Source organism: Felis catus, chromosome X, assembly GCF_018350175.1.
Source record: "Felis catus isolate Fca126 chromosome X, F.catus_Fca126_mat1.0, whole genome shotgun sequence".
NCBI lineage: Eukaryota > Metazoa > Chordata > Mammalia > Carnivora > Felidae > Felis > Felis catus.
In genome coordinates, this window is record NC_058386.1 from 12,321,527 (window position 1) to 12,609,884 (window position 288,358).

General features: G+C 40.6%; 3 protein-coding genes, 1 long non-coding RNA gene and 3 pseudogenes across 18 annotated transcripts; 6 read left to right on the plus strand and 1 right to left on the minus strand.

Annotated features, from left to right (window-relative positions):
• The first annotated feature begins 1,569 nt into the window (after window positions 1-1,569).
• Window positions 1,570-51,777, plus strand: CA5B (carbonic anhydrase 5B). 4 transcript variants are annotated; one of them, XM_019823582.3, is made up of 9 exons: window positions 1,645-1,720; window positions 3,151-3,190; window positions 11,448-11,642; window positions 31,525-31,722; window positions 40,944-41,062; window positions 42,106-42,201; window positions 43,247-43,309; window positions 44,226-44,381; window positions 49,329-51,777. In XM_019823582.3, exons 3-9 carry the CDS (start codon window positions 11,501-11,503, stop codon window positions 49,506-49,508), a joined length of 954 nt encoding a protein of 317 aa, XP_019679141.1. In that variant the 5' UTR covers window positions 1,645-1,720; window positions 3,151-3,190; window positions 11,448-11,500; the 3' UTR covers window positions 49,509-51,777. The 4 variants fall into 4 exon arrangements, with proteins under 4 accessions (XP_006943652.1, XP_019679141.1, XP_019679140.1 ...); XM_006943590.4 differs by lacking the exon at window positions 3,151-3,190 and having other exon boundaries at window positions 1,570-1,720; XM_019823581.3 differs by lacking the exons at window positions 1,645-1,720; window positions 3,151-3,190; window positions 11,448-11,642 and adding an exon at window positions 11,696-12,133.
• On the plus strand, window positions 31,729-38,838 carry LOC111558666 (annotated as a pseudogene).
• A 4,393-nt stretch (window positions 51,778-56,170) lies between the features above and the next one.
• Window positions 56,171-84,207, plus strand: ZRSR2 (zinc finger CCCH-type, RNA binding motif and serine/arginine rich 2). Of its 3 annotated transcripts, none has more exons than XM_045051266.1 (12): window positions 56,276-56,325; window positions 56,773-56,852; window positions 57,103-57,148; window positions 60,409-60,487; window positions 65,277-65,385; window positions 65,582-65,668; window positions 68,785-68,823; window positions 69,436-69,554; window positions 74,699-74,912; window positions 79,794-79,849; window positions 80,614-80,723; window positions 83,280-84,207. In XM_045051266.1, the coding sequence occupies exons 4-12, from the start codon at window positions 60,468-60,470 to the stop codon at window positions 83,738-83,740; spliced, it is 1,215 nt and encodes a 404-aa protein (XP_044907201.1). In that variant the 5' UTR covers window positions 56,276-56,325; window positions 56,773-56,852; window positions 57,103-57,148; window positions 60,409-60,467; the 3' UTR covers window positions 83,741-84,207. The 3 variants fall into 3 exon arrangements, with proteins under 3 accessions (XP_006943653.1, XP_044907201.1, XP_044907202.1); XM_045051267.1 differs by lacking the exon at window positions 56,276-56,325 and adding an exon at window positions 56,357-56,506; XM_006943591.4 differs by lacking the exon at window positions 57,103-57,148 and having other exon boundaries at window positions 56,171-56,325.
• A 2,468-nt stretch (window positions 84,208-86,675) lies between these two features.
• On the minus strand, window positions 86,676-114,817 carry AP1S2 (adaptor related protein complex 1 subunit sigma 2). Of its 10 annotated transcripts, none has more exons than XM_023248821.2 (7): window positions 114,682-114,817; window positions 112,351-112,529; window positions 104,820-104,928; window positions 104,068-104,205; window positions 88,800-88,808; window positions 88,494-88,551; window positions 86,676-87,967 (listed from the first exon to the last, which is right to left on the minus strand). In XM_023248821.2, the coding sequence occupies exons 2-7, from the start codon at window positions 112,527-112,529 to the stop codon at window positions 87,960-87,962; spliced, it is 501 nt and encodes a 166-aa protein (XP_023104589.1). In that variant the 5' UTR covers window positions 114,682-114,817; the 3' UTR covers window positions 86,676-87,959. The 10 variants fall into 10 exon arrangements, 7 of the variants coding, with proteins under 7 accessions (XP_023104589.1, XP_023104590.1, XP_023104591.1 ...); XR_006593340.1 differs by lacking the exon at window positions 88,800-88,808 and adding an exon at window positions 99,782-99,876 and having other exon boundaries at window positions 114,682-114,816; XR_002739741.2 differs by lacking the exon at window positions 88,494-88,551 and adding an exon at window positions 99,782-99,876 and having other exon boundaries at window positions 114,682-114,816.
• A 215-nt stretch (window positions 114,818-115,032) lies between these two features.
• On the plus strand, window positions 115,033-184,940 carry LOC109496444. The gene is made up of 4 exons (XR_002739858.2): window positions 115,033-115,720; window positions 117,422-117,628; window positions 132,145-132,190; window positions 184,625-184,940. It is a non-coding gene; the product is annotated as an uncharacterized LOC109496444 (long non-coding RNA).
• On the plus strand, window positions 135,913-136,835 carry FELCATV1R-PS52 (vomeronasal 1 receptor felCatV1R-ps52 pseudogene; annotated as a pseudogene).
• Window positions 184,941-257,732: 72,792 nt separating the features above from the next.
• On the plus strand, window positions 257,733-257,913 carry LOC111558888 (annotated as a pseudogene).
• Window positions 257,914-288,358: the final 30,445 nt, after the last annotated feature.

Genomic DNA, 288,358 nt, shown 5'->3' on the forward strand with positions numbered 1-288,358 from the left:
CATGGAAGAAGGTAAGTCATTATAAAAATCAACTCAGTGATTTATACAGGCTGTATTTGGACCATATTCTGTGAGTTCATTTTCCAGGCAAAAATGACTGACAGTGGAAACATTTTATAAATGAGGCAGGGTTCTCAGGGTCAGGGTGAGCTTAATACAACTGTTCTGTTGAAACTTGTTCTTTTCTCTGTGTTCCTTGTAGCGCAACATTTTGTATAGTCCCACTATCTTCAAGCCAGAAATGATATGGAGGGTGGGAAGGAAAGAAAAACTAAATATGCTATCACAAAATTATATTGTTGGCATATGAAGAAATAAATGTAGCAAATCTTACTGCTAGGAAAGGAGGAATGTTATCTATCTACACATGTGAAAAATATAAATATTCAATGAAGATTTATTGAGAATTTATTGTGTAAAGAAGTATACTAAGGCCCATAAAAGTGGCTTCCTGTGTTTGCTACCCAAAATATCCCTACTAATCAAATCAAGAAGACTTGTGCTTACCAAATCCTTTTCCACCTATCAGCCCCTTGCCACATCTTCTCTTTCTCATCATTTCTTGTCACATTGAGTCCCAAGTTGGGACAACTTCAGACTCTAAGCTCCTTGAAGCTCATCTCCTTTGTTACGGGAGCATGTACTCAAAAAATAGGATTTGAATTAATGAATCAGATTTCTGCACAGGGGTAGAAAAGCTGGTTATAACCTTCACATTTCTCTTGTGGACCCAGAGTTTTAAGTGGAGAGAGTAAGGCTAGCACAGTGATTTCAGAGCGCACACAGGGCTGCAACCAGTTTCAGTCTCATTGTGGTCGTGTCTCTACAGGCCGTAGACAGCCGAAGCTCACTGGGTGCCTAGCCAAGGTCATCTGGAGGAGGCATCAGGAAATACAGGAATTCTGTTTGCTCCACTAGGCTGTCTAGCACTTAAGGTTGGCTGAGGGACTAGAAAAAACATTGGCCCATAGTTCTGGTTGAGAGGATGTGAAAACTGGCACAAAGGGGCAGTTTCAAATTCTAGTTCAAATGTGAAAACTGGCCTGAACAAACTCAGGTAAAGTGGACATGAAAATAGCGGGAAAGGGACACGGCTGCGTGACTCGTCCAATGCTTGCGTTTCCCTACTGAGCCACGTGCTCTCAGTACATTCAGTCTTCATGTTTGGTAATGGGAGAAACCTGAGAAAATCATTCTCTCTACACGAGGCTCGTAAGCCTGCAGTCTGATTGCACCCGACAAAATGTCGCCAGCGCTCAGTTCCCAGACCCGGGAGTGTTTCTCTAGAGACAAGGGGAGGCCGCCCACGCGATCTCAAATTCCTACGATCAAGTCCCGCCTGGTAGGAGGGAGCGCTAGGGGCTCAGGGCAAGCAGGGCAAGCGGGGCCAGAGCGGAGCGCAGGGGCGTAACCAAGGTGGAGGGCTGGGCCCAGGGGGAGCTCTGGGCGGTGGCCCGGGTGGGGAGGCGTGGCTGTGGCCGGGCGGGAGAGGCCAGGCCGCGGACTACGGAGAGCACGGTCGGGGGGCGTGGCCAGGGCAGCACGTAGGGACGTGAAGGGGCGTGGTCCTGCCCTGTGGGGAGAGGCCTAAATGAGAGGGGGCGTGGCCTAGGCTGTGGGGCGTGACGGTGGGGCGTGGCTATGATGGCCCCCCGCACTAGCGGCAGGTCCCGGGGACTAGAGCTAGCCGCCAAGGTTCGCGCTCTGGAGAAACGCTAAGGTAAGGGCCGGTGGCCGACTGGAGTGGGGGCTACAGCGGAGACACGCCGACTCGGGGAGGGCTGAGACCCTCCTCACACCCCCCGCCCCACCACGCCAGGTCTCAGACTCGGGACAGCTGTTGGTCCAGCGAGAATTGCCGGGGTCCCCGCGGGGCGTCGCTCTTTCACCCCCGCAGCCCTATTCTACCATGGGACTCATCAACTAGATGGCTGCACCTCCTTAGGGTTATTGCACTTGCGGGGAAACAGTTGTCTGAGGGAATTTGGGGGGAGGCGTGAGGGCAGTTCCCTAGGAGAGAGCGCTGCCAGGGGTGGTTGGATGTGAATTAACTCAAGTCCAACCTGCTGTGAAATAGGTGTAGACAGGGGTAAGGGCTACAAAATCTCAGATTGCAGTTCCGGAAACCAAGGCGCGACAAACTGGGACTAACTTGGGTCTGGATTGTATTCCCCCCCACCCCTGACTATACCAAGGTCTGTGGACGGAGTCCCAGCCACCCCCAAGGCAGGGACTCAGCATCACAGCTGTGTCACGTGGACGAATCTGAGCCTTCTCCATTCCGCAGTTACTTCTGGCCTTTTTGTTTTGTGCCACGCCCCAGAACTGAAGGAAAAACGCCTAAGTACATTTTTGATAGTTATGAGTCTTTGTGGCATTCACTGCTAAGCGCTGCTACCTTAAGGCTGGTGGCAACTCTTTAATATTAATGTAAGCACCCTCCCGTCCCCTGTATTTTCCCTGGAAAAATTTGAGAAATACAGAAGTTAATGTGTACACCTGAATTTGGTTCGAACTTGTTCTCTCCCAGCGTCTGAATACTACAGACTATATTGCTTTCTGCTTCTCCTTCTTAGTCCTTTACAGATAATGTGGCCACCTCCTCTCTGCTATTAAAAGCCTTGCTGGAATAAGGAAAGGAGTAGCCAGATTTTCGGGTGAGGGAAGCTCCCCAGCCCCTACCCCTTATCTGCCTGCACATCCCTCAGAATATGTTGGAATATGGAAAACCTTTCAGCTATCTAGGGCCTTTCTCAGATAATTTTTATGTCAGAACCAGGACTGAAATTCACCAGAAGGCCAAGATCATCAAGGGCAGGGTTCTCTGTGCCTGTACACACCGGCCCTGTTCTCCCTGGAGCCAGGCGAAAGGTTGTGACCACTCACAGTTGGGACTCGATAAAGAATGTGAATTGTGAGTGAATGAGAGAACTTGAATATTTTGGAAATCTGATGGGAGGAAGAAAATTCCATCTCATCGACACCACAGGGGAGCTTGGTTGTGGCACACAAAACAGTTACTGGAAATGTATTTTCAAACCTTTGGCCACCCCAGATTGGGATCACGATCTTGGGGAAGAAGTGGGTGAGAGGAAGAAGCTCCGTTTTCTCGTCAAGACGTGACAGCTTAACCTTTCATTTACATTTCAGGGCATATTGCAAAAGACTGGCTTCCTTTGGAACTCAGGAGGTGAGAAAATGGAGAGTCAGTCTAATGAAAATTAAGGAATTTTCTTCAATGTAATTGTAACCTTTAGTTAGTACTTTTTTTTTTCTGTCTGTTTTGCATACATATAAATGGCTTAATCAGGCAGAGTTCAAACTACAGCTGACCCTTGAACAGCACAGGGATTAGGGGACACCAACCCCCTGCCCAGTCGAAAATCCATCTATAACTTTTGACTCCCCCTAAAACATAACTACTGATAGCCTAGTGTTGATCAAAAACCTTACCAATAACATAGCCAATTAACATATTTTGTGTATTATATGTATTATATACTATATTACAATAAAGGAAGCTAGGGGCACCTGGGTGGCTCAGTCAGTTGAGCCTCCGATTCTTGGTTTTAGCTCAGGTCATGATCTCACGGTTCATGACTTCAAGCCCTATGTCAGGCTCTGTGCTGCCAACCCGGAGCCTGCTTGGGATCCTCTCTCTCCCTCTTTCTCTGCCCGTCCCCTGCTCGCTCTCTCTCTCAAAATAAATAAATAAACTTTAAAGTAAGCTAGAGAAAAGAATATTAAGAGAATCATAGGGAAGAGAAAATACATTTACCCTACTGTACTGTATTTGTTGAAAAGAAACCCACAGGGGCGCCTCGGTGGCTCAGTCGGTTGAGTGTCCGACTTCGGCTCAGGTCATGATCTCATGGTTCACTAGTTCGGGCCCCGCGTTGGGCTCTGTGCTGACAGCTCGGAGCCTGGAGCCTGCTTCCGATTCTGTGTCTCCCTCTCTCTCTGACCCTCCCCCCATTCATGCTCTCTCTCTGTCTCAAAAGTAAATAAACGTTAAAAAAAAATAAAAAAAAAAAAAAGAAACCCACATACAAATGGAGCTGTGTTGTTCAAGGATCAACTCTCCCTATCATTTAATAAATACATAATTTATTAATGATTCTTTAAAAGCTTTTAGAATCTTTTTTTCATACATTTCTAAGTCTGCAAAACATCAGATAAAGGACATGTTAGTAAAAGTTAAGGATGTACATAAATAATTAGTGATAGCAAAGGCATATAGTGAAAAAAATGTAGCGCTCCTGGGGCCCATTCAAGCTACTGTCCCATCTTTAAGGACAAACTTAAATAAGGATGGATTTTCTGTGAAATCTAGTAATGTATACTAGTAGTTCATTGTTATATATAATGTTTGATAAACATTATTTATGGTTTTTACAAGTTAAGGTTTTATGAGATCAACAGGTAAATTTAACTATCAATAAATCATAATTTTAATATAACAGAGGGGATTATCTTTAGGCTTTGGCATAAATAACCTCACGTATTGCTACAGGTATTGTAGCCCAGCATTAGCTAAGTTGAGTTTCTGTTTATTTGAATTTTCCTGGAACCCTCCTCACCCCTGACCTTCCATGCTCTGTTCCTTCCTTGATCGCCTTTGACTCTTCCTTCTGTCTCTTGGCTTCCTCACTGCACTTTGTCAGTCTCCCTCTATACACCTGTTACTCCTGGGGGAGGGAAGGGAATTTTCTTCTCTCTCTGACCTCAGGACGTCTCCTGAGCACCAGAGCTGCACTGACTCTCTCCTAGACTTTTCCTCCCGCTGTCCCCTTGGACCTCAACTCCGTAAGATTCACGGGAAGAGTGACCTCTTTCCCTTCCCACCTGCTCCTTGAGCCGGCTTATTTCTCTCTTCAGGAACTCATCCTCCTTCTACCGTCAGCGTCATCCCTCCATAAAATCATGGGGCCTTCTTCAACTTCTTCCCTCTTCTGTCTTCCAGTTGAGTGCCGGATCCTAGGTTTTTCTTACCCAAATGGCAGTCTCTTGCATACAGAGTACCTTGGTTCATCGCTACTGTCACTGTCCCGTCAGTGCTTCATATTCTGTCACTTGGATTCCTGGAATTTCATTTCAAACTCAAGTGCCCAAATCTGAGCTGCTCCTGTCCCACCCGAAACCTGTTCTGCACACTGTGGTGCTCATCTCGGTTCCTGGCAACTCCGTCCTTCTAGCTGATTAGGCGGAGAATCTTTCAGTCATCCTTGAGTCCTTTCTTTCACATCTTACGGGCTGTCTCTCCAGGATACAGCCAACACCCAACTGCTTCTCACCACCTCCACTACGACATCCTTCGTTCCAGCCCCTGGATTATTCTGAGTGCTCTCCCTACTTCTTTCCTGCCTCCCATCCCAGTTGATTTCCAGTAGGCACCCTGAATGATCTTTTGAAGGTACAGATCAGGTTGTGTCCTTTCTCTGCTCCCAAAACTCCATTGTGTCCCCCATTTCACTTAGAGCGGGGGTTTCCACTCAGGGGTGATTCCCCTTCTCCAACAAACATCAGCAATGTCAGGACACATTTTTGGTGGTCGTAATGGAGGGAGTGTGTCATCGGCATCTAATGGGTAGGGGCCAGGGATGCTGCTAACCATTGTACAATGTATGGGACAGCCCCAAAACAGAGTTATCTGGTCAAATGTCAACAATGTCAAGGGTGAGAAATGCTGAATTAGAGACAGAACCTTTACAGTGGCCTAGAAATCTACTTGATCTGGCATTCATGATCTCTCCACCTTGTCTCCTACTACCGTCCTGCTAGTCCACTCTGCTCCTGCCGTGTTGGGCTCCTTACTATCCCTTGTATGTGCCAGCCATGCTCCCGCCTCAGGATCTCTGCATAGGCAATTCCGTCTTCCTGGAATACCCTTCCCCCGATAGCCCCAGAACTAATTCCTTCATTTCCTTCAACTTTTTGCTCAGACGTCACCTTCTCAGTAAGGCCTCCTTCAAGCGATTTATTTCAAAAACAACACTCCTTTCCCAGTGGCACTCCAGAGTCACCTCATCCTGCTCTACTTTTCACTGAATTTATTTTAATTGTCCGTGCAACTGACTTATGTGTTACGTTGCTGTTTATTATCTGTCTCCTCGACTAGAATGTAATTTCCACCAGGATAGGGACTTTGTTTTATTTCCTCGGTGATCCGAGACCAGTGTCTGGCATTTGGTAGCTGCTTGATTGACGTCCTGATGAACGAAAGGATGAAAGAGTGATGGATTGAATGAAGGATGGTTGGAGGAATCTCCTTGTCACGGACCTTCCCGCGTCCGTTCTGCCCACTCCCATCCATCCTGCGCTGTGCGCATGGAGTCCTCAGAAACCATCCTGTATATGTGGAATAATACCTGAGGGTCTTCCAACCTCCTGGAAATTCATATTCTTCAAGTTAATCTCCAGTCCTATCCAGCTTCACCTTCAGCTGCGTCACCTGGGCATCTGCTTGGCCAGCACCTTAACAAATATTCATAACAGACTTGGGATAATGGGAAATTCAGATACACTTGGCTTTGTAACAAAACGGGATTTTTTGGTCTAAAAACACAATAAAATAATCCTCAGAGACTATGTTCACTGCAGTGAGGTCAGCAGCATTCTTAGAAGACAGAGAAATGGTTCAGGTTTCTAGACCCTGCGCACAGCCCACTACTTGGTGGGCTTTGTGAAAGAAGATGACCAAGAGCTGAGGGTACCAGCGGGCTCGCTGGAACTTTGTGTACTCCTTACCCCTAGAGAGCGAGTCCAGAAGCGGGCAGGAGATACTTCCTTTGGGCCGGGTGTCATCAGCCACCAGCCTCAGTGTCGTGCACAGACAGCATGACTACAGAAAGCAGGGCAGTCGCCCAAGGAATGAGCACAGCCCTGGCCATGCCACGGTACTTTCCTGATGGCTCTCTGTGGAGCTAGACCAAGGATCATTCACCTAGACTTCGCTGGGCACCACGCTCACATGCTTCAGATCCCCACACAGCCTCTTATGCAGGGCCAAGTGAGTACCCACTTGTCTGTACAACTCCCCTGGCAGTCAGACACGCACTTGGCTGTGTCTTATCGCAACTTTCCCTTTGAAGGACAACCAGCATGTCCCTTCTTTTGAGTATATGTTGTACTTATCATTGGGTTCCTGGTAATTACTAAGTCTCCTTTTCCATTTAGATGGTTAAGCAAGAAAGGAGTCCTTTTCGATATGTTTGCCAACCTCTCTCTGACACTGGGATTGATTATTGAATAAGCCCAAGGTTCTGCCCATTTCAACCTCAGTTGTCCTCTCCAGCCTTGACTACTAAACACTCCTGCCTCCCCAAATGTCCTCATCATCCCTGACATTACCCCTATCTCTCTAGCTTTGCCTCTCCTGTTCAAATTGTCTCTCTCCTGTGACGCATGGTCCGGATGCTGCCCCCTGCTAAAATTTAGAGCCTCTGCCCTCTGTGTTCTCATTGAATTAAGTCAGAGCTGCCATCACATCTGGCTTTGATTAGGAAGTATTCGTTTAATTATACTAAGTGAGATAAGACAGGCACAGAGGGAAAATGTTGTATGAGTCCACTTACATGAATTATCTGGAATAGGCAAATACATAGAGGCAGAAAGTAGACCAGGGGGTGCTGGCGGGGGGGGGGGCGGTGGGGAGGATTGGGGAGTTATTGTTTAACAGGGATACAGTTTATGCCGGGAATGATGAAAGCTTGGGGTATAGATACTGGTGATGGTTACACAACGTTGTGAATGTGATATTTCATGCCACTGAATTGTACACTTAAAAAAGGTTAAAATGGAAAATATTATGTACATTTTTCCATAATACAAAAAGGTAACTAAAAAAAACAGAAAAGTTACATGTTTAATAGTTTTTTATAGATTGTAAGTTTGTGGGAATGGGGAGAAAACATGACTTTTTCGTCTTCACCCAGCCCGGTGCTTTGCATGAGATAACCACTCATTATTGCTTCAAGTCAGGAACGGAAATCAATGAAAAGAAGCACAGAATTCAGGCAAGATTTCCCCATACCTCTTAGCAATTTTTAAAATTGTATTTTATTGTTGGAGTGCCTGGGTGGCTCAGTCAGGTAAGCGTCCAACTTTGGCTCAGGTCATGATCTCACGGTTCATGAGTCCATGCCCCACTTTGGGCTCTGTGCTGACAGCTCAGAGCCTGGATCCTGCTTTGGATTCTGTGTCTCCCTCTCTCTCTGTCCCTCCCCTGCTCGTTCTCTCTCCCTCTCTCCCTGTCTCTCTATATATCAAAAATAAGTAAACATTGAAGAAAAAAGAAAAAAATGTTACCGTCAAATTGATTTTATCAGAAAGAACCTTCTGTAGTTGGAATTGTTTAATGGCATTGTCTCAAAAAGAAAACAAAAAACATGAAATTAAAAATTGTCCCAAACTGCTTTCTATTTTCTTAGTGTTTGCATTTATAGCATCAGTAGCATTTTAGCAAACTCGATTTGAATAATAAGAACTTTCATTTATACAACACTTACCAGCTTTTCTGAGAGCTTTTTCAGCCCTTAGACCATTTGAAGTCACAGAAAGAGTCAACGTCATGTATAGCATTACTGAACAAATGTTTCTCCTTCTTCTCTGGTTCTAGATTCTTTCTTGCATAAGATGAAGCGTGTACATTAAGCCTTATTCTTACATATTTCAATTCATATAATCCTTTTACTCTGCTGATCTGCAATTATAAATTATACAGTTTCGTGCTGCACATAGTCTTACAAGTTACAAAAAAGCATAAAGGTCTTGATATGACTCTCATCCAAGATTAGGGTGGAGATATCAAGAGAGAGGTGAAATGTTTACATGAAGGGATAGGCAGGTACTGAGAAAATATCAGGTTACTGGGCTTTTTTGCCATGTTTTTAATTTTGGAAAATTGATTGTTTTCATATTCTGTCCATAAACAACACCAGAGGGTATTTTCTACAGATGATTTTTGTGGAGAAGAAACTATAAATTTGGAGATATTTTCCTATGGAAAACAATCATGGATAAGTTTCTAAGATGTCGACCATTTGCTTCAAAGTAATACAGAGAGGGGAAGTAGAAGGGAGGGTAGAAATAAAACATGCTTGGCCACCAGCAGATGATTGTTGGAATAAAGTATTGGGTATAGAGGTGGTTTTATTATAGTATTTCCACTGTTTGTACGAATTTGAAGTTTGCCAAAAGAAAAAATTAAGGATAAAAAAGAAATAGATTCTGAAAGGAGGTAGCCGATGGTCTATTATTTCATACACCTGATGAGTTAATTCAGTGAATGGAGGGATTTGAAAATGAGATACTTTTATTTGGCACAAGGCACTATCAAGATAATATCTTGAGAAGCAGCCTGTGTGGCTCTGTCAGTTGAGCATCCGACTCCTAATTTTGGCTCAGGTCATGATCCCAGGGTCATGGGATCAAGCCCCGTGTTGGGCTCTGTGCTGAGCACGGAACCTACTTGGGATTTTTTTTCTCTCTCTCTCTGCCCCTCCCCTGCTCGTGTGTACGTGCGCGCATGCTCTCTCTCTCTTGAATAAATAAACATTAAAAAAACCTGATAATATCTTGAAAGTTTATTACCAATCTATATTTGAAATCTGCATAGCTTAAAGAAGGTACATATTGACATATCGCCCCAAAATGTGTATGCGTATGTATACGCGCACACACACATAAAACTAAACAAAAGTGAGTTTATGTTGGTTTGAGAATTTCTGATACCTGTTGGCAATGCAAACATACTTTAGTTGTCGCTGATCTAAAGACCCCAGGTAAGGAGTTAGGCCTGCAGGCGAGGAGGCTCCATGGGATTCAGAACTTTCTACCAGTCCCCTTTAATGCAGCGACCATGTATCTTTGCTTCCTGTGTTCAGTGTGTTCACTGGCAAAGTGATGTATACAACAGGGTACATGGCACCAGGTTTCAAGGCTGGCTGCTTGCCACAGGTCACTTTACAGTACTTGGCCAGACACATGGCTCGTTGATGGTCATGAAGGGTTCTGCCTGGAGCCCTCACTGGTTCCTTTCAGGTAGTAACAGGAAGTAACTCTCCTTCCTGTTTTTACTGGACACACTTCAGGTGTGATTTTTTTTTCTCTCCTTTCCCTTAGATGTAGACCTCTCCTCTAGCTCAGATCTAGCAAGGTTAAGGGCAGCAGCACAGGGGAGAAGAGCTAGTTCACTGCCAGTTAAAACCAGTGAAGTACACGAAGAGAGGAAAGGGTGAAATGAGAACATTTGCCTCTTTGCTCAGCATTGCTAGGGATCATTATTTCTCTTTTTATGCCTTTGGGCACCTCTCCTTCCCCCACCATTGCCAGACAATTGAGAGGCCTCTAATAGGCTGAAGGCAGAATCTGAGGAGTCATGGTTTCCCTTCCCGTATGATGTGCATTTCAAGAGGCCCTGAGCAGGAGAAATTAATGGCACACCTGGAAGGTAGAGTTCGTGCCTTGTTCGGCTTTGCATCCCGGCACCCAACATGGTGCCTGGAACAAAGGAAATGACGATAAATGTTGAAATACAAACGTTTACTGGCAGAACTTCCATCCCTGTGAGACCAGCTTAGACTCATATTTAGCTATGGTCCTCCTTCAGATCGTACAGAACTTTGGGGGTCCTTCAGATCTTACAGGTAGGGATTGGGGCCCTACCCTTAAATGGCAAGCATTCCAAAGTGTTTCAGAAGTATAAATAACCCCACAAATGGGTGATGGTGGCATCTAGGAAAAGGAAAAACCCTTCATACTGTCTTAGAACATTCTGGCATCACTTCACAGTTTGTGGTTCTTGAAATTAGTTAAGATCAACATCTTCTCTATCGCCAAGGAAGTGTGCCCAGGTCACTGAGTGGCCATCAGGTGCCAGACAGTAAGAGATACAGCTACGGGAGAGACAGACATGGTCCCTACCACCATGGGGCTCGGCTGCCAGGAAGGTGGCGTCGTAAAGTACATTCCTGATCAGGTGTTCAACTGCAAGGAGCACCATGAGGGAGACGAGGGTGCTGGGCTCACCTGGTGAGTGCTGGTCAGGGGAGGCTTCTAGGAAGTGATGCTGGAGTGGAACACCTGGAGGGGGGTGGGAGGAAGAACCAGGTGGGGATGGAGGGAGAGTGGTCCAGAGAAGGAGGAGCATCTGTACAAGCCCTGAGGCCAGAGGGAGCATAGGGAGTGGGAAGAACCGGAGTCCTTGTGGCTGGTGTGCAGGCAGAAGTGGGAAGGAGACTTGACAGCAAAGGATCTTTCCTGCTGGAGTGGCAGGTAATTTTCAGGAAGAGGAGTGGATTAACTCTTGACTCATTCCCCCTCCACCCCTCCGCACCCCCGCCCCACCATGTGTGCTCAGAGTCCTAATGTTGCCCTACTCAGAGCTTCCGCTCGATGGTCACCCTCGGTTGTTTACAGCTTCGCCTTCTCTGTCCTCCTCCCTCTAGGTTATTAGGTTCCTGCACGTTATTTCGGGCCTGATCAACATTTCAAGCTAAACATGGTGGTGATGAGTATCCTCAGGGCCATTCTGCAAGCCTCTCCATGCAGGTCACCGTGGAGAAGATTCCAGATCCCCAGCTCCGTGCCGGCGAGGCCCTGCAGCCTCTACACCTGCACGTACAAAACCCGGAACCGAGCCTGTGAGTACCCCGTTGCCTTCGAGAGAGCGAAAGGCTGGTTTCGTAGCAATGACGTGTGTCCTGCTTATCCACGTGCTGTCAGTGGCATTCCAGAGTGGGATTCTGTGCCCTAAGAACCGTGAGAACAGCTACTTGTTTCTCTACTTGTCTTCTCAGATAAATGTGGAAAATTCTTTTCCCCCAGGTTCATTGAGATGTAGTTGCCACATAACATTGTGTAAGTCGAAGTTGTGCAGCGTGGTGATTTGATACACGTATATTGCAAAACCGTCATAAGGTTCAGAAAGTCCTTTCCTTGACCGATTCTAACATGTTCAAAGGATGTCGTGCCGAAATAGGACAAGGGAGATGTCCCAGTTTCCGGTACTCTGGAACCTGTTCTGTGCTGTTGTGGTTAGCAGTGGTCTTCTTACTAACGTGGATCCACAGACGGCGAATTCTCCCCGTGAATCTTAACGTTCTGCAAGTTGCGTATTCACGTTTGCCAGCAGGTCAGTGGCTTCGCGCTCTGGAATATTCTTTCCCGAGTCACAAACTGCAGAGTTAATTCCAGCCGAGCAGCTTGCCAGCGTGTGCTCTGCTGTCAGTGCGGCATCAAGGGAGGCGGCAGATGGTCTCTCCTGCCACCTCCCGCATCCTGTTCTTCTCCTGAGACACCAGCTACCTGGCACATCCCTGTGGCGCAGGGATTGTCCACCGAGGCACTACTGACTGGGGGGATGGGCCACTCTGTGATGTTGCACGTGAAGCGTGCACTGTAGGGTGATTAGCTGCATCCCTGCCCTGTATCCACAGTGGTCATCCACAGAGATGACAGTTGCACCCTCACCCAGTTAGAACAACCACAAATGTCAGCAGACGTTACTAAATGAGCTCTGCGGGAGACAGAATTGCGCTGGTTAAAAATCAGTGGGACGAGAGGAGAGAATAAGAATGCATGTTTTTGTGGAGAGGTGAGTTTGAATTTGTGGAGAGGTAAAATGCCTAAGTATATTGCGAAAGAGGAATTTTTCTTATTTTCTATTATCTTAAAGGAATTGACGCAGGGTTTTCAAATGTTGGTTTCCTTCTAGGTCTGGGTTTCTCTGCTTTTTCTCTCTGGGTTTTCTCTCTTTTGACATCATAAGCACATACTAAAAAAAGAAGGTAAGAAAGGAATGCTTTTATATCAGTAGTACTAATCTAGCTAAATCCAAGGACTTGAAACTTCTTCACAAATGCATTTTTATTATGAATTTACTTTGTTTCCTCTAACATTGACAATGTTCTCATTAAAATGAATTGGTCGGAGTCATAATAAATTTCTGGTTGCTGGGTGTGGCTTCCTACCAGCAGACCCACATCCTACTGGGACTGGCTTATTCTCAACACTGGCATTTTGTGGTCTGAGGCTTCAAATGGAAAAAAACAGTCATATTTATGTAACTACCAAAGTTTTACTTTTTTTTTTTTTTTTAACAGAGAGTTGAAAGATAAAGGTCTAAAGTCCAACATACATATGTCTTGCTTCTTTTAGTGCTGACAAACAAAACGCGGTGGCTTGGGGAGGTGTGGGCTTTCCTTGATTAATTTTTCACATCAGATGTTCTTGTTTTTAACTTACTAAGAGAAACAGGCGACAGTCATGATTTGGTTTTGCTTTTGGCATATTGCTCTGCCCCTCCTGTTTTCACTGGGGAGAATATTGTAATTTCTGCTGCTCTGAGCCACTGGCAGCTTAATACGACGGCAGAAGGCCCCGTTGTGTACTTGTGTGACCAAGAATGACCCAAGATCGTTGAGGGCTAGAAAAGATAACCTGCAAAGCCCGTAGCTAGTGGCTGCCGTACAGTGAGGACTGTGTGGGCAAGTACTCCTACTCCTAGTACTACGATTATCGTCATCACTGTCCTTATCGTCATAGGCTCAGTGCCCCCATCAGATGTTTTTGTGACCATTTTTAAGATTGGGTTAAGTGGGCGGTGCCTGGGTGGCTCAGTCAGTTGAGCGTCCGACTTCGGCTCAGGTCATGATCTCACAGTCTGTGAGTTTGAGCCCCGCATCGGGCTCTGTGCTGATGGCTCAGAGCCTGGAGCCTGCTTCCGATTCTGTGTCTCCCTCTCTCTCTGCCCCTTCCCTGCTCATGCTCTGTCTCTCTCTGTCTCAAAAATAAAATAAAAACATTAAGAAAAAAAATTAAAAAAAAAAAAGATTGGGTTAAGCGGAATGAGGAGTAAATGAAGTAGGAGGATATGGCAAATTCAGGAAGCAGCATTTCACTAGGGCCGTGGGCTCTGGGATTCACCTTCAGTCCCTGCTTCTCACCTCCCAGGGAATCATTGGCTGTCGACTCAGATCACTGTTCGCTGTTATCTCAAGTAGCAGACAGTGTTGACAGTCCTAATTTGAGGACTTGTAGTATGATAAAATAAAGCTAAAAGCCTGCCCCTGTTACCCAAGATGAAAATAAAATCAAATTCGCTTAGTATATCTTCTACTGAAATTTATGTTAATTGTCACATAAAACATTCAGTGTTAGAGTAGATCAGAAAATGAAGCCCAACAGTCAACAATAAAAAAGTCTAATTAAAAACGGATCAAAGACCTTATATAACAGACACTTCACCAAAGAAGATCTATAGATGGCAAATAAGAATATAAAAAGATGCCCCACTATGTGATCTGTGATCAGGGAAATACAAACTAACACAATAATAAGATATCACCAAACACCTATTACAGTGACCAAATTCCAGAACACTGAGCATACCGAGTGGGTATGAGGGTGTGGGGCAACACAAACTCTTACTCATTGCTGGTGAAAATGGTACAGCCACCCTGCAAGATAACTTGGCAGTTTCTTTCAGAACTAAATATATCCTTGCCATACAATTCAGCAATCATGTACCTTGGTATTTACCCAGCATTGTTTTAAACTCATGTCTATACAAAAACCTACACATGGATATTTACAGCAGCTTCATTCATAATTGCCAAAACTTGGAAGCAGCCAAGAGGTCCTGCAGTACTTGAATGAATGCCTTATCTATGGTGTATCCAGACAATGGAATTTTATATCCTCACTGAAAAGAAATGAGCTATGAAACCAGGAAGAGAAATGTAGGAACCTTAAATGCATATGACTAAGTGAAAGAAGCCAATCTGAAAAGGCTACAAACTGTGTGATTCCAACTGTATGGCATTCTAGAAAAGGCGAAACTATGCAGGCAGTAAAAAGATCAGTAGTTGCCATGTGTTAGAGTATAGGGAGGGATGGATAGGTGGAGCAGAGGATTTTTTTAGGGTAGTGAAAATACTGTGTATATTATGATGGATACAGATCAGTATACATTTGTCCAAACCCAAGGAATATATAACATCGAGAGTGAACTACAGTGTAACGTATGGGCTTTGGGTGTTATCATGTATCAGTGTAGGTTCATGAATTATAACGAATGTACCACTCTGGTGGGGGTTGGTCATAATGGGGGATGCTGCATGTGTGGGGGCAGGGGTAAATGGGAAATCACTGTACCTTAATGAATAAATAAAGTCCTAAAAATTAAACATGTGATCTGAGACCAAAACGACATAAATTTAATAATTTTAATTCTTAATTAAATATAAAGAATATCATCTAGAATTGAAATAGTACGTATTTTTGTTATTATTTCATTGATTCTTATTTTTCATGATCTCTATGTTTAGATGGAAGAGAAATATTATTTTAGGACAACATGGACTAGAATGGCACTGTATAGGGGCACCTGAGTGGCTCAGTCAGTTAAGCGTCCAACTTTGGCTCAGGTCGTGATCTCATGGTTCGTGAGTTCAAGCCCCACATCAGGCTCTCTGCTGTCAGCACAGAGCCCACTTTGTCTGTGCCCTACTCTCTGCCCTGTATAAAATCTAGCCACTAACCCCATGTGTGTATTTTCATGTAAATATAAATGTATTAAAATGTTATGGCCACATGTTGCTAGCACTTACCACAATGGAAATTTCCATCATCAGAGAAAGTTCTATTGGACAGGACTGGTCTGTATTATAGTTGAACTGTGTTAGAAAGTTGTTGTGTTATTTCTCCAGTTAATTTTGAAGGATAAAAATCCTAGAGGACAATAGTAGTAAAAAGTTTGTTTTGCAATGTGTTCACAAAGAACTCTAATAATCCCTAAATAATACAGATTCAGGATGCCCCACATAGAGTTTTTCATTAACATTCAAATAACCTTGAGAAACAATAGGCTGATTAAGAGCCCCTTGGAATTGTATTAATAGCTTCAGGGGTATCAGCAGCAACAAGGAGCTAACAAACAGCCCTGAACTGACCCCCAGGAACTGTGGCCTTTAGTCTTCTGTGTTGTTGACTGCATGTGTATGCTGCTGTTACCTGGGCTCAACATCAAAGTGCCTTTTACAGCCCTCATGCTCTGAGAAGACAATTTATGATTCTGTGATCATCCCTAACAATATCACAAGGGAGGGGGCTGTCCCTGTGTATCCTATCACTGTGCTAAGCCCTTGGGCCTACTAGGATGGTCTTCAATCACATGAGAAAATTGTACAGCTCAAGAAAAAGGATGGTAACAGGGCAAGGCGAATGAGAAAAAAACAATGAGGGCCTAGAATAACAATGTCCAGTAGATGAATAATGTGAACCACCAATATGAGAGCCATATAGGCAATTCTGTATTTTCTAATAACTACATCTTTAAAAAGAACAAATAATGTCAATTACATCTCAATAAAACGGGAAAATTAATTCTAAAATAGCAAAAACATAGGCAAAATATAGTATATAAAGGGGCACCTGGGTGGCTCAGTTGGTTAAGTGTCTGACTCTTGATTTCAGCTCAAGTCATGATCTCACTTTCTTGAGATTGAGCCCCGCATTGGGATTCTCTCTTTCCCTTTCTCTCTACCCCTCCCCAACTTGTACTCTTTCTCCCTCTCTCTCTCTCTCTCAAAACAAATAAATAAACTTAAAAAATATATATATATATATATAGTATATAGTTAAAAATATTTTTGCCAATATATTTGTTGGGGAGGAAGAATATTTAACCTAGCATATCCAAAATATTCTCATTTTAACATGAGATGAGTATAAAAATTCTAAATGAAATATTTTACATTGCTTTGTGCTAAGTCTTTAAGGTCCCTCGCTGTTTTACATTTATAGCACATCTCAATTTGAACAGTCACGCAAGGTGAGTGGTTACCTTATTACGCAGTGCAGGTACAGAGAATAGATATCAAGGGATGCTTAATGTAGTGTGGGGTTGTCTGGGAAGGGCCTTGAAGTGATCTTGAGAGCCTGTAGGATTTTAAGAAATGAGAAATGGGTAGATGTGATCATATGAACTGTTAAGGGGGAAGCATTTCTTTTACCCAGTTCCTGCTAGCCGGACTGAGAATCGAATTGACATGAGACAGACTAAAGGAAGATCAAATTTAATAGCATACATAAGGGAAATCCACAGACATGAAAATTCCAAGTATAGTGAGGCAACATGAGGCTTATATGAGCTACAGACAGGGGCAGGGGTCTGAGGACAAAGGGGAGGAAGACCATTAGCAGGAAGGTGTGAAGAGATGTTTGGAAAACAAAGGTTGCCCTATTAAGATCAGTCTCTTAAGTAAAGAGGACTCTTTATTAGTAGCTCTCCCTGGTATAAGCAAGCAGTTGAGGGAGAGGTACAGAGCTTTTCCTGAATCTGCTGGGGTTATTTGCTTTTAACACAAAATAGCATTCATGCCAAAGTGGCCTATCTTGGGGCAGCCTACCCGTGGCCCCTACAGTTCGTTCCTCTGAAACTTGCCTGAAGTTTCTACACATTAAAAGTTGAGCTGGCAAATTGTTCCATCTCATTGAACCAGTCTTAGTCCTGACAGTAGGTCAATTCAGCTAAATTCATTTCATCTCTACCATGATGCAGATGTGTTTTCAAAATTAGGCCTTTGGTTCAAGTCATTGGGTATTAAACAATAGGCATTTCTGTGGAAACAAAAGAAAAACAATGGTTATTGATTAGGTCAAAATATACATCAGTTTTTTTTGTTCTGAGGATAGCCGGTGGAGAGGATTTCTAGATGTCAAGCTCGAAGCATCTTCAGATAGAGTGAGAGCAGGCAGTGGCAGTGTGACAGAACTTCCTGGTTTGTAGTTCTGAGTGTCTGTGGTGATTTTTGCATGGCCAATAGAAGAGCAGGCATGAAGATTGTCTACACATGAGCTGTTGTGATTTCTCTGAACTTACATCAGGTGGTTTATATTTATTTTGCAGGGCTTCGGAGGAAAAAGGGCAGTTTTAGTTCTCAAATGAATCCAATTCAGAAAGGAGGAACAAAAATCAAAAGCATTAGTTTGGACAGTTGCAGCAAAGCATTGGAAGGGACTAGAAGAAATTAGGAGCTAGCCTTGTTTGTAACAGACAGTATTAGAATCTAGTATTTACATAGGTGTGTTATTGAAACATACTTTTTCCTTTCTGTAATCACCCTGATTTCTACCAAAGATAGTCAAATTTAATATTTGTTTACAAAGTAAGTCTAGTTTTAAAAATTTGGCCTAATTATTTACAGAACCACCACAAGAATACTGATTGGCCTTGTAGTTTCCTTTAAATCTCCTTTGCTGGAACTTTTCCTTGTTGTTACGAAATTATTGGAGTCTTTAAAAAAATAGGAAATATCTAGTTTCAAGATTTCAAGCTTAATTACCTTTTTTTACCATTAAAAATTTTTATTTTAATTCCACTATAGTTAACATGCAGTGTTATATTAGTTTCAGGTGTAAAACATAGAGATTCAGCAATTCTATACATTACTCAGTGCTCATCATAATAAATGTACTCTTAATCCCCTTCACCTACTTTACCCATCCCCCCCCCCCCACTGCCCCTCTGGTAACCACCAGTTTGTTCTCTATAGTTAAGAATCTGTTTCTTGGTTTGTCTCTTTTTATCTTTGTTCCTTCGTTTTGTTTCATAAATTCCACATATCAGTGAAATCATATGGTATTTGTCTTTCTCTGACTGACTTACTTTATTTAGCATCATACTCTCTAGCTCCATCTGTGTTGTTGCAAATGGCAAAGGATCTCATTCTTTTTTATGGCTTAGCAACATTCCATTGTGTATACATGTACTTTTTCTTTATCCATTCATCTATAGGTGGACCATTGGACTGTTTCCATAATTTGGCTATTGTAAATAATGCTGCAATAAATATAGGGGTGTATATATCTTTTCAATTAGTGTTTTTGTATTGTTTGGGTAAATACCTAGTAGTGCCATTACTGGATCGTATGGTAATTCTATTTGTAATTTTTTGAGGATCCTCCATACTGTCTTCCACAGTGGCTACACCAGTTTGCATTCCCACCAACAGTGCACAATACTTCCTTTTTCTCCACACCCTCACCAACACTTGTTTCCTGTATTTTTTTTATTTTAGCTATCCTGTCAGGTGTGAGGTGATACAGCATTGTGGTGTTGATTTGCATTTTCCTGATGATGAATGATGTTGAGCATCTTTTCATGTGTCTGTTGGCCACCTGGGTGTCTTTTTTGGTGAAATGTCTCCTGCCCATTTTTAAATCGGATTTTTTGGGTTTTGGGTGTTGAGTTGTAGAATTTCTTTATATATTTTAGATAATGACCCTTTATCAGATATATCATTTGTAGGGGCACCTGGGTGGCTCAGTCAGTTAAGTGGCCAACTCTTGGTTTTGGCTCAGGTCATGATCCCAGAGTCATGGGATCAAACCCCGCATCAAGTTCTACACTGAGTGTGGAGCCTGCTTAAGATTCTCTCTCCCTCCCTCCCTCTCTCTCTCCCCTGTCCCTCCCCTCACTCACACGTGCTCTCTCTCTCTCTCCCCCAAAAAGATATAATTTGCAAATATCTTCTCCCATTCTGTAGATTGCCATTTACTTCTGTTGATCATTTCCTTTGCTGTACAGAAATTTTTATTTTTATGTAGTCCCAATAGTTTATTTTGCTTTTGTTTCCCCTGCCTCATGGAGACATATCTAGAAAAATGTTGCTACAGCTGATGTCAGAGACATTACTGCCTGTGCTGTCTTCTAGGATTTTTATGGTTTCAGGTCTCACATTTAGGTCCATAATCCATTTTGAGTTGATTTTTGTGTATGGTGAAATAAAGTGGTCTAGTTTCATTTTTTGCATGTAGCTGTCTAGTTTCCCTAGAACCATTTGTTGAAGAGACTATCTTTTTCCCCTTGCATATTCTTGCCTCCTTTGTCATAGATTAATAGACCATATAATAGTGGGTTTACTTCTGGGCTCTTTCGGTTGCATTGATCTATATGTCTGTTTTTATGCCAGTACCATACTGTTTTGACTACTACAGCTTTGTAGTATATCTTAAAATCTGGGACTGTGACAGTTACAGCTTTGTTGTTCTTTTTCAAGATTGCTTTGGCTATTCGGCGTCTTGTGTGGTTCCATGCTTATTTTCGGATTATTTGTTTTAGTTCTGTGTAAAATGCTGTTGGCATTTTAATAGGGATTGCATTAAATATGCAGATTGTTTTGGGTAGTATAGACATTTTAAGAATATTTGTTCTTCCTGCTGGAACTTTTCATAAGGAATTTCTAGTTGTATTTTTAGCAGCACCAAGGCCAGAAGCCAAGCCAAAACTTGCACCAAATACCTGCCAGACTTTGCCTGTAAGACCTATAGATTTGTGTGAATTCTTCTCTTCTTGAGGTTCTCCAAATGTTCTGAGGTTCCCATATACCTGTCATGAATTAACCTTCTTTATCATCTGGTATGGCTGCTGGGAACTCTGTAAGCAAGGTTAATATTAAGGCCAATATTTCCAGGGGGCTTTATTGGTTCCATGAAGCCAATCTTAGTTCCTTAAAGCTGTCTGGTCATATCTAAATCTATATAGGTATCAAATATTACATTCCAGTCAAAGCCTTGGTAATATAACCTATGTTTCCAATTGTGTCCTGTTACAGGAGAACAGATTCTTATTGACCTTATGCAAATAAATGTATTGCCATAAAAATATAAGAATACTTGGGCTCCTGGGTGGCTCAGTCAGTTGGGCGTCCAACTTCGGCTCAGGTCATGATCTCACGGTTCGCGGGTTCGAGCCCTGCATTCAGGGTTTCCATTGCCAGTGTGGAGCCTGCTTTGGATCCTCTGTCTCTCTCTCTCTGCCCCTCCCCTGCTGGTTCTCTCTCTCTCTCTCATAATAAATAAATAAACCTAAAAAAAAGTTTTAAAAAATATAAGAATACTCTTTTCTGAATTATGGAGGGTTCAGGTAGGGAGAAAAGATAAATGTTTCAATTCTGTTTATAACAGTATAATTTATCAAATTATTATAGGTCAGTTAGCTTAAGAGAAAAGATTTCCTCAATCTTGAAAAACAAACCATTTCATGGGGGCACCTGGGTGGCTTAGTCGGTTAAGCGTCCAGCTTCAGCTCAGGTCATGATCTCACAGTCTGTGAGTTTGAGCCCCGCGTCAGGCTCTGTGCTGACAGCTCAGAGCCTGGAGCCTGTTTCAGATTCTGTGTCTCCCTCTCTCTCTGCCCCTTCCCTGCTCATGCTCTGTCTTTCTCTGTCTCAAAAATAAATAAAACATTTAAAAAGAAAAGAAAAGAAAAACAAACCATTTCAAAAAGTCAGATATATTTTAAATAAAAAGTTACCAAAATTATAATTATCATCCTCAGCTCATTGAGTCCCATGTTTTTGTTTTGCTTGAATCCAGTTTTTCCACTTGTTTTAGAGATTCTTACCTAGTTCTGTTTTATGATTTTTTTTAATTATATTTAAAAAAAATTTTTTGATGTTTTTATTTATTTTTGAGACAGAGAGAGAGCATGAACGGGGGAAGGTCAAAGAGAGAGGGAGACACAGAATCCGAAACAGGCTCCAGGCTCTGAGCTGTCAGCACAGAGCCCGACGCAGGGCTCGAACTCACAGACCGCGAGATCATGACCTGAGCCGAAGTCGGACGTCCAACTGACTGAGCCACCCAGGCGCCCCAAAAGTCTTATATTTAATGCACAATGCTAAAGACAATTTTATTTTAATTAAGCCAACAACCTTAAATTAGCTTTAGTACTGGATATTTCCCCGGATCACATATCCTTAACAGAGTATTTGGGTTTCTATCTTCCAGAGTTTTGGAATACTCAATTCTTATAAGCACTTGCCTACAAACCAATGAAATAGAACTCCTTTACAAGTTTATTTTTTTTTAATGTTTATTTTTGAGGGAGAGAGAGAGCAGGGGAGGGACAGAGAGAGGAAGACACAGAATCTGAAGCAGGCTCCAGGCTCCGAGCAAGCAGCAGATATCCCGATGCGGGGCTTGAACTCACAAACCGGTGAGATCATGACCTGAGCTGAAGTTGGCCACTTAACCGACTGAGCCACCCAGGTGCCCCTAGAAGTTTGTATTTTTAAAAAAACCTCTTTTTCCCTTTTATTTGTTCAGTCTCAGGCAATTGTGGGCTGTGTTTACATTTTAAAGACGTAAGATTTATGATTTCAAGGGACAGGATGAATGCAAAAAAAATGTGTTTTTTCCCAGAGTTTCAGGGTAATTGTGATTTAAAATTTACCTTTAAAAAAAAAAAGTACAGAACACTGTTTTAATATCCTGATCTTTCACGATATCCACAAATACTTTGAGAGGAATAGGTGAGGTTTGGGGATTGGTAAAGATAGGTGGGCTTTGACTGGCTTCTAGAGTTGCATTTCTGGGTTCGTAGAGACTTATAAGACCAAGAGTTGTTTTTAATTCCTCAAAGAACTAGATTACAGCCCGAATATCAAAAGACTGACCTGTCCTTTTAACTAAATTAGGGAGGTTTTTAACTAAAATGGGAATGAAAAGATTTTTCTCTGTATAAAGTCTGTATAAAGCATCTTAACATTCTCACATTTAAGAAAGCATTTTAACCCTTCTTTCTGGGTACATAATTCAACGCGGGCTTCTATTAATCCCTGAATAATGCTTTTTACAGATCATTTGTAAGAGGGCCTAGGAGAAATTTTTGGTCCTGTTTCCTGTGAAGGGGGTTTGTGTAGTCATTCTTTTTATCTCTACATTTAGTTGGATCTTTTCAAAGTGGAGATAAAAAGGGCTTTATAATTTAAAACATCTTGCTGCTGTCCAGAAGACATGAATTCTTTTGTAGTAGGGGGTCAGGAAACACCTGCAAAGGACATTGCATTGGAATGCCTGAAGCTGACAGGGCCTGATTATCAATCCTTGGAAGGTAGAATCAAAGCAAGCCTTGTTGGTAGTTTCAGGTGCTTTTTTTAAATTCACTTCCTAGCTTTCAGGATTTACATGGCTACCTGCATACTTTAACCCTGGAGATTAGGCCTTGAGTGCTCCCTATAAATCTTACATAGAAAGGAAAATTCTTAAGTCTAATTTCTGTGATTTTTACTAGTAAGACAAGTGAGAGCTCTCTATAAAGAATATTTTTCTTTTAAATATAGCTAATTTAAAGGTTCCATTGTCTGGCCATTGATGAGTGGGATCTATTAATAGCAACGGAAACCAATAAGCCTTAATGGTTAACCGAAAATGCAAGATGCGTCCAAAGAGGGCACAGGTGATCTGTCCCTGTGATCCAGAAGTTTACTCCCAAAATCAGTCTAAGAGAGCAAAGACCTTCATTTCACAGGCAGTAAGGGTCATATGGTGAAAATGGTGTTTCCAGTCTCCCACAACATTGTGAGACGCCTCCAGTAGAACAAAGGAGGTTTACTGGCGTAAACCTGCTTGCCTGGTTGGAGAGACTATTGGTGTGAGTGAGGTAAGGGTAGAGAGCCTTGGTATCAACTTGTTTGGTTTTCTCTATCAATAAAATAAGCATTAAGTGCCTCCTTTGTGCCTGGTACCAAGTTCAGCCTGGAGGTTGTAGAAGAAGTCTAGGACACAGGCCCTAACACTGAGGCCTTGACACGGGCCCCGTGAGCAGATAAAGCAAATGCACACTGCACGAGCAATGGTTGGATGCAAAAAGGGCTAGAGTCAACATGATGTGAGTTCAAAAGAAGGAAAGGTCAACCTGGTGGGAGCCAATGTCAAAACCAAAGTTTGGGAAGATGGAGTAAAGGGGAATGAGAGAGCAGGAAAAGAAATCAAGGAGCATGGTGTGAAGTCTGGGGTGTAGGGGCCTGAACTGGGCTGCTGGTCATGGGCCAGGCACGGAAGAGATAAACCTGAAAGATCCTTAATGAAAAAGTAATGTGGTGATCAGTAGGGTACTAGGAATAAACAGAAAAGGGGACTGGAACCTTCTCAAGGATGCTCTTTATCTTGTACATTCAGTGCACAAGCAGTGATTGAAAGCCAGCTCAGCTGTAGACTGTGGAGCAGTGGGAGGGGCAGATAATTACGCGTATATGTGTAGGGGAGAACAAATCATTTTCCTTCCACCTTTCTGAGTTCTTGGCCGAGACCACCCATAATAAAAGACAGGTTAACAAGAGAAAAACAAACACAAGTTTAGTAACCTGTACACCTCCTGGACACATGGGAGAGACCTAGGAAGACTCAGAAGCTCCCTGAGATGGCCGCAGCCATCACCTTAAATACCATCTTCAGCTAAAGACAAAAGATGTTGAGGGGGGCAGTTATGGGAGGTTACCAAACAAAGCACAGTGAACAAGGGCATGGTTGTTAGGTGGATTTAAGTCTAGCCTTTTCCTGTTGATGAGAGCTTCTGGTGATGTATAGTCATCCTTCTCTCCTGGTACAGAGAGGGAGACACCCATGCACAAGGAGATTTCCCTTGTAAATGGAGATTTCCCTTACACCAAGAGTAATTTCTACTCAGTTTTCAGAGCTTCTCCTGTGTTGGCTGTTGCCAGAATAATCAGCTCAAAATAATCCTTGTGCCAAAGAGGCATATGGGATGGTGTATCTTGCTACCCTTCACCACCTCAAAATATGCCTCTTTGGCATAAGGATTACTTTGAGCTGATTATTTTGAGAAACTGCAGACACAGGAGAAGCATTGAAAGGAGAGTAGAAGTTATCCTTTCATCAGGGAAATTTACATTAAAAGGGGGGGGTGCTGGACCAGGAAGAGGGTTATTACCAGAGACAGCTTTTTCTTTAGAGAGACTTACCTGCTTGGAAGGGCAAACTTGGCTTCCCCTGCATTTTCTCTTCTCACCTTCCTGTGAATTGCCTTCCTCCGCTTTGAAGCCTCGGGCCTCTGCACCTTTCCTTAGCTCCCCTGTTATCTAAGCCTCAATTGCCTGACTGCCATTGGAGTCTCATACCTCTGTGGGTCTCCAGTCAGGAAATAGATAATTAAAAATTTTTCTCCTACTAATCTATATTTTTATTACAGTGGGGGGAAGGTGTCTCAGCTAAGGACCTCGAAGGGTAGAGTAAAACTTATTTGTCCTTCCCTACAATGGCATATTCTGCTACCCTTCATATAAATACAATAATAATTATACCAGTGGAATAAATCTTTTGAAAGAAAAAAAAATCAGAGTGTTATGATCAAAAAATAAGAAGAAGATCATATTATAAGAGTAGCCAGAGAACATTTTACTGAGGAGGTGACGGTAAAGCCCAAGACTTACAGACAATGGGAGCTGAGTGAGGGGAAAGTGTTTTCTGAGGAGAGGGAGGAGCAGGAACTGAGGGGCCAAGGCAGGAACGTGCTTCCTGTGCTTCAGGAGGTGAAAGAGGGACACTCCTGAGGCTGGACACATAGGGTGGTACAGGCACAAAAGAAATCAAAGCCGGGACTAGTCTTATTAATAAGAACTAAAACCGAGCACATTTTCTCCATGGAATCTAAAGAGATGTTGATGCTTGTCAGCAATAGATTAGTGACTCCTTCATGATGACGGTGTACCTCGACTCACTGAAACCATAGTTGATAAAATCACGGTTTCTGTTTATTTCATTTTCTTCATACAAGAAGAACCTGAAAATGAAGGCACTGTTAGTCAGAACACGTAATCGTCTTCCTATTTGGGGGGAAAGTATGAGCAACTACCAAGATATTGTTTCATTCTGTATTTTGTTAACATGGAGGAAGAGGATGGGAGAGGAGAACAAAACGTGAATTATTTTTAGCAGATCAAACCATTGGCAAAAGTTGTCTTCCCTAAGGCCACAGTAGACAAGGGCCCCTGGTGAGGGGATGGTTTGGGTTCCAGAGGAGGAGGTTTGGGGTGGGAGTGGAGGTTGAAAATCTTCCAGAAGCTGACCTCGTGAATCGAAGGACATAAATTGACAGAAGCATCAAGGTCATAAAAGAGCAATGAAGGAATAGGTCTGGGATTTGGGGGCTGGCGTTTGCATGGGTGAGAATAGATTCTGGTCATTTCCTGAATGGAGTGGGGGACGAGTCAGGGTGAAAGGAGGGATCGTCTTGGGGATCTGCTTGTTAGTCCCCTTCTTGCCTGGTCTTTACAGGAGACCCTCATGAATTGGTTTTGAAGAATGTGAATTCTCAACTCCTGGGCCACAGTCTGAGTATCTCAGAGGGGAAGGTCCTGCAGAGTCTCTTGGTGCCAGGCATCCTACAATTGAATCAGCTTGAACAGACCAATTACCAGCAAAGAGATTGGATCTGTAATCAAGACTTCCAGCAAACAAAAGTCCAGGACCAGACGGCTTCACAGGCAAAATTTAAAACATTTAAAGAGTAAATTAAAAAAAAAATTTAAAGAGTTAATACCTATTCTTCTCAAACTATTCCAAAAAATAGAAGGAAAACTTCCAAAATCATTCTATGAAGCCAGTAAACAGCCTGATACAAAGCAGATAAAGACACCACAAAAAAAGGAACTACAGGCCAATATCTCTGATGAACAAAGATGCAAAAATCCTCAACAAAATACTAGCAAATAGAATCCGTTAAAAAAAAACATTCACCATGATGAAATGGGACTTATTCCCAGGATACAAGGGTGGTTCAATATTGAAGTATCAATCAACGTGATACATCGCATCAATAACAGAAATAATAAGAACTATATGATCATTTCAATAGATGCAGAAAAAGCATTTGACAAAGTACAATATTCATTCATGATCAAAGCCCTCAACAAAGTAGGTTTAGAGAGAACATACCTCAACATAATAAAGGCCATGTATGAAAAACTCACAGTGAACATCATACTCAATGGGGCAAACCTGAGAGCTTTCCCCTAAAGGTCAGGAGCAAGACACAGATGTCTACTCTCACCACTTTTATTCAACATAGTACTGGAAATCCAGGCCACACTAATGAGACAACAACAAAATAAATAAATGAAAAGGATCCAAATCTGGAAGGAAGAAGTAAAACTTTCACTATTTGTAGATGACATGGTACTTCAAAAAGAAACTGGAAAGACTCCATCAAAAAAACTACTAGAACTGATAGATCAATTCAGTAAAGTCACAGGATACAAAATCAATGTACAGAACTCTGTTGCATTTCTATACACTAATATCAAAACAGCAGAAAGAGAAATCAAGGAATTGATCCTGTTTACAGTTGCACCAAAAATAAGATACACAGGGATAAACCTAACCAAAGAGGTGAAAGACCTGTATTCTGAAAACTATAAAACATGGATGAAAGAAATTGAAGATGACACAAAGAAATGGAAAGACGTTCCATGCTCACGGATTGGGAGAATAAATATTTTTTAAATGTCTATACTATCCAAAGGAATCTACACATTTAATGCAATCCCTATCAAAATTCCAACAACATTTTCCACAGAACTAGAACAAAATATCCTAAAATTTATATGGAACCACAAAAGACTCCAAATAGCCAAAGCAGTTTTGAAAAAGAAGAACAAAACTGGAGGTATCACAATTTGAGACTTCAAATTATATTACAAAGCTGTAGAAATCAAAACAGTATGGTACTAGCACAAAAATAGACGTATATAGATCAATGTAACACAACAGAAAACGCAGAAATAAACCCATGATTATATGGTCAATTAATCTTTGACAAGGCAGGCAAGAATATGCAGTGGGAAAAAGTCTCTTCAACAAATGGTTCTGGGAAAACTGGACAACTACATGCAAAAGAATGAAACTGGACCACAGTTCATACACAAAATAAAGTAAAAAATGGATTAAGGGCCTAAATGTGAGACCTGAAACCATAAAAATCCCAGAAGAGAGCACAGGCAGTAATGTCTCTGACATCAGCCATAGCAACATTTTTCTAGGTATGTCTCCTGAGGCAAGGGAAACAGAAGCAAAAATAAACTATTGGAACTATATCAAAATAAAAAGCATCTGCACAGCAAAGGGAATGATCAACAAAACTCAAAAGCAAACTACTGAATGAGAGAAGATATTTGCAAATTACATATCTGATAAAGGGTTAGTTTCCAAAATATATAAGGAACCTACACAACTCAAAACAAAACAAAAAAGCCAAATTATCCAATTTAAAAATGGGCCAAAGACATGAACAGACATTTCTCCAAAGAAGACATACAGATGGCCAACAGACGCATGAAAAGATGCTCAGCATTACTAATCATCAGGAAAGTGAAAATCAACACCACAATGATATATCACTTCACGCCTTTCAGAATGGCTAAAATCACTAAAGAAACAAGAAAGAGACAAAAATCACTAAAGAGACAAGAAACAACAAGTGTTGGCGAGTATGTGGAGAAAAAAGAACCCTCTTTCACTGTTGGTAGCAATGCAAAACTGGTGCTGCCATTGTGGAAAACAATATGGAGATGCCTCAAAATGTTAAGGAACCTACCCCTTAGTTCCCAGCAACTGCACTACTGGGTATGTACCCCCAAAATACAAAAACACTAATTCAAAGGGATACATGCACCACTACGTTTATTGTAGCATTATTTGCAATAGCCAAATTACAGAAGCAGCCCAAGTGTCCATCGACAGATGAATGGGTAAGAAGAGGTATATATACACATACATATATACACACACATACACACATATACAATGCAGTATTATTCAGTCATAAAAATGAATGAAATCTTGACATTTACAAGGACATGGATGGAGCTAGAGAGTATAATGTTAAGTGAAGTAAGTCAGAGAAAGAGAAATACCATATGATTTTACTCATATGTGGAATTTAGAAACAAAGCAAACAAGCGAAGGGGAAAAAAAGGAGAGAGAGAGAGAGAGAAACCAAGAAACAGACTCTTAAACTATAGAGAACAAACTGATGGTTACCAGAGGGGAGTTGGGTGGGAGGTGATGGGTGCAACAGGTGATAGGGTTTAAGGATGAGCACAGGTTGATATATGGAATTGTTGAATCACTATATTGTATACCTGAAACTAATATAACACTGTATGTTAACTAAATTGGAATTAAAAGTTTTAAAATCAGAACAAAAAATAATCAAACCGAATCAGGGCTTTTCTAGGGGATTCTAGAAGTTTAAAAAATATTACACAGGTAATGAAACAGACCTTTTTATTCCAGAAATGGCAGATGGATAATCAATATGAAAATGAAAGGACGTATATTCAATAAGGCACTATAGGGGAACAAACAGAGGAGGAAGATATGGCTCCTGTCTGCAAGGAATTTGCATTGTAATCAGATTGTGACTGTATTGTAACAATTCATATGTATTTTTCACTTAGGATTTATGAAACAGAAAGTTGTCATTCTTTTCTAAAATAAATTCTCGTTCTTCACCAGTTCTTTTACACTAAGGGGAAAAAACAAAAACCCTGGGTTCAGATTTCTCTAGGGATGGGAGTACTGAGCTATATGAAAAAAGAAAACGAAAAAGAGGATAGTTTGAGTTTGCCTCTATCTTTCAGCCCAAGACAAAGACTTGTCAAGTTTTGTATTATTGGTAATTGGGGCCAGACGATTCTTTCTTGTGGGTGCCTGTCCTAGGAATTTTAGGATGTTTAGCTGCATGCCTGGCCTCTACCCACTAGATGTCAGTAGCACCTAACTCTAGTTGCGACAACCAAAAATATCTGCAGACATTACCAAATGTCCCCTGGGAGCAGAATTGCTCCCTTCATTGAGAATCGCTATTCTAGTAACTGCCTGAGGAGCTTTGTCTATACTGCTGGGGCTCTTTTTCCAAAAATAACAAGGCTAAGATCTTGAATCTAGCTTTGGGGCAGCTAGCTCAGAAAGAGATGCCTTCTCTGTAAGAGTAAACAGTGGTAGGGGCGCCTGGGTGGCTCAGTCGGTTAGGCATCCGACTTCGACTTCGGCTCAGGTCATGATCTCACGGTCTGTGAGTTTGAGCCCCACATCGGGCTCTGTGCTGACAGCTCAGAGCCTGGAGCCTGCTTCGGATTCTGTGTCTCCCTCTCTCTCTGCCTCTCCCCTGCTTGTGCTCTGTCTCTGTCTCAAAAATAAATAAACATTAAAAAGAAAATTTTTAAAGAGTAAACAGTGGTAAGTTTCTGTTTGGTTTTGTTTTATTTTATGAAAAGTGGAGTGTCAAGGGAGCCCATCATACACACAGGAGATTGACTAAGTCACAGCTACCTCATCACTTTCTCAAATCCTTAGACTCTTCCTTAGAGGTGGAGTGAGGTACAGAGCATTGTTGGTAATGATTTATCTCAACTCATATTTCTTCTGGTTGTCCTGCTGCTCTTGGTTCTTCTGTGTCCGTGGTGCTACTAAAGGGCAGAGAACTGGAGCACCCCGTATCATGCACATGGGTTCTATCACATCATGCATGGATGTCTCAGCAGCTGCTCTGTCTATGTTACAGGAAGTCTGCTGAGATTTATCAGGAATTTAGCACAAAGACCTGGTGCTTGGCTCTTTGTAGAAAAATCATTGTCAATGCTATATTGTGTCTGTGGGGAACAAACTGTGCATGGACACTTTAATATATAATGTCCATAGCTATGCATGTGACAGAACTCGAGGGACCTTAGCAGTACTAATATTCCACCCGGGTTTTGTAGGATGGTTGCTTAATCCTCACAGTTTGCTTATACAGGAGGTGAACTCAGCATACACACTTATATAGGACCATATAATCCCACCAAAGGGATTCATCTCTCTGCTTCTCTTCCCTCTGACACACTTCTCTGCTGTGATTCAAGAAGTGTTCAAGTCTGTCCTTAAAGATGTAGGTGTCTCTGTGTCCCCTGTTTTTGTTTTTTCTTCTCCTTGGTATAATATGGCCCCCGAACCCTGAACATCTTACTCATATGTCTCAAATTTAGAAGAAAGTACTCTTCTTTTCCCCAGATTCTTTGGCATTTGTGTTAGTTTTTCTAAAACCCAAGACTGTCTCCCCCATCTCAGTTGGAAGACTGTAATATTGCATTGTGTAAATAATCCAGAGATCTTCAAAACTGCAAATTAAGTTACAGGTGCATGCCACACAAGTGTTTATTTCAACCAGCCAAGCGATCAAAAACTTACAGTGCTTGGTTCAACATTTGCTTTCCAAAAATTCTTCCTCTTCTTCCCACATTTCCTCTGTTGGAAATAATTCATTATTGGAAATTTCATTGATTTGTATTTGTATGTAAACTTGGTTTGGTAAGTGGGGCTCAGAAAATTATCAATAAAGAAAAACAGCTCATTTGAAGGTACCCTCCTTCTACACAGTGCTAATCTGCACGCGTCTTACTGTTACCACAAGAGCGGGTAGCACTTGGTTCGGGTGAAATCAGAGGGTGGACTGAGCCGCTTGTGTCTGACAAAGCAGCAGACGTCTGTGCCCGTGCAAGGTGCTCTCTGAGCTGCCTTTGTCCTCTGCCTTAATCAGTCCGTTTAGCCCCCAGGTGGCTAATTCCTAAGATGTAGACTCCATGGGCCTTGACACACTCCCCACAACTAGAATTGCCTCGTGTGTGATTCCACATAGCAGACGTCTTGATGATAGCCCCGCTGTGCTTTTTCTCCTAGTGCACCCGCTCTGGGAGAGCGTGGACCTGGTCCCGGCGGGCGAGCGCCAGTCGCCCATCAACATCCGGTGGAGGGACAGTGTCTATGATCCTGGCTTAAAACCGCTCACCATCTCTTACGACCCGACCACCTGCCTCCACGTCTGGAATAACGGGTACTCCTTTCTCGTGGAATTTGAAGATTCTACAGATAAATCAGGTGAGGGTCAGACTGGTGGTCTTGTGTGGAGTTAAAGGGACAGTTTGATGTGAGCACAGGCCACACCACACTGCCTCCTTGGGACCATGGACCTCTATGAGCGGTGGACTGGGACTCCTTGCACTCAGCTTTTTCAATGTATGAAAAAAATCCCTTCGAGTTTTTATGAACATTTTCTTCTACTAGTATAGGTAGTACTTTTATTAATAAATATGTGTATCTCTATGTATAGACAGAAGATAGGTTGTGAAATTAAAGCTTTGCCTGAAATTTATTTTGTGTGTATTGAATACGTACTGATTTTCTCTGCTTGCTGGCTTTACAAGACACTTTTATATTTAATAGTAATACTATTTAATCAGATTTAACTGATCAGATTGCAGTACCTTTGAAATGGGGCAAAAAAGCATATTCATGTGTGCATGAGGTTATAATCTTAACAACCAGTTCTATATTATAAAATGAAAACTCATATTCTGTTAATTTTGTTGATTTAGAAGAAACACAATTTAAAGGAGATTTTCAAAACCAGATATTATATTGCTTTTGAATCTTCTCTGGTTTTGAACCTACCCAGATATAAACTAATCTGAATGATTTCAAAGTTTACCTAAAACTTTTAGTATCTATTGAACACAGAATGTGATTAATTCTACGTAGGTTTCTTTTCTCTTTTTTCTTTTCCTTTTCAAATCAGATTTGATGGTACCAAATAGTCTTCATCTGAAATAATTATTATTTGAAATAGTCTCTCTTTGTGGTTATCAACCAGTGGCAATTTTACCACCCCTTCCTCCCCAGGGGCTGGGGACACTTGGCAACATGCGTAGGCATTTTAAGTTGTCACACTTGGGAGGGTGGGGTGCACCTGTTGTCTTGTGGGTCAAGGCCAGGAAAACAGCTGAAGAGCCTACAGTATGCAGGACAACATTCGCAAAGAGTTATTCAGCCCCTAATATCAATAGAGCCAAGATTGCGAAACCCTTTAGGAAATTAGTTTTCTCTTATGCATATGAGGAAATGAGCCCGTGAACGTGTTAATGAATCAAGTACAAAATGTAACCTAAAGCATAAATGGAAGCGTTTAGTCCTGTATCTATCCTCGCTCTAGAATTCCCAACTGTATCTTGGTTCTGTATGCATTTTCCTAGGGTTGCTCTGAAACTTAGACATGGCTCTCTGGCCCAACAGCAAACAGACTGCTCCTCCAATGGGAATTCTCTCTCTGGCTCTCTTCCCTTTGATGTACTTCTCTGCTGTGATCCACCAAGTGCTCAGGCCTGTCTTTAAGAGCTTAGGTGTTTCTATGTTCCCCATTTTTTTCCTTTCTCCTCTGTGGTATGACGTGGCCCCCCAAACCTGAACATCTTGCTTACATTTCTCAAACTGAGAAGAAATTACTCCTTTTCCTCCCAGATTCATTAGTATCTTTCCTAATTTTTCCAAAACCCTATAGTGTGCTCCTGTCTCAACCGGAAGCTATATTACTGGAATACTGTAGTGTTACATTGTATATAAGGATTCCAGAAATCTTCAAAAGATTCCTGTATTCCTATATTCCAGGAATATATATTCCTATATTCCAGATAGCTATCTTGCATGACAATGAGCTTTACTTGTCTCAGGAGTTCTAGCATTACTCCTGCCGACTACACCAATGGGCAGACCCAGTCTGTAAATACCAACTCTCCTACATACACTCTGGATGCACAGCAACCCTCTCAACTCTCAATTTTGTCTAGGTCCTTGGCAACCTTCTTTGTTTTCTTCTGAGGATCCTAAATGTTGGTCAGCTTTCTAATGACCTTGACGGTCTAGAGACTGTTTCCAATATAGGTTTCCTTCACTGAGTTGGAAATTGTGGGAAGTTGTTTAATAGGTTTCTAACCAAGTGAGTTAATCTCAAGATCATTCGAGGCAAATAGCTTTCTGTTTCATTTTTTAGTCATTTTTTCCCCCTTTTTAACAATAGATTCACGAATTCTTATCCACCCATTTGCTAGGGCAATCTCAGATGGAATACAAATGACCTGCATTTTCCTCATAATAACTCCGTAGGTACCTCCAAGCACAACTCACTAAATTGATTATTCCTCGATGTTACCTTCCCTAGGTGTGTCAGTGTCGCACTATTTTTATAAAATATCCAGAAAAATTGTAGAGAGGTTGCTAATTTTCCACTTATTTTGTTAGGAAGGACCAAAATAGGTAGCCCTTTTTTAAATTATGCTTTAATAATCATTCTCTTTAAAATACCATTAATCTTTGATAAGTATCTAACTTTCTCTATCTCTCTCTTTTTCCACATTTCAGTGACTGCCTCCTATTTCCTGCTTATTCTTCATTGCTATTTCTCCATGCTGTTGCAAAATCATTAATAGCATTCAAAGAGGAGGAAAGAGTGAATGAACATAAAAAATAAAGAAAAAGTAAAAGGCAGCAAAGACTTCCTAGAAATGAAGAAAGGCAAGAACCAATTCTAATTGTAGAAAGGAAAGGAGCTAATAAATATCAATGTCTATAAATTAAAAAAAAAAACAACTAGGAAATGCTGCTACAGTGTGCTTTACAAAGAACTCGGGATAAGGTGTGCAAAGAAAGGGTTTGAGGAAGGTATGTGACAAAAAGAAACCATACCAAACCTTATGGGATGTAGCAAAAGTAGTGCTTAGAGGGAAATTAGAGATGAAAATGCCTTTATTGGAGAAGAAGAAATTTCTCAAATCAATAATCTAGCTTCCCACCTTAAGGAGCTAGAAGGAGAAGAGCAAACTAAACCCAAAACAAACACAAAGAACAGAGCAGAAACCAATGAAGTCAAAAGTTGGTTCTCCAGAAAGATCAACAAAACTGATAAACCTTTAGCTAGGTGGAGCGAGAAAACAAATAAGAGAAGACTCAAATTACTGAAATCAGGAATGAAAGAGGGACATCACCACCAACCTTACAGAAATTAAAAGGATAATAAGAGAAGGTATGTGAGCATCTCATAGCACTGCCCTTTGCTGGGTACTGTTTTGTTGTTTGGCTCCCCTGAATAGGACACAGTGCATGTGAGGGATGCAAAATGCCGTGGGGAATGGCACTAAATTATGCCTGGGCTGAGGTCCATGGATGATCTCTAATTTCACCTCCTGTGAAAGTACTCTCATCAGCTAGGTCACTAGGCCTCAAAGAGAGGAAGAGATGGGTCCTGTTGCTCCCCAAAGGGTGCTTCCTGCCCCATCTTGTGTCACTTTACGCTTTTCTGGGGTATCACCGGTAAACCCAGGAAGAATGTTCCCCAGACATTTGAAGAGTTCTCCTTCCTAATTTTGGTCTTACATTTGCTTTTGGGGAGAAAACAATGTAATGATTTGTAGCAAACCTACAGAGTGGTGTATCCGTTAGGACCATCCAATTTGAGAACATTTCCATCACCCCAGTTATTCCATATATCTTATGACCACTCTGCTTTCTAATTTACAATCTTCTGTTTCCCTTCTGCCTGTTTCTTGCGGACTGTACTTCCCGCTGTCATCCACACATCTGCCCCACCCGACCCCACCTTTTTCTTCGCTCTTGCTGAGGTTACCAGTGATGTTTCAATTAACAAACCCAACAGATACTTTGCAGTCTATTTCTTTAGTTCCCGGTTTCATTGAGAATCTTCTAAGTGCCACACACTGTGCCAGGTGCTCAGAATGGAAAGAGGAAGAAGGGATGGTCGCCACCTTTAAGGAGCTAATACTGTGGTGGGGAGACAGACCCATGAACAGACAGCGCTAATGCAGAGTGCCAAGCGCTGCGAGGGAAGTGTTCAGGTGGGGTCCGGTGGGAGAAGGCTTCCTGGAGGGGGTGACACCTGGGCTGTCTGCATGGAGGGGGAGGTTCAAGGCAGTGCAATGCTTGTGTTTGGTACTACTGTGTGTAAGTGCAAGAAGGAAATGGCAGCCAAGTGAGGCCTGAGGTAGGCAGGAGCTGATACACAGCCAGTTCTGCAGACCTTGCCCAGAGAGGGGTAATGTGGGTGCAGCTTACCTGCGTGGGTCTCGCGCTGGGCTGTGATGGAGGTGTCAGCTGTGGTTGGGGTTTCATCTCAAGACTCCATCCAAATTCACTCACGTGGCTGTTGGCAGAATTCAGTTTCTCTCAGGGTCTTGGTTTCTTTGTTGGCTGTTGGCGAGAGGCCACTCCCTTTTCCTTGCCCAGTGGGCCTCTCCGTAGGGCAGCTCACAACATGGCAGCTGGCGTCGTCAGAGAGAGCAAGCAAGATGACAACCAGCATCTTTTTGTAACCTAATCTCAAAACTCATATCGCATGACTTTTACCCTTAGAAGCAAGTCACAAGGTCCAGCTCACACTCAGGGGAGGGCATTACACAAGGGTGTGAATACCAAGAGATAGGGTTCATTGGGAGTCTTCTTAGAAACTGCCAGGATACATGGCCAATGGCACAAAGCCAATGAATTCAAACTGAGGTCCCTTTCCTGTAAAGTGCATGCCCTTAGCCCCATTATATAGGAGAATACCTCCCTGTCTCACTTCTCCCCTATGTACAATTTATGTGGATCCAGTGCATGTAGAGACTTCATGATTTTTCTAGTTACAAGTGCCCAAATCAGATGCCTGGGCATCTCACTTCTCTCCCAGGGATCACGAATGGAGAGGTGCCTATAGCACCATAGAAGTAATGAGCATGAGCCAGGCTGGGAGAATCTGAGACAAATGGCAGTGATGGCGACTGAGAAACTGGCAGGACCGTCGAAAGGTGGTGGCCATTTCTCCCATCTAGCCTGTTGTGGCCTGGTGGGAGCATGTGCCCCACATTCTCATTCTCCATGTGCCTTCTCATTCTCCAGTTAGAAATGTAGAGTTTTATGGGAAATTGTCTAGCTTTAAATGTTGGCAATGAACTTTAAGATGTATTTAGTATTGTGTGGGTGAATCAAAACACACCTGAAGACCAGTTCTGCCCCCTTCCCCCTGCAGCCACCCACTAGTAACAGCTCCTCTCTGCCTTGCTCATTATCTTTGGAGGAGACACACAGTAAGTTTCCAGAATATGTTGCCAGTGTTTTTCTGGAGATAGGAGAGAAAAGCTAGCCTTCCCCTCTGCCTTGGTCACTTAACATGGGACGAGAACTTCAATTTCATTCAACAGATTAGATTGGATTTTGCCAAAGTCAAGCTCCCAATATGGAGCTGGCATAGAAAAGCAAGGTTTTGGAAAATATTTTATTTTTATTTCAGTATGCTTTAGTACCATCCTCCTGTTATTTTAGTGAATCAGGTGGTATTAGTCTCTGTACCTCCCCTGCCCCTTAAAGAAAAGTGGTCATTGGTGTCTTTGCTCACCTCTTTCAAAACATTTTTTTTAGAGGAAGAAATTATGTAAAGTATTTTCAAAAGGCAATAAGATACATAGCAGACCACTGCATGACATATCCAACGTATTTAGTCCTGGGATTGTTGTAATTGCACATAAAATTCAACAAATGATGCAGTAAACTCTAAAGATCACTAAGGTAGTTGAGATAGATGGGTTTTATGCTCTTATATTGGTTTAACCATGAACAGACATCTCCAGGGTTGGATTAGATGGAAGAAATGAGGAACTAATTAATATGTGTTAGCAAACTCAAGAAAAAAAATCAGTACAACCCAAAGTCTGAGGAAATATGATTTTAAAGTCTTGTTTTATCTGGATATTTTGCATTTCAAGTATTATTTCACTAGTTCAGAAAACACTAGCCAAACAAAAGGTATTTATTATCCAACATGGTAACGACAGTGGTACAGTGTGGATGACTCACATCGTTCACTCTGTCCAAAGGGACATGGGTGATAAGTTTTCACTTGCAAATGTCCTATTTTATTTCAATGGAAGGGGAAAAAAAACAGTAGTATCTTCCAAAATTGAAATGCAAGAGGCACCTGGCTGGCACATGATGGCACATGGTACAGCACATGACTCTTGATCTCAGGGTCATGAGTTTGGGTCCCACATTGGGTGTAGAGTTTACTTTAAAAAAAGTATCAGTGCATAAAAAAGAAAGAATATCTTTTGTCCCCATACTTCAGTTTTATGAGATTGGGTTCGATAAATATGCTAAGAGACATTTGCATTTTACTGCACATTTAAAAAGTAGGCGCAGTAACTCAAGGTCAAGAGCATGTTCTAGGAGGAGGCGAACGCCCTCATCTTCTAGGCACAGGCAGTCAGGAAGCAGATCGAGAAGGAGATCACATTCTAAGTCAAGGAGTAGGGGATGATCCAAACGTCCAAGACAGAGAAGATCTCATTTCAGAGAGAGAGGTAGAAGGTCAAGGAGTACATCAAAAACCAGGGCAAAAAGAAAGAAGACAAAGAAAAGGAGTGTTCCAAAACACCACCAAAAAGTTATAGCACAGCCATAGATTCCAGAAATGCAAGCAGAGACAGACAACCCCAATGAAGTAGGCGTGGCACAAGATCTCCTACAAAGCCTAGGTCACCTAAAAGAAAAATGTCTAGTTATATCCCCTAGGAGATATAAAAAGTAGAAGAAAGGTAAAGAAAGCAGCAGAGATGAAAGAGAATGACCAACAAGCAAGAAGAAGAAAAGTAAAGATAAGGAAAAGAATCAGAAAACGAAATCAGAGAGTGATAAAGATGTAAAATTAATAATGAAGAGGAACAAGGGAATGACAGTAAGAAAGAGAAGAAACCAACAGAACCAAGTTCCCCTAAAACAAAAGGATGTTTTGTGGAAAAGGGAACTGGTGATTCACTAAAAGAATCCAAAGTGAATGGAAATGATCATCACGGAGAAGACATGTTTATGAGTGACTGAATATTGCCACCATGGGAATCCAGCTGCATACATGCACGAGTGTCTGCATGTGAAGTGTCTTCGTGTGATTTCTTAATGCTGTTTTTGTTCCTACCAAACCTAGATGTTTACAGTTCTGAGTTACAAATGGATACAAAGCTTCTGATATTGATACTAGTTATTTACATCCAAAACCATTTAGAAAATGATACAGGAGTAACCAATTCTTTAAAAAAAATTTTTTTTCAATGTTTATTTATTTTTGACAGAGAGAGAGAGAGAGAGAGAGAGAGAGAGAGAGAGAGAGAGAGAGAGAATGAGCGGGGGAGGGGCAGAGAGAGAAGGAGACACAGAATCCAAAGCAGGCTCCAGGCTCTGAGCTGTCAGCACAGAGCCCAACATGGGGCTCGAACTCACAGACTGCGAGATCATAACCTGAGCCGAAGTCGGACGCTCAACTGACTGAGCCACCCAGGCGCCCCTGGGAGTAACCAATCTTGACATGGTGAAATCTGTCAAGCAGTTTTAAAAGTATTCTGGTGCTGCTTTAAAACAAAAACGAAAAGCTGCATACGTCACAGCACCCATGGATAGTTTATGTTGTATGATCTCCTTTATTAAGTAAGTTCACTTATAGTATTTCTAGAATTTGATTCATTGCTATAATGCAGCTATGTAGGGAATGCACTGATTGCATGTTAATTGTGGCAGGAATATCCTAAATGTCATTAAAACCCTCCAACATGATGGATCTACTTATGGTCTTATCTGTTGACATGACAAATTAACATTCTTTTTAAAAAAATTTTTGTTAATGTTTATTTATTTTTGAGAGAGAGTCACAGCATGAGCCGGGAAGGGGCCTGAAGCAGGCTCCAGGCTCCAAGCTGTCAGCATAGAGCCTGACACAGGGCTTGAACTCATGAACTGTGAGATCATGACCTGAGCTGAACTCAGACACTCGACTGACTGAGCCACCCAGGCGCCCCAACATTCTTATAATTACATCTGAAAATGAAAATTTGAAATAAATCACCCTTTAAGGCTTTTAGCTAAATTTTTGTGGCTTTTGTTTAACTTTGAAAGGTTCTATCTGCACTAACTTTTTTTGATGACTGACTAGGCTTTAATTACAGAAACAAGATTTGAAATGAAATTGTCTTTGGTAGTGAGCAAATAACATATTTTGAAGTAGAGTTGTACACTTTTTTCATAAGGTGTTTGGGAATTTTTTTCCCTGAAATAATTTATTCCACATCTACATCAGTGAAGGCTTCTGCCTATCCTGAGCCCATCTGTTAAAGAAAGTTATCTCTTGTCCTGGTTTTCAGCTTTCCACTCTTTTATTAGTTTGTTTTAATCTCAGTGTTGGAAAAAGGGAGTAGGGCATTTTAAATTGACTTTCATATACTTTAAAATAAGACAAATCTACTTTTAATGTTTATTTATTTTTGAGAGAGAGACAGAGTGTGAGTGGGGGAGGAGCAGAGAGAGAGGGAGACACAGAATCTGAAGCAGGCTCCAGGCTCTGAGCTGTCAGCACAGAGCCCGACGCAGGGCTCGAGCTCACAAACCTGATCATGACCTGAGCTGAAGTCGGACGCTTACTGACTGAGCTACCCAGGCACCCCAAGACAAATCTACTTTTAAATAAATGTTTATTATTTTGAGAGAGAAGTGTGCATGCACATGAGCAGGGGAGGGGCAAAGAGAAAGGGAGAGAGAGGATCACAAGCAGGCTCCACACTGTCAGCACAGAGCCTGATGCAGGGCTCAATCCCAAGAAAGCCTGTGATCATGACCTGAGCCAAAGTGAAGAGTCAGACACTTAACCGACTGAACCACTCAGGAGTCCCAAGACAAGTCTACTTGATAATGTACTTTTTATGTGACGTCCAGTATAAAACCTATCAATTTGTGTTACTGGTACTGGAGTAGTAATCTTATGCGCACAGTGATTCCAGGTTAAATGCAAAGTAGTTAGGCAACGGTTTTCTTAGTTACAGGAGTTTCAAGGTTCACTTTTGTGCAGAAAAAACTAAAGTAGGCTATAGTCTGTGTCATGTTGATGTACAGTTTCTGAAATTGTTTTATAAGACTTTGTTAATAAAACCCTTATTTCATGTTCCTGTAAAAAAAGAAGTGGGCACAGTAAATATAGAATATAAAAATAAGTCAAGAATTGGCCTTTAATGGTTGTACAGAGCTTGGAGTGTGTTAATTCTCAGTGTCTTTCAGAGTGCAAGTCTTGCCCTTATACCTGTACTGACTGCGTGGAAATCAAGTTTATATACACGCGTATCTAATACAGTGTGCCCCATTTAAGACAGTTCACATAGAAGGTCCCCCCAAAGAGTCAGCCTTTCCCCTGCATTCCTCCATGGTATGAAAAACTGTCCCCTGAATTGTTGGATGTGCCATTTCAGTGATCGAGGGAGGACCCCTGGAACACAACTACCGACTGAAGCAATTCCATTTTCACTGGGGGGCCATTGATGCTTGGGGCTCCGAGCACACTGTGGACAGCAAATGTTACCCGGCAGAGGTATGTTGAGCAGCTTGGGAACAGCGACAGCCGTGAAGTGGGGATAATGCTGAATTTCTAAGAAATTATCAGGGAAAATCCAATGATTCCTATAAATGCTAAATAGCTCTCTCGGGCATATTTGATTATTCCCAGTTTATACATGTAAAAATGATACGTGCCCTCATCTCACATAATCGAGCAGAAATGAAACTCAAGATCCTAAAACGGAATCCTTCCAGAATTCCAAGCTAGGATCAAATTATAGCCTGAAGTTATAAGCCAGGCAACAATGCAGGGCCACCAGATTAAATTAATCCAAGTGAGAATTGGGAGGAGCCTAAATAAAGCCTGTGACAATAGAAACAGAAAAAGAGCAAGATTTAACAAGCATTTCTGAAATAAAAGCAACAGGACTTGGAGGCATGGTCCACTTCAGGAGAGGAGAGGAGCAAGTTAACCGTGACCTTGAGGGTCTTACTTGGGAGACTGGGTGATGATGCATTGGCAAATGATGGACAAGAAATAATTTGTAGGGAAGTACAGGGACCGCATAAGGAAACACAATTTATTCTTACAATTCCTCCTTAATTTGGTTTTAAATGTTACCGTGAAAAGAAGCACATTTTAAGTGGTTATCCCTCAAATAAATTTATCTTCAACTCTTGTTTAATTCCCATACAGAGAATCTATTTCTCTCAATATAAACATCTCTCCTTTAGATGCAAATGGATTTTGGATATGACGGTTTCATATCCAAAACAGCGTGGGAATGGACAAAGTTTGCTCCCTCCCTGAAATGTTACCCACTTTGCTGTATTTGTTTTCTTTTATTTTTCTCCAAATAAATCCCTCTATTCAGAAGTAATGTTAATTGCTGTTCCTGCATACATTTCTTCCTGTTATTTATTTCTATCTCATTTTGCACCAGATTGGTGTATGCTTTTCTCAGTGGCTTTATTTTGGGCAAGGAAACATTAAAATATTATGTGTTGAATAAGGCTGTCTGTTTTGGAGCAATCCTATATGCTTATGTATCAAACCATCTTTTAATGCTGTTTTAGCTGCACTTGGTACATTGGAATGCAGTCAAATTTGAAAACTTTGAGGATGCAGCACTGGAAGAAAATGGTTTGGCTGTGATAGGAGTATTTTTAAAGGTAAAAAAGTCTTACCACTTTACATGATGTGTTTTATTGTGGGGTAAAAAGATACAACATTGTCATATTAAGATCTAAGTATATTGGGATAAAAAAAAAAACCATAATTGACTTGTGGAATCAATATGTTGTACACCCGAAACTAATGTAAAATTGTATATCAACTCTACTTCAATTTCAGGGAAAAAAAAAGAAAATGAACAATGGTTAAAAGAAGAGATTGCTATGAATATATTTCAAATGATATTAAAATGCACAGTCCAGGGGCGCCTGGGCGGCTCAGTCAGTTAAGCGTCCAACTCTTGATTGTAGGCTCAGGTCATGATCTCATGGTCATGAGATCAAGCCCCCTGTCGGGCTGTGTGCCAAGTAGCTGAGCATGGACCCTGCTTAAGATTCTCTCCCTCTCCCTCTCCCTCTGCCCCTGCCACACACACTCTCTCTGAAAACAAATATGTCCAGTCCAATAGAGTAACAAGAGTAACAAGCCACATATGGCAAATGAGCTCTTGAAATGTGGCTACTTTGACCATGGTACGGTTTTTCATTTTAATTAATTAAAATTTCAATGTAAGAACTGGTGTTTATTATTTATTTTTGAGAGAGAGAGAGAGAGCATGTAAGTAAGGGAGAGGGGCAGAGGGAAAGAGAGAATCTTAAGCAATCTCCATGCTCCGCATGGAACCTGACAAGGGGCTGGATCCCAGGACCCTGAGATTGTGACCTCAGTGGAAATCAAGAGTTGGCTGCTTAACCAACTGAGGCACCCAGGCGCCCAACGAACTGATATTTAAATGGAGCTGGGGCACCTTTCCCCGCAGGCACACTGACCCTATCAGCAAACAGCCTGCTCATTTGTTTTGTGTCTAATTTGGTTCAGTGACGTTTATAGCAACCTAAATTGCCCGTTTAAGTGTAGTTTAAGTAGTGTGATTGGTTTGTTTATATGTGATCACCAGGTGGCTAATTTTAATTCATATTCTGTTCTGATTTCAAAAGTGAAGTGTCAATTGTTTTTAATATTTTCTCATTGCTTCTTCTTTAGCTAGGAAAACATCACAAAGAGCTGCAGAAATTGGTGGATACTTTGCCATCAATCAAGCATAAGGTAATTTCCCCCCCTAAATCACTTGAAATACATTTTATGTTTAATCTCCGAGTGGAGACGCTGACAAGGCGCCCCGGAAGACAACTCGCCACTGCCTTGGTTCTGCCGCCATGCCACTGAGCGCTCAGCACTCGGGAACACGGTGCCGTCCCCTCCTCTGCTCCGACACCTGCACACCTGCGTCTTCGAAGTCCCCGTGGGAACACTCAGACCAGCCCTCTTGGCTAGACCGCCCATCCCGCAGGCGGGGAGCAGGGAAGAGTGGGACGGACGCTTGGCTTGGCTAGCTGTGAAGAACAGTTACCCGTTTCCGTCCGGCCCGTCCGCATGGACGCCTCTGTCCAGACCCCAGGATTAACTGTTGCTTCTTGAGGATGCCAAAGGGGCTGTTCCCTGGAAGTCCTCCTCTTCCCTGTCTCCCCCCTTCTCCCCACCTCAGTCCCTCCCCACTGCCTCTTTCCCTCTCCCTCCCTCTCGCTCTCCCTCTTTTTCCTTGCCTGTCTCTTTCTTCCCTTTTGATGCAGGAGCCTGGCTCCCTCTACTTTGCGTTGTGTTTTAGAAAGGAGAATTCTGTTCGTTTCTCTTGAGAAAGACAAGCCTCCTTGTTCATGCACCAGCTACCACCTGACGCCTCCCGCCTCCCGCCTCCTGAAGAGTTCAGAGGAGACTGGCACCTGCAGTAAACTCACGACAATGGAGGGGGAAAGTGCTTTTGGCTGTGTTCCCATGGAGGATGATCAGAAATACACAGTTAATTACAGGAGCAGTGCGCGGGTGTGATTCTGTCCAAAGGTGCCCAGAGATACTCTAGACCACTGCTGGTCCCCAGATTCCCCTTGAATCATCACCTCATCATCCGATTTTTGAGTGGTTTTCATCACAAAATGATGACTCGGTGACCCCTTCTCTTTGCCAGGACACCCTTGTGGAATTTGGGTCATTTGACCCTTCCTGCCTGATGCCTGCCTGCCCAGATTACTGGACCTACTCGGGGTCCCTGACTACCCCGCCCCTCTCCGAGTCTGTCACCTGGATCATTAAGAAGCAGCCCGTAGAGGTTGATCACGATCAGGTACGTTCTTTCCACCTTTCTGTATGAGGACATGCTAGTCTGCCCCTTTAACACAAGGCTGGGCTCAAACTTTGGCATCGGTTTGGAACATCTTGTAATGCTTCTACATTTTTCTTAAAATGCGCTAACATCTTATCTCAAAATTTGGATATCAGTTGGGGAATTCTTCAAACCAACTAGAGAGAACAGTTAAAATTTAGGACACATAAGCTTTTTACTTCCATATTTGGCAATGACATATGTCTTATGTATTGTGTATTTTATATATAAATATGACTCTCTATATAAACAAGGCCCTTTTAAAGGGAAGAATGAAGACTGGAGATGGGTGTGCTCACAACCCTTTAAAATCCTTAAGGAGGGGCACCTGGGTGGCTCAGTCGACTGCGTGTCCAACTCTTAATTTTGGCTCAGGTCATGATCTCACTGTTCATGAGTTCAAGCCCCACATCTGGCTCTGCAGTAACAGTGCAGAGCCTGCTTGGGATTCTTTCTCTCTCCCTCTCTCTCTGTCCCTTCCCACTTACATGCACTTTCTCTCAAAATAAATAAATAAACTTAAAAAAAATCCTTAAGGAAATTTTGCTCTGGAACCTCAGGATAAAGACAGAATCCAACAGTGTCTGTCCATAAAGTTTAAGTCAGTTGTTTTGAACTTGGAGTTTATTTTCTTTTTAAAAAGTAAGTTTAGGGGCGCCTGGGTGGCTCAGTCGGTTAAGCGTCCGACTTCGGCTCAGGTCACGATCTCGCGGTCCGTGAGTTCGAGCCCTGCGTCGGGCTCTGGGCTGATGGCTCAGAGCCTGGAGCCTGCTTCCGATTCTGTGTCTCCCTCTCTCTCTGCCCCTCCCCCGTTCATGCTCTGTCTCTCTCTGTGTCAAAAATAAAAAACATTAAAAAAAATTTTTTTTTAAAAAGTAAGTTTAAGTGGTAATTACTTGCCACTAATTACTAAATTCAATGCACAAAATCCTGTTTAATTCATAATTTAAACTATAATAATACTTGTATATGCTTGCTTTATGGGATTTTTATTAATTACAAAGCATTTTTACAGGAGCAAAGGCTTCCAAAATCTTTTTTATGAAGCCAAGATAACTGATACCAACACCCATTAAATATTTTTAAAAATTAAAAGTAAAGATTGATATCTCTGAAGAATATGTTTTAAAGGAAGCAAAAGTAATACATGAAAAACAGAAGCTAGCAGTACATTAGAAGAAACATACACATTCTGACGAAGTAGTATATATTCTAGTAAAGCAAGGATGTTTCATTATTAGGAATGATATTAACATACTTCATCATATCAGTGAATCTTAATAGAAAAATCATGTAATCATTTCCATATATTGTTAAAAGGCATTAGCAAAATGTACTATTCAGTTTTTTAAATTTTTAAATAAAATAGAAATGAATGGAGATTTCCCTAACTTGCAAAAAAAGACATGGATCTCACTTCAAAAGTAAATAGTATGTTTACTATGGAAAGAATTGTTACCATATACACTTTGGAAGTTGTTCTGGAAGTAGCCAATACAATTAGACCAGAAAAGAAAAAATAAATTAGAGAAACAATAAAAACTTCTTTAAAAATAAGGTAGTTTAGTAATTAGTGGAGTAAAACATTAATTTGTAGAAATCAATACATTGATTTTTTAAGTTTTTTTAATTTATTTGAGAGACAACACGCGCACACAAGCTGGGGAGGGGCAGAGAGAAGGAGAGACAGAATCCAAATCAGGCTCCATGCCGTCAGCACAGAGCCCAGTGTAGGGCTCGAACTCACAAACTGTGAGATCATGACCTGAGCCGAGACCAAGAGTTGGATGTTTAACCAACTGTGCCACCCAGGTGCCCCTAGAAATCAATACATTTAAAGCACATATAAATATATATATCACTATATATAAATCACAATCAGTTAAAGGATGCAATGATATAAAGTTATAATGGAAGAACGAACCCTATTTTTAATGGAAACAAAAATATAAAATGCCTTGGAATAAGCTTAAGAAAATTTAACAAGTAAACTTAAAATATCCCTGAAGGACACAAAAGATTTCATAAAATGTATACCATGTTATTGAATCAGAAGACACCATAAAGATATCTTTAGATGTCAATTCTCCCTGACTCATTATTATCCACTGTTTATTCTCCATAAATTTGATGTGGTCCATTCACTATGCCAATGGGATTTTTAGATAGATGTGCTACTTCTAAAATCATGTGGCAAAACGAACAAGCATAAATAGCCAGGGAAAACTCTGAGAGAGAAAATGAGAGATGATTAGATCTACAAACTTATAAAGTCACAATAATTAAATAGTATGGTACTGGCACACAAATAAAGAGATCACTGGAGGGAAGAAAGTGGTAAGTTCAGAAATATGTCTAAGTACATATGAGAATTTAGTTTGTGATAAAGGTAGCATCTCATCTCAATGGGGAGAAAAGATGAGATTCTTCAGTAAATGCTAATGCGAGGACAACTGGGCAGGCATTTGGGGGAGAAAAATTAGATCCACCATGCAGACCTTATGCAAGAATATATTCCACATATATTAAATGTTAAAAACACTGCTAGGACAAGCGTAGGAAAATCTTTTTATACCTCCAAATGGAGGAAGCTTTTTTCACTATATATCAAAACCAGAAGTCTTAAAGAAACCAAGTAGTAAATTAGACCACATAATTTTTTTAAATCTGTCTGATAAAAGCCACCAAAAACAAATGGCAAAACATAGAGCTTACCTGTTCATAAGCCTGGGCTTGGTGACCTATATGTTTAGTCTGCGTTTATCCTTCACATTTAAAAATTGACATAACACTGGGGTGCCTGGCTGGCTTCCCTGGTTCAGTGTCCAACTTCAGCTCAGGCCATGATCTCATGGTTCATGGGTTCAAGCCCCGTGTCGGGCTCTGTGCTGACAGCTCAGAGCCTGGAGCCTGCTTCCGATTCTGTGTCTCCCTCTCTCTCTGCTCCTCCCCTGCTCATTCTCTCTCTCCCTCTCTCTCTCTCTCCCTCTCAAAAATAAATAAACGTCAAAAATCAACCTAACACTGAAAAATAAGTCAGTAAAATAAATAAATCAGAGAGTCAGTGGCCCATGTGAGGAGTTTTCAAATGAAATCTCTACACAGAAAATTCAGTAAGAAAAAAAACGTTAGCTGTCATCTATAATCCTAGTCACCTATAATCAGTGTTAGTCATTGTTTGGGTAAATCTTTCTGGTTGTATATCTATACACGTACACATAAATCCTTTTAGTCTTTTATCTATATAAATATACATAATTTTCTTCACCAAATGGAATCATTCTGGACATACCATTTTGTTCCTCTTTTCACTCAGTGATATGTGAAACATTTTATTGGTAATAAACATCTTCAATATCACTTTTAATGGCTATGTACTAGTCCATTTTATAGATCTAATGTAACTTACTGATACTTGAGCGATTTCTAATCTTTTGCAATTAGTTGAATAAAAATAAATCTTAAGTACTTGGACACATTCTTAATTTCTGAGGGTGTATGCGTAATTTGCAAATACGGTCCCTTATGTTTGCCACTCGCCCCTGGTCACAATCCTGCCTCCGCAGCTCTACTTGGCCTGAAGTCTTTGATCGAAACACATCTTCACATGCTTGCCTACTGTGCCCCAGGCTGTCCTCTCCATAGCTGCAGCGTGCCTGACTGACTGAGGAGAAATGTTGTGAAAAGATTTTACAGCGGGCTTGAAGTCCAGTGTTCCATAATAAGGTGGCTCAGAAAGCCAAGGGGGCGAATGATGCTATCGCCATATTAGAGAACAAGCTTTTGACTTGGGGTTGCTCCTCTTTGTACTGAGCTGCATTGTCCAGTCCATGAGCCACTAGCTGCACATGGTCATTTACATTGAAATATAAACACATTAAAATAAAAATTAAACATTCAGTTCCAAGGTACCTGGCTGGCTCAGTCATTAGAGTATGTGACTCTTGATCTTGGGATCGTGAGTTTGAGCCCCACGTTGGGTGTAGAGATTCCTAAAAAATAAATGAATAAACTTTCAATAAATAAATAAGTAAATAATCCAGTTCCTTAGTTACACTAGCCACATTTCAAGCACTCGGTAGCCATATGTGGCTAGTGGTTATGATAATGAATCACGCAGAGGACATTTCCGTCATTACAGAAAGTTCTATTGGACAGTGCTGGCTGGGGGCATCCCACTGCCTGTTAAGAAGACATCCATACTACGGGCACCTGGGTGGCTCAGTCGGTTAAGCATACAACTCTTAGTCTCGGCTCAGGTCATGATCTCATGGTTCGTGAGTTCGAGCTCCACATCAGGCTCTGTGCTGATAGCACGGAGCCTGCTTGGGATTCTCTCTCTCCCTCTCTCTGCCCCTCCCCTGCTCGCTCTCTGTCTGTCTCTCAAAAATAAATAAACTTTAAAAAAATGTAAAAAGAAGAAGACATCCATATGCATTGCCTTCCCCTGCAATGCCCAGGTACAGTGAGCAATGAAGAAGACGTTGTTTACATTAATGATTCAGTTACATTTTGAAAAAAATGAAACATTTTTGGCACTGTTACTGTATACATCAGGCCTTCCCTATAGTATTCTGTAGGCTAGTTATTTTGCCCATTTAAAGATGAGGTTCCTGGAATCAAAGATGAAAACTTGTCCTTGCCAAAGGGCTAATGTGTGGGGGACAGGGCCTTTGACCCCCAGTCTTTCGATCCCAAGTACCCTGCTGGCTTCACCACCTCCTGTTACCCTCCTCCTCATACATTTTATTCCCTGTCTAGTAGTGAAGGCATTCCTAACCAGAAATAAGTTGTTCTGTATCTAGTTTTAGACGAATGTTTTGGAATTGTAAAAATAAAAGTAATTTATTCATGAAGTTAAACTGTTACGCCATTGAAATCATTTATGCTTCCTACTTCTATTTCTAGCTTGAGCAGTTTCGGACCCTGCTCTTCACTTCGGAGGGGGAGAAAGAGAAAAGAATGGTGGACAATTTCCGCCCCCTTCAGCCCCTAATGAATCGCACTGTCCGCTCTTCCTTCCGTCACGATTATGTACTGAATATACAAGCGAAACCCCAGCCTTCAACTAGCCAAGCAACTCCCTAAGACACTCATATCTAGGCAGTACTTTGCTTTAATGAATACATACTAGCTTTTTAGAGATTGCTGATTGGACTGTTCTAAACGCCTACATTTAGTAATAATTGTAGATGCGCATTTCTTGGTGTGGCAGTGCTCCTTCAGTCTTTGAAGAAAGCTCTTTGGTAAAGAAGTTCTTAACTTTTATTGATAATGATGTTTAACACTGACGTGGCAGTAAGAGACACAAGTTTGTCCTTCAGCAACCTGTTGGTAATCGTAATGTCTTTTTATGTCCTATATTTCTGAGTTGTCTTATGTTTATTAGTTGTCTTTTTATGTTTGTTAGTTAGTAACTCTATAGAGTTGTAAGTAGTGATGGTAATCAAAATATTTAACACTGGTAAGGTGCAGACACTGACCATCCAGAATGCAGGCCTTTCAGAAATGGCCCCAGCGCCCAAACTGGTACTTCCTGGCTAGCTGAACATTGGCCATGGTTTTAGGGATATTTTATTTCAAAATCTGAATGTATATTCTTTTCTAAAGCCTTCTCAACACGTATATTTGCCTGATCTTTAGTTGTTATCCCTAGTACATGATATGCTTACTATCAATTTATGGCATAGAAGAAAATATTTTGTAGTTCTAAGAAAATAAGAATTTACTTATAATGGAGAATCCTTTTGCACTTCTGAAGATCAAATATTTTACCTCAAGACCTGATCATATAGAAAGCATATACAGAGCATTTTAAAGAAAATGCTTGAAGTTCCTAAAATTTAAAATTCTTTCATGCTTTATTTACAGACATCGTTTTCAAAAGACTAGTAATATAATAGTCTATAGTTTATAGTGTTATTTTGCATTGTTTGTACACTGTTTCATAGAATATAATATTTTCCACAATGACAGAATTATCATGGCTTTCCTTGAGAACTGCCTGACCTTTATTTCATGAGTTGAGGTTCTGTGCAAGGCAGGTGCTCAACATAAATCTTCCAGTTAATATAATGGTTTAAATGACTTCTGCTACAGTAATAAGGAGAGAAAATTAACAGGCTAAAATCTAGAGAATTCTACGTATTTGGGGGTATCCATGCCATTGTTGCCTTTGCTTGTAAATACCTTGGAATGTTTCTAGTTGCCTGTAAGCCTGTGTTCAAACTCAATATTGAATTTACTAGTGGTCTTTCTTTCATTAGTATGCTAGTCATCTGATCTGCAAGGTAGGGTTGGATGAGTAGACTTGACACTACTAAACTATATACTGAAAAAGTTTAAGATGGTAAATTTTATGTGTATCTTACCACAGTTAAAAATAAATAATACATTCAGTAGAAGAAAAAGAGGGTTGGAGTTGTATATGTGAGTTTCGGGGGGGGGGGGATATCTGGTCTTAAAAAAGGGAGGGGGCGCTCCTGGGTGGCCCAGTCCGTTAAGCATCAGACTCTTGATTTCAGCTCAGGTCATCATGACCTCACGGTTCGTGAGATGGAGCCCTGTGCCACACTTAAGATCGTCTCTCTCCCTCTCTCTCTAAAAAATAAATAAACAGATAAATAAATAATTTTTTTGTTTTGTTTTTAAAGGGAGGGGGTGAAGGCATTTGCTTCTAGAGTACATGCCTTCTCTGGGAAGAAAATGAATAAAATTCTTAAAAAGATAAATGCGAGGGGAAAAGTTTATGTTAACTATCTAATTGATCTGTTCAAACCATAGTTATCTTTAAAAGGGTAAACACACACGCAATATGCATTTTCTAGAGCACAGGGCTTCCCTCCTAGGCCTCTCACAAAGTCTTTGTGCAAAATTCTATTGCAGTGAGTCTTCCAAATTGGAGTGAGAACCAGTGCACCAATACCCGACTTGCCCTTACTTCTTAGAGCTACAGAGGATGTCTTTATTGGGTGTGTCCCAGCTTGCCACTCCTGATTCACCTGCACCTGGTGTTTTGGTGTGATTATTAACAGCACCCTCTCACTCTCAACCATGTCCTGGTTTGCATGATCAATTCTTGCTCACCTTCTCTGCAGAGGTTACATGGAAACCGCCCTGGGGAGGTGTGTTTCTTTTCCTCCATGCCTTAGTCATCTGAGCTCCAAAGGGGCTTGCAGATTCCGGGGCTACTGATACACCCTAACAAGAACTTTGTGTCTTTTGTGCCTCCAAAAGTGTTTTACTTGTACCTTCCTAAACAGCAAGGGGCAAAATGTCCTTGAGAAAGAATTTTGTATTAACATTGCTGCTTATCTTCATTAAATACTATAATAAAACCCTTTCTTTACAATATTAATATTGAATGGCTTTTTCTTCCTATTAGGTTTTTTTTTTTTTTTTCAATATGTAAGATGTCTGTAAAACTAGCGAGACATCCTTTACCATGTAGTGACTTTACCATGAAAGTGACTGGAAAACTTGTAACGGATTTATTAGAAAAGCAGGAAACAAAAACCACCCACTCTTCAGCTCACCTCTTTCTGTCAAATTAGTGCACAATCTGCTGATATCACCAGTAGGGGAAACTGCCAACCCTTTTCTCCTCTGTGAGCCTACATGGATTAGGGTAAAATTGCCTATTCTGAAGCAGGCATTCACCTCAAAAAAGTTTAGGAAGATACCCTTCCCTTGCTCACTGGGGGACACATTTCTTTTGGTGTGTTAGCAAAATTACAGTATTGTAATCATTTTAGGTATTTTTCTGTGTCGCTAGAAGAACCAACACTATTTACTTGATACGTGTTCTCCTTAACATTTTACTGTCTTCTTTATTCAACTTTATTGGTTAAATTCTTTCCCATAAAATTTTACTTGGATATCATTGTTTTTTAAGCGAATAGGCTCTAATTTTACCATATAATGAGTGCATCTAAACAATACTGGCTTCTTTACATATAAATAGTAATGCATCCTTGTTAGGAACTGAATGTTTACGTCCCTCCTGCACCAAATTCATAGGTTGACACCTAACCCCCAACATGATGGTGTTAGGAGGTGGGGCCTTAGGGAAGTGAGTAGGTCATACGGGTGGTGCCTCATGATGGGATTAGTGCCCTTATAAAAGAGACCCCAGAGCGGTCCCTCACCCCTTCTGCCATGTGAGGATGGATACAGTAAGAAGATGGCCACCAATGAGCCAGTAAAGGAAGTTCTCACCAGACACTGAATCTGCTGGCACCTTGATCTTGGCCTTCCAGCCTCTAGAACTGTGAGGAATAAACAACACAAAGAGACTAAGACCCTTTCTGTCCCTTCGTACATTTTGATTCTTGCTTTTTGAGTTCAACCACTCTTCAGAAATAGTACTTTGCTTTGGGTCCTGGGTGCCGATATGGACTCACCACCACATTTTCTCAAACCACCAGCAGTTTTTTGCTTAGAACCTACCACCAGAGGAAAGAATCGAGTAATAAGCGCTAGCACTGCATAGTTTGTTCCTGTTTCAATCAGTTGTACAAATATAGATTTGCATGCACTTTTCATGTTAATATACATCAAGTATTTTATTTTGCTATCTTAGGTAACATATATGTACTCTGGAAAATATATAAAGCCCTTGGTATAGCAATGACGGTTGGAGAGGAGTTGAGATCCCATTCTATGTCCCTGAATAAATCTGGTGACTCATACTGAAATTAATAGTAGGTGAGAAATTAAATGTTCTTTCCTGAGAATTTCTGCATTGACCGTTCCATGAATCCTCGTACCACAGTCCTACTAGGGCAAGAAAAAACCAAATTAATTGAAAGAGTACCAGCCTGGCTTTCAGAGAGTAGATTCTTGCTTTTTCTTGCTCTCTCTTTATGCTTGCAATAAATGTGAGATAAATTTATGGATCATTCTTTGGTCATGTTATAATAACTAAGATTCAGGGGCGCCTGGGTGGCACAGTCGGTTAAGCGTCCGACTTCAGCCAGGTCACGATCTCGCGGTCTGTGAGTTCGAGCCCCGCGTCGGGCTCTGGGCTGATGGCTCGGAGCCTGGAGCCTGTTTCCGATTCTGTGTCTCCCTCTCTCTCTGCCCCTCCCCCGTTCATGCTCTGTCTCTCTCTGTCCCAAAAATAAAAATAAACGTTGAAAAAAAAATTAAAAAAAAAATAACTAAGATTCATATGCACTAATAACAGTATCTATGACATCATCTACATAACTTAAAAAACTTTAACTTTTTGAAGATAATCATCTATTTTCTACTGACGATGTAAAATTAAAATTTAGGCATTTTCCCATAGAGGGGGGATAAACTGAAATGTACATACCTGAGAATAAGTAGATGTTGCATATCAGGAACCAAGAAAAATACATGTTATGTTGCAGAATAAAGATAACTTTGTTCTATTTATCAGGATATTATAGTAGAATGTACCTTTGCACTAAATTTTTTACATGCTTTATTTTTATCTTATGATTTATTGAATTCAAATGAGCATAACTACAGTTTAAAATGAAATTGGCTTTTAGAATAACTTCTGTAATGAAGTTAATTTGAGCAATTCAAGCTTGTTCATGAAAATGAATTCAGTGGTTAATTGTTGAGGATAAATGTCTAACTCCTATAAAAGGAGATTTACATTCATTTGTAAATCATAATAAAATAAAATCTAGGGGCACCTGCCTGGCTCAGTCGGTTAAGCATCTGACTTCGGCTCAGGTCATGATCTTGCAGTTCACGAGTTCAAACCCCACGTCGGGCTCTGGGCTGACAACTCAGAGCCTGGAGTCTGCTTCTGATTCTGTGTCTCCTTCTCTCTGCCCCTCCCTTGTTCTCTCTCTCTCTCAAAAATAAACACTGAAAAAAAATTTTTTAATAAAATCTAAATCTGTATCCTTTTTAAAGTAGGAGCATGTTCACAGAAGACATTCTCACTTTATTGCTCTCACATGAAAGTCTGGTCTAACTCATAAGAAATGTTACAGCAATCCAAACAACAATCCAAACAGTGACACTTTCAGAATGGCATCATAAGTCCTGGTCCCAGAAACCAGCAAAATTGGTCATTTGTACAGCAACGTTTTTTGCCCGTCAGGGCATTCTCCAGTTAGGGGCTATAACCACCAAGTCTCCACCTTCAAGTTTAAGATTTAGTGCAAGAAGCAGCTTTGTGAAAGCCGCAAAGTATCTAGCGTGAGAGGTGTTATAAAAGGTGAAATACTTGAGCTAGGAGCATACACAGGATAAGTATCAACCCACTCTTGAGGGAATAGGGGAGTATTTACACTGATGATGATGATATAACAGATAATGTGTCAGAGACACCATTGCCAGGCACTATGCCAACATATAGCACGCATTTGGGAACTATTATCACTACCTTGATTTTTACAGATGAGAAAACCAGGGACTAGACATTAAGGAGTTTACTCAAGATCAGAGAGCCAAGGCTTGAGTTTCCCAGTCTGTCCAACTCCAAAGCCTGTAACCATAATTACTGACGCACTGAGCTGGACAACGTCAGCTTGGAGGTGTGTTGTTCCAAGTGTGTAAGAGGGAGCAGGGCAAGGCTCTATGCACTTTGGGGTTTGGGTGGCTGCTGAATGATTCCAAGGAGGGACTAGGAGAAGCAGGGGCAGTTTAGTAATTGGGTAGCTCAGTGATTGTCATTTGGAAGAGAGAGGAACAAAGGTAGGCCAAGGAAGTTACCCAATCACTAGAAAGACGGGGGTTGTTAATCATTTTGCCGCTGCAGTATGTCTTCAAGAGAAGCGTTTTCTTCTTGGTCTTGCCTCTGGCCTTGTCTGTATACATCACAGTCTGATTATTAACAGGGCTGATTTTAATTTCTCAATCCTACCCTCATTGCCCCAGTTTAATTCCTCATCTAGACTGTGCTATTCCAGCGTTATCCTTTGTATTGCAAACCAGAGTAATTTACCTAAAACACAAATGACGACAAAACTCAACCAAAAGCTTTCAGTACTTCCCTGTTGCATATAGGACTTAATTAAAGCTTCTCTGCATGGTTTACTAGGCCCTTCTTCATAACCCAGCTCCACCCCATCTCTACTGCTGTGTTCCTTGATATTTTGGAACTTGCCTTTAAATTCGATGGCCAAATTCTTGTGGGTCTGGCAGATTCCACATTGTTTCATCTCTCAGTGACTTTGCTTATACTGATTTAGCTTTCCCACCTGGGGATCCCACCCTTCTCCCCCTGGGTAAAGGCCACCTTCCTTTAAAACTCAGGCATCAGAAAGTCCTCCCTGAATCCCAGGTGGACTGTGTTAAGTAAATTCAGTTGCCCGTACCATATTATCTTTGTATTTGGTCCTTCTTCGTCTCTAGAGTGCACGTTCCTTGGGAGCAAAGATGAGGCCTTGGCGGCCCAGGTGTTGCTTTTCCCTAGAGGTGGCAGGTGTGAATGGCAGAGGGCGGAATCTGGCGCTTCGTCTGAGGGACTGATAGGTGGGACCGCAGAAGAAGGCGGTGCCTGAAAGTCGGACTGGGAAGCTAGGCGATACGGTGTGCTCCGAACGAGGTTTCGTGTGACGATGAGGACAAGAGAGAAGTGTAACTTTAACGTCCTAGCCACAAGACACACCAGTGTGGTGTGGGTAGAGGTAGTGATATTCCCGGGGAAACGCTAGGAGGGAAGAATTACTTTCAGGGAGGGGTAGGAATTTTCGGGAAGGAGACGTTCACTTGTGCGGTTTCGGAACACCAGCAGCCTATCAGAACCCCCACGCGCCATGCGTCTTTGTTCCCCCCGGGACGCCCCGCGGTACCCGCGCCTGCGCGCTGCCGCTCCCTTTCTTGTCAGCCGGCCTCTTCCGGCCAGCTCGTAGGGGCGTGGCTGCCCTGACAACATGGCGGCGCCCGGGAAGATGATGTTTCCGGAGAAACCGAGGTAGGCTGGGCTGTGACAGATGAACTGATGAGAAGAGGGGACGGAGCTGGCCGAGACTGGACATGGAGGATGCGTAGGCAGGAGGGAGAAGGGAGCTGGGCCAGGCAAGAGCCACCGTGGCCGCTCGAGCACTTCCTCGGGCGCGCCCCAGGCTGTCACCGGCGTGTGTGGGTTCAGGGAGGTGAGGAGGGGACCGGGGGGGCGGGATGGAAAAGACCTGCCGTCTGCTTGTGGAACGGCGAGGCGAGAGTAAATCCGTGTTGTGTGATTAAAACACGGGAGGCAAGATTTCACTCCCGGGCACCCGAGCGATTTCCTGTACTGGGCGCCGAGGAGACGGCGCGCGGAGCGGGCGGGTGGGGAGGGGAAGGGGGGGGAGCGGAAAACTCCGGCAGCGCCGCAGGTGCGGTCAAGTGATGCTGGCGTGTTCGTGTCTCAATCTTCCAGTCACAAAAAGTTCAGAGCCGCCCTGAAGAAGGAGAAACGAAAGAAACGGCGGCAGGAACTCGCTCGATTGAGAGATTCAGGTAATTTCCCCAGCCCGTTTTGTGTGTCAGAAATTGCTGTCTCCGCTCCCGTCCTGACTTGAAGCCCCCGTGCCAGAAGGAAGCCAAGTATTGTACGCGCTGAAAAATTACTGCGGCCCCTGCCTCCCGGGTGCCGTTAGGTTAGACCCACTTCCGAAACGCTGTTAACGTACTAAAAAGAGGGGGGGACAGGTCGTGGTGAATCGCCCCTGCTCGTGTGTAAGTATTTATGAAGTATCCGGTGTTACAGGTGCAGGCATCATGAATTACAGCAGCTAGCACAGCCCTTGCACATAGTAAGTATTCGGTGAATGTTTCCCTTTGTAAAACCAGCAGGGCTCGAGGGGTTTAGACCTTTTGCACAAGTTTCCTCACCGTTTCTGGAGTAACACAAGAGACCCTTTGTGGGCTCCGATTATTATTGTCACTTAAATGTATCTAAGCGCAAAACTGGATACGAAACTCTGACCAGAAAACAATGTCTTTACAGATTACCAAACCAAGTGAAATTACACATCCAGTAAAATTGAAATCTACGTGAATGTAATGTTAGGGATGATGTGAAGCAAGCTTACAAGCATGATTATCATACTGATTGGATTTTGGAATGCCACTGCTAGTGTTGCCCTGTGGTTATTTAGCAGTTTTTTTTATTCCTATTAAAATACTGTGGCACCTTCGTCTGTACTGGCTGTGGTGTCATTTGTCCTTCACATGGCAGAATCTAACATTTATATATTAAACCTGCCTGCTTAATACAATGAAATTAGTACTAACGCAGTTTTAAAAGTTACATAGTCATTATAGAGGCTGATGGAAGCACTGAAGCAACACAGTACTGTGTTAGGGTTGCCACCCTGATTATTCAGACAATTCTCTCTCTCTCTTTCTCTTTCTCTCTCTCTCTCTCTCTCTCTCTCTCTCTCTCTCTCTCTCTCTCTCTCTCTCTCGTTATAGTCCTCACTGCATTAGTTTTATGGATACAATGTAATGGTTTGATTTGGATACATTGCACAAATGTATCCAGACACTTCTTGCAGACCACCGCAATGGCCTCAAGTAACCAAGATTCTCTGGCCTTGGGAAACATAGTTATAGACATTTCATTTACTCTTGGAGTTGCCCGGTAATTATTTTAGTAGTAATACTTGGAATATTTAAAATGGGAAGAGTGGTGTGTTTACCTGTGGCCTGTGTTAGTGTCTCTCTTTTACTCATTCGACACTGAACCACTAAACGCAGGATAAAGCTTCAGGGATAAAAAGAAAAAACAGGGCAGGTTGCAGTTATTGATGTCCTTGGTGTCTGCCCCACCCTCATTCCCCTTAACATCTCAGCTACAGTACTTTGTGTACTTAACCTGTTTTCTTCCAACATAACTTTTTTTTTTAACTTGTTAATCTTCCCTGTTTTGAATCCTAGACCTGTTTGTATTGTGTTGATTCCCCCCCCCCCCCCCCCCCGCCCCCTTTGACTTTGCAAAGTGCTTTCAGAGTGAGCCTTTGTGGAGAAGCAAGCTGGTCATGTCCCTTGGCAGTTCACTCAGTTGAAGGATGCAGTCACTGGTTTGGTCAGGATTGTATAGCTAATGGCACATCCAAGACTAAGCACTTGTCTTTGGACTACTGCCCCAACTTTGGCCCACTCCAACTCCTAATTCTTAGTGGTGCTTCATGAATAGTGTGGCCTACCAAACACTGCTATTAATTGTAGCACATGTCAGATGGGCAAACAATACCCAGTAAGCTAGAAGAGATATTCTGTAAGAGTGAGTTGGAAACTGAGTGGTAGAAATTTCTGGAATATTGACCGCTCATTTACAAGAAGCCTCTTTAGCATCCAGTTCTACTTGAAATAGCCTGAAATGAGCTGCCTTCTCAGAAACCAAGGTGACATTAAGAATAAAAAGCAAGTTGTCTGATTCCAATATGTACAGTTATATGTATAATACGGTTAGATATACTATACTTATATATATCCTTACATATATTTGGTTGTACGTATAGAGCAAATGCTATACCTCGTGCTGTTAGTGATCACCTCTGAGGAGTATGAGCTTGATTTTGAGAGGATGGAGGGGTTGAGTGAGTCAGGCAACATGTTTTTGAGCATCATCTGTGCCCGGGCAATGTCTACTCTATGGGAATACCTCTGTAAGTCAATCAATCATAGCCCCATTGCCAGGTTCTTTGGAAGGCCCTCTCTGTAAATTAGATCATTTAATGATCTGAATAATTAGATTTTATTCTGTGTGAGTTAGGATTTACCCTAATTTTTTTTTTATTTTTACCTATTTTAATTTCAGGTGCTGAAATAATAATGTTTAGTCGCTTAAGTAAATTATCTAGGACTGGGTGTGCCTTTGATTAGACCTGTACTCAACATATATGTGGCAGATACAAAATCTTTTTCCTCTAAGTCTGAGATCTTCTGTTATATTTCCTTAGGATCACTTTAGTTTTCTTCCTTTTTTCTCAAATTTAAATTATGACTAGGAAAGGATAAAAGTTTTTATTATATTAAAAATACTTTCCTACGTTCTTATTTTGAAATGGTCCAGTGTACAGAAAGTTGAAAAAATGGTGCAATAAACATCCATGAACCCTTCATCTAAATCTCCCAATTGTTAACAATTTGCCTTACTTTATCTTGATATATATGGATACATATGTACACATTTTTTTCTGAATTCTTTGCATGTCATTTGCAGATATCATGACTTCTCATCCCTAAATACTTCATCCTGCATCTCCTAAGAATAAAGACCACAATATCAAACTTGCAGCCAAGTAAAGGAACAATACCTCAGTTGTGATATATAGGCCATACTGGAACTTTCCCAAACCAAGACTGATTATTGTGCAAAGCCCACAGTAGTTGTCTGGTGGAACACCCAGACTTCTGGATTAGCCTATCTTCTGATTAGCTTACGGTTATACTCCTTGTGACAAGTACTACAAAGCCGATGCTGTATACCTGTCATTGCACACCTCAGGGGGCCTGTGATGTCACATTGTTTTGCTCTTAGTAACGCTAGGAGCGGTCAAAGTGTCACCAATCAGATGGCTCCATGGCAAAGGGTATTCCCCCCTTTGGAATTAGTACTCGTCCGTGCGCTCATGTTTTGAGGTGGGGTAAATAAATTTCTTGCCAACAAGCTTTCATCCAATGTTTCTAGCATTTTTGTCTAAATAGTTCTTAAGTAGGGGTTGCAAAAATGACGGCCTTTCTACATTTTTTTTGTTGCCGTTTTTCTGTAAAAATGAATGTTCCTTCTCACAACCCACCTCCTTTTTGAGTATGACGATGGAAGCATCAATTAATTTTTTAAATTTAATGTGTTATCTACCATTATTGTTCTTTTTGGGTATCAAAATTGTTACACATTTGGTTGAAGCCTTTATTGTTAGACCCTTTATTATTAGAAGGCTTTAAAAACAGGTTCGTACCATAATTGTAAACATTAGCTTTTATCTTTTTTCTTTTTTCTTTCTGAATCATTGACCAAGGTTTTACAATATTCAGATCGTTTAATAAAACATTTAAATTCCCTTAGGACTCTCACAGAAGGAGGAGGAGGATGCTTTTATTGAAGAACAACACCTAGAAGAAGAGATGCTGTTGGAGATAGAGAGGTCAGCAGTGATCGGAGCACTTCCTCATGAACCCAGTTGTTTTATTTGAATTTTATAAGTCTTTATGAACTAGTACAGGTCTTTATAATATCTTATACAGAATAGGTCTTTTAAAATACCTTGGATAAACTATTTAAATCTCTACTTGACAGACTAAAGTTAGATGTTCTCATTTTTCTTAAATGGAAGTATTTTTCACTATTTTTGCTAATTTATAAATGTTTTTGAAAGAGAAATTGAAGTAAGTGTAAAAAAGTGAAAGGGCTTCAATGAAATCAGCACACCCAAAGATAGCCACCATTAAAAATGTAAGTGGGGGTCGGGGGAGCACCTGAATGGCTCATTCAGTTAAGTGTCTGACTTCGGCTTAAGTCATGATCTCGTGGTCCGTGGGTTCGAGCCATGCACCGGGCTCTGTGCTGACAGCCCAGAGCCTGGAGCCTGCTTTGGATTCTGTGTCTCCCTCTGTCTCTGCCCCTCCCCCACTCATGCTCTGGCTCTCAAAAATGAATAAATGTTAAAAACAAATTTTTTTTTCAATTAAAAAAATGGCCCATTTTGAGCTCTGCACTGAGTGTGCAGTCTGCTTAAGATTCACTGTCTCTCTTCCTCTGTCTCCCCTGCTTGTGCTCGCTCTCTCTCTCTCTCTCTCTCTCTCTCAAAAAAAAAATTTAAGCGTGTAAATGTACTATACATGTTTATTTCTATAATGGGAGGATATTTATGCATTTTTTAAATTGCTTTTTTTGCATAATATATAGGACCTATATTTCAAATTTTTTTTTTTTAATGTTTAGTCATTTTTGAGAGACAGAGACAGCATGAGCAGGGAGGGGCAGAGAGAGGAGACCCAGAATCTGAAGCAGGCTCCAGGCTCCAAGCTGTCAGCACGGAGCCCAAAGCAGGGCTCAGACTCAGGGACTTCGAGATCATGACCTGAGCTGAAGTTGGACGCTTAACCAACTGAGCCACCCAGGCACCCCAGGACCTATATTTCAGTGTTGATTCACATACCCGATTCAACAGTTTCAGTGGCAACATAGTGTCCATTGTTTGAATGTGGCATAATTCTTTATTCATAATTTATAGTTCTCTACTGATGGACGTTTAGGTTATTTGCTATTAAATAACGTTCACTTATTATTTACTATGAATTTCCTATTATTTATTAATTTATACTTAGGTATTTTTTATAATTCAGTAAAAAGTTGCCATGAGTATCCACGCTTATGTATCGTTGGTAATTGTCCTGTTTTTTACTCAGGAAAATGCCTAGAAACGGAATTGTTGGGATCAGAGGATAAGTACATGTAAAATGTAGGTGGTTGGGTAGAAAGGGCATCCCATTATGCAGCCCTTCAAGCTGTGAATCGAGGTGCCCATTTCCCCATACCTTCACTCACACTAGGCATCTATTTTTAAACCTCCTGTCGTAAAAGTTGTATTTCATTGTTTCAAATATACATTTCTTAATTAGTAAGCCTGTGTATTTTTTAATATATTTTATTACCTAGTTTAGATTAAGTCTTGCACCTTTCTTTTTTGGGATACATGTTTTTAAAGTTTGTTGTGTAAGCAGTATTATTACTATTAATCGTTGGGGCGCCTGGGTGGCTCGGTTGGTTGAGCGTCTGACTCTTGGCTCAGGCCGTGATCTCACAGTTCATGAGTTCGAGCCCCGCATTGGGTTCTGTGCTGACAGTGCGGAGTTTGGCATTCTCTCTCCCTGCCTCTCTCTGCTCCTCGTGCGTGCGCGCGCTCTCTCTCTCTCTCTCTCTCTCAACATAAATAAATTTAAAAAAAAATGTAAAGAAAAATTTAAAAAAAGATATTGATCCTTTATCTGTCATATGTATGATATATGTTTTTCTCATTTGTCATCAGTCCTAACTTGGCTTATGGCATTACTCACCATAGTTTGATTTTCACGTCCTCAACTTTCATCGTGATATCTGGCCTTGGTGTCTGGACTGTAAAAGGCCTACTCCATCCCAAGATGATGAACATATTCTATTTTCTCTTCAATATTTTTCAGGGGGTAGTTGTTTTTTTTTTTTCCCCAAGTGGTGCAGAATAATGTGTATGTACTTAATGCTGTTCAACCATACACTTAAAAATGGTTAAAATCCTAAATTTTATGGTACATATATTTTGCCACAATAAAAAGTAAATGTTTTTTAAAAGGAGTAGAGAACTTTATAGACACCCTCTAGCTATGTGTGTTTAGTAGGGAATGTTGCTTCTTTGCATGTAGTTCGTTCCTGTTTTCCACCTAAGCACATAAATAGGTGCAATCAGCAAAATGCCAAGAGAAAATACAGTGGTGATGCAGGCCATGGAGTCGATTCAGCCAGAGCTGCATTGCAGCCGTGGCCCTGCCACTTACATGCTGTGTTCCAGTTGCTTATCTCTCTAACTTCAATTTCCTCGTCTTAAATCTGGAGATAAAATGGAAATAAAATCAATCATAGTACCCACCTCATAGAATTAGGGCAATGGAATGAGTCGGCAGGTATATATGCTTACCATCATGTTAGCAGATGGGCGGTGCTGTAATAACTCTGCTTGTTTTAGATTCCTCTTACGATGAAGGGGATATACATGGTATGATATAGGGAAGTCACTTTTTTGTTTTCCCATTTATTTGAGGCGCTGCTTTTAAATCACATAAACAGATATTTGTGTTCCTTTGGTGTTTTTTGGTTCCTGTACAAGTTGCATGATGCCGTGTTGTTGAAAAACAAGAGAACTAATTCTCTGGCAGTACCGTATGGCTTTATGTACTGCCTTAACGCAGATGTATAGCATCAGAGAATAACACGGGCAGACTTGAAAGTGGTGAGAACAGATTGTGTCCCGTTTCTCCTGACTGTAGGGGAAAGAGCTGAGCTCCATTCTGATTTGTGCAGGGGAGATTTGCGCCTTTTAAAGGGAGAGAGCGGGAGGAGTATAGGGGCCCAGGAGAATTCAAGAGGTGAAGAAGTACAAAGGGTCAGTCAGTGTAAATGTGACCAGGCCAGCTGCGTTTGTCAGCAGGCAGGCAGAGAATTCAGGAGTCTGTCCTCTCACAGAGGCTGGGACACAGAGGCCTTATCCTTCTTAAAGACTGCATGTCCAGCGAATGGCTCTCGGGTCCTGGAGAGAGACCTATTCACAATCATAAGCCCTTTTTAGTAAATGCTCTAAGGGAGGGCAAGGGCCGATCATCCTGTGCTGGCTACAGCAAATGCTCCATTTTCCTGGCAGTGTTGAGCTTTCTCAGGCAGGCATTTTCGCGGGGGTGGGGGTGGGGTTTCTGGGGGTCAGTCTAAGGACAAGCCTTCCACTGTGGCAAGCCGTGCTAGAATCTGCTGCAGGCTTCCCGGGGCAGGGACTTGATGTACTTAAGTGACCAGAGCTCTGCAGTCGTAGTTCTCAACACTGTATTCAAGTTGCTAAACTGTAAAGTTTTGCCATTTTACTCTTTTGAGGTCTTACATTTATATGCACTTTGTTTTTTTGGTTGGTATACAATTAATATATTCCTCAAAAGATTCATAAATTAGAGTCCTACACACTGAAACATCTATATGTAACCTGCAATGTGCACCGGCATGTTGATGTATGCGGTGTGCCCATCTTTACCATGGGTAAAAGATGTGTTCCTACCATCTGTGGTTGGAAATGAAATCTATTTTCCCGTAGGGTAGTTGATACTGTGAATAGGTTCCCCAGACTAGACATAAAACCTTATTTAACTCCTGACATTGCTGAAGAACCGTTTCTCATATTTCACTTCTCTTTTCCAAATTCAGTGGCAAAATGGCAATCTAGGTTCTAAACACCATGGGGCACCTGGGTGGCTCAGTTGGTTAAGTGTCCCGCTTCGGCTCAGGCCATGATCTCATGGTTCGTGGGTTCGAGCCCCGCGTCAGGCTCTGTGCTGACAGCTCAGAGCCTGGAGCCTGCTTCACTTCTGTGTCTCCCTCTCTTTCTGATCCTCCCCTGCTTATGCTTTGTCTCTCTCTCCCTCTCTCCAAAATAAAAATTAAAAATAAGTAAATAAATACATAGATAGACACCTGCTTGACTTTTGAACTTTTGAAATGTAACCTATCTTTCCATTAGAACCTTGTGCTATTGGATGTCTGAGACGCTTGCCATTTTAAGATAACATCATTCTTTATAATTGGCCATTTTCAAAAATAAACTAGACAACTGCTCATTTACTTTTATAACTCCTTGTCATCTTAAAGCCTGTAGCTTTATTTTAAAGACAAGATCAGGTATAGTTTTATTTCCCTTCTTCGAGCAGTGTAGGTGCTTGGGGCAAGCCACAGGAGTGTCTTAACTGTCTAGACTAGCCATCAAAGATCTATGGCAGCAGATGGCAGGTTTTCATGGTGCTGCGGTCTTCCATCACTACTTGTAAAACGCATAGAAGAGAAAGGATAGGACCCTCAGAACGGGAAAAGCTAGATGGTGCTTCGAAACTTGGCATCTTTATTGACACCTAAACATCACAATGGTCAACCTAAAGGGAAAGTTGTAGCGTCATCGTTCTATGTGAAAGATGTCACAGGTATCAAATGTGCACGTAGTGATTTTCAGCTGTCACCCTCTAGGAAAAGAGCTACTGAGATGCAGTGCTTTTCCAAGATAGCTACTCATATCTTCTGTTCCTCTTACTTTCCCCTTACCTGCTTTCTGGAAAATATCTTTCATGATAGCTTCATCATTTTGCTATCATTGGGTGTATTTGTAGATTAATGCTCATTTCTTTTGTTTGATTGCATCATTACATTGATAGGCAAAAATTACATGAGGCGTGGTTGCTTCGGGAGCAGAAAGCACAAGAAGAATTCAGAATAAAGAAAGAAAAGGAGGAGGCAGCTCGAAAACGACAGGAGGAACAAGAGGTATGGTATTCATCAGATAACCAGCTAACTAGTTAACCAAATAACTCTAATTAAGAGTTACGGGTTTTGAACTTAAAAGAATAGATATTATCCATTTTACCAGTGGTAAAGCTTTTACTTTATCTTCCCCATATGTTACATGTTTTTAAAAAGTGTGTGAGAAGAATTACCTTTCCTTTTCTTTTTTTCTGTAAAGAGAAAGTTAAAGGAAGAATGGGAAGAGCAGCAGAGAAAAGAGAGAGAAGAGGAGGAGCAGAAGCTACAGGAGAAGAGAGAAAGAGAGGTGATTCCTGTCACAGGAGGATAAACGCACTGCGTATCCTCTCAGTGCGCAGATCTGGGCTGGGCTGGGGCTGAGGAATAAGCTATAGGCATATCAGGGTTTGGACTTTGTTTTCCTGGTTAGCAAGAGGCCTGTTTTGTATAGATACACACTAGAGTTGCCTTATGATGCTCTGCTTTGGGTCTTTGCAATGGCAGATACCTTAAATTAACGTTTTCCTGCAACTACCCACCTTCCCCTTTATACCAGGGATTGGCACACTTTTTCTGTAAAGGCCAGAGAGTAAATATTTTAGGTTTTGTAGTTTGTATGGTCTCTCTTGCAAATATCCAACTCTGTTGGTGCGCCATGAAAACAGCCAGAGATAATATATAAATAAATGGTTGTGGCTGTGTTCCAATAAAACTATCTCTAAAAACAAGCATCTGGCCCCTGCTTTATACTTTGTATCACTCTAGTGCAAGTGTTGTTTTTTTTTTTTTTTTTTTTGCTCTGGCTCTTCACATTCACACCAAAGTGTTTTTCTGAGCTTCTGTTGTATATGGGTTGACTCATTCAGAGAATATTTTGTATGGTTTCCACACTTATTTAGTAAATAAGACACTTAGCTGCTTATGGCATGTCAGCAAGAATGAATTGGTTGAAAGAAATCACTAACTCACATATTGAGGAATTAGGAAATATTTTTTGTTGCTAAATATTGACTCCGTTTCCAACTTGGCTATCAAGGTCATTGTAGGTAACACGTAGTCACTCATTAAAGAAAGAAATGTATGAGGTCTATGTATATATCTTCCAGGATGTTTTAAAGATTGCTTTGATGTGTTTTGCTGCTGTTCCTTAATGCTGTGTATTTATTTCCAAGATCCCACAGCTCATCATTCCTTGACTGACTCATCAGGATGTATCTTTTCCATCATATTCCCAAGTTTGAATAGCATAAAAATGGGTACTCACCTTATCATGGAGAAAAATGGATTTGTTTGTCCTAGTTGTGATAGGGTAGAAGCAGCCTCCGTGAACTTTGTTTTTTGTGTCTCAGGCCTTCAGTTAATTGCAGTGCAGATTTTTAACACCCTTATTTGAGAGCTGCGTTACAGATGAGACCATGCTAGGTTTTTAGGGGGCAGGAAAACAGTTGGGAGCTTGTCATTATTTTACAGAGTAATCGATTCCCATTTTAACCGTAGAATATTCTCAATTGAGGTCTTTCTGGCATCAGATAAAAGCTAAGGCTTCTTTTAAAAAAAAAAACTAAGGCTTTTGTTTGAAAAAAAGCCTGGTGAGACATTACGGAAAGGCAGGTAGAATGAAGTAGGTTCTAAACATGTATAAAGAGATATGCAATCTGTGTTTCTGCTGTATGCTCGGTACTGTTCTAGTAGATGGAGGTAGAATGGTGAAAAAGACAGTCCTTGCTCTCCCCGAGTGTTTTAGATGGGGGAACTAGATAATAAGTAAGCAAAAAATAATTTTAAGTGCTTTGAGATAATGGTAAGTGCTACAAAGAAAGAAAGCCGAGTCATGTAATAGTGATTAGGTCGGAATGTACTTTTTTAGATTGCCCTCATCAAGGAAGACTTGTCTAAGGAGCCGATGTTTGAGCTGAATGCAGAGATCTTGGGAGAAGGGATCCAGGCAGAGGGAAGAACCTGAGCACGGAGCTGAAAAAATGTCAGGGTGTCTGAAATCTTAGAGAACAAAGGAGAGAGTGGTGGGGGCTAGGGAGGAGGTCAGGAACGTAGGCAGGGTCAGATCATGTAAGGCCTCCTGGATTGGGAGGAGGAGTTTGGGTTTTATGTTAAGTGTCATGGGAAGCCATCGCACGGTTTTTAAGCAGGGTTTGACTTCATTTAATTTATATCTGTACCCTTAACAGATCATTTTTTTTATTAAAAAAAATTTTTTTTAACGTTTATTTATTTTTGAGACAGAGAGAGACAGAGCATGAGCTGGGGGAGAGTCAGAGAGAGAGGGAGACACAGAATCTGAAACAGGCTCCAGGCTCTGAGCTGTCAGCACAGAGCCCGACGCGGGGCTCGAACTCATGGAGTGCAAGATCATGACCTGAGCCGAAGTCGGACGCTCAACCAACTGAGCCACCCAGGCATCCCAACAGATGGGATGCCTTGTGTAAAGAAGGGGGGCTGGGGAGCAGGGAGCAGTGACCCAAGGAGGCAAGAGTGGATATAGAGTGACCGATTAGACAGTCTGTTCCAGATCGGACATGATGGTGGTTTGAACGAGGGGAGTGCTTCATATCAGATTCGTATCAATCACACAGATTTGGGGTGTGTGGAGGCAGAGTCACTGGGACTCCAGCTTGTAGATTGAGTGGACAGGGAGGGGAAGAAGGAGAGGCATTCCAGTTCTACTTTTTAGGCTGTTAGGCGGAACAAGCCAGTAAATGGCAGCACCAGTTACCAGGTGTGGGGCAGCCAGGTGGATGGGGATAGGAAAGAGCTAGAGCTGTGCCCGTGGGCACACTAAGCCAGCACCCCACGTGGCTAGGTAGAGTTCTCCAGCAGCCAGACAGATGAGTCTTCTAGGTCATGCTCTCAGGGGCTGGGGAAGAGAGGTCTGTCAAGAAGATTTTAAAATGTGTTTAAGTGACAGTGAGCTCAGAATTGACTGGCATATTGCAGGATTTCCTTTGCCTTACCAAAAACTTTGAGATTTTGTCATCAACCTGAATTACTACTGTTCATGTCATGATTTAACGTCTCTTAAGTTGTGATGACGTTTCACCTGAGCATTACATTTTGTAATATTCACTAATACTAGATCACTCATCTTAAAAGCTAGAATATGGTATATATGAGTAAATATGCTAAATGGTACTATTACTGAAACTTATTAAGACTGTTTTGCCATGTGAGCTGTTCAATGCCCTATTTGAATAAACATTCTCAGCCATATGTACTTTGAAGGCTTTTCAGAAGATCTGTGCTAGAAGAGAACAAACTAGAACCTGAAGCCTTTTGTGTGTGTGGTTTGTTTTTGTTGTTGGTTGTTTTTTTTTTAATTGTTACACTTGAGATTCTTAACCAGAGAAACCAGACGTGACTTTCCTGACTTGCACGTTTTCATTAGTCCTGTGTTTGCACCATTTGTAGGAAGCTGTGCAGAAGATGCTGGAGCAGGCTGAAAACGAGGTATTTTTAAACCTTCCATTCAGAATTCGAAACTAGTGAACATTTCTATAAAAACAGTTCTAGTAATGTTAATTTTGTGGTAAGCTATTTAGGTCAGGTCTGAATATTGGAATCTCTTTTGTGGCTCTGTGACTTTTTTACGGCAGCAACAACAGCGGCAGGAGTTTCCTGACAAACAAAAGCAAATGGTATCAAATCAGCCCTGTGGATGTTGCTTATTTATAGTCCTTAAAGTGTGTGTGAGCAACATGACACGCTGTTTCCCCAAAATAGACGGTTTAATTTGCTACAGCACAGCGTAAAGTTCCCTCAGGGGTGGCTCCCTGACAAGTCCTTTGACCCTGTTCAGAATGGATGGGCAGCAGGCAAACCTTGGCGACTGCTCCTGGTAGCCACGGTGATGCCCGCTGTGGGCAGTGAGTGGGAGCCAACAAACACCCAGTGCGTGTCTCCAGACAGTTGTTTGTGAAGTGTCAATTGTGTATTATGACCCAAGTGTATATATTCTTAACTCGATTTTTTATTGTTGGCCAAAATATTTGGATATGTTTGAAACATTGAGTTCTTTGTGGATTTTTACACCACCAGTAAAGTCATGGTTATTTTCAACAGTTGGAAAATGGTGCCACATGGCAAAACCCAGAACCACCGACGGACTTACGGATAATGGAGAAAGACCGAGCTAATTGTCCATTCTACAGTAAAACAGGAGCATGCAGATTTGGAGATAGGTAACTAATTTTGCTTTATCGTGAATTGAAATGTCGAGGGTTTTCAGTTCTCTTTTTGAGAGCATCACAGGCTTGAGTTTGACATGTTTGCAATCAGGTACCTGCTGCATTCTTGCCACTTCTGCAGCCCGCTGTTCCTCCTGTACCCGTTCCCTGGGCGGGCTCAGGCTGGTTCTCTGACCGGGCTTCCTTTGCCCTCCTTCCACGGCTTCACGAAGACCTTTTGCTTCTCGTTCTCTTCCTGTGCTTGCATGGGTCTGCGTGGGGCGGTTTGGATGGGGAAATGATGTAGCTCAATACGCTGGAGTAGCTTGGCTTTCTTTTTTTGAATGGCCGACACTGTGCGCAAAAGAGGCTTTAAAAAATTGGCATGCCTCAAAAAAATAATAATTAATTAAAGTTTAAAATTTAAATTTAAAAAATTGGCATGCCCAGAGGGCTGTCTGTGAAAGACAGGACCAGAGGGAGTGAGGAAAAGTATTGTAATTCTCCATTCTCTGTCTGTCTGTTCTGACGGAGGAATAGACCCTGGGTGCAGAAACTGACTTCAGCAGCTGTCACTTTGAGAAAGTTACTTAAGAAAAAAAAAAAAGAGAGAGAAAGTTACTTAAACTTTCTGTGCCTTAGCTTCCTCATTTCTAAAATGGGGATTAAAAATGGTATATCTCCCTTCCAAGGGAGGCAGTTGTGAGGCTGCGAGGAGCGCGTGCGGGGAGAGCACAGAGGACCGTGGTGGGCACATGGCAAACACTGTCTTGAGTGTTTGCTGCTACTTTCATCGTGTTCTGGTTGCCCTCATTCTCTGAGACACTCGGTTCTGCCCCTTGTGGCTCAGTGTTTTTGAAACAGGACATTCATGTGGAGAACTAAGTGTCAGTGTCTTCATTCATTTAGCCGATATTTAAATGGTATATGCCAGGCGTTGATGATTTTTATAATTTGGCTTATTTATGAATGAGCAACTCAAAGTAGATAAACAATTCATAATGGTGAATTAATCTATCCAAGACAAAAATCTGATCATTACTAAGCATTCGGCAGAAGAGATCTAATCATTTCTTAGTGTCCTGTTAATCCCAAAAGGGATATGAATAAGCAAATTCATATGTATTTAATGAGAAAACTTTATGTTGTTGCTCACTTGATTCATAAAATTATCCATGCCATGAGTTTCATTTCCTTCTTTGAAAATATGAACTTTCTCTTATTTTTTATTTTTCATTTCTCATTTAAGCCCTCATGCCCTTTTACATTTTTTAAGAGCAATGGTTCTCAATCCAGGTGCACGTTAGAATCCTCTAGAAAGCTTTAAAAAGTTTGTGTCCTACCTTAAGTTGAGTAAATCTGTGAGACTTGGGCAGCCTTACTGTTGAAAGGCCCTCAGACATTTCTCATGCGCCCTGGGATTGAGAGCCACTAACACAGGACGCGTGGCTCCATTTACAATTTAGAGCTGGGCTTGTGTAAACCTACAGTATCTGTGAAAGGGCTCACAGGATGCGGTCAGTACTGGAAGCATCCTCTTGAGGAACTGGGAACTAGGGAAAGGAGAAGAGACTTTATTCCCCTTTGTACCTTCAGAAGTGTTTCCTGAAATTTACTTAATTTCATCAAGAAATAGTCATAATTGATGTTAAACTCCCCCCACCAAAGAGAACTGTTGAGCCTCGATACACATTCACATTTGTGTGGGTAGCCGAACCAGATTGCGTTTAAAGTTTTCTAGCTGAAGGACTTCTCGTTTATGATGTGTCTCTAGCATTTCCTTGAATTTGAAGAGTGTGCTCATGTGATTCTAAATTCTCCTTTCGATGGGCAGAAATGAGAGAAGGGGAGATGGCCTAAATGATTTCAGGCAATCAGCCAGCAGTACTTGTTTGCCGAAAGGAGAGCGGACTGTCAGGCTCTCAAAACCCTGCCCTGAGAATCGTTTCAAGGACATAATTGGCAGTGATCAGATTAGTTTGTGAACATTTCTTAGTATTTTCCTTGGCACGTGAAATTGGGAACATTTGGGTACTTTCATCGTTCCAGTGATGAATTGTGAAATCAGATTCTATGCAATGAGCAATTTTGAAATCCAGCGCCATCCCTTCAGACAATGAAGCTGTTCCTCTTCGACAGAGGGCTGCGGTGACTTGCTCCAGACTCACACAACCGTTCTTTGCTGTTGAGGCTTGTCCCATTATCAGACAGACACTTCCATAACCTAAGCATTTCTTCGGTGGTTTTGTTTTCGTAATTAGTACACAGTTCAGTTCTAGAACCTTTCTGGAATTGATACTTCTTGGAGTCACAGCTTTGAGGGGAGTTCTATTTTTTTTCCTCCTGAAAACATAATTGCTGATGAAAAGTAAAACTTATTTATCAGAATATTTATAATTCACTGATTTCCAGGAGTGATTTAAAGGGGGCTCGTAATCTACTGCACTAAGTTTAGCCAGAGAAATGGAGAACAAGGAAGGGAGGAGAAAGTGACCTATTGTGAATGGGCGGTACATTTGGCCCTGGATTGTAACATAGCCTGGGCAGATAATGGCTCACTTAGTTCTTACCAAAAAGGAAGAATGAGTGGTATCTCCGGAAAGACAGAGATTTTCCAGGCATCAGATTCTACATGTTTCTCTCATGGAATACTGCGTAAAGACCTGGAGTAAGGAGATGGACACTTAGATAGATGTTTTATTAACAGCTGCTTACAAAATTTTCCCAAAAATGTTTCTTTTTTTTTAAATTTTTTTTCGTGTTTATTTTTGAGAGAAAGAGCATGAGCGGGGGAGAGGCAGAGAGAGAGGGAGACACAGAATTGGAACCAGGCTCCAGGCTCTGACTTGTCAGCACAGCACCCGACGTGGGGCTCGAACTCACAAACTGTGAGATCATGACCTGGGCCGAAGTTGGACGCTTAACTGACTGAACCACCCAGGTGCCCCTCCCAAAAATGTTTCTTACAGAGACCTTCAATAAATGGTTGCAGCCTAATTTCAGGATGTAACTTGGTTCTGTGGAGGACAAAGGTAGTGGGGACCTTGAGTGCCCCCTCAGGAAGAGAAAAAGAGGTGTAGTCAGTTGGCTATACCTCAGGGGGCATCTGGAGACCATATGGTTCACGGGCCGACCTTGGGCTAGGGTAATGTCTTATCATGTGATTTCGTGGCAATCTTACTCTCTACTCAACTAACTGCATGATAAGCCTAAACCATGGCTTCGCAAACATGGCCGACCTTCACTATCAGGTGGGGAGAGTTACTGTGAGAATATGGGTTTCCCACCCTGAGCTCTTAACAGATGGTCTGGAACAGAACCTGAGAAATCTCCGTTCCTTCCAGTGATTCTGGGAGTCACACAGGTTTGGTACCACACCTTTATTTTTTTTATTTTTATTTAAAAAAAAATTTTTTTTTTCAACGTTTATTTATTTTTGGGACAGAGAGAGACAGAGCATGAACGGGGAGGGGCAGAGAGAGAGGGAGACACAGAATCGGAAACAGGCTCCAGGCTCTGAGCCATCAGCCCAGAGCCCGACGCGGGGCTTGAACTCCCGGACCGCGAGATCGTGACCTGGCTGAAGTCGGATGCTTAACCGACTGCGCCACCCAGGCGCCCCAGTACCACACCTTTAGATTGCCTTCCCAGATCTCTCTTGTCTGAGAGGACTTCTCAGTAGGCGCTTTAGGGCTGGCCCTGAATGAACTCCGATTGTATGGACTGTCTCCAGGCCAAGTGGAGATTTTCCCTAGACAGGGACTTTGGCTCTGTTCCAAAACTCAAATGCTCATTTGACACCCTGGGAATTAGAGCCAAGTTCATTCAGATGTAATAATCCCATGAGCAGAATTCTAACCTTGTTAAATTGGTTTCTTGTTGAAGTCTGTATGTGCTTCGTACTTGGAAAATTCTGATTCACCACCAACACTTGTAGTCAGGTTGAGGTTTCACTCTTTGTATTGCTGGTAGCTCTACTTGGGAAGATGGATCTCATCACAAGGTTTCTAACTGAATCTATATAGGAGGGTCCTTTGTACATTTCACATTAATGGACACTGTGCATCTCTGTACTGGGTATGATGTATGGGAGGCACTTTGTATGCGTTGTCTCTCTCGGTGCACAGATGTATTACAGATGTGGAAAGTGAGTAGGAGTTCAACATTTAGGCATTTCAAGGCCATTGATTTTTCTAACACTTGCCTTTTTCTTCAGCTTTTTTTCTTCCTAAGTTGTGGGGATTTTTTTTTCTTGAAAATTTTGCCTCAACCAATTTTTTAATAGAAATCTAATCAGGAAAATTTGATGATTTAGAATGGTGAACTACATTTTTTGCCCCTCATTTTTGGAGAAGGAAGTAAATAAAGTAAACTCATATAAAAGACTTAAAATATTCAGGTATAACATGATTCAGTTTAAACTGTGAAAAGAAAAATGTTCTTCATAATGGTTACCCTCTTCATTACATGAAAACTAATTGCATTCATCACACCATATAATGAACAGGCATTAGACAGGTGAACTCAGATCTCTTGAATCCTCTCTTACCAGCCACGTGACTTGGATAAATATGCTTCTCTAGGCCTCAGCTTCCCTCTTTGCAAAGTGGGGAAAATACTGGCCCTGACTGTCCTAATGGGTTGCAAGGATCAGAGGAATAAATATAAAAATGCCACAGAAACCATGAAATGCTATACACATGTGACATTGAAGTATTCCGTTAGCTCGAAACTCTTAGATTATATTCTCTAAGCATGGAGTTAGTTGAAGATTGTATGGAAACAGGATCGTATTGTTCTCAACTTCCTCCTGAGTTCCACATCCGGTATCTTCGTGCTGTCACCACAATCTGTCATGGCAGTGGACCTTTTTTTTCCTGCACTTTTACATGTAGGAGGCTTTGTGAGCATCACCAAAAGGCAGCTGAATGGCATATGAACTTGGAAATAATTCCCAACTTTACATCTTCATGAAAGCAAGTATATTGGTCAGTCTTAGAACAGTTTAGGTGTTGAAATTGGACATCTGGATAGGGCTTATTATCTTGCAAGTAAGTGGAAACAACCAAGTTATTTGGGTCTCTATCCCAAAGTTTAAAGTGAGCTTTTGATACTGTAACTATTGGACTGCTGCATTTAAGTCTCCCTTTCGTATGCAGGTGCTCACGTAAACACAATTTCCCATCCTCGAGTCCCACACTTCTGATTAAAAGCATGTTTACGACATTTGGGATGGAGCAGTGCAGAAGGGACGACTATGACCCTGATGCAAGCCTAGAGTACAGTGAAGAGGAAACCTACCAGCAGTTCCTGGACTTCTATGATGACGTGCTTCCCGAGTTCAAGAACGTTGGGAAAGTGATCCAGTTCAAGGTGGGCGTGCACAATGCACATGAAGGAGGGGACTGCTCACCTCCCACCAAAGTGCCCCGTAGGACATGAGTGCTAGGGTGTAGGCTCCCGCCTGGGTTGGGTGTGTGTGATGGTACAGCGCCTAGTCCACTGGTGGGCACCCAGGCGCTCAAATGTGATTTCCTTGGCCTCCCCCCTGCGTCGGTGTCTGTGCAGTAGAGGACTGCATGAAGTCCTGTGTACTAGTGTGCTATTTCCTGGATTCCAGGGTCTAGATGGATGGAAGGATCTCTCATCTATTCATAGTACCATTATAGTCCAACTCTTTCCCAGCCTATGAACTCTCAGCATAAGGTCCTGCACATAACCATCCCGGCATTCATTTAGAGGCTGTGTATGACAGAGGATGCACCCCCTCCCTTCCAACTGTAGTGGATCTCACCTAGAGCCGCACTGAATTTGTTGCGTTTTTTTGATGGTGCCTGCTTGCAGTCTCCATCCTAGGAACCTATTCGGTCTTCTGGAGCTACCCTAGAAAAGAAACCTTGATTCCTTTTTTTGACATTGTTTTTGTTCATTCAGTGCTCTCAATACTGAACACGGTGTTCTCCAAATCATGGCTTGTGGTGCAGCATCCTGGGTGAAAAGAAAGAGCCTTTCGGGTTACAGATAGTTATTTGAGAACATTCCTTAAGGCAAGAATAAAGGCAGAGGTCAATAGCTGCTGCTCTCAGGACCCAGGAATTGAATCCTAGCATAGCATGGCCTCGTACCTCATCTGTGATTTGATCAGATCCGAACCTGAATGATTTTGCTGTGTTAGGGTGGGGAAGACGTCCCATAATTTGGAGGGGAAAAAAAAGGAATAAAATCCTGTTTTTTCCCCCTGTTCGTTGGCACTGACCAGGGGCAAGGTGTAATAGCCAGGGAACAGAGCAATTGCTAAGCACCAGCAGCACTCACGGAAGCCAAAGCTATACTTCTGTCCACTGAGTGCAAAATTAAAAAAAAATTATTTTAAAATTTCTCTTCCCCCTTTATGTTTTATTTCTGTGGCATGCACCTTCCTTCCAGTCTTCACACCGCTTCACACCCCTTCTCGACACCACACGGCACAGTAGCACGTTAGCAGCACGACCGAGGGAGGAGTCTGCGTGCTTTGAGTAGCTCTGGGCTTTTGAGCGTGTCATTTTACCTCTTCCTGCCTCTGCCTCATCCCGAAGGGGAGGGACTTTGACTACATCAGTGCGTTCTGATCTGTGGGACCACCTGTGGGCCTACGTTATACTGCTTCTGTGAAGTCAGTGGTGCGGCTGCTTTCAAAACTTCCACCTACTTAGTGGGGACCCCACCATTCGTTCTAATGGGCTGCACCCACTAGCCATGGCGTGGTTTTTTTTCTGGTTTAGAATTTTATTGGTCAAGCTCATGCTAATCACATTGGAAGTTCTAAATGGAAAGGTGTCTGGTAAGAAAATTTCCAAAATACTGAATTTATCATGGAAAATTAATGGGTCCTTGGGAGCCACTGGATTAAATGATCTCTAAAGTTGCTGGTGTAACTGACATGGCCTCCCCAGGCCTTTTAGTCCTCCTTCTAAGGAAGGGGTTAGAAACTATCATTATGGATCTGCCTCTTTGTGGATACTCTAATAAAAATACTCTAGAACAAATTTGTAACAATGTAGGTTCATTTTGAAAATAAAAGCTAAACATTTGTATCAATATTTGAGGACCTTCTTATACCATTAAATAAAAAAACAAGTCCTATTTTTTTAATTTAAGTTTATTTTAATTTCACCATAGTTAACATACAGTGTTAGTTTCAGGTGTACAATATAGTGATTCCAAAATTCTGTATATTTTTCAGTGCTTGTCAAGATAAGTGTACTCTTAATCCCCTTCCCCCATTTAACCCATCCCCCTTCCCTCCCCACCCCACCTCCCCTCTGATAACTATCTGTTCTCTAGTTTTTCAGTTTCCTTTTTTTTCCTTTATTTTTTAAAATTGTATATATGGGTGAAATCATGGTCTTTGTCTTTCTCTGACTTACTTCGCTTAGCATTCTACTCTCTAGCTCTATCCATGTTGTTGCAAATGGCAACATTTCATTCTTTTTATGGCTGAAGGACATTCCATTGTATATTACCACGTCTTCTTTATCCGTTCAGTGGACACTTGGGTTGTTTCCATAATTTGGCTATTGTAAATAATGTTGCTATAAACATAAAGGTGGATGTGTCCTTTTAAATTAGTGTTTTCATTTTCTGTGGGTAAATAGCCAGTAGTACTATTACTGGATCATATGGTGATTCTATTTTTAATTTTTTGAACCTCCATACTGTCTTCCACAGTGGCTACACCAGTTTGCATTCCTACCAACGGTACACAATGGTTCTTTTTTCTCTGCATACTTGCCAACACTTGTTGTTTCTTGTCTTTTTGATTTTAGCCATTCTGACGGGGTTTGAGGTGGTGGTATCTTATTGTGGTGTTTATTTGCACTTCCTGATAGTGATGTTGAGCTGCTTTTCGTGTGTCTGTTGGCCATCTGGATGTCTTTGGAGAAATGTCTGTTAGTGTCTTCCCATTTTTTTTTAAATGTTTATTTTTGAGACAGAGAGAGAGAGAGAGAGAGAGAAAACAGCAGGGGAGGGGTAGAGAGAGGAGAGAGAGAATCCCAAGCAGGTTCCACACTGTCAGTGCAGAGCCTGACATAGGGCTCCATCTCACAAACCCATGAGATCTTGACCTGAGCCAAAACCAAGAGTCAGATGCTTAACCTACTGAGCCACCCAGGTGCCGCCATGTCTTCCCATTTTTATTATTTTTAAAAAGGTTTAGTATCTATTTTTGAGAGAGAGAGCCACGAGCGGAGGAGGGCAGAGAGAGGGGGAGAGAAAGAATCCCAAGCAGGTTCCACACTGAGCATGGAGCCCGATGCAGGGCTTGAAGCTACAACTGTGGGATCACAAACTGAGCTGATACCAAGAGTCGGACACTTAACTGACTGAGCTACCCAGGTGCCCCTGCCTTCCCATTTTTACTTGAATTATTTGTTTTTTGGGTGTTGAGTTGTATAAGTTCTTTATGTATGTTGGATACTAACCCTTTATTGGATATGACATTCACAAATATCTTCTCCCATTCCATAGGTTGCCTTTTATTAGTTTTATTGATTGTTACCTTTGCTGTGCAGAAACTTTTTATTTTGATGAAGTCCCAATAGTTTATTTTTGCTTTTGTTTCCCTTGCCTCAGGAGACTTATCTCGAAAAATGTTATTTTGGCTGATGTCAGAGACATTACTGCCTGTGCTATCTTCTAGGATTTTTATGGTTTCAGGTCTCACATTTAGGTCCTTCATCCATTTTGAGTTTATTTTTGTGTACGGTGTGAGAAAGTGGTCCGGTTTCATTCCTTTGCATGTTTTCACAGCACCGTTTATAAAAGAGACTTTTTCCCATTGCATATTATTGCCTCCTTTGTTGAAAATTAATTGACCATATAATCGTGGGTATATTTTTGAGCTTTCATTCCATTGATCTGTGTGTCCAGATTTGTCATTTTTGAAGGCAAATGATCACATGTTCAACCTGACTAGTAATAGAACAGTGCATATTAAATGAGATTATTCACACCTATCAGGTGAAAAGTTATAAATTCTGTTAATACTAAGACTGGGTGAGGAAGTGTCCATCAGCAAAACCACTTCAGAGAGCACTTTGTCAATACTTAGTGAAGTGGAAGGTACGTATAACTGGGACAGCACTTCTAATTTTGCATACCAGAGAGATCCTACCCACAGAGACACATTCAGGGATGCCGATTGCAGCACTGTTTGCTGATGAAAAATTGGAAGCACCTTGGATATTTATCATTTAAAGGAGTAGCTAAATAAATTTGAAAATTTGATCTATCCAGCATATAGTTAAAATGAGTCATGTTTATGTGATGATACCTTGAAAAAAGAATGTAAAATATACGCTATTTTTGTAAAAATTTTAAATGTACAAAGCAATACTATACATTATTTGTCAATACATATACAAGTTTCTTTGCATATGTAAACATAAATATACCCATATATTCACAAAAAATATCCCCATTTATTCATAATAGACCTGTCTATACATAATGTACCTGTGTATTTTATGGCATGCATATATGTGTATATGCCTGTCTGTGCATATAGCTATGTGTGTGTGTTTCCATTTGGAATGTGAAGGATACGCCAGCCTCAGGCTAGTGCTCTTCCGTGTGATGGGGGAGGGAAAATAGGCAGAAGGGGTTTCAACTGGGTCTTTCATGTTTTGCATATTTAAACATTCTTAGTCAAAAATAGAAAGCCTTAGTGTTGAATCTGGGTGGTGTATGTATGGGTTGATTTTTGTTCTCTATATTTTTATGTATGTGTGAAGCATTCCACATCTATGAAAAGTGAATCTAAATCAACAGGGATCAAATAATTGGGGCCTGCAACACTGCTGTGTGCTGAAGCATGCCTTAAATAGACCTGTGAGTGGTATCGTATCTGGGTTTTGGAATCTTCAAATGATAACTACTTTTGGTAGTGTTAGTCTGGAAAAGATGCCTGTGATGACCTGGGACGTGGGGCGGGGGGGGGGCTTTTCCTTCATTTTTCTTCATAAGATTTTTTTTTAAGTTTTATTTATTTATTTTGAGAGTGAGAGAGCACGAGGTGGGGAGAAGCAGAGAGAAGGAAAGAGCGAACCCCAAGCAGGCTCTGCACTGTCAGCATGGAGCCCAACGTGGGGCCTGAACCCACAAGCCATGAGATCGTGACCCGAGCAGAAACCAAGAGTCGGACGCTTGGCCAACTGAGCCACCCAGGTGCCCCTTCCTCCATTTTTTTAAATCAAATTTTTCATTGCTCCTTAGGTCAGCTGCAACTTGGAACCTCACCTGAGAGGCAATGTGTATGTTCAGTACCAATCGTAAGTATTTCGGAACATAAACATCTTCACGTTTTGTCATGGTATAGTGTTGTGATTATGTTGCCATCTGGGGTTCTTCCACTAAATATATCACTTTCATATGCATGGTATTTTTAAAAATGTAAATATCAAGACCTAATATAGAAATCTATATAGAAGGGATTTGGAAATGCATTTGTATTTTATCCGTTGTACACTTAACATAGTTTTGAGTCTTTTGCAATGGTTATTTTTTACTTACATAGTTTTAATAACTAAAATACAAACTGGAAAGGGGGATCTAGAATAGAGAACAGCAAAGTATACAGTGAAAGAGCCAGAAATTGCAGCCCCAAGTAATCTGCGTGCATTTGGCCCACTGAGAAAGCAATCGGTGTATCATTTCTGCCTGTCTTGCTGTTGGTTTGGGCCATGCCATGGCTGATGGGTTAAATTAACCATTGTGATAAGAAAACTAGCAGTCCTGGCTGAGAAAGGAGAGGCTCCGACAGTCTGCGTTTTGAATGGTCGGATCTTTGGTTTAAGCAGCTTTGCCTCCGGCCGGTGGCCATTCGTCAGAACCTCTCAAGAGGGTTAGTACGAAGTGTTCCTGAATAGGTTGTGAGCGTCAGGGGCTTGAATGCTCTCATGAGGACTCCTTCGAGTAAAAGCAGTGGACTTGGTGGTCCTATGATAAACTACTAGAAGGGTTAATTACCAGTAGGGCTTATCTACGTAATAGAAAGCTACTGTAAAATGCACCCTTTAATGTGTGTTTTTTAAAGGGAAGAAGAATGCCAAGCAGCCCTGTCTCTGTTTAACGGGCGATGGTACGCGGGACGGCAGCTCCAGTGCGAATTCTGCCCGGTGACTCGGTGGAAAATGGCAATTTGTGGTAAAATACAGCACAGTGGTTTTACGCCACTCGTTCCAGTGTTGTATAAGAGGGCTTTCTTAAGGGAAAAAGTGGTCTTTTAAAGGGGTGAAACATAGCTTTTGCCTCACACTGGACGAGCAGAGGTCGTCCTATAAAGGCCCTCCTGTTTGGGGCACCTGGGTGGCTCATTCGGTTAAGCATCCGACTTCGGCTCAGGTCATGATCTCGCGTCCGTGAGTTCGAGCCCCACGTCGGGCTTTGTGCTGACAGCTCAGAGCCTGGAGCCTGTTTCAGATTCTGTGTCTCCCTCTCTCTCTAACCCTCCCCTGTTCATGCTCTCTCTGTCTCAAAAATAAAAAAAAAAATAAACGTTAAAAAAAAAAAATTGGGTTATTTCTCTAAAAAAATAAAAAATAAAAAAAAAAAATAAAGGCCCTCCCGTTTTAGATCTGTAATAGACTTTTGGGTCACTTTATGGATGAGGTGACTGAAGTCCCAGTGTCTCGGTGGCAGAGTGGAGGCTAGAACCTCCATGTTCTGGTCCTCAGTCCTGGGCTCTAAAACTTGAGGAAGCCTGGGAGTTGTGTCAGTGGGAAGCCGCGTCTTCCTTGTGGCAGTCAGAGGGACTCCCCTCACTCAAGCTTGGTTTGTTCCCCCGTCTTTATCCCTAACGAATCTCCTGTCATCTTTGCCACCTAAAACATGATAACATGTCCTGCCTCGCTCGAAAGACATGCGTCTGTGCAGTGGAGAGCGATGATGGTGGGGTGTGGTGAGGGTGCATTCGGTCAGACGGACTCATCGCGGTGTGGCTGCCGCGTCCAGGAAGGAGTCTGTCCTTTGAATAGCTGGCAGTTTTGAAGGCCTCATTATTGTTTCGTCTCTGTCACATGGGCTTGGCCAAACTCTTTATTGTTGAACCATTCCCGGAGCAAAGAGATAGAGCGATTTGTGCCTCAGGGGAGCGCTTCTCTTACCCTTTCCCTTTCTTGGCTTTACACTTGTCTGCTTAAAGCCTACTATTAAAAAGAATCTATGATTTTCGAATTCTTTATCTTTGGCAGCGTGGTCTTAATGGATGCTGTCACTTAACCATTTATTGAAGGCGGGGTGTGTGTGATAATTTAGAGTTCCTTCCTTTGGAAAGCCCAACTTTTCCGTCTTATATTTGAAAGCTTGTGGGCCGCAAGAGACGGAACTGTTTTTTCCCCAAAGGTGGTTATTTTTGTCGGTTCCTGGGAATCCAGTGTGACTTCAGTGAGGTACCTCTGGGTGTGACATTGAGACGGTTTCACGTTTTTTAAATAACCACTTTGTGATATTCCCTCGTAACTGATGACATTGAGCAGTTTTCGTGTGTCCTCGTTATTGGCCATTTGTAGAACTTCTTTGGGGAGATGTCTATTTAGATACTTCGCCCCTTGTTAATTAGGTTGACTTTCTATTACTGGGTTGTAAGAGGGCTTGATCTGTTCTGCAGACAAGCCCCTTATTGCATATAGGATTTGCAGATGTGTTCTCCCATTATGCTGCCTGTTCACTTTGATCATGTCCTGTAAAGCACAAAAGGTTTTAGTTGTGATGAAATCTATTTAATCTGTTTTTTTTTTTCTCTTTTTTTGCTTGTGCTTTTCGTGTCCTATCTAAGAATCCATTGCTCAGCCCAGTGTCCCAAAGATTTTACTTGTATGTTTTCTTCAAAGAGTCATATGGTTTCACATCTTACATTTAGGACTCTGGTCCATCCTGACTTTTTGTTTATAACGTGTGGTGTGGAGGGATTTCACTTTTCACTGTTTTCCATATTTGGGGAATTTACCAATTGAAAAAAAAAAAGTTTGAAAACCTCACGAGGATCTCTGAATCGTTCAGATAGATTTTACCTTTGACAAGAATCTTTTATATTACAAGCACTTGGTATAAATTTAAAAGCATTTGGCCAGTGTTTACCATCTTCTTAAAGTGTAAGGCAGGGACTCCGAAGGGCTGGGTGTTCAGTGTTAGGGATTTACACTGTCCATCAGTGGGATGGTGCAACCCTAAAAAAAAAAGGGTGTGGTCACCATTTGTTCGCTTGCACTGCACACTGTCATGCAGTCGGGGAACAGGAGACTCTGGTTAATTAAAACTTCTGGCTTGTTACCTTTTCACAGTGCCATTTGTTAGAGCATTTGAATATTTTTGAAATTCTGGGAACCAGAGCTATGCCATCAATTTATGTAAGCCCCTTTTATTTTCTTATTTATTTATGGAGAGACAGAGCAGGGGAGAAGCAGAGAGAGAGAGAGAGAGAGAGAGAGAGAGAGAGAGAGAGGAAGAGAGAGAACCCCAAGCGGGCTCGGAGCTGTCAGTGCAGAGCCCCATGCGGGGCTCGATCCCACGAACTGTGAGATCATGACGTGAGTCGAGACCAAGAATCAGACGCTTAACCGATCAACCACCCAAGCTCCCCTGTAAGCCCCTTTCACATACGCAGGAGAAGATAGGTCTATCACCTCCAAACATCGGCAGTGTACCCTCTGAAAAGGATCAAGTGCCAGCAGTAAATGCTGTTTCCTCACTGTGCCATTGCAGGTTTATTTGAAATACAACAGTGTCCGAGAGGAAAACACTGCAACTTTCTCCACGTGTTCCGAAATCCCAACAATGAGTTTTGGGAGGCTAACAGAGACATCTACCTGTCTCCAGATCGGACTGGCTCCTCATTTGGCAAGGGCTCAGACAGGAGAGAGAGGATGGGCCACCACGACGACTACTACGGGAGGCCCAGGAGGCGGAGAAGCCCTAGTCCGTCGCATTCCTACAAGAGAAATGGGGAAGCTGACAGGAAAAGGAGAAGCAGCCACCGGGGGAAGAAGTCTCACAAACACCTGTCCAAGAGTCGCGAGAGGCACAGTTCGCGCAGTAGAGGAAGAAAAAGGGATGGCAGCCGCATCCGGGCCAGCCGGAGCCAGAGTTCCTCCAGGTCCAGGAGTCGTGGCAGGAGGAGGTCAGGCAGCAGAGACAGGACAACGCAGAGTCCCAAATCCAAATAAACCGATTTTGTTCCGAAATGATCGTACATCTTATTTGTGATGGCTGCTTCATACTTGGGTAGTAGAGGGCTCTGAGCTCGATGGATTAGCAAGTCCGGCAGAAAGAACCCTGTTTCAAAATACTTTTATTCTCTGAGAATCAGTGTGTTTAGCATAGAAGACACAAAATGTATAGATAATGTGAAGATCACTTGTAATCCTAACCCTTGGTGATAACCAACACTGGAGCATTGCTTAAGTCTTTTTCCTCTTCTTACGGATGTGTACAAATATTTTTTACAGAGATCATATGTGGCTGCAGTCGAATATGCTTTTCTTCCTATGCAAAACCTCATATTTTGTCAACCCTCTTACTTTTCTCACTGCATGGTGCGGGTCTATCAGTTTTATTCAACCATATCCCTAATTGTTGGATTTTAAAGTTCTCCCTAATTTTGCACGATTAAAAGAATCCAGTGCTATAAACAGTCCTGCTGTGGATCTCCTTAAATACTTTCACACGTTTCTGATGGTTTCCTTAGGATAAATTACATTACACCAAGAGATAGGACTACTGAAGCATTTACAAATTGCCCTCTGGAAAGGCTACAAAAATTTTACTCTTTCAATAATGAATTTTTCTATTCCCACAACACCAAGTTATTTTAATCTTTGCCAATTTGGTAAAATTTTAATCTTTGCCAGTTTGCTCAATTTTATGGTTAACTCTTTGTTTCTCTATGTATTGGTTAAGCCAGACACTTTTTCTGTATTTAATCGCTGTTAAATCTGGTTGTTTGCCCTTTATTAATAATCTATTGGATTTCTCTACATGCAATAGCTGAGCAGCTTTTTGACTTTAAAACTCACTTTGCTTTAAAGTACTTAAAGGGGGGAGGGGCGCCTGAGTGGCTCAGTTGGTTAAGCATCGACTTCGGCTCAGGTCATGATCCTCTCGGCTTGTGAGTTCGAGCCCTGCGCCGGGCTCTGTGCTGACAGCTCGGAGCCTGGAGCCTGCTTCGGATTCTGTGTCTCCCTCTCCCTCTGCCCCACCCCCGCTTGTACTCTGTCTCTCTCTCTCTCTCTCTCTCAAAAATAAACATTAAAGAACTAAATAAAGTACTTGAAAGGTAAAGTCAGTTTTTCCTCTCCATCCTGTCCCTTATTCACAGTGCCTTCTCAGGTGGAGGTTTAACATTGGGGGGGTTCATCTTTTTTATAGTGTGTTGGGGAGCTCTTTATAGAGAGGTAAATCTTATTTTTGTCATTTTCAGGAAAATTTGGATCCTTGCTACTGCCTACTGTTAAAGGAATTCTCATTTAAAAAACAATGGTCAGAGACCTGTTTAAAGAAAAAAAAAAAAGGCTTAAGGCCAAAAAATACCATTCTTAGATTTCAGATCACAAAGAAGAAAAGATGCTCTCATACTTCATGTTTTTAATTTCCTTAGTAACCTTTCCATTGACATACTGGAGATACTGAATTTCAGAGTATGTGGCATTTGGCAACTTGAGATTTGGAAATAAGGATGCACAAAATACTGAAGCCAACAGAGGAAGAGAAATTTCAAGATTGGGATTTCTGAGTGGTTATCTGTTGAAAATGAGTTCTTAAAAAAAAAAAAACAACGAAAAAATGAGTTCTTCAGTATGTAGTCTATAGAAGAAAGTATGGTCCAGGTGTGCCTGGGTGGCTCAGTCAGTTGAGTGTCCAACTTCGGCTCAGGTCATGATGTCACAGTTCATGGGTTTGAGCCCCGTGTTGGGCTCTGTGCTGATAGCTCGGAGCCTGGAGCCTGCTTTGGATTGTCTCCCTCTTTCTCTGCCCCTCCCCCACTCGTAACTCTGTTTCTCACAAATAAACGTTATAAAAAATTTTTTTTAAATATGGTCCAGAAATCATTTTACCTTACAAATTGATTTGTTCAACTTTAAATGCTTGCTTTACCCTAAAAACGATTGAAAACTGTCATTATCTACTGGACTCACTAATGCAGAATAACTATCCCTAAATCCAGTGTTCTTCAGTACTTGCCTAAATATAGTCAAGATATACACAATTAAAGGTGGTATTCCGAGCTGAATGGCCTTCACAGATCATGGAGGACAAAACGGGATAAACACCAGCTTGTGCTCAAGGTAATTATGAGATGATGGGGTCTTTTCCCTTGGGCATTCATGGGCATTGTGTGGAGGGAGGGAAAGGGCAGTTTTTAAACCACTTGACTGGTTCATTCGAGTGTGCATCTTGAACTTAAATGTATTACTGTTTTTTAAATTTATAACGTGATTTCTATTTATGATTTAAAAGTTCCAGCTCTACGTTGCCAGCAGAAGCCCATCAGGCCTGTTTCCAGTGAATAAACCGAGTATTGGAGACTAAGTCTGCAAGTATCTTTTTAGCAGACTAGAAACTTGATGGTAGTTGATCCTTTGTTCTTTACCATCCTTGCTTTAGTATGTAACATTTCCCATCTGCACTTAGGAGGGGGTCCCTTAACTATCATGATAACCAAAGTTTTGAGTTGCTGCTTATATTAGGCAGTAGTTTGCAAACATCAGTTCATTTTGGCAAGTGTGCTAGCCTCTCCGGGGCTTGGGGGAATGGGGATCCGGCTGATGTGCAGTACCTTCGATTACCTGGAGTAATCAAGAGTTGCTCATTCAGAAAGAGTAGAAAAGTCAACTGCATCAGGGTTTTAAAAGCGGCATTTATTGATTGAAAATAAATGTGTGGATAGGCTCTCAGCATGGAATCCACATTATTTTTTAATGAGTTTGAAGTACATGAAGACTCCTTACATCTTCCACCATTTATCTTGTGTGTGCTTTTAGCAACCACATTGAAACGGAGATGGATTTTTGACATTTCACTGAAAAAATGTAAAATTCTTTAAGCAGCTCCCCATAGTTGATAAACCTTTGCAAAGAGAAAGATAAAAACACACTACAATGGTATACGTTGAACATTTATTACAACCAATTGGTGATGTGATAAGACAGTGCTAACATGGCCCGAATATGTATTGGTCACAATCACAACAAAGCTTAATCCAGCCCAGCAGATACAAATGAAAGTGTAAACCATGAAGACATGTTTACATACACAGAAGTATGTATAAAAGTGACATTGAAACAATTGTACAGCTTTAAAAAATATAGGGCCCACTAATGCCATTTTACCTCATTCGACTATCACTTTTATATGAAAGGTGGTGTCTGCTTTTAGAAGATTTCTGATAACTAGGCAGTGCCATGGAAGGGAATGAAGCTGCCCTAACGTTTGCAGCACTTGTAAGTGGAGGGAAGCTAAATAAATTTGGCTCTAACAAGCACCCCGGAAGGAATATTCGTGCTTTAAACACTGACTTAAGCAACACTCTGTGAAGAGAAGAAACATGTTTTCTGTAAGATGCTGTTATGAAGAATTCCAGGTTACGTCAATGTTTCCTTTTTTATTTGGGGGCATCAAAAACCATCTAAGTCACTACATGGTTATGACCACAAAAAAATCTGTCTCAGGAGTTGAATGTTCCTTGGCCTTAAAAATAACGTGCTCGCTATTAGTCGCTCTCTGTTCCTCGTCCCAGGTCTGGAATGCCAGGGAAAGATTTTTTAGTGTAAAACACACCATTTCAATTTAGTCATTTGTGTATTCCCTTTAAGTATGTAGTTTCCAATGAGGGTCTTTGGTATAAATTTGGTTCTCTTTTTTAAAGTTTCAACATAAACAGTTAAATTTTAATTCATTTGATATGTATCAATTCCCTTTATCCTCAGATATACTGAAATGTCCCACACTAGTCTTTGGTTTCATATAACCAGGTTTCATATTACAATTTTTAACAGTTTCCTTTGCCAAAGACCGTAATTAATGAATGTAGATTGCCTAATTGTGTCATTCTCATAGATACATAATCAGATTGAGAGAAAAAGATTTAAAAACTAAAATATCCAGAAAAGGTACCTTTCTTTTTCTGCATCATTCTAACTCATGTTTAAGTCCCTTAAGTTATCGCTTGATTAACCAAAGTTCCCTTTAAAAAAATTTTTTTTGTGTGTAGGCCTGAATGAAGCAGCTTAGCAAAACAGTAATACTGACAAGACGTCATCTTATACCATTAGCTAACATGGACATGAAGGCAGTGACCATCTACAGTGTGTGAAATGTCACAAGAAGTCATCAACAAGGGAGGTGAGTTATGTCAGTCCAATTTCTTCAAGAACACTACGTGGGGTTTCAGCTTCCTGTGGAGGGAAAATGTGAGACTCTGGTAAGCAGATCCGGGGAAGCTTGAGAGTGTGAAATTGACACGGAGGGATGTGCAAGTTTCAGAGAACAATGCAAGCAGTTCATTGGGTTGGGCACAGTCTAAAACTGAGAGCAGGCGGTTATTCAGGGTTGTGGACCCCAAAAGACCACAGAAGGGTATTTTCAGCATGCATTAAATACCCACTAATTACCTACCAATGTGCTGGGTACCATCGCTGTAACACAAAAAGCAGTCAAGCCCGCTGGCAATTTAGGAAATCATTGCTACTGAATTAGCTACAGGAAAAGTAAGTTATCTTTGTGTTAAAATTCAGAACCTCCCCTAAATAAAAAGCAGGGAAAACCCCGAGTTCTTCTGAATCTTCACACAATGTTGTTTCCCATGGCCCCCCCCCCCCTTTTTTTTTTTTTGGTCATGTGTATTCATAGAAATGTCTTACTCTGAGTTTTTACTCAGTTTTTAACTTAACTGTCCCCAGCAGCATGGCTTCAGAAACTCACCTTCCCAGACCTCTCCAAGGCAACCAATGGCTTTGGTGAGGCAACACAGAAAGAATACCTGGGGACAAAGGCATTTTTGTCCTATGTAACAATCAATATTCATTTTTAAATGTCAAAGGAAGACAAGACAAAGCAGGCATATCTAGAAAAAAATTACTTAATATTCCAAAGTGGCTGATTTTGCATATCACAAAATAGGACCAGGTCAGATTCAGGGGTTACTTGCAATAATTCTGTAATTAAAAGGCATACTAGAATTTAACGGAGAAAACGTAATTTTTAGTATCCAATAACAAATTAACTTACTTTTGCATCCTAATTATGGTACAGCACAAAACAAGGAAAAGAACAATATTAAACCACAAATCCATACGTTAGATTTAATTGCATGTAAAGCAGTACATGGAATAATCTTAAGTAAATTAAACGCTAGTCTGTTTCCGTATTTGGATAGTACTTACCTTCATATAGAGATTTGAGGGAGAGAGGGCTTAGTGCCCGACTTCTAGAAAGTGCTCAAAAAAATGTCAACCGATAACATTACACAACTGAGACCTAACTGAAGGTATTTAGCATTTAGTACTAAATAAGGTACTATAAATCAACTCTGCATATAAAGTTTTTATGGTAACCTTTTAGTAGGTGTGTTTACTAATGAAAAATGGGTAAAAAATCAGCTTTGGTTAAAGAAAAAAATTCTGAAGTATTCTTGCCCTCGCCACCCCTCCCCCCAACGAAACCTCAGCTTAACCAGGCTACACATCAAAATATGTATGGTGGATAAGCAAACAAGTTAAACAGCGCCACAAGATTACAACCCGCTGGAGGACATTCTACAACATAGATGACTCAGTTTTAAAAAAATGGCAAGGAAAAAAAGCAGACGAGTTGTTAAAGATGAAAAGACTTAAAAAACATCAACCAGATACAACGTGAGCCTTGTTGGAAATCTGGTTCTAACCAAGTATAGAAATGCATTTTCAACAATTAGGTGAAATTGAACCAGGAACAAGTATTAGGAATTACTGTCAATTTGGGGGGCGGGGGGAGGACTGTGGTACTTCTTTCTCCTGGTGATACATACTGAAGGATTAAAGATGAAATAAGAGGTCTAGGGCTTGCTCTAAAATACTGAGGCAAAAATGGGGGTGGGGGGAAATGGATGACGAAACAGGCATAGTACTAAGAGTACTGAGCTGGTGGTTGCTGAAGCTGAGTGATGTGCACACAAAGGTTCTCTTTTATTTGCAGGTCTCAGAGTTTTCACGATACAGTTTAAAGAAAGTCTAATGGAAAGATGCAACAGTCCCAAGAATCATGTAAGCCAGTCTCTTTCCCTTCTCATGTTTAGCCTCAGACATTACATATACTGTACTGACATCTGAATCACATATATCTTAAATAAAGGAAACAATTTAAAAACAATTGTTTCCATTTAGGCCTTGAACTGTAACCAGTCCATTTACATGCGGACTTTGTTACCATATGGTAACTCTATTTTCCTTAGGATTTTCTTAACATTTTTTCTCTAGCTTACTTTACTGTAAGAATATGGTATATAATACATATACAAACGAGGTGTTAACTGAATGTTCAGGTTGTCGGTAAGGCTGCCAGTCCACAGTTGGCTGTTAAGTTTTTGGGGGAGTCAAAAGGTGTATGTGAATTTTCAATTGCCTGGGAGGGTTGGCGCTCCTAACCCACTCATTGTTCAAAGGTCAACTGTAAGGTTAAATTGTCTTTAAAAACACCATACAGCCTTTAATGCATTTATTAAAAGATGCCTACATTGAATTCCATGCAGGTAACATTCTTCACTTATCCATGTAAGAATGACTCCCATTCTATTCCCCGGAGCTGGTCAGACTTCCCCTATGTCCTTACTGCCTGTAATCCTATATGGCATTTCCTGAAGAGAACCATGTTACGTGTCCCATATGCATTATTTAAAATATATGTCCTTTCCAAAAGGCCTACTTAAAAGCAATCAGTTACATATTTGATTCCTTGAGACTTGTACTATTTGTACATTAGTTTTTTTTTTTTTTTTTTACAAATTGTGTTCATAATATAAAATGTAATTTTGCCATGTTCACACTGAAATTGTAGCTCAAAATTACCTAGAAAAACTATTCTCTAAAGTAATCAAATTCATAGAAACAAAGTAGAATGGTGGTTACCAAGGGCTGAGGAGGGATGGGGAGTTGTTTAATGGCTACAGTTTCAGTATGGCAGGATGAAAAATTTCTGGACATCAGCTGCACAACGTGAATATACTTAACAGTCCTGAACTGTACATTGAACAGAATTTGCCAGCTTAACCATTTTTATGTTTTTTAAATATGTTTAATAAAATTACCTGGAAAAACTAAAGTGTAAAATATATTTGTCAAAAGGGATGGAGAAGAAAAAAGTCATTCACATGAGACAAAGTACATGCAATACTTTTATTTTAGACGTGCAAGAAAAGCGATTTCAGAATCTACTAATTTAAAGCAAGCAGCTGTATACAAATAACAAAAGAAGCAACATCTTGTTACAGCTCAGCACACAGCATCCAAAGCAAACAGGCATGAGACAATGCATATTCAGCATTAAAACCAGATGAATAACATATTGCAGGGTTGGGGGAGGGGCAGAGGACAAAAATGGAAATGAAAGACCAGTGTCTCCCAATGCTTTCAAGGTATAATGCTAAGTTTCTCATTTGATAGCCCATCCAGGTGCTTCAAATGTCATGCAGTACAGCGAGAATGGAAAGAACTGGTCTGCATACCTGCCTAATAGACACTCTCATAGGTCGTCTTTCAGTGGTAAACCTGTTTGAGCATCTTTTGAATTGGTTTAATGATAGCTTACTTAATCAGGCTTTAAACTCTCTACATATAAGCAATGAATTATTGGATACTTTTCCTTTTATAATAAGTTGCACGTTTTAAAACTATACACCGTAATCAATATTAAGTCTTAATATTTAGAATATAAAACTATAGTTAACAAATCATTAAGTATTTAAATCCATCACTAGTAAAATACTAGTATTTAAACTGTATTAGGATTTTAACTATATAAACAAACTCAGTATTAACATTTTGAAAAGGTTATTTCCTATTAAACAACAGATACTGTAGAAGAGACTTCTAACACAGTTTTCTGATCATTCTTAAAGGGACTGTTCAATATTGTGTGGCACAAATGTGATCCAATATACATGGCATTACAAACTTAGGAACTGTGAATGTTTCACCCTTAAATGTTTGTAATAGTACAGATTTTACTTTCTTGAATTATTTCCAAATATACTTTTATGTGATACGTTAGAATACATTAGCTCACAGAGAGCTGTAATACAGTCACACTAAATAGAATTTCTTTTCTCCCCCAACATCTGAAGACCAAGTCACACTGTATGTTACGACACTGTTTATTCTGCTGTAGCACTTCTGCTATATGCTCTTTGGTAAAAACTTTAACGATTGCTAACGTTTCCTTTTACAAGATGAATCATGTACGTGTTTAAGGTGAAATACTACTCAAAACATTCATAGGCCATATTTCAAGAAGAAATTAAACCAGTTGAGAGCAGGAATAAACTATATCAAGATCATATATAGAATGAAAATCAAACAGAGAAATGACGACAGGAAAAAAAAATTACAATGGTGAAGGTATTGATTCTGAAATGATTATACAAGATAATCAGTCACCAAGCTGAGGGCATTTTCTTTCATAAGTATATCAGCTCTCTATTTCCTCTGTGCAATTCTGCATACACGATGAGTAGTCATTTAGTACACAGGGACATTAAAATATTCATGACGTGGCTACAAAAGAAATGCATATATTCTTATACAGTATACAAACTCAGAGACACAATCAGATTTCTAGAATGTTTACTGCACAGTAAAGAAAATGGAAACTTAAATTTTTGTTTTTGTTCTTTGGTCTATGGCTGAATATTTAGCTTATAAACAGTGCTAAAGGAGTTCAGATTCCTCTTTTAAAAACCTCATATAATGATAATCAAAATGATCTATGTCCTACAAAATCCAAAAGCACTGTATTTACTAACAGGCTGAAAAGATTTTCAGTGTAAAGTCATCTGGTCAGTACTGAGTTAACTGAAAGTTCAATTAGAACACTACCTCCCGCCAGTCTTCAAGTATGTCAGGATTTTATTACACAAAGTAAAGGAATTTAATCCGTTAATGAAAATCGTTACATCCTAAGGTGACCATAAACTCTTTTACAGATCCTAAAGGAAAATCTTTCCCAAGAAGTAGTGGAAAAGCAGTCACCCATTTGGTATTTTAAGTAGCAATGGAGGTTTTTAATGGTTCACTTAGCTTTAAAAAAACAGAACAAAAAGAAAACAAAAAACAACAACAAAAACTCCAAAGACAATGCCTTTAAGACTGAGGATATTACTTTTTAAATAATCCTCAAGATAGATTATAAAGAAATCTCCAAAAAGATGTCAACTGTCTATGCCTACAAATTTATGTAAAATAGAAGTTTCTCATGTCAATGAGGTAACCTGAGGTGAGGTTTTAAACTGAGCCTAGAGTGTCCAGAGATGGATTTCTAGGGACTCCACAAACCCCTTAAAACTAGAGGCAAAATTCTGTGCAGATTTTCCTGAGAAGAGGGCCCAGGGCTCTTTAGACTCTCAAAGGGATTTTACCCCTGCCAAAAGGCTTGTGATTCAAAGTTTAAAATTGCTCATTTGAGTGCTTCTAAAATATCCTCATTTTAATATTAAATTCGGCATTTTGAAATGTTAGGCTACAAAGTCATGTAAACTGTTCAAATATGTGACAGATCTCTCATACGAGAACCATTAAATATAAAAGTATCTGAGAAGCACCAGTTAAATTTTAATCCTCAGATAATTCTTAAACACTTTCAAGAGACAGTTGTGCCTTCTTCCTCACTCAATACAGTGGAATGAACCAGCAAGTTAAAATAATGTAATAAACCCCAAATGCTTCATGTTCTTATGGAAGCTCTCATTTGCATAGGGGAATTCTATTTCTGTTATCAGTGACATTAGCGCTTCACAGTATTTACTAATACTTTTTTGTCAAAGAACCTCTGAACCTATTTCAATAGTCTGTGTAAAAAAAAAAAAAAATTCTAAGTCCCAACGATGAATGACTAGCAGAGTAAAATTCCCTATGAAAATAGCAGTTAAATGAAGTATTGGGACTATCCCTTAAGATTTAATGGAATCAGACTTATCAGGTAATACTAAAATATAAATAACAAACTTGACAAAAACCAAACTGAATTCATAGGTCCTACTACATTTTGATGCGTGTCAGAACTCCAGCACGTATTCTAGTACGCTCTCTTACACCCAATGAAACTCTTGCTGTGATACATATTCTCTGTTTTCTGGAGAGAGAACAAGAAAAGTTTAAGTCTGTCAACCTTTCACCTAAATAGCAGTTCTTTGAACCTTTATATTATAGCTTTAAATCTTTTTGTTTTCTCTTAATTCTATACACACTGTGCAAAAACCAACCATGGAGAGCTTATGCCCATTGACAGAAAAGAGAAAGGTAGTGTCCCAAGTAGGGCTGAGCACACCAGCAGTCCTCCCCAGAAGAGACTTACTATGGAAGAAAACAAACAGCTCTCAAACATGACTGCGCCGCATGTCTGACAGACCTTTTACTACACTTCGTAAAGGAAAGGGGAGATGCTAAACCAAACTATGCCTTACAGCCAATGATCCATATTAAGTATACTTAAACAAGAAATTAGCATCCATCAAGTGTGAAGAATATTCTTCACAGGGAAAAATATTCTTTCAGAAACCCTAAAATGCACACAAATAATGTATCCTTTTACCACTTTTAAGTTACCGTAACATGTTTCAATAATTTCTCAGTTGAGACAGTCTGAAAAAGCTGTGCTATAAATGCCTTAGTGACCACTTAACACTTAAGGTTAATTTTAAGCTGAATGACAGATATGCCCACATTAGCCAAATGATTTTTTTCTCTAATATCCAAAGAAAATATGACAGCGGATTAAATATAACTCTAGTATTCTGGGCCCTCACACTATCAGTACATCTAATGAGTCATGGAATAATTATTTACTTAAGAATTGGGGAGGGTGAGAGTCAAGCGTGTCATAATGCACAAGGGGTCCTGTGCAGAACCAGAACTACTATCTTTTTCCACTACCCAGGCAAGGTGAGTTTCTTAATACACTAAAACATCAGCGATTTCAAATACAGGGGAATAGAGGCCAGAATGAAAACAAACATTTTTTGAATACAGTTGTTTTATTACACAAATACCGCAAATTGCCCTTAGTACCAATTCTCTGGAGACCTGTTCTCTGATTAGAGATTAGACATTATTTTCAACCTGAAATGGGCCTACAGTCCTGGGCAATCCTTTTACTCCTCACTCATTTACTCCCCAGTTAAGTCTATTCCAAACCCTCAACATTTCCCTCAGGTTATCTATGTCTCCTCTTTCTCCTCCATCCCTAGCAGCTCTTCTCTAGACGAGTTTCTCGAAGAAAATGACAACTTTCTCAATTTCGCTCATCCAGCTGATGAGGAAAAAACAAACTACAGCTTTACTCAGTTATCTCCTCCTAGGTGTCTTGCCTAAGACCAATGCTTTTGATTCCATTCCCATTCACCCTGCCAATATACTTTCCCCTTTAGTCTATTGCTGTCTGCATTTGCTCCTTCTCCTTAGTGTACGTGCATGTATGTTCAACTTTCCTCCATACTAAGAGTAACTTTCTTCTCAACCCCCTACAAAAAGAACCAGAGGTAGCGGGAAGTGGAGGTTAACAAACACAGCAGAGAGAGGAATTAAGTTACACCTGTTCTTAAAACTGCCTACATTGCTAAGACAAACTCCATCACCTTCGAAATTCCCAGAAAGTCACCACACTAGGCCGATGACTCATAACAATCTGGGAAACTGTAATGAAATCTGGGAAGCTAGCACTTATCTGAAGACTTAAGTCTTGTTGAGATGAGTGCTTAAGTTAACTACTGGTATTGGATCCAAAATGGAAAACCTAGTCTCCCGATTTTCTAGTACACAAAGAGAAAATAGTTTACATTTAATGAAAAATACAAGTAACTATAATTTGAAGTTACTGCTTTATCCGTTTTTCTTGTAGAGGGGCTTCACTTATTCCTTGTACTAAAAGTAGTATCCTCTGTCCTTCATGTTCTAGAATACAAAGGTCCAGGGGCGCCTGGGTGGCTCAGTCGGCTGAGCATCCGACTTCGGCTCAGGTCATGACCTCGCCGTTCGAGCCCCATGTCGGGCTCTGTGCTGACAGCTCAGAGTCTGGAGCCTGTTTCAGATTCTGTGTCTCCCTCTCTTTCTGCCCCTCCCCCGCTCACACTCTGTCTCTCTCTCTCTCTCTCTCTCTCTCAAAAAAAACATTAGAATATAATGGTCCTTTTTACTGCCCCTCACTGTATTCTGTGGCAGAATTCCTACTCTCAACTCTGGAACCCTATTCCTTGTGCTTAAAGACCAAAGGGCCAGAGAAGATCCAAATTCACGAAGATCTATGTTTAGCAATGAATAGAAAGAGAAGAACTAAAAGCCCTTATAAGGTACCTTTTATGACACAGCTCATAATGTCAGTCGTATTCCATCAGCAATTGTGAGGCACTAGTAAAGTCAGAAAGTTTTCTGACATTAAGTTAGCAACGATTGGCAAGAGCAATATGGTTGTTCCAGATAGTTAGGGTCTAAAATGGCCAAGAGCATACAAATGCCTCACTTTACATGCTGGAACTTTCTTTTTAGCAAATTCTACTTGATTTTACCTAATGGAATAACACAATGTGTACTCTCCCATTCACACAACATCATTTTGTCATTTAAAAAACTTGTAAATTAAAAATATATTTCTACTTCTAGTACATGTTTGTTTTACAGTTCTAGAAAAGGGAGGGGGACCTCAAACATTTTCACAGGTAATGCTGATAAGTTAATGCCCACTCCTAGATCTTTCCTCACTTGATATACTGTGAGTATCTTTCCTTATCATTACATAGAAATCAATCTCATTGCTTTTACAACCAGGTTAACAGTTCCATGTATGTAGGTAGCATAGTTTTCTTAACCTATTTCCCACTGATTAACATTTGGGTAAGTTCCAATGGCTTAATATTACACTGAGTCTTAGTGTATTTGTATATTTTTTTTGGACACAATTCCTTGAAATTTAACTGATGGGTCAAAAGGTGTACACATTTAACTGTTAACAGCACCAAACTCATGCTCCAAAATGGACTACAAAGTTTAAGTGGTCATAAGCAGCAGACAAGAGGGTTGCTCATCCATGCCAATCCAAGAACCAAAAGAAGTTATCATTCATATTTTAATTTACATTCCCTTACATAAAAGGGCCATTTGTTTTTTTCTCTCATCTGTGAATTATTTTCTTTCATCTGTGAATTATTTATTTATATCTGCTGTTGTCTTTTTCTATTGTGCTGATCTATTTCTATTCCACGTCTCAAAAGTTTGTCTTAAAGATGATAGGGATAACTACCATCTTGTAAACCCTGCTCTAAAACCTATTAGTTATAAAATACTAAGGACAAATTACTTTCTCTGGCAGTTAATTATACTTTTCAAATTAAAAAAACCAGACTAATTAGCAAATATCACTTTAGACTTGAAATAGTTTTAAGCATACTTTAGGGTAACTGTATTGTATTTGCCTTGGTCTTCCATTTGGATCAGGACTTGAAATGCTTTAAATTTGATCAGGGTTTTCAAAACATAAAAGATTTCCTTGAATCACTGAATTTCAAATATTCAAACTCTCTATCTTTGCTAAGTAAGTTCTTGAAGGCTAGTAAGGTACAGGAGAACAACAACAACAAAAAAGTCTGCATGTACAATAAAAGCCTGTATTTGCAAATTCCGATCATTTAAATTATTCCTCCTATAAAAAAAAATGATCAAATCCCTAAAGTGAATGGGGAAAACAGCAGAAAATTAAAAAAATATTCTAACTGCCTGCAGGGTATACTCAATTCTGTTTCCATGTAAAAACTCAATTACCTTAACAGACATCAACAGATTTGGTTATTGTTCAGGAAACGAAATTATATAGTGACAACCCACAAGCTTTGCTGTGGGTTAGGTGTTGAAGTCAACCACAGATTATCTCCCCAGGCACTGGTTATCAAGTAAGGGTGATTTCATTGACTCACAGAGGTGATTTTTATAGCCATTTACATGTTCTTATTAAGCACATTTGTCCTTCTTTTACTGTCCTTAGGGTTTTTTTTTTCCCCTCCTGCTTTTGATTCATTGCAGCCAATCATTTATACTCTGGACTATATATTATATTGAAAAGATATAGTGGTCTGTAAAATGTAAATGGAATCTTTGTATATATATCCTATTGTGTTAAACCAAAGGTTCTTAAGCAGGGCACTCCTGATACTTGAGGCTGGATAAATTCCTTATTCTAGGAGGGCTGTCCTGGGCACTGTTGGACGCTTTTTTTTTAAAGAAAAAAAATCACCACCAACGGCTAGGAATATGCTCTTTGCAGGTGCCAGTCTTAGGCCTCATGCAATCAATTTAGTAGATCAGGATCAACATCGAAGAAAATAGAAGAGAAAATGTGAGATTGCAACACAAGAAATAAAAGTATTATTTAACAAAATATTTTTTCAGTTTATGTGCGTGTAACTACTGTGATATAAAAATGTATTTTACTGTGGGTTCTTGTCAAATATCTTTGAAAATCAGATTTACAGCTACTGATTTTAAGTTACTCCAACTTTTCATTATTACAAATAGCCCAGAGTAGCAAGAGCAGGCTCAAAATGAGTTAAAATGAAACTCATTTAACTCATAAAAATAAAAGGGGGGGGGAATCCTCAAATTCTGAAAAGCAGGCAAATACAGAGCTCAAAAAACACATCTAGAACAAAATGATTAGAACCTGAAAACCAGTGATTAAGGACATTGGCCAAATTGTTTCTTATAAAGCGTAAAATGAAAGACAAGATTTGTTCTGCCTTTGTTTTTTCTGCATCTGCCTTTCTGTATTTTCCATTTCAAGCATTAATGTAACCAAACCTTACTTATCTAGTTTGTTCTAGCAGACCCCAATCAAGTTTACCTATAAAAAATTACAATATGGGGGCTCCTGGGTGGCTCAGTCAGTTAAGCGTCTAACTCCCAATTTGGGCTCAGGTGATGATCTCATGGTTTGTCGGTTTGAGGCCCATGGAGCCTGCGTGGGATTCTTTCTCTCTGTCCCTCTCTCTGGTCCTCCCCTGCTCTCGCTCTCTCTCTCAAAATAAATACACTTAAAAAAATTAAAATACGCTGGCCTTGTTAACTTTTAACCCAATTTAAAAGAAAAAGGGTTAGGCTTAAAGGCTTTAACAAACAATGGAAATCACAAAGGAATCAAAGGAGTTTGTCTTATTAAACCAAATCCTAAGAGGATTTATATCAAAACACTTTTTGCTGTTAAAGGATATTGTAAATATTTGAACATATCTAGCTATTGTAAAACAATGTACAATATTCTTGAGTTTGAGTAGCATGCCCAAACATTCTTAATTAACAAGATTTTAATTTAACCCCCCCCAACTTTATACTAAAAGGCATGTTATTAAATACTCCAAGTACTTATTTACTTAAAAATAATTTTAGGTTACAAAAGATTCATTTTTAAAAATCACTTTTTCTAAGATTCTTACCTTTCCATTTTTATGCAGTCCAACAGATTTATTATTACTTCCACAAAGATGTTGCATAGTACTAAGATATATCATGCAGCCCCAGCACTAAAACAAATCAATTTTAGCAGCGCTAATTCTCCACAGAGCACCACTTTCTAGCTGAGGCAGATTAACAACTGCAAATCCGAGTGAATCTATTCATAAAGTGGATCATCTCGAAGTAGAAGCAAATTCATAAGTGTAATGCTTGCTTTTGGTACCTCACTTATTTTTCATTTCTCAGATTACTTTGTGAGAAACAATACCAACAGCAAACAAAGCTCAAAAGGAAAACCCCCACAAATTTCAAAATGATGCTGTTAGTATAAAAAAGAAAGGCTGACACATCTCAAAGCGCTGATCAACACCATCATGCATCTACCGCTGAGGTTAAAGCCCGACGACGCCCGGTATTTAACTATTTGATCTTCACGGATCAGGCAAGGACTTGAAATCATCTCACGTGCAACAGTCTTTGCATAACACCCCACTTTATCCATGCCACAAAGATGGTAAATTTAGTAGTTACCAAGAAATAAGTTGGGGGTCAAAGGGACTAAAGCCTTAGACTGCTCTTTATCATAAGATATCCTCAGACAAACCTCCCCATTCTTCATTCTGGCTCTATAAAATTAAGGAGCAGAGAAAAACTGGTAAGTGCCTGACTTTACAAAGAAAATGCACTCTACATTTCCTTGGTCATTACATGTATGTTTATAAATCAACTGTACCACTCCCCCCAGGTCCTCCCCCACAAAAAGCTAGCTTAAAATAGGCACTTAATTGGTGGTGTGGGTGGGGAGGTGGAATGTTCCAAGTATTGCAAAGAATGTCAGTTTAGTAATCTCAGCATGTTGCACTTTAGTAATTTAAGAATCAAGTACCAGTGGCATGTTAAGAAAACGTGTTAAATTCCAACAGACATTAAAAATTGGATAATAGACCAATTTTTCTGGGCTTTACCCCCAAATCTATGTATTCACAGAACCAAATGCCAAAAGGAATACACATACAGTTCAGTCTAGAAATGTCAAAACTGAACCACTATTTACCAAGTAATTAAGTAAAATAAAAAAGATCTTTATTATTTGATCACAGTGTCTGATATCGTAGCAATTATTCAAATACCCATTGATGTTATGTTCTCATTACTGATTATAATATGCTAATAGAACAGCTACTGTATCCACTGACTGTCTGTCCTGTTGGTCTATAAAACGAAGGACTACCTGAACAAACTATGTGACATATATACAAATCAGGTAAAAGAGAAATTTTTCTGAAGAAAAACATTCTTAAGGATAGAAATGTATATTTCACAGATTTTAAAAGGTCTAAAATCAAAATTATTTTGCGATTTCCCATGTAACATCAAGCCAACAAATATTTGCATTATAAATTTAAAGGCATCTTTGGTGTCTAGAAATAGTCAATTCAAGTAAAAGACCTGACACCAAATAGAAAAGTCACAATACATGGAAAAGTAATTAATTAGGCCCTCCACAAATTTAAACTTGCATTTAGAGGAGTGTCTTTACAGCCATATTTACAATGTTGGAAGCAAAATCATTTCATGACATAGGCTAAATGAATACTATATCCCAAATTTTAAGACCAAAAGAGCTACTATAAATCCAGGAGTTGAGATAAATCCGAGAAGAAACGATTTAAACAATTATTATTTATGCATCCAACTGAAAAATACCAACTACTGATAATGTGGACAATGAAAATCTTCAGTATAAAAGGTAAAAAATGGTATCTTAGAAAATCTATTCTGTTCCATACAGAAAAACTTCCAGAATGATTAATCTCTTTATTCCTGAAAAACACAGAAGTTGGTACCTAAAACAGAAGGTTTAAAATACACATACCAAGACAATACACAAAGGGGGGCGTGGGGAGGGTGACGGGGGAAGGGAGAGAGATGGACAGAGCTCAGTGGTTAAGATTTCACACAGCTCTGAAGTCTAGCAGATCTGGGTTTGGAATGCTAGGACCAGTTGCTGGAACCTCACTGAGCCTCTCCTTTGTCATCTGTTAAAAAGGTACTCATGATCTTTCTCACGGCATGTTGACGATTAGCACAGGATGCTTCACAAATACATACTCAGTAAGCATTAGCTCTCATCATAGTTCTTTTTTTTTTTTTAATTTCATAGTTCTTTTTTGTTGTCATAGTGTCCAGACCTGATCTCATGACTGACTATATGTAATATGCTAAGAGAAAACCTACTTTATCACCTGATGGTCTGCCCTGTTTGCCTGTTAAAGGACTACCTAAACAAACCAAAACATGTTTATATAAATTGGGTAAAAGGGAAATTTTTAGCAAATTTAGAAATTTTAGAAACTTAGCAGTCTGTGAAATGCTTTTTCTCATCTTATTCCACTATCTATTTTATGAACATAATATTCAAATACTCTCCTAGAGATGTAAACATGTATCATGTATCAACATATAAATGAATCTATTTTAGGAAACAATCATCTTGTCATCCCTGGATTTGTGACAGTATGTTGGCAAATAAGCTAAATGAGTAACAGGTTAACCTGAACAGAATCATCTGAAGCCTTACTGCCACAAAAAGACTTTAGCTTGGCTTCATAAAAGCCTTAATCTGCAATGTATTATAACTCACTCTAAATTCAGAACAGACTAGCCACATTCTGCCTCCTCAAGAACTGAATGGCTACATTGAGAAAAATGGTTTATTCAGACACCAAATAGAAACTGTCTTAATGTACTATCACTTTGGTTTATGTACAAAATGACGTTAAGGTCACAGATAAGAAACTGGGCAAAAGTTCTCTTCTAAAGGTAAGAAACTAATTAATAGCAGTCAAAAAAAATTTTTTTAAACTAGGGTGAGACAGGGTAAGGAAAATCTTACATGGAACCATAGACATCCCATGCTTCTCTCTACTCCTTTCTACTAAAGATAAAAAAAAAAAAATACTGCTTCAAAAAGGGAGGTATTATTTACTATTAAAATACTTTAATAGGGGAGATACACACACACACACACACACACACACACACACACACACACACACTTACAAATAAATATGGACTTGTACTAACGTTTTTATCCCCGATACATCAAATACTCAACACATGCTATAAAGTAAACTTAGTACATTTGCCGTATTTACAAAGTCAATAGCAAGTTCCCAGTAGTTTAAACAACAGTCCAGACACAGGAGAGATCAGTACCCTAAACACTACTCTCCAGAAAAAAATATATTAAAAGGTGAACTTCAAGAACTTTAAAATGTTTTAAGGCAGATGGAATTAATCAAGAAATGATGAAGAACCTGGAGGAAATACCAGGATCTGACATAATATAGCTCCATAATAACAAAATATAAAAGTGAACAAGGGAAGAGACAAATATGAAAAATTCATAGTTCCTGATTCTGCTTTTAACCGAATTTTTAGAAAAGTCTGATTAGTAAACAGCAAAATAAGGAGGTGCTAACTTTAAAACCACATATGAGCTTGCGGTCAGAATATCAGAAGTTAAAAAAGAATCTCCCCAGTGACATGTCTGCAATCAATGAATAAAGCACCGCGGCGAGCTGTACGCGCTCAGGAAAGGCACCGTGCCCCTTTCACTACTGACAGCGGATGGCATCAGGGCTGCCAACCAAAGATTCCACTGGTGCAGGCATCTTAACCACTGTTTTGGTACCTCGAGATCATTACATGCACAATGTGTTGTCTCACGTTTAACAGGTGTATGTTCTGGATGATATCGTCCCAACTTTGAGCAATCCTCACAACTGACCCAGTCAGTGACTGATGCAGAGCCATTATTGAGGCCCTTCCTCCCACAGGGGCCCACTAGAAATTATAATGGACAAAAAGAGATTTACTCTTCTTAGTTCACATTTCTGTTATAGCAGAAATGCTAAAAAACTGGATTTAAAGCCTCCTTTCATAGTAAAAAAGGCAATTATCTTAATGAAAACATACATTTTTTATATTCACTACTCCTTTCTATTTGATTAAAACCACAATTACTGCTAAAGCATAATTCAACTTGGTATCTGAATTAAGGAATCCTTAAGTTTTTTGAAAAAGGTGGCCCTATCTGTGAAACTTTAAACTTCGGAAATTGAAGGTCCAGAAACAACAAATACACAGTTAACCCAGGACAACTATGGAAACTGGAAAGGGAAGATGGTTTATAAATGGCTCTCGTGATAGATATCAAGGCAAAATAAGAACACAGTCATTTGACAGAACACGGTTTGTTATTTAAAAAGAGCCAAGAGAAGGCCAACTACCTTTTAGTTAGTCTTGCTAACATAAAACTACAGACGTCTACAAAAAGTGTAATTATAACACTGTCATTTGCTTGGCTACATTTGCACTTAATGGACATGAGGTGAAAATATGAACCAATCTGGGATGAAAACGCCACAGTCTCACAGTCAACTGATGGAGAACAGGGGTTACCGTAAGTAAGTAATTCACAACAACGGATGGAGAGTTCTCAAATTCCTGTTATCTTGATGAATCTTTTCCCTTCTTAGTCTGTCCTCTAAAGGTTCAGACTCTCGTGTTTTAGGGTCCAAAAATGGGCCATCATTATGACAGACCATCTCCAAAGTAAACAATCCATCCACAGATAACTGAGTTGATGAGATGGACACATATTCCCATCAAGAAACTGTACATGGACACTACATGCCAAGCATGCTTCAGAGTAATTTCTGAGAGTCTACGAATGAGGGAGCACAACTGAGACTTCCCTGGCAAGAGCAAAACATGCTACTGCCCAGCGAAGAGAACTCTGATTAGCTTACCTCCTGCAGTAGATCAGCCTGCTCAATTGCTTTAAGGACATTTTTCTTGGATGTTTCCTGAACTTCCCCTCCCAAAAGAAACTCATCCAAAATAAAATAAGCCTTCTCAAAATTAAAGATGATATCAAGTTCACACACCTGAAAAGCAAGGAAAACAATGGTAAAACTGAAAAAAGCAAAAGGTACTTACCCACTATCAGGTAGTGAATAAAATCTGATCAGAGCAAATCCATCTTAATTCTTTCTAAAAATGGCAATCTTGCTAACTAAGCATCATTAATTTAGTCAGCATACTTCTCAAATCTCAAGTACTTGGAAACACAACGCCTACAAGCTAAGTAAGAAAGACCTGATTCTGGAAGCTCCCAACATGGGCAACTTAATAATTTTCTAGTCACAAAAACCAATCTTTTTAAATACGTATTTCCCGGATAACGTGATCGTAACTGCTTACCAAATCTAAATTCTATATTAAGCACTTCCAGAATGTTAATCTCTGCAGTTGAACTCCTTTCTGTTTCACTATTTTAAACCTTATTCTCACGACCGTCATTAAATGAGGCAGCGGGGTCAAGCACTGTGGCAGTTAAGTGGCTGTGCACGCTGGCAGGAGTCAGAGTCAGCCCTTCCCTCTCCTGCAGTTACTTTCAAAGAGTCAGAATCCCCAAGACAATCAAATAATAAACTTGTTACAGAAAAGATTAAAAAAAGATACTATGGCATTCAATTTTCTAAAACAAAATACTACTCACACTGCCAAAATACTTGTCAAGTAATTCCACATAACGATGAATTATTTCCAGGGTAATTAGCTCATTGTCCTGATCCTCGATAGCACAGCAAAAATACAGACTAGCGTATCTGTAACAAAAGCAAATGTGGAAAAAATTTTACTCTATAATCATGTTTTCTAAATATATTTTCATATCCTATTGTGAAAGACCCCATACTTAAACAATTCATTTTCCCTTTTACAACAGTGTAGATTATTTTCCTCCCGGAGTGCAAAAGTAATGAATGCATATAGAGAAAGTTTGAAAGGTACAGGCAAGAAAAAAAAAAAATCACTCAAATCACACCATCTAGAAAGAGAAACTTATTCTGCTCTTCTTCCTTTCAGGCTCCTTTCTAAGAATATTCATAGAAATACATATAATATTCTAAAACATAGCTGGACCCAGTTACAAAACACATTGAATGAAATACAACGGCCCTCAATTGTATGAAACACGATCTTGTGTTTACTTAACTAAAACAAAATGCACTGTGATTAATGCAAACTACAAGTAAACAGGGAAGAAGATAAACTTTCCGACTAAAGGACTTATTGAAGATATTGTCAATGTGAAGCCAATGTCCCAAAATGTTTTACTGGAGCGTTAATATGCACAAAGAGAACACAAATCATGTATGTACAGCTTAAGGAGTTTTCAAAGTGAACCCATCTGTGTATCAGCACCCTGATCAAGAAACAGATTATCGAACTCGTGAATCCCCTCCCCTAGCCTCTCCAGTTCACCACCTGCCACCCCAAAGGGTAACTACTATCTTGACTTCTAATAGCATAAAATTGTTTTTTAAAAGGAGGTTTCTAGATCTGTGGAATAAACTCCAAGAAAAGAACAGCTCTGTTTTTACAGAAGTTAGAGAAAGGGAACAGGGGAAAACTGAAACCTGTCCTCAAATTTTCCAAGTTCTACCTGTTAAATGAAAGTTTTGGTTATTTACCCTTCATGAAGAATAAGATTGGAAAAGTAAATATTCTCTTCCAAATTAGGATTGTAGCACATGGGACTAGACTATACTTGACTCAAGGAAGCCAAAACTTAAGACAACCTTGAGGCATAGCAAACAATGACCAAGTCCTTTGAGGAGGATTAAAAGAACATTTTCAAATGGTTTAAGTGTATTAAAGGCTTTTGAAACAAACAAAAAACAAAACACCTATGACATTCTTAACAAGTCTCAGTTTAGATTGTAATTTTCACTGAGGAGCGTTTAAGGGATTTTTGGGAAACACGATGAGCAACTACTGCTCATAGCATTGATGGAAAATAATATATGCAAATACATAATCTGTTTTGGAACCCAGTGAATTTCTGCTCTTCAGTATGAGAGTAACTAGTATTTACAGAATCCTCTATTAATTTTAATATTATCAACTGATTAAGTAAAGATCAATTATTTGATCTTTCCAACAGCAAGCACCATCATCCTTGACTGGGGGGTGGGGGGTAGAGGACAAAAAAACTGAGGCCCCAAGAGTACAGGGTCTGCCAAGTGGTTGCTCTGGGACAAGAAATCTGATCTTCGGACATCAACTCCAGGCCTTCTCCCACTCCACCTTAGGGACTCCCTTGTCATCCACAGCTTGACTTTTCTGCCGTGTCCATTCTACCAGACTCACACATTCAGTAAGTTATTTAAAATGGTAGGAGAGTCTGTTGCAGTCTTAGAGAGGGGGCTTTCCAATGTGTTCATTTATTAGCATGAAGGACATAACAGGGCACCACCTCCAACTTTAACAAAATGTTTCCTCTCTTTCCTACCCTATGGTTTTATCTGTTTAACAGGCAATGGGATGTTCCAATTCTCCACCCTCCCTAACCCATGCTCACCAAATAGTTTTGAATTTGGGGAAATTGATACAAATGATACGTTACAAGTCCCTGAATTAAGAAAACTAAAAATTAAAGGAACTGGCATTAAAATGGTAGATAAAAAAACCCAGCCATGAACAGCGCACATGAACAGGGTGCTATTTCAATAATCCCATTAGAAAGAATTTACTAAGTCAGTTACTAATAGTAAAATTCCTTTTAGTCTTAATGTCAGCATTTCGACAATGCTACTGTTAAGTAATCGAATGCTTGCCCCATGGTCCTTGCTCCTCATCCACAGTACTGCCAGTGCTGCCTTATTACAAATAAACAGCACTGAAATACTAGTCATCGGTCTTCAACTGTAGAATCACTTGGAAATATTAACTTAACTATCACAAGGACTGGGGGCTCCCGGGTGGCTCAGTCAGTTAAGTGTCCAACTCTTGGTTTTGGCTCAGGTCATGATCTCACAGTTCTTGAGTTCTAGCCCTGCATCAGGCTCTGTGCTACAGCTTGGGATATTCTCTCTTTTGCTCTCTCAAAATAAATAAATAAACTTAAAATTAAAGAACTGTTTTAAATACCACCAGGACTGATGTGTCTAAGCATCAGCTGATAGTATTTTAAAAATCCTGCAATTCTACCTAAATGTAGAATGGACAAAGAGCCATCAAAGTAAACAAATTCTTTGCTGTAAGTGAACAGCTAGTTATCAGGATTCTAAGACACCACTTTACAGAAAGCTTACTGAAGAAACAGAATAGTGACAGGTAAGATTCACTGAGTCCTCGCTCTGAATGAAACACTAAATATTAGCTGAGGCTTTTGCATATTTTACTATTTGAATCCTCACAACTCTTCTAGAAAGATACCATTATTACTTGCATTTACAGGAGACCCAGGCTTAATTGAGTAACCTCCCTAGGAACAGCAATTTGACTCCAAAGCCCAAGTTTTATATTAAAAACAATAACCAGGAACTGTATTAAATAGAGTAATCCTGCACCTGGCAAAAATTAAAACTGAATAGGCAGTATTTTAAGAGGTTTGAAGAGGCAGTGAAGTAAATGGTGTTACACTGATTTAGTAAAAGATTACCAAGAGAACCCTATTTTTGAGCCAAATGCTTTTTAAAAAATTCAATTATGAGCTCATTTTGTTTTCTTAGTACATATTTGTAAGTCTAAATCTGAAGTAAAATTAATAACAGACTAGTAAGAAGAAAGGCATGTTTGGTTATTTTTAGCACAGTGGATTAAGGCTTACTCTAATTACTGGCACTCAGAGAACATCTGAAAGTGCCTATTCTTATACTCAAAACACATGACTTCTCTGCAGTCAGCTAAGTGTCAGCTGACTATGGGTGAATGTAACGAAACTGTTCTCAATCCCACCGGTATGTCATTAAAAATTATTTTGTTAGTAAAGAAAATAAGGTATTCTGGCAAATTCTCAAACTAGTAATTTGGACCTATGTATTTTTAAACTCATTGTAAAACTTTAATCTAGTGCCTCTTCCATAGCATGCTGCATAAAATACACTCTTCAGCCTTTAAGGGATCTTCAAGAGCATTTATTTCAGACATGAGGAAAAAAGGAAAAATGACTTGTTTAAAGTTACAAAACTAGCTAAGGGTGCGAACCAAGCAGAACTCAAGTCCCTTGATTTTCAGTCTGTATTTTCAGCTATATTATCCCTATCAACCCCCCCCCCCCACCTGCTCCCCAAGAGGGGGAACTGTTTAAGTGAAATACTCAGCAAGAAGAATGTGGCTGAGACAAAGGGGGGAAGGAAGACCTAAAGACCACTTACTGACAGGAACAGCCAGAGTCCTGGTTCACAATCTCTCAGAAGTGATAGCTCTTTTGCTTAAAAAGGTCTTCTCTACCAGCTGGACTAAGGGGGAAAAAATCACCTGTTTCTATGAATATGTCCTTACAAAGAATATGTCCTTAAATATAAAACATGAGGTTTTCAGTACGAAATGGGGCAGATGTATCGAAAAATTGACTTAAGATTCTAACTTCTGTAGGTGAATTTTATTTCAATAAAGCTGTTTTTTAAGTGCACCTTTTGTTTATAGCCGCTTGATACAAGTATCAGAGTCAGGTTAGATTACCCTTTATAGCCCTTCATAAGAAAAAGTGGCGGCCCGACGTGGGTGGGCTGAATCCTGTGTGCGGGAATACCAACGAGTGCTTTCTTTCCCTCTGTTTAACAGGCCATTGCCTTCTGCTGCAGGAATCTCGATTCCTGGGATTGATTCCCTTGCTGGTATTTTCCTCCTCCACACGGGGGACTCCTTTCCCTATCTAGAAATAAGCTTAAGTCACTCGCACCTTTTTAAAAACCCTGTTTCCGACTCCTGCATCTATGGGTGGTTACCACCTCTTCGTAATCTTCGGAGCAAAGCTCCCCAAATAGTCTACACTTGGTGTTTAAAAGTCTCCACCTCTTCTTCACACTTTGCTCCATTTCTTCGAGACTCCTGTTCCTACTATTTCACTGAAAATGTTCCCACAGATGGCATTTTATGAACTCTCATTGTAAAACCTAAAAGATTCTTTTCTTCATTTAAACTGTTTTTGCAATTTTGGCAATGGTGACTTAATTTGCAAAACTCTCTCCCTTTCCCTGACGTTACTGACCCTATACAATACACCCTTTGCTTGCCCTTTGAATGCTGGTGATCTAACACTTTATGCCTCGTTTCCCCCCTGACTTCCACACCCACCCCGAGAAAACTAGGCATCTTCAAATGGAAGTCATACAGGCATCGCAAAGTCAACATGTCTGCTACCTCCTATTTACCCGTCAGCTGAACCAGAAATGTGGAATCACTGCCCTCCCCCCTTTTAGCAGCCACCAAGTCTTCTAAAACTTACCTCATAGTAACAGCTCTCTCCACCTGCTGTGCACACAGCAGCAGTCTTCCTTCAGGGCCTCATTATAATGCGATCTCCTTAAGAGACCCCTCAGGTGCCAGTCCCGGTGCTCCTCTTACCCATTCTCCTATTACAAGGATCTTTTAAGAAATACATATGTGCTCTTTTCTCATCCCCATTTAAAACCTTTGCCTCCAGGCTTAATATTTCAGTTCTAGTCTCCATGTCAGTCACTAACTAGAACGTGACCTTGAACAAGTAAGGTCTCCCAAATTCTTCTTTTCTAAAATTGAAGTTTAATCAACAGTAGCCATTTTAGGGGCACCTGGGTGGCTCAGTTGGTTAAACATCCTACTTCGGCTCAGGTCATGATCTTATGGTTCGTGGATTTGAGTCCCACATTGGGCTCTGTGCTGACAGCTCAGAGCCTGGAGCCTGCTTTGGATTCTGTGTTCCCCCCTCTCTCTGCCCCTCCCCCGCTCACGTGTGTGTGTGTGTGTGTGTGTGTGTGTGTGTGTGTGTGTGTGTGAAAAATAAACATTAAAAACAAAGTAGCGTTTTATTTAAAACAAACAAACAGGGGCACCTGGGTGGAGCAGTCGGTTAAGCGTCCGACTTCAACCAGGTCACGATCTCGCGGTCCGTGAGTTTGAGCCCCGCGTCGGGCTCTGGGCTGATGGCTCAGAGCCTGGAGCCTGTTTCCGATTCTGTGTCTCCCTCTCTCTCTGCCCATCCCCCATTCATGCTCTGTCTCTCTCTGTCCCAAAAAAATAAATAAAAACGTTGAAAAAAAAAATTTTTTTTTAAAAAATAAAATAAAACAAACAAACAAACAAAAAAAACACTTCTCCTATGCAGAAGGTACAGGCCAAGTGAGCAGGGGTATAAGATCCCAGTCCTGATTTCATGAGAGCACCTCCACTTCCACTTGTTTCATTTAGGGTTCTAACCTTGGGGGCAACAAGCTTTTTAAAACAATCACTTGACTAGATTATTCTAAGACCTCTCTCAGCTCTAAAATGCTATGATTTTTCTCAACAAGTACTAAAACAAACACTGGATACAAAATCGCCCAAAGATGACTAAATTTATTCTACTGGAAAGAGGAGTTTATGGTATTTAAAATATTCTCGATGTCCTATAATCTCCATTACTTCCTTTGCCATCTCCCCCACCAAAAAAAAACGCATCCATACCTAGAGTGGAATAAAGGAAATGGAGATAAAACCCAGACTTCTCTTCAACTCTCCTTGCAGCCCATACCTGTTAGTTCTCTGCACTTCCCTACAGAAGACAATTTCTGACATGCATAAACACTCATCTTTTTTTTTTTTTTAATTTTTTTTTTTCAACATTTATTTTTGGGACAGAGAGAGACAGAGCATGAACGGGGGAGGGGCAGAGAGAGAGGGAGACACAGAATCGGAAACAGGCTCCAGGCTCTGAGCCATCAGCCCAGAGCCTGACGCGGGGCTCGAACTCACGGACCGCGAGATCGTGACCTGGCTGAAGTCGGATGCTTAACCGACTGTGCCACCCAGGCGCCCCTAAACACTCATCTTAAATACAGTAAATTATTTGTAAGGGAAGGGAAATGGAGAGCAAAGTAATTATATTTCTTTTAACCTGATTAGCCCAATCTTGAGAAATGTATTTTAAGGTATTGAAAGACTTTCAGATATTAATAAAGACGTACATTTTTTTATGGTTTTTTTAAATTTTATTTTTGAAGGACAGAGACAGAGCATGAGCGAGGGAGGAGCAGAGAGAGAGGGAGACACAGAATCCGAAACAGGCTCCAGGCTCTGAGCTGTCAGCACAGAGCCCAATGTGGGGCTCGAACTCACGAACTGTGAGATCATGACCTGAGCCGAAGTTGGAGGCTTAACCGACTGAGCCACCCAGGCGCCCCAAGACGTACATTTTTTTTAAAAGCTTAGCGTTCAGGGGCCCTTGGGTGGCTCACTCGGTTAAGCCTCCGACTTCGGCTCAGGTCATGATCTTGAGGTTTGTGAGTTTGAGCCTTGCATCGGGCTCTCTGTCACCGCAGATCCTGTTTTGGATCCTCTGTCCCCTGCCTCTCTCTGCCCCTCCCCTGCTCACGCTCGCTCGCTCTCTCTCTAAAAAATAAATAAACTTAAAAAAAATAAAAAATAAAAGCTTAGCGTTCAAGCAAATGTGTGCGACATTTTGCAACACCAAAAATTTAAAAATCTATTCTTCCCAAAATTATCAGATCTAATTACACCTCCATCACAAGTATACTTCAAATCAGTTAACACTAGTAAAGAGATATTGTATATAGTTTCAAAACATCTATATGACTGAAATGGTCTATCCATCCAAGGTGTTGTGTTCATAAGATTGTAAAAGTCCGAAAAAAGGCATGTCAAGTATCAGTCATTACTGTATAGATTTTCAAGAAGGGGGTGGAGGGAAAAGGCTTGTTTAAATTCAGAGAATTACTCACACCATTTAAAATACGGCCCCATTTTCACCTGCAAAGACATACATTCATTGCATTTTTCTAAAAAGATTAAATAGTAATAATCATTTATGCCTTTATTTACATAATTAGTTTTCAATCGACTTTCCTGATTTTATCTTTTCGCCTGGGTAATCAAGCAAAATAGCAGTTATTTTAAAAATACAAAGCTTTGACTTAAACCTTTTTCATCTAAATCATTATTCATTATTTATAAATGTCATTTCTTAAAAGTCTGCCATTACCACATTATAAGTGACCAAATATTTGATTCTACTATTTCATCTTTCTGAGAAATAAAAATTATACCTTTTGTAAACAATCTTCAGATCTCGCCACTCAAGAAAGCTGCACATTTTCGGTTTCCGTGCTAAAACGGTTTGAACAAGTTCTCTTGTGATCTTTTTCTTTTCTTTGTCTGACAGTGGGACATACCATTTCTGCAGTCGAAGCTTTCCCTGACGACTAAAAAGCAACATAAACTGCATCTGTTAAGATAAATAGAACCAAGATTACATGCAACACTTTGATTCAGTAGAGATTAAGAGGACATGTTTCACAGAGAAGCTTTGGGGGCAGGGCCTTTGACTGACAAATGATTAGCAACCATCAGTATTTCTACGCCGGTTAAAATAGCAAGAAATTCTTGTAGAAAGATCTTCTGACCAGATGTAAATCTTCCCACCCCATCCCTTTCCACCTAAGTTTAGAGAATAGTGTGGGGGGGGGGAGGGGGGGATAGGTAAAAAGCCAGAGTGAAAATTTTGAGGAAGAAGATAATTCTTGCAATTTCAGAAACTACTGTCTGCCAGGGCTATACATTTCACATTCTCTGTATGCTTCAAAAGAGAACTGTTGACACCAACTGGTTCAGATACATTTGAAAGAAACAGCAGATCTACTACTGTTTTTCACCGTGAGGCTGTTCCAGTTCCAGGCTGAATTACTTGTGGACAGACTGCTATCACTTAGGATGCCCTCTTCAGTTTATGCTTACATATCTTAAGCAAAACAAAAGATCTCAAATATTAACCCAGAGAAAACCCCACAAAGGCACATTTTTCCCAATAAAAGCCTGATTTTTAAGTATCTCTTCTCATCTTCACTTTTTAAAAATTCCAGCATAAATATGCACACAATAAAGTGGGCTAATGTAATAATATGACAGAGAATATAAACCTCTAAAAGCCAAAATAAGAGGCACACACATGCAGAGACATTACATGAAATACTTCATTTGAAACAATTAAAAAAGGCATCTACAGATGGAGTGGATGCTGAATTCTGGTGTATTTTACTTAAACTATTTTGTATATGTGTATTTGGAATCTCAAATCTGTTGATTTGTTTAGATGTTTAATTTTCAAGGAAAGCTAAGTAATTCAACTGGTCTTTTCAACTGCAAACAGGTAGGCATGGTTTCTACAAAAGTAATTTAAAGGTAGAATTCAGACAGGGTTTTTTTCCCCCCTTGTGAACTATTTTAAGTTCCTTTAACAGCGTTACTACAAGATTCCAGCCTGATTCTTAATATGCACCACACCATCTTAAATTTGAATATGGGGTGGGGAAATTTACACAACCAATTTAGAATAAACCGGGCTCTAAATTTCCCTAAGAAATTAGTGACGCTTTTCGTACTAATCCAAACGGGCATCAACAAGAAAGATATTTAGCAATTTATGAGGTGACAATTTAACTTTAATACTCTATATTTAAGTTAAATAAAATCGGCTTATTACACCTCACTTCAAACCTTCCCTGGCACAAAATAAACGAACGACGTTCTTGTTATCAAAGTGCCCCCCATACGAGTCCTGTTAAGATAGCGGCATTCGAAGGGGGACAGCAAGTAAAGCATCAACTGGACAACGGGTTTAACGCAGACCCGTTACCCGAACTTTGAGAATAACAGACCCCTATTCCCGGACCCTGATGACCTGGAAGGGTGGGGGTTTGCTTTGGAAAAAGAGTACGAGCTCAAGGCTGTCTGTATCCCCTCCCTACCACTTCATAGGGCGAATAAATAATTCACTCTTTAAAATAATTATGTGCTAACATGGGACGATACCCGGTTACGAAGCACAAGTATTCCTTCCCTCGAGTTAAAAACTAATGCTTTGATTTTGCCGCAAATCACAGGCCACCCCAGTTCCTCGAGATTGGTATTAAAAACAATAGGCTCGGCCGCGGAGCGGGCTCAGGGCCAGCGTTCCTCCGTCCGGCCGTCTCCGACGCCTCCCCGCCGCCCCACGGGGCCGCACTCCATCACTGACCGAGCCCGAGCGAGGTGACGGGCTAGGAGCGGGGCAGACAATGGCATTCGCCGCCGCGCAGGGGGCGCCAAGGGTCCTCGGCCGCCCCGGGCCGCGAGCCCCTCCCGAAAATGCCCCGCAAAACTTGAGGTGATTCCCGAACCACAGGTGCCGCGGGGGCTCCGCATCCTCGGGGCGCGGCGAGGAGTGGAGAGGGGCGCGGACGCGGAGAGAAGTGAGTTGCCGGCCGCGACGCCCCACTGGGGGGCCAGCGGCCAGACACGGGGTGGGGTCGTCGGGGCGCGCGCGGGGCGGCGGAGGGCGCGCCCAATCCTCCCTCTCGCCTCCCCGTCCCCGACGCCCCCGCTCGCTCCCCGGGACTTACGGCGGCCGCGGGCCGCGGGCACGGCGTGGCTCGGCCGGCGGCGGCTGCGACGGGGGCGGCGGCGGCGGCGGCTGAGGGGAAGCCCCTGTCGCCGAGCTGAGGAAGAGAAGCCGTGTTGCCGCGGGGAGGAGACCCAGTTGGCAGAGGGAAGGCTTAGGCGGCGAGGGGAGGGCGAGCCGACAGACCCCGCCCTGTGGGCCGGACGAGGGAGGAGCCGGGGTTGCGGCGAGCGGAGGGGCGGGCTGGGCGACGCGCGGGAAGCAGCTCGACCGTTGCCAACGGCACCGGAGGCAGCGCAGGTGACCGCACTCCAAGAAGGCCGATTGGCCGCGTCTCTACCGAGAGGCGTGGTCCCGGCCGGAAGTTAGGTCACGTGACCCGGAAGCGGCTTTTGCCAAGGCCTGTGCGCCTGCGCGCTCCTGCGCGTACCTTCGGAACTCGGGCGGGCGGCTACCTCACCTATCCAGTGGTGGGAGCGCAGGGTTCCGAGGTGCCCTTTCTCGACCCCGCTGTGCGGGGCAGGGAAGGTCAGGATCGCCAAGAGCCAAGTTCGAGCTCCGATAACTCTCCGTGCCCAAAGAGGGCGGGGCGGGGAGGCGTCACTGCCGGTGGTGATGGTGAGGAGAGTGAGGGAGTGCTGCACCTCTGGGGAAAACAAGTCAGCTCTGTCGAGGAGCTCGTGCACGCGTTCAGAGGGCCTTTTGCAATCATTCTGCCTCCAAACTGCCTGGAATCCGGCACGTCCTTCCCATTGCACTGCTACAGCCCTAGACACCTTTTGCCCCAAGCCGTGCGAGTGTCTTTTCCCCGGGCTTGTCTCGCCAGTCCTCAGTGCTGCGGACCTGATGAATTACTGTCCGTTCTCTGCCGAAAAGCCCCGACCGCATCTCGTCTTTGAGATCCCACTTCCTTCACACGGACTCGCGCCCCCCGCCCCCAAAGCCGCCTGTGTTCCAGTTAAGCCTTGCCGAAGACTTGCTCTGCCTGGCATGCACTTCCTCTCAAATGTTACATCTATGAAGCCTCACCCTCAAACCCTGTAAGAACGAATCCCTCTTTCACCCACACGTTCATTAGCCTCTGTTTAGCACATCTTGAGTTTTACTCATTTTGCATCCCCACGTATCCATTTGCCTCTATTCAGCACGTTTTGAATTTTATTCATTTTGCGTCCCAACCTAGTTCACTGCCTGATAGATAACGCATCTAATAAATGGGAGTTGACCGATGAGGACTATAAAATGATAGATTTGTTAAGAACCAAAGTGCTGAGTTTTGTGCCTGGCACATAATGGATGTCCATATTTTTTTGAATGAGAAGAATGGATGAATCATCTAGTCCGACTCATCTTTTACAGATGAGGAAAGGGGAGCCCCACGGGATTAAGTGACCTTGCTTGAACAGCCACGGGTTTCTCATGTTGAATGCTATTCATTACCCCAGTCACCTAGGTTCTTACAAAGGAAGCTAGAAAATTGCTTTTGTTGAGCTATGCCCTTTTTGCAGAGGTTCCCAAACACAGTCGCCAGAATTTTTTAATGGCCCAAAGTGAAAAAGAAATGCTACGTTTTCCACGAAGCTAAATTTAATCAATTTAAAGGAATCCTTTATTAGGGATTGTGTTCTTTTTTTGTGTGGTAAAAGGTCTATAAAACTATGATAGTAAATACTAAGGATTTGAGGGCATTTTTAATGCCCTTATTTGACAAAATAAAAATGTATAATACCTTCCCTTTTGAGCACAACTATACTGCTAGGAAAATTTCCTACAAATATATATGATAATGTATGCTGGGATATTAAACAAGTGGTCGACAGAAGGCACAGAGCTGGCTTTCTGTGGTCTTTAGGCCCCCTGCCCAAATTTCTCTCTGCTTCCTGAGTAGTCATTCTCCAAAGTCACATGTTAATGCCCCATTTCTCCCTTACTACACAAAACAGATGCCATTAGTTCAAAGATAGATCTAATACTATGCAATGAAAACTTGTCCTCTAGATCCAAATGCTGTTTTTCTCTTTTGCTGTACAAACGAGGTTCCTAAGATAACCACCTTTAAGTTTAAAGTCATTGGTTATGTTCCTAATGTAGGTCTGTGGTTCTGAAAATGAAGACAGGAGACTTGCTGATGACATATTGGCAGTCTCTGGTGCTCCTAGCCAAGAAAAGGTGGGGGTGGGAGGGTAGTGGGGGAAAGGAATTATGGGAAAAATAATTAGCAGCTGAAAGCAGCTATTACATAATCTTGGCTGCTTATTAATTTAGGAGAAGGAATAGCTTATTAAATTCTAATAGCAACAGCACAACTGCAAACAACCTAGCAATTAACAATGCAGGGCCCATTATTTTGTTAATATGTCCTCTTTTTTTGGCAAGTGTATAAGAACAAAATTTATAGAAGCACATGGTCTTTTTCAGTAGATTATAGATGGTTTTTCCCCAGCCTTAGTATTAAGTGCTAATTGTGCATTCACTGTGGAAGACAAAAGAAGCGCTGTTACTGTCTTTGTTAGTAATTAACTGCTTGACTTTGATTCCCACATGTTCCAAATTGTGGGCTTTCTTCTATACGGATTCTCACCTAGTATCTTCTTCACCTGTCATGTTAATAGGGTATCTTTTTTAATCCTCTGCTTTTGTTATCTGGGTGGTCCTGATTTCTTGGTTGTTAAGGATGAAACAAAAATTATTTTTTATGAAAAAGTAAAACTCAGGTTTTATACCTTTTTTTCTTGGTACAGGAGACATTTATTACAAACTCATTTCTCATGGAACAAGAGCATGCACTTTCATGGTGCGAGGCTGCCTGATGCTTCCCAGGTTTCAGTGGCCCAGGCAGATAAAGGAAAATTGAACAAGGTCAGAAGAGAGAAGAACAGATCTGTCCTTAAGTAGGAAAGATAACCGTGTTGCCAGTATACAGAAGGGGAACAAATGAAGTATTTCTGGTAAACTGCCTTTTATTTATTTTTTATTGAAATATAATTGACATACAGCATTATATCAGCTTCAGGGATACAATGTAATGATTTGATATTTATGTAGATTTGTGAAATGATCACCACAATCTAGTTAGCATCACTTGTTTCTTAAAAAAGAAAAAAAAGTGCCTAGCTTTCATTTATGCTTAATGCGTGAGGTGAGGGTGAAGTAGGGATTTTGTTTTCTAACAAGAAAATTTTGAGATTTTTAATGTAATCTTTTAAAAGTTATCAAAAATAACTTTAGTTTCCTGTTAAATGTGTGATGGCTATGTGCTTTTATCTCTCCTTCTCAAAATGCCCTTAAATGAAAAAAAAAAAAAAAGGAATGTTTGAAGTATATACCCACATGGACAATAAGAGAGGGAACATTAGTGTGAGGATGTCAACAAGGATGTCTGGGTACACTGTTGGCTCATCGTGAAACACTGATGATTTAGGTAAAAATTGTAATATATTGAGAATGTGGAGGATCACAAGTGAGGGGATTTGAAATAATGGTAAACCCTCATGCACTAGCCGTAAGAAAATAGATAACATCTAACATAAACGAAAAAATAGGATTATTAGTGTAGTCTCTTCAAAAATATATTTATTTATTGGGGTGCCTGGGTGGCTCAGTCGGTTAAGGGTCTGACTTCGGCTCTGGTCATGATCTCGCAGTTCGTGAGTTCAAGCCCCGTGTCGGGCTCTGTGCTGACAGCTCGGAGCCTGGAGCCTGCTTCCGATTCTGTGTCTCCCTCTCTCTCTGCCCCTCCCCTGCTCATGCTCACTCGCGCTCTCTCTCTCTCTGTCAAAAGTAAACATTAAAAAAATTGTAAATATTTATTTATTTTGAGAGAGAAAGAGAGCTTGTGCAGGAGAGGGGCAGAAAGCGGGGGAGACAGAGAATGCCAAGCAGGCTCTGTGCTGCTAGTGCGAAGCCTAACCTGGGGCTCAAAGCCACGGACCGTGAGATCATGACCTGAGCTAAAATCAGGAGTTGAAATCAAGGTGCTTATTCTTGATTAGCACCGACTGAGGCACCCAGGGGCCCCAATTAGTGTATTCTTGAGACACCAGGAAGCAAATTGCAGAGGCAATGATGACTTTCTTTCCAGAGACAGAATCTTGAGGTAGGAGGTATTAAAGGTTATTATTACATTATATTTTAGTACAGGTTTTACTTAGATCACTTTTTACAATATTGTAATGAAATAGATAAAACCTCTTCTGTTAGTGCTAACACTATTTTATAGACTTGTACAACATTCCTTTAGCCAGTCTATGTTATTTAGAAATGATTAAATAAAAATGCCTTGTAATGCAATTCAGTGCTGAATCAGTGTAGAAGATCACAATAAGTATAAAAAAGATGCTTAGAGTTTGTGAATTTGCATCTCCAAAGATAAACTTGTTCCAAGGAGAAAACTGGCCTAAAATAATGAGGATTTGTGAACCAATCATTTCAAATAGATAGAGATGTCACTGCCAAAGTCCTCAACAATGAGCTAAAGAGAAATAATGGGACATCTACTTCTTCTTGAAGCCTGTTTCCAGAGCTTTGAATAAAATGCAAGAAAATGATTCTTCTTTTACTCTTAGGCTAGAGCAGTGATTCTCAACCTGGGCAATTTTATCCCCCCTCCCCTAGAGGACACACGGCAGTGTCTGGAGATACTTTCGGTTGTCACATTGGTGCCCAGGTATGGGGCAGGTGGGGGATGGGGGTGCTGCTGCTGCAACGTACAGGCCAGTCCCCTACAGAGAATGATCCAGCCTGAAATGTCAACAGTGCTGAGACTGAGGCCCCAAGTTAGTCACAGAAAAGGTTAGCATGTAGTAACCGAGCTCTTTTGTGGACATTTCAAGAAACGGGACACATACTATCTTTATACAAGGTTTTCTCTCTCTCTTAGGGAAGTTGGAGGCATTCTTAATATTTGATGATAGGTACAATTCTTAACTGCTGGAAAGACTGGCCACATACATAAGGCAGTCAGTAACTAGAATAAACTGTTGAAATCGGATGTTTTTTCAAAGGGGCCCCGGAATATTAGTGGAGATTATTTGGAACCTGAATCTATGGGATGACTATTCATTCCATCCGTTCATTCATTTAACATAAGCGTTTATTACGTATCTACTGTATGCCAGCCACTCTGAAAGATAATGGAGTTGCAAAGATGGATAAGATGTTGACTGTGTCCTAAAGCTCCAAAACCATTTCTCCTGACACAGAATTTCCTGTCTTTTGGAGACAAATTCTGGGTAGTCAGTCACCAACCAAACATAAGAATACATTCTCTTTTGGGGAAGCCCCTAGAGATGCTTCATAGAAACTTCGATTTCCATGGGTGCCACCTTTGGAAACTATTTGTCCTAATGACCTACCAGGGCTCTCTTTGTGATCTTTTCATTCTGTGAGTTTTCTACAGCACTCTTAATTGACAGTAACATAAGAAAGTCGGTATGTTTTCAACAAAATGATTTCAAATAATATTCTTTTGACCTGGTCCTTGGAATGAACTGTTTCAGCCATAATCTAACTAAACTAGACTAGTTATTAAGCTAACTAAACTAGACTAGAGAATACTAGGTTATTCTCTATAGGACTTGTGAAAACATACAGATTTTTGAGTCCCATCCCCAGAGTTTCTGATTCACTGGGTCTGAGGTGAGGCCTGAGAATTGTATTTCTAACAAGTTTTCAGTTGCTGCTGATGCCAGCGATTCGGGGATCACACTTTGAGAACCACTGCTCTACACCAGAAATAAAACACAACAGCCAAAAAAACCCCCCACAAAACCCAAAAAACCACCCTGTGATACCTAACTGGCAAGTTCTCAAGCCAGCAATTGTGATAATTTTCCCAGACTGAATATCTGAAGAAACTTGAGATCTGAATTTTTAAAAAAAATTTTTTTTAATGTTTATTTATTTTTGAGAGACAGAGAGAGACAGAGTGTGAGTGGAGGAGGGGCAGAGAGAGAGAGAAAGACACAGAATCTGAAGAGGCTCCAGGCTCTGAGCTGTCAGCACAGAGCCCGATGCAGGGCTCGAACTCACAAGCCGTGAGATCATGACCTGAGCCAAAGTTGGACGCTTAACCGACTGAGCCACCCAGGCGCCCCAAGATCTGAATATTTTTTATTGCTGACTTCATTAAGTTTGGTAACATTAGGACGGTAATATTCCCAGTTACATGAATCTGAAGCTAACTCTATATGCACATACCAGAGTGGCATACGATCATTGCCCTGTACAAACTAATGTACTATATTAGTCTAAGTTAGAAATTAGAGCACTTGGAGAAACTTGAATGTTGCACCATAAAAAATCAGATGCTTACTTAATGACTATCACTACTCTAAAAATATTTTCCAACTACTCTCACCAAGTAGGAAGCCCCTCTGAAATATTTTGTCAACCATTACAGGCATGAGGTAGGAAAGAGAGTTGAGAGGGAATGACTAGACAGAATCAATATCTCTGGATATGGCAGAAACCCACTATACTAATCAGAATATGCCCCTTCTCTTCCTTGCCACACAGCTAGACCCCATTCCTCAGCCACCCCTGCAGTTAGGTATCCCATGGGGCTGAGACTGGGCTGATGAGATGGAGACGGAAGTGATATCAGGCAGGGCCCAGAAAAACCTTCCACAGGAAAGCCCCTTCTCCCTCCCTCCCTCCTCAGCCCTGCTTTTGTCCCCTGCGTGTTGACACCCAGGGTGACTTTGGAAGTTAGTCTTTTAAGATGGCTGAGTCTCTGTCAGACACGCAGACCACCACCACCACCACCATCATACTTACCACCAGTTGTACTTTAAGTAAATCAGAAACAACTTTGTATGAAGCCACTGATTTTTCTGGGTTCATCTGCTACAGCTGCTAGCAGTACTGGCCATTCTTGCAAACTGTTAGGCTGTTACTCGGTTGCAAAGAGAAAGAAACATAGTGACTGGGAGAGCAGGTGAATTTGCCAGTGGATCTGCTCTTTTTCTTAATTCTAAACCTGCTTTTTTGCTCCTTCATGTATCTCCTTTTCATTGAAATTTAAAGAATTTAAAACTACTCATTTATCAAAGGGGCAAAAAGACTGATTGGAGGATTTTTATTTTTTTTATTTTCTCTGGCAGAGCCTAGCATTTGTGCCAGGTGATAGATAAGGCAAAATTTAAAAAAAAAAAAAAAATCATAGGAACTGAAAGAGCCAAGGAGCTGGGGGTTGGGGGCACATTCCAGTAAACTGTCCCTAATTGTCCAAAGTAGATAATTTTATCATCAGTCTCTTAGAATCAAGAAACCAAAGTTTATAGTTTGTTTGTGACCAGATTATGTCTTTGTCTTCTAAATATTCTAGGACACAGTTAAAACATTTATCCAAAAGCACTATTTAGAGTACATGAACACTTTAATTGAATGATTTGAAAATTTTTTAGAAATGCTGCATGTACATAAAATATAACACATATATGAAATAATAGAATTTTAAAGGTCATTTCACTCAAGAACTGCATTTTACAAATAAGGAAATTAAGGCCCAGAGAAGTTAAACAAATGGCTCAAGATCATCCTACCTGGTTAGGGACAGATGAGGAGCTAAGACCCTATGTTTTGTCTCCAGGCAAGGTTTTTTCCACAACAGTATACAGTTGCCCAGAAACCACTAGCCCTTATCTGTAGGCAAAAACAAACAAACAAATAAACTGAAAAACTACACATACACAGCCCCTCAAAATGTAAACTCTTCAGTGCCTCCTCCTGTGATCTCTCTGACTCCTATTAAAGTATTTGTGTCTCAGGGCACCTAAGTGGCTCAGTTGGTTAAGCATCTGACTTCGGCTCAGGTCATGATCTCACAGTTCGTGAGTTCAGGCACCACGCCGGCCTCTGTGCTGACAACTTGGAGCCTGGAGCCTGCTTCAGATTCTGTGTCTCCCCCTTCTCTGTCTCCCCTGCCCCCCCCCACCCCCTGCTCATGCTCTGTCTTGCTGTCTCTCTCTCAAAAATAAATAAACCTTAAAAAATTTTTTAATAACATAAAAAAAGAATTGGCTTAATATGGTCCAACAGGAAAGGTATGCTGTGCTCATGGATTGGAAGAATATTATTAAAATGTTCATACTACCAAAACCAATCTAGATACAATCCCTATCAAAATACCGTTAGCATTTTTCACAGAAATATAACAAACAGTTCTAAAATTTGTATGGAACCACAAAAATCCCTGAAGAGCCAAAGCAATCTTGAGAAAAAAGATCAAAGCTAGAGGTATCATGGGGCGCCTGGGTGGCTCAGTTGGTTAAGCGTCTGACTTCAGTTCAGGTCATGATCTTGTGGTTTGTGAGGTGCAGCCCCGACTTGGGCTCTGTGCTGAGAGCTCGGAGCCTGCTTCAGATTTTGTGTCTCCCTCTCTCTCTGCCCCTTCCCTGCTTGCGCTCTGTCTCTCTCTCTCTTTCAAAAATAAGTGAATATTAAAAAATAAAAAAAGTATTTGTGTCTCCAGTAGCCAACTAAAACCCTTGGAATATCCAAGATTGGGACAGTATCTTATCAATCTCTGTCTCGCATAATCTAATGCAATGCCTTGCATAAAATAGACACTCAAAAATGTTAATTAAATTGAATTGGATGACTCTACTTCAAATTTAAAAAAAGGAAAGAAAATGAATTGGAATGGCAAAAGGTTTACTAAGCCCCTGTCTTATTACTTCTCGAATGTTGCCAGTTTTCTGTGCCCCCTCTTCCTGCCATAGCATGCAAAGTATCTTCTTTCTTTCTGTCCCCACTAATATTGCACTAGGTCAGACCAAGAAACTGGAACTTCTCTCTCACCCTTTCCTTCCAACCGATCCCATTACGGTTTCTTCTGCATGCGCATGGCCACTTGAGTGTTTTCTCTAAAACTCAAATCTGAGATTAGACCCCCTGCTTAAAATGCTTCCATTTCTTTATTACTTCGTGAATTTGTACACCTAAGTCTGGACCAGGCATTCAGTACTGGGGATAAAATAGAGAACAACTTAGATGGAACCTCCCACCAGGTTCATAGGGTGTAAAGGTGGGGTTGGCAGGGGGAGTAGAGTTTACAATTGGCAATCCCAATACAGTGGAGTGAGTGTTTCAAAGGAGGGAGGGCAGGATGCTGTGGGAGCATATAAGTGAGGGCCTAACCTAGAGTTTTGGTACTAGTGATATGTGGTGGAGTCAGGGAAGATTGTTGGGAAGATACAGCCTTTGGCCAAGATTTTTTTTTTTTAATTTTTTTTTCAACGTTTATTTATTTTTGGGACAGAGAGAGACAGAGCATGAACAGGGGAGGGGCAGAGAGAGAGGGAGACACAGAATCAGAAACAGGCTCCAGGCTCTGAGCCATCAGCCCAGAGCCTGACGCGGGGCTCGAACTCACGGACTGCGAGATCGTGACCTGGCTGAAGTCGGACGCTTGACTGACTGCGCCACCCAGGCGCCCCAGGCCAAGATTTTTAAAAAAGATTGGGGGAGGGGGGCATTAACAGAAGACAGGGCAAGAGTGTTCCGTAAAGAGAGAATAGCATGGGCAAAGGTGAAGTGATGAGTGCATGAGTATCTTAGGGACCAGAACAGAAGGTCCACACGGCCAGAGGGTACCTAGGTAGGGATGAGTCTGCGAGGATAGGAGAATCAGATCAGGTGGGACCTTTCAAGCCAGATTAAAAAGATACAGGCTTTCTATAAGGATATTGGGAGACATTGAAAGATTTTTATGCAAGGGCACTGCCATTACAGGATATGAGTTTTAGAGTTTCAGAAAGATCAGTCTGAATGAACTGTGGTTAATTACAGGATATATTGTAGCCAGAGTTTAGTTGTAGATAGAATGAACCATGTTCTAACTGATACTGATGGAAGCAGTCTAAAAATGATTGGAAGAGCACAATCTAGGCTGAGTTTCCAGAAAAACCTTCCAGAATAATACTACAGACCTTGACTGCCGGGGAGCCTCTGTGTCTGCCGTGATCAGTGAGCTGGAATGTTAAGAAGCTGTCCCCCTAACTGCTGGCTTCAGGACTATACCTTCTGTGCTGTGTTTAAGAAGTCAGGAAGTTGTTGCCAGCAAAATGGATGCTTGGGTACTGCCTTTTTTCCCCCAGTTATATGGATAGGGACTGGACACTGGGCTCCTTCTCCAGCTGCCACTGAAAGCCAGACGCTTCCATAACCCTGCTGGCCAGCTGGAATAGCAGAGGCGAGGCCCCCTCTTCATGATATATCACTTCCATCTTCCAAATGTTACATGAGTGCACTTGATCATTACAGTCTATGTCACAACCAGAAGCCTGTTTAAAGAAGGTTGTTTTTCATTTTCTGGAAAGAGCACGGCAGGGAGGTTGGAATGGATATTGAGCAAGCAGGTCCACAATGTCCATAGAAGAGGTTAAGACTGGTGGCTAAGAGACCAGTTGGGAAGCTGTTGGATAATTCACATGAGAGGTGACGGTACCCTGAACAAGGAATAAAGAGAGGTAGATTAGAGAATAAAGAAGGAGGTAGATTAGAGAAAGTTTAGGAGGTAGGATTGATTGGTGTAAGTTGCTATGATGTGGGGGCCAAGTGAGTGAGCATAAAGTCAAGAATGACAATGGGGGATTATTTTCTGAGAGGGAACTCAGGAAAAAGGCAGACAGATGGTGAAATGAACCCATTTTTTTAAGCTCCAAAATCAGATATCTGAGGGGCCTGAATTCTACCAGCACCCTGAATGAGCTTGGAAGAGGCCCCCAAGCTGCAGATGAGAATGAATCCCTGGCCAACACCTTGACTTTAGCCTTGTGAGACCTAGGTAGAGGACCCAGCAAACTTGTGCCCGAACTCCTGACCCATAGAAGCTGGGAGATAATAGATGGATATTGGTTTAAACTGCTAAGTTTGTGTTAATTTGTTACACATTTAATAGCTCACTTATACAAATACCCAGGACACAACTCGGGGATACTAACTCTTAGGGGGCAGGCAAGGCAAAGCCTCAAAAGAAGACTGAGAAGGAGTGGTCAGAAGCATGGGAGGAGATCTGGAAGTATGTAGCATCATGAAGCTAAAGGAAGAGATCCTCATAAGAAGGAGAAAGTTGTCAAATGTGCCAAATATTGCTGAGAATTCAAGTAGGAACAGAAAGAGCTCACTGGAGTCAAAAAGCCATTTGAGTGAAGTGATGTGTAGACAAAAAAGCTATTTGAGTGAAGTGATGTGTAGAAATACTCATTGCAGCATATGGAGGAAAAAGTGGAAAGGGAGAAATGGAGACAGCTTTTTTAGGAGGTTTGTATTTAAAGAGGGGGGAAAAAGAGAGGTAGCTGAGACAGGGTAGGGCATCAAGTTCATGGTGCTGTTGCTTCAGGAGGAGGACATGCGGGTGAGTAGGAGTCAGCAGAGAGGGAGAGGGTGAAGATTTGAACAGTGAACGGTGGATGAGGAAGAAATGATGTTGATAAACACATAGTTTGGTGGTGCGGAAGGAGCTGCTTCCTCTCTGACATAGAGGAGGAGGTAAGATTATCTACTGGGTGTGAAGAGGGAGATGGAGATGGGTTGCGAGGTGCGAATCAGTTTTCTACTGGACCTTGGAGAACTGGAGAGAAACTTCTGGAACAATAGGAAAGGATAACTGAGGGCACTGAATAAGCAGTGGAGACAAGATCTAGGACTGGGTCATTCTGTAATTAGTTACACTGATGGAAGGTTGAGATTTGGCAGATGACTGAGATAGAAGGACAAGAGCCTGAAGTGATGAGGCTTGGCATTCAAAGCAGAGCAGGAAGGCAGTGACGCTGGAAGTGGGGAGTTCCAGGATGGGAGGGCAGGAGGTTGAGGAGATCGATAAGAGCAGAAAGAGAGAAAGTAACGGGGCTGAGGAAGAGGAAGACCCTACCCCTATGAAGGCCAGGTTATAGTTAGTGCAACTGAGTGAGACAGCTGGAAGTACTGGAAATTGTGTTCTGAGAGAGACACATGAATGCATTATCTCAGAGGTGGAGGAGGTAGGGAGTTTGGGTAGAGTGTGCAACAAATAAGGGCAGAGTGGGTGGCTGAGTGGAATGGAAGCGACGGTCCCCAGAGCAGAGAAGACCAAGGAAGGGACACACTTGGGTGTTAAGTAGTGGGTCACCTATGTGGATGTTAAAGTCATTTGGGATGGGAGCAGGACCAGATGGAAAAGGTGACCATGATCCAGTTGCTAAGGACTCCAAAGAGGAGTGGTGTATAATGGCAACAGGAGGAGTAGGGTGTAATTTAAAACCAAACCAAACCAAACAAAACAAAAACCCAGCTTTATGGGCATATAATCCACATGCCACACAATTCACCCCCTGATAGTGTACAATTCAGTGGGTTTTAGTTTATTGACAGAGCTGCGCAATTGTTACCAATATCAATTTCAGAACATTTTCATTACTCCAAAAGGAAACCCCATACCTCTTAGCCATTACCCCTGAATTTCTCCACGCCCCCCTTCCCCGCCAACTTCTGGCAGCCACTAATGTGCTTTCTGTCTATGGATTTGCCTATTCTGGCCATTTCATTTAAATGGAAGCATACAGTATACAGCCCTTTGTGGCTGGCTTCCTTCAGTTAGCATAGTGTTTCCAAGGCTCATCCATGAGATTTCATTTCAAAGCCTGCTTTTAATGGGGGGACAGAACCTCAAAAGAACTTAGGGGAGGATGTGAGGCAAACACTCCTTTTGGACACCAAGTCAGCTCTGTTCGTTAACATTAAGCACTGAAATTGTTATAAGTACCTCTTTCTCTTGGGAGTATGTAAAATAAGTATTAAATACTAATACTTTCTTTTTCCCTCCCCACCCCCAGCAGTAAATATAACAGAAAGCGTTGCTTAATTACAAAGATGGAGTCAGTCATTGTTGCTTCATGTTAACTACTGGCTTAAGAAACACATTCATCTTGTAGAGAAGATAATGAGCAAAACTGGCAATGGCCTAATAAGCTCTAAATTAAGCATGCATAATGTTGAGCAAAATAAAAGAATCAGCAAAAAAATTTTTCTACTTATTGATCATTAGTGTTAATGAGAACAGCAGCAAGTGGCTTTGTTCCTGTTCGCTTAGAAAGTATAAAAACAAGGTAAGCAAACAATTAGGAAGGTTAATGTGAGGATTCAGTTTTCATCCTGAGAATGGAATACTTTACTTCCTAGCCTTTTGACCTTGGAAGCCCTCGACGGCTTCAGGTTTTGTGGTCTTTGGCTAATTTTCAATCACATCAGTAATATAAACTGTGCAAATGGGATCAGGGCCTACTAACAGCAATAAAAGCGAATAAATACATCTCCCTCCAGGAAATGTCAGTTACAAATAAGCATATGGGGCTGTTGTCTGTATGAAGGTACTGGAGCCCCTTATTAATAAGAGTGGAGGAAGTAATCCGAGAGACTAAATGTGCTGGCGTGAGGGGTTGAGACTCTTGGAGGAGCTCAGATTGGAAGAGACACATTAAAAACCTGGGAGGAAGGAGATAGCAATCAAAGACTCAGACCACAAGAACAGCACAGACCTGTAACACTAATGCAGGAAAGACTAACTCGAGAGAACTGAGACTTACTGAAGGGTATTTGAAATTGAAGGTTGGATGCTACAGTAGAATCTCTCGTTTGCCCAGTATCCCTCCCTCCTTCTAAGCACAGCACCCCCATTCTTTAGGGAAACTTCTCTCCCCTTCCCACCACCACTCCCCCTCCAAGGATGCAAAGGATAAAAAGAATGCAAGTCTTCAGGTTTGTGCAAAACATAACTGAAACTATGAAAACAGTTTTCAAAACAGGTCCTTAAGATACCATCTGCAGTCTATGGGAAATAAAAGTGCTTCCTGAAGACAGGAAAAGGGCAAATGTCTTGGTTTTCAGAAAGAGGGAGAAGGTAGGTGATGGCAATGTGAACAGGGATTTCAAAATTAGTTCTGCATTAAGAATATCATATGGGTGGTGTGTGAATTTGCACAGAGGGAAGAGGTGAGCCTTAAAGAAAACAGCATGAATTTACTAAGAAAAGGCAGCCTGACAGGCAGGCTTTGGTTTCTTTTGTGATATGTTTATTAGATGAGTAGATCAAAGGAATTCTGTGGACATAGAGTTTCTGTATTTCTGCAAGGCATTTTTCAAAGACTTTCATGGCATCCTTGCGGAAAAGATGGAGAAACTGGATGGATGATGAGATAATTTAGCAGCATAACCACTCTCCCCTAAGAATGCTGATCTGTTTTTGTCAAATCTGGCAAATTTTCTTGAATGCCTGTATTAAACAGGGATGTTTTCCTAGCATGGTCCTTTTTAAGTAACCTGAATATGGGCTGAGTGGACGTGGTTATCAACGTCTGAATAACAAGAAGCTGGGAGGGAGTGTGAATAAATCAGATGACAAAGCAGGTTGCAAACTGGCATTGGCTCAGGGACGATGTATCAGCTAGTATCTTTTGGAATAAGGCAGGATAAATTCATAAATAAATGCATAAGTGGCCATCTCTATTAAAATGAAATTTAAATATGACAAGTTTGAGTGTTTTATCGTTGGAACCAAAGTTAAGGATATAGGGAGAGCTTGGTAAATAGCAGCACGTGGGAAAAAAAGACTTGGGGATTTTAGTGGCCTGAAGCCAGGAAGAGCCCAGAGTGTGATGAGGCTACAAAATAAAAGAAAAAAATACCCAATGGAATCTTGGGCTGTTTAAATAGAAATATAGTATTCTGACTGTTCCGTGCTTTTGATAATCAATCTTACCATCCTTTGATTTATTATGTTCAATTCAGGGAAACATATTTCATGAGAGATGTAGACCAACTTCAACTCCTTCACAGGAGTCATACCATAGAGTGCCATAAATCATGACATAGGAGCAAATGCTGAAATGAGTAAGGATGGTTAGCTCAAGGAATAAAATATTTAGGGGCAAAAGGATGGCTCCCTTATAGCATAGAAAGAGATGGAATATAAGGCAAAATTATGTTTAGTTCCAAGAAGAAAGCAGGGATCAATGGATGAAAGTTACAGGCTGGTAGATTCTAGATAACATATAAATAAGTACGACTAATAATTAGGAGTCTAGAGTTGAGGTAGGTGAGTTCCCGGTTGTTGGAGATGTTCACACGAATGACATGGTAGAGGGGACTCCTCTGCTATGTGAAGGGCTGGACGCTCGGAACCTTAAGGCTCCTTTCAATTTGGGGATCCTAAAGAGACCAGGGCAGGTCTGACATTGTTGGGGGATGTGTGTGTGTGTGTGTGTGTGTGCACGCGCGCGTGCGTGCACGCTCTCTGCCCTAAGCAGAAATGAAATGTTTCATGAGTTATATGCCAAAATCTAGAATAGTCACACACAAATGAAATAGGAGGCCAGTGTCTAGAATTTCTTTGGGTTCTCCTTCATAATGCCGAATGCACAAGCACTCAGCCGAGGGGCTCTTTTCTTGAAGTTGCTTTGTGTTTCTCTTAAAGATGCTTTCTTATTTTATACTCCATTTATATTCCTGATTTAACCTTGAATTGAGGTGATTTCTTTTCTCTTAAATGAAAGTCTTTCCTTCAACTGCTTTCTTTCTGTTTGTGGGTATCTCTTAATCTGAGTGGAGAATCATGCATTTTCACAACTACTGAAGAAACTGCATTTCCTTACTGTGATTTCCATCATTGCAAATTCATATTTAGTACAAATACTTTTCTTTTTATTTATTTTTTATTTTTTTAACCTTGACTTATTTTTGAGAGAGAGAGGGAAAGAGACGGAGCATGAGCAGGGGAGGAGCAGAGAGAGAAGGAGACACAGAATCTGAAGCAGGTTCCAGGCTCTGAGCTGTCAGCACAGAGCCTGATGCGGGGCTCCATCTCACAGACCACGAGATCATGACCTGAGCTGAAGTCGGACACGCAACCAACTGAGCCACCCAGACGCCCCAGTACAAATACTTCTCTTTTAAAAAAAAATTTTTTTTTCTTAATGTTTATATATTTTTGAGAGAGAGACAGAGTGTGAGTGGGGGAGGAGCAGAGAGAGAGGCAGACAGAATCTGAAACAGGCTCCAGTCACTGAGCTGTCAGCACAGAGCCCGATGTGGGGCTCGAACTCATGAACTGTGAGATCATGACCTGAGCCGAAGTCAGACGCTTACCGACTGAGCCACCCAGATGCCCCAGTACAAATACATTTCTAATTCTCATCTTATGGTTTCTCCAACATCGCTTTGTTGTGGAAGGTACTCGGTGTTGGCCACAAAAGCCTGAAAGCTTTTCAGGGAACCATACAAAACATTATGCCCTTCAAGTCAGACAGACTCAAGCTTTAAATGTTGGTTTTTCTCTGTGCCCTAATCAGCTTGCTTAATCTTTCAGAACCTCAGTTTCCTCATCTGTTAAATGAGGTTAAAAATATATGTTTCAGAGGGGCACCTGGCTGTCTCAGTCAGTACAGCATGTGACTTTTGATCTTGGGGCTGTGAGTTCGAGCCCCACATTGGGCATAGAGATTACTTAAAAACCTATCTTAAAAATATATGTTTCAGACAGTTGTTTTGACGGTGCAATAAAATAAAGGATGCTGAGGACCCATTACAATGCTTTGTACATAGTAGGTATAAGGCAGCATGTGAATACTATGAATTCTTCACACAGCAACTTTCCAGGAATTCTCAGTTCTCCTTTTTAAAAAAATTATTTATTTATATTAGAGAGACAGAGAGCATGTAAGTGGGGGAAAGAGGCAGATGCCAGGGGAGAGAGAGGGAGGGAGGGAGGGAGGGAGAGAGAGAGAGAGAGAGAGAGAGAGAGAGAGAGAGAATATCCCAAGCAGACTCCATGCTCAGCACAGAGCCCAACATGGGGCTCGATCCCACAACCCTGGGATTGTGACCTGAGCTGAAAACAAGAGTCGGACACTTAACCGACCAAGCCACCAGCTGCCCCTCAGCTCTCCTTAAAGTAATAAGTCAAACTAGTTTCTTAATTTTTATTTTTATTTTTTTAACATTTATTTATTATTGAGAGACAGAGAGACACAGAGCGTGAGCAGGGGAGGGGTAGAGAGGGGGAGACACAATCTGAATCAGGCTCCAGGCTCTGAGCTGTCAGCATAGAGCCCGACGTGGGGCTCAAACTCACAAAGTGCAAGATCATGACCTGAGCCGAAGTCAGTCGCTCAACCGAGCCACCCAGGCGCCCCCAAACTAGTTTCTTAACACTGTAATATTTAGTGCCAGTTGCCATTTCTTTCCCTAATCTAATCATTCAGCTGCAGCTAAAATTTTTTACAGGTTTATTGAAAAAAAAAGTTGGTGTGACGGTAACCAAGTACAAGGCATGTGCTTATCATTAGCCTCAGCTTTTTCTACCACCAGCTCTGTGTCTAGGTCTGAAGCTATAGTTCTCCCAGAATGTCTTGCCCGGAGAATAGCAACCACAGGCTTCTTGCCCTAACCAAGCCCAGGGCACTGATTGTTTCCTTCCTGTACTTTGCAGAAATTGGCCTCCTCTGTTGGATTTGAAGTCATGAGTCTGGATCACAGTAAGTGGCACACTCTGCTTAATGAATCATTAGTAGAACAGAGAAAAGAACAGACTCAATTACATGCTGGGCTGGTTAACCAGCCTTTCCCTGAACACTCCCCTGCTCCAACCTACACCGAAACAGGGAAGCTTTTGTATAGCAATGAGTCCCTTACCAGTGGTTCTGTCTGTTGAACCTAGGACCCATATTCTACATTCTTGATTGATTTTAATCTGACTTGGCAGCTGTCTTAAGTACTGCAGCCATCTGCAAGCAGGAATAATGAGGGCTTTGTACAAACAGCATAGCTGCTGGGCTTCCTGCCTCATTTCCCTCTTTCTGTCTTCTTGACCACATGCTCCGTGCTTGCTCGCTTGCAGGTGTCAAACTCTGTGTAGTGGCCCTTCAGGGCCAGACTCCTGGGGCTTGCTCAGGAGTTGATGGGCCCAAGAAGTGAGGGGAAAGAGAGTGGCGGACAGATAAATGATAAACACGTGATCAGATGATGATAAGTGCTACCCTTCTCTCCTTTGCAGCTGGGGCTCTAGCCTCAGAATATTAAAGTTCCTTGAACGACCTATATTCTCTTCCACCTCAGTGACTGAACACCTGTGGAAACCTTCCTCAGCATTCAGAAAACCTCAGCCCTTTTCACTTCTTCACTGAGACCTCCCTGACATTCCCTAGATCGTGACCTATTGTTGTCTGGCCACTGCTATTAGTCGAGACATTCCCTACCAGCAGGGACATTGTTTTTCCATTTTCTGTGTCTCAGAGACTTGACACGGTACCTGGCGTATAAAGATTGGTCAATAACTCTTGGTTGACTGACTGAATGGGTCAGGGGAAAGTTGAAGGCCAACCTGAATTTATTACATAAATAATGCAGAGCTCCTGTGATATCCCAGGGGAGCTAGACAATCCAAAAATAAACACATAACTCTGTCATGTAGTGAGAAGTGCCAAGAGGTGAGGAGAAGGGAGTGACAGCAGGAGACACACAATAAGCAGATAAACAAATAGGTCAGGAGGTGAGAAACAGCACCAGAAACATGCCAGAGAGGGGCAGCAGGTGTTGCTCTTTCTTTTTTTTTGTTAATTAAAAAAAATTTTTTTTATTTTAGAGAGAAAGAGTATGAGCAGGGGAGAGAGGCAGAAGGAGAGAGAGAATCCCGAGCAGGCTCCATTCTCAGTGCAGAGCCTGACACGGGTCTCAGTCCCATGACCCAGGAATCATGACCTGAGCCGAAATCAAGAGTCGGGCACTTAACCAACCGAGCCATTCAGGCATCCCAGAGGTTGCTATTTCTGATAGAGTGGCCAGGGAAGGCCTGTCTGGCAATGTGATATTTGAGCATAGATCTGAAGAAAGTGAGGGAATGAACCCGTAGAATCTGGGGGATAAGCTTTCCAGGGAAAGAGAGAACAGAGAGTGAAATCCTAAAGATTGGTGGGAGGAAGCTGGCATGGCTGGAGTAGTGAGTGAAGAGGAGAGTGACGAGAGGTGAGATTTGAGAAGAAGAAGAAGAAGAAGAAGAAGAAGAAGAAGAAGAAGAAGAAGGATGAGGAAGAAGAGGAGGAAAAAAAAATGAACAAAAATGCAGCATTGATTGGCCATAAGTACTGGGGTTTGAGCCCAGGTAAATATGATGAACCATCAGCAAAAACTTACAAATGAGACCCTGGATACCTACTGTTGGAAGGGAGAGAAGCTAGAGGGATGGAAGGGTATGGGGAAAGGGGGGAGTTCCTAATTTTGAAAAATGAGGCAATACCAAAAATTACGGTCTAGTGTACTTGATGTAACTCCCAGGTAATTGATTACAATATTCAAAGAATGGTTTAGCACCCACACAGGAAATTGCTGAGCTGTAGGAGCTAGGATGGTGGGGTCACAAAGAATGTAACATCAGTCATTAGATTTCCTTTTACTTGTACTTTTGCTAATGATGTGAGACTGGTTGGTCAAAGTAATGTGGTGTAAATAGTGTACAAAGAGTTCTGCAAGGTGTTTGGCAAGGTCTCAGTATCGGTCGAGATGGACAGATAGGCCTTATTAGGTGGCTTTGTTCTTTTTTATTTCTTTTGTAAATTGTGGTAAATTACACATGATATGAAATTTACCATTTTAATCATCTTCAAGTATGCAATTCAGTGGTATTAAGTACATTTTCAATGTTGTGCAAGAGTTACCACTAGTTGGTTGTAGAACTTTTTCATCACCTCAAAAGGAAACCCCATACCCATTAAGCAATCACTCCCTATTCTCCCCTCCCCCAGGCCCTGGAAATTACTGCTCTGCTTTTTATTTTTATTTTTTAATTTTTATTTAAAGAAATGTTTAATGTTTATTTATTTTTGAGAGAGACACACACAGAGTGCAAGTGGGGGAGGGACAGAGAGAGAGGGAGACACGGAATCTGAAGCAGGCTCCGGGCTCTGAGCTGTCAACACAGAGCCCGATGCGGGGCTCTTGCGCTGTGAGACCATGACCTGAGCTGAAGTCGGCCACTTAACTGAGCCACCCAGGCGCCCCCACTAGTCTGCTTTTTTAAAAAAAAGTTTTTATTTTTTATTTTTGAGAGAGAGAGTGAGGGAGGGAGGGAGGGAGAGGAGCAGGGGGAGAGAGAGAGAATCTCAAGCAGGCTTCACACTCCATGTGGAGCCCAACACGAGGCTCAATCTCATTACTCTGGGATCGTGACCTGAGCCGAAATCAAGAGTCGAATGCTCAACTGACTGAGCCACCCAGACACCCTTATTTTTTTTTTGAGAGAGAAAGAGCACAGGAGTAGGATGGGGCAGAGGGAGAGGGGGAGAGAGAATCTTAAACAGGCTCAGCGTGGAGCCCAGTGCAGGTCTCTGCCTCATGACCATGAGATCATGAGCTGAACCAAAATCAAGAGTCAGATGCTTAACCAACTGAGCCACTCAGGTGCCCCTGACCATCTGTTTTTAATCATTTTGGGTATGCCTAGGGGTGGAATTGCTGGCCTACATGGTAACTTTATGTTTAACCTTTTGAGGAACTGCCCAACTGTTTCCCATAGCAGCCGTACCACTTTACAGTCCCATCAGCAATATATGAGGATTCCAATTTCTTCACATCTTCACTAACATTTGTCATTTTCTGGTTTTTGGTTTTTGTTTTAAATAGCCAGCCTAGTGGATGTGAAATGGTATCTCATTGTGGTTTTGATTTCTATCTCCCTAATGATTAATGATGAGTCTCTTTCATGTACCTATTGGCCATTTCTACATCTTCCTTGTAGAAAGGTCTATTTAAGTTCTTTGTACATTTTTAAAAATTGTTTTGATGATTTATTTTGTATTAGCATAACACTTTATTTGCTGAACGAATATCCGTTGAGTAATCTTACATGTCTGCCAGTTTTGGGTGATAAATAGAAAATGAAGGAATGAAAAACAATGAAGGTATGACATCTAGAAAGGGATGCCCAGGTATAATTATAGATACTGTAAATCCTGTACGGTTATGATTGTGCACCTGTTGGTGTTTTACATATATAGGTTACTTGGTGTAGAAAATAACGCAGAGGCTGGATTATCAAAAAGTTACATGAGTAGTGAAGGTTAGTCAAGGATAATTGGTTAAAATAAAAATGATGATAATGGTGATGATTTTGGCTAGTGAAATAATATTGATGGTGTGAAGTCTGTTTTTTTCAGGTATACAGAATATGTTTTCTCTATGCCATTAAGGTAGAATACACTTACCACTTACGTTATCGTACAGGTTCCTTGGTGTGCAAGCTGGCATCAGTCTGTGTGCCAAGACTTTTCTCCTCCATCTTCACACTCCTTCTAGATCACAGGCCTAAGCCACTGACCGGATTACCTGTCATTTGGCCCTCCTCCACATAGTGATGCTCTTCACAGTAATGGATTTTTCTGTCACTAAATTTTCAAAATCATAAAATATAAGGCATTTCTCTATATGAACAGGGTAATTAGGGACCTCTGGATCTGCACCACCTCCCTCCTGAGCATGTTCTAGGCCATTACCATCAGCCCTCCTGGTTGGCAAGATTTAAACATAAATTCAAAGATTACATTACCCATATGTTCTTCCTTTTATGGTTCTTTATTTTGTCTTGTAGCGGTAACATGATCTTCTCCACCATGACTTCATGCAGTCTTTCCCAGACCGATCTACTGACTGTCAGTGAACACTGCTCACTTTCCCCTATGATCACCATCATCAGAGAACTCTTTTTCCCTTTGACACTATCTAGGGACATTTTCTTTGTAGAAGCCATGTGTCTCTCCAGTGCATACATGGTGATTCTTTTGTTCAGGCATCAGAAGGGAACTTAGCACCTTCATAGCATCAGCCTCTCCCCCAGAGTCTCCCCAGAGAAAGGGGCCACCAAGAACATCCTGCTGCTGGTGAATATACTGGGTAGACTTTGTAATTTCATCCTCCACTACCCTTTTCTGGGTGTATGGCCCAGTAATCCTGGGTTTCCAGAGGCTGCTAGTCAGTACCTATGCTACTGTCAGTCCTTTGGTGCAAATGAGTTCTGCTAAGAGGATAATCAGTGTTCCACAAAATATGCAGTGGAAGTACCTTATTATTATTATTATTTTACAATTTAACAATAGGAATATTTTTCTGAAAAACAGATTCTTCTGCCTATAAATTAAACTATTCAAGTTGCACGGAATTTCTTATCTCATCTTTTTAATTTATGGAATTAAAAATTTATTGTCTCAAGGCACCTGGGTGGCTCAGTCGGTTGAGTGTCCAACATCAGCTCAGGTCATGATCTCACGGTCTGTGAGTACAAGCCCGCCCCATCAGGCTCTGTGCTGACAGCCCAGAGCATGGAATCTGCTTGGGATTCTGTGTCTTCCTCCCTCTCTGCCCCTGCCTGCTCATGCTCTGTCTGTCTCTTTCTCTCAAAAATAAATAAACATTAAAAAATTAAAAAAAAATTATTGTCTCAGGGCGCCTGGGATGCTCAGTTGGTTGAGTGTCTGACTCTTGATTTCAGCTCAGGTCGTGATCCCAGGGTTGTGGGATTGAGCCCCACATCATGCTCTGTGCTGGGTGTGGAGCCTGCTTAAGATTTTTTTTTTTCTCTCTCTCTCTCTCTCAAATAAAAAACACTATTATCTCTAAATACTTTTGAATTTGATGCTGCCATGGATTATGGAGCTCCTTTAGTTTGATGTCCATGATGATTTGATATTTCCATATCAAATCACTTACTGTTATTTTCCTTTTATCTTCATATGTAAAAACTTCTATTTCTCCTAGAAGTGTACTCTTAAGAAGCTGCTATTGGGAATCACATCACTCAGTTAATTTATTTTTGAAAACATTTTAACTTAACTCTTACTCATTATAGATATTTTCACTAAGTTTCAAATTCTAGCTTGAATACTTTTGCTTGGCACCCAATATTTGTTTTTCTGTCTTCCACCTCTGTAGAAGCTGTAGAGGTTTTTACTCTCACTTTTGTAGGTTTTCTCTTTTTCCTCCTCATTGCTTTTAAGTGTTTTCATTATTGTTAATGTTATGCAGTTTGATTGTTATTTCTTTTAAGTAATTTTTGTTTTCTCTCTTTTTGACAAACTGTACTTCTGAATTCAAACTGTACTGTCTGGCTTTCAATTTTAGAAGCTTATAAATCACTGTTTTTGATTATCGCTTTGAAATTCTCTTTGTATCCTTTGCACATTTTTTTTTTCAACATTTATTTATTTTTGGGACAGAGAGAGACAGAGCATGAACGGGGGAGGGGCAGAGAGAGAGGGAGACACAGAATCGGAAACAGGCTCCAGGCTCTGAGCCATCAGCCCAGAGCCCGACGCGGGGCTCGAACTCACAGACCACAAGATCGTGACCTGGCTGAAGTCGGACGCTTAACTGACTGCGCCACCCAGGCGCCCCTCCTTTGCACATTTTTAAATAGGGTTGTTTGTCTTTTTGTTTTTAAGTTGTAGGAGTTTTTTTATATATTCTAAATATTAGACCCTGATCAGATATATGATTTGAAAATAGTTTCTCCATTCTGTATGTAGCTTGTTTTTTCACTTTCTTGGTAGTATCTTTTAATTCACAAAAAGTTTTTAATTGTGATGAAGTCTAACATATCTATTTTTTTCTTTGCTTGTGGTTTTGGTGTCATTCCAAAGAATCCATTGCTAAATCCAAAGTCATAATTTCTCTCTAGATTTTCTGCTAAGAGTTTTACAGATTTAGAGACCCCCCCGCCCCCCCCCAACTGTTACTCCAATATTTATGGAGGAGCTGGAAGGGTCAGGCAGCACCCTGTCAAGTAACAGTGGGAACTGGGAAGCCTTGGGAGGTCTGTCAAAGGAAGGGCCTCCTGGTGAGAGGAATATCCTCATGTCAAAAGCCCACCAGGAGAGTTTGCTTCCCAGCACCCATTCAGCCTTTAGTCTTCAGACCTTGCAGACCTTCCTCCCAGGGCTCATTAAATACAGGCTTCCTTTCAGGGGCAGAAGTTAACTGGGCCCTCAGTGGGGTTCTACAGTTAGCCAGAGGTTAGAGAAGCCACTGTGTTAATAGACTCCAGAAAGTAGTACAGAGCCAACCATGTAGCTCTGTGGGGCTCTCAGTGCACACATACCCAAGGCAGTATCCCAAGAGGTGACCAGGAGCTGCTTGGTGGCTTCCCCAGGCCTTGCAGGGCTTGCTTGACTTGGCCTGGTTGATGACCAGACAGAGCAGGAGGTATTAGCCTCTGCACACACTCCTCCCTCAGCTAGGTGGCCTTCCAGTGCAACCTGACTGACTCTTCTGCTTCCTTTTTCCACTTTGAAGGACCCTTGAGATTACATCAGGCTCAAACAATAATCAAGGATAACCTCATTATTTTAAAGTTAGCCAGGGGCACCTGGGTGGCTCAGTCGGTGAGGCGTCTGACTTCAGCTCAGGTCACAATCTCACGGCTCGCGAGTTCAAGCCCCACGTTGGGCTCTGTGCTGACAACTCAGAGCCTGGAGCCTGCTTCTGATTCTGTGTCTCCCTCTCTCTCTTCCCCTCTCCTGCATGCACTCTGTTTCCCTCTCGCAAAAACAAATAAACATTAAAAAAAATTTAAAGTTAGTTGATTAGCAACCTTAATTCCCCTTTGCCATGTAATGTTAACATATTCCCAGGTTCTAGGGATATAGGACATGAACATCTTCTGGGACCCATTACTCTGCCTTCCACCCCTTCTTTGTCATCTTTAGAGCTTGAAAGGATCTTCAGACTTCTGAGAAGAAACCAGGGGATGAAGTCATGGGCAGCTTTATCATCCCATATTTTCCTTTCATTGAACATACACTGCCCTAGGGCTTCTGCAGTCTTTGGGCATAAGCCTTGTGACCACCTGATGATTGGTCATTCCAACTCAGCCGGGTGACTTGCCAACAACCCCAGGGAAGATGTATGTCTCCCTGGGGTGAACCCTTCTGTGTTTCCAAACGATCATAGCATTAGGTCAGGTGGTGCCACTATTAAATCCCAAGGCAGCAACAAATACTATACATACTACATAATGCAGTGGTAAACCAGGTTTATTGAGGAAACTTAGAGAAGGACCAATGAAATACATGACAGTGTCACACATGTGCCCTTCTCCCAACTCTTCTCTTTCCCGTAGAGAAGTGCTTGAGGGCAGGGTACAGTTGGAAGCACCAGGGTTGGCTCCAGGAGAAGGACTGTGCTCCTCTGTACTCATAGAGAAGTTGAGAGGGGCAGGAGGCACCCGATCGGGAGCGCATCGTCAGGACTTAGGAAGACTTGAGTTCATGGTCAATGGAATGGCTCTGCCAGGGTGAGGAGCATCCTAATCTTGGAATTTGCATAAAGCAACCACCCTTGTCAGCTGAACACCTCGAAGTCCTTCCTGTGAGATAGCCTGTCACTAGGTTCCCTGAGGGGAGGCACAGGCCCATCCAGCACACCATCTGTCTCTCTCGAGATGGCAAATTGATCAGATTTTCAGACGATACCCGAGTGGATGGGGTACCAGATCCAGAATCAGGATTTTGAAAGATAGAAGCCAGCCAGAAAGATGAGTAAAACCTAATTACACATCTATTTGTGATCTTCTTCTTCTCCTTCTCCTTTCTTCTTCTTTTTTCCAAAGGCATCTAAAAACTCCAGTATCATAAGTTCAGAGTAAGTGAGATGGGTCACCTGTGGAAAAAGAGATTTTCTGGGCCAGTTAACAAATCAATATATGTATTAATCCAAGATTAATTTTAAGGACCTATTTTTCCTTCAAAGAGTAAAAAAAGATGGAAAGAATAGATACCTGCTTAAGGAAAATAAACATGAAAATAATTACTAGTACTCTTAACAGGAACCCAGAGGCTACCCAAGTAGCCTACCAAGGAAGGCATTAAACATGCCCAAATTTATTTCCAACATCCCGCAGCAAATGAATGTTAAAATTTCAACGTGTGTCCTTCTAAATTGGCAAACTCAAAGCCCACTGGTTACCAAACATTTTGCTTGATGTGGTGATATCTGTCCTCCACTCTTCAAGAGCAGCTGTCACTGTAAGACTGTTCCACTCCAGGTGCCATACATAATGCAATGAATGAATAGGGTGCGTACATGAGGGCTGGGGTGGGAGTAGAAAAAGTACAATTGAGACACCAAATCAGAAACGGTATTATTCTAGAGTCAACTTCCCCACCATAAATTTTTTAAAACCTCAAAATCCATCAAAATGCTTATATAATATTTTTCATCTTCAATATCAGGAGAGCACCAAAGAACAAGCCAATTACTTTCTAAAAAATTTATGAAAAAGTAAATCATAGAATTCCATTCAATTTTAAACTACGTATAATATTTATGAGTCCACAAATTGCAAATGAAAAAATAAGGAAAGGTAATAAAAGTGATTTGTTTCCAACTGGGAAACATGCATTAGAAAATTCGAATCTGCTCTTGCAGTCTTGTTCACCAGATTTTCTCCTGGGGGCCTGGACAGTTAGCATTAACACAGATTTTTCAGATGAAGAATGCCTCCTAAGGTTTGAATTTTCACAACTGACTAATTTTGACAGTTTTAGCTGATATCAAAGGACCTAAGTCTTAGCCAGACCCGGGAAAAAAATGCACAATGTAACCTAGGAATGTCTGTGTCCCTCGTCCAGTTCCAATCACCACCGTTTATAACATTCCCATGACTCTAACTGAAATCTTTTGGCTTGCACTGTTACTTCAACTTGCAAACAGCAGTAAGAGAAAGGGAACTGATAAATAAAACATCCAAGAATATTATAATTTCCAAGTGTTGACAGAAAACCCATCTGAATGCTACAGCAGGCATGATTTTAAAGTAATATTTGGTGTTTGAAAACACGAACAAGTATTCTGTGTTGTGTGATAGTATTTGAACTTAAGTTAACTGATTACTTAGAACTTTTCAGAAACATGAATTCATATATCAAAAATAGGTGTCTACCCTTGGCCAAGAGAAAACAGGAATCGTCCCAAAACCCAGGGTAAAATTGAAGTGCTATATGTGGATAAGATGACATCTTCATGAGTGACACAGAAAAAAATTCAGGTCGGTAGAGGGCTACTGGATGCTTCTAAAACAACTAAACTGATTCTCAGTTCTCAGGTGGGAAGCACCAAAATTGCCATCTCTCTTGATCTTAGCACTATACATTTCAAACACTTTTTTTTCCCTTAAAGTTACTTGCAGACTAGATGTTGGTGTTTCCTAAGTTATAGAAATAAGCACAGATGAGGGCAGTAACCCCCCAAAAGTGCTTTGGGAATGCTGATAACAAATAATCACCTCCTTTAGGCAAAAATCTGCCTCAAAGAAGATGTGAATGCATTTTAAATTTTTCAAAAAAAACCTTATTTCTATCCACAATCTAAAACCAATGGTAAAAATGAAAAGTCCCAAAGAAAAATGTTGAACAGGTGCCTGGGTGGCCCAGTCACTTGAGCGTCTGACTCTTGATTTCGGTTCAGGTCACGATCTCACAGTTCGTGAGATCGAGCCCTGCATTGGGCTCTGCGCTAACAGTGCAGAGCCTGCTTGGGATTCTCTCTCTCCCTCTCTCCCTGCCCCTCCCCTGCTCATGCATGTGTGCGTGTGCACACTCTCTCGATCTCTCTCAAAATATATAAATAAACTTTAAAAAAAAGAGAGAAAAATGTTGGAAAGAGCATTACATCTTCCTACTTCCCCAAGATAATGTCTTATTAATTTAGCAGAGGAAAATGGATAAATATATGCAATTTTTACATTTTACACTTTTACAGTCTATCCTTAAGCCTGCAGTAGTAATTGCCATTATGATCTGCAATGCTGCTTAAAAAAAAAAAAAAAAATGGTAGCCGTGTTCCAGATCATGACGGCAATTACTCGACTATAGGCCAAGCCCAGCCCACTGGTCTCCTCATCCCTATCCAGAATGTTCCGGTAGGGACTGAGGACTAAAATAGGAATTGTTTATGTATTTTAGAAAGTCTGACTATACCGAGGTGGTCAAGTAATGCAGTCACTGGTGAATTCAGCTTCTCTCTGGGGGCTCCACTGATTTCTAGTGTTTTTTTTCTACCCACCCACTTCCTTCCCCTCAAACTTCTTCATGTGTTTCCAGATTTCTACCTCTTCAGTTCGCTTGCCCTTTTGTTCATGGAGCCTGGACAGATGTTGCTTCCATATCTGGCCTGCCCCCTCTCTCAGTCATGCGATGGGGATCAGATCTTTTTCCTCTTTCGTTTTTATTTTTTTCCTGAGACACAATTTGCCCCTTTACACTATCAGCCTCTAGAAGGAAACATCCATTTCTCACCCCAGTTTGTCATGACCACTCAGACCAAATCCTGACTCCAAAAGATAAATGAAATTGTGTGTTTTCATTAAGGTCAGAGGCCAGTAGATTAGGAGAAAAAACTGGAAGTTCAAGGCTTCATTTGTGGGTATTATAGCTTAGACATGTTAAGAAATCATCTAGACTGTCTTGAAAAGCAAATATGAAACTGAAAGAACCTTAACTTCATGGTTATGGTGGTACCCTCCTATATAAACTTAAAACGCCTAATCTTGTTTTTAAGGAAATGCTTTAAAATTCCTACAGTACGAATAATAGAAATCCAACCAGCAGGATGAAGGTCCAAATTGTAGAGAAAGAAAAAAGATTGCAATTCTACTGAAAAAGGAGCCCTACTTTCTGTGAAGAAAAGTACAAGGTGGCCAGCCCTGACTCAGCACAGATGGGGCAATAATAGCCTAAATCGAATTCTTCTGCTGCAGGATTATCCATTTCATTAGGGATTTCGATTCAGAGAGAGCTGTGCGTTTTTGCTCATTCTTATTCTCACAATAATAATATCCTTTCCTTGAGCTAGTCAATTTTATCTAAAGTTCTCTATGGCTAAGACTGCTAGAAGCTATAATACCCAGCAGAATCTTTTGTATGTTGCAAAGTAAGGGCCAAGGAATATTATTCTTTATGTTGTGACCCTAGTGATCTCCCCCTTTCTATCTCATTTTTATTTAAATTTATAGGAGGGCAGAGAAAAAATGTTGAATTTCTCTGTTATCCCTAGCCTGTGACCCCTGTCAAATTGCTTTTATCTCAATAAAACTGTTTCCATAACACATATTTTTAACATCTAATTTTACACGATGAAGCATGAATGACTATTCATGATAAAACTTCAAAAAATACCCATTGATGTTGTTGCACTAATTACTTGAGCATCCCCTGTGTAAAACCATAGAATTATTTCTAATATTTGCTTGAATAGATCATTTTTCTTGTGAAGGACCCACTAATAGAGTCAAATAGAATCAGCAGGGTATGTGCCTACAGGGAAAAATGAATCTATGACTGTCTTTATTATGATAATGGTATACTTTTCTCTCAAGAAATAAAAGCTCATTGCATCCATCCCATAACCCTCTTGTGACAGTGTTAGGAAATGTTTTCCTCCTTTAGTGATCAAAATGATAGTGTTTGTGAAAGCCCTTTGTAAGCTCTAAAGTAGTATTCATGTGTGAGTTAGTATCGTTGTTGGGTTATACTTATTTATATCTGAAGCTAAAACGAAACACATGTTGTTCTCATTTAGTTCCCCCAAAGCAGACCCTGAAACTAGGATTTGGGGGCAAAGAGTAAAATGGGCAGGTGATCCCAGGAAGCATAGGTAAGGGAGTGGGGACCGTTAGGCGAGAGAGGAAGTCACCAAAAAGGGTGAGTTATGAGTCATTATACCCATGTGCAAATGAAGCTCAGGGGAACCGAGCAGCCTCTGAGCCCAAGGTATTTAGCCACAGGCTTCTGTCCCTCATTGATTAAGAGCTGCCCCCAGGGGATGATAAATCCCTGGCACTTCCTAGACTGCTGGGCACAGGCTGAACCAGCTCCAAAGGTGCTAGAGAAAGCCCTCAGGCAGAGATGCAGGGAGACATGGGTCACTGCTTGAGGCGAGGAAGTGTCAGCATGCACAGGACTGTCTTCCCCAGTAGCTGCGGGTGAACCGGCGGTGGGCCGAGGGCATATGGGGCAGAGCATTTGTGGTGTGTGCTAAGAAGTCAACCGTCACATTCAGGCTCAGAAACAAAGTCTGGGATCTGATTTGTTACCTTGGTCCCAGGCGGATCATAAACACTTTGCCTGAGTGGAGCATCCGAGGTGAGATTACTCTGGGTTTCCTTTAATACTGTGTATTGCCGCCACTATTAGCTATTTTTAGATGTTGAGATTGAAGTGCTGTCCAGCCTCTGCTATGTTTCATGAAATTTACTGATAGGGTTGGGGAGGTACATTCTAGTACAGTTTGTTCTAACCCGGGGTTTTCATTAGACTCATCCAAGGAGCTTTGCAGGAAAATGCTGATGCCTGGGCCCCACCGATTTAAAATAAGGATCTCTAAGAGGAGTGGTGCCAAAGTTGTGTGTGTGTGTGTGTGTTTTAACTGTCCAGGTGATTTTTATTGCAGCCAAAAATGAAATCACTGGGTAATAAAGAAAATAGCTTTAGAAAAACTTTGAAATCAGATGGCCTTGGGTATAGATTTCTGCCTCTTCACTAAGCAGCTGTGTAACTTTCTATGAGTAACACGAGTTTTCTGGGCTCAGTTTCCTCATTTGTAAAACAGAGACACTATACCTATCTCACATACTTGAGAGTTAAATGGATGCACGCACACACACAAAAGTCTACTCTTGTTCCAGTACGTAGTTGGCGCTTAATAAATGTCAGTTTTCACCTTTCCATTACTCTCTGACTTAGCTCTAAAAAGTGCCAGTGTGTCTCTATATGTTGGAAAATGAAAATTAAGCTTTCCTGTGTAGGTGGAGAGGGTGGAAAGCTATAAGAACAAATGGAAGAGGGCAGGATAAGATTGTTGCACTGTCAGAAGTTAATGAGAGAGAATATAGCAAGAGAACAAACAACTGGTTGAAAATGGAAACAAAACCACTAATGGGCTAAAAAAAAAGTACAATTATGCAAAGGCTTCTTTTGGAATAAACTTAGGATGGCCTGAGAGCCAGTCCCTGCCAGGGATAAGTGGATACTGTAGCATCAGGCCTTATGAAGCATTTGTACAGAGTTGAAGTCTTAAGTGGAAATATCTTCAAGTATTTGAAAATATTTACTAAGGAGCCTTTACAACACCCTGTGTTAGGCTAAGTACCCTCCTCTGGGTTTCTTAGGTTACTTTTAAATTAGCATTTAATATTACATTCAAAGGAACTATTTCTGAATTGATTAGAAGCCTGTGAGTTTCTTTTGGGCAGGGCTATGTTCATTCATCAACAATACCTGGTTCAAAATTGAAGTGCAGCCATTATCAAACTAAACTGAGCCAAAAGAGAGACTCGGGTCAATGCGGCAGACTTGGCAATTGCCTCTCCCAACAAGTGGCAGCCTTAATCCCTTCCCCTTTTGTTTCGGGAATGCTGAGTTTGTCCAGTTAGAGAAGAGTCTAATGTCAGGAGAGACAAAACCTGCACCCATTTTACTTCCATAAAGAATGCCAGTCTTGACAATCATCACGGTATTATGTTGGAAGACAGAGCAAAGAGTCACGAATAAATGGAGTCTGGGGCCCTTACTACTGGAGCTTGTCAGTTATGTGACCCAGTCCTGTTTCAGTTAGGTCTTCTGCAACTTGCAAGCCAAAGTTTCCAAGTGGATCTGGTTATTGTTGGGAAAGGCAGGCTCACATACGTTGGCTCCCCACCTGGCCACATAAGAATGGGCCTTGGACCTTGACCACTACCTTGCTAAGAGGTAAAGAGCCCGCACAGCTTATGCTGCCTTGTGTGGGAAGATCTTTTCCTGTTTCATGCTCAATGAATGTTCCTTCAGTCTCCTTAACTCCATGTATGTCAACAGGCCACAGGCACACACCTAGCTTTTGGTATTGCAGACTCCATGGGGAGGGTCAGAGTTCTTCTGTGGCACAAGAGGGGTGTGCATAGGCCAATTGCCCTGCGTTGGCTTCCTGGGGAACCTGCTGGCTATGGTGGACTAACCCCCCTATTGTCACTGGTCTTGCTCTGTCTTTTCTCCATGTAAGTCAAGCATCATTCCATCTAGTGCTGGACTGTGTTGCGTTTTCCTTAGCAACTCCAGTACCAACATGCAATGGGCAGAAGTCTTTAGGGTCCTCTGGTGGCCGGTGTGCAGGGGATTGATAGCTGGTGCATGGTGTTCTGCTCGACAGTGATATATAGTCATATATCATATATCATATTTTGTCATATAGTCATATAGTCATATATCATATTTTGCACCAAAGTATAGTGAGTGCATTATCTTCAGACGAGCAGGATAATGACTAAATTTCTTAGCATTGCTAGTTGTATTAGTTGGAACTTTTCAAGACAGATGGTAAAACAAACAAAAAGGACTTTAGGTAAAAAGGGATTTATTAGAAGGACCTTGGGATGATTCATTGTACTTCTTTTCTCAGTGATGTGGTTTGTGGAAAGATGCCGATAGACAGAGTTAAAGGAGTATGTTTTCTCTGATGTCAAAAGATACAGAAACTTAGCTTCATGCAACAGCCTCATAAAGCAGGAGACGATGCAGTTTGCATCCTTGATTCCTCCAAGATCCTTTTAAGGACAGCAGGCACAGAGTGACAATTTTACTAGGTGAGAGAAACCTTCACTTGCCGCTTCTTTTGGGGTCTTCTTACTCTCTTAGCCCCTTTCAATCGTACCGGAGAGCCCGGCCACCTGCTTACCTACTTGCCAGAAAGAAACGTACACAAAACAACCCTTGTACACTCCTCATTTGCCATGAGACTGGAGACATTAAAGGTAAATTTCCCACAAGTTTCTGGTTCTGAGCCTTCAGGCCTGCTTGAGGTCCATTCCATACTTCTAGAATAGAGATCAGAACCAACAAAGCAGTCTTGGCGAAGCAAAAACCAGGACGCCCCTGGGAACTTCAGGGATAAGATGATGATGCCCCTCAAGATTCCCTCCCTCCCTTGTTGCTCCCTCTTGATGCAGGATTCAACCAGGATGTTGAAAACCTGCTTGATGGCAGCTCAAGGGCTCACATCCTTCTAGCACAGATGCCTGAAAAGAAACAGTTCTCTTCCCTGGGCTGTTTGGAAAATGTCCAGAACAATCTTGGTCATGTACCCTCTCCTGTGAATCAGGTTTCTTAGCTCAGGCAGCTATACCAGAATATCATAGACTTGGTGGCTGAAGCAACCAACATTTATATCTCTCAGTTCTGGAGGCTAGAAAATATGAAATTAGGGTGCTGGCATGGTTGGCTTCTGGTGTGAGCCCTCCTCCTGGTTTCCAGATGAACACTTTCTTGCTGTGTGCTCACACGGCAGGGTGCAGGAGAGGGGGCAAGCTCTGTCATGTCTCTTGTGAGGGCACTAATCCCATTTGTGAGGCTCCACCTCGACATCATTATTTCCCAATGAGCCCCTAATACCCTCACATTGGGGGCTGCGATTTCAACATGTGAATTTTATGGGGACACAAAATTCAGTCTCTAACATGGGCTGCGGGGTGGTGATGGGAGCTGGGAGGAGGGTATTAGGATTAGCAGTGCCATTAAAACCACACAGTTGGAGCACGAAAGACAGTCCTCCAGAAGAAAGAATGGGTCTTTGTCAGAAGGCAGGGTAGTGGCCACATAAAATAAGTAGATCCCACCACAACAGCAATAATAAACCTTCAAAATCCAAATAACTTTCACCACTAATGCTATGACCCTGTTCAGGAAGAGCTATCATCCCTGGGAACCTCATTTGTTTTCTTTTTTTTTTTTTAATTTTTTAATGTTTATTTTTCTGAGAGAGACAGCGTGAGTGGGGGAGGGACGAGAGAGAAAGAGAGAGAGAGAGAGAGAGAGAGAGATTCTGAAGCAGGCTGCAGGCTCTGAGCCATCAGCACAGAACCTGACGTGGGGCTCGAACCCATGAACTGTGAGCAGGTCGGACGCTTAACCAACTGAGCCACCCAAGTGCCTCTGGAGCCTCATTTCTTAAAGAATGGTGCCCAACAGAGTTGTTTTTCTAATCTTGTTCAGTCATGACAAATATTGTGGTTCTCCTGTCCCTTCAAGAAAACACTCAGGAACAGAGGGTGACTATAGGTTCCATTTCTCTAAAATGTCTAGAATAGGCAAATTCATAGAGATAGAAGGTAGATTAGTGGTTGCCAGGGACTGGGGGAAAGAGGAGTGATAGCTAAAGTGTTTGGAGTTTCTTTTTGAGGTGGTGCAAATATTCTAAAATTATGTTAATGGTCGCACAACTTTATTGATATACTAAAACCCCTTGGATTGTACACTTTAAATGGATGAAGACAGTGGGTGGGGACAAGGTCATTATTTAACTCAGAGCTATTTCAAGTGTGGACTTCTCACCAGCAGCTGTGTCTCCTGGGAGCTCGGTAGAAATGTAAATTCTTGGGTCCTACCCCAAACTACCAAATCAGAACCCCTGGGGATCCTTAAAGTGGAGGAAGCACTAATTTAATTTAATTCACCATTGCTTTTAATAACAGGAACTCCTCCCCTAACAGTGTGCAAAGTGCTACCAGCAGTGCTTCCCAAACTGCAGGTCAAACAAGTTGTAAAAGCAGCAGTAACACAGTTTTTAAATTTTTTTTTTCAACGTTTATTTATTTTTGGGACAGAGAGAGACAGAGCATGAACGGGGGAGGGGCAGAGAGAGAGGGAGACACAGAATCGGAAACAGGCTCCAGGCTCTGAGCCATCAGCCCAGAGCCCGACGCGGGGCTCTAACTCACGGACCGCGAGATCGTGACCTGGCTGAAGTCGGACGCTTAACCGACTGCGCCACCCAGGCGCCCCAACACATTTTTTAAAAAAGGTTACTTGGGGACGCCTGGCTGGCCAAGTTGAAGGGGCATGTGCCCCTTAATCTCCAGGCCGTGAGTTTGAGCCGAATGCTTGGTGTGGAGATTACTTAAGTAAATAACTAAAAACTTTGGGACAAAGGAACTTTAATTCTGTACTTAGAAGATAACGATACCAATGCAGCATGGATTAACAACCATGGTTACTTGCAAATGAAGATAGGTTGTTTGCTGGAAGCTGCTGAAGCAGTTAAGCAGAGTGATGTGCCTTGAAGATGCAAGTATTTTCTCCATGACCTGCTGGAAAGATGCCTCCATCATTTTTCTCCACCCAAGATGCTGAAATTGGTGTGAATGGAACGAAGGCTGAGATGCAGGTGGAAATTCAGAGGTAATTCTGTCATCTTGAAAGCCAATTACTTGCTCCGATGCCACGTTTCCAGATCCAAGGTTTGAGGACAAATTTATCTCCTGTAATCATGTGAAGCAATGTAAGTGCTGCACACATATTAGAAATAAGAAGCCAGAACAAGAAAAACAATCTTAAGGCTGCTCCTGAAAATATTCAGAAATTCTCTTCTTTAAGCCGTACACAAAAGCTTGGTTAGTGAGCCTTCTTCACTGAAATTGCTCGTCAACATCCACCTAACCTTTAACTGTAGGAGGTAAATTTTGACCTTGGTCAGTTACTGTTAGGAAGGAAACTTAATAAATCGGTGGCAACATCCCCAGAAGCAGAAGTCCATGCTGGCAGGTGCTGGCCAAAAACACTGCACGCCTGCTCTGACTTCACTCGAAAGCAAACGTCCATCTGGTACAAAATTGCCAGCATGTGTGTGGTACAGTGGTTGAGAGAGCAGTCCAGCAGCTGTCTGAACTCAGAAGTTTCTGTAGCTACAGTAAGATGTCACATTTTAAATAATGACTGCTGTAACTTTTAATAATAAAATTGTAATATTTTAGAATATGTATAGAAGATCATTCTAGGATAAAATACAGTTGACCCCTGAACAAAATGAGGGTTAAGGTCCCAACCCCATTTGCAATTGAAAATCCACGTATAACTTTTGACTTCCCCCAAATTTAACTACGAACAGCCTATTTTTGATAGGGAGCCTTACTGACAACATAAACAGTCAATTAACATATATTTTGTATGTTATACGTATTGTGTACTGTACTCTTACAATATTTTTTTCTTTTTTGGGGGGGCAGCTATTTCTAGACCATGTGTTCTGTCTGTGAGTTTTTTTTCAAATTGTGGCAACTCTCCAAAAATTTTCCAATATATTTACAGAAAAAAGTGCACCTATAAGTGGACCCATGGAGTTCAAAGCTGCGTTGTTCAAGGGTCAACTAACTGTATTTGGTTGTGGCTTTGGCTTACGCCATTGGGCACTTGGCTTAAAATGTGTATTTTGTGCACCCCTGGATCACAATGGACAGAACTGAAAATTAGCATCAGATATCCAGATTTTTAAAACAATTTCCTGGCCTCCTCTACAACTCTGCATCAGCTTGTGTCCTTGTTCAGCTCTCCTTCTCTTCTTCCTCTTCTGTTTTGTTCCTCTCAGGAGCCAAACACAAATTCCTTCCATTTTCTTAGGGGAGAGATTTGGCTGTCTCTCACCTGGACCTCCAAATTCAGCCAGGGCCTTTCTTCACATAGCTACGCCCTTCTAGTAAGTACAGAAACCTGGGGCAACTCCTTCCCCAGACTCTACAGAGACAAATGTATACATTAGCAAATATATGTAATATAATGTAGTTTATATATAATATACATAAGACATATATAAACAATAGATGATACTAAGTATTAAACTACATAAAAATGTCCAAAAGTACAAATAAGGGGTGCATGGGAATTCTCCATACCATCTTCACAGCTCTTCTGCAAATCTAAATTTACTCCAAAATAAGAAAAAAAATTAATAGATGGAAGAATAATATGTTAGAAAGAAAAACAGTCCCGCCAGCAAGACCCCTGTCTGTACTAATATAGAAGAGAGAGAAAACACAGGATGCAAGTAGTCCACACAAGAAACTGTGGAAATAGGGCAAAATCTCACATACTTTATAGAGCAAAGTAGAAGGAAAAACAATGACTTCTCCTATGTCCTGAGGAGACAAAGGACTTAGCTTTCTGAAGGCCTTCTGTACCTCTTTCAGGACACCCTTTAGCTAATTCCAGAGGTACACACATTTACATATCTAGAGGCTCTTTGGTCCTCAACCTTGGAGATAACTACATTGTCAAAATTGGAGACTGGAAACATTTATCTCTATTCCAAAGGTTACAGTAAGGACTCCAATTCATGATGTCACTATGTCTTAGGAAACACTCTAAGAAAAGGAGTGAGGGAGAGAATGGTCTCTTTGCCCTCTGTAAACAGAGAAATAGCTTTTATTTACTCTCACAATACCCAGTGTGGAAGACGTGTGTGAAGGAGAACTAATATTCTGCTGGTGAGGATGTGAATTGGTAAACTCCTTTGGAAAACAATTTGGCATCATCTAGAAAAATGAAGGTGCACATACCCCATGGCTTTACTGCTATACTCTAAAGAAACTGTGGTCTAGGTGTACCAGGAGACATAAAAAAATGTCCACCACAGATTATTCAAAGTAGGAGTAAACTGGAAACAACCCAATAGTCATTGACAGGATAATGAATAAATAGTATTATATTCACATAATGGAATACTGTAGAGCAGTGATCATGACTGAACTAGAATTTCACCAATCAAGATGGCTGAATCTCACAAATATACTGATGAGTAAAGGAAGCCACAGAATATAGAATACAGAGTATAAAGACACACACACACACACAGACACACACACACACACACACACAGAGTATACAGAAGCAAGCAACTCTAAACAAATATTCTTTAGGTTTAAATATATATGTTGTAAAATTACTAAGAAAAGCAAAGGAGTAAAAAAATTAACGAAATTCAAGATAGTGGTTACCACTGGAGGCAAAAGGGATGTGATAGAGATCTTGAAACATTGGTAGGATTGTTTCTTAGATTTAGTGGTACATACATAGATATTGTTTTATTATTCTGTATACCTTATATAGGTAGTATAATCTTTTAAAATATGAAGTAACTCATGGTAGATAGTTTTGTTTTAATGGCAGGTAGAGATAGTAAAAGCCACAGGAGAGATTAGTGCTGGCAGGATTTCCAGAGCAGAACCCTTCAGGAGGAGCTGAGACTTCAGTTGGGCCTTCAAAGGGAGGAATCACATAATTTTTCAAGCCTGGAAGGAATATGAGAGTTTATTTGCCCCATCCCTTCCTTTTGCAGATGAAGAAATTGAGATACAGGGAAGTACCTTTTTAAAAAATTTTTTTAAAGATTTTTTATTTTTTAAAGTAATCTCTACACCCAGCGTGGGGCTCGAACTCACAACCCTGAGATCAAGAGTCACATGCTGTACCAACTGAGGCAGCCAGGCACTCCGGGAAGTACCTTTTTTTCTTAAAAAAAAAAAAAAAAAAAAAGATTAAAAAAAAAAAGCTTAATATATTCTCCACATCATCAGACCAATTGCAAGGTGGAAAATTGGGGCAAAAAGCTCTTTTGAGAAGAGTCTTTTAGGAGTTGAACACCACAGCCCTCCAAATGTCAGGTTGCCATTCTCTTTTTCTCAGTCTTTGCACGCCTCTCTGTTCAGTATATGCTCCTGGCCCTATCACGGGGGCCTGAGTGGGTCATTTGGCTATTGGTGATCCGGCATGACAGGCAGCTATGAGTGGGCAGACAACCTCAGTCTTCTGGGCTTCCCCTCTTGCACAGGACAGGTGCTGCCTGGGGCCTGTTAGAGTCCATTGGGGTAGTGACGGTACCAGATGAGTGTCCTGTCCGTGGTACTCTTAGACTCCTAGGTCATTAGCCCAACACACCTGGAGAGTGCCAAGTACTAGAAATATTATGTATTATTCATTTCATCTTTAAGGGGCTACCTCACTTCATCATACGACTCACCTAACTACTCAGGAACAGGATTATAATGTTCCCTCCCACAGTGGAGGTTGGACATCGTCAGGTTCCACCTCAGAGCTGCCTGGCTCCAAAGTGCGTACTGCTTTTTACCATAACCTACTGGCTGTGTTATCTTCGTCACTCAAACTATTTAATCCTGTTTTAACCCTGTCTTTCCCTGTCATGAATTAGTAATGTATCTATTTATTTGTGATATTAGTACGTCACTGGATCTAAGGTTGTCAGATTAAATGCTATGCAATATTTGGGACACGTTTATACTAAAAATGATTTCAAGTTTATCTGAAATTCAAATTTAACTGGGCATCCTCTATTTTTAATTTGCTAAATCTGGCAACCCTAACACAAAACCTTTGAGAAGGTACTTTATTATTTCTAGTGAGGCTTTCCTCCTCATGGGATAAAGAGCAACTCATGGGATAGGTTGGCCACTGAGTAAAGACCTTAAAGAAGTCTTCTCAAGTCTCAACTGGGGGTGACCGTGCCCCCCACTCCCAACATTTGGCAATGTGTGGAGACATTTTTGGTTGTCCTAATTGGAGGGGAACTTGCTACTGGCATGTAGTGGGTAGAGTCCAGGGATGCTGTTAAACTTCCTACAGGGCACAGGACCGCCCTCCCCTGCCAACAACAAACAATTATCTTGTCCCAAATGCCAATAGTACCGAGGCTGAGAAACCTTACCTTAAAGAATCACTCATCTAAGGCAGTATAAATCCAGGAAAATCATATGTATTTATGGGTTTTTTAATCCCTTTAAGGCTACCAATATATTTCCAAATAGGGCTTGGCCTTCTTTTATTTCCTGGAAAAATAATGCCAAAGCCTTTCATTTATCTGAACTAGTTAATTCATAATTATGGATGCTGGTGGCAGCAGAAGTAGACTCAAATTCTTATGTACTTTGGCACATATTAGAATAGGCTTGTGATATAAGATTTGTACTCTTAATTATGTTTATTGAATAACATTCTTGATTTGTACTGGGGCGGGGTTAGAAATGAGGCGGTCTCGGGAAACAGTGTCAATATTAGGTTGAAGTACCTGATGGTCAAAACTGGTTGAATGTTGGCACTTTCACATGGTTCGACCTGACGGATGCTGTGTGGTAAGACTGCACGAGATGGAAATGCACGCTGACCCAACCCTTTGAGTCATGTAGGGCTTTGGCTGGGCCGCAGAGTTGCTGTGGCTGTTGGTCCTGGGGTAGAACTTTCACTGAGCGGTTGGAAGGACAGCTTTAGTTTTTTGTTTTCATTACCAATGGCACTTGGGAAACTCGTCTTTCAGCTATTTGCTGTCCCTGCCCTTTTCTCCTTTATCCGCTTCTGTGCATTTCCCTGGCGTGGGCCATAAAGAACTTAGGTCCCCAGGTGCACACGGTGTGCCCAAGCCTTGAATAGCAGGTAAACCAACCAGGAAAGAGAGTTCTAACTTAATTTCTAGTCTTCAAAATTTGGATCCAGATTTAGCTCAGGGCCCTGTAGTGAAGAAGGAACAGAATGTTTTAATTTTATTTCTTGTCAAGAGCCCCTAGAGATAAGGGACATAAGAGAAATGCCAATTTCCCCCTGTTCAACATCCTTGAACATAAATATTAGCTATATTTTGGAGTAATAGATTTAGAAGGAAAAACTTCTTTGTTTAAAAAAAAAGACTAAGGACAACATATACTAAAATGATTTGAATTTCACAGATGATACCCTACTAATATTTTTAGTTTAGCACCATCTGTTTATCTGAAATTAAATTTCTGGCAAATGGTCACGCCAGGAGATGCTGTTTTTATTTTTGTGTGCAGCTGAAACACAGAATAATAAAAATCTGCTTGAGTTGAAGAAATATGTTCATAAAATGTTTCTTTTTTAATCTGAGTTGGCTGAGAAAATGACTTTTTAATCTAGTGGCAGCTGCTTTCGTTTGGCTGGTTTTCAGTCTAAATAGTTTATGTTGGAGACAGATCATTTGTTTTATATTTGGATGCAGTATACTAAACAGTGCCTTTTGAGCTATGAGGAGGACCCAGATATACAAACATCTCATTCTCTCATTAGCCTACCTTTCTGATGATCTCTTGTTTCTTTGACTGACACAAGTGGCACGCGGTAGGTCTGTAAATTAAAAGCACAAGTGGCAAATTGCATAGCACCCAGTTGCCGTGTTATTTTTATTCGACTCTAAGAAAGTCACATCCTACACATTAATTGGCATTTGTTTACAGGAGGGGAAAACGATGGCTTTTGAAAATCTGACTCAGTGGAAACCCTTCTCGTCACACTGGCTTGCAAATAGAATCACTGCACTCCCTTCGGGTACTGTGGGTGATCCCACTGGGAGCCCGATTCTTCCCAACAGAGCGTTAATTAAAGAAAGCCACCTCTTGGCCCCTGTCTTGCTCCAGCTACACTTCAGAATCTTCCAGCCACCTCTTTAATCAACAACATGTGTTCGATGCCTACTTTTAATGTGAGGCACTGCAGCTCTCACCCTGATTTCAAAGGCAGTGGCAAGGACAGGGTGGGGGGGTTACTGCATTCTTTCCAAGTCAGCGCACCTAAACCTACATCAAAGACGCCACTAACATCGGCCAATGACCTGAAATAACCAAAACTTCCCGAGAAAGGCGTGAATTAATTTCATGGGAGAGAGGGATCTGGCCTGTCTGCCTTAGTGCCCTAGCACTTTGTGTCCAGGTCTCATTATGTTTCTCTAAGAAACCTGCTTGTCCTACTGGGCACAGTTAATTTTTGTACCAGTTTCTCTTAATAATGAAAAAACGATGCATTATTTTGAAGTGTAGAGGCTGGTCTTCAGAAATAAACTCATTAACTCAGAAAAGTGAAACGCATCTTAAAGAAAATGGATGTATTGGTTAGCTCGGGCTGCCATAACAAAACACCACACACTGGGGAGCTTAAACAACAGAAATGTATTTCTCACAGTTCTGGACGCTGGGAGGAAGTCCAAAAAGGTGCTAGGTCCTGCTGAGCGCTCTCTTCCTGGCTTGTACAGCCTTCTTGCTGTGATCTCATAGGGCAGATTGTGGTGGGGTGGAGGTAGGAGTGGGGGAGAGGGGGCACGGAGATATCTTCCTCTTCTTGTAAGGCCATAGTCCTATCAGATCAGAGCTCCACCCTTATGACCTCCTTTAACCTTGATGACCTCCTAAAACCCCTGTCTATAAATACAGTCACTCTGGGGGCTAGGGATTCAACATATGCATTTTGGGGGGACACAATCCAGTACAGAGCAATTGGACTGGACTAAAAAAGACACTTAAAAAATTTTTTTTAAGTGTTTATTTATGTTTTGAGAGAGAGACAGAGCATGAGCAGGGGAGGGGAAGAGAGGGAGACACAGAATCCAAAGCAGGCTCCAGCTTCGAGCTATCAGCACAGAGCCCAACGAAGGGCTCAAACTCGTGAACTGTGAGATCATGATCTGAGCCGAAGTTGGATGCTTAATGGACTAAGCCACCCAGGCGCCCCTAAAAAACACACTTTAATAATAAGACTCTCAAATTACCATAAAAAAAACAACTTAAGAATTTTGGTATTAATATTATTACCTTTTAATTTCATGTTTCAAAAATAAATCCATTTTCAGAGTTTTACTTACAATTTGAAAAGATGCCAAACCAATCTATGGAATATTAAAAGTCAGGATAGGGGTGCCTGAGTGGCTCAGTTGGTTAATGGTCCAGCCTCGGCTCAGGTCATGATCCTGCAGTTCATAAGTTCAAGCCCCGCATGGGGCTCTGTGCTGACAGCTCAGAGCCTGAAACCTGCTTCAGATTCTGTGTCTCCCTCTCTCTCTGCCCCTCCTGCACTCGCACTCTGTCTCTCTTTCAAAAATAAGTAAACATTAAGAAACATAAATAAAAATAAATAAAATAAAAGTCAGGATAGTCATTCCAGGGGACAGGGTGGGGGTAGTGACTGAAAGGGGGCACAAAAGGGGCTTCTGGGATCCTGCAGTGCTCCATTTCCCATTTGGGTGCTGCTTCAAAGGATGTGATCAGTTTGTATCTGGTGAGCTGTTAGTATATAATTTGTGCACTTTACTCTATGTGTGTTCTAGGTCAATCAGAAGTTAAAACACAAAAGAAAAATCTGAATGATGTGTTTAATACTAGAGGTAAACGAGACAATTGTCCCGTTGAGTCCCAAACTAGACAGTGAACAGGCTACTCCTCCTTTGTGTTTTCTGCTTCAAAAAGGCAGCAGGGGTTAAAATCTAATGAGTTGGAGCATACGAAGACGACTAGCCTTGTATAAGGTTGAGTATAATATTATCTTCCCACAGGCACAAGCAGAAAGAACTGCAGACACAGTGAAAATTTCTGGCTGACATTGCTTGATGCTGTTTTTCTCAGCCTGGTAGCTCAGCAGCTGGAGGCTAAAAAGCCAGGTTTCCAGGGACAGGAGGAAGGCTTTCTGCGTAAGAGGCAGCGTGGACTCCAGAACAGGGGCCTAGCCGGAGTCCTCTCGACAGCAGAGGCAATTTTAAATGGGTTGTAAACAAACACCGCCATGTTGTTCCAGGAAGCTCCAGCTGCCCCAGGAAGAGGCTTTGAATCTGTACAAGTGCCAAAGCCGGTTTTCCTAGGTGATGTGTGGAGCCGAAGGATCAAGTGATAGGTCTGTGACCCCGGATGTCAGTGTCCCTAGAAGCTTCACACCCACACACCCAAGGGGGAACTTGTCTTCCTCAAAACAGCTGCAGTTACGGAGCTTGCTCCGTGTAACCTTTTACACCAGCCAGCGTCTGCTTTGTAGACGCCTTCCAGGGTTACAAACAAGATTACTGCCCAAATTGTAGAACGCCAGGACTCTGCTCCATTGTTCGCAGCTTACACATTCAGTATTTGATTGTTCACATTGTGCTTTAACTCCCTACAGAATATTAACAGCAGTAGCCAGTTGAATGTTTTCCAAACCATTTACGTGTGTGGCGCTGACCGTGCCACACAGGCTAATGGAAATTTCATTGTTCCAGGAGTGCTGGCTCTGTCGGCAACCATCTCGGTGTTCTCGACTTACTTTTTATAATTGTTGTGATGTAATTTTATTTATTTACTTATTTTTCTAATGTTTACTTATTTTTGAGAGAGACAGAGAGAGAGAGAGAGAGAGAGAGAGAGAGAGAGCGAGCGAGAGAGCTTGAGCGGGGGAGGGGCAGAGAGAGAGGGAGACACAGAATCTGAAGCAGGCTCGAGGCTCTGAGCTGTTAGCACAGAGCCTGACCCGTGGCTCGAACCCACCAACCCGAACCTCCAATTAGTTTATGATCAGAGGGAAGCAAAGACTGAGGAGAGCCCCAGGGAACACCCTCCACCCCCAGCAGGATGGCAGTCTTGACATGGCAATTAAGAAATGGACAGGGCGCCTGGGTGGCTCAGTCAGTTAAGCATCCAAACTGACTCAGGTCATGATCTCATAGTTCATGGGTTTGAGCCCCACATCGGGCTCTGTGCTGACAGCTCAGAGCCTGGAGCTTGCTTCAGTTTCTGTGTTGCCCCCTCTCTCTGCCCCTTCATTGCTCACACTCTGTCTCTCTTTCTCTCTCTCTCTCTCTTCCTCAAAAATAAATAAACATTAAAAAAACTTTTTTAAAATAACTGCATCAAATGCTTTTTACAATTAATTTGGGAGCTCTTAGTTGTTATTTCCCTGCAGAAATGTTTCCTTGTGGAAAAAAATTACGTTGTTGAGGGATTGCTTCTCAGCCTTTTGGTGAAGATCAAGTGAGGTTGTTGAGGTTGTTGAAAAGTTTTGATTTGGTGTTTGTGGGTTCTGTGTGGGTGTGGTGGCAACAAGCCTATCTCTTCCTGCTTTACTATGAGACTCTAGACATTCCTGATCACATCAGTCTCTAGCTGTTGGTAAGTTTCCAAACGTTGAGGGATGTAGCTCTCTTTTCTTCACCATTACCCAACGATTGACACTCAAAATGTCCTTGGACCACCAGCATGGGATTACCACAGAGCTGGGCAGAAGGACAGAATCTCGGGCCCCATCTTAGCGTATATAATAGCATAATTTGCATTTTAACAAGATCTTCTGAGTGATTCCTACACACATGCAAATGAATCAGCGCATAGGCAAAGGCAGGAATTGAGAGATCCCTCTTCTCAAAACTTCTCCCACTGGGCCAGGACTGCTATTACTTAGGATGAATTTTTCTAGTTTGTGCCACTTATTATGAAATATGCCTGGCCTGCGTAACTCAGTAAGTCATTTTCAGTTCAAAGCCTTCCTGTGAATTCATCCACTAGGGCCTTTCCAACTCGACAGATGGCAGAGAGCAGGTTGACTGAGGAGTGAAGGTGGGAGGAAGGAAGTGGAGTAGAAAATGCAGCGCCTTCGGTGGAAGAAAGTAGGCAGTCTCCATAACTGGCACCCTGGAGTAGGGCTGCACGGGTGGGCGACAGGAAGGAGCCAGATATCAACGACAGTGATCACAATAATGGTAAATCTATGTCGTGCAGGAATGCCTAAACTCGTTTGACAATAAGAGTCACCTCAGGGAGGAGGGGGACTTCTTAAAAAAATAGATTCCCCAGAGGCAGGGAATTATGGAATGTTCACCCTGGTTTATGGTTTATTCACATTGGGCTTATGACATCTGAGTCTCTGGGGGAGCAATGTGTGTATTTTTTTTTAAAGTTTATTTATTTATTTTAGAGAGAGAGCATGCGCGCTCATGAGCAGGGGAGAGGCAGAGAGAGAGAGAGAGAGAGGGAGAGAATCCCAAGCAGGCTCTGCACTGTCAGCACAGACACCAGCTTGGGGCTGGATCTCATGAACCATGAGATCACTACCTGAGCCAAGATGAAGAGTCGGAGGCTTAACCGACTGAGCCACCTGGATGCCCCAATATCTGTATTTTTAAAAAATTTTTTAAATGTTTATTTTTTTTGAGAGAGACAGAGCACGAGAGGGGGAGGAGCGGAGAGAGAGGGAGACACAGAATCCGAAGCAGGCTCCAGGCTCTGCACTGTCAGTGGACAGAACCCGACACAGGCTCCAACCCATGAACTGTGAGATCGTGATCTGAGCTGAAGTTGGACACTTAACTGACTGAGCCACCCAGGCACCCTGCCCCCCACCCCCCCGCCCAATATCTGTATTTTTAACAAGTGCCTCAGGTATTCACGTCCACAGGCATGACTGAGCAAATGGATCCTGTGCCTGGTGTTCTATAAATATTATTTCTAGTGCTCACAATAAGCCTAACAAATTGTATGACATTTTACTACCTGCCCTTTGTAAAGGAGAAGTTCAGGGCCCTGCCCGGTGTCACACAGTACAGAACAGAGGCAGGATTCCATCCCAGATCTGACTCCAAAGCGTTTGTTCTCTTTACTCCGTCATACCTTAACCTTTGTAGGGGACAAAAACTTTACCCTTCTTCCCTTCTAGATTCTTTGACTGGTCTAATAATGAAATTGACATGAGACAGATTAACAGGAGCACAACTAATTTAATTATATATGTGTGGCAGCTCGAAGATGTGAGACTCAAGGACAAGTTGAGCTAACGGGTAGGGCCTGGGGCTTCTAAGGGAAGAAGGGTGATTGACAGGACAAAAGAAGTGCAGATGTTTGGTAATGAGAAGGTTGCCCTGCGAAGCGAGGTGGCCCACTCAGATGAGAAGGTATCTCTGATAATAGCTCTCTTTCTGGGCCGGGCCCCTATCTAAGTTCTTTTAGGTAATTGAGGGAAAGGTAAAAGCTTTTCTTGATTCTGCTGAGTCTTGACCGCCTTCAGCTCAAAACAATCCACATACCAAAGTGGCACGTTTTGGGGTTGCATATTCTGCTCCCCTTCACCTTCCGTAAAGCTGTTGTGGCCCAAAGGTTATTCTACCCAGAGCACACTCTGTTTTCCCCAACCCCACTCTTTGGGGGTGGCAGTTTCTGCAGAAGTTTCCTAATTTGATTCTGAAATTATGACATGAACATCCAGATTTGGGTGGAGTTGGACAAGGAAACCACACTGGTGAACTAGGAAGGATGACGCCTCCTTCCTCCTGCTGCGGTTAATAACCAACAGAACTAATAACCCGGGCCTAGGCTGCTGGTCCCAAAGGGAGGAAAGGCAGGGCTCTCTTGGGGAAGTGAGAATTTCTGGTTGCCTTGGTAGTAAAGCAGTTTTCGAAAATGATGGAAGCAGGCGTATATTGTTCTTGCCCTCTGAAACCTTATTTTGTTTCAAGAAATCCCTAGAAAGAAAACACACTAATTTAATACGGCAATGTTGAATAGTGATAGTAGCAAGAACAGGGCACCATCTGGTACATTTGAATAATTGTCAAGGTTGGCTTTTCTTTAAATGCTGCTTATTACTCAGTCCACCCGTATTCAATTACTAGAGCTAGAAGTCATCTGGTGGTGATGTGTTGGTATTACAAGAGTGTACCTGCATAATAAACTCGTCAGCTTGGACTCAGTTTGGAAATTCAGATGCAACGTTTGACCTTCATCTGTATTTAATCTCGTGTTGTTGGTCACAGCCTCCTTTCTGGATTTGTTTCAGAAACTTTGGGTCCTGATTCTGTCGTTTAGGATGGTGGTTTCTCATGCAAGGTATATAAACCCCCAAATAATCCACTGGGATGTAGAAAACAAAATTGCCTTTTTCATTAAAGTTTTATTTTATATGTACCTTGTAGTGTATATGGCATTGTACTATAGTAGTAGAATATGTATAAGATTTAGAAATGAATGCGTATAAATATACTGGGGTGAGGCTGCATGATGAAAACTTCCCACCCTTTGGGATGCTGGCTCAAAAAATTTATACACTTTTCTTGCTGTGTATTAACTCTTCCTCCCAGCGTCATGTTAGCTGCTCATTTGACAAGAATGCCTTTATCCTTGTGATTTTGGTTCAGGCTTACCCTATGTAGGATCATGTGTTAAATGTTCTAGTATATACAAGGATAAGGCATATGTATTGCTCTTGCAAAGTCTACTATCTGGAATGGAGATGTCGATAATGGTAGTGACTGTGGAAAAGGTAACCATGATAATGGTGGGGATGATGATGATGATGATGATGGCCAAGAAAGGGAAAGGGAGACGAAAGCCTCATTTATGGTTGACATTAAAGCAAAGCTGAAATCAACTGCTTCTCCTCCACGCTATCTGGTAATGTGACATCTTTCGCTAGCACTCTTCCCTGCTTGTTCATCTTGCTTCCAGCGCAGCTTAAAAATACTTTTTAGTCATCGTCAGCATGTACTATAATTCTCAGCTTCCTAGGATTTAAAGCCTTGGGAACAGGAGGTTTTTCTAGGCCTCTGCCACTCTTCTGTATTTTGGTCCTCGGTGCTCCACAAGCTGTGAGTCATGACTCCCATATGGCGGGATTCCCTCCCCTCCCCTCGATCCACACGCCTGCCCAGCCATCTGCTGCCACTCTCAAGGTTATGGAGCAAGAGATGACACAGGGAAAGGAAAGGAAAACACCAGGAACGTGAACACTGTTTTATAAATGAAACTGAAAAAAAGATGTATTTTCTTATTACAAAAGCAATTTGTATTCATTGCAGAAAATCAGAAAATGAAGCACAAAGACAAAACAAACAAAACAAAAACACAACACAGCTTCCCTCACAGCGTCATTAATCATTCCAAGCATCTCCACATACGTTTTTCCAAACCTGCCTCCTGCATGTATTTAGGTAGCTAGCTATCAAACAAAATGGGACCATTACCACTTTATTTCGTAACCTGTCTTTTGAACTGAATCAATGAACATCTTTCTGTGTCTGTAACTAAGCCCCCACACTAGCATTTTTTATGTTAAAGGAGTATTTTCTATGCGAGGCATTATTCCAATCGCTGCAGTTTATATACAAAAATAGGTAAGATCGTCTCTGCCCTCAAATGGGTATAACATTATTTTTTTCTCTAACATTTAGGTCATTTCCATATTTTTGCTTTCACAAGAAATGTGTGATGAGTATCCTTAGAGCTAAATCTTTGCATATACCCTTAATTTTTCCATGATTGTGTTGGCTACAGTCTGTTTGCCCCTCTGAGTTTACTCCCCATCCCTCTTTGCCTTGCTCTGTGGTCTGCGTCAGTGGGCTCATTTACTCTCTGGCAACGGGAAGCACAAGCAGGACATCGGGGGAGGGTAGAGAAAGGTGGGTGGTATATTCTGACTTCCACGCTGTCTCCTTGTGGATTGTCCTAGCTGCATTCTTGTATTCATGATGGCTGTGGTGCCTCGGCAGTCCTCTCCCAGGACTCGGTTCTCAGGGACTTGCTCACCCCAGGGTACCACACCATTCCTTGAAGGTTTCCCTTAACCTTGCCCTTGCTCTTGTAGACAGTTCTTCATTAAACCCTTCTCTGTTACCCCCATGGGAGTGTGCCATTTGTTTCCTGGCAGGACCCTGGAGGTTAAGGCATCCTCCTCCTGGCATATTGTGCATCCCTAACCACTTGCCTGCATTGGGAACCTGGGATGGATGGTGCAGAAAGGTCAAGAATTCCCTTTTCTCCTTTGATTTAAGACCTGGACACCAGTGACTAGTGAGTGGCTATCTCCCATTTCTTTCTCCTGGACCCCTCCATACCCCCATGGAGATCTCTCAATTGGTGACTATGGGACTCTGGTGGGGGCACAAGAGAGAACCAGGAGCACCTGGAGCTTTGACCCCAGGGCCTTTGTCACCTTCATCTTGTTTTTTTCTTTTTAGTCCTGGAATTAATATATTTAATTTATTTATTTATTGGAGTATAACATACGATGTTATATTAGCTTTAGGTGTACAACTTGTTGGTTCAACAGTTCTATAAATTACTCAATGCTCAGCACAGTAAGCAAAGTCACCATCTGCCACCATATAACATTGTTACAATATTATTGACTATATTCCCTATGCTGTACTTCTCATCTCTATGACTTACTTATTTCATAGCCAGAAATTTGTACTTCTTAATCCCCTTTGTCCATTTCACCCATCCCCCAACCCACCTCCCCTTTGGCAACCATCAATTTGTTCTCTGTATTTAGGAGTCTGTTTTGTGTTTTAGGTTACACATATAAGTGAAATCATATGGTATTTGTTTTTCTCTGTCTGATTTATTTCACTTAGCATAATGCCCTCTACATCCATTTATGTTGTTGCAAATAGCAAGATCTCATTCATTTATGGCTGAGTAATATTCCATTGTGTGTGTGTGTGTGTGTGTGTGTGTGTCTGTGTGTGTGTATACATATTCTCTATCCATTCATCTATTGATGGATACTTGGATTGCTTCCATGTCTTGGCTATTGTAAATAATGCTCTAATGAACATAGGGATGCATATATCTTTTCAAATTCATGTTTTTGTTTTCTTTGGGTAATATCCAGTCCTGGAATTACTGAACAATATGGTACTTCTATTTTTAATTTTGGGAGGAACATTCATACTGTTTTCACAGTGGCTGTACCAATTCATATTCCCTGCAACACTGCACAGGGCTCTTTTTTCTCCCTATCCTCAGCAACACTTGTTATTTTTTATCTTTTTTATTCTAGCCATTCTGACAGGTGTCAGGTGATATCTCATTGTGGTTTTGATTTGAATTTCCCTGATATAAGTGATGTTCAGTATCTTTTCACGTGTTTGTTGGCCATCTGGATGTTTTCTTTGGAAAAATGTCTATTCAGGTCCTCTTTCCATTTTTAAATCAGTTTATATGGTTTTTTTTTTTTTTTTTGGTGTTGACTTGTATAAGTTCTTTATGTATTTTGGATATTAACCCCCCTTTCCTTGTTTTTGGTGCCAGAAGCCTTCCCTGGGGACACAGTGAATTAGGAGTGGTTGTGTGGCCAGTTCTTATCCTTATAAACACCTGAGCTCATAGCAAACTTTGTTTCTTTAGTTCTTTCTCTACTTTAGTCTTAAGTGGTATTATAGTATTTTTTTAAAGTTTATTTATTTAAAAAAAATTTTTTTTCAACGTTTATTTATTTTTGGGACAGAGAGAGACAGGGCATGAACGGGGGAGGGGCAGAGAGAGAGGGAGACACAGAATCGGAAACAGGCTCCAGGCTCCCAGCCATCAGCCCAGAGCCTGACGCGGGGCTCGAACTCACGGACCGCGAGATCGTGACCTGGCTGAAGTCGGACGCTTAACCGACTGCGCCACCCAGGCGCCCCAAAGTTTATTTATTTTTGACAGAGAGAGAGAGAGAGAGAGAGAGAGAGAGAGAGAGAGAGCGCATTAGTTGGGGAGGGGCAGAGAGAGGGAGACACAGAATCCAAAGCAGGCTCCAGGCTATGAGCTGTCAGCACAGAGCCCGATGCGGGGCTCGAACTCAAGGAGTGCAAGATCATGACCTGAGTCGAAGTTGGACGCTCAACCGACTGAGCCACCCAGGCGCCCCTAGTATTCTCATTAAATAGGCAGAGCTTTATTTTTAGAGCTTCTAGCTTGAATTAGTCCCCTGATACTATCTCTTCTGTGGTTTTCTCTTTTCTGTGAATCAGTAGAAATGTGTTTTCTTAAAAGTCCACATCCAATTTTACCTTCCTTGCCTTTTGAATTTTTAGATAATGCTATCTCTTTCTTCAAAAGTTTTTCACACTTCTGTTTAATCAGTTGTTCTTGACTGTTCAGAATTAAGTGTCCCATTTCTTTTGTCTGCCTCCTGTTCAAGATTTCTTGTAAGACTAGCCAAGAATGATCAAATACTCTTCTTTTTAGTAAGATGAAACTTTCAGATGTCCACGTATTTAGGGTTCCCATCTTATTGCTGTGCACCAGGGCCCTGCTCCTTGGTGCATTACCTTGTTCTGGAATTCAATTGCCAGAGGTGGGCACTTAGAAGGAGTTTAGTTTCCGAGTCAGAAAGATCTAGAGTTAAATGCAGTCACTTACTGGCTTTGTCACTTTAAGTCTTCTATCTTTACTGAGTCTCAAGTTTCCTGGCTTCCCTCTCAATGTTGTTGGGAGAAATAAATGAGATGACCTGCATATAATAAAGAATCTAGCCCAGCATGTGGAAAAGTGGTGCCTCAGACTGTGTAACTTTCTCTTCCCTCCCTCGGCTCCCTTCTTCTTTCCCATCTCTCTGCCCTCCTCCCAACATCTCTTCCCTCATCCCCCATTTCTTCCCTCCTGCCCCCCCCCCCTCCATGTTTTTCTCCTTCCCTTCTTTACTTTCCTCTCCCTCTCTCGGCTTACCCCTTTTCCTCTTCCCTTCCTCCCTCATCACTTCTCCTCTCCCTTCTTTTTCCTCCCCATTTCCTCTTCTTTCTCTCTCTTCTCCCTCCCCACTTTCCCCTCTCTTCTCTCCACTTTCTCTGACTGTGAGACTTACTCCAAAGGAAAACTCCCAGTTGTAAATCTAGGCCCCCCAAAGGCTTTTCCAGTATTTCTGAGTTCTTTCATGAACTTTCTCCTTGTAGCGTCAAGACACAAAGAATGATGGGAAGTTGCTGATAATGATCATTATTTTCCCGGGCTTTGAAAAATGCTTGTCCAGTGTTCCAGACTGAAGATTTGTTGTGTTGAATCAAAAGATGATTACTCGAATGGGGCACCCTGCTGGCTCAATCAGTAGAACATGCAACTCTCGATCTTGGGGTTGTGACTTCAAGCCCCACATTGGCCATAGAGCTTACTTAAAAAAAAAAAAAAAGATAAATCCTCAAATTGGTTATATAATTTGTCAAATGGTCCTATCCCTGGTGGAAGGGAGCTGGCTGGCTAGCATGAGCCAGTTCAATAATTCTGAGGTATTTGGAGTTGGGTTGGAAGTATGATCCTGGGTTTCAGGAAACTGCTGTATCAGTTGATAAGGGCTGCTCTAAAAGCTACCTGGAGAAATGTATTGTGAGTCCTTTGCACCAGAATTGACACTTCACTTGGTCCCTCCTTCTCAATTCGTACAAATTCTCAACTTTTCAAGGAGAATACGTTGGTCTTAAGATCTTTTAGGAATTTACATCATAATATTATGACAGAAAAATATTTTTTTTCTTAAATTTTTATTATGTAATGTTTTATGTATACAAAATAATGAATGGGGGCACCTGGGTGGCTGAGTTGGTTGAGCATCGAACTCTTAATCTCAGCCCTGGTGTTGATGTCTTAGCCCAGGATCTTGAGTTCAAGCCCCACGTTGGGCTCCGTGCTGGGTGTGAAACCTACTTAAGAAAATAGTAAATGTAATATGTAATGTATATATACATATACATATATGTATGTATGTATGTTGTGGAAAATATTAAAATATAAATATACGGGGGTTGAAACATTAATATGTGGGGGCGCCTGGGTGGCGCAGTCGGTTAAGCGTCCGACTTCAGCCAGGTCACGATCTCGCAGTCCGTGAGTTCGAGCCCCGCGTCGGGCTCTGGGCTGATGGCTCGGAGCCTGGAGCCTGTTTCCGATTCTGTGTCTCCCTCTCTCTCTGACCCTCCCCGGTTCATGCTTTGTCTCTCTCTGTCCCAAAAATAAATAAACATTGAAAAAAAAAATTAAAAAAAAAAAAAAGAAAAGAAACATTAATATGTGGCCTCTCCTCCATGATTTTTACTTTTTCCATCAAAATAACTGCTCTTCTGAATTTTGCATTCCCTTTTATTAAAAACAAAACACTTTTTGCCATATATAGATGCATTCCTAAACAGTTTATTTTTGCTTTGTTTGGAGCTTTATAAAAAAATGACATCATAATGTGTATAGTGTTTTTTCACTCAAGTTTCTAACATTCATCAATTCACTTATATCATTGTTTATAGCTGAAGTTCATTCCTTTTTACTAATGTTCTTATATTCCATTTGGTGAACATTACCACAATTCACTTATCCATTGTCCTGTCTGTGAACAATTTTGGTTGTTTATTGTTTCCAGGCGTTCTTACAATAGTCTTGTTAACAAAGATAAGAAATATACTAATAAGAATTTTTAGTGTTCCTTTGTCAAATTGTCATAAACACTAGATTTGTTTGCCTAGTATCCCTTTGAGCTTTTTCTATTTCATTATTCCCACTTATCACCTAAAGAAACCTAGATGCAGGAAAAGAAAATGAATGATTTACCCAGGCTCTGTTGTCACTCCTGCCATTTCCACTATTATTAAATTCAAAAACCAGTTACGTCCCCTCTTGGTTCTTCTTCTCTAAACAAAGAGGAGCCCCGTCCATTCTCACACCAGAATTAGGAAGTTATTAATTTTTATCTCACAAAACTATGATCCAGGAGGCAGTGTGTTGCAGTGAAAACAATACTGGCAAAAGAGGCAGCAAGACTTGGCTTTTAAAATACTGGCATGAGCAGTTAGAGCAGGGGGTAGTCTTGTGCAAATTACTTTATTCTCTCAATTTCATTTTCCTCATCTGCAAGATACAGATTGCAATGCCTTCCTCACAAGATGGCTCACTGATTATGTGACGTGTGAAAGGCCCAGTCATCACATTATAAAATATGGAACAGAGGAGGATTCACAGCCTGTCCAATGGGACTCATGATCTCACCCTTAAAAAAGACACAGGTAGAATACAGAAAGAGATCAGTTTTGGCTTGTGCAATTTCTGACCCTTCTGCAGATCTTTCTAGCTTAGAAAAGAGGAATAACGAGGGCCTTTGCTGACCTGATGGTGTAGGGGTAGAAAAATGTTCCCTTCTTCCTTTCTAGGTTCTTTGGCTGGTCTAATCATTAAATTGACATAAGACAGATTAACAGGAGAAAAACAAATTTACTTTGTGTGGGTGCCCCAAAGACATGAGACTCAAAGGCAGCCAGGCAATTAAGGCTTATATGCCATCTTGAGCCAAGGAATGCGATGGGCGCCTGGGCTTTCAAAGGGGAAGAGGGCAATTCACAGGATATAACAGCAGAAGTTTGGTTATTAATGTTTGCCCCGCTGCACAGATAGATCTTTCAGATGAAAGTTATCTCTGGTAATAGCTCTTCTTCTGGGGCAAGCTCGCTGTCTAAATTCTTTTAAGCAGTTAAGGGAGAGGTAAAAGTTTTTCTTGAGTCTGCTGGGTCTTGATTGTCTTTAGCTCAAAATAATACACACGTCAAAGTGGCACATTTTGGGGTGGCATATTCCGCTTCCCTTCAATGGTAATGTAATGTTTTGGCTTTGCTTTGGATATCAGCTTTTTCTTCTCTGGCCTATCTTGTGGGTTATTTTAACAGTCCTTTCATTCACAGCATAAAAGTCCTTTGTATTCTGACTGGCAAAGAAAAACTGATCACAGTGTCTAATAATTAAGGAGATCATGCTTTTACGCTTGGAGAAAATTTTAAATTAATAAATGTGAATTAGTGTTAATTAGTTAATTAATGTTAAGGCCATTGCATAGAACATTTAAATCCAGATATTGGATGGGAGCTGCATTGGGAGTGTGACTTAGTCTTTCTTGATCTTTACTCTATCCTCAGTGCCTTGCACAGTGACTACCCATAATAGTTGATCAAAAAATATTTGATGAATGAATAAGTGAAAGGGCTACTTCTTTTTTGTCTTTTCCTATTGCTAAAATAATATTTTTTTCCTGTTCAGAATCTTGAATAATGGAGGTTTGGGATATCATGAAAGTTTGTCAAAATGTAAGCAACGTCCCTTTGGAGCAATTATCTCTGAAATACAAATATTCCTGGGAGTAACATACTGTCATGCTGAAGAACTAATGGATAAACTGAGTTTAGCTAATCCTATGGCTCATCCTCAGCCTCGGGGTTTAGGGAAGAGACTTGGGGAAGGGAACAAAGACATCACAAACACCTTTATGAATTAGTCTAATTGGAATTAGTTTAACTGGAGGCTTTCCTGGTGACAATTTGCTGATATTCATGGCTGGAAGGAAAGAGACAGAATGGGGGCGGGAGAGGAAAAAGGCCTAATCTGGGAGTCTGGACCTCTGTGAGGGAAAGGAGCCTGGAGTGGAGCTTACCAGAGCAACCTGAATACACCTTGCATGGGGAAATGGAGGTCAGGCAGACAAACCTTGTCTACATGCCCTTTTTCTAGGGGGTAGATAAATGAAGTTATGGTATCCTGCCATAACAGAGGTCTCACAGTAGAGCAATAACTTCTATTCGTTCATTACTCCATTTAACAAATATTCAGGGAAGACGTTCATTGTTCCAGGCATTCTTCTAGGGTCTTGGGGTACATGAGTGAAGAAAATGGACAGAGATCCCTGCCGTCATAGAGCTTATATGCTACTGGGGAGAGACAGACAATAAATGAAAGATGCAATAAGTAAGCAAACTGTATAATATGCTAGAAAGTGAGACGAATGAGAGGGAGCAGAACATGCCTGCCACCCTAAAATGTGCCACTTTGACATGTGGATTATTTTGAGCTGAAGGCAATCAAGACCCAGCAGACTCAAGAAAAACTTTTACATCTCCCTTAACTGCCTAAAAGAATTTAGACAGGGAACCTGGTCCAGAAGGAGAGCTATTACCGGAGATAACTTTCATTGGAAAGATCTATCTGTGCGTCAAGGCAACCATCTAATGTCCTCCTCCCCTTTGAAGGCCCAGCCCCTATCTCATTTCTTAGCTCAAGATGGCATATAAGTCTTAATTGGCTGACTGCCTTTGAGTCTCATGTCTTTGGGGCACCCGTACGGACAAAATTAAATTTGTTTTTCTCCTGTTAATCTGTCTTATATCAATTTAATGATAGGCCAGCCAAAGGACTTAGAAGAGTAGAAGTAAAATTTTCTTCTCCTATACTAGCAATAGAAAACCAAACATGTGGAGCAAGGAAAGGGACACTGAATGTGGGAAGAAAAGGGGAGCCATTGGAGAAGTTTCAGCAGAGACAGCAGTATGATCTCACATGTTATAGAAGGTGCCACCTCCCTGGCTGCTAGAATACATGTGTGGCAAGGACAGATTCAGACAGAGAGACCTACAATTCAGGCAGAGTTACAATTACCCAGGCAAGAGGCCAGGTGCTTGGACCAGGGTGGTACCAGTGAGGTGGTAAGAGGAGATCAGATCATGGATGTATTTTGAAAGTAAAACCATCATAATTTCTTGATGAATCAGATATGGGGTGGCAGAAAATGAAAAGAGTTGGGAATGTGTCAAGAGTTTTTGCCTGAGCAAATAGAAGGCAGATGTTGCCACTACTTGAGGAAAGGTTGCTGGTAGAGAAGAAGGTTTGGGGGGAAACAGTTTGGAAATGTTGAGTTTGAGGTGTTTGTCACATGGGATTGTTGACTGTGCAGTTGGATGTATGTGCCTGAATTGGAAAGAAGTATGGGCTGGAGATATAACTAGGGGGAATTAAAGGCATTCTGTACCATTTAAAGCCTCGAGATGGGTTGAGATCATACAGAGAATGGCGGAGAAGAAGAGAGCCAGTATTAAGCCCTGGAACATTACATGAAAAGAAGAGGAGGCCAGCAAAGGAGATTGAGAAGGTGCAGTCAGTGAGATGAGGAAAGCAAGAGAGGGCGGGGCCCCGGAAACCAAGGAAGAAGTGTGTATCAAGGAGGAGGGATTATGGACTGTGCAAACTGCTGCTGCTAGGTCAGTGTAAGAGAAGACTCAACCGGGGATTCAGCAATACGAAGATCATTAGGGAACTGTGGAGAGTGGCTTCAGTGGAGTGATAACATGAAAGGCATAACTGAAGTGAGTTTCATGGAGAATGGGAGGAGAAGGATTGAGGAAGGCAAGAACAGAGAGAGCTATTTTGAGGAAAGACTTACCTTTTTGGGAAGTTATATGGCAACATGTTTTTTAAAATAAGTAATTAAATTCTTTTAATTATTAAAATTTAAAAATGAAATAATTTTTAATTAATATCTTTATTTTACAAGGATACTCTTACTCAATAATTCTAAGAAGCTTTTTGTTGTTGTTTTTAAAGAAAATGTAATCAGAGATAGGCACTGAGATTGGCCTACATCTTTAAACACAAGGATGCACGTGGCCTTTACATGTGACTTCCTTCAGCTTTCTCACAGCATGGTGGCTGAGTTCCCAGGACAAGAGACCTGAGTGAAAGTCACATGCGAGTATCACCTGGGGAGACTTGACAAAAGATGTGTGCCTTCAACCCCCAGAAATTCTGATTCTGTTTCTCTGGGATGGGCCCAGGTATTGATATTTTTATAAGCTCCCCAGGTTGGTTTTGTGTGGCCAGGGTTAAGAACCACTGTTCTCATGAAGAGTATATGAAACAAAAGATTCGGCTCCCCAAGTGTCTGCTATCAGCAGTGGTTCCACAGTGGTTCCAGAATGTTTCCAGAGGTTTTAGTCATGGCCTGTGACATTGAAAGGCCTGCTGTAGAAATAAGATCAGGACAATGCCTGAAGCAGTTGGGTCACCAGTGCAATTACTACAGAGCTCCACAGTTCCCACCAGGCTGCTTGAGGCTGATGGTGGGTGGGCCCAGACCGCAGGTGTCTGACCTGCTGGTGAGGAGGAAAGGCTGAGTTGAAGAACTGGACTGGGACTCCTGGTTGCCCTATTCTTGAGGTGGCCGTTAGATGAGCCAAGTGCCAACCAGAGTTTCCCCATCATTCCCGAAAATATATCATCTCTGCACCCGCGAAAGGAATTCCCCTGTTGTATTATTTGATCAGCAGCTAAAAGGAGCAGGTAAAGAAAGATGAATGTTAGCTACTGCTCATCTGAAGTATTCCCAGTAGGTGCCACAAAGAATTAAGATCTTGTTACTTTTTAACCTGACACAAGATGTCACCATTGCTCCTGTGCTTTTAGCAATAACAGTATAAAGTTAAACAGCAGTGAGAGTTTGACTCACTGATGACACAAGTTTTTCCTTTTCCCTAACAGTATGTTCTGTCGGTGAAGTTCATTCATCTATAGGCCATTCCATTTATCCAAGTTAAAGTATTTATTTATAACACTTACTTGATTTTTTTCCCCTTACACCAGCTATGGATCAAAATTAATATCTCTTTGTGAGCACTTCACGAAGAAACTTTGGTGGAGGTGACTGTAAAACAAGATAAGCTGACATTTTTATAGGATAACTGGAAAATTGCAAATCATGTTTTAGTTCAGCTTTACTGCTGCTGCCAATGTTGAAGTGATCTCCTCTTACCATGCTTAGTTTGGTGCCAAAGTGGGAAAAAAGGCATGGCCATCTTCCTAGGGTACAAATGGCTGAGAAGCAGGGTTGGTAAAAGAGCACTAAACATCATTGGAAATGTTGCCAAGATGGAGAAACTTCTCTCACACAGCACTGTGCATGGTTGGAAGGAATACTTTGCAAAGCCATTTGGAGGTAAAGATGGTGAACTCAAAGTAGAGCTGAGTGAAGTGTGGAATTTTGGGTTGGAGTCATATTATTGGGAGCATGAAGAGAGGCTGGGGCTACTGAGCGTTTCTATATTCTGCCATTCCTGTATAATACATCTCCTCTATATAAACATTGAACATTGCCTAAAGAATATGTACTTGAAGTGGTGCCTAATTATGATTCTGCTACAGTTTTTCACACCAACATGTTCAGTGTCTGTTGACTCAGGCTTGTGGAATTAAGGACTAGTGATTAATTTCCTGATTTTCCAATTTTTTCTAGAAGTATGTAACTAGAAAAAAGGATCTCAAAACAACACAAACTATATACTGTATAATTTCAACTAATGTGACATTCTGGAAAAGGCAAAACTATGGAGACAATAAAAAGATCAGTGGTTGCCAGGGGTCATGTGTGCAGGGGGCAGGGATGAATAAGCAAAGCACGGAGGATTTTTAGGGCAGTGAAAATACTCTGCATGATGCTATAATGATGAATTTAGAATGAACATCAAGAGTGAATCACAATGTCAACTGTGGATTTGGGGGTGATTATCACATGTCAGTGTAAGTATATCAGTTGTAATGAATGTACCACTCTGGTGGGGATGTTGATAATGGAGGAGGCTATGCATATATGGGAGGCAGGGGGATATGGGAAATCTCAGATCTGCTGCAAACTCATAACTACTCCAAGTCAGTAAGTCTTGAGAAAAACTCATGATTCCAGAGATTTGTGATGAAGAGAGATGGGCTTGTGTTATTAGTTAAGAAAATATTATTATCATTACTTTCTAGTCAACCTAGAGGCATATGTACCTTAAGCTCTGGATTAGTCATGGTCCTGGCAGGAACACGATACATTTAAATTCCGTAGTTTGAAGAGAATTTTAATGAAGAAGTTGTTTTTAGGGGCGCCTCGGTAGCTCAGTCAGTTAAGCATCCAACTCTTGATTTTGGCTCTGGTCATGATCTTAAAGTTCGTGAGTTCGAGTCCCACGTCGGGCTCCACACTGAAACTGCAGAGCCTGCTTGGTATTCTCTCTCTCTTCCTCTCTCTCTGCCCTTCCCTGCACTCACACAAGCACTCACTCTCTCAAGAAATAAACTTAAAAAAAAAAAAAAAGAAAGAAACTGTTCTTAAAGGTTTAGATAAAGAGAAATCCCAAGGGAAAGTGTGGTACTTGAATATAGATTAGTGGAGCTGTTACCATTATTAGGTCTGGAGTGCAAGTGGAGAGAGAGCCTTGTAGACCACCCAACTGGAGTTGTGACCTTCACTGGAGGGATGTAGATGGCCTGTGGTGCCAGCATACAGAGGGAGCTGTGACATTAATGCACTGGTCTAATTCTTCTCTCTCACTCCAGTCTCTACTGTTTAGCTGATTCAGCTAAGACTGTTAGTGGGGTCCATGTGAGTCAACTTCCCAGGACACTCAATGGGGAGGAGCAGGGCAAAGGGTAGATCTGAGGGGGAAATGGAAGATATACAGCAATATTTTTTTAAAAAAATTAATTTTTATCACACAATTCTACAAATTCATAAGGTTCTATTCTACGAGGTTGTCAATGAAAATGAATAATCTCTTTCCCCACCTTTCTCCTTGTCTGTCACCCACTTCTAAGAGTCAATCACTATTGATTCTATTAACTATTTTTTTCTGGGATTTATCTCTTTATTTTAAATCAACACTGAGAGTTCTAATTTTTTTCTAATTTGGTACTATTTGTGAATTTATTAGTATAGAGGCTGAGGATTTAACTCTTCCCCTCCCCTTCCCTTCCAATCTCACACTGAGCTCCAAAACTCACCTATTTACTCCATCCTACCTTCTAGTTCTGTTATACCAAATTTGAAAAAAGATCGGAACTCACTGTTTCTTATATGACTTTGTAACTATAATGTATAAATGAATTATGTAGTATATAATCATTACATTTCTTTTCTTGGAAAAGCTTTGTGTTCTCAGGAGCTGATGATTGCATAATTCTTGGACTGGTTTTCTGCATATCTTTCCCTAACTCATCCTCAAACACTCAGCCAGAAGCATCAATTCCCTTTGAGTGCATCACACATGTGTGGTAATCTACAGCTTCATTTTGTGTTTGGTGTTACCATAATTGGAGCCCTCATCCTCTTTCTTCAATCTGAATCAGTGGTTCTCTGGGTCCACTTCTTAGCTGTGTGGTCCCGGGATTTTCTTCACCTTCATCCTGGTGGAAGACAATTATCTTCTCTCTCCTCTGTTTGATTCCTTTTCTTGATCCTTTCTTTATCTTCTGTCTTAGTTGACTCCCTCAGTTTGGTGGGCACGTCTACTGATACTGATGTCAATTCCAACGCGGGGGATAGAGGTTCTACCCCACCAAGCAACTCTCCAAAACCAGCTGGTTGTCCTACAATTCAACTCAATTCTGACATTATCTACCTGGCGATAGCATCGGATTCCATAGATTAAGGGCTCAGTCCTATGAGGCTGCCCCGACCCAGTACGTCAGAGTCAGACTGGATACCAATCGAAAGTCCAGGTTGTCACCTGTACTTCTAACCTGACTACTACTGACTATAGATTGGAGGTTATACCTGCCCCCTCCTTGGATTTGACTAATTTGCTAGAGTGGCTCACCGAACTCAGAGAAACATTTTACTTCCTAGATTGCTGGTTTGTTATAAAATAATGTAAATCAGGAACAGCCAGATGGAAGAGATGCATAGGACAAGGTATGGGGAGAGGGGCCCAGAGCTTCTATACTCTCTGAGCCCGTCACTCTTCCCACATCTCCATGTGTTCACCAGCTGGAAACTCTCAAAACCGTCCTTTTGGGGTTCTGTGGAGGCTTTATTACATAAGTATGATTGATGAGATCATTGGCCATTGGTGACTGAACTCCAATCTCCAGCCCCACTTCCCTCCCCAGAGATTGGGGGTGGGTGGGACTGAAAGTTCCACCTTTTTAATCACATGATTGGCTCCACAGGCAAACCAGTGGTTTCTAAAAATCACTTCATTAACATAACAAATGACACCTTTATCCTTCTCATCACAGGAAATTCCAAAGGTAAACTGAGACAAAGACCAAATCTATATTTCTAATAAGAAATAAATATAAATCACAATATCACAACATCCCAGTAGTTTCCTGAGGCTTTTGAGGCCCTATATGTTTTGGAGACATTATATGCCTGAAAATATTTTTAAACCACCATCAAAGCAGATTGATGAGATGGCTGTGTGTAGAATTCTATGTCAAAATTATTTTTTTAGAATTGTGATAGCATTGTTCCACTGTCTTCTAGCCAGTTTGCTTCTTTAGCTTTTCTTTGTGAGCTATATTTTTTCTCTGGAAGATTTTATTTTATTTTATTTTTTAAGTGTTTATTTATTTTGGGGGGGGGGGTGGCAGAGAGTGGGAGAGAGAGAATCCCAAGCAGGCTCCACGCCAGCAGCACAGAGCCTGACACAAGGGTCTATCCCAGGAACCATGAGATCATGACCTGAGCTGAAATCAAGAGTTGGATGGATGCTTAACCAACTGACCCACCCAGACTCCCCTCTCTGGAAGATTTTAGAATCTTCCCCGTATACCCAGTATTCTGAAATTTTATAGTAATACCTTAGCAAGAGTAAAGTGCTGGGCAGGAGGTTGGCTCCTTATTCTGTTCTGGAACTTTTAATTATTTGTTTTTTATTGTTTTCTCCTCGCCGTTTTTATGTCTTTCTTTCCAGAACTCTTATGATACAGTCTTGGACCTTATAGATTGCTCCTCTGATTTTCTTATTTTTTTCTTGTCTTTTCCATTTCTTTTCTTTTTCTATCTATTCAATTCTCTATAAAATTTCTTCAGCTTTATTTTATAACTTCTCTATTGATTTATTTTCTGTTATATTTTAATTTTAGAGAACTCTTTATTGCTTCCTTTTTTCTATAGCATGCTGCTCTTGCTCCTTGGATGATGCAATCTCTTTTATCATTTCAGGATATAATTTATAGTGAGGCTTAGTTTTCCTCTGCTCTCTGCATTGTTTCTGTTTTCTCTGGGTTCCTTTTTTCCATTTTTCTTCTTTGTCTTTCATGTTAGAATCTTTCTTTAAGTGAAAATTCTTGGTAGTCTAGGAGTGAAACACTACAAAACTTAGTTTTGGGGCACTTGGGTGGCTCGGTCAGTTAACCATCCAACTTCAGCTCACTCAGGTCATGATCTCACAATTCATGAGTTCGAGCCCTGCATTGGGCTCTGTACTGACAGCTCAGAGCCTGGAGCCTGCTTTGGATTCTGTGTGTGTGTCTCTCTCTGCCCCTCCCCCACTCATGCTCTGTCTCTCTGTCTCTTTGTCTCTCTCTCTCTCTCTCTCTCAAAAATAAATAAGCATTAAAAAAATAAAAATAAATAAAAATAAAAAGCTTAGTGTAGTGGAAACTGTGTATACTGGTAGGGCTTGACAGTTGATGGACCTTACCATAGGTTGATTAAGAGGGGGCTTGGATGTTTCATTGGAGACTCCCATATGGTAGTATCTGTGAGTGCTTTCTCAGGGATTATTATCTTATCTGGGAAGTAAGTGAGTGGTTGCTGATATTCTCAGAGCCAAGTAGGAGAAGGGATTGGGAGCATATCACTATTTGGAATATAATAATTCTGAATTAATTCCTCTGGTTTTAGTACAGTACCCCTGCCTGCCCTCACTTATGACTATGTTTTAGCCTTCTGCCAGTAAACCTTCAGAAGCACCTGGTCCTGCCAATTTCTGAGCATCCCAGGAATTCTGCGACTCAGATTCGTTTTTTCTTGCCACTGCTACCTGACCCTGAATCCTTGTGGATACTTAAGTTTTAGCTTTATGCTAAGTCAGTTACCACCTAGCCACCTGCTTTTCAGCTTTCAAAATTTTATGGCCACTTCTCATTTGCTGTCTTGTGCTCTCTCATTCTTTCTGACCTCATAGCCTTTCTAAAAAATCATTTTCCCTGCCATGTTTAATCTGAAATCTTTCAATCCTCTTGTTGTTTTGTATCTAAACTGAATGAGTGGTCAGAAGAAACTATAGCTTAAGGTTGTTCAGCTTCCCAGGATCATTCCCCCCTAAGTAGTCTCTTGCTGAAGATCTTAGGAAGCCTCATTTGCCTTTATAAACTTTCTTGCTTCTTTGCTGTGTTGACTCTTTCTCAGACATCTGGCCCATTACACCCTTGAAATTACATATTCCTCCATTACACTCAAGTCCAGTTCCTTTATTCCTCAGAAGATTACAGGCTTGCACATGATCAGTGTTGAAATGAATTAATTTCTACTCTATTTATAGAAATGTGGTGACATGTCTCCCAAGGTATAAATAGAACAATGGGTGTTGACAAGATTTTTTGTAACCATGGATACGCTGCAATTATTCCTGAGCCATACTCATTGTGTATCCATATCTGAATTTTAACAAACAGGGCTCTTGCCGCTAACACGAATTTTCCAGGGTAAACATATCGCCCATTATTATCCTCTTCTCGTGAGTCAGGCTTTGTCTTTCAAGTTTAAATTCAGCCATATACATTTGAGAGGCCTGACTTAATCACTCTTCTTGGGTAATAGTTGAAAATTCATGATGAGAATAATAATGGTAATAATGATGATGACGATATAAGAAAAACCAAATATTCTGACAGTGTTATTTGGTTCTAAAAATAACTCTATGATGTAAGCAGGTATTATTGTTAATCCCCATTTTATAGATGAGAAGACTTGAGCCTCAGAGATCTCCATTTATTGCCCAAGACCACAACGCTAATAAATGACTGAGATTCGTAATTAGGCTGTCATCAAACATTTGCTGGATACCCATTATGTCTCAGGCACTAAGGATACTGAGATGAACTACATACAGTCTCTGCCCTCTGGTTGCTTACAGATTGATAAATTAATGCATAAATGAATAAGTAAACAAATACTTGGGAATATGTACTGGACATAGGAATGGGGGTGGGGATGAGGGAGATAAAAAAATTTACCAAATTGCATGCTGATTTCAATGTGCCATGTGAAAGGACCAGAGAGAGAAAGGTTTGAGATTGTATTGGTTAGGTCATAATAATAAAACAGTAGTTTTGAAAGCAACTGATACCAGATCCACCAGCTGTCAGTGGTCCTTGTAGGTCACTTACTTGGATGAAACATTTGGGAGAGTATCTGGAGAAAGCATTGATCAACAGGGTTTTACACACTTCAGGATTGTTTTCAAAGTACGTATGTGCATTCCATGATGGCTCTCCCTACAGTAACACTATGTAACCACTTCAGTGAATATTCCACTTTATATACTTAAATTGATTGACCACTCAGTAATTCACTTAATTTCACACTCTATTTCCTCATTTGTAATAAAGTACACCATAGACATTTCAAGTATACTTAGAAAGAAATTTTCAGAGCTTCTGAATGTATAATAAACCAGATATTTTTATTTAATATTTTCTTTCCTTTGGGGTTCTGGCATCCCCTGAGTTAGCCGTACTCCACTTATAATGATCCATAGCTAAAACCTACCATATCACTCAATTTCAAATAACCAAAATTTGCCTCTGTAAAATATTCTATAATGTTCTTCTGATGCCAAAAGACAGATTTAAATTATTCATTTGTTTAAAAAATACATGTTAAAGTCCCTGGTTTTTGAATCCAGTTCTCTCCACTCTTTTTACTATTCCTACCTTTCTATAGAATATAAGCATAATATTTAATATGTTAAATTAATGTTGTGACTAAAAAATAAAGTCTCCAAAATGCTTAGATTCACTTTTAAAAAATCAGTGTAAAACTACAGGCTTGGGAAGACATTCCCCCAAACTCTTCCAGATGTGGAATTACATTGGATTTGACTTTCATATGGCTTTATGGTTTCCCTGGAGCGAGGTGCTAAGGGAGCTGTGGCAACAGTGCAAGGGATGATGGGAAAGTTCTGTCATTTCAAGGAGTAGAAGGGAGCAGTATTCACCAGGGACGCCTTCCATGAAGCAAGGGGCTGTTTGACCAATAGTTCCAAGTACTGATGAGAAAAGGAGGTATGCAAATTAGATCTGGTACCAGACACTCTTGAAAACCAACCTCTAGGTTGGGGTGGACCTATGTGCATATCTGAATAAGGCCTGGCTTTTTGTTCTGACCCCTCTGAGAGTTTGTATCTAGTTCCATCTCTCATCTGCCCCAGGGAAGCATCGCTCAGGTGAGTGCTCCTACAGTTTTTTGTGGGGACATAACATTGGCCTTCCTGATAATTGTACCCATAAAGCATTTGACTTCTCCATCAACAAATAAAAGATAATCCTCCTGATCTTGATTATCCTGTGTTCCGCATTAAAAATTTTTTTCAGAAGATTCACCAGCTAATGTGAAATTCATAAGAATTTTGTTACAATAAAAAATGGTAAAAATGGACAAAAGCATTCAGAATAGCTTCTTTATTCTCACTGGTATTTTCATGGCAAGAAGATACACATTTTTTGTCCTCCAAGGAAAATGTGTAGCAATTTTACCCCAGAAGCCTACATTCTAATTGTATTAGGCAGACTATATCTCTAGCATTGTCATTCCATTAGAGAATTTGCAATAAATCTTAATGATACATGCAAATACACCAACCTAATGGTCCATTATAAAAGAAATGACTGACTGTTACCATTTGTTTCCAGCAATTTATGCGATTTCTCACCTCCTGCTGGTAAAAAGTTCCAGAAGGCAGGGAACTTAATTTTTTTTTTAAGGTCAAAACAGATCAGAGTGAAAAGGGAAGACTAAGAAAAAATATTGCTCTTTTCTTCTGCCTGCATTAAAAGTTTTATAGACTTTCATAACCTGGCATAATTCTGAGCTTTTTGACTTGAAAACTACCTAAAAATAGTTATATATAGATATTTTTTTGTTTACTTTGCTTTGGCATTCTTTTTGATGCCCTCCTCCATGGAGTTATCTATACAGAGTGTAGAAAAACAGGGGAGTAGGTAAAAATCAGGTCAGAGAGGAAAAAAAAAACTTTGAAAGGGTTTCCTTCTTCTAAAAAATCAATGGAATCATCTCCCCTTTCTGCCTCTAGGCTACTAAGTCATCTTCCAACTAAGAGATCCTGAACTCCTTCTTGCTAGATATGACTTGATGTGCATGTACAATACTGGAGTTGGTTGAGAGTCATTTACGATAGCAAATTATAAATTCCTGGACAGGGTCCATGTCTTAATCATATGTGCAGTCCCAAGACCTAGCACAGTGTAGAACCTCAGTTGAACTCAGTTTCTCAAATTGAATCCAACAAGCCAAACCAATAGACCAACCCCTTTTCACTATCTTTTTCCCTTAATAACCTGTGATGACATATGGCAGGCAAGATGACTCTCCTGGCAGGAAGTAACAGATACCTACTCAATGAACTATACACTAGGGATGGGGATCGGGGAACACATAAAAAAGCCAGCAAATTTCATGCTGGTTCCGGTGTACCACATGGGAAGATCACAGATGGAAAGGTTTGGGATCATATTGGTTAGGTCATAGTAGTAAAGGTAAGCCCTTGACATGAGCTACACCAGCTTTTTATAGTCCTTCCCTTTCATCTACTTGGATGTAACTTTGGGGGAAATATCCACAGAAAACATTGATCTGCAAAACAAAGGCTGCACCGTCTCTGCTTCCCTCTCCTCTATTTGCAAAGTACTTCTCTTGGCATAAACTTGGCAGAAGATATCTGCCCCATTGTTTCTGAACTTATATATCCTTTGTTTAAATGACTAGTGGAGACTGACTTGTGATTTTGATCACAGATCCAAAGTCTCAGAAGAGAGAAACAGGTCTGCTTAGCTTGGGTAAGTTTTCATCCCTGACGCAATATTCAAGGGCCAAGGGGTAGGTTAGGTAGTTATAAATATGACTGACTCAGGGACCACTCTTGTCTGGGAGAGCAGTTCTCAGAGAGGGGAGTTGGTGGGTTAGGCAGATAACCTAGAAGGCCTGTAATACAATGAAAAAAATAATAATAATTTACTTTTGCCCAGAGAGGAAAGAAAGTACAAAATGAATAGGTTATATAGGCAATCAATAAACAATATGTGCAAATTTATGGAAGGCAATTGAATTGGATCGATAGCTCTCATAAATATAATGCATTCATCTGGTAGCACAGGAAAAAATCTCATCAGTCTTTTTTAATTAAAACTTTCTTTTCAGAACCAAACCTGAGAAATGGCTGTAACAAAGAATACCTGCTTCTAGAGGAAGGATTTATCCCCTTCTTCTATTAAAACAGTTGGGGCAAGGTGTTGCCAAAGAGCTGTATGCTGAAATTGTCTGCACGCAGTGGGACTTCCCAGAAAAAGTGTGGTTTTGTTGTTGTTGTTTAGCTCCCCCCCCCTTTTTTTTTTAAGAAAAGGGTACATAGCTAGCATACATGCTTTATATTTTTCACTCCTTTCCCTTCATCCCGACTGGAACGCAGGCAGGATGACTGGATTCCCAGCGCCCATTGTGGAACAATGAGGTGACCTTGAGGGGATGGTAGTCACACTCTAAGAATGAAGGAATAGAGGGGCGCCTGGGTGGCTCAGTTGGTTAAGCGTCTGACTCTTGATTTTGGCTCAGGTCATGATCTTGCGGTTAGTGGGATCAAGCCCCACTTTGGGCTCTGCGCTGACAGTGCAGAGCCTGTTTGGGATTTTCTCTCTCCCTCTCTCTCTGCCCCTCCCTTGCTTGTATGCACTCTCTCTCTCTCTCAAAATAAATAAACTTAAAAAAAAAAAAGAATGAAGGACTAGAAATATAGTAGGTGACTGGGTCTAGGATGATGCCATGGAGCTCTACTGCTTAGCTACAGACTTCTTTTACATGGTGGGGATGGGGTGGATCAATGTCTGTCTTAGTTGAACCATTTGTGTCTCAGGTCTCCATAACTAGCAGCCGAATGTAGATCCTAACGTGGTTAAGGAGCCTCTGTTCAAGGGGGGAGCACTATATGATCAACTGATGAAAACTGATAAAAAACAAAATTGATAACAAGACCCATCACTGAGACTGGTTTGCTCTGGTCCTGACCCTTTATGTTTTCATAGTGGCTAAAATCTATTAAAACAAAATGGTATACAGATAAGATGGATAAACTCATGTCACCTTAAAAAAAAAAAAAACAACCACTCTAGGTTTGGTTGTGTGCTGTGCTCTGAAGCTTGAGATATGAAGAATGAAGGATGAAATAATGTTGTCCCTCTTTTGCTACCTCTAATTTGGTTGAAAATATGAAAAAGTGGAGAGAGACTCTGCCCCACACAGTGTTCAGGAAACCAGGCAGACCTACCTCTGTCTGCTACCTTCAACATGTGGGAGGAAGGAGGGTGGAGGATTACATGGGAGCATTTTTGAGGCCAGGCCTGGAAATGGGGTGTATAACTTCCTGCCTATATTCCATTGGTCAGGAATCTGTCACATGGGAGGCTGGGAAATGTAGTCTACAGGGGAGCCAAGGAAGAAATGGAAATGGGTTTGAGGAACAATTGGCCAGTTCCTACCCCAGTCACTTAGAAGAGGAAGTATAAGGAACAATGGGGCCTTGGTTTCCTCAGAAAGGGGAGTTTCTTTTTACAGGGACATTTCCATATAGTGCTTTCTCTTTATCAGTACTCTGGCTGCATCACTTCATTAGAAAGTATAAATTTTTAAGGGATATAGAATATAATAAAATATTTTATGGTAGTTAAACTGTCTTAACACCACTTAATTTACTTGGAGATTTGTTATGCAATCAAGTATTCCCAGACTGCTTTGAACAGATTGCAAAGCTGCCTGATCAAAATTCTCATTTCTTATTTATAGGCAGATTATCGTTCAGATCCAGATGTTGAATGGGGGAGCAGGTAAGAAATTTTATCTTGAGCTTCATAAGCATGTCAAGTGAAAAGATGAATTGTATTTTCTTTTTAAATGCACAAATAGATGGCTATGAATTGGACCCCGAATGAAAATATATTTAGGATCTAATCAAATTTCTATGAATTTGAATACACTAAGGCTATTTTATACATTAAAAATAAAACTAGTTCAATATCACAATGTTCCATATGAACCATCACTCAAAGATGGAAATTTTATTTTTAACAGTGCATTAAACCAAATCAACCTTTACTTTGAATACTGCCAATTTTGGGGTGGGGTGGGGTGGGGAAAAGAACATGTGTAAAATGCTCTCAGTAACATTTCATTTAACATTTGCCTAGACTGTCAGCATATCTTTTTCTAACTTGTGTTAGCTATTTGGCAATTCCAGCTGCTTGATAACAGTTGCAGGATACGAATTTCTCCAGATTGCTGACTACCACACGAGACCACACAAAGTCAGAATTAGATTAAAAATAACATTCGTGAAAGGATAGCAGAGTAACCAAAAGCATCACTTTTTAGTTTGGTTTCATGATACCAGCAGTTAAAGAAATTCTCTTGCCAGTAACACTTTATGAATGCAGTGCTTTAAATTCAGAAAAGATCTTAAAGGTCAACTAGTCCAACCTTTTCATTTCACACTTGAGAGAACTGAATCTCAAAAAAGCTGAAGGTTATGCAGCTAATTAGTTACATGGCCGGGTTTAGAAGCCAAGTTTGTCCATCCATCCATCCACCTATCCATCCAACTAATATTTATTGAGTTCCCACTGTCCAGACACATGCTTGATGCTGAGGATACAATGGTGAACAAAATCAGACATGGTTTCTGTTCTCGTGAAAGAAACAAACACTATTCAAATGGTTATAATAATATATTGCCACAAAAGAGAACTACACTGTGTATTGAGAGCATATAACAGGGGCTGACCTTTTCTGGTAGGTGAGGATGGCAAGGAAGTCTGACTTTAGGCCGTGAAATTTAAGCTGGGAGCTGAAGTCTGAGTGTGCCTTAACCAGGCAAAGAGGAGGAAGAATACACCATGGAGATCCATGTGCTCTGATAGAAGTAAGGTAGCATATTTGATGAGCTTGAAGTAGACCAATGGAAGTAGATTGCAGAGACCAAGTGAGAACCTGGTTCAGGGTGGGGCTGAAAGATAGGCAGAGGCTAGCGAAAGAGAACATCTGTCATCCTAGTGAGTTGGTGAAGATACGAGGTTCAGACTTGAGCTGCCCTTTTGCTACAATGGGGGGCAGGCCAAGGCCTCAGCATACAAGGCCTGAGGATTGTGCCAATGCCACGGAAGGCTGAGAAGAGACTAGTGAGAAACCAGGCCCTTGGTGGCACTTCATGAGCCATGGGGTCAAGTCTCTCCTGAATTAAGCAATAATGTGCGACTACTTAGTTGTAGTTTTTATGATTTGAGTGAGATTAAATTGGATTTTTTGTCACGTGTAACCAAAAATGTCTCCCTCACATAGGGAGTCAACCAAATTAAAATGGCAGTCATTGTGCTTGATGTGATGTTTGTCTTTTTTTTAGTAATTAGTGAATATTTGCTGAATTGCGTGCCCATTTCCATCACTCTGTGGATGCATGGGATGCTTTCTATGTCTCTTTAAATCCTACTCATCCTCGAAGCCCAGGTTAACCTCCCTACCTTTCAGGAGGCTGAACACGTACCTTCATCCCCTTTTTGACTGCTTCTGCTCTTCCTGTTGGTCCATTAATACTGTGACTGAGTCTACGTGATCTTGTATTTTACTTATTTCTTTTTTTTAAGAACTACCCCCTGCCTCTAACCTTTTTTTTTTTAAAGAATACTCTTGTGTTTTAATGTCAGGGCTTCACCTGTATCTTTTTCTCCTTTGTGTCTTTTCAAGTATTACCTCTCACACATAACAATCACCTGTGGACTTGTTAAAAAGGCAGATTCTCTCATATATCATAGGTGCACACATGGAGAAACACTGTACATTAGGTATTATATATTATAGGCACTCAGTGCATAACTCATGAGTTGAACTGAATTAGAAGTCCAGGAGGGATTTGCTTTTGGGATTATCAGAAAGCTTTCTCCTATAAGGCTTTAAAACTGGGAACCTCCTTCAACTTCTCCCTGGTGATCTCATAACCAAGCTGGGTACCAAGGTTGAGATATTGCATGATTAAGAGGCAGCCAAAATTTTTGATGACTTTAGCTAAAAGTGGTGAGAGAAACCGTATCTCACCCCTCAGATTCTGCATTAATGAGAATCAGTGTCAGGATTTCTTGACAAATAATGGGTATTTCACCAGCTCCTCAATGATTTTTCTTTTCTTCCCAAGTGCCTTTACTTCCTTCACCTTTGAGCACTGGTCTCTTCCCACTGATTTTTGGTTTGTGTTCCAATAAGAAGCACCCTGGTGTAACAAGAAGCAGTGATGCTTCTACCTGGACCACAACTTTGTCTCAGCAACAACTTGTTCATTTCTTCCTTTCTCCCTCTGGCCTGAGCTGAGCTCTGCCTTACCCACCTTTACCTCTCATACACATATACAGCTCTTAGTGGTGTTTGCTGCAGATGAAGACAGTCTTCCAACTTCTCCTACTGTAATCTTCTTTCTTGGACACACACACACACACACACACACACACACACACACCCCTTTTTCAATTCCATATATGAAAATATAAAATTTTACATTTGTTTAACAAAACAATGGAGAAGTTTAAAAAACTATAAGAATTTTTTTTTTAGTTTATTTATTTTGAGAGAGAGGGAGAGAGAGCAAGCAGGGGTAGGGCAAAGAGAGAGGGAATCCCAAGCTGACTCTGCACTGTCAGCAAAGAGCCTGATGCGGGGCTCACATTCACGAACCATGAGGTCATGACCTGAGCCAGAATCAAGAGTCCAACGCTTAACTGATTGAGTCACCCAGGCGCCCCCAAAAGTATAGGAATTCTTATAAGCCCTAGTAATAAGGGTCTGTTTTAATTGCCCCACTGGTGATGGAGGAATTTCCACCCTACAGTTCTAGGGATGGCTGAACACACAGCACCCCCCACTGGATAGATGAGATGGACGACAGTTTATTGGTCTTATGTACTCACAGTCTGGGGGGAGGAGAATACCACATGCCATACATAAGGCTACATAGGGATTGCATTCAGGAATGGAGTGAACACCCAGGGGCTGTGAGAGGCAAGCTTGGTGGTATCAAGAGGGTGAGGTGACCCCTGGATCCTGTGGGAGGATGTGATCGGCTTGTCTGGATAGTTCTGAAGGCTGGCAGGGAACTGCAACCCACTACTCAGGGATAAGCAGGAGCCGTGCTCAGTCCCTCTTCAGGAGAATCGTTTGGCTAGAGGACATTACCCTCCACAGCAGAGTGGGGAGAGGAACTTGTATGTCGGCCATGGAGGCCTTCCTGATTTTACCAGATGTCAAGGCAACATATAATATTAATGTTAGGCCTTATACCACAGGGTCTCTATTCTTCAAAAAAAAAAAAATCTAAGCGGAGGTAGTCTAGTTGTTTCTGCCTCCTGGTTTATCTCCTCAGTGTTACTTTGTGAGTAGACTCACTCAAATAATTTTTCTTTTCAGAATTTATATCGCCACTTTGCTATGTATGCCTTTGGGTCAGATTAGAGTGTGTCAGAGGTCCTTTTATTTCTGCTTGCCCTAAATTTGAGTGATTAAGTAATAACAGTGAAAATGATCGACTCTTTATATACTTAACTTTGAAGCTCTTCACCTCCTCTCTGAGCTTGGGTTCCTTAGAAGCAGAGCCTGAGGCAGGAAGTCAGGTGGATGGGACGCGTTGCAGGAGCATTCTTCAGGAACAACCTGTGAGGAGGGAGGAAAACAAGAAAGGAAAGGAAAGCTCAGCAAGGAAGTGGTCTCATTTTCTTAAAGAGAGGCTCTGAAATGCAAGGCATACGTTGGAGTTATCCCTGCCTTGAGGGGAAGGGGGTCTCTTTTGCACCCCATAGCAGCTGGTCATTGGCCGTGGGTCGTGGGGTGGGGTGACTTCAAGGAAGAGATGGCTGCTATCCATCCAGGGAAGTTCTGCAGAGAAGATAGGCAGCTGGGGGGAGGTGCTCTGCCCTCCATTGATCTCCTCAACAACCCGAAGAGGCAGATATTATGATTACTCTATTTTTCAGGTGAGGAAATTGAGGCTTAGAAGAAGCATGGCTAAAGTCAAGTCCATATTCCAACCCGGAGAGCCGGGTGCTCATTTTTAGAGCATTACAGGGGAAACATGCTTGACAATTCTAAAGTGTCTTCTAGCTCTTCATTTTAGCCTTTTAATTTGATTCAATTCATAAAAGATGCACTGATCACCAATATTGTGTAGAGTTGTCTTACAAGAGTGTTTTGCTGAAGGGCCTGAGTTACATTGCATCCCTCTCCACTGGAGGCTTTGATGTTGAAAGACCCTTGGGCCCATTTTGCCCAAAACTTCAAATTATATACTTAACTACCCATACCTTGTTGGATTCAGTTTCAAACTGTCTAATCTGTCTAATGAGTTTGTTCTTCTTAATTCATCCATGTGAATTATCTGCTCATAAGATATGTCTTTTAACGAGGCAATGAAACAATGACTCTTCATTTAAGTCAGTAATTAAGGAATATCATAGAGAGGAACATTATCTCAGCTGCCAGCATTGTACCTTTTTATCCTCAAGCAAATAGCTTGAAAGAGAGAGGCAGATGACTAAAGATCTTTCTGGATAAGACCGGACAGGTAGCCTGCCCGTGTTTCTGGTACAAAAGAGAAATGGCATGAGCCATGGGTTCTCTGTGAAAGAGGCAGATCCATCTTCTTAAGACTTTACCCCTGGGGCGCCTGGGTGGCTCAGTCGGTTAAGCGTCCGACTTTGGCCCAGGTCATGATCTCACGGTTCATGAGTTCGGGCCCGTGTCGGGCTCTGTGCTGACAGCTCAGAGCCTCGAGCCTGCTTCGGGCTCTGTCTGTCTGTCTGTCTGTCTCTCTCTCTGCCCCTCCACCACTCATGTGCTCTCCCTCTCTCTCTCTCTCTCTCTCTCTCTCTCTCTCTCAAAAATAAACATTAAAAAAAAAAGACTTTACCCCTTTGTTTAAAAAAATGGGATGGGTTTCCATCAGCAGTGATCTCTGGGGAAGAGGAAGATTGCCAGGTAGGTCAAGTTCGAGTCACAAATTTTCTGAATTTTTTATTCTTAAAATAGATAATACATCACATGGTTTAAAATTCAAAAGGGTATTACAGTAAAAAAAAGTCTTTCTCCCTGATCCTGCAGGTATCTAGTTCCATTTCTCAAAGGCAACCAGTGTTGTCAGTTTCTTGGTTATCTTTGCAGAGATGTTTTATGAATATTCAAACAGGTACATGTAAATATTTCCTGAGATCTTTGAAAATTCAGTGCTCAGGGTAGAAGTAGGAAAATCCACGTATTAATCACCTACGGCTGCCATAAAAAATTACCAGAAACTGAGTGGCTGAAGACAACGGATACTTATTCTGTTGCAATCCTGGAGGCTAGAAGTCCAAAATCAAGGCGTCGGCAGGGCCATGCTTTCTCTCAAGGCTCCAGGGAAGAATCTTTCTCTGCCACTTCCTAGCTTCTGCTGGTTGCCAGCTATTCTGGGCATTCCTTGCCTCGTAGACACCTTACTCCAATATCTGCCTCTGTTGTTTCTTGGTGTTCTCCCTAGGTGGCTCTGTGTCCAAATTTCCCTCTTATAAGATCACCAGTCACTGGATTAAGGCCCACTCTAATCCATTATGATCCCATTTTAACTTGATTACATCTGCAAAGAGTGTATTTCCAAATAAAGTCACATTCACGGGTACTGAGAATGAGGACTTGAACATATCTTTTTAGGGACATAATTCTACCCACTTTAACCCATAATGTTATAATTTCTTTTTCTTTTAATTTTTAAAAAATGTTTATTTTTGAGAGAGAGAGACAGAGTGTGAGCAGGGGAGGGACAGAGAGAGAGAGGGAGACACAGAATCTGAAGCAGGCTCCAGGCTCTGAGCTGTCAGCACAGAGCACAACACGGGGCTTGAACTCACAAACTGTGAGATCATGACCTGAGCTGAAGGCCAACACTTAACCAACTAAGCCACCCAGGTACCCCTTTAATGTTATAATTTCAAAGCTTTAAGTAGCCTTTGTAGGAAAGTAGAGTTCTTTTTTTAAAAAATACATGAAATTTATTGTCAAATTGGTTTCCATACAACACCCAGTGCTCATCCAAAAGATGCCCTCTTCAATACCCATCACCCACCCTCTCCTCCCTCCCACCCCCAATCAGCCATCAGTTTGTTCTCATTTTTTAAGAGTCTCTTATGCTTTGGCTCTCTCCCACTCTAACCTCTTTTTTTTTTTTTTCCTTCCCCTCCCCCATGGGTTCCTGTTAAGTTTCTCAGGAAAGTGGAGTTCAATTCATTTTTAGGATGTGGAATGGAGTTGAGAGTTCTGTCGTTTTGAAGAAAATAAATACCTAAATGGATCTTTCTCTTTCATAGACATGAAGCAAAGATCCACAACAGTAGATGGAGATTTCTAAACCTCCAGTAGCATCAAGAAACCTAGCTGTTCTGGATGAAAATGAGTATTTATACTGGTGAGGGTTTTTTTTTTCCCCAATTTTTTTTTGATTCTTGCTCATAGTATGAAATACGTCATAACCCTGAACATCCAAACGTTTGAATATACATATACGAATAGATATAACTGAAACAAGGACTTGCTCCATGAAACAGTATGTACATTTATTATTTGAAATGAATTTTTATCTTTTCTAGTCTACCCTTTTTGATTAATTTTTTTCTCAGGACTACTAATGGGTTGCCACTTACAGTATGAATAATACTTCTCGGTGATTCATTCTTCCCTAAGAAAGGGTTTATAGATTTCACTGCCTGCATGTTATTACTTATTCTCATGGAGATGTTTGTGTATAGCAGGAATAAAGTGGAGGACTAATCTTCACCTCCCCACGGGGGAGTTAAAGGCTGTAAAAGGGAAATGACCCCTGCTAATCACCTTGGCTCAACACAGATCGGACTGTAGGTGCCATGCATGCGTGTTACTCAGTTTTATGTAAGTCAGACTTGGTTGAATGTACTAATGTCAGGCTTTTGTGTTCCAATGTCTTCTTGGAGTCCTAAGACCAAGATTAGGGAATAGGGCTGTCAGTCATCTTGGAAAATCCTGGAATTGAAACAGGATTGAGTGATGTCTTTAAGGGAGAAAGAAATGTCTCTGGGACCTCGGACTCCACGGAGAGGAGCCAGCTCAAAGACATTTTTGTTGGTGGAATGGAAAGGAGGTGGAAAAATGATGAATAAGGTTAAGTCTTTTAAACACTGATGAGGCCAGGGAGATTGGCAGAGGTGCTCTTCAGGGACTAGTTGTGAGCTCTGTTTTGGTCATTGTAATAGATGCTGTTGGTACCCACCCAGATCTCTGTCTGTTTAAGGGCCTGTGCCCCATCCCTTAGCCGTTGTGGGTGTTGCCTGTTAACAGTTCATAGCTGCCTCTTTCTCTGGAGAATTGTCCTCAGCAGAATGGGACTCTCCTTGTCTGGGAAGTTATGTTACCCTATCCCCTGAGTAGCAATGGCTGATGACTGACTGACACAAAGGTACAACAGGCTGGCTCCTTTGCCCCAGGGGACAGCTGTTCCCCAGGGTTCTCTGTGGGACCAGGTTGAAGCTGAATTCCCACTCCTTCCTTCCTTTGCCCCATCCTGCTTCCTTCACCCCTCTTCTCTCTCCTCCCAAGAAATCACATGCCAGAGAATTCTTATCTTAGGTTCTGCTTCTAGGGAACCCAGACTAAGATGGTTACTTCTGTTTTGTACCTTCCTCAACTTGCAGTTTTATTATTACTTATTAGCATGTTCTGATTACTATAAGCTGCAGCCTTGCATTTCACTTTGGAGATTAAGGAAGGTGATCAGGACCATGCTTTGGGCAGAGCAGCACATGGGAGTGATGCAGGAACACAGGGCAAGTGGATCCTGGGAGAGGACAGTGACCAGCAGCAGGGTCATCAGTGGCCCCAAGGCTGGACAGGAGTGGCTTTGAACCAGGAAGGTACTAAGTCAGCAGGGGACAACCAGGGCAAACTCAGAGAAAAGAGTAAGCCCTTCCCTTTTACTTGTGGAGGGAAGTCAAAGCCTGGTCTTCTAGTGACAAGTGAGATGGGACTTGAGTTGTAATTTAGGGACCAGGAGTAAATTGATCTCATCTTGTCTGCATAGGCTATTGGCATATTAGTTTCCTGTGGCTGTTGTAACAAATTACCACAAATTTAGTAACTTAGAACAACACAAATTTGTTATGTTACGCTTCTGGAGGTCAGAAGTCCCAAATGGGTTTGTGGGACTGTGTTCTTTCTGGATGCTCTGGGAGCAAATCTGTTTCCTTTCCTTTTCCAGCTTCTAGAGGCTACCTGCATTCTTTGGCTCGTGGCTCCTTTTTTTTTTCCTTCAAAGCCAGCGGCATAGCATCTTCCAATTTCTCTCTGTTCCTCTGCTTCTGCCTCACATCTCTTTCTCCCTGACTCTGACTCCTCTTGTGTCCCTTTTATAAAGACCCTTGTGAATTGAAAGGGCACATCCACGTAATCCAGGATAATCTTCCCATCTCAAGATTCTGAATTTAGTAACATCTACAAAATCTCTTTCATTATGTAAAGTAACATATTCATAGGTACCCTGTATTAAGTCATGGACATCTTTAGGGAGGACCGTTACTCAGCCTACTGCACAGGAGAGGCCTGGACACAAAAGTTATATTTGCCTTTCAACCTTTGCTTCACGTTCAAGGCCAATAATCAATTTTGCTGAGTTAATAATGTCTGCACCTACTCCTCACCCTCTCAGTGCAAGAGCTGGTCTCTGTGAGGGCTTGGAGCTGGATCACAGTAGGTTCTGCCTCCGATACTGGGGACATGGGATCTGTGTCACACAGGCCCAGAGTATACAGGGCTGTGTGGTGCTGGTGTGCCTAGACACGGACAGACTTTGTCCTGGGGCGATTTGACAAGGGCAGAACCATGAGTGACATCTCCATATGGTCTGTCCACCACCAGCTATCCGACTGGCTCTTTTGGGAACTCACTAAAGGCCAAAAGGAAAGGATGAGATGACTCTTCTCTCGCCACTAAGGGTGTATACGTATGTTCAGCTGATAATTTATAGCCACTAAGGAAGCAAGGGGACTTAAAGAAGAAATCGCCATGAGTCGCACCCCAGCCTCACTCTCAATCATTCTCTTTTCCTTAATTTGTCATGTGTTGTTCCTCTTTACACAAGATATCAAAATCAGGCTCAGGGCTCCAGACAGAGTCTGCAGTGCATGCAAACGAATTGCAGAAGTACCGTTGAGTAAAATGCTAAGTAAGATAGGGTGGCATGGGCTTTCTTTCTCCATTAAATAAAAATTTCTTTGTGGACAGTAACTCATGATTAATGTCAATCAAGGGAGGAATAGTATCAGAAGGTGCTGTCATTTGATATCAGTAATTTTTCTTTTGCGTTCTTCAGATTACTGTCAGAGGCCATTGGGAGTGAAGTTAGGCATGATTTTGCCCAGCAAAATGTATCTGACTGAAACATTTCCTGTTTTCTGTCTTTGCGTTGCAGTCTCGATATGAAAGAAATAATTTAGTCCCTCAGCAAGAGGTGCATGATGTCTTCCACTCCTCATACTTTGAATTCATGCCTTTGAGTCTCCCCTTTCATTAATCTCCCTGGCTTTCTCTCCCTCTCCCTCTATCCTGTTCAGATTTTTTTTTTCATCCTCTATATTACTTATGTTCTTCATTCTAGCAATTCTTGCTTGAGCAGGATCCTGGTCATCATATGGATAGTTTGGTGAGAGCTAAAGTTAGAAAGCTATGCTAACTCTACGTTTTGTTTTTTTTTTTAAGATTTTATTTTTAAGTCATCTCCACACCCAACCTGGGGCTCAAACTCACAACTCCAAGATCAAGAGTCTCAAACTCTATGGACTGAGCCAGCCAGGCACCCCTAGGCTACGCTACTTTTTTTTTTTTTTTAATTTTTTTTTTTCAACGTTTATTTATTTTTGGGACAGAGAGAGACAGAGCATGAAGGGGGGAGGGGCAGAGAGAGAGGGAGACACAGAATCGGAAACAGGCTCCAGGCTCTGAGCCATCAGCCCAGAGCCTGATGTGGGGCTCGAACTCACGGACTGCGAGATCGTGACCTGGCTGAAGTCGGACGCTTAACCGACTGCGCCACCCAGGCGCCCCAACGCTACTTTTAAGACACGTGAAGTATGTCGAAAAACAAAACAAAACAAAACCATCTGAACCTTTTGAGTTGCTTGCCATCGAATTTCAAAAACCCACCAGTGATTTTCTCAGAATATTGGCTTGAGCCATGTGCTGTTTATGACAATTCATTATTCCTAACATAATGCAAAAGAGAGACATTGACTAAAGGTCAAAATCATGCACATTGCCTAGTCACTTTTCACAATCCAAGATGTGGAACCATGAACTTGATGAATTCTGGGTGTCACTGACATGCTTCAGGAAACCAAGTGGCTGCTTCATGGATACTTGTTCAGTCTTCAATCTTTCTTGCTAGCTGACTGTGACAGTTTTGTACAGGGCAAGAATATCCTTTCTTAATATGTTTCCTTCAATCCCCAAGAATATAAATGAGTTGATGATTAGAGCTCTGAAGCATACAGGATTCCATATCACTCTAATATGTTTCTGAGATTTGAGCTATTGATTTTGCCAGCTCAGCGTTTCGCCAATGCCAGGAAGAAATCTAGCAAGAGCAGGAACCCTGTGATGCTCTTCACGTGGGTATGACTGTAGAGACGATAGAATAGAATCCAACATGCGACCAACCTGTCTTAAGTAATAATAATAAGAAGAAATAATAATATGGAAGAAGAAGAAGAAGAAGAAGAAGAAGAAGAAGAAGAAGAAGAAGAAGAAGAATTTCTTTTTTTTACTTTAGCAAGAAGCAATAATGTGCTCTTAGGGGAAATAAGCAAAATTATTTCAGAACTTGACTAAGTACGTTATTGGCATTTTGAAAAGCATCAGACAGAGGATTTCATGAGTGCATTTGAGTTGATTGAACTTTTGTGTGGGATGGCAATATGTATAAGACAAATAGAAAGTCCTTTCTCCATTGAGAGCTACTGGCCTAAGGGAAGCATTTTTATTGACAACCAAGTAAGAATGCAATTTTATTAGTTTCTTTAAAAAAATAGATAAGTATTTTATTCCATAACTGTAGAAATATTTTTAAACATTTTATTAGGAAATTTTCAAGTACACACATAATTAGTGAGAACAGTATAATAAATTCCCACATATCCATCATCTAGCATAAACAACAGGCATAGATTTTCCAGTCTTCCAACTTCTTTCAAAAGTAAGAAATACTTGAGTCTTATCTTATAGAGGCCCTATTCAGTGTCTTATCTACTCTTTCAACTTCTTATGGACCTTAAGACTTCTTAATTTCAATAGATTTTCTTACCTCTTCCTTCCCTGAGAAGATAGGCCATTCTACCATGTTTCTTTCTCTCCACTTCAAAATGTCTTGTCTGTGTCAGAATTCTGCTCTATTTCTCCCATATTTTCCTTTTATTTCTTTTTTTAATTTTTGAAGGAGAGAGAGAGAGAGAGAGACAGAGCATGAGTAGGGGAGAGGCAGAGAGAGAGGGAGACACAGAATCCCAAGCCAGCTCCAGGCTCTGAGCTGTCAGCACAGAGCCCGACGCAGGGCTTGAACTCATGAGTTGTGAGATCATGACCTGAGCTGAAGTAGGATGCTTAACTGACCAAGCCACCCAGGTGCCCCCTTTTTATTTCTTCTTGTTGCAGAGAAATAGTGTTTCTTCTCAAGAAATTAAACCTCTACCTGAATATTTTGGTCATCTCTATCTCATCCAGAATCTTGTCCTATTGATTTTCCCTCATCTATTTTCTTTTTTTTTTTTTTTAATTTTTATTTATTTTTGAGGGAGGGGAGGGGCAGAGAGGGAGGGACACGCAGAATCCGAAGCAGGCTGCAGGCTCTGAACTGTCAGCACAGAGCCCGATGCAGGGCTCAAACCTGCCAACCGCAAGACCATGACCTGAGCCGGAGTTGGACACCCAACCAACTGAGCTACCCAGGCGCCCCTCCCTCATCTATTTTCTATCTTTACTCTTCCTCTTGGCTCTGCCAATAAACATGCTCAGATCTGCTCTGACTCAAACCTTCCTATTTGTGGTTATTCTTTTTTTCCACCTAGACTTGAAATCTGGGAAAATTCCTGTTTTCTTCTTGTTGTTCTTTCTTCAGCCAGGCTCCGGGAATCCATATTCCCTCATTGACTTTGCATCTGCCCCAGAGTAAGAGGCTGTATTTTCTGAAGATGGCCACAGCAGTGTTTCCCGTCCTACATGTTCTTCTTACAGTGTGACCTCGACACGCCTCCTATTGGGTGGTATGGTCTATGTCCCTTCCCCTTGCACTGGGTGAACCTCTGTGACTAACCTTAACCATTAAAGTATGGAAGAAGTGCCCCTATGTGACTTCTGGGATAGGTCATAAATGTGCCATCTGCTTTGCTCTTGTTCTTAGAGCCCAGCTATCATGCTTCGAAGAAGCTCAGATTTGTCCACATGATGAGACCACATGAAGAGGCTGTGTGTAAGTGTGTCAGCTAATAGCCAGCCTCAACTACCAGACATAGACGTGAGAAAGTCTTCAAGATAAATAAATGGAGTTCCCAGTCCTTGGGTCACTCCCAGATTTGAAACTTCCCGAGCTGAGGTCCCAGGCATTTTAGAGCAGAGACAAGCTGCCCTCGTGATGTCCTGTTCAAATATATGACCTACAAAATCTTTGAACATAGTAAATGGCCGTTTTATGCAAGTTTTCAAGTGGTTTGTCACTCAGCCATAGCCCTGGAATACTCAGCCTCTCCTTCCTCGGTATGCTAGCTCTGGTTCACACACGCATTTTCTTGGCCTGATTTCTGGATTAGGCTTTTGCCCTTAAGGATCTCATTGCTGCCTCCATGTCTCACCTGAACAGAACACTCTCCTGTTTTTGAAATACTTGTCTGTCCCATTTTTCATTTGCTCCCCAACACTGGGGAATGGGCAGGGCATATTCTAAGAATTATTTTGCAGATAAGGAACTGAGATTTAAGTAAAGAGAGGTTTAAAAGTCTCTCAATTTGGGAGGGAGGCAAACCGTAAGAGACTCTTAAATACTGAGAACAAACTGAGGGTTGATGGGGGGGTGGGGGAGAGGGAAAAGTAGGTGATGGGCATTGAGGAGGGCACCTGTTGGGATGAGCGTTGGGTGTTGTATGGAAATCAATTTGACAATAAATTATATTTAAAAAAATAAATAAAAGTCTCTCAAATTAGCTTACAGAGCTAGGACTAGAGCTATAAGAGGGGATTTACTCTAGAATGCAGAGTTTCTCAAACTTGTTTCCCCATAGAATCCTTTCTGTAAACACCTATCAACATTTGAAGAACACTGGTTTCCCCAAGGACCACAGTTTGGGAAATTCCCTTCTAGCCCAATTTCCTCTCTTTATGGTCAGGCTTGGGAGATTCCATTTCCAAGAGATAATTAAATAAAAGATACAAAAGGGACAACTGGAGCGCAGGGTTATTCTGCCAAGTCTTTACAGCTTGCCGTATGTGGTGAGAATTTTTGTGCGCTTGTACCTTTGGAATATTCCTATCAGCCTGGCTCGTGGTGTCCCAGATGAGAGAGGAAAAGATGTATTTGGAGGTGTCAATGCCTTTTAGCCAAAGACCACTGGAAGCACACTTAATTAAATAAGTTGAGTTTATTACTCATTGCAGGGTACCCTCAGTAAGAGTGTTAGAAAGAACATATTATAAGATTTGGGCTTCAGTTGGTTGAGTTAGGGGGCAAGAGTTTAGATTGGATGCTGTCAGAAAGCAAGGATAATTCTATGATTGGGCATTTTATGGTTTGCAAAGTGACCTTGTTTTTGTTCATGCTTAATCAAAATTATGAAGTAGTCTTGTTTTATTTCATTTTATCATGATCTCAGAGTAACCTTGTTTGAGACTGGTGTTTTGTCAGTTCGTTTATATCCAACAGGAGAAAAAAAATGGCCTGGCTGTATCAGATGAGCATGTAAAAGTATTGAGGTCTAGTTGTGAATATCACATTAGTTTTGGATAGCAAAGATTTTTTTTTCTTTTTCAGAGGTCATTATTCTTAATCACCTTAGGTATTAAAGAGCAAAGCAGGCTCATCCAAGGGAGCATGACTTGGTTTGGGGTGGGGTCTTTACTGCTGGGTAACAGGAGAACGTTACAGCAAAGAAATAAGCAGATGGCCAACAGACTCTGTGAGTAACATCCAATTCTTATTGCATGTAATCTTCCATAGAATAAAAGACACTGTTTCAAAACAACAACAACAACAACAACAACAACAACAACAACAACCACCCTTCTAACCAATGCCCATTAGAATTCTGAACCTTTCAATTACTGCCTTAGAAGAAACAGATCCTCCTGATTCAGGCCAAGAACACTCAAGACGCATACGCACAGAATTGCATTAGAATGGAGAGAGAACGCTTATGAACTTAGAACCTGGCTCATAAAGCAACATTTTCCCATTTTACACAACTGGTTAGCATTTGATTTAGGACTAGAACTCAGGTCTCTGACCCCTACCTCAATGCTGTTAAATCCCCAGTGCCTAGCACATGGCCTGGTACACAGTACACATTCAGAAAATGGTTATTGAATGGATAAATGAATTCATCATAGATACTTGGTTTGGAAATGGATTGGTCAAAGGTGACAGTGAAATCTATCACCATGTAACTGGCTGAATTTAACTGGCCTCCTGGCTTGCCCTGGCCCCCACGTGCCATTCTCAGCTTCGTCTTCAACAGAAAGCATAAGCTGAGGTACTTCCTGTTTCTTTTATAGTCTCGGATCTGTGTCTGAGGCAAACCAAAGTTTATTGTATTGGTTCTCCAGCAGTAGGTTTCAGCAATAATCAATAATCAAAGAAAACCCTTTGAAGGGTCCTTTAGTGGAGAGGTGAGTTTTCCAAATTTAAAAATGTTACAACATTTGTTTTTCAACATCGATCAAATTGGCACTCATATACATAGGCATTGACATTATTCATAATGTTATGTTGGCATCTAGCACCAATTGTTTTTGTCCCTGCATGGCCCTTAATGGGTATGTTTTCCATAGAATGGTTAATCACATTTTAAATTGTTACTTCAGAACTCATGAGATCTGATAATCATTGGTGTATTTGATGATTCTTCCCCAGTGTTTTTGAAGGATAATAAGACTGCAGAAGAGAAGTGAATATTTTCTTCCTACAGCAGTGTAGCTCATAATTAATTGATCATCATCTCCTATTAGTGAGGTATCTTTGATCCTGCTAATTGAAAATGAGACTTTTTCCCTAAGTACAGAATAAAAGCAATATTAAACTGCTTAGTCTTTGTCCACTTAAGGGCCAGACGTTAGTCAAGTGAGTTTAAAAGAACGATTAATCAAAAAGTTTAAACTGATTTTTTAACAATTTGCTGGCCACACTGGTTGAGAAAATCTTTTAGCAGAATAGCTTTCTTAATAGCAGAGAAGTAATTGTAGAGAGGTTGAGGGGGTATAAGAGAAGGGGACCACAAGATACAGTGAACCTTACCATCATCATGACACAAGCATGTTGCTTTCACATAATTATTACTACTTCCCAGAAGTCCCGTGAGAGGTAATTTTTATTCCCTTTTTACAGATAGAAGCATCAGGGCTACCTGGTGTTAGGAAATTCACACAATGTAAGTGGCATAACCAAAATATAAATGCAAATTTTGGACTCTAAGTCCTATGTTAGGTACAGCACTCTTTTTCCTGTATCATTTGGCTTTATAATCTGATTAATGTTAAAAGAAAATATGAGCAATGCTAGAATATGAGCAGCTATAGACAAGTGCCCAGGATCAGTATAACTTACCATCACAATTCTGATGTGATTGTTATGCTTATACTTACATTGGAAAGACAATGTAACTTGCAGAGTTGATAGATATGGTAAAATGTTCTTGGAGTTGAGTGGCTGGATATTGTGAAGTGATGGTGAAGGGTAATTGCTTTGGACTCTACAAATTTCCTATAAGACTAGAATACTCTTAACAATGGAACACCTAAGTAGATAGTTTTAGAAAGAAGAAATCAATCCACTGTTTTCCTCAAATTAGTTCTTTTCCTACTGCAGTGCTACATGTCTTTATTCCCCTTAGCAGCAGCAAAAAGTATCACACAAGAGCACAATTTGTTACAATGTCATAGGGACATGATCTAGTGTGTAAAGGATGCTGTTGAGTCTTACAGTGTGGTCATCAACATACAGGCAAGACAATGATAACGCCTAAATTAGGGTTCGGTAAACTTTTTCTATAAAGGGCCAAATAGTAAATATTTTAGGCTCTGTGAGTCACATGGTCTTTTTTTTTTTTTTTTTTTTTCAGCTTCTCACCTCTGTTGTTGGAGAGCTAAAGTAGTCATAGATAACACAGAAACAAATGGGCAGGGCTATGTTCTAATAAAACTTTATTTATGGACAATGACATTCACATTTGATATAATTTTCATGTTTCATGAAATGTTATTCTCCTTTCGATTTTTTCAACCATTAAAATAACGTGAAAAACCATTCTTCACTCACAGGTTGTACAAAAACGTGCAGCAGGATGGACTTGGCCGGTGGGCCACGGCTTGCAAACGCCTGGCCTAATTAGGATAGAATGGCTGTAAGGGATAAAAGAGATGTGGATTTAATTGGGAGAGGGGAGAAAGGCATTAGGATGAAAACAAGGCTGACTTCAGGTTTAGAGAGGGACGGAGCAGAGAAAGCTCTTGGGAGCAGGCGGACACCTCTTCCCAGCCACAGTAATGAGCAGTGCCTGATGCTTTGAGGGATCCTGAACAGATTCACTCAGAATGACTCACCGGCTTGAACAAAGCTGGGGAAGATTTTTTGCCTTTTATTCAAAGAGAGTAATTGGCCCACCTGCATCTCTTAAATTAAGATTGCCAGAGCTCTAGGCCTTTAAGCCTCTTAACATGGTTTACTTCTTACACCTTTTATCAGCATAGAAGAATGGCCGCTCTTCTCATCTTTTTTTGTAAAACCCTGTTCCAAATGTCCAAACCACTTTATCCACATGATGATTCATGGCCATTTCCAGGCCTATGATCACGGAAACACAAAAAGTTACAGAAAATTTAAATGGCACCCTGTTAAGTGTTGTGGGCAGCCTTTGACAAGACATAGATAATCTGGAGTTTCAGAGATGTGATTTGAATTTCTCATCCGCCTTCCTTCCTGCCCCCCCCATTTTTTTTAAACTGAGGAATAAGTTATATATGGGCAATTCATTCTTTTTCGTACATAGGTCTATGAAGTTTGACAAATGCATGTAAGCACCATGACATGTTACATTTAACAGTTACATAACTACCATGGCAAGCAAAATATAGAACATTTCCATTGACTTAAAAAATTCCCTGGTGCTCTTTTGTAATTATCTTGTACCCTAACCCTAGTCCCTGGTAAACATTTATCTGTTTTTCTGTCCCTATAGTTTTGTCTTTTGCAAAATGGCACGTAAATGGAGTCATACAGGATGTAGCCTTTGGCATCTGGCTTCTTTCATTTGGGATAATGCAATTGATGTTCATCCATGTCTTCTCTGTTTTCTCACTGGTTTGTTCCATTCAATTGCTAAGTACATTTCATTGTTTGAGAGTATCAGTTGTTTACATATTCTCCAATGGGGGATATTTGGGTTGTTTCCAGTTTTTGGTGTTTCTGAATAAGGCCAATATAAACACTTATGTAAGGTTTTTGTGTGAACATAATAAGTTTGTATTGCTCTTGGGTAAACTCCTAGAAGTGGCCTTGCGGAGTTGTGCGTGAAGCGTACGTTTAACTTTGTGAGAAACTGCCACGCCATCTTCTGTGCCATTTTGCATCCCCTCCAGCAGGGTATAAGAGTTCTAGTTGCTCTGCATCCTCTCCAGTGCTTGGTACTGTCAGTTTTTGTTTGTCAAGTTTGGCCATTCAACAGGTGTATAGTATTATCTCACTGTGGTGTAATCTGCACATTCAGATGACTAACAATGTTGAACATCTCTTCATATGCTCATTTGCCACCCATGTATCTTTGGTGAAGTCTAGTCAGATTCTTGCCCCATTTTTTAATTGGGTTGTTTATTTTATTACTATTCAGGTGTGTGTGTGTGTGTGTGTGTGTGTGTGTGTTTAAGTAAGCTTTATGCCCAACGTGGGGCTTGACCTCATGACCCTGAGATCAAGAGATACATGTTCTACTGAATGACCCAGCCAGATACCCCCTTACTATTGAGTTTTGAAAAGTTTTTTTTAATACTCTAGGAACAAGTTCTGTATCAGATATATGTTTTAGAAATATTTTTTATCAGTCTGTGGCTTCTCTTTTCATTTTCTTAACAATACCTTTTGTAGAGCAAAATAGTAATAATAATAATTTTGATGAAGTTCAGTGACACCCCAGTAACAAGGAGCACATATAGTGCCCAAATTTTGGGTTTAAAATACCATTCTCCAGTAAAAGGAAGCAGGACTCCTTAGAGAAATGACTGATTCCAGGGCTGGGGCAGGGAAAATACATGAAACATCATATGGTGTCAGAAAGCAAAAGTGCTAAAAACTCATGGGGATGGGTTGAAGGAGCATGCGAGTCGACCTGAAGGAGCCCTCAATGGCCACATCGGGAAAATACTAGCAACAAAACAAATAATGATAGTAATGGATTATAACCTATAGAATAAGATAAATATCCATGAATCCATACTGACATAAGTAAATAATTGAGTAAAATGATAAATGAAAAAGAAGTTCTTTTTTGATGAGATTTTAATAATAAATATGGAAAGAATGATGGAAATAGAAACTTGCCATTTGGCAAAAGCTACAGTAATAATTGTTTTAGGCAAATTAATAATGGATGTTAAATTAGCAGATAAAAGTTTCAGCAGATAGAGTATGTGAATGATACCTCAGTAAAGCTGTTTTTAAAAAAATTTTTTTAATGTTTTATTTATTTTTGAGACAGAGAGAGACAGAGCATGAGCAAGGGAGGGGCAGAGAGAGAGGGAGACACAGAATCTGAAGCAGGCCCCAGGCTCTGAGCTGTCAGCACAGAGCCCGACATGGGCTCAAACCCGCGAACCCTGAGATCATGACCTGAGCTGAAGTTGGATGCTTAACCAACTGAGCCACCCAGGCGCCCAGCCAGTAAAGCTGTTTAAAAAAAATTTGTTATGGAAATTTCGAACACAGACAAAAGAGTCTAATACAGTGACCCCCACGTACTCATCACCTAGCTTTTTTAAAAAGCAAGTTTTGGGGTGCCTGGGTGGCTCAGTCAGCTAAGCGTCTGACTTCAGCTCAGGTCATGACCTCGTGGTTTGTGGGTTTGAGCTCCGAGTCGGGCTCTGTGCTAACAGTGTGGGGCCTGTTTGGGATTCTCTGTCTCTGACCCTACCCCCTACCTCAAAATTGAATTAATCGTTAATTGAATAGTGTACCTCCTGATAGGTTGCACTGAGAAGGGCACAGCATCACTTCTATGGTTTTCTTACCCAAAATGCATCACCTGAATTTAACCATGAAGAACCATCATTTAAACTCAAAGAACTTTATATAACTAGCCAGTCCTTTTCAAAGGTGTCAAAATCATGGAAGGCAAAGAAAGATTGATAAACCGTCTCACATTGGAGACAACTAAGGAGTCATGACAACTAAATCTAGTGCAGGATCATGGATGGGATCCTGGCCCAGAAGGAGGACATCACTGGGACAATAACAATATAATAAAATCTGAAAGAAGTTCATAGTTAAGTTAATAGTATTATACCAATGGTAATTTCTTAGTTTTGAAAAATGTACCATGGTTAAGTAAGATGTAACATTAAGGGAAACTGGATAAAAAGTATATGAAAACTTTCATATTATCTTTACAACTGTCTGTAAATCTAAAATTATTTAAAAAGAAAAGAAAAAAAACCCAAAAGCAGTGGAAAAATAAGCCAAAAACTTTAAAATTATCTACACATTGGAAGAAGGAGGAAACCATGTTAAAGAGACAGGGATAGAAATTGGATTTTCTGCTACATTATGTTTTGTAGATTGGACTTTGAAATCATGTCAATATTTTACATAGCTCTAAACAAAATTAAATTTGAAAAGAATTTCTTAAAACTAAAAAGACAAAATAAACAAGTCTAAAGGTTTAGTTAGTTGCAAAAGTACAGAGACAAGACTATTTCAAAAGACTTTAAAACCACAGTGATTTTGGAGCACCTGAGTGGCTCATTTGGTTGAGAGTCCGACTCTGGATTTCAGCTTAAGCCATGATCCCAGGGTTGTGGGATCGAGCCCTGCATTGGGCTCCGTGCTAAGCATAGAGCCTGCTTAAGATTCTCTCCCTCTGCCCCCCCTTTGCTTGTGCTCTTGCTCTAAAACTAAAAACAAACAAACAAACAAACAAACAAAAAACCCCAAAAAACCTACAGTGATTTGACTGTATATTGCTAATGAAATATACCCTCTGGACAAAAAAAATTGTAAAAATTCAGTTGTGTCTTATGGCCACAGCTGGGTCATATAGTAGCACAAAGCTGCAAGGGAATATGTGAAAGCACTTGACATTTCACTCTCTGTAGTGTGAGGCATCAAGGGAGAATGGGACTGGGAATGGCTTTGGGACAGCCAATCAACACTGCCAGCTCAGGATCTACTGGGGCCACCCTCCTCCCTATTTCCACCCCTCTTGGATTGGGGTAGACAAAGTCTTTCCCACCAGCAGATAAAATGGTAGTGGCAGCAATGCTTCTGCTTCAAGTGTTCTGCCAACTTACTGAGGCTAGGGTTGCTGCCATGACCGAGTTGGGCAGCAGATCTGTAACCATGTCTTTTCTGACCAATGCAGGAAGAATTCCAAGTTTGTTATCAGCGGTTACTAATCTCTCATCTCCAGGCTAACAGTTGGAACACTGCCTCCATCACTTATTTTTATGCTGAAGAAAATGGTAACCCTGCTTAGAGACTCTTGCATTTTGTAACAAGACTTGTGATTTTGAAAGTAATGGAAGAGTAATGGAAGCCTCAATTCGGGAAAGTTGCGTGGTGTGTAAATTCAGTCATCATTATGCAAATGTATATTCACATAATAAATCCAGAGACGGCTGACTATATTTTAGAAATATTATAGGCCAATTATTTTGACATCCTGCAGGAGGTAGATAAATTGTGAAATATATGTTATAGTATACACAGTAGCTTATTAACAAGATGTCTTTTGCTGGAAAATATTTTAGCAGAGAAACCATCCATCAGCACATTTCCAACTCTGTTCTCCTCCTTTGACTTCACAGACACATTTAGTAGCATGAAAAAAAGGAGGAAGCCTTGTGTGTTTGGTAGAGGCTTTTGGTAGTTTTATAAACCTTGTCTCATTTTATACTTATAATAATTAGTGAAATATTTGGGGTTTTTTTTAAGTTTATTTATTTATTTTGAGGGAGAGAGAGCAGGGGAGGAGTGGAGAGAGGGAGAGAGGGAGAGAGAGAGAGAGGGAGAGAGAGAGAGAGAGAGAATCCCAAGCAGGCTCAGTACTGTTAGCACAGAGCCCGACACAGGGCTCTATCCGATGAATGTGAGATCATGACCTGAGCTGAAGTCAAGAGTTGGACGCTTAACTGACTGAGCGACCCAGGTGCCCCAATGAGTGAAATATTTGAACCATAGCTCCTGTGCCCATTTTATAGATTAGCAAACTGATTAATGATTTATTTAAGGTCAACTGGGAGGCAAATTCAGATCACAGCCCTTTATCTGCTCAGTGTCTTTTGCACTGTGACATTTCTATCCTGCTTTCACTCCTCACTTTTCAGATTGAGAGAGTTTGGTGTAGTCTGGCACCCTCAGATGGAGAGTGACTGGACACACATGAGGGTCCTAGCATTATTGGTGGGTGCCATATCAACAGAGGGTAACGCTAAAGAGTTTGCCTTTTTAGCTAATGCCTGTGTGCAAAAATGTTCAGTAGACAAAGCCCGAACCTTCCAAGACCTCTGCTATCGTTTGCATTGTTCACCAGGTAGCACTGGGGACGGTGTTTCTATATTCAGAAATGCACATTAATGGCAAAGTGTCAGGGCCTCAAGGTAGAGAGAGTGTCAGGAGACTACTGATTTCTTGGGTGACATAGTACAAGTTACTTCACCCTTCTGGACCTCAGAGTGTATTATTTCTCAGGCTCCTACATAGTTCTAATATTTCCTAATTCCTTGCTTGGAGTTGCAGTGAAGAGAGGGAACGTTCTAACCCAGGGGAATGGTAAGAGGTCAACTGTTTATGCCATAGATTTCTGTCTGGACACATGGGCCTCACCTGCAGAGTTTAAAGTCTGACAAGAGAATTCTCAACTCCCACGAACAGTTGCGGAGTGCAGGAAAGTTGAATTAGTAAAGGTAATAGTGTTACTAGGAATTTTAAATGATGCACTTAATGCTGTCTCTGTCGGCCTCACAGAAGCTTCATGGTTGGTTTTGTAAGAGCAGAGAATGACATGGTTAAATTTGCTACTTAAGGACAAAGCTGGGGGTGGATAAGAGAAAAATACCCTGGCAGTTGTGGTAGCCTGGTGGCAGTGGCTCTCAATTCTGTCCGTATCACTTATAATTTTAAGATTTTAAAGGTTATTTGCAATGGAGATTTAAATAAACAAATAAATATACACACACAGAGCAAAAATCTTAAGTATACAACATAATGAATCTTTACCTATGTATCCGCTTTTGTTACCATTACCCAGGTCATTCCCAGCACCTCAGAAGCATACCTCCCATTCACCACCTTCCCCTGGGGTTACCACTCTTCTGTCCTCTATCACCATAGATGAGTCCTGCCTATTTCTGAACTTCATGTAAATAGAGTCGTATAGTAGATACGCTTGTACCTGGCTTGTTTCACTCAATGTTATGAGTGAGGTTCATCCATGCTGTTGTATCAGAGGTTTGCTCTTTTCCGTTACTATGTCCTGTTCTGTGGCATGCAGCTACTACGTTGTATTTGGCCATTCTACCGTACATTTAGGTTGTTTCCAATTTTTGTATTACTCTAAATGAAGTTGCTATGCACATTCTTGTGCATGTCTTGACGCACGTGAGCACTCATTTCAGTTAAGTGTATACCTAGGAGTGAATTTTCTGGATCAGAGGGCAGATGTATGTTTACTCTGTTAGAAACTGCCAAACAGTACTGCAGAATGGTTGTACCCCACCAGTTGGCTCAGAATCTCTGAGAGTGGGGCCCTACCTGAATGATAGGGATCATTCAGAATCTCACTTGGTGGTTCTGACACACAGTAGAAATGACAGCCTCTGTGGTCCAGCCTTAATTCCCAGGCCTGTATCTCTGTTATCATCTCAGCTCCAAAGGAACAATTCATTTATTGTCCAAAAGCAAGGACATTATTCCTTGTCCACAGATCTGAGAAGGAGCTGAGATTTATCTTTTGGGGTTTGCCTCTTACCTCTTGATTGCTTTTGTTATACTTCGTGGGGATCATATTCATCATCTTTCTCCTCCCCAAACCCTTGAACACAGGAATGGAAGGCTTTGTCCTATGCAAATGGGATTTTATGCATTAGGAAATATGAAGTGTGAAGATGAGGCAAAGAGCTCTTTCAGGGCTCTTGACAGCATCTGACCACATGGGTAACCACAATCTTCTCACACTGTAGAAATTCACCTCCTTTTAGCATTTCTCTACCCAATTAGGCTGAGGGACTGTCGTTATTTTCTCGGTCTGTCAGTGCTTTGAATTGACTTCGCTCAAAAATTTTACAAGCAACATGGCCCATTTAGTTATAGTTCATCTGAATTAATAAGAACAGCTAATATTTAGTTGTTATTATGGACAAGGCACCCTGCTATGTCCATGTATTCTCTTGTAACAAGCCAACAAGCTTCAGGGCTACTGTGAAGCCCATTTTACAGATGAGGAAACTGAGGTTGGAGAGCTCAAGTAACTTCCCCAAGTTCATGTGCTGATATATTATGGAGCTGGGATTCAAGCCCTTGTATTCTGGCTTCAGAGATGGAATTCTTAGTCACTAATTATACCACCTCTACTTAACCAATCTGAGCTTTTGAGAGCTATTTATGGCCTGGAATATGAAAAACAAGAGCTTTTCCTACTTCTCTGAGTTACAGGTCTCCTGGAAAGAAAATGCCAAATAATGGTGGTCTCTTGAATAATGGCATAGGGTGGAATGACTGAAGGGCCAAACTTGGCCTTTATATCTCCTTAAAAGAGTTGCTAGTCCGCCGGATGATTTTTTCAGGAGAGGAGCAGAAAGCGAAAGGGAACAGAAAAAGCAATAGGAAACTTATACAGCTTGCCTTCTTGTTCTTCATTCTATGTAGATGATCTTACCCACAACTGGAACTAAAACTCTAAATGGGCATGAATCCAGGATTTTTATCCAGAATAATTCTAAGCCACTCCAACTCCTTATTTGATTCCTTTACTTGGATGTCTTATGGGAACCTCAAATGTAACATTGTTCAAAAATGGAATTTTTTACTTCCTCTGCCCCCCCCCCGCCCCCCGCAATCTGTTCCTCTTAGCATTCTTTACTCGGTAAATGTCACGTCCCCCACCATTACTTATGTCCCAAACCGGAGTAGCCTTGCCATTCCCCTTTGTCTTCTTCCACCTTATGCCATCACTATGTCCTGTTGATTCTGGCTCCAAAATATATCCCACCTGCCTGTGTTTGAGTCCTGACTGTCCCATTGGAGACAAGTCTCTTAAGCTCTCTGTCCTCAGTTTTCTCTTCTGTAACATGGTGCTAATAGTTGTAAGGCAAGCTAGCAACTATGATTATTATTCTCGAGACTACACCCTAGTTGAAGTCACAACTCTTTCTTCCCTGGATTTCTGTAAGCACCTTCTAACTGGTCTCACAACCATTGGTGTCCTTTGGACCCATTGTCTAAAGCAGTGGTTCTCAACTGTAGCAGTTTTGCCCCCCCCCCCCCCAGGGACACTTAGACATGTTGGAGACATTTTTGTTTGTTACAGTAGGGGAGGGGGTTGCTATACCCCCTGGCATCTAGTGGGTAGAGGCCAGGAATATTGCTAAACGTCCTACAGTGCACAGGACAGCACCCACAACAAAGAATTGTCTGGACCTATGTGGAGAAACCCTGTTCTAAAGTGATGTTTGTGAAACACAAATCAAGTCAGGTCGTGCCCCTGCTTCTGTCTATCCAATAACTCCCCACAGCTCTTGGACAAAGCCCATTCATTTGGCTGTGCCCCCAGGTCCTGTGGTCTGGCTTTAGCCTACTACCCCAGACTCATCTCCCACCACTCTTACCCATTTACCCTGATCCAGCCACCTCGGTGTTCCTCTAGTTCCCAAGTAGACTGAGTGCCTTACTGCCTTAAAATCCTCAAATAGGCTCTTCCTGCTGCCAGGGCCACTGTTTGCTGTCTGTGTGGATCCCCACCCTGCCCTTTTCTGACTTTCCTGAGAATTGGTGGAAGATAGCCCTTGAGATGGAACAATCAATTGCACTTGCTACCAGGTAGTGACCAGCATCCTCTATTAGTTCCTCTATCCCTGCCTTAAGCATCATAGTGTACATTTAGTCGCACTACTCTTCTGTGGCCTTTAATCTGAAGTGATTACGGAAGGGTCCTGTAAGGATAGGAAGGTGAGGCAGAGGGCTACACTTCCCTGAAAGGCCTGCTTGGAGATGGTAAACAGGAAAGCTGATGGAGAAATCAATTCTTCAGACTAGTCTCTGAGGATTATGAAGAAAATTAAACTAGTTGCCAATATTTAAAGATCCAGAAAATTACCATGGACATCGGAATTCAATTTATCTCTTTCATAGGAAAATCTGGGAGTACGTGGTTACTGCCTCATGAGGTAATACTCACCAAGTTCTAATTCTGGTTTCCCTTTAAATGCGGCTTCCGCAGCCCCCACCTGGCTTCCTTTATGCAGGTACCTTACCTGCCCACCCTTAGCTAGCCATCCTGTGTCTGAACCCCTGTGTCAGTCTAGAGCCCTCTAGTGCTAGAGGATTTTGTCTGTCTGGGGCTGCCAACCCATGCCACTGAGCCCTGGCTACCTACACTTAGGAGGAATGTAAACAGACCAGAGCCCGAGCTCACATCTTCTGCTTTTTGGAGTGTTCTGTGTCTCCCTCCTGGCTGGGGTTAATTTCCTGGGCCCCATTAGGAAGACACTCTGCTTTCGTTTCTGTTTGAAGTCAACGTGAGAGTAACTTGGCTGGAAAGCACGTTCATTCTGCCACCTCAGCTTGGATGTGTGTATCTGTACAGGGGAGCTTGGTCACTCATTGTCAGAGGTGCCTGGGTCTCGTGAAGACATTATGCTGTGATAGCAAATTACAGTGTCATAGTCAGTTTGGACAGCTATAATAGAATACCATGGACTCGGTGGCTTAGGCAAAAACATTGATTTCTCACATTTCTGGATGTGGAAGTGCGAGATCAGCATGCCAGCATGGTCCAGTTCTTCGTGAGGACGCTCTTCCTGGTTTATAGATAGCTGTCTTCTTGCTGTGTGCTCACATGGTGGAGAGAGAGAGAGAGAGAGAGAGAGAGAGAGAGCGCGCACAAGCACGTGCTCGCTTTGGTCTCTTCATCTCCTCATAAAGGCATCAATCTCAGCATGGAGGCTTCACCCTCATGACATCATCTAGACCTAATTTCTTTCCAAAGGTCCTACCTCCAAATACTATCACATTGGAGGTTAGGGTTTCAACATATGAATTTCGGGGACACACATTCAGTCTATAGCACACAGCATTAATATTTCTAGCAAATATTAGTGGTTACCAGCTATGCATCCCTAAATTGATTCCAAGCAGGTAGAAGACGAACCTATGTGTCCTGGATCACCTCAAATCCACCTCCTGCTCTGGGAGATTAATGTGGCTGAAACCCTATAGCTGCACACTTGAGCAAATGTGGGGCTCTTCCCACTGTGTTCTCAGTTCCACGCTGGACTTCCACAGAATCCCATGGCTGAATTCATGTTGGTCGTCTTGATCCTGCCCTGAGCTTACCAGAGTTCAAGGCTCCTCTGCCAGTTTTTTTTTTAAGTTTACTTATTTATTTTTGAGAGGGAGAGAGAGAGAGAGGCAGAGAGGGAGGAGAGAGAGAATCCCAAGCATGTTCTATGCAGAAAGCATGGAGCCCGACGAGGGGCTTGATCTCATGAAATGTGAGATCATGACCTGAGCCAAAATCAAAAGTCAGACACTTAACCAACTGAGCCACCCATGTGCCCTGTTTTGTTTTGTTTTGTTTTGAAGTCCGTTATGGGCTGGTTAGCCTATAGATTTAATCCAGCTTTGGGCTCTCCTAGAGGAAGATTTTCAACTGCTTCCTGAACTTCCCATTATCTTGGCAGCTATTAGCTGACTTTCTCTCCCTCCGCCCACCACCCTTGCTTACTCTCTGCTCATATTTCTCCCTCCACCTTCCAAGTTCTCCAACAAGGAGCAGGCTTTCTGAGTCTTCCCGCTGTTTGTAGTTTCCCTAGGAATTCCTGTGAATAAAATTTTCTTCATCTCATCCATTGTTCTGAAAGACAAATAGTGTGGAAGGTGACATTACTTTTCAGCACATATATCAAGTCTTTCTGAAAATCACTGACTTGCATCAAACTACAGATTTCATCAGTTCCAAAGCATACATTTTCCTCCCACATTTTAACATCTGTGAAACTGAGATGTGTATTATGTCTGCTAGTGGGTCATGATTTAATTGTCAGTGTGGTTTTCTTTCTTAGTGGTATAATAGTTGTGTGTCTTAGAGTTAATGACATCTTAGATTTGCTGAACTATACTAACATGAGCATCTTGCTTACAAAATGTTTTCTTGAGACAGAGACAAGAGGGCAGATGCCTGAAGGCTGTGTAGGGATGAACTGTGGGAAAGGGCTAGGGGTGCAGAGAGAGGCAATAATATTCTCAAGGCACCTGGTGGGGGGAAGAGAATGGCCTGTCCAACAAACCAAAAGTGTTTAGGGAGGCAGGCGTGTAGAGAGCAGAGAGGATAATGAGCCACTTTAAATGGATGTGAGGATTGCACAGGAATATTTATGGAAAGTGCTTAGGACTTATAGGCACTGTATAAATGGTACTTTGCTTTGGTTTGTTTTCTGGACAAATGAATGAGGAAATTTATGATATTTTATCAGTTCTCTGGCATTCTTCCCCCCCCCCCCCACATTTTACACCTCCAAAATTTGGATGCATTTTACAAGTAGGGTGTTTCATTATTTAATTGGCAGCGTTTCCCTCCATAAACGGTATCTTATAGTTGATGAAGCATGGTATATAAAATCAATTGCTAAAACTGACACACTGTCCCTTTGTTCCTAAGTTCTTAACCTGAATTCCTGATCTCCTACAAATTCTGATCTGTATACTTGGAACTTTTTGAACTGCTTTTCCTAATCCAGGCTTAGGTTATGGGTCTCATGGCCTAATCCCTTTGTGCCTCAACCCTTGGTGTCTATGAGATCCTATGGGGCTGACCTGAATGTCAGTTTGGGCTTCTCTACACCTGTGTGAAAAGGAACAGGTGAGCATTTGAAGGAATGACAGTTCATACAAGTATTCATGCATAGTTTCTTCTTCAAATTCCAGGCTTTAAAAATTCATCCATTCAACCAGTATTTATCTGAATATCTATTATCTGCTAGGCCAGAGTTTGGCAATCTATGGTCTACAAGCCAAATCGGGACCAATGCCTGTTTTTGTAAATACAATTTTATTGGAAGACAGTCATGCCCATTTATTTACAAATGGTCTATAGCTACTTTTGAGCTACAAACAGTAGAGTTGAGTAGTTGCAACAGATGGTATGGCTTGCAAAGCCAAAAATATTTACTATCCTGGCTCTTTATAGCACCAGTCTGTCCTCCTGGGGGATCAAGAAGGGTCCTATCTTAAATGAACAGTCAGAGAAAAGACAATACCATAAGAAAAACGTTCCATTTTATATTGAAAAGCACACATCTAACCCAGGAGAGCATGGGCCTTATATGTCTTTGTCTCCAAAGAATTCCCACTGACTAAAACAGTGCATGGCACAAAGTGGGTGCTTGTGGTAGATAAAGATGCCTTCTCTCTTTGTGGCTCCTCCCACTGAGAGGTGGAATCTATTTCTCCTCCACTTGGTTTGGGACTAGACTAGTGAATTTCTTAATTAATAGCTTATGGCAGATGTGATATTCTGGAACTCTGAGGCTAGGACATAATGCACCTTGCAGCTTACCAAGCCTCTTAGAATGCTCACCCTGAGGGAAACCAGCCACCTGATAAGGATTCTGACTCCATCATGCTGGAGGAGCCAGGTACAGGCACTCTACTCAACAGTCTTAACTGAGGCTAGCCTTGCAGCCGTCACCTGCAGACATGTGAAAGAACCCATCCTGGACCCTCCAGACCTCCCATCCACCAGCTGAATACCACTGAGGAATCCCAGTTGATAACATGGGAATCAGAAGAATCACTCAGCAGAGCCCTGCCCAAATCCCGGACTCATAAAATCATGAGATATAACAAAATGATGTTGTTTTCTTAAGCCACTAATTTGGGGGTACTTTGTTCCTAAGAAGTAGATAGCCGGAACAATGTTCAATAAATATTGGTGGCTTTGTTTGTTTACATAGCCAGGCAAGTGTAGAGTCAGTACCAGAACCCAAGTCTGTTGATTCACAGCATTTATGATAGTTTTATTTCTATTGATAGTTGCCTAAGCTTAGCAGGGCAATCTGATTCTTCTCACACCCCTTCCGATCTCTCCCAAAGTCTGAGTCAGTTAGAGGCCAAATAACATGTTAGGAGCTTTGTGAAAGGTGATATCTAAAGTCGGACAAGTGTTTCTGGACTGGATGCTGGGGAGCATGATGGCACTACAGTGTGCTTTACAACATACAGGGGCCTAGGGTGCACCTCCAAGTTTTGAGGAGCCCCTCAGAAGGTTTTAGTAGTTCTGCAGAATCTCAGATATAGTACATTTATAGAGGAGTCCAGGAACAATAATGAAATTCAGTTTCTCCAGAAAGACTGCTTGGGTTTCAACTCAGATCTCATGCTTACTAGTTAGGAGGCCTTGGATGAGGTATTGAATTGTTTTACCTCACTTACCTCATTTGCGAAATGGTGATAATATCGACACACGGGTTGTCATGAAGATTGAATGAATTAATCCATGCAAAGCAAGTAGAAGATTTGTAGCACTTAGTAAACACTCTTATAAAGAGAGTCATTCTTAGTAGTAGTACTAAAGATCCAACTTTCATTAAATCTCAACTTTCATCTAGAAATTTTTTTAAATTTTTTTTAATGTTTATTTATTATTGAGAGACAGAGAGAGACAGAGCATGAGCATGGAGGGGCAGGCAGAGAGAGGAGGAGACACAGAATCCGAAACAGGCTCCAGGCTCTGAGCTGTCAGCACAGAGCCGATGCGGGGCTGGAACCCACAAACCATGAGATCATGACCTGAGCCGAAGTCAGATGCTTAACCGACTGAGCCACCCAGGAGTCCCTAGAAATGTTTTTTTTTTTTAAACACAGGACATATCCAGTTGTCCTGTAGGGACTAATATATTGGCATATGTTTTTATTCATGGATTTGTTGGAATGATTCATGTGTAGTCACCTACCTTTGGTGTGTTGTTCCGCTGCACATTTATCATTTATGTTCTTGACACACTGAATATCTATACTCTATTACTTCATTAAAAGCATTGGAATCTGTACCACAAAATTTTTTTTAACTACATCTTTGGCTTTCCAGTTTACTCAGCTGTTAGGCATACTTTGCAAACTCTGAAGGGCAGACACATCTCATCCATCCCCAAGTTTCCTGGATCTGCCTGTTTTGTACCCTAAGTGGCTCAGTGGAAAAGGGAGATGTTCTTTCTTTTTTAAATTATTTTTAACATTTATTCATTTTTTTAGTGTTTTTATTTATTTTTGAGAGAGAGAAAGAGTGTGAATCGGGGAGGGAAAGAGAGAGAGGGAGACACAGAATCCAAAGCAGGCTCCAGGCTCTGAGCTATTAGCACAGAGCCCAAGGCCAGGCTTGAACCCAACAAACCGTGAGATCATGACCTGAGCTGAAGTCGGATGCTTAACCAACTGAGCCACCCAGGTGCTTCAAGGGAGACGTTCTGTCTTTACTGAACCACACTGTGGGATGGAGCTAGACGTAGTGGTTGGGGTTGGTTTAAGGGAAACTTAGGTCCCAATAGTTCATTGTTGCTTTTGTTTCCCCTGCCTCTGGAGAAGTGTTGAATAAGAAGTTGCTGCGGCCAGGGTCAAAGAGGCTTTTGCCTGCTTTCTCCTCGAGGATTTTGATGGCTTCCTGTCTTATGTTTAGGTCTTTCATCCGTTTTGAGTTTATTTTTGTGTATGGTGTAAGAAAGTGGTCCAGGTTCATTCTTCTGCATGTCGCTGTCCAGTTTTCCCAGCACCACTTGCTGAAGAGACTGTCTTTATTCCTTTGGATATTCTTTCCTGCTTTGTCAAAGATTAGTTGCCATATGTTTGTGGATCCATTTCTGGGTTTTCTATTCTGTTCCATTGGTCTGAGTGTCTGTTTTTGTGCCAGTACCATACTGTCTTGATGATTACAGCTTTGTGATACATCTTGAAGTCCAGGATTGTGATGCCTCCTGCTTTGGTTTTCTTTTTCAAGGTAGCTTTGGCTGTTCAGGGTCTTTTCTGGTTCCATACAGATTTTAACATTGTTTATTCTAGCTCTGTGAAGAATGCTGGTGTTATTTTGATAAGGATTGCATTGAATATGTAGATTGCTTTGGGTAGTATTGACATTTTAACAATATTTGTTCTTCCAATCCGTGAGCATGGAATATTTTTCCATTTTTTTGTATCATCTTCAATTTCTTTCATAAGCCTTCTATAGTTTTCAGTGTACAGATTTTTTTTACCTCTTTGGTTAGGTTTATGCACAGCAAAGAAAACAATCAACAAAACTAAAAGGCAACCAATGAAATGGGAGAAGATATTTGCAAATGACATATCAGATAAAGGGTTGGTATCCAAAATCTATAATAAACTTCTCAAATTCAACACCCAAAAAATAAATAATCCAGCAAAGAAATGGGCAAAAGACATGACTAGACACTTTTCCAAAGAAGACATCCAGATGGCTAACAGATACATGAAAAAATGCTCAACATCACTCATCATCAGGGAAATACAAATCAAAACCACAATGAGACACCACCTCACACCAGTCAGAGTGACTAAAATGAACAACTCAGGCAGCAACAGATGTTGGCGAGGATGTGGAGAAAGAAGATCTCTTTTGCACTGCTGGTGGGAATGCAAACTGGTGCAGCCACTCTGGAAAACATTATGGAGCTTCCTCAAAAAGTTAAAAATAGAATTATTCTACAACCCAGCAATTGCGCTACTAGGTACTTATCCAAAGGATACAAAAATGCTGAGCTGAGTCAAAGGGGCACATGCACTCCAATGTTTGTTTGTTTGTTTATTTATTTATTTATTTATTTATATTTATTTATTATTTTTTAATATGAAATTTATTGTCAAATTGGTTTCCATACAACACCCAGCTCATCCCAACAGGTGCCCTCCTCAATGCCCATCACCCATTCTCCCCTCCCTCCCACCCCCCGTCAACCCTCAGTTTATACTCAGTTTTTAAGAGTCTCTTATGGTTTAGCTCCCTCTGTCTCTAACTTTTTTTTTCCTTCCCCTCCCCCATGGTCTTCTCAGGGGGAGAATCCAAGTTTCTCAGGATCCACATAAGAGTGAAAACATATGGTATCTGTCTTTCTCTGTATGACTTATTTCACTTAGCATAACACTCTCCAGTTCTATCCACGTTGCTACAAAAGGCCATATTTCATTCTTTCTCATTGCCACATAGTATTCCATTGTGTATATAAACCACAATTTCTTTATCCATTCATCAGTTGATGGACATTTAGGCTCTTTCCATAATTTGGCTATTGTTGAAAGTGCTGCTCTAAACATTGGGGTACAAGTGCCCCTTGCATGAGCACTCCTGTGTCCCTTGGGTAAATTCCTAGCAGTGCTATTGCTGGGTCATAGGGTAGATCTATTTTTAATTTTTTGAGGAACCTCCACACTGTTTTCCAGAGTGGCTGCACCAGTTTGCATTCCCACCAACAGTGCAAGAGGGCTCCCGTTTCTCCACATCCTCACCAGCATCTATAGTTTCCTGATTTGTTCATTTTAGCCACTCTGACTAGTGTGAGGTGATATCTCAGTGTGGTTTTCATTTTTATTTCCCTGATGATGCACTCCAATGTTTATAGCACTGCTATCGACAATAGCCAAAGTATGGAAAGAGCCCAATGTCCACTGACAGATCAATGGATCAAGAAGATGTGGTATATATATACAATGGAGTATTACTCGGCAATCAAAAAGAATGAAATCTTGCCATTTGCAGCTATGTGGATGGAACTAGAGGGTATTACGCTAAGTGAAATTAGTCAGTCAGAGAAAGACAAATATCATATGACTTCACTCATATGTGGAATTTAAGATACAAAACAGATGAACATAAGAGAAGAAAGCAAAAATAATATAAAAACAGAGAGGGGGATAAAACATAAGAGACTCTTAAATATAGAGAACAAACTGAGGGTTGCTAGAGGGGTATGGGTGGGGGAATGGGCTAAATGGGCAAGGGGAATTAAGGAGGACACATGTTGGGATGAGCACTGGGTGTTATATGTACAGGATGAATCACTGGATTCTACTCCTGAAATCATTAGTGCACTGTATATGCTAACTAACTTGGATGTAAATTAAAAAATAAAAAAATAAAAAAATATATATATATTACAAAAAAAAGAAAGTTAAAAAAATAAAGGGAAACTTAGGAGCTCTGGTTGCAGTTGAAAAGCTGTGTTAGAGCAAGAAGGTATAGTAAGAGATGGTTCTATATGCTGTTTCTTATTCTCAGGCTTCTCATGGGAGATGGCAAGGAATCAAAACTTGTTGAAAGGCTAAAGTAGATACTGGAAAAGGTTTAAAGCCAGAAATCTCTGGTGCTAAGGTCTGCAAATGTTTGAAGGAATATAAGCAGTCATGAAAGTCTATTCTGGGAACCTATGAGTTGTTAGCTTAGCAGGCTGGGCACTGGTAAAATAAGGTCAGGGTCTTAGATGTCATTCCTAGGAAGATAAATGAGCTTTACTCTGGTCCCTGAATTCTGTATTTCTATGAAGCCTGGCCAGGCTTGGTTATTTAACATAGGCTAGTTATTTTGTCCCCCCTCACTGAGATCCTGAACACAACAGGGAGTGGATGAGCAGTACGTGAATTAGATGGATCCGTCTTCCCTGGTTGGTTAACAACGCATGGTTTAAAAAATGTAGCTGTGAGTGGCACCTGGGTGGCTCAGTTGGTTAAGCGCCCGACTTTGACTAGGGTCATGATCTCACGGTTTGTGAGTTTGAGCCTGGCGTTGGGCTCTGTGCTGACAGCTCAGAGCCTGGAGCCTGTTTCGGATTCTGTGCCTCCCTCTCTCTCTGCCCCTCCCCTGCTCGTACTCTGTCTGTCTGTCTGTCTGTCTCTGTCTCTCACTCCCTCAAAAATAAACATTTTTTTAAAAAATGTAGCTGTGAGAGCAGAGGGGCACCTGGGTGGCTTAGTCGGTTAAGTATCTGACTATTGGTTTCTACTCGGGTCATGATCTCACAGTTTGGTTCGTGAGATTGAGCCCGCTTGGGATTCTCTCTCTCTTTCTGTCTCTGCCCCTTCCCCAGCTTGCGTGTGCACTCTCTCTCTCAAAATAAATAAATAAACATTAAAAACAAGTAGCTACGAGGGAAGGATTATTTTGACCAGGTTGTGGGAGGGGAGTTAAAGTAGACCAAATATTAGACCTGGGAAACAGCTGAATTGCTTCTCTCAAAGGATGGCTCTTTGCAATGGACATGGAGGGGAGAGGGAAGGCTATGGTTTAGGGTGACATGTAGGCATGGATGGAGCTTTTCTTTCTACCCTAACTATAAAATTAAACTGTGTGTTATTCGAGCAGGCAGCAGAAGGCCTCCAAGCACTAGACTTTCTAACTCTTTCCAGTGAAATTTGGATTGTTGAGTGGATCACATGCTTTGAGACTCTAAGTGGTAGGAGTGGGGGTGGGGAAGAGGAAGGGACAGGAAATTCCATTTCTTTCATAGTGAACTAACTTGAGGATGCTTCTCAGGGCCAGCTTATCAGCAACCACTCTAAATTGACCATGATTTTATCCTTGCCTCTCCTTGTAAAGATTTCTTTTTCAGAATTTTCAGCCAACAGCTTCCAAACTGTCATTTACAATTTACGGAAGGACAGAAAGTAGAATAGTTGTCAGCAAGCAGCATAATTATGTGCCAGGAAATGACATGGCAAATACTCTAGCCTGGCAAGTGCTAGGCGGCTCTTTCCCTATCTTCTAGCTTCAGGCAGGAGCAGAACTATAATATCTGCTCATCTGTTTGTGACTTACTTTACACTTGGAGTGCAGATTACTAAGGAGTATTTGGTCTGGAGATGAGGCAGAAATTTATTTTTTTACAAAGCAAAGCAGTGGGGATACAGGAACTTGGAAAGTGTGATCTGATGTTATGTTATGAAATTCTATTGTGTAATCCAGTGGTTCTTAAAGTGTAACTCCTGATGGAGCAGCTGTGTCATGTGGGCACTTGTTAGAAATGCAATTTCTTATGCGCCATCCAGGGCCTACTTAATTAGAAACCCTGGGGCAGGAGTCCAGCAGTCTGAATTTTAGTAAGTCTTTCAGTTGATTCTGATGTCTGCTCTAGTTTGAAAATCACTAGTATGTAATAGACATCAAGTAAATCCTGCCTTGTTTTACTTGTTTATCAGTTACAAATAAAATTAGCTGCAAAAAAAAAAAAAAAGCCCCCAAATCTGGAAAACCTAGCAAATAGTGTGGCTGTGTAAGTAAGAAGAATTTTTATTATTCTCACAAAACAAAGGAGACACAAAACAAGGGAGACAGTCCAGTTTTGTCTCACAAAACAAGGGAGACAGTCCAGGTTGTTTTCCAGGGCTCAAGGATGCTGTGTCTAAGGATCCAGGCTCTTTGTAACTTCCTATTCTGCCATACTTAGCAAGTGACTTTTCTCACCAGAGTGGCAAGATGGCTGTGATGTGTCCAGGCATTACTTACTTCTATGTTCCAGGCAGGGAGAAGAAGGAAGGACAAAGGGCTTCCCCTATTTTTATTCGGGTAAAATAACTCTGCTCAGGGATTTCTGCCTTATCTCATGGCGAGAACCATGTTATATGGCCAACTTGAACAATAATGGAAGTTAATCAACTTTAGCTTTTTTTGGTTTTTATGATAGAGAAAGTCAAGGGAAAAGGGGTAAAGGTGAGAGTAGTTTTGGGGAGGCCAATCCATACTATCTCCTTCAACTTGCAATTTGTAGCTAATTCTGTTGCTTTTTGTTGTTGAAATTCTTGGGATAGGTCATTATGGAGAAAGTCATCTTAATGTTTAATAGGGAAATAGGATCAACAAATTATCTATTTGCACTTTAATTCTGAAAATCCAATTCATTAAGGAAAGCTCAGGTTTTATGTCTAAGAAGTTATGTTACATTAGGTTAAGGGTTTGGTTGAGCTTGCCTTCTTGAGATTTAATGGAAGGTCTGTAAAATAAGGCAAAATAAGAAATAATGTGAACTACGGCACAACTACACATATTGGGACTAATTATAGTTGAGAGTCTGAAAATTAGAGTATTTTAAAATACTCATCTATTATTTCTTTAAAATATAAATAATAATTAGAATTACGTTCCAGGGTGGTTACATACAATTTCTTCTTATTATAATGCATAGACAATGATGATTATTGACTTACTTACAGTAAGAATTGTTTCCAAATTAGTATAGCAGTGTAAAAGCTCTTTATTAGTTTCTGTAATCCTATAAATTTCTCAACAAAGCCATTCCTCTTGTATTTTAAATGGTAAATTTGCACAGACTTTGTTCAAAATATTACGTTTTGATTTAATGCAATGTGAATATATGAGCTACTGTTGGACTCATTGCGGTTGCAATGGTAATTATCTAGCTGACAGCTAGAAGCTGAGGACCAGAGAAGATCAATGATATGACTAGGGTACAAGAACTTATCCATGTCAGAATTAGGGTCAAAACAGAGATGGCCGGACACTAAGTCCTTTGTTCTTTTTATACTCTTTTCCTCTAGCTTCCAAAGTTCTAATTTTTAGTCTTCAACAAAATATCTGTAATTAAGACAGCCTCTTAGCACTCTCTTCCTTAATCCCCATCCTGTAGGTCAGGGGTTGGCAAACTAGAGACAGTGGGCCAAATCTGGCCCATCACCTGGTTTGATGGAGCTCATGAGCTAAGAATGGTTTTTACATTTTGAAATGTTTGAAAAAAATTTGTATGACGTGTGAAAATTATATGAAATTCAAATTTTAGTGCCCATAAATAAAGTTTTATTAGAATATAACCATGCCCATGTGTTGAACATGTCTATGGCTGCTTTCATGCTGCAACAGCAGAGTTGAGTAGTTGCAACAAAGACTGTATGGCCAGCAATGCCTGAAATATTTACTATCTGGTCCTTTACGGGAAAAGTTTGTGGACCCCTGCTCTAGACCAATCCTAATCAAGGGGCCTTTTGGACACTGAGAGAAAGGGAAGCCCTCTGGTCTGAAGAGCTTAGACGCCTCTGATCAGCCTTTCTTGCTTTTCTGACATTTTTCATAGTTCTCTTTCTGTAACGTGAGTCTTGCTTGGACATAAACGGTGATAGTTTGTAGCTGGTGATAGTTTGTAGCTGTGCTATCAAATATGGTAGATACTAGGCACATGTGGTTACTGAGCACTTGAAATGTGGCTTGTGTACATTGAGATGTGTTCTAAGTGTAAAATATATACTAGATTTTAAAGAATCAGTACAAAAAAAGAATGTAAAATCTCTCATTAATATTTTATATTGATTACATGTTGAAATGATAATACTTAGGATATATTAGATTAAATTAAATATATTATACAAATTAATTTCACATGCTTTTTCTTTTTAATGTAGCTATTAGAAAAATTAAAATTACACATATAGTTCACGTTATATTCCTTTTGAACAATGCTGGTTTGAAACCTTTCGCTTCTTCCCACCCTCACTCCACCCCTCGGAAATAGAATTTTTCTTTTTTGGGGGTCAAATTTGCATTTGATTTTTTTTCCAGCTTTATTGAGATACAGTTGACAAATAACACTGTGGAAGTTTAAAGTATACAAGGTGATGATTTGATATGTAGGCTGTGTAAAATGCAGTTAGTTAACATATCCATCACTTCACATAGTTAACATTTTTGTGTGTGAGAACATTTAAGATCTACTCTCTTAGCAAATTTCAAGTATACAATACAGTGTTGTTAATTATGGTCACCATTGCTGTGTGGTCTCCAGAACTTATTCATCTTATTACTGAACCAATTTTCCATTAGCAAACCTCTGTCAAGTCACTAGAAAAACCGTAACAGGTGCTTTATCAGAGTTCACCACCTTCTTGTTTCTCCATGGGTCATTAGTGACACTTTGGGCAGAAAGTTGTCTTCTTAACCAGGCAAGTAGACAGAACAATTAAATGGTGGACAAGTATTTCCAAATTTGTTGAGTTACCAGTAAAATTGATTATTTACTGCTGTAGTTTGAAAAGTGTTATTTTTCTAAAAGGTGAAAAATGTTAAACAAAACCATTTTCCAAATTACATCACTTAAAAATATCAAACCATTTTATCAATGTGAGTTTTCCCACTGGTATTTATATATTTTGTAAACTTTATAAATTACAATATGGGAATAGAAACAAATGTAGGTTAGGGGTTTCTTTTTATAAATTTCAACGTGGCAAATTAATGGTAAAAGGCTTATAGTTAGCAAAAATGTAGAATTGACTGCAAGTACCTAGAAAATGTCATTTTTCCTGGCTATTGTACTTTCAAATCACAATTGGCATAATATGCTAATTCTTATTTGAGTTTTTAAAAATAGACGCTATTTCTTACAGCAGTTTTAGGTTCATAGTGAAATTGAGTAGGAGGTACAGAGATTTCCTCTATACTCCGTGGTCTCTCGTACCTCCAACGTGTACAGCCTATCCCATTATCAATATCTGTCACCAGAGTGGTGTATTTGTTACAGTCAATAACCTGCACTGACACATCATTTTCACCTGGAGTCCAGAGTTCACATTAGGGTTCACTCTTGGGTTGTACGTTCTGTGGGTTTGGGCAAATGTATAATGATGTGTGTCCACCATTATAGTATCATACAGAATAGTTTGACTGCCCTAAAACTCCTCTGTACTCTGTCCACTCATTCCTCTTACATGATTTTTAAATCTGCACAACTCAATAGTTTTGTTTCTACACAGCCACCTTCTTTTAAATTTTATTTTTCTTTTTAATCAGTTATTTTTGTGTGTAATTTAAAGAGACAGGTACTTTTCAAGATTTATTATGACTAAATGTCAGTTCCGTCTCCTCACTTCACCCCTTTTCCTTCTTTAGAGGCAACATTTTCAACTTCTTAATTTTTTTTTGGTGTTTATCTCTATAGCTTTAAATAACATGCTTATATTGCAGTTTTTTTTAATTTATAAGAATTATCTGATTATTTTCTACTATCTTAGATCAGGGCTTAGCTCTTTCAGATCTTTTCATCCCCACCACACACATGAACATTTCCTGTACACCAATTTTCCCAGCATAGTTTCATTATAATTTTAGTTAGCTTAATAATTTGACTATATAAATGCTATTTGTGGCTGAGCCAAGTTAAACCACTGGTAAGACAACTAAAGAAATAGGGAATTGGAATATAGATTTAAACATTTACCCAGAATTCAGCTTACATAGATAAAAATAAGAGAAAATGTGAAATAGAGGTTAAAGGGACATGAAAGACAGAAAAAGAATGCTCAACATATGCTAATGTAAGTTTAGAAAGAAGTACAAGAATGAGGGGGAATTAAGTGTCAGAGAAAGTAGACTAAGGAAGAACAATCAAATAACTAGCAGGAACATTTTGTAAAAATCATACTTCTATCTGTTGAGATTAAAAATGAAATAAAGATTTTTCCCAATAAAGTCTGAGAGAGTTGACCATTCACAAACCCTTGATATTAAAGGATGTACTTCTGTAAGAAGGAAATTGAATCTAGAAAGAAAGATCAATACTAAGAAGTCATGTTGTGCAAATAAATTGGCAAACATGTTGGTGATTTTAAATAACCAATGACTGTTTATTTTATTTTATTGAACATTAAAAAAATTATGTATCTATTTATTTTGAGAGAGAGAGCAAAAACAGGGGAGGGGCAGAGAGAGAGAGGTAGAGAGAGAGAATCCTAGGGAGGCTTCATGCCATCAGCCCCATGTGGGGCTGGAACTCATGAACTGTGAGTTCATGACCTGAGCTGAAACCGAGAGTCGCACACTCAACTGACTGAGCCAACCAGGTGCCCCTAAATAACCAATGACTATTTTTTAAAAAAACGCTCAAAATCGTAACAGCAATAATGACTATGGGGGGAGGAGAAGTTCAAAATAAAGTGGAATTAAATATTATATGACCTATCATGGAACATTGAGGATGTGTCCATATGGAGTTAAAGGGTCCTAAGTACCTTGAATTGTCAGGAGGAGTCTAAACATGAGATTACAGTCAAAATTTTGAAGTCAAATAAGTATATTAAATCTTTTTACTAAAATAATAGAAATAAGGGGGGCCTGGGTGGCTCAGTCAGTTAAGCGTCTGACTTCGGCTCAGGTCATGATCTCACAGCTTGTGGGTTCAAGCCCCACATGAGGCTCTGTGCTGACAGCTCAGAGCCTGGAGTCTGCTTCGGATTCTGTGTCTCCCTCTCTCTCTGCCCTTTCCCTGCTCATGCTCTGTCTCTCTCACTCTCTCTCTCAAAAATAAATAAACATCAAAAAAATTTAAAATAATAGAAATAAGATGTATATTTCCCAAATAAATGGAAAACAGAGAAAAGAAGAAGCAAAGAAGAATCTAAATAGGACACTCAATAAGAAGAAATCACATATATTTGTAGTAACGATAAATATAAGTGGTTTGACACTCCTCTTTAAAGATAGTGCTTCTTAGATTAAATAAACCCCAAATCTAACCATATTCTGTTTATAGGAGATGCACATAAAACCTAAAGACACAGAAAGGTGGAATGCAAAAGGATAGAAAATGAAAAACTAACGGACTATTTGTTGAACAAATTACTAAAGTTTCTAGATGGCAGAAACTTTTTCTCCTCTTATTAGTAGACTTCATTTTTTAGAGCAATTGTAGATTCACAGCAAAAGTGAGTACAGAGTTCCCACATATCCCCTCCCTCCCTGCCTCTCCCAGCCTCCCCCACCACAGTGGTACATTTGTTATAATCAGTGAACCAACATTGACACATAATTATCACTCAAAGTCCAAAGTTTTTATTTGTAGTCACTTGGTGTGGTACATTCTATAGGTTTTAACAAATGTATGATGCCAAGTATCCATCATTCCCGTATCATACAGAAGAATAATTTCACTTCCCTAAAAATCCCCTGTGCTCCACCTATTCATTGAGACTGTGTCTTATATTTATCTTTTTTTATTTGCTATGGGGCCATGCTTAGGTGTTTGAACGTCTGTGCTTGGATTTAACTGTCTTACCAAGTCTGTTCTCATATTCATCTCTTCTGATTATTCATGATAATCAGAGAAAATGAAAACTTTTTGGCAGTTCCAAATACTAGATCTTTAATGAAAATGCCACCACTACCAAGTACCTGATGCTTTTGCAGACACTTCAGAAAATGGTATTTCTTGCATAAACAGGAAATAAACCTCTTCAATTTTATCTTCTAGAACTAGGGATGCTTAGCTCAGCTCTATGGAAAATGGACATGTTATTTATAGTAATAAAATAATTTGTTCTGTGAAGGATTATCAAATAATCTTAATTTTTCTGAGTTTGTACTTATTATTAAAAGGACAGGGGCGCCTGGGTGGCTCGGTCGGTTAAGCATCCGACTTCGGCTCAGGTCATGATCTCACGGTCCGTGAGTTCAAGCCCCGCGTCAGGCTCTGTGCTGACAGCTCAGAGCCTGGAGCCTGCTTCGGATTCTGTGTCTCCCTCTCTCTCTCTCTCTACCCCTCCCTCACTCACACTTTGTCTGTCTGTCTCTCTCTCAAAAATAAATAAACATTAAAAAATTAAAAATAAAATAAAATAAAATAAAAGGACAGTGCCCTATGTGACAATCATAAAAAATCCTTGGACAGAAAGAACATCATCCATCAAATTAACGATTCATCAATTGATTTTAATAAGAGAGTTCTAAGATATTTATAGACTCAAACTACACTAAAATCCTCTGTATTCTTTTTCTTTTTTTTTAAATATGAAATTTATTGTCAAATTGGTTTCCATGCAACACCCAATGCTCATCCAAACAGGTGCCCTCCTCGATACCCATCACCCACCCTCCCCTCCCTCCCACTCCCCATCAACCCTCAGTTTGTTCTCAGTTTTTAAGAGTCTCTTATGTTTTGGCTCCCTCCCTCTCTAACCTCTTTTTTTTTTTCCTTCCCCTCCTCCACGGTCTTCTGTTAAGTTTCTCAGGATCCACATAAGAGTGAAAACATATGGTATCTGTTTTTCTCTGTATGACTTATTTCACTTAGCATAACACTCTCCAGTTCTATCCACGTTGCTACAAAAGGCAATATTTCATTCTTTCTCATTGCCACGTAGTATTCCATTGTGTATATAAATCACAATTTCTGGGGCGCCTGGGTGGCGCAGTCGGTTAAGCGTCCGACTTCAGCCAGGTCATGATCTCGCGGTCCGTGAGTTTGAGCCCCGCGTCGGGCTCTGGGCTGATGGCTCAGAGCCTGGAGCCTGTTTCCGATTCTGTGTCTCCCTCTCTCTCTGCCCCTCCCCCATTCATGCTCTGTCTCTCTCTGTCCCAAAAAAAATAAACGTTGAAAAAAAAATTTTTTTAAATCACAATTTCTTTATTCATCAGTTGATGGACATTTAGGCTGTTTCCATAATTTGGCAATTGTTGAAAGCACTGCTCTAAACATTGGGGTACAAGTGCCCCTATGCATCAGCACTCCTGTATCCCTTGGGTAAATTCCTAGCAGTGCTATTTCTGGGTCATAGGGTAGATCTATTTTTAATTTTTTTGAGGAACCTCCACACTGTTTTCCAGAGTGGCTGCACCAGTTTGCATTCCCACCAACAGTGCAAGAGGTTTCCCGTTTCTCCACATCCTCTCCGGCATCTATAGTCTCCTGATTTGTTCATTTTAGCCACTCTGGCGTGAGGTGAGATCTGAGTGTGGTTTTGATTTGTATTTCCCTGATGAGGAGCGACGTTGAGCATCTTTTCATGTGTCTGTTGGCCATCTGGATGTGTTCTTTAGAGAAGTGTCTATTCATGTTTTCTGCCCATTTCTTCACTGGATTATTTGTTTTTCGGGTGTGGAGTTTGGTGAGCTCTTTATAGATTTTGGATACTAGCCCTTTGTCCGATATGTCATTTGCAAATATCTTTTCCCATTCCGTTGGTTGCCTTTTAGTTTTGTTGATTGTTTCCTTTGCAGTGCAGAAGCTTTTATCTTGATGAAGTCCCAATAGTTCATTTTTGCTTTTAATTCCCTTGCCTTTGGGGATGTGTCAAGTAAGAAATTGCTGTGGCTGAGGTCAGAGAGGTGTTTTCCTGCTTTGTCCTCTAGGGTTGTGATGGTTTCCTGTCTCACATTCAGGTCCTTTATCCATTTTGAGTTTATTTTTGTGTATGGTATAAGAAAGTGGTCTACTTTCAACCTTCTGCATGTTGCTGTCCAGTTCTCCCAGCACCATTTGTTAAAGAGACTGTCTTTTTTCCATTGGATATTCTTTCCTGCTTTGTCAAAGATTAGTTGGCCATACGTTTGTGGGTCTAGTTCTGGGGTTTCTATTCTGTTCCATTGGTCTATGTGTCTGTTGTTGTGCCAATACCATGCTGTCTTGATGATTACAGCTTTATAGTAGAGGCTAAAGTCTGGGATTGTGATGCCCCCTGCTTTGGTCTTATTCAAAATTACTTTGGCTATTTGGGGCCTTTTGTGGTTCCATACAAATTTTAGGATTGTTTGTTCTAGTTTCGAGAAGAATGCTGGTGCAATTTTGATTGGGTTTGCATTGAATGTGTAGATTTCTTTGGGTAGTGTTGACATTTTAACAATATTTATTCTTCCAGTCCATGAGCATGGAATGTTTTTCCATTTCTTTGTATCTTCTTCAATTTCCTTCATAAGCTTGCTATAGTTTTCAGCATACAGATCTTTTACATCTTTGGTTAGGTTTATTCCTAGGTATTTTATGGTACTTGGTGCAGTTATGAATGAGATCAGTTTCTTTATTTGTCTTTCTGTTGCTTCATTATTAGTGTATAAGAATGCAACTGATTTCTGTACATTGATTTTGTATCCTGCGACTTTGCTGAATTCATGTACCAGTTCTAGCAGACTTTTGGTGGAGTCTGTCAGGTTTTCCATGTATAATATCATGTCATCTGCAAAAAGTGAAAGCTTGACTTCATCTTTGCCAATTTTGATGCCTTTGATTTTCTTTGGTTGTCTGCTGATGCTAGCACTTCCAACACTATGTTAAACAACAGCGGTGAGAGTGGACATCCTTTTCGTGTTCCTGATCTCAGGGAAAAAGCTCTCAGTTTTTCCCCATTGAGGATGATATTAGCTGTGGGCTTTTCATAAATGGCTTTGAAGGTGTTTAAGTATGTTCCTTCTATCCCGACTTTCTCTATGGTTTTTATTAAGAAAGGATGCTGAATTTTGTCAAATGCTTTTTCTGCATCGATTGACAGGATCATATGGTTCTTCTCTTTTCTTTTATTAATGTGATGTATCACATTGATTGATTTGCAAATGTTGAACCTGCCCTGCAGCCCAGGAATGAATCTCACTTGATCATGGTGTATAATTCTTTTTATATGCTGTTGAATTTGATTTGCTAGTATCTTATTGAGAATTTTTGCATCCATATTCATCAGGGATATTGGCCTGTAGTCCTCTTTTTTTACTGGGTCTCTGTTGGCTTAGGAATCAAAGTAGTGCTGGCTTCATAGAATGAGTCTGGAAGTTTTCCTTCCCTTTCTATTTTTTGGAAAAGCTTGAGAAGGATAGCTATTATCTCTGCCTTAAATGTCTGGTAGAGTTCCCCAGAGAAGCCATCTGGTCCAGGACTCATTTGTTGGGAGATTTTTGATAACTGATTCAATTTCTTCGCTGGTTATGGGTCTGTTCAAGTTTTCTATTTCTTCCTGTTTGAGATTGCTTAGTTTGTGATTAATTGTTTTATATATTTGGGTGCTTCTGAATTCAGTGCATAGACATTTATAATTGTTAGCTCTTCCTGATGGATAGACCCTGTACTTGTTATATAATGCCCTTCATCATCTCTTGTTATAGCCTTTAATTTAAAGTCTAGTTTTTCTGATATAAGTATGGCTACTCCAGCTTTCTTTTCACTTCTAGTAGCATGATAGATAGTTCTCCATCCCCTCACTTTCAATCTGAAGGTGTCCTCAGGTGTAAAATGAGTCTTTTGTAGACGGCAAATAGATGGGTCTTGTTTTTTGTTTTTGTTTTTTTATCTATTCTGATACCCTATGTCTTTTGGTTGGAGCATTTAGTCCATTTACATTCAGTGTTATTATAGAAAGATATGGGTTTAGAGTCATTGTGATGTCTGTAGGTTTCATGCTTGTAGTGATGTCTCTGGTACTTTGTGGTCCTTGCAACATTTCACTCACAGAATCCCCCTTAGGATCTCTTGTAGGGCTGGTTTAGTGGTGATGAATTCCTTCAGTTTTTGTTTGCTTGGAAAGACCTTTATCTCTCCTTCTATTCTGAATGACAGACTTGCTGAATAAAGGATTCTCGGCTGCATATTTTTTTCTGTTCATCACATTGAAGATTTCCTGTCATTCCTTTCTGGCCTGCCAAGTTTCAGTAGATAGATCTGCCACTAGTCTTATCAGTCTCCCTTTGTATGTTAGAGCGTGTTTATCCCTAGCTGCTTTCAGAATTTTCTCTTTATCCTTGTATTTTGCCAGTTTCACTATGATATGTCGTGCAGAAGATCGATGCAAGTTACATCTGAAGGGAGTTCTCTGTGCCTCTTGGATTTCAATGCCTTTTTCCTTCCCCAGATCAGGGAAGTTCTCAGCTATGATTTGTTCAAGTATACCTTCAGCCCCTTTCTCTCTCTCTTCCTCTTCTGGAATTCCTATTATATGGATATTGTTCCATTTGATTTCATCACTTAGTTCTCTAATTCTCCCCACATACTCCTGGATTTTTTTTATCTTTCTCTCAGCTTCCTCTTTTTCCATAATTTTATCTTCTAATCCACCTATTCTCTCCTCTGCCTCTTCAATCTGAGCTGTGGTCGCCTCCATTTTATTTTGCAGCTCATTTATAGCATTTTTTAGCTCCTCCTGATGGTTTCTTAGTCCCTTGATCTCTGTAGCAATAGATTCTCTGCTGTCCTGTATACTTTTTTCAAGCCCAATGATTAATTTTATGACTATTATCTTAACTTCATTTTGTGTTGTATTGTTTAAATCGTTTTTGATCAGTTCATTAGCTGTCGCTACTTTCTGGAGTTTCTTTTGAGGGGAATTCTTCCCTTTCATCATTTTGGATAGTCCCTGGGGTGGCGTGGAACTGCAGGGCTCTTCCCCTGTGCTGTCTGGAGTAACTTGCATTGGTGGGTGGGGCCGCAGTCAGACCTGATGTCTGTCCCCAGCCCACCGCTGGGGCCACAGTCAGACTCGTGTGTACTTTATCTTCCCCTCTCCCAGAGGCAGGACTCACCATGGAGTGGGGTGCCTCTGTCTGGGCTACTTACATACTGCCAGGCTTGTGGTATTGCTTCGATGGGGTCTGGCGTATTAGCTGTGGTGGATCTTCAAGGTGCACAGGGGCGGAAGGGGCAGGCTCAGCTGGCTTTGCCTTCAGTGGTCCCCTTCGGGAGGGGACCTGTGGCACCGGGAGGGAGGCAGGCCCATCGGAGGGATGGATCTGCAGAAGCACAGCGTTGGGTGTTTGTGCGGTGGAAGCAAGTTCGGTGACAGGAACTGGTTCCCTTTGGGATTTTGGCTAGGGGATGGGAGAGGGAGATGGCGCTGGCCAGCACCTTTGTTCCCCTCCAAGCTGAGCTCTGTCTTCCGGGGCTCAACACCTCTCCCTCCCAGTGTCGTCTCGCCTTCCCAGTCTCTGAGAGCAGAGCTGTTGACTTATAACATTACAGATGTTAAGTCCCACTGGCTGTCAGAACACACTCCGTCCGGCCCCTCCACTTTTGCAAGCCAGACTCCGGGGCTCTGCCTTGCCGGGCGGCCGACCCTGCACCGCCCCGGCTCCCTCCTGCCAGTCTGTGTAGCGCACAGCGCCTCTCTGCTCTTCCTACCCTCTTCCGTGGGCCTCTCGTCTATGCTTGCCTCTGGAGAGTCTGTTCTGCTAGTCTTCTGGTGGTTTTCTGGGTTATTTAGGCAGATGTGGGTGGAATCTAAGTGATCAGCAGGACGAGGTGAGCCCAGCGTCCTCCTACGCCACCATCTTCTCCTGTATTCTTTTTCTGTTATGCAAAATAAGTTACTCCAAAACTTAATGACTTAAAACAACGAACATTAATTATCTCATAGTTTCTGTGGGTTGAAAATTTGAGAGCATCTTAGCTGTGCAGTTCCAGCTGGGGACCTAGCTTAAGATTTCAGTCAAAGTGTCAGCTGGGGCTGCAGTCATCTAAGGGCTTGACCATGACTGGAGGGTTCACTTCCAAGATGGTGCACACGCATTGCTTTTGGCAGGAGGCCTCAGTTCCTTGCCACATGGGCCTCTCTAGTTGCTGCTTGAGTGTCATGATGCATGGCAGCTGGCTTCCCTCAGAGTGAGTGATCTAAGAGAGAGCAAGACAGAAGCTACAATGTCTTTATGACCCAGACTTTCAATGTCACACTCTATCATTTTTATAATATCTTATTGATTATATAGGTCAGCCCTATTCAGTGTGAGAGGGAACTATCCAAGGGCATGAACTAAGAGACAGGGATTACTAGCGCATCATTTTGAAGATTGGTGATCATGTTCTCAGATATAGACATCAAACTAGTATTTGGAAAGGATAGAAGCAACATTTTTAGGAAATAATTTAGAATTTTATCCCTACTTTCATTTTTTTCTATGTTACATAATGACATTTTTAATTTAAATCAACATTTTGACTTTTCCTTAATTCCTACCTTTTCTAGTTTTATTAAGCCTGAAATTCTTGAAAGTTAAGAAAGCTGGTGACATTTAGAGGTTTGTCCACTCTTATTGTGTAGCAATATTGAGGATTTAATTGTCACTCTGGTGTGAATATCTCAGTGTATGTATATATCATTTGAAGTGAAAACTGTCTTCCACCCCTACAACAATTATCTTCATTTTATGTGTAGCTTTTCCTAAAGTCAGAGGTAATCTCTTTTGTCAACATTTTAGCCGTTTTCATGCAATTGAGGCCACGTTAAATATAAGGAAAATGTTTTTTTTTTTACCTTCTTGTCATCTTCTGATCTGAAAATTTCTGAAAAATGTCCTCTAACTTCCATGAAATTAATGCCTTTAACATTTTTCCATCCATACTAGAACCATAGTAGGAAGTGCTTTTGTAACATTTTTAAGGGAATGGTATATGAAAACCTGCCTATAATTGGCTAAATGGAGACATTAAAGAATGAAATACCTCAGCCCTTTCCAAAGGGCTGCTTCCACGGGACGATATGAGCTTTGAAAAGTGTATGCGACTTTATGAAATTGGGGGCTTACGATGCATTAAAATCTAGAAAGTCTGCACTTCATTTCAAATTGAGGTTTTAAAAGGAGTATTCTTACAGCTGCGTTATTTTCATAAAACTTCAGGGATAATTATTTTGAAACCACCGTCATCCTGGGTTTAAATGAAAATCACAAAAACTTGATTTAAAAGTTTAGAACTTGAAGTATGAAAGTTGCTAGAGTCTATTTCATATCATTTTTAAGGAGATTTGAAATAAATGAATAGCTGACACTGCCACCAAACCTCACTGCAGATAATCTTGCATGGGTCTCTTGTCTCTTAACCTCGGAGAATTCCAAGTCCTTAGGGGCCTGCACAGGCCCGTTTTTACTTTGTCTGGAATCTTCGTGGCTACACACTCTTCTGGGTTACAGAACAAAGGAGAGGGCGTTGTTTTCAGAAGGTTTTAGTTGTTTGTACATTTTGTGTCTCACCAGTGTGTGAGTTCATCCCTAGACTCCTGATTTGGAACCCACCAATTGCCAGACTGGCAGGATCTTCTTGTACTTGCCTAAAATCAGGCTGGTGGGATGAAACATAGCCCACAGGAAATCAGAGCTGATGTCTTTGAACTTGCTGTCTTTCTAACTGCAATGTTCTCCTACCTCTGACCCAAAGCTCAGCTGCTCTGCTCAGATCCCATGAGGGAAACCCTTGCCTGCTGATCTCCATTACCTTCCTTGGGATTTTGGCTGGACTATTAGAAATGCATCTCTGTCTCTCCCCCTCTCTCTCTGATGATAGGGCTACAGGGTAGGATTTGGTCTCAGAGCTCTTGGTGGTCATTTTGACACCACTTGGGGAGAACTGTTAGAAAATAAAACCAACTGGGGCACCTGAGTGGCTCAGTCGGTTAAATGTCTGGCTCTTAATTTCGGTTCAGGTTATGATCTCATAGATGGTTCGTGGGTTTGAACCCCATGTCAGGCTCCAAGCTGACAGTACAGAGCCTGCTTGGAATTCTCTCTCCGGCTCTCTCTGCCCCTCCCTCTCTCATGCACACTGTCTCTCAAAATAAATAAACTTTAAAGTTTAAAACAAAACAAAAAAAGAAAATCAACACAGCAGAAGAAAGGGGAAAGAAATGGAAAGAGACTCTTCTGGGCTCCTGCCAGGTGACTGTTAGATTTGTCAATGAAATAAGCCCCAAGATTCCCTCTTCTTGTGCTTAAGTATATTTGAGCTGAATTTAGATCACTTGAGACCAAAAAGAATCCTTATTACAGCGGCAATTATGAGATGAAAGTATTGCTTATAAAAACAAATGTTATCTCTTGAGGGAAGGATTTGATTATGTTTTTCATTGAACAGTGGCCAAGAAAAAACAAAATAAATCCTTAGTATGGCTTTTTGAGTTGCTATAAAAAGAATACAAATGACATTATACCTAAAAAGTGGAGTAAGCAAAGGCTACTGGTAATATAAAGAGGTTTGGATTGGCTCAATGGCTGAATGAAGATCGAGGGGAAAGCTAGTGATTTTAGTCCACAAGTGCTTCGAGGCAAAACTAAATAGGAGAGATACTTTCTTCTTGTCAAGAGAATTTTAAGACAGCCATCTGGAGAAATGAGAGCAGTGGATAAGACAAGGACCTGTTGCCTGGTCAGTTTTAGGATGCGAATTGTAGGGTGGGGATTGGTAGGAGTAAAGGGCATTTGTCCTATGACTTTGTCCTAGATGTTTTTGTCTTATAACTTGAGACACCAAATCTCAAGACCCTGTGACCTAGCAAGCCAGATAGAGATATTAAGAATCAGACTGAAATAGGAGGAAATTTTGAGTTCTGAGCCTGATTTTTCCTTTTGTCTCATGGAGCAACATGTCCTTATTTATAGTCTCTCTTCACATGCTAGAGCCAGTGATGTGGTGAAGCCCTCGGGACAAACATAGAGAAAGCATCCGTGTGTGTGTGTGTGTGTGTGTGTGTGTGTGTGTGTGTGTGTTGTATTTTATGCAGGGGACAAGAACTGTCTATAGTGTACTTTAATTATTATTCCCTTTGGCTGTTGGGGAGCACTTTGGTGAATCGAGGGAGAGAGGGAGAAGCTGGTTTCTGGGATCATATTGTAGACACTGGACAGTGTTTCACAGAAGCAGCAGAGAAAGAAGGACGTGGTGGCTTCACTGCCTAGGAGATAAAAATACTCAAAATCTGAATTTTGAGAATCCACAACTGTTACTTGCCTCACCCATGTTTCACCTCTGCAGCAAACACTGACAAGTATCTCCCCCTAGTTCCACTTCTATCTATAAAATAGCACTTTTTGTGACATTACCCACCCCACCACCCCCACCACTCCCACCATCCCCACCCCCCCAACCCCGCTTCAAAGCTACCCTGGTACTTAGGGAAGAGAGAAGAGATGGAAGGAAAGATGATGAAGATAAAATTCAAGGCACTCCTCCTCCAGGCCCTTAAATGAAAAGGAAATGTTTTAGCCACGCTTTCAAATAACAGAGGCTTTGCTGGCTAATTTGGGCAAAACAGGGAGTAGGACCATCCTCGAGGAAAAAGAAGGTGAAAAGAGTCTTGAAGCCTAAGTACATTTCAGAGCACCCAGTGCTGCTTGAGAGTGAATGTCAAGCAAGGGCTTCCGATTCTCTGGTTGGCAAATTTTCACTCCTGTCTCACTCTTTGACCATGTTTCCTAGCATTGGAATGTTCAGAGTCACATTGGCTGCTGTAATATGAATTAGAGCAATATATGACTGGCGCCATTTCTGATTCCCAGCTTAAACCTGTGCTTTTGCACCCAAGAGAAACAATGGATCCATAGACCAGAGTGTATTTTGCTACAAAAACATTCATCAGTGTTTGAGCCCCACCTCAGGACGTAACTTGAATCACACTGGGAAATTATGTATTGGAAAATATGTGTCTAATAAATCCAGTGTCATTCAGAGAAAGAAGACCTGTTATTAGGCTGAGGCACTGGCCCGCTATTCATTTTCCCGGTCAAGACCTCCAGGCATGGCAATTTAAAGTTTAGCTCTGAAACAAACAGCCCTCTCGCCTTGGAAACCTCTTTCTCCCCACTGTTGCTAGGTCCTCCAGCTCTGTGCAAGCACCGTGCATAATAGCTTCTTGTGAGGAAATGACATTTAGAGCTCTCTCAATCTGTTAGCATAATACCCGCATTTTAAAAATCCTATGTTAGTGAGGCCCTCTCTTCCTTTAAGTCTAAATTTTTCTGCTTCGAAGTTTGAAAATATGTTCAAGGAGCAATTTAAAATTGACACTGGCATTTGTGTGGTGATTTTCTATTTAACAGTGTTGATTTTCCACGTTGAAAATAGCTTCTTTAATGAGCAAAATATAATATTAAAAAATAGCTGTGAATGAAGGGTTTTCTTGCCATAGCTCATTTCCCCAAAGCATTCCTTTCCAAGTAGGTTACTGTGGATGAAAGTAGATAATTATTTATTGAGTGGGCTGTTCTGCATTTTGGCTTTCTTTCTAGTGCCTGGCACATAGTAGATGCTCAATAAATAACTGCTTAATGTTTAAATGAATTAATGAGTGCCTGATGAATCAGACCTGCCTCGTTATTTTATACTGAACTCCAGATCAATATACCAGTGTTGTACTTTTTGGGGAAAAAAACTTGATTATCTTGAAGGAATATTAACATTGCCATGTGTGTGCTTTTAATTTTTAAAATTATTTTATTGTGAAAATTTTCAAACATACTGCAAAGTTGAAAGAATTTTATGGTGATTATTTGCATACCATCACCTAGTTCCTCCCACTTATAGTTTACTGTATTTTACCACCTGTATCAAATCATCTTATCTGTTGATGTGTTAAAATTGAAAACATCTGTATGCTCCCTCCATGTCCTGCAGCATTCATGCTACCAATTAGAGTTAAGTATCTGCCTGAAGTTTTCCTTTTGATGTAAAATTTACATGCAATGAAATGCACAAATCTTAAGTGTACATCACTGAGGTTTTTTGTTTGTTTGTAATGTTTATTTACTTACTTATTTTTAATTTTATTTTTTGTTTTTTAAAACTTACATCCAAATTAGTTAGCATAAAGTGAAACAATGATTTCAAGAGTAGATTCCTTAGTGCCCCTTACCCATTTAGCCCATCACCCCCCACACCCCCTCCAGCAACCCTCAGTTTGTTCTCCATATTTATGAGTCTCTTTTGTTTTGTCCCCCTCCCTGTTTGTATATTGTTTCCCTTCCCTTATGTTCATCTGTTCTGTGTCTTAAAGTCCTCATATGAGTGAAGTCATATGATTTTTGTCTTTCTCTGACTGACTCATTTCACTTAGCATAATACCCTCCAGTTCCATCCATGTAGTTGCAAATGGCAATATTTCATTCTTTTTGATTGCCGAGTAATATTCCATTGTATGTATACCACATCTTCTTTATCCATTCATCCATCGATGGCCATTTGGGCTCTTTCCATACTTTGGCCATTGTGGATAGTGCTGCTATAAACATGGGGGTGCATGTGTCCCTTCAAAACAGCACACCTGTATCCCGTGGATAAATGCCTAGTAGTGCAATTGCTGGGTCATAGAGTAGTTCTAGTTTTAGTTTTTTGAGGAACCTCTATACTGTTTTCCAGAGTGGCTGCACCATCTTGCATTGCCACCAGCAATGCAAAAGAGATCCTCTTTCTCCTCATCCTCGCCAACATCTGTTGTTGCCTGAGTTGTTAATGTTAGCCATTCTGACAGGTGTAAGGTGGTACCTCATTGTGGTTTTGGTTTGTATGTCCCTGATGATGAGTGATGTGGAGCATTTTTTCATGTGTCGGTTGGCCATCTGAATGTCTTCCTTGGAGAATTGTCTATTCACGTCTTTTGCCCATTTCTTCACTGGATTATTTGTTTTTTGGGTGTTGAGTTTGATAAGTTCTTTATAGATTTTGGATACTAACCCTTTATCTGAGATGTCATTTGCAAATATCTTCTCCCTTTCTGTTGGTTGCCTTTAGTTTTGCTGATTGTTTCCTTTGCTGTGCAGAAGCTTTTTATTTTGATGAGGTCCCAGTAGTTCATTTTTGCTTTTGCTTATCTTGCCTAAGAAGTTGCTGTGGGCAAGATCAAAGAGGTTTTTGCTTGCTTTCTCCTCGAGGATTTTGATGGCTTCCTGTCTTACATTGAGGTCTTTCATCCATTTTGAGTTTATTTTTGTGTATGGTGTGGTGTATGAAGTGGTCCAGGTTCATTCTTCTGCATGTTGCTGTCCAGTTTTCCCAGCACCCCTTGCTGAAGGGACTGTCTTTATCCCACTGGATATTCTTTCTTGCTTTGTCAAAGGTTAGTTGGCCATACGTTTGTGGGTCCATTTCTGGGTTCTCTATTCTGTTCCATTGATCTGAGTGTCTGTTCTTGTGCCACTACCATACTGTCTTGATGATTACAGCTTTGTAGTATAGCTTGAAGTCTGGGATTGTGATGCCTCCTGCTTTGGTTTTCTTTTTCAAGGTAGCTTTGGCTATTCGGGGTCTTTTCTGGTTCCATACAAATTTTAGGATTATTAGAGAGAGAGGGAGAGGGAGAGTGAAGGAGGGACACAGGGAGAGAGAGGGAGACACAGAATCTGAAGCAGTCTCCAGGTTCTGAGCTGTCAGCACAGAGCCCCACACAGGGCTTAAACCCAAAACCATAACCGACTGAGCCACCCAAGTGCCCCCATCTCTGAGTTTTGGATGCATTCAGACCCCCATCAAGGTATAGAACATTGTCATCACTCCAAAAAGTTCCTTCATGCCTCTTCCCAGGCAGACACCGTCCTCACCTAACACCCACCAGGAAACCACAGTCCTAATTATTTTTCCTATAGATAAGATTTGCCTCTTCTAGAGCTTTGTATAAATGGAATCATACAATATATATTCCTTTCTGTAAGGCTTCTTCCACTCGGCATGTCTTTGAGATGCGTGCATATTATAGAGTGTATTGGTAGCTCAATTCTTCTATTGCTGAGTTGTATTCCATTATATGAACATATCGTAGTTTGCTTATAGATTCCCTTATTGATGGACACTTGGACTCTTTCTACTTTCAACTATTAAAAATAAAGCCACTGTGAACATATGTGTATAAATCTTTCTGTGGACATGATTTTCATTTCTCTTTGGTAGTACCTAGGAGGAATTGCTGCATTATAGGGTTGGTATATGTTTAGTTTATAAGAAGCTGCCAGACCTTTTGCCCAATGGATTGAATACTTTTAAAGTCATACCAACAATATATGAGAGCTCTGATTGCCCCAAATCCTTGCCAACATTTGGTGCCTATTCAAATATCTTGCCCGTTTAAATTTTTTTTTTCAACGTTTATTTATTTTTGGGACAGAGAGAGACAGAGCATGAACGGGGGAGGGGCAGAGAGAGAGAGGGAGACACAGAATCAGAAACAGGCTCCAGGCTCCAAGCCATCAGCCCAGAGCCTGACGCGGGGCTCGAACTCACGGACCGCGAGATTGTGACCTGGCTGAAGTCGGACGCTTAACCGACTGCGCCACCCAGCCGCCCCTATCTTGCCCGTTTAAAAAAAACTTTGTTTTGTTTTAAATTATTAAGTTTTAGTTCTTTATATATCCTAGATGCCAGTCCTTTGTCAGATAATATGTTTTCTAAAGCTTTAGGGCTTTTACTTTTATGTGTAGGTCTGGGATATATTGCAAATCAATATGTGTATGGTGTGAGGTGGAAGGCTGATGTTATTTTTTTTTCCCCTTTACATATGGATACCCATTTATTCCAGCAGCATTTGTTGAAAAGACTCTTCTTTTCCATTTGGATTCCTTTAGTGACATTATAAAAAATAAGATGACCATATAATTGGGGGTCAATTTCTGGGCGCTATTCAATTCTGTTGATCTATTTGTCAGTCATTAGACCAGTACCATACTGTTTTAATGATTTTAGCATTGTAGTAAGTCATGAAATTAGGAAGTGTAAGTTCTTAACTTTGATCTTTATTTTCAAAGTTGTTTTGGCTATTCCACATCCCTTGATTTTTCATGTATTTCTATACTTACCTTGTCAATTTCTATAAAAAACTCTGCTGAGAGTTTGATTGGAATTGCATTGTATCTCTATAGATTCATTTTGGGTGAACTGACATCTTAGTAATATGGAATGTTCTAATCTATGATATGACATATCTCAACATTTATTTAGATCTTCTTTGATTTCTCGCAGTGATCCTTTACATTTTAAAATGTAGAGACCCTAGAAGGCTTTTGTTAGATTTATTATGTTATGTTTTATGTTATAATTATGTTATATATATTATATATAACATGTTAGAATGACTTTGTAATTGTTGATGCTATAGATGGGATCCATTTTTAAATTTCATTTCCCAACTGTTTGTGACATTACTTGATTTTTTAAATTAACATATCTTGTGACTGCTAAATTCATTTATTAGTTCTAGCATTTATTTTGTGATTCTTTAAGCTTTTGTATGTAAATAGTTTTGTCATCAGCCAATATATTCCTTTTTAGTCTTTCTGCCTCTTATTTCTTTTAATTTTAATTTTCTGCCAGACTGAATTGCCTGAGACCTCCTGTACAATATTAAATAGAAGTGATGACAGTGGCAACCTTGCCTTTTCTTAGTATTACAGAAGAAACATTCAGACTTTCAGTATTAAATATGAAGTTAGCTGCAGGTTTTTAAAAGATGGTTTAAAAAAATTTTTTTTAACGTTTATTTATTTTTGAGAGACAGAGAGAGACAGAGCACAAGTGGGGGAGGGGCAGAGAGAGAATGAGGCCCAGAATCCAAAGCAGGCTCCAGGCTCTGAGCTGTCAGCACAGAGTCCAATGAGGGGCTCGAACCCACAAACCGTGAGATCATGACCTGAGCCGAAGTCAGACGCTTAACTGAGCCATCAGGCGCCCCAAAAAGATGTTTTTTATCAAGTTGAATAAATTTCCTTTTATTCCTAGTTTGCTAAGGGTTTGTATGATGAGTGAGTGGATTATTTTTCTGCACCTAGTCAAATTATGGTATAGTTTTTCTCCTTTATTCTGTTAATATGGTAGATTGCTTTGACATTAAATGTTAAACAATCTTGCATTCCTGAGATAAACCCTACTTGGTCATCATGTATTATCATTTTGATATATTGTTGGATTCCATTTGCTAATATTTTGTTAAAGGTTATTTTTGCATCTATGTTCATGAAGGTTATTGGTCTATAAATATCTTTTTTTGGGCTGCCTTTTTCATGTTTTAGAATTAAGATGATGCTGACCACACAAAATGAATTGGGCAGTATTATTTCATTCTTTATTTTCTAAGAGAGTTTTGGTAAGATTGGTGTGATCCCTTCTGTAAGTGTGATAGAATTTACAAGTGAAACCATCTGAGTTTGGAGTTTCCTTCTCAGAAAGCTGTTTAACTATGAATTTAATTTTTCTAATAAATACAGGAATATTATCTTTCACACCCTCAGTCCAATCCATCAGCAAATCCTATTGGCTTGACCTTCAGAATATATCCAGAAATTCACTTCTTATCACCTCTTCGGCTACCACCTTCCACCAAGCATCTCTGGTCTCTTTCTGGATTATTGCAGTGACTGCTTTGCTAGATTTTTTGCTTCTGCCCTTGCTCCTGACAGTCTGTTCTCAATATAGCAGCTATTGTGCTGCTTAATGTTAAGTCAGATTGTGTCACTTCACAAAACCCACAGCCAGAGTAAAAGTCAAAATCCTTGCAGTAGCCTATAAGATTTCACATGGTCTGGCACTACGTTACCCCTGTCACCTCTCATTCTTCTACTCTCTCTCTCTCTCTCTCAGCTGCTCCTCTCCACACTGTCCTCTTTGCTGTTCCTTCAACATACCTTGCACATACCTTGCCCCATGGCCTTTGCACCTGCCTCCTCCCTCTTCCTCCCCTCCCCCACCTCAGCACATATTCTCCTTAAATATTCATAAGTCTTGTTCCCTCATCTCCTTTAGGTCTTTGTGCAAATGTCATCTTCTAAATGGAGCCATCCCTGACCACCTAATTTAAAATCCTCAGTGACCCCTGGAATTCCCTGTCCTTCTTTCCTTTTTTCTTGTTCTCTATACACTTATGACTTTCTAATGTACTATGACATTTACTTATCTTGTTTATTGTTTGTCCTTTCTATAAGGTCTATGAGAGCATAGATTTTTGCTTATTTTAGGTACCACTGTATCTGAGAATCTAAAACAGTGCCTGGTAAATAGAAGCTACTCAATACATATTTGTGTAAGGAATAAACTGTGCTCCTAGATTCACAACCTTGTCTAAATCATATGGTATTTTGGGGGCACATAGGTGGCTCAGTCGGTTAAGCATCCGACTTTGGCTCAGGTCATGATCTTGTGGTCCATGAGTTCAAGCCCTGCGTCAGGCTCTGTGCTGACAGCTCAGAGCCTGGAGCCTGCTTCGGATTCTGTGTCTCCCTCTCTCTCTGCCCTCACCTGCTCATGCTCCGTCTCTCAAAAAATGAGTAAAAATGTTAAAATTTTTTTTAATTTTAAATCATATAGTATTTTCAAGAAAGGAAAACTAATATGTCAAAGTGTTCCAAAACCAGCTCTAATGACAGTACCTTTTTCCTAATACTCTTAATCTTCATCATTTAAAAAAATAAGATTTTTTTTAAGTCTGGATCTTTTGTAAATAAATGATACCATAAAACAACAATTTTGTATCTTTGTTCAGCAACAGTGTCACAGAACTTATCCTCAGGAGCAGTGAATTATTTTATAACAGTTGATGGAATTGACAGGTGAGGTTGCTAAATGAAAATGCTATCAATCCCACAATCCTTTAACTGTGTTACAAGATTTTAAAATATAGAACACCTTAATATGATTCTTATTCAGTAAAAATGTGTATAAGAAAGAGAGAAGCCCTGCTGTGAGTTTATGATGATTTGAATAAATGAAGTTTGCAAACATCAGTAGTTAAACTATCCCTTTGTTTGTGTGCCCCTGAAGTTTTCACACTCTGGGGTAAGGCCTAATGGTAAGATTTGAGAATTCATAGAAATATGTCTATGCCTGAAACATGGAAAAGGATGCTTGTGAAAGGAGAGGAAGGAAAGAAGACCACCACTTTTAGGAGGGATTGCGTATAGAGAGAAGTTGAGCTGAAATTGATTTCCTCAAAACTATTTATGCCCTTGTATCCCTTGGAAAGTCTTTGTATAACCCCAGCTTGAAGACTGCTGCTATTGTTTTAACTCCATTCTTCTGCAGTTTTGGCTCTCTTAAATCATTTTGGTAGGCATGGATTTTTTGGAGGGGAAAGGATATTTATGATATAGATTTTTTTTTCAACGCTTATTTATTTTTTTTGGGACAGAGAGAGACAGAGCATGAATGGGGGAGGGGCAGAGAGAGAGGGAGACACAGAATCGGAAACAGGCTCCAGGCTCCGAGCCATCAGCCCAGAGCCCGACGCGGGACTCGAACTCACGGACCGCGAGATCGTGACCTGGCTGAAGTCGGACGCTTAACCGACGGAGCCACCCAGGCGCTCCAAGATTTTTAATAACTGTAGGCTGGCCTAAGATTTTCTTTACATCTGCAATGATGAATATAGAGCCTGAGTTTAAGGATGCTTGTGACGTTATCCCACATATGTGACTAGTCTCCACTGAGAGAGATGCGTTGTCATTCCTCACAGGGTCTTCTGTGGGCTACAGAGCCTTCATTGTGACTGGTGGAAAATTACAGCTTCTTCTAACTGCATTATAACCCACAGTATGTGGAAGCTCTTAAAGAATGTTATTGTAAACTTCTAAGTCAAATCTCTCACTTCTTTCTAAATTTCTTTGGAAATTTCCCATGTATACTTAAAAAGAGAATCATATTGTACTTGTCTTTGTAGCTGTGTTTTTCCTGTTAGACCAGAGTATTATCCATCTATTACTATATAACAATTACCCCAAAACTTATTGGCCTATAATGATAAAACTTTGTCACCCCATAGTTTCTGTGAGTCAGAAATTCAGGCATAGTTTAGCTGGATGGGTTTGGTTCAGGTTGTCTCATGAAGTTGCAGTTAAGACATGGGTTACCCTCATCTGAAGGCTTGACTGGGGTAGGAGAATCGATTGCCACAGTCATGCAAGGACTGTAGGAAGAAGGTCTCAGTTCCTTGTCAATTGTCGGCAAAAGGTCCTAGTTTTGCTTCATGTGAGACTCTTCATGGAGCTGCTTGAGTATCTACACAACATGGCTGCTCTCTTCCCCCAGAGTGGTTGATCAAAGGAAGAGAGTAAGGAGGAAATCACAATGCCTTTTATATCCTAAGCTCAGATGTCATAGACTGTCACTTCTACCATTCTGTTCATTTGAAGCAAGTCACTAAATACAGGTTGCATTTAAGGGAAAAGGAATTAGTTTCTACCTTTTGAAAGAAGGAGTATCAGATAATTTGTGAACATATTTCAATGCCACTACAGCCATATATCTGGATCAAAAGTAGATTGCTCTTTTTCTTTGGCTAAGAAATTCCATGTTAGGTAAAGCCAGGATAAAAATACTGTTTCTGTTTTTCAAGGAGGCTCAGATACAATGAATGATAGACGTACTTACGCAGTTAAAAAATGGTGGTCTGAGATTAGCTCAGATCTTCTGACTATGATAACTCCTACTGCTTGATAGTGGTTTTCATCAATTATGTCAATAAACACTTGAGAATAAGTCTTTCTGTTAATAACTCACCAGTACATTATTGAAAACTGCCCATGCAATAATGCATTGCATATTTCTTGTACTTATTTGAGCCTCATTAAAATATTTCATTGGTATGATATCCCCAGTAACTAAAGAAGAAACAGATTCCTATGAAAGATACCATTTCCATGGAAACTATTTTCAGTTGCTCAGATTATCTTTCAAAATACTTGGTGTGTTCATTGAAAATGACACATTGGAAAATAAAAATTTATTTTGTTTACTTTTAATGGCTTGAACTTTTGTGTATCAATCTACAGAGATTTTTCAGTTAATAAGCTTGTAGCTGTGAGTTGGCAGAATGACAACATGTATACTCTTTGTGGTCTTTGGAACATCATTATCCTCTCCTCAAAGGTCAGAGATAGAGGTGCTGATAATTTGGGTCCTTGTTAGCAGAAAAGACAGGAAAACAACTGAAGTCATTATTTCTCAACTGTTTGCAAAATAGTTGAAATTTGATTTCAGAGACTCAATATTATAACAGATTTTTCTGTTTGTTTATAAACAGTAGTTGAACTTGGCTCTTGAAAAGCTCATATAACTTTTGAGTAGATAATACTCCTTGCATATTACTAGCAAATCAGTCCCTTTAAAAATAATGGCCTGCACATCAGTGCTGGATACACACCTGTACTGCATTGTCACACAGCTCACATTGCTTACAAGTTCACTGAGCTGAAGGAAAGATTGATCATCGTTCTGGAAAAAGGCTGGAAGATGGTCCCAAGTTCTTGAAACCTGGTGATGCTGCCATCGTTGATATGGTTCCTGGCAAGCCTGTGTGTGTTGAGAGCTTCTCTATCTTCCTCTGGGCCGTTTTGCTGTTCGTGACATGAGACAGACAGTTGCCTTGGGTGTCAAAGAAGGCAAGAAGGCAGCTGGAGCTGGCAAGGTCACCAAATCTGCCCAGAAATCTCAGAAGACTAAAAGAATATTATCCCCAGTACCTGCCACGCCAGTCTTAATCAGTGGTGGAAGAGCGGTGTCACAACTGTTTGTGTCAATTGGCCATTTAAGTTTAATAGTAAAAGACTGATTAATGATAATAATGCATCATAAAACCTTCAGAAGAAAAGGGAAATGTTTTGTGGACCATTTGTGTGTGTGTGTGTGTGTGTGTGTGTGTGTGTGTGTGTGTGGCAGTTTTAAGTTATTAGTTTTTAAAATCAATACTTTTTAATGGAAACAACTTGACCAAAAATCTGTCACAGAATTTTGAGACCCATTAAAACAAAAGTTTAATGAGAAAAAGAATAATGGCCTGGTAAGAACGTCCTAAAACCACTCAATGAATGCTCCCACAGAAAGCTCCCCATAATTGTCACTGGTTTTGTTATAATGGCTCAACAAGAAAGTTATTCTATTTTGTCATCCTAGGTTCTTCATCCTAGACATATGACTACAAGCGGTATACTTTTGTGGCAAGTCCCCCAAATTATAACATTCTCAGCCAATCTTTTAAAATGAAAAATCCCTTCGGGAATAGGGGAAGCGCTTAGCAGAGGCACTTGTGTGAGGCACTTGATTGAACAAGAAAGTACAAGTATCTTTGTCTTTTGGTTTCTCCCCTAAGTTATCTATACTATGAGTCACCTCATGGTGTATTATAAAACGAGCATACCTGATCCTCAATTACGTTTCTATTGAAATATTACAACATGTTTGTCTTTAGCAGGGGGAGGATGCAACAATAACACATCATTTGCTGGTACTGACAGCTGTGTGGTCTTTGGGGAAGGCTGAGTTAGGGGAAAAAGAGAGGCAGGATCTTATTGTTGAGGTTGATAATTAGAATCGTGCTCTCTGCTCTCAGTGCAGTATCCAGGCACCCTGTGAGGCGGTAGGCTCACTCTCTCACTGGTCTCACTCCAAATTTGCTTTGTTAGGGGCAGAGCTAGTGGAATGAGGATCGGACATAGAATAAATAACCCAAGAGAGGCAGGAGTAGCAGCATTAGAAGGCAAGGGAGATAGGTTAGCCAGATTCGTTTCTGGGCTCCAGGTTTATTCTGTGGCAATAGTCAGACTTGACCTTTTGGGAGGCAGGGAGTGTCTATTTATTGTTATTTTAAAATAACACTAGTTCTTGGGGCGCCTGGGTGGCTCAATCAGTTAAGCATCCAACTTCTGCTCAGGTCATGATCTGACTATTTGTGAGTTCGAGCCCATGTCGGGCTCTATGCTGACAGCTCGGAGCCTGGAGCCTGCTTCCGATTCTGTGTCTCCCTCTCTCTCTGCCCCTCTCCTGCTCGTGCGCGTGCGCTCTCTCTCTCTCTCTCAAAAATAAAAAAATAAACATTAAAAGAATTAAAAAAAGTAACACTGATTCTTGACAAAATACAGATAAATACAAAGAAGGAAAACAAACAAAAAAGGTCATATTCTCACTGTTCAGAGAATGTACGTTAACACTGAAAACATACCAAACTTCACATATGTACATGTTTAGAAAATGTAGGTAAAAAAGAAAGATACAAACAAATAGCACAGACATCTTTTCTTGCTCACTTTCCCAGCCCATTTTTTTTTTCCCAAAGGTGACTGCTGTTAACAGTTTCTTAGTATCCCTTAAGAAAGAGTAAAAACCTATCTGGGATTGAAGGAGTGAAAAATCATCTCAGATTTTGGTGGGGGGAAAGGAAGTCCTTCTATCATTAAAACTAGGGAGATAGACACATAAATTCAGATGCAAAGTTACCAGAAAACATTCTTTCTCCAATGATTGTGCAGCAGCTGTAATATGCCGAAATGGCACCCCTTGTGAGTGGCTCCCGGTTTCTTACTGATGACAGCCCTCCAGCCCCACTTTTGCTACATCCATCTGTTATCAAGAGACCCAATCCTGCTAAAGTCCCCTAACCTCAAGACAGTACTCAATCCCTAGTTGAACTCCCCTTCTAACACTACTTCAGAAAAGTAACCAACCCAGAACTGATCACCACTCTCTTAAACCTTCCTTATAATCCTTCAGCGAGAACCCAAATCTTATAAAAGATGTTTCTCTCTTCCTTGTTGTTGAGCAGCACTCCGTGGTTCTCCCAGAGGACCCTCCCTCGCTGCATCAAGCGAGACAATAAATCTAACCTTGTCATACTTCAAGTTTATCCTTGGTAGTCTTTGGCTCATTCGGCTTTAAGGTAACAAATTTTGTATTCATCTACCTGCTTTTTAACTTACAGAAGTGATTTGCTTTACGCACTGAATTACACATGCCTTTTTGGTTTAATGATACATCTTGGAGGCCCATCTATATTACAACATAAAGGTCCACTCCTGCAAAGGATCCATAATAAGAATTACCATAATTTGTTTAAACTTAAGTCCCCTATTGACATGTACTTTGGATGTTCCTAGATTTTTACTATTGAAAAGAAGGTTGCAATTAACATCTTTACACATGTATTACTATACATTTGTGGTTGAACTACCTAGCATCTACCTCCAGCCTCTCCCTTCTCAATAGTACACAGCTTTTCTATCTGGGGAACACATCCCATCCTTATCTTTGGGGGTTGATGCTGATTGATTTAAATCATGTAGCAAAATCACAGGACGCCTAAGTGGCTCAGTCGGTTAAGCATCTGACTTCAGCTCAGGTCATGGTCTCACAGTTCTTGGGTTCAAGCCCCGTGTTGGGCTCTGTGCTGACGGCTCGGAGCCTGGAGCCTGCTTCCGATTCTATGTCTCCCTCTCTCTCTGCCCCTCCCCGGCTCACACTCTCTCTTGCTCTCTGAAAAATAAATAAACATAAAAAAATGAATAAATGTTAAAATATTAAAAAATAAATAAAATAAATCATGTAGCAAAATCAGAGGCCTTAATTCAGCCCTATTAGGCTAAACATGAGCATTGTTTCTTGGAACATTGACACTGAAGTGCTTTCTATATCCTGCAATATCTATATCCCCAAATGGGACTGCTAATCATTTAATGAACACTATGGAAAATATTGGTTGGAGAAAACTAACCCTGGAAATCAGAGGGGAGAGAGTATGATGTTGTTCGGCTGCTGGATCGCCCAACCCTGAAGTCCGCCTGTGGCAGATGCTATCAGTGCCCTGCCCTTATCCACTTGTCTTTACCACTTCAGCGCACGCTGGCCTGATTTCTAACTGTCAGTACTAAACTCTTTGCCTCAGGGCTTTCTCTTACTGCTGGAGTCCCCTTTGCCATCCACTCAGCAGAATGGAAGGAATGTCCCTGAAGGGCAGCTCTCAACCAGTGACTCATTACGTACCTCACCCCCCCTAGGGTGGATTACCTCCAAGGCATATGTTTTACACCGGCTCTCAAGGGTTCCTCCCTGGAATTAAACTCCAGTTGTCCACAGTGGAAATTAGCTTGATAATATACCCAGCATTGGCTCTCTTCTCACCTGTCTCACTTTTCTACCCTTTCCTTGGTGTTTCCTTCACATCCCCCAAACCAACCCAAACTATGAAACATCTTACACTCGAATTTTCCAAGTCTTTGAGCCAACAAACCTCCTTTATTGTTTAAGCCAGATTGCATTGATTTTGTGTTACTTTCTAGAAAAGCGTTCTGACAATACATATCTTTCGTGGGCATATCCAAGGAGTCATTTTTTTTTAAATATATGAAATTTATTGTCAAATTGGTTTCCATACAATACCCAGATGCCTGAGGAGTCATTTTTGTAGACATATCTGAGCAGTGAGTATGTGGGGACTAAAAGGTACACACATTTTTCATTTGGATAAATATTGTCCTCCAGAATGGTCGTATCAATTTGCAAAAGATTTGTCTCTTTAAAAAGTAACCCATGTTATAGTTACCCAGATGTTACCCTTTTCTTTGCAAAACTGCCCAAAGTTACTGAGCACTAAAGTGAGTTTGAATAACCTGAAGCTTTTAAGGATTGTTGTCACCTGTTCCAGAAACTGCCACCTAATCAATTATGCTTCACACATACCTGAGGATTTTCTATAGCAACCCTAAAGAGAAATAACATGTGTGGGGCAACCTGACTGGGTGGAGGCTGGTGGGGTGGGTGGTGAACGAATTCACCCAAGGTAGAACAAAGGAGATAGAAATTTACTGAATACACACAAGGGAGCACGGGTAGGACAGCACAGGAGAGACTGTCTGCCAGGAGACAGTGATGAGGGGCTATAATTATAGGGGGGGAGTGAGGGAGTATGGGAATGTACAGAGTTTTTCTGTTTTGGTACCTGTGCTCGGTTGTAAGTAGCCTATTGGTCAGTTAGGGCTTATGGATAGTTTGAAGTGGGTTGCCTGATGAGCCTGTTTGCATTCAGCCTGGTAGTCGGTAGTCGCTGTGGGCCCTCTTTACCTTACCCAGGTTGCCTAAAAGCAGCCTCTACGCATCATTTTTCCTTTTTATGGAGTTTCTCATTTATTCACTATCATTGCAACTTTGTGTGAATTATCTTCCCATTAATAGCTTTGGTTTTACAGCTAGTCATCAATTGAACATTGTAGCAGTGTTGAATTAAACTATTGATTGATTTCACATGGGGTGAGCAAGTAACGTTATATAGCATCATCTTAAATTCTCTTGCAAGCCAAATGATTTCCCCACCCCTGGACATAGTAATGTCACCAGGAAAGATATGGATAGAAATATCTCTCCTTTTGAGATGTTGGGTTTCTTGGAGGATTTTGTTTACTAATCTAATATTAATCTAGTATTACTGATGATCTAAATGCCATCTTATATGAACAAACTTTTACAATATACATAATGTCTTTGAGCCAAAAGTAACTAGGCTTCAACCTTTTTGGTAACAAAAACTAAATCTGTTATGAGCATAGATTAGTCTAGACCACTTGGGGTTCCATTTTAGAACACACCATGTTGGCACACCTGGGTGGCTCAGTCGGTTGAGCATCCTACTTCAGCCCAGGTCATCATCTCACTGTTCCCGAGTTCAAGCCCCACATCTGGCTTGCTGCTGTCAGTGCAGAGCCTGCTGCAGACTCTCTGTCCCCTTCTCTCTGCCCCTCCCCTGCTTGCTCTCTCTCTCTCTCTCTCTCAAAAATAAAAATAAATGTTAAAAGAAGAAGAAGAACACACCTCTAATTCAGCTGACTCTTAGAACTCTCAGAAAGGTGAACTAGTGTCCCCCCAACCTCCATCTTATCTGCCTCTTTAAAGTCTTCCTTTGCTGGGGCACCTGGGTGGCGCAGTCGGTTAAGCGTCCCACTCTTGATTTCAGCTCAGGTCATGATCTTGCGGTTTGTGAGTTTGAGCCCCGAGTCAGACTCTGCGCTGACAGTGTGGAGCCCGCTTGGGATCCTCTCTCTTTCTTTCTCTCTCTCTCCATCCCTCCCCCACTTGTGCACTCTCTCTCTCTTTCAAAATAAGTAAATAAAAGTTAAAAAAAAAATAAAGTCTTCCTTTCCCAAAGTGAGATTTTGGCACACTTTATAGTAGAGATTTGCCCTGCTCATCATCTTGCCTGTGAAATCGCATCGACAATTTCAGTGATTAAGGTTAAGGGTAAAAATAGAAATTTCAGCACCTATAATTTAGTAGTACCACAGAGAAAGAGACAAAAGATTGTTTGATGGGCCAGAATATACTCTATTTTGGTTAAATGTTCTCTATGCACTTGAAGAAAAATGTGTATTTTGCAATATTTTGAAATGTTGCATAAATGTTAACTAGGCATTTTGTTGATAGTGGTGTTCAAGTCTTCTGTATCCTTATTTGTTTTTTTGTCTATTTGTTCTTTCAATTATTAAGAAAAGGCAAATCTCTGAGTATAATTATAGATTTGTCTATTTCTCCTTGTACTTACATCAGTATTTTTCCAAATATTTATTTTTGAGGGAGCACAAGCAGGGGAGGGGCAGAGAGAGGGGGACAGAGGATCTGAAGCAGGGTCTGTGCTTTGAACTTGTGAACTGTGAGATCATGACCTAGGCTGAAGTCAGACACCTAATGGACTGAGCCACCCAGGTGCCCCTATTTGTATCAGTCTTTAATTCATGTAATAATTCTTTTATTAGGTGCATGCAAATTTAAGATTGTCATGTCCTCTTGCTGAATTGCGCTCTTTATGAAATGACCCTGTACTCTTGTTAATATTTACTCTGAAATCTACTTTGCCTTATAATAATATAGCGGCTCCTGCTTTTTTTTTTTAGATCAGAATAACATGGTATATATTTTTCCATTTTTTTAAAGTTTGTTTATTTATTTTGAGAGAGAAAAAGTGAGAGGGAATTCCAAGCAAGCTTCATGCTGTCTGTGCAGGGCCTGACGCCGGGCTCAATCCCAGGAACCATGAGATCATGGTTTAAGCTGAAATCAAGAGTCAGATGCTTAATTGACTGAGCCACCCAGGCACCTCTCCATTTTTTTTATTTTTAACCTACTTGTGTCTTTAAAGTACATTTCTTAAACGTAGCATATAGTTGGGTCTTTTTTTTTTCTTTTTTTTTTTAATTTTTTTTTAACGTTTATTTATTTTTGAGACAGAGAGAGACAGAGCATGAACGGGGGAGGGTCAGAGAGAGAGGGAGACACAGAATCGGAAACAGGCTCCAGGCCCTGAGCCATCAGCCCAGAGCCCAACGCGAGGCTCGAACTCACGGACCGTGAGATCGTGACCTGAGCTGAAGTCAGACGCTCAACCGACTGAGCCACCCAGGCGCCCCTCTTTTTTTTTCTTAATCCAATTTGATGATCTCCATTTTCATTGGGTGTTTAAATCATTTACATTTAATGTTTTATTAGTTATTTATTGCTGTAGAATAATACTGTCACAAACTTAGCAGCTTGAAACAACACACATTTATTATCTCGCTGTTTCTGTGAGTCAGAAATTCAGGCACAGCCTAGCTGAGTTTTCTACTTTCTACTTCAGTTTTCTACACAAGGTTGCAATTGAAGTATTGGGCAGGGTTGAGGTCTCATCTGAGGCTCAAACAAAAAAGAATCCGTTTCTAAACTAATGTGATGAGAGTATTCAGTTCTTTGCATGCTGTCAGGATGAAGGCCACTTTCAATTACTTGCCACATGGACTTCTTCATATGATGACTTCCTTCATCAAGGCTAGCAAAGGAAACTGTTAATAGAGAGAGTCTGCTTGCAAGATGGAAGTTCCAGTCTTATATAACAATCGTGATGGTAACATCTCATATTCTGTTGGTTAGAAACAAGTCACAGGTTCCATCTACACTCAAGAGGAGAGCATAAATACAAGGAGACAGGGATAATTGGGGGCCATCTTAGAGTCTTTCCTCCACATATGTGATGATAGATATGGCTGTACTTATATCTACCATCTTTCTATTTTTACCATCTTTTATTTGCTCCTTTTTTCTCCTTTTCTCTCATATTTTGGATTCGTTGAGTAATTTTTATGATTCCATTTTATCTCTTTTGTGGCTTTTTATCTTATTTATATTATAAAGTATTATAAATAACATAAAAAGTTACCCACACGAGTAATACAAAATATTACCCCAGTCTGCTTTCAAGTGATCTTGTACTACTTCCTATATAGTATAAAGATCTTACCACAACTTACCATTTCTCCCCTTCTGACTCTTGTGCTATCATTTTCATATATTTTACTTCTACATATAATATGAACCTCAAATACATTTTTTATATTCTTGCTTTAAATGGCTGATTATCTTATAAAGAGACTTACTTACATAATGACAAAAATTTCTTTTAATTTACCCATATGGTTACCATTTCCAGTACTCTGTTTTTGTGTAGATCAAGATTTTCATCATAATCATTTTTCTTATTTACTATTTCATATATATAAGGCCTGCTTACAATGAATTATTTCGTCTTTTGAATGTTGAAAATATTTTGCCTCCATTAAAAAAAATTTTTTTAGGGGCGCCTGGGTGGCGCAGTCAGTTAAGCGTCCGACTTCAGCCAGGTCACGATCTCGCGGTCCGGGAGTTCGAGCCCCACGTCAGGCTCTGGGCTGATGGCTCGGAGCCTGGAGCCTGTTTCCGATTCTGTGTCTCCCTCTCTCTGACCCTCCCCCATTCATGCTCTGTCTCTCTCTGTCTCAAAAAATTTTTTTAACGTTTATTTATGAGAGTGAGATAGAGTCGAGTAGGGGAAGGGCAGAGAGATGGAGACACAGAATCTGAAGCAGGCTCCAGGCTCTGGACTGTCAGCACACAGCCCAATGTGGGGCTCAAACCTACAAACCGTGAGATCATGACCTGAGCTGAAGTCAGATGCTTAACTGACTAAGCCACCCAGGTACTCCCTCCATTTTTTTTAAAAGGTATTTTTGCTGGGTATAGAATTCTAGGTTGACAGTTTTTTCTTTTGGTACTTCAGAGATATCATTTCACTGTCCTTCAGCTTGCATTGTTTACGAAAAGAAATCTGTTATCATTGTTATCTTTCTTCTCCCATACTTACTATGTATTTTTTCCTCTGGTGGCTTTTAATATTTTCTCCTTATCACTGGTTTTTAAATTTTTGATTATAAGTGTCGTATGTGGTTTTCTTCATGTTTTTGCACTTGAGGATTTGTTTAGCTTCCTGAATCTGTGGGCTTAAAGTCTTCATCAGATTTGAAAATTTTTGTCCATATTTCTTCAAATATATTTTTTGTCTTCTGCATTCCCCTTCTCTTTTTACATATATATACATTTGTCCATTTGAAGTTGTTTCACAGACCATTGATTCTATTCCCCCCCCCCCACACACACACACTCCCAACTCTGGATGTTTCATTTTGAATTGTTCCTATTAGTAAGTATTTAAGTTTACTAATATTTTCTTCTGCAGTAGCTAACGTGGCTACTTAATTAATTCCAATTAATTCCATCAAGTGTATGTTTCATCTCAGACAGTATAATTTTAATCTTTAGGGATTTGAACTGGGTCTTTTTCAAATCTTCCATGTGTCTATTTAATATGTTTGGTCTTTCCTCTATATTTTGAATATATGGAATCCAGTTATAATTTTTTCCTTGTGTTTGTGTTACTTCTGCATGAGTTTTAATTCATTGAATTTTTTCTAATTTTGGGTCATTTTCCTGCTTCTTTGCTATTGTCTTATAGGGTGCCATATATTTTTGGATTACTGTAAATATTCTTGAGCTTTGTTCTGGGAGGCAGTTAAGTTACTTGGAAACAGTTTTATACTTTTGAGTATTGATTTTTGAGTGTTGTTAGGTGAGATCAGAGCATTAAGTAGTCTAGTGTTATTTCTCCCCTACTACTGAGACAAAACCCTTTTCAGTATTCTACCCACTTCCCTATGAATTTCAAGTTTTCCATCCAGCCTGGTAGGAATGAGCACTATTCCTGGTCCTGTGAGTTCTTCAGAGATTTATCCCTTTAAACTTCTCTGGAGTTCCTTTCCTCATGTGCATGTACTGATCTATACTTAGCTGAATAGTCAGAGGGGACCCTCTGCAGATCTCCAGAGTTCTCTTTCTATGTAGCCTTTTCTTCTTTGATAACTTACTGCCTTGGCTTCCCTGGATCCCAGCTCTCTGTTCTAAATTTGGATGCCTGTCAGGACCGTTCTGGGTTTTTTCCTTCCTGCAGTAAGCTTGAGCAATCATAGGGTGCATCTCATTTGCTTATTTGTGTATCTTTTGGAGATCACTGTCTTTTGTTGCCTGATATTAATGTCATAAAAAACATTTTTTATACCTTATCTCCATTTTTTGGGTGTATCTGTCAAGAAATTAAATCTGGCACCTATTATTCTGTCTTAGCTGGAAATGGACATATCATCTAAGTCCCCTTTCATTTTTAATCCTCTACATGCAATCAGTAGTCAATTAATAGTTGAGCTAACATTTATATATGTCTTATATTCTTTTAAAAAAAGATGTAAGTCTGTTTTAAGTTGGATACTTCAAGTGTAGACCCTGAGATGTAGACTTTTTTTTTTTTTTTGCAAATACCTTATTGAGGAAGTTTTCTCAGAAGGGAATTGAGGGGAGCAGTACAGGACAAGAGAAGGAGTCAAGCAGCATTGTGATATCAGCTGGAGACTATCTCATTCTGATCCTTTGGGGAGTTCTAGAGCACAAATTGTATCACAAAGTTGGTTCCATCTTTAGGTGAATGTGGGAATGGGAGGACTTTTGTACATCCTTGTCTCTAAGTTAATGAGAATAAGCTGCTTCTTGCAGGAAATGACTTCCCCAGTGACACAGCTCCCAATCAAGCAATGACTGTATTTTTTAAGGAAGGAGGCAGCTGCAAGCTATTAATAACCAACATTCACAGTGTGTATGGGTTGGATATATGGACTGAGTAAAGGGCTCTGGGAAGAACAACAGCAACATTCCCTATATTGTTTTAGGAGTCTTTATCTCCAAAATGCCTTGTACTCAGTAAGCATTCTATATGTTAGTACCTTAATGTATAGAACTACAGCAATAGCACATTTCCAAGGAATAAGTTATTTCATATGGGTCAATTTTTTTAGAGATTAAAGATTGTACTTTTAAAAACTTCTTGATGAGAATGTTTCTAAAATATATCATATATTTTCCTTACATCACACAGAAGATAGTGAGATCAAAATGGTCTTTCCATGTTGACTCAGGGTGATAATTTAGGAACCTTAAACACTTTGCAGGGGTGCAAGTTAGTAGGATCTTCCTTTCTAAATCTTTAGGTGAATTTTAGGAGCTACTGTACAAGGCAGTATGCTGGGCTGTCAGATATCAGCTGTCATTACCCGTAATAGTACACTGGGTTCTTGAAGGTTTCTTCAACTTCACATCTCTGAGGACTGAGAAGTCTGATGATCAAAGATGTCAAGTTTGTGAGAAAATAAGGTGTGGATTACATCCTGAGGATTTCTCCTAGAATGGATTACAGGGCTTTAGTTCTTTGGCAATTGACAGATTGTATGATGTATGAGGTGTTAAAGCATGCTCATGCTTGCTTCTCATTCGTAGCCCTGCCCTGTAGACTGGGGCTTTCTAAACTTCAACATCTGTGGGAACCCTGTAATCAGAGTCCATCCATGGTTCAATTGATGATTGGCTTTTCAAATGAGAGAGTTGATTTGACAAATTTCATTCATATGGGCATTAAGGAATTGAAAAGACAAAATTTGCTTTTACTAATTTTCTGACTTAGAACTTTTAGAAGTCATTTGTTGCTTTTATAGTCTGATGTTAAGGAATGTTTTAAAGTAGGTGAAGAATTGCTTCTTGGCCTTTAGGCTAAGGTCAAGTGTAGCATCTGTTCTTATCAGTTTAAAGTAGGTGAAGAATTAAAATGGAGTGTAAGAAAAGGAGATTGAGTTTGCAATTCAGTATTTCATGGTCTCCAGAACCTTTGTTCTTTTTTCCAAAATGGCAGTGAATTTAGTGGTTCATTTCGTGTGGTAACAAGGGTTTATTTATGTATCTGCCCTAAATTGAAGCTGAAAATATAAAGTGTCCTGATCCCTGGAGCTGTTCTTCTTTGTGATGTCCTTACTACTCAGGAACTGAATGAAGGGTGAGCAGTGCAGTCCATTGGATTTGGCACAGTGATGTGCTAGAGAAAGTGCTATGAGAGCCAGTTGTATATATCTCTTTCCTATTCCACCTGTAGTGATGTCTCACTCATAGCTTCAAATTAGCCATGGTGGGAATATTTATAACATGGAAAGTGGCAAACACTATAAACAGGGTTTTTTCTTTTTGTTTTTTTCCCAGAGAGCCAACATTTTTAAGGTTTACCGGCATACCACTGCTCTCTAGACCATTGGCCTTAGCATAAGCCACTAATTAATGCTTTATTAAGGCAACTTTTAAAAAATGGACATATAATGACCAATAAATTATATTAGTTTCAAGTGTACAATGTAATGAATTGTTATTTGTACTTATTGCAAAATAATCAACACAATAAGTCTAGTTAACATCTATCACCATACATAGTTACAGTTTTTTTCTTGTGATGAGAATTTTTAAGATTTACTCTCTTAGCAACTTTCAAATATGCAAAACAGCATTATTAATTATAGTCACCATGCTATACATTACATCCCTATGGGTTATTTATTTTATAACTTGAAGTTTGTACCTTTTGACCACCTTCACTCATTTTGCCCAACCCAACCTCCCTGTCTCTGGCAACCACCATCTTCTCTGTTTCTATGAGCTCAACTATTTTTTTTTTGATTCCACATAGTATTTATCTTTCTCTGACTTATTTCATTTAGCAAAGCCCCCTCAAGGCCCATCTATGTTGTCACAAATGGCAAGATTTCCTTCTTTTTCATGGAATAATATTTCAGTGTGTGTGTGTGTGTGTGTGTGTGTGTGTGTGTGTGTGTGTGTACCATAATGTCTTTATCCATTCATGTATCAATGGACACTTAGGTTGTTTCCATGTCTTGCCTATTGCAAAAAGTGCTGCAGTGAACATTGGGGTACATATATCTTTTTAAAATTTTATTTATTTCAGAGAGAGAGCGAGCATGTGCATAAGCAGGGGAGAGGGGCAGAGGAAGAGTGAGAGAGAGAGAATCCTAAGCAGGCTTCATGCTCAGCAAAGAGCCTGACACAGGGCTGGATCCCTGGGATCATGACCTGAGCTGAAATCAAGAGTCGGATGCTTAACTGACTGAGCCACCCAGGTACTGTCTTTTTTAATTAATGTTTTTGTTTTCTTCAGTTAAATACCCAGAAGTGGAATTGCTGGATCAAAAGGAAGTTCTATTTTTATTTTTATTTTTATTTTTTGAGGATTATTCATGCTGTTTTCCACAGTGGCTACACCAATTTATGTTCCCACCAACTGCATACAAGGGTTCCCTTTCTTCCACATCCTCACCAACACTTATTTCTTGTATTTTTGTTGATAGCCATTCTAACAAAAGAGGTGTGAGGTGATAACTCATTATGGTTTTAATTTGCATTTCCCTGATGATTAGTGATGTTGAACATCTTTTCATATACTTGTTGGCCATCTGTATGTCTTCTTTGGATAAATGCCTATTCAGATCCTCTGCCCAATTTTTAATCAGAATGTTTGGGTTTTTTGCTGTTGAGTTATATAAATTCTTTATATATATGGATAAATAAATAAACATATGTATATATATAATTGTATATTAACCCCTTATCAGATATATGATTTGCAAATATTTTCTCTCATTCAGTAGCTTATTTTTTCATTTTGTTGGTTTCCTTGTTGTGTAGAAGCTTTTTAAGTTTAACATAGTTCCACTTGTTAATTTTTGCTTTTATTGCTCAAGTCAACCTTCTTGGACAAAGAAAACAAATTAGACTCAGATGAACTTAGAGTTATCAAGTTGCTGATATGTTTGTGTCAGAGGGCACCTGGGTGGCTCAGTCAGTAAATGTCTGACTCTCCATCTCAGCTCAGGTCTTGATCTCAGGGTCATGAGTTCAAGCCCTGTGGTGGGCTCCACACTGGACGTGGAGCCTACTTTTAAAAATAAAAAATAAAATGTTTGTGTCAGGAGAGACAATATCATCAAATCCAAACCCCTTATTTGTTTTTAACCAAAAGTAAAGTGGGACTCATAAATGAGTGGAAAACAACTTGGGCAGATTATATGTTGTAGAAAGAACAGGGTTGGGATTAGAACCAGGTCTCTTGACTCTTTGACCAGACAGTTTTTAAAAGTTTACTTTAAATAATACCTTTTATTGGGGCGCCTGGGTGGCGCAGTCAGTTAAGCGTCCGACTTCAGCCAGGTCACGATCTTGCGGTCTGTGAGTTCGAGCCCCGCGTCGGGCTCTGGGCTGATGGCTCGGAGCCTGGAGCCTCTTTCCGATTCTGTGTCTCCCTCTCTCTCTGCCCCTCCCCCGTTCATGCTCTGTCTCTCTCTGTTCCAAAAATAAATAAACGTTGAAAAAAAAATTTAAATAATACCTTTTATTAATAGTATAAAATAATGTTCCAAAATGGAAAAATAGAATAATAAAATTTAATAAGAAACATTAGCAATTAATTGTATATAATTAAGAATTTAATATCTCGTGTGTTCTAAGTACAAAACTGGCAATTTACAGTATTCTTTTTTTATTAAGTTTTTTATTTTAATTCCAATACAGTTCACATACAGTGTTCTATTAGTTTCAGGTGTATAGTGATGCAACAATTCTCAGTGCTCATCGTAAGTATACTCTTGATTCTCTTCATCTATTTCACTCATCCCCCCACGGCCTCCCCTCTGATATGCTTTATTTTAAACAAATATCCTCAGTAAAAGTTTTTTTTTTCAACAAGAAAATTTTTTACTTGACGCATACTTGGGAATACGTGACTCTAAAAGATATATATAAAACATTCCAGGGGCACCTGGGTGGCTCAGTCAGTTGAGCATCCAACTTCGGCTCAGGTCATGATCTGGTGGTTCATGGGTTCAAACCCCGTGTCGGGCTCTGTGCTGACAGCTCAGAGCCTGGAGCCTGCTTCGGATTCTGTGTCTCCCTCTCTCTGCCCCTTCCCTGCTTGCACTGTGTCTTTCTCTCTCAAAAATAAATAAACATTAAAAAAACATTCTATTGCAGAAAAATAGAATACACACTTTCTTCAAGTACACACAGAAGACTCTACTGGCTATAATATTCTCTCATTTAAGCCCTACCACAATCACATGCCTTATAATCCCCATTTTACTGAAAAAGAATCAAAGATCAGAGAGGTTATATAACTTATGTAAGTTTACACAGCAGGTGGGTAGCAGGAGCAGGAAGCAGAGAGCCCTGCTGTTTTGAAAGCCCATTCTTCTCCATGTGCCAGATTGCCTTTCTAAACCTGACATTAGCAGGCTGAGATTGTGCCCCAATGAGGCACACTTTTATTTACTTCAAAAACACTTTGGAAAATAAAAAAGAGCTAAACACTAAAATGAGAATTTTCTCATAAACTAGAGTGTTTCTTTCTATCGCTCTCTCCCCCATCTCCTCATAGAGACCCTTACAGGAGAACAGCCTGCCATTTATAGCAGTTAGCCTCACGCCTCTGCAGTACTCCCTGGAGCTTGTGAGATTCCCGCTGGGTCACATTGGATTGGTCCTGCTGGGAAAGTTTACTGAGTAAGCCTTGATTCCTCCAGTGATAACCTACCATTTATCAGTTGGTTAATGTGTGTCTTATTCATTTATGTAGTCTACTAGAGGGACATTTGGCATAGCTTCTGTTTGCCTTTTAGCAAGGCAAGTTTTTGTTGTTGTTAAGTTTTGTACATTCTTGTATGTGTGTGCCTGTGTGTTTAACAGTTTATAACAGAAATGCTTCTTTGAAGCCAAAATAATTCTTCATGGTTACAATGTAACCTTAAACTTTTATAGCATGTATGAACACTTTCTTGAAACTGAGAAATACACCTCCTTGAGCCAGCAGATTAGTTTTTAATTTGGGATGTTTTCTTAAAAGATAAAATATTCTGCATTTTTTTCTTGGTGAATAGGTTTAGAATGGGTTCCCAAATTGCATTGCCAGTTCAAGTCTGGCGGTAGTTCAAGTGGAATATAATAACAGATAAAGGTCTGGAAGTGTGTGTTCCTGTTAAGGGCAATGGGGCTGGAAGGGCTAGAAGTAAAGAGTGTCTCAGAACAGCAATATGTCTGGGAGGAAAATCTTGGAAGCCAAGGTGAAATGCTGATAAACACAGGCACCCATGCATTTGGGAGGGTGAGTGCAGCTACATTCCTCATTAACCTGACAACAGTCCCTTTCTCTCTGGCAAGGTTGTCTTGGTAGGCTCAACGTGCAGCTAAAAGAGGAATATACACTGAGTGCTGGAGGTGGAAGTTAGGATGTGGCTGCCAAACAGTTCATATCTTTGAGATGACCACAAACACGGTGCAATGACAGAAGATCCACACAGATGTTCTTATTCAAAGACTATTCTGGCTATCTATTGCTGGGTATCAAACCACCCCACAACGGGGGCTTAAAAAATAACAATCACTTATTTTGCTTACCCATAGGGAGGATTGACTGGACACAGCCAGGCAGTTTCTCTTGAGACCTAGCAGATGGTTTCAGTCATAGTGGTTGGAGTTGGGGCCATCTCAGAGACTCCTTCACTCTTAGGTCTGGTGCTTGTGCTGGGGAAATTCAAACAGTTGGGGGCTGGAACAGATGGGGATCCTGGGCGTCTCTGTCTCTATGTCACCTCTCCAACATGGTGGTATAGACAACCAGGCTTATTACATGATGGATGAAGGCCCTCCAAGAAGGTATTTTAAGAGATAACATTTAAAAGGTGCCAAACATATAGTAGAGTACCTAACGGTAAATATTACATTCATCCAAAGGAATTTTGAATTCAGAATTTCAAGCAAACAGATTTCAGGTGAAGCACATTATTCTTTTTATAGTAGAGTATATAAGGCTGACCTGTGGGATTGGAGACTGTGGGATATGTAGAGGTGTGCTTGTGTGTGTGTGTGTGTGTGTGTGTGTGTGTGTGTGTGTGTGTGTGTGTTGCGGCATGTAAACAATTTAATGATTCCTAGAATCTCCCAGAGGTTCCTCTCCCTCCTGGCTAGAGAGAAGAGAGAGAAATTCACATGATCCTATCCATCTCCACCTCCAGCTTCTTTGTAATCTGAGATTTTTGTGTGGTCCTGTATCACACAATCATTCAGTCCTCAATGAGAGAACATGTCTAACGACCAAGTTGTGCAGCAATAATTAAATATACCATAGGTGAGGCTATGTATTTTACTTGGTTCCAGCCATGCTTAAGTGGCTCAGCCTCTAAAGCTTATGAACTTAGTTCAACTCAAACACAGGAAGGTATCTTGTTTATTGCTAATTAGTATAAAATGTAATTACTATGAAAGTAAAAAACATGTTGGGAATCAAGCAAGGATTCCTTGGTTTAAATATATTTCATTTGGAGAATAGGGAAGGCTTTTTTTTTCAAGAAATATAAGAAGAGTTAAGCATTTTGCTAAGGAAATTGAACCTTGAGAGACCAGAGTTTAAACATATCATACTTAAATATATCATATTTAATCATTATTTGATTAACACTTTTAACATCCAATTAAAGATTAATTTGTACACCAGCTCTAGAAGCTTATTTCATTTACTGATCTTTAGTCTGAGCTGGTTTTTGTTTAGTTTTCAAAGCACCTTGGATGCTGTTCTTTGAGCTTTCTTTGTGGTAATTATTAAGTTAATTGAGGGAAGTCAGGGCCTAAGTATTTCAGAAATGAAATTATATGGCCATTAATTTGTGAAGCTCCTGATTATCTTCTCATTCAGAGTTTAAAGTTCATTTCAGAATCATAAATAAAGGAGAGATGACAAGTCTAGTTTTATGAACTAGGCCCTGGCTTCAAGCACTTAAGGAAATCATCCTGAGTCCAGTTTCTAATTGCCTTGATCCAGTTGTATGAATTACCCCCATTTGTTTTTGCTTCTTCTTCTTAATAATGGGGCACACATTTCTTGTAAAGAATAGCTGACTTATTAAGAGTGTGTTTAGTGCTATTTGACCAAAGGTAATGTTCTGGAGAATTTATTTAGATAAATCCCTTGGTTTATTCCATCCACTTGGCCTGCTGTCTTCTTCCTGTTCCTCTTCATCTCTGTGACTCTCATCTATCCTTGATGAGGCTCTGAAGGACATTTCCACTTCTCAGGTTGGATTAGTTGCCTTGCTGCAGCGGGCATAGGCCTTCAATGCACACATTCCTCTACGGTTTCTATCACTTGAAATGAAAGTAAGTAATTATCTGTTTAGATGTCTGTCACCTCACTAGATATTAGCCCTCTGAGGACAGGAACTTTCTTTTTCAACAGTGTACCCTCCATATTCAAAGAAAATTATATAAGCTAGGGAGAAATTGTGCCTCAAACTCAGGGCACATGATACTCACCTGATAAATGCTTAGGGGACGAATGTGTACAAGTACCCTGAATTTTTAACTGGTGCTTTTCAGAAGCCCAAATCAATGCAAAGTTGACTTGATAAAGTGAGCTTTGAGGCATTTTGGTGAATGAAAAACACAGTTTTGAATTTTTGAAGAACAATTTGCTGATACATATTGCAAACCAATAATTATGCTTAACAATAAAGCAAACTGCATTTTGCTATTGTTGGGTTTTATCATCTGTGAACCCTAGCTGATTGATAAATAATGTATTAGTTATCTATGGCTGTGTACAAATTACCCAACACTTAGTGACTTACAACAAAACACATTTCTGATCCCACAGTTTCTGTAGGTCAGTCACGTGGGCATGGTTAACTGGACACTTTGCCTCAGCATCTCACGGTCTCCATTTCTCTTGAGGCCCCAACTGTAAAGGACCTACTTTCCAAGCTCACACTCGTGTGCCTGTTGGCAGGATTCAGTTTCTCATGAGTTGTTGAACTGAGCCTTCAGTTTCTCATGAGGCCTCCCTTGGTTCTTTGCCATGTGGGCCTCTCCATAGAACATCTCATTCATGGTGACTGGCCTCATCATGGGGAGCACGCAGGAGGACGGGAGAGGGTGCCAACAAGAGAACACACACAAGTCACGACGTTTTGTAAACTAAACCTGGAAGTGAGATCCCATTGCTTCTACTATATTGTACTGGTTACTAGGTCCACCCTACAAAGTGGGGGGGGGGGGGGTATTACACAAGAGTATGCATGCCAGGAGGTAGGAATCATTGAGAGCTGTATCAGAAGCTTCCTACCATTCCTAAATAAGAATTTAAGAAAATTACAAAATGTATAACACAATATTGGGGGCACAAAAATGAAACACACTAATGTGATTTTAAACAATTTAAGCCCCGACTTTTTAACGCTTTATTCTTTAGTCCAAAACATTAATTTTCTGTCTACTCGGTGCCACACCTCACAATACACTCATGGCACCCCAGAAAGGAATAAGACTTTGTTAATGACTGAAGGAGCTTAGAGATTCGTGAAGGAAATACACACGGAGGAAAAAACCATTAAGGAAAATGTCATAATGCAAGTACTTGAGTGTGGTTTTTGGAGTATAGGAGTAGAGTAGATGTCAGGAAAGTTTACTGAGAGTTGTGTTGCTGAAAGTTGTTTGGGGAGGTGAGTGATGAGGAAGAATTTCCTAAGCAGACAGCGGTGACATGAGGAAGAGCTTGTGGAAAGGAAGAAATACTGCTTATCTGAGATGAATGAAATCAAGGTTTTGCTGATCATATAAATACATAAGAAAAAATCATGAAGTGGCTGGAAGAGAACTTATACCAACTGTCCCCCAAGTCTCAATGTCAGTGCCAAGGGGAGCAGAGGTGACTCAACTCCCACAGTTAGGAGAGATGACTTTGTGAACATGATCTTTGGCAACTGCTCTTGTCTCCTTAAAGGTTAGTTATGCTGGATTTTTCTTCTTTTCTTTTTGATTTTTTTTAACATTTATTCATTTTTGAGAGACAGTGAGAGACCGAGCATGAGTGAGGGAGGAGCAAAGAGAGAGGGAGACACAGAACCGGAAGCAGGCTCCAGGCTCAGAGCTGTCAGCACAGAGCCCGACATGGGGCTAGAACTCACGAACCATGAGATCATGACCTGAGTCAAAGTCAGATGTTCAACCGACTAAGCCACCCAGGTGCCCCTATGCTGGATTTTTCTGAATTCATGACTGGTCCTTGATGAAACTTTGAAACATGCACATTTTGTCATTTGGGTCATAGTTGAAGCCCCTCTCCTGCTCTGTGGTATTTCTCTAACCCCAGGAATTTGGTCAGTTCTGGGTGGTTTCTTGTCATCTGAGGTTTCACCAGGCCAATCTTGACAGGCAGTGTGCCTTCCAGGCTCCCTGGGAGGTCTCCCTCCTCTTACCTATCAAAGCCTAGGTAACATGTTTCCTCTCCAGAGGGAAGTAAAGGAAAGACTTGGGGCCAGCATCCAAACTGGCAAAGAAACTGATACCTGTGTCACCTGATTTTAAGGCCAGCATCTAAGGTAGCAGCACAAATTACCCATAGTGATGTGGTGAGGGAGGTGTGCTTGACTGTAGATTATACAGTTGACCCTTGAACATGGGTTTGAACTATGCAGATCTACTTACATGTGTGTTGTTTTTTTTATATAAATACATTACTGTAAATTTATTTTCTCTTCCTTGTGATTTTCTTAACAACATTTTCTTTTCTCTAGTTTACTTTATTATAAGAATATGGTATATAATACATATAACATACAAAATAAGTGTTAATTGATTGTTTATATTATCAGTAAGGCTTCTAGTCAACAGTAGGCTATTAGTAGTTAAGTTTTTGGGCAGCCAAAAGTTATATGCTGATTTTCAACTGCACAGGGAGTCAGTGCCCCTAACCCCTGTGTTGTTCAAGGGTCAACTGTAATTGCATTATTTTGCTCTTAATTATCTTATTTTTTTGCTTTTGCTGTCACCTCAATTACATTTGTACAAATATGCCTCTTTTCTTGTGACAGGAGCCTGTATTTATTTCTGAGTTTAATTCTTTTTGGCATCATTCAATTTTACATTCTTCAAAATAATAACTCCAGGATGCCATTATCTAATGATCAATGAGTTCTCTGCCAAGTCATTGTCTCATGTTTAAGTTTTTGGGTTTTTTTAAATGTTAGGTTGTATATAAAAAAAATTCTGTATACTAGGGAGGAACTGTACTTCAGAGAGGGTGAGAAAGCTAACCTAAAGCCTGTGTTCTTTGCACGAAGCCAAGCAAAAGAGCCAGTAGGGCCAGTAGATGAAATTATTGTCTGGAATCTTTGAGAAATATGCGGTATCAGCAGAGCTTCTGAGTGGTGAGAGTTGGGCAAATGATCTTTCTCTTTTCCAATAAGGGGGAGCACTCTTCAAACTATAGGTTGAATAGCTTTCTGTCAATCCTTGGAATGAGGAGATGAATAAAATAAGCTAGGAGAACTTATAAAAGGGAATGGCATTGACCTTGTAACCCTCTACACCCTCACAGCTATCAGCACCCCTTTCTGTAGCTTTTTGAATTTGCCTGTTTATGACACCAGTATCCCCTTGCCTACTCAATGGTCACGAAGACTCTCTTCTGTGTCGATCATAGTGCAGTTCTCAGAAGGCATCTTACTGTGTATATAAATATAAAAGAACACCTTAAATTTCTGTGTTTTTAGGAACTCGGATAGGTTATCACCAGCTTCTGATTGGTAAAATATTTCCCTTCTTTTTTTCCCGCTGAATCTCTAAGGGCCATAGTCTGATTTTTAAATCATGAGCCACAACAGCTACACGTGTCAAATTACACTCTAATTATGTGCTGATATATCTGTCTTTCCTGCTAAATTGGAAGCTCTCTGAAAGTTGGAGTCCTGGGCTTTTTATCTATGTATACATTCATTCATTCATTCAATACATTCATCTGTGTATTGAAATATATATATATGGGGGCGCCTGGGTGGCTCAGTTGGTTAAGCGTCCAACTTCAGCTCAGGTCATGATCTCATGGGTCATGATTCTAGCCCCACGTTGGGCTCTGTGCTGACAGCTCAGAGCCTGTAGCCTGCTTCAGATTCTATGTCTCCCTCTCTCTCTGCCCTTCCCCCACTCACATTCTGTCTCTCTCACTCTCAAAAATGAATAAATGTTAAAAAAAAAAAAAACTTGAGGGGCGCCTGGGTGGCTCAGTCACTTAAGCATCCGACTTCGGCTCAGGTCACAATCTCGCAGTTCATGAGTTTGAGCCCTGCATGGGGCTCAGTGCTGACAGCTCGGAGCCTGGAGCCTGCTTCGGATTCTGTGTCTCCCTCTCTCTCTGCCCCTCCCCTGCTCATGCTCTGTCTCCCTCTCTCTCAAAAATAAATAAACATTAAAAAAAATTTTTTTATTTGAAATGTATACATACACATATATATATAGTTATAATACACATATATAAATTGTTATATATATATATAACAATGTCTGGCACCTAGCAAACTGTAACAAATGCTTGTCCACATAAAGTCATTCATTCATTCATTCATTCATTCATTCAGATTATTCAATCTCTCTGAACTTTACTTTCTTTATTCTTATTAGGATAACAGTACAAAAATCACCTGGCAAGTTGTCAGATACATAGTAGATATTCAATAAATAATGTGATATTCTTTCCTCCTACTCAAAGATGTAATCCATGAAAGCTGAAGAGGTAGGTATTATTTAGAGAAGTCAAGTGTTCTGGAACCATGTTCTTATCTGTTCTAAATTCATCCATGTTAGCTTTAAGTGTATCAGTCTCTACATCCCTCTCCTTTGCAGGACAGCAGAAGAAAAAAGGCTTCCCGGGCATTCTGCTTTCTCTGTCTTACATGAACACAATTTGTGTACAGACTGTCAGTCTTGTTCCTTTTGCTGTGTGAACACAGCTATAAATAACCCCTAACTTTACAGACATGATTTGATCTGGGCCAGGTCCCGTTTTTCTTCATCCTTGATTAAACATCCTGCCTTCTAATTTTTGTATGTGACTTTTTTTAAAATCTGAGTTCATCAAATGACTTTATCATTCATTTACTGCTTTGATCAGGAGAACTCACAAATGTTTAATGCTCACAAAATGGAAACATGACAAAATATCCCACATCATAATATAGTCAAATATAGTACATGTGATTTGAAATCTTATCAATGCCTTAAAGAACTTCATTTTGACCCTATTTTTAAAAGAGGCCAAAGTCATTAACAAAAAGTCTGTGAAAAGTTTTTTTTTTTTTTTTTTTTTAATGGTTCTGCTTATCAAGATGCTGAGGGCCTAAATCCTGAACCTGATGAAAGAAGTTCAGGTCCATAGTTTCCTATCTGCAGTCCTGAAAATTCTTAAACTCTGGCAGGCAATAGTTTTTTGTAACATATTTGGTGACAAAGTTTGAGCTAAACTGAAGAAAGATTATAGTCTCTATCCTACTTTACGTGAATATTCGTGTTTCATGGCAAAAATGCCAGTGTTCAGGGGCACCTGGGTGGCTCAGTTGGTTAAGTGTCCAACTTCGGCTCAGGTCATGATCTCGTGGCCTGTGAGTTCGGCCCCACGTTGGGCTCTGTGCTGACAGCTCGGAGCCTGGACCCTGCTTCGGATTCTGTGTCTCCCTCTCTCTCTGCCCCTCCCCCACTCATGCTCTGTCTCTGTCTCTGAAAAATGAATACACCTTAAAAAAAATTTTTTTTAAATGCCAGTGTTCACTTACTGTGGGCTGCCCCAAGCCCACTGCAAACGTTATTTAGTACAGAGTTTACATTCTCTATGACATTCTAAAAATTTGAGAAGTCTAGATATTGAAATATATTTAGTCCCAAGAATCTCTTTGGGAGAAGAGATCATGGGCCTGTAGTTACCAAACTTGATCCCTGGAGTGTTAGCCTATGTATATAAACACTTGTATGGAATTAAGTTCCATCATGTTTGATTTTAATAGTTTCAAAGAATATTCAAAATAGTTTCTACCTACCAAAATATTTATGGATGGAATAATGTAGTGTCTGTGATTTGTTCAAAATAAAATGGGAAAGAGGAAGTGGATGTCAAGAACTTTGAAGAGTCCTAGATCTTACCTGACTTGCAAGCTCACAAGTTAGTTGGCCACAGTTTCATAAATGTTGGCAGAAGAAGCTGGGTCAGAGGTAAAGGACTTTATTTTTCACTGAACAGCAACCAGCATGACTTTCATGTTCACATTAGATCCCTCTTGCTTTCCAAGTCCCAGTGGGCAATGGGAAGTGGCCCAGGTGGATGTTGTGCAAGCAGGCAGTTCACTGAGTTTAGAGAGCCTGAATCTTTTTTCTGAAGTTTATTTATTTCTTTTGGCTTGGGGAAGTGGGACAGAGAGAGAGGGAGAGAGAGAATTCCAAACAGACTCCGTGCAGAAGTGTAGAGCTGGCTGTGGGGCTTGATCTCATGAACTATGAGATCATGACCTGAGCCAAAATCCAGAGCCGACGCTTAACTGACTGAGCCACTCAGGCACCCCCTGAATCTTTTATAATGGGCACTATATAATGGGCACTTGCCTGACCTTGCTTTGTTGGGAGCTATTATCTTTGCCATACTGGTCAGTAAACAAATCTGCCCTCTGCTCTGAAGAGAGACACTATCTTAATTCTCCAATACTGCTTACTATACAAGCATCCTTGAAAAGATAGTTCATAACAAGGCAGTCAGCACCTCTGGTCACAAAATCTACAGAAACACAAGAGACCTATGGGGAATTGTACCCCAACAGTAGAAGCTGAAACAAAATTAACTGAGTTGATGGATTAAAACTGGATGATGGATACATTGAAGTACGGTTTACTTTTGTATATTTTTGAAATTTTCCATGAATAACAAGTTAAAAAATAGCAGCCACTCTAAGTGCTTTGTGACACTCTCCACATAAATCACAGTAAAAAAGACCAAAAGTGACTGTGTTAATTCTGCACTATTTCACCTCTCTACTTCCCTGAGCAAATGTCTGAGGTCTGTTTAGTAAATGTTCTTGGAGGCTAATTACATTAGTGGTTTGCTAGAGCACTGACAAGTTAAATTTGATGAACTGAAATCTCTATAGGTTAAATAGTTGGGAATATTAGAGAATGGTAGAAAATTGTTTTTCAGTTTTTAATTTTTTAGGAGTACCACATACATGTCATATATGTGTGTGTGTGTGTGTGTGTGTGTATAAATACACATATCACAGTATACATATAACATATACATATATATATCACATATATATCAGTGAGATAGAGGCAAAGGAGACTTCATTTATCTATAAGGTCTTTTATTCATATAAATAGTAATCAGACTGTCAAAAAAGGAAATCTTGAAAATCATGCTAATGTAGGTGTTAAAAATCATGCTAATGTAGGTGTTTTTAGCAAATAAATGTTTCAAATATATACATATATATCTTAGTAAAACATAGATACATTCCTGTTCCATAAGCAGAGGTATCTAGACTAAAAAGTGAATGTCTTATTCCCCACAAAGCAAGCACCATGCCCTCTCCAATTTTCCATTTGCCTCTAGAGAGATAATTACTGTTGGCAGTTTGGTGTGTATTCTTTCAGGCAAGTCATTATAAATTTACATACATTAATATGTAAAAGTACAAATATAGTTTTAAAAAGCGTAAATGGGATTATGCTGTGCATACTTTTATATATCCTGCTTTTTTCCTATGAAAATTCCTTGGAGATATTTCAATTTCAATATATATAAAATTATTTTGATTTTTAAAAAATGGTTGCATAGCATTTGATAGAATGGATGTATCATACCTGAAATATTCAACCTAAGCTCATATTTCACTGCTGCTAAGAATTTTTCATTGTTATTATGAACCCATATCACTGTTGCATTCTTATCAAGTAAGTTTCACAGTCTAGTTCCTGCCCACCTGAGTGTATATAATCTAAGACAACTTCAATACAAACATGTAGCAAGAAGATAATTTCTGTGCATGTCAAGAGTTCTGAGACATTTATTTATTTATTTATCTATTTATTTATATATATAATGTTTATTTTTTTTTTAATTTTTTTTTCAACGTTTTTATTTATTTTTGGGACAGAGAGAGACAGAGCATGAACGGGGGAGGGGCAGAGAGAGAGGGAGACGCAGAATCGGAAACAGGCTCCAGGCTCCGAGCCATCAGCCCAGAGCCTGACGCGGGGCTCGAACTCACGGACCGTGAGATCGTGACCTGGCTGAAGTCGGACGCTTAACCGACTGTGCCATCCAGGCGCCCCTATATAATGTTTATTTTTGAGAGAGAGCGTTAGTGCGGAGGGGCAGAGAAAGAGGGAGACAGAGAATCCCAAACAGGCTCCATGCTATCAGTGCAGAGCCCAGTGTGGGGCTTGAACTCATGAACTGTGAGATCATGACCCGAGCCAAAATCAAGAGTTGGATGTTTAACTGATTGAGCCACCCAGGTGCCCCAAGACTATTAATTAATTTATTTTTTGTTAATATACAGTGTTTATTAGTTTCAGGTGTACAATATAGTGATTCAACAATTCCATACATCACCTAGTGTGCATCACAAGTGCACTCCTTAATCCTCATTACCTATTTAGCTCATTCCTCCCCCCCCCCCGCCATGGTAGCCATCAGTTTGTTGTCTGTAGTTAAGAGTCTGTTTCTTGGTTTCTCTTTCTGTCTCTTTTATTTTTTTTCCTTTTTTTGTTTTGTTTCTTGAATTCCACATATGAGTGAAATCATATGGTGTTTGTCTTTCTCTGAGTGACTTATTTTGCTTAGCATAATACTGTCTACCTCCATCCATGTCATTGCAAATGCAAGATTTCATTCTTTTTTATGGCTGAATAAGGTTCCATGATACACACACACACACACACACACACACACACACACACACACCACTTCTGTATCCATTCATCTATCAGTGGACACTTGAGCTGCTTCCATAATTTAGCTATTGTAAGTGATGCTGCTAATACACATAGGGATGCATGTATTCCTTTGAATAGGTGTTTTTGTATTTTTTGAGTATATACCCAGTAGTGTGATTACTGGATCATAGGGTAGTTCTTTTAGCTTTTTGAGGAACCTCCATACTGTTCTCCACAGTGGTACACCAGTTTGCATTCTCACCAACAATGCACATCCTCACCAACACTCGTTGTTTCTTGCATTTTTGATTATAGCCATTCTGACAGGTGTGAGGTGACATCTCATTATAGTTTTGTTTTGTATTTCCCTGATGTTGAGTGATGTTGAGCATCTTTTCATTTGTCTGTTGGCCATCTGGATGTATTCTTTGGAGAAACATCTGTTCATGTTTTCTGCCCATTTTTAATTTGATTACTTGTTTTATGGGTGTTGAGTTGTATAAGTTCTTTAAATATTTTGCATACTAACCCCTTATAGGATGTCAGAGACATTATTGTCTGTGCTCTCTTCTAGGATTTTTATGGTCTCAGGTCTCACATTTAGGTCCTTAATCCACTTTGAGTTTATTTTTGTATATGGTGTGAGAAAGTGCTCTAGTTTTAGTCTTTTGCATGTAGCTGACCAGTTTTCCCAGAACCATTTGTTGAAGACACTGTCTTTTTTCCCATTGCATATTCTTTCCTGCTTTGTCAAAGATTAATTGATCATAAAATTGTGGGTTTATTTCTGGGGTTTCTATTCTGTTTCATTGATCTAGGTGTCTGTTTTTGAGCCAGTACCATACTGTTTTGATTACTATACCTTTGTAACATCACTTGAAGTCTGGAATTGTGATACCTCCAGTTTTGTTCTTCTTTTTCAAAACTGCTTCAACTATTTGGGGTCTTTTGTGGTTCCATATACATTTTAGGATTTTTTTTATTCTAGTTCTGTGCCAAATGCTATTGGTATTTTATTAGGGGTTGCATTAAATTTGTAGATTGCTTTGAGTAGTATAGACATTTCAACAATTTTCCTTCTTTGAATTCATGAGCATGGAAAATCTTTTCATTTCTTTGTGTCATTGAGACTTTTATTTTTAATCGTGAGGCTTATTTTAAATTCTCTTGCTAAATTGAGGAGGAAGGAAGCTTAATGAGGAATAGTATGTTTATATAGTATCAAAGTATCTCCTCATTAATTCCTATAAGTTACAAAAGGAAAACCTGTAAACAGGAAGGAAGCAGACCAAATGAACAAAACAAAATACCAAAGTCAGTATCACCCATAAGGCATCATGTGTGTCCAGATATGAGACTCTGACAAAGACACAACATCACCTATGTAGTATTCCAACCAGATATGCATTACTTGAATCAGATCATGAGAAATTAGACAGGGGCACCTGAGTGGCTCAGTCAATTAAGCATCTGGCTCTTGATTTCCAGCTCAGGTCATGATCTCATGGTTGGTGGGATCAAGGACCGTGTTGGGTGCTGTACTGACAGCACAGAGCCTGCTTGAGATTCTCTCTCTCCCTCTCTCTCAGCCCCTCCTCCCCTCACACATGAGCATTCTCTCTCTCTCAAAAAAAAAAAAACATTGAAAGAAATATATATTTAGGGGCACATGGGTGGCTCAGTTGGTTAAGTGCCTGACTTTTGATTTCTGCTCACATCATGATCTCGGGGGTTTGTGGGATTGAGCCCTCATTGGGCTCCATGCTGACAGCATGGAGTCTGCTTGAGATTCTCTCTCTGCCTCTCCCTCTCCCTCTGCCCCTTCCCAGCTCATGTGCAAGCATTCTCTCTCTCTCTCTCTCTCAAAACAAACAAACAAACAAACAAACAAACAAACAAACAAAAAAGAAATTAGAGGGGCACCTGGGTGGCTCAGTCGGTTGAGAGTCTGACTTGAGCTCAGGTTGTGATCTCGTGGTCCATGGGTTCGAGCCCTGTGTCGGGCTCTGTGCTGACAGCTCAGAGCCTGGAGCCTGCCAAGGATTCTGTGTCTCCCTCTCTCTCTGCCTCTCCTCTGCTCACACTCTATCTCTCTCTGTCTCTCAAAAATGAATAAACATTAAAAAAAATTTTAATAAAAGAAATTAGACAAACTCATATCAAGGGATATTCTGTAAAATAACTGGCCCATACTCTTTACAAACACTGAATTAATAAAAATATTTATGATCTTGATGAACACTAAGAATATATAGAATTTTTTTTAATGAAATTTATTTTCAAATTGGTTTCCATACAACATCCAGTGCTCATCCCAATAGGTGCCCTCCTCAATGCCCATCACCCACTTTCCCCTCCTCCCCACCTCCCATCAACCCTCAGTTTATTCTCAGTATTTAAGAGTCTCCCATGGTTTTCCTCCTTCCTTCTCTGTAACTTTTTTCCCCTCCACCTTCTCTTCCCCCGTGGTCTTCTGTTGAGTTTCTCAGGATCCACATATGAGTGAAAACATATGATATCTGTCTTTCTTTGCCTGACTTATTTCACTTAGCATAACACTCTCCAGTTCCATCCACATTGCTACAAATGGCCAGATTTCGTTCTTTCTCATTGCCAAGTAGTATTCCATTGTATAGATAAACCACGTCTTCTTTATCCATTCATCAGTGGATGGACATTTAGGCTCTTTCCATAATTTGGCTATTGTTGAAAGCGCTGCTATAAACATTGGGGTCCATGTGCCCCTATGCATCAGCACTCCTGTATCCCTTGGGTAAATTGCTAGCAGTGCTATTGCTGGGTCATAGGGTAGGTCTATTTTTAATTTTTTGAGGAACCTCCATACTGTTTTCCAGAGCGGGTACACCAGTTTGCATTCTTGCCAACAGTGCAAGAGGGTTCCTGTTTCTCCACATCTTTGCCAGCATCTATAGTCTCCTGATTTGTTCATTTTAGCCACTCTGACTGGCATAAAGTGATATCTCAGTGTGGTTTTGATTTGTATTTCCCTGATGAGGAGTGACGTTGAGCATCTTTTCATGTGCCTGTTGGCCATCTGGATGTCTTCTTTGGAAAAGTGTCTATTCATGTCTTCTGCCCATTTCTTCACTGGATTATTTGTTTTTTGGGTGTGGAGTTTGGTCAGTTCTTTATAGATTTTGGACACTAGCCCTTTATCCGACAGAATTTTGAATCATCATATGGTATACCTTAAACTAATATAAAACTGTAGGTTAATTATCTTTTACTAAAAAATTAAAATACTAAAAAAATATTGATGAAGGACAAAAGTAAAAATAAAAGGCTTAGAAATTTTTCCAGATTGGAGGAGACTAAATATACATGACAACTAAATGCGATGTGTGATACTAGACTGGATCCTGTACTAGGAAAATAATTGCTATAAAGTATATTGTTGGAACAATCAGTAAAATTGGAACATGGACTACAGATTAGATAAAATACTGCATGCATCAATGCTAATTTTTTCCAATTTTCACAACTTTAGTGTGGGTATATAAGATTATATGTTAGGAATATGTTAGGATACATAGGAAATCCACACTGAGGGATTAAGGTGTAAATGTGCATCCTGTCTGCAGAAGGTTCAGGAAAAAAGGGGGAGGGAGGGAGAGATTATGATAAAGCAAATGTGACAAACTTACAATTAGTGAATATGGACATGAATAATGGGTACATGGAAATTCTGTTTACTATTTTTTTGCAACTTTTCTCTAAATTTGAAATTATCTCAAACTGAAAATTGAAGAATATGTCCTAGTTTCCAAAGTGTACAGAGACCCAAAGTAGATAAGTCATGTGTTTAAGTGATGGTCATGATTCCTGTTCAACATCTTGCCTGCTTGGAGTGAGCTCTTGGTTATAAGGCTTTAAGGAATGATTCTTTTTCAATAGAATTTCATAAGATATTTCATATATCTCACAACTAGGAACTGTCAAAACACTTTAGTTTTAGAACTACAAATAGATGAATAGCTGTTAATTTTAGAGGCAAGAGAGGAACTTGTATTTTATTATTTTTTTAGAATTTTTTAATGTTTATTCTTGAGAGAGAGCATGAGTGGAGGAGGGGCAGAGAAAGAGGGAGACACAGAATCGGAAGCAGGCTCCAGGCTCCCAGCTGTCAGCACAGAGCCCCACGCGGGGCTTGAACTCATGAACGGTGAGATCATGACTGAGCCACACAGATGCCCCTAGAGGAATTTGTATTTTAAAGGGTATGTTGTTATTTTTAGTAAAACATTGTGTTGCACCAACCTGTTATACTAATTCCTCACCTGGAATGTTTCACTAAGCTGTGCCCATGCAGATAAAATCGCTGTCAGTTTTAATGCCTTACTTTTTGTAATGCTAGTGGAGTTAGTGAACAGTGGGCCATAGCTTTCACTTTAGAGATGCATAAAAACATAGAAATTATTTTAGCAGATCAGTAATCCTTCTTGTTTATCTGTCTCTGAATTGCTCCAAGGAACTAGCAATAACAATTATTTTAACAGCTTTATTGGGATATAATTCACATGCGTACATTTTACCCATTTAAAATGGACAGTTCAATGTTTTTTTTATATATTCACAAGGTGCAACTGCCACCACAATGTACTTTTAGAACATCTTCATCATCCCATGAAGAAACCCCATGCTGATTAGCTGTCACTGCCCATTCCCTCCTCCTCCTCAGCTCCTGACAACCACTAATTTATTTTCTGTGTCTATGATTTGCCTATTCTGGACACTTCATAAAAATGGAATCATATAATACATGATCCCTTGTGACTGACTTCTTTCACTTAGCATAATATTTGAAAAGCTCATTCATGTTGTAGCATGTATTAGTAGTTCATTTCTTTTTATTGCTTTATAATATTTCATTATATTTTGATATATACCACATTTTGTTTATCGTTCATCATTTGTCTCTTCATGGACATTAGGGTTGTTTCTATTTTTAGGAACATAGAACAATGCTGCTATGAACATCTGTGTGAATGTATGTTTTAATTTCTCTTGTGTCTATATCTAGGAGTGCAGTTGCTGGGTCATGTAGTAATTCTGTATTTCACATTTTGAGGAACTACCAAATTGTTTTCTAAAGTGGCTGCAACATTTTACATTCCCACCAGCAACATATGAACATTCCAATTTCTCCATTTGTTATTGTCTGTCTTTTTGATTATAATCATCCTAATGGGTGTGAAGCGAAATCTCATTGCAATTTGGATTTGCATTTCCCTAATGACTAATGATTTTGAACATATTTTCATGTGCTTATCGGCCATTTTTATGTCTTCTTGGGAGAAATGTCTATTTAGATCCTTTGCCAATTTTTCATTGGGTTATTTGTCTTTTTTATAAATGAGTTGTAAAACTTCTTTGTATATTCCAAATACAAGTTACTCGTTGGATATAAAATCAACAATAGCAATTTACACATGTTGACCATATTTGGCTGCTTTTTTTTCACTTAAAGTCTCTTGGATATATTTCAGTTTCAGTATTAATGAGCAAGTCTCAATTTTTAAAGAAACTGCTGAATAGTCTTCCATATTTGAAATATCCCCAATAGTTGCCACCTGAATGAGGTCTTCTGTCTGTATATTCTTATTGGACATATCCTGAACCACACTCTTCTCCCTTCCCCATTTTGGAGGTATTGGTCAAATCCACCCTACTAGATTTATGTTAAGATTGAGGAACGTGTATTCTGCTTCTTTTTAAATGTGTGTGTGGTTCCTCACCACAGTGCGTAGCATATACCACTCTGTTGGTTGGTGAATTTAGAGTAGATGGTTTCCACTGGCTCATTATAAACTCTCAACAGAGAAGTCTTTTCCCCTTTGGGTCTTGCTTACAGTGCTACAGAATACACAATCTTAGAATTGGAAAGGACCCCATGGTCCTCTAATCCAATGGAACTCAAAGTGTGATCCACAGACTGGTGCCAGTCCACATCTCTTACTGGCCCATAACGATTGAGTAAAGGAAAATGGAGAGTAAGTGTTTAGAAACTTTTATTGTATTTGATATTGCTGTGGAAACCAAGTATGTGGTATTGTATTAGGCCAAAATATGAGACCACAATTGATAGGAACTTTTTTAAAGTTCTATGCAAAGACAACTGAGAAATACTTCTGTAGTCCAAATTACCACCCACAGACACAATCCCTTTTGCATTCAATCAGCTATAATTTACTTAATCCATTTAGTTTATTGATTCAAGAAATATTTATTTAGCCCTTACAACACACAGTGAACTGCTTGAGCTTGCAGGTCCATAACCTGGTTTTTCACTTGCTAGGTGTGTGTGAACATGGGGAGGGCTCTTAATTTCTCTGGGCCTTAGTTTCCCAATTTCCAAAAATGGGAGAAATAAGAGTGTATATTGTCATAGGGTTGCTTTGAGGAATATATGAATGAAGATAGATAGATAGATAGATAGATAGATAGACAGACCAGTTATTCGATAAATGTTAGTGAAGTTAAATGATGCTAATGATGTAATCCAAGCAGAAGTTGATAGTTTAAACTGAGGTAGTATTAGTGGGAATGGAAAAAATTAGATGGATCTAGGGAGTGTCCTCAGGACTTGCAGACTGACAGGCTAGGGAGAACTGGTAAGGATCAGAGTGAGGACCAGGATGACATCTTGCCAACCGTTCTCTGAAATGGAGAACCTGAAGGAGGAGGGTTTGGGTCGGGACAGGGTTGGGGGGGGGGGCAGCAAGGTGGAGAATTATGATTTCAAATTTGGCCACATTGAGTTTCGGAGTTTTCCAATGAAGCCCTCCAGTTGGTCTTTGGAGATAGAGACATAGATTTCAGAAAAGAGAGTTACACTGGAAGTAAGGTCTCATAATGTATAAATGGCAATTAGAACAATAGGAGTCACTGAAACCGCAAATGATGCCATGTAGAAAGAGACTAGAATAGACCCAGGACAGAGCCTGGTGGTACATCAGTGAACATCAGTGTGTGTTAGATGTGAGGGAGACCACGAAGGAGGCTTAGAAGAGTGGCCAGAGGAGTCTGAGAAGTGGCAGAAAGTATAATATTGGAGAAACCAAGGAAAGATTATTTTAAAAAGGAGGATGTAGTCAATAGTGTCATGCAAGAGAAATTGCAAAGAGCATTTATCCACAGTGACAAAACAAAGATTAGTTTGGGTGGCTTGGTGGGGCAAAAGCCAGACTGGGTGGACTGACAGAGGAGTGAAGGCCATGCAGGGCAGATCACAAGTGCATACCACTCTCAGAAGGCCAGGCTTTAAAGAGGATGAGAGAAAGAGGCAGTAGTTTGGTGGGACGTGAGGCCTAGGAAGTTTGCTTTATGTTTGTGTTAGGAAAACCCTATGCATGATCACCAATGAGAAGACAGGTTGGGTAAAAGTAAAAGTGAGAGAGGACATAATTAATGGGGGTAGGAAAGGAATCAAGAATATCTGTGGATGGGATTAGCTTTAAGTATGAGTTCTCTTTCCCACAAGTTATTTCCTTTGTGTACAACTCTAAATATTAGAACTATATTTCTTATACTGAAGGGAAATAGGTTTTCTTGTAACTCTCATCTATGAGTCCTATTTCTGCTTCCTCAACTCATACACAGTTGCAATTCTGTTTCCTTTTCAGTTTCTTTTATAAACATCCATGGTTCCTTCAAGCATTTTTCATATGATTTGATTTCAAGGTTTCCTTTGAGTAATGTTCAGCTTAAAATGTCAAACCCAGAACTGCCAAAAAATTTTCCAGATGCAGTTTGGCACATGCGATACCAAGCCCACTGTTTATGTTTTCTTTCTTGATCTGGGCTCTATACATTTATTATTGCTCTGTAAATTACATTTTGAGCTTTTAAAAAATCACATTATACAAACATTACCTATTGTGCTTATAAACAGTTAAAACCCAAGTCTTTTTCCAGGAACTGCTTTTAAGCCAACTCTCCTGTGTTAAAAGCTAAGTATGGGTCTCAAGTTTCTTTTTGCTACTTTTGACCTATTATTTCAAGCTGTCATCCTATTGTATAGGATATGAACTCTGACATCCAACATATATACTCTTTCTCAGTCAGTGCTGTCAGCTTCAACATTCACAAGTTTGTATTGGGAGACAGTGTTCTAAGGCGATTCCCATGATTCCCACTCCATGCAATCCTCACCTTGGTGTAATCCTCTCTCTTGGGCATGGGTAGAACCTGTGAGTTGCTTTGAACTAATATAATGTGGCAAAGGTGAAGGGATTTTGCAGATGTAATGAAGGTCCCTAACCAGTTGTCTCTGAGTTAATCAAAAGGGAGAAAATCCAGGATGGGCTTGATCTAACCAGGGGAGCCCTACAAAAGAGAGTCCAGACCTTTCCTGAGAGACGAGACTTGAAGCAGGAGAGATGCTCTCCTGCTAGCCTTGAAGAAGCAAACAGCCATAGGGGTGCCTGGGTGGTTTAGTCGGTTAAGCGTTTGACTCTTGGTTTCAGCTCAGGTCACGATCTCATGGTTTGTGAGACAGAGCCCCACACTGGGCTCTGTGCCGATGGAGCAGAGTCTGCATGGGATTTTCTCTCTCGCTCTATGCCCCTCCCCAGCCCTCTCTGTCTCTCTCTCTCTTTCTCATTCGCTCACCCTCTGAAAATAAATAAATAAACATTAAAAAAAGAAGCAAATGATCATATTGTGAACAATCTATGGAAAGGGATGCCTTCTAGGAGTTGAGAGCCTCAGTCCTTCAACTGTAAGAACCTGAATTCTGCCAACAACCTGAATGACCTTGGAAGAAGTCCGTGAGTCTCAGGTGAGACCCTTCTTCCCACCAACACTTTGACTGCAGGGGACCCAGCCAAGGACCCATGAAAAGTGTGGGATAATAAATGTATGTTGTTCTAAGCTGCTAAGTTTAGTAATTTGTTCTGCCTCGTAGAAAATAAAGGCACTCATCTTTAGCATTTTACCCTCAATGTCTGGGGTGAGAAAGTTGGACCCCACAAGGAGAGAGCACCATTTATGAGGACTCTCTCCTCCACTCCTCACCTGTGGCTTCCATAGCATCCTTAAGGCTCCTTGTCCACCAGTTTAATGCACTTTGCTCAGTGAGAGGTAGAAAACCTCATCACGGTGGACCACACATCAGCTTCTGAGCCAGAAGAAAACTGCTTCCATGAAAACAGGGAACACACTGAAAACCAGTACTGTTCATGCTGTGTGCTGTACTGTTGCAGTACTTATTAACAGCTCTGCTGATTCATTCTGTGACAAAGCATCTGAATCAGACATTAGTGGATCACCTCTGTTGTTGTGAGAGAGCCATTTGCCTCAGAATAAAAAACGTCTGTTAATATTCTGCGCACACTTGAAACTCTTGATTAAGAGGCCAGTCCTGCCCTCTCATTAGTACTTGGTGGGTGTCAGGGCCCTCATTAAGATTGCACTTCCTTTAATGTGGTCATCTTGGCATGGTTTGTGAATGACCTTAGTGGCTTAGGGGAGGACTGGTTTTTCCAAACAGTAGGAAAGAATGCGGAAAGAAATTGGATTTGGCATACTTTGTAGCATCTTATTGTATCTATTGTAGAAGAGCTCTTGAAGAAGGGCCTTATTTTGGGGCGCCTGGGTGGCTCCATCGGTTGGGCATCCGACTTCAGCTCAGGTCATGATCTCGCGGTCCGTGAGTTCGAGCCCCGCGTTGGGCTCTGTGCTGACAGCTCAGAGCCTGGAGCCTACTTCAGATTCTGTGTCTCCCTCTCTCTCTGCCCCTCTCCCGCTCACACTCTGTCTCTGTCTCTCTCAAAAATAAACAAAAATGTTAAAAAAAAAACAAAAAAAAAAGAAGGGCTTATTTTAAATCAGAACAAAGAAGAAGATTTGGCTGAAGACACTGATGAGCTTCTGTGAGATTCAGTGACTAAAGCTGTATATCAACACCGAGCTTCCATATAGAGGATATTATGACGTCAGTGTGTATAGACTGAAAGCTGAGAGAGAGAGGGGAAGACAAAGCCACCTCACTCCATTCCAGAAAGTTAGTAAGAATGTAGTGGGAATCTAGGAAGCTGAAAGGATTCTATATTGGTTGATGGACAAATGAGCAGAAAACTTCAGTTTCTGAGGTGAATTTGGATCTCAGAGATGCTCTCAGGCAACGGCTCTGAACCGGACCTAAAGCAGGCTTTCTTGATCTTGACACTGTTGACATTTGGAACAGAATAATTCTTTGTTGCGTATGTGTATGTAGCACGGAACACTGTCCCGTGCTTTGCAAGGTGTTCAGCAGCATCACTGGCCTCTACTCACTAGATGCTAGCAGCATCCTGCCTGCCCCCCACCCTCTAAAAGTTATGACAACCAAACATGTCTCCAGACTTGAGCAAATGTCCCTTGTAGGAAAAATCACTTCCGGTTGAGAATCACTGGTATAAAATAACCACTTAGTTTTTTGTTCAATGTCTATTTTTTGTGATGCTTTAATTTTCTAAAGTCAATTTAACCAAAACAGATTAAGCACTTGCCACGAACAAATGCACAGAAGTGCACTGCATGTGCTGCAAGAGGTTCTGCCCTCACTTCCTTGTCATCTAGAACTGGCTGACTGCAATCCAGACCTGTTTTAGTTTCTTTTTTCTCTTCTTCCAGAATGTCTAATGAGATAGTCAAGACTAACATACAAATGCTCACCTACAGAGGACAGGACCCCAAATTTAGAAATTATCACATTGTGGCCTTTTCCAATCCTGTTATTAAAGCCATATTATATTTAATAACTCCATGCATGTCTAAGCCTTTAAAAGAAAGGGGCACCCAATAAGTGCTTAATTCCTATCACTTCTAAGAACTTGATGAATTAATCAGAAAGCCACAGGCTACCTCTTGTTTAGGGGTATGAGTGGTGTTTCAAAGTTTGATGACAGTATCCCACAAGGAATTACTTAATCACAGAATAATTTGCTTTTAATCCGCGTCAGTTTCCTTTCAAAGAAAACCCTTTCCTTCTCAGTCATAAACAAATACATGTTCACTAAAGACGATAGGAAAGATATAGAAAAGTATAAAAAAGAAACTAAAAAATACTTTTGGGCTCATGTTACCCTGTGTACCAGTCATTGCTTCTCCTCTCCTTCCAGATACATGAATGGATAGTATTTCCCCACCCCCTTGAAGTTAGGCACAGTTATGTGACTTTCATTGGCCAATGAAATGTGAGTGGAAGTTCATGTGTCACTGATGAGTAAGAACATTTAATTGCCAGTGTCTGAATCCGCGCCTCTCTCTACCCCTGCCTCAGTGACGTGGAAACCCATGCTGATATGGCCATGTAACACTGAGCCTTCAGATAGAGGACAGCTGTCTAAGAGAGTCAACTAGAACCATCAGCAGAACCTGAATGATGAAGAATAAGCCTTTGCTATTTAAAGCCCCTGAAATAGTAAAGTTATTTATTGCAGCAGCAAGACCTTGCCTATCCTATCTGAAATGATATCTGTCATCCCACAACTCAGAGATAATTTTTATTAATATTAAAAAATTCTCAACAGTGTGGAGGTTCCTCAAAAAATTAAAAATAGACCTACCCTATGACCCAGCAATAGCACTGCTAGGAATTTACCCAAAGGATACAGGAGTACTGATGCATAGGGGCGCTTGTACCCCAATGTTTATAGCAGCACTCTCAACAATAGCCAAATTATGGAAAGAGCCTAAATGTCCATCAACTGATGAATGGCTAAAGCAATTGTGGTTTATATACACAATGGAGTACTACGTGGCAATGAGAAAGAATGAAATATGGCCCTTTGTAGCAACGTGGATGGAACTGGAGAGTGTGATGCTAAGTGAAATAAGCCATACAGAGAAAGACAGATACCATATGTTTTCACTCTTATGTGGATCCTGAGAAACTTAACAGAAACCCATGGGGGAGGGGAAGGAAAAAAAAAAAAAAGAAGTTAGAGTGGAAGAGAGCCAAAGCATAAGAGACTGTTAAAAACTGAGAACAAACTGAGGGTTGATGGGGGGTGGGAGGGAGGAGAGGGTGGGTGATGGGTATTGAGGAGGGCACCTTTTGGGATGAGCACTGGGTGTTGTATGGAAACCAATTTGACAATAAACTTCATATATTGAAAAAAAAAATTCTCGGGGCACGTGGGTGGCTCAGTCAGTTGAGCATCTGACTCTTGATTTCAGCTCAGGTCATTATCCCAAGGTTGTGGGATCGAGCCCCACGTCGGACTCCGCACTGAATGTGGAGCCTGCTTAAGATTCTCTCTCTCCTCCCTCTGCCCCTCTCCCCCACTCACACACTCTCCCTCTCTAAACAAAACAAAACAAAACAAAACAAAACAAAACAAAACAAAAAACATTTTCTTCAAGGACATTTTAAATGTATGATTTTATATAGTTGGCATCTTAATGTTTTGTATTCTAAGTTTTACCAGTAAGCATATTATGAAAGGACATTTTTTTTTGTTTTCTAATGCCTCTAGCACATCACATTCTTTTCCTTCTTAGCACTTTGTGAAATTATCTTTATTCACTTACCTATTTACTTGGCTTTTGCTATTTTTCTCCTTTGGAGTGTAAGTTCCAAGAAGGCAGAGGTCAGGGACCCTTTTGCCCATGTTCACTTTTGTTTTCCCCAGTATCTGAAAAGTGCTTGGCACATAACAGGTACCTAATAAACATTTGCTGAAGGAATAATGAATGAATATTCCATATGAATTTCTATAAGTTATCTAACAATTTTCCTATTGCTGGACATTTTCATTGTTTTCAGTTCTTCCCTTGGAAGACCAAACTTTTAGAGAAATCTTTTTGTTCAACCTTCTTATAGGAACAATGTGATTAAGAGCATGGTTGCTCAAGAGTTACTACTGCACAAAAAACCAGGAGATGAATTGTCATTGAACCAATTAGTTTCTGCCAATAATTGGCAAGAGCCTCAGATATCAACAAATCAAATACATAGAGAGAAGACTGGAAAGCAAGATCTGAAATTTCATCAATTTGCCCATGAATGTTCAGTTAATTATTTGCTATGAGAGGTAATTTTAAATTCTTCAAAGCACTCTATGTGTTCAAAAGGATATTCCTCTAGAGGAGGTGAAGCACCACGTTCTAACTGAGGAAACCAGCCTGGCTAAGCTAGCAGATGGAAGTAAGAAGCCAAATCCATTTACAGAACTTAGTTTCCTGCTGTTCATTCCATGTTGCCCAAGCTTCCTCATAGTAATGAGATTATCTTCAAGTGAAAGACCAAGGCTTAGAAGAGAAATTGAGCACGGAAAATCAATACTAAGTTTTAGTGGTTCCTGACCAGAACATTAAGTTTCCTTTTATAGCACAGACAGAGACAGATCCAAGTGACTCAGTCCTGTCTCCCTGGTTGGTGGGAAACATCACAAACAATATTAGATTTGGGTTTCTTTAAAAACTATAAAAATCATTCCAGTCTGAGAGGTTAGCCTTTTTTTTCAATGGTGTCGATACTAACTTGAGATTTTCATCTTTAATTGAGTTGGCATTTTAATTAGGTATTAACTTTCTCTGTGAAAATGAAGATGAAAGGAATTATTTGGGCTGCAGCCTTTTGAGAAGAAAACACTTGTCAATAACATCAGAGAATGCTGGCAGTGAAGGAGGTCAGAAATGATCCCCTGGTCTTTTCTTGGGGTGTGCTTTGAATCTGATGTTGTTAAATATAAAAGAGAAACGAATGTATTATAGTTTAGAAAAAAGGTTTTATTTCAGTCAATCTTGCAAGGGTATGATTTTGATCTTTTGGTTCCTCAAAATTGCTGAAAATGAATTTTATTATTTGTACATTCTATGTATTATTTACATGTATATATTCATATGTATACATCTATTTGTATTTATATGACTTTATAGCAGAGGTTGGCAAACTACAGCCTGAGGGTCAAATACAGCCTGCTTCCTGTTTTTGTAATAAAGTTTTATTGAAACATGACTGTATTTTTACGTGTTTATGTGTTGTCTGTGTATGTTTTTGTGCTACAGTGACAGAGTTGAGTAGTTTTGACAGAGACTGTATGGCCCTTTATAGAAAAATGTTTACTGAGTCCTGTTCTGAAGCTGGATCTTTGTACTTGGCACATGTTTGAATCAGAAGGGAATAAATATTCCTATAAGAATACCTATTTATGGAGGATATGCTATGCAAAGACAGTGCTTGTTGACCTGGAGGTAAAACTGTATAGAAGAATGCATATAAACTCAAGAAGATCTCAGAATGTTATTAGAGACCGCTAAGGAGAAGGAAAGAAAAACAATACTCAGCTGTCAACCTGGAATTAATTAAAACTTTACCAAAATGTCTATGAAAATGCATACATCAGAAGATTCAGTGTAATTCAATTGAAGAAATTAAGCAGGTGTTGTGTGGCAGGCATTGTACCAAGTTACAGAGATTACAAAATGGGTAACTAATGGGCCCATCACATGAAGAACTAAGAATTATTTTTGTTGGCTTTCATTTTCCAGAGCTGTTGCTGGCTAGAGCACTGATCAGTTATACCACTGAAGTGGTATATTGTGCATAGGCAGGAAAAATGATCAAACTTGACTCCCCGTCTTTCCCTTCAAACCTGTTTCCCTTCATGTACTCTCAGTTCAGAGAGAGACATCACCACCCAGCAGACCAACTTGCTTGTCAAATGGTCTCCTTTCTCTATTCAGTGCTGGAATTTGCTTCCCACGTTGCTTCACCTGGTTTGCTGAGGTGCCACCCCAGCAAGGATTCCCTGACCCCACCTCTTCTTTCCACAGCAGTGCCAGTCTGGGTTCTGTACCTGCGATGTATATTCCCACAGATCCCAGTACTTCTCATGCCACTGTCTTTTAATGGTTTCTTTACTTAGGAAGAGTATTTTCCACATCATGTAAAACTAGGAAATGATCACATCTGTGTGCAACGTGGGTAAATGGATGTGGCCAAGAGGTAGTGAACCCAGGTTTTCTAGCTGCCCCAGGGTCAGTGCATATGTAAGTGTGTACATGTTCACGTATTAATTAATTAATTAATTTTGTTAATGCTTATTAAGCATTATCTTAATGCTGAACACTGTTACATGTACTGGGGATATAAACTGAACAAGACTGACAAAGTTTGTGTCCTCATAGAACTTGCATTCTGGTGAGGACAGATAGACAATGAAGATTTTCAAACTAACCTCATCACCAGCACTGCCATTTTGAAGATAAAAGAAAACTGAGACCTATTATTTTTCTCCACAATTTCTTTTTTGTTTTTTCAAAAATTTTAAGTAGTCTCTACACCCAATGTGGGGCTCACACTCACAACCCCAAGATCAAGAGTTCTGTGCTCTACTGACTGAGCCAGTCAGGTACCCCAAACTGAGACCTATTACTTACTTTTTTTTTTTTAATTTTTTTTTTAACATTTATTTATTTTTGAGACAGAGAGAGACAGAGCATGAACAGGGGAGGGTCAGAGAGAGAAGGAGACACAGAATCTGAAACAGGCTCCAGGCTCTGAGCTGTCAGCACAGA

Bases quoted from the DNA above. Each gene is read 5' to 3' on its own strand.
- ZRSR2 (XM_006943591.4), top strand. From the start codon at position 56,285: ATGGCGGCGCCCGGGAAGATGATGTTTCCGGAGAAACCGAG. The intron at 69,555-74,698 runs GTAACTAATTTT...TTTCGTATGCAG, and splicing joins GCATGCAGATTTGGAGATAG to GTGCTCACGTAAACACAATT. The intron at 74,913-79,793 runs GTGGGCGTGCAC...ATTGCTCCTTAG, and splicing joins GGAAAGTGATCCAGTTCAAG to GTCAGCTGCAACTTGGAACC.
- CA5B (XM_019823581.3), top strand. From the start codon at position 11,953: ATGTTCAAAGGATGTCGTGCCGAAATAGGACAAGGGAGATGTCCCAGT. The intron at 42,202-43,246 runs GTAAAAAAGTCT...CTTCTTCTTTAG, and splicing joins TGATAGGAGTATTTTTAAAG to CTAGGAAAACATCACAAAGA. The intron at 44,382-49,328 runs GTACGTTCTTTC...TTCTATTTCTAG, and splicing joins TAGAGGTTGATCACGATCAG to CTTGAGCAGTTTCGGACCCT.
- AP1S2 (XM_023248821.2), bottom strand. From the start codon at position 112,529: ATGCAGTTTATGTTGCTTTTTAGTCGTCAGGGAAAGCTTCGACTGCAG. The intron at 104,929-112,350 runs GTATAATTTTTA...CTTTTGTTACAG, and splicing joins CTGAAGATTGTTTACAAAAG to ATACGCTAGTCTGTATTTTT. The intron at 104,206-104,819 runs GTGAGTAGTATT...CTTGCTTTTCAG, and splicing joins TTGACAAGTATTTTGGCAGT to GTGTGTGAACTTGATATCAT.